Here is a 288,358-nt window from a genome sequence, read left to right as displayed (position 1 = left end):
TCCATTCTTCTGAGGTGGGTAAATTGAGGACCCAGATTGTTGGGGGCAATATGCTGACTCTGTAAACCACTTAGAGAGGGCTGTAAAGCACTATAAAGCCAGAGGTGGTATTCAGCAGGTTCTGACCAGTTCTGGAGAACCGGTAGTGGAAATGTTGAGTAGTTCGGAGAACCGGGCAAATACCACCTCTGACTGGCCTCGCCCCCATCTATTCTCTGCCTCCCGAGTCCCAGCTGATTGGCTGGGTCTTCTTTGGTTGCCCTGCACAGGAGAACGGAGCTGGAAAGCAGGTTAGTAGGGTGGGGAGGGAATGGGGATTTTGCAGTATCCTCCCCCTGCCATGCCCACCAAGCCATACCATGCCCACCAAGCCATGCCCACAGAACTGGTAGTAAAAAAGTTTGAATCCTACCACTGTATAAAGCGGTATATCAGTCTAAGTGCTATTGCTATTTGTGTTCTGAATCCAACACATTTTGCATGAATAGACATAATTTTTAATTTAAAAATTTAAACCTCCATGGATCTTCTGCCTTGGATTTTTCAGCTGACCATCCCTGCTCTGATGTTCTGCATTGGAAGTGCCATTCCTCCCCAACCCTCAGGAATTAAAGTTTACAATTCCAAACCCTGATTTAAATTGGCATCAAAGGTGGAAACAATTTTGACTCCCAAAATGTCTCTTTCTCCATTTGTGGATCATTTGCTTTTTAAGCATGAATTTAAATGTTTAGGACCAGGAATGGGAAGATGGTTAGTTGGATCGCATTAGGTCATCATTGATGGAAACCCATGTTACTGTTGAATTTATTTTGCAAGGAAGGGCCACAAGGACCAACTCAATACAAGCAGTCTTTGTCTTCCAAACAATCATTTACTTGCAGCATCTCCATGGTCACATGATCAAAATTCGGCCGCTTGGCAAAGGGGTTCATATTTATGATGATTCCAGTGTCCTGCGGTTATGTGATCCTCTTTTCTGTGTTGTTGTTCTGACAAGCAGAGTTGTTCTGACAATGTTCTGACAAGCAGAGTTAATGGGAAAGTCAGATTTATTAAACAACCTTGTTACTATTTATTTTTATTTATTTATTTATCAAACATGTACAAGATAACAAGTATAGGTATGAACATAAACAAGAACAAAGGAAGTAAATACAGATAAATGAGGACAGTAAGACAGGGACAGTAGGCACGCTGGTGTGCTTATGTACACCCCCTTTAAGGACCTCTTAGGAATGGGGTGAAGTCCATGGTAGACAGTGTGAGGTTGAAGCTGTGAGGGGTTGAGGCTGTAACCACGGAGTCGGGTAGGGCATTCCAGGCATCGACTACTCTGTTGCTGAAGTCGTATTTTCTGCAATCGAGTTTGGAGCGGTTTATCTTGAGTTTGTATCGGTTGTGTGTCCGTGTATTATTGTGATTGAAGCTGAAGAAATCGTTGACAGGCAAAATGTTGTAGCAGACAATTTTGTGAACTATGCTTAGATCGGACTGCAGGCGGCGCAGTTCTAGATTGTCCAGGCCCAAAATTTCAAGCCTAGAGGCATAAGGAATTGAATTCTACTGTGAGTGGAGGAGTAGAGAACTTTTCTCAAGAAATACCTCTGAATCCGCTCAATCATGTTAATGTCCAATATACAGAATGGGTTCCAGGCGGACAAGTTGTATTCAAGAATTGGTCTGGCAAAGGTTTTGTATGCCCTAGTTAGCAATTCAATGTTGCTGGAGAAGAAGCTTCACAAAATGTTAACAACTCTTCATGCCTTTTTGGCAATGTTACAGTGAGCTCTGGGGCTTAGATCATTTGAGGTGAGTACTCCTGAGTACTCCGGAGTACTAACTTAACAACTGCAGTGATTCACTTAACAACTGTGGCAAGAAAAGCCAAAAAAGGGGGAGAAACTCACTTAACAACTGTCTTGCTTAGCAATGGAAATTTGGGCTGAATTATGGCCATAAGTCAAGGATTCCCTGTGCCAAATGAATTCAAATCCAACTATTCCTTTGCAAATTATCTGGGTTTCTCCAGTTAAGACCTTTTTTTTAAATAATATTTAAGAATAGTGTAGGCAGGATGTGCAGTATTATGGATAGTCTGAAAATGATTCAGAGCTACTTTGGGCATTTAGGCAAGCACAGTTCCTTTCTGCTGCTCATTAAGGTTGCCTGAAATTTTGCTCCACTCCACATGAGCCTGAAGAAAAGCTCTTAATGCACATTTCCCCCCCACGCCAAAGTCTAAAAAAAGCCAAGCAATTTTAATGAATAGGTCTTATACCCAGATCGAAAACACTTTCCAAAAGCCATAAAGATCTAACAATGATTTCATCTAATAAGAAGTGAATCTCATCTATGTTATATTAAGCTTCCTGGAAATAATCTATCTATGTGTGGTCAGTAAGAGTTGACACTGACAACGGCTCACAATTAATATTAAGGATGGCTCTGGCAGGAAGAAGCAGTTAACCAATCTTGTCTGGATTCAACAAGCTAAGTGAGGTCGGACCTCATTAGTTATTGGGATAAGAGTCTACCCAGAAGTATCAGGGAAAACAGAAAAAATGTTCTGGAAGAAAGCAATAAAAATCCATCCATAATAATTGCCAAGAAAACCTCATAGACCCGTCATTGATGTCACCAAGAATCCAGTTGAACTATACTAAGCAAGGCAGTCAACCTACTTCTTAGCAAGCTAGAAAAAAGTGGAATAGATAGCACCACCACTAGATGGACTTGCAACTGGCTGGCAAACCGTACTCAATGAGTAGTCCTTAATGGGTCTAAGTCTACATGGAGGGAAGTAAGCAGTGGGGTGCCACAAGGTTCCGTCTTAGGCCCAGTACTCTTCAATATCTTCATTATCAGCTTAGATGAAGGAACAGAAGGGGAACTTACCAAATTGGCAGATGATACTAAGCTGGCAGGAATAGCTAACACCCAAGAAGATAGGCTGAAGATCCAGATGGATCTTGACAGACTAGAACACTGGGCCATATCTAACAAAATGAAATTCAATGTAGAGAAAAGTAAAGTCCTACACTTAGGCAAGAAAAACCAAAAGTACACATATAGACTTGGTGAAACCAGGCTCAATAGCAGTAACTGTGAGAGGGATCTTGGAGTCTTAGTGGACAACCAGCTAAATATGAGCCAGCATTGTGCAGTGGCAGCCAAAAAAGCTAATGCAATCCTAAATTGCATTAACAAGGGATACAATCAAGATCAAGTGAGGTACTAATACCACTCTAGTGGTATTAGTAAGCCTTAGTAAGACCACACCTAAAGTACTGCACCCAGTTTTGGTCACCACACTATAAAAAAGATGTTGAGAGACTAGAAAAAGTACAGAGAAGAGCAACCAGGATGATTAGGGGACTGGAGACTAAGGCATATGAAGAACGGTTACAGGAACTGGGCTTGGCTAGTCTAGTGAAGAGAAGGACCAGGGGAGACAGGATAAAAGTGTTCCAATATTTGAGGAGCTGCCACAAAGAGGAAGGGGTCAAGCTATTTTCCAAGGCACCTGAAGGCCAGATAAGGAACAATGGATGGAAACTGAACAAGGAGAGATTCAACCTAGAAATAAGGAGAAATTTTCTGATGGTGAGAATAATCAATCAATGGAACAGAAGTTGCCCCCGGAAGTTGTGGGAGCACCATCACTTGAGACTTTCAAGAAGAGATTGGACTGCCATTTGTCAGAAATGGTGTAGGGTCTCCCACTTGGGTGGGGGCTTGGACACTAGATGACCTACAAGGTCCCTTCCAACTCTGATTATCTGTTATCTGTTAAAAGCTGATAAGTTAGGAACACGGTTGTTAAGTGAATCTGGCTTCCCCATTGACTTTGTTTGTCAGGTCGCAAAAGGGGATCACATGACCCCTGGACACTGCAACCGTCATAAATGTGAATCAATTGCCAAGCATCTAAAGTTTGATCGCATGACCATGGGGATGTTGCAGTAGTCATAAGTGTGAAAAATGGTTATAAGTCACACATTCGTGGCATAATTTCAGTCACTGAACAAATTGTTGTAAATCAAGGACTACTTGTACTTTGGGAATGATTTTTTTGTTTAGTTTTAAAAAAAACACCTTACAATTCAATCTCAAACTTATTTCCAGTAACAAGCCACATTCAGATGACACTGTTGTGGCCCACCAGTGGCCAGTGGAGCTGGCAGCAGATTCAAACAGTGAGGAGATTGGGGAGGAAGATGAGGAAGGCTCTGATGAATGCTCTGCATCAGAGGCAGAGATGGGACCTGGGCCGTCTGACAGTTATCAGCTGCCTTCGGAGTCAGACCTCAGTGGGGCAGAAGAACAGCTGGAGCCTGTTCCCAGTGTGCGCATGCACAGAGCTGCCAGGAGAAGGGAACAGTTAAGGACAAGGGTCAACTGGGGAGTAAAGGCACAGGTGGATAGTGAATGGCCCCTCCCATAGGGAATAAAGAGTGAAAGGGGAGTGGTGTTTGCAGGAGATAATTAGTTTGTTCAATTAGTGTGAAGATTTGTTCATGACTCTCAGAGACTCCTTGCCATATATTTCCTTGTAGAGCGTTGCGCTTGGAAGCTATCGGCCTGGCAACTCTCCAAGCCTGATAAGGTCTGTGGTTGTAATTCACCCTTGAAAGACTTTTTGCCAGGACGTTGCTGGATGTAAATGATAGAAATTCATATTACCCTAAATAAAAAGGGGATTTGTTGGGACAAGGAGTCTGCTTAGTGATTTTGTGAAGCCTAGGTCAGAACAGAAACAAGAGAGTTATTCTGAAAACATTCGGTGCTTTTCCATAATGCCTGAACAATATCTGCCCTACTCCATGCGTCTAACATTTAGGGGATTGTCTTGACAGCATACATCCTTCTTTTCTAAAACAAAACCACACCAATATTTTATGTTATGAATCTAATAAGAAATGTTCCTTTGTTTTCCTAGGAATTACTTGTTTTATGTGATGGTGGCCTTCTAGAAAAAAAATTTTTTTTTCTTAGCAGACAGCATGACAAAATAAGGCGTGAAACTCCTGGTAGCCTGATCTTTAGAAAGGTAATGATTCAAATATTATTTTTAGTTGTGTCGCGTGCAGGCAGTAATTAATCTCAAGTGAAATAGGAGAACAACCCTTGCACAGATTATTCTTCTATTTAAACGTATGTTCTTAAAATGCCAAGCAATTGATTTTGCAACGTCAGGGCTGTAACAAAAATTCACAAAGGAGCCCTTTCCCTTTTCAGAGGTCCAGATCCAAGCTGTTTGCTTGTAGTTCCACTCAGGTTTCACACACACACCCCTTCAGCCCCAAAGAAGTGAAAAAAAAATTTGAAAAGTCAGGATCTATAAAATAGTCCCAACTCAATCATGTGTAATTCAAAACATTCCAATTGGAAGTGTGAAATGCCCCATTTTCAATGTGCAACAGCTGCTCGCAAAGCAAAACAAGCTGTTTTGAGCATTTTTTTCACACTCAAAAACAGCTGTTTGCCGTGAAAGGGGGCAGTTCAACTTGAAATGTGTGTGTGTGTGTGTGTGCGTGTTTCTAATGCAAAACTCCTCTTCAGCTTTGGCAATGTTCATTATCAAACTTTCTGGACTATAATGTGCCTGATCCAAGCCATCCTGTTTCCTATTCATCCGTGCAAAATTGCTTGGTTTAAATTTCAGGACTCTTTAAAATTCTATTGTGTATCAAATATCTACGAAGCTCTCGTCTTCTATGTAGGGAGCATGCCTCAAAAAAAAAGTAAAACAACAGGAAAGCTATTTCATGTTGAAGTTTTCATGCAGGCAAAGATTCCTTTGTCTGACTGACTGTAGTATAAGACGCACTCCCACCTCAAATAAGTGGGTGGAAACGTCTGTGCATCTTATACAGCGAATATTGCGGTGCGGGGGGGTTGGTGCGGCACCATTTCAGCTGCTATAAAACGGGCAGCAGTGGCAGTGAATGGGTAGCACTGAATGGGCTGTGGTGGCAAACAGGCCACGGCAAACAGGTTGCAGCTACGGCAAACAGGCCGTGGTAGCAGTGAATGGGCATTTTTGCTCTGACCGGTTGGGTAGATATGACCAGGAAAAGAAAACCCTTCATATAGTTTGATTTGGATAAATTCAAATGCATGATATTGACAGGAATTTTAATCCAAATGGGTTAACTATTGACCTTTCAAGAGATGTTGAAAGCCATGGTGGCATGGTGGTGCAGTGGTTAGAAGGCGGTACTGCAGGCTACTTCTGCTGGCTGCTGTTCAGCAGTTCAATTCTCACTGGCTCCAAGTTAACTCAACCATCTTTCCGAGGTCGGTAAACTGAGGACCCAGATTGTTGGGGGCAACATGCTGACTGTGTAAAACTGCTTAGAGAGGGCTGTAAAAGCACTGTGAAGCAGTATATAAGTCTAAGTGCTTATTGCGATTGCTATGTTCCCAACACCACTCAATCTAGCCAAAGTTATCTGAGATTCTGGTAGCCTGTTATGTGAATACAGTAGGACTGTAACTTTGTTGCTTGTATCCTTACAATTTATATTGACTGTTTCCTAGTATGATTTGATTGTTGATTGTACCCTATGGCTATCATTAAGTGTTGTACGTTATGATTCTTGGTTCTTAATGAATGTATCTCTTCTTTATATATACTGAGAGCATTTACACCAAGACAAATTCCTTGTGTGTCCAATCACACTTGGCCAATAAAGAATTCTATTCTATTCTATTCTATTCTATTCTATTCTATTCTATTCTATTCTATTCTATTCTATTCTATTCTATTCTGTTCTATTCTATTCTCTCATACATATAACTAGCAGGACGTGACAGTATTGAAAAAGGGTCAGATATTTTCTGGGCCAAATTAGCACAGACATCATCACCCTATCAGCAATTGTAAGAATTACTACTTCAAAAGAAAGGGAGTAAATTTGGATCTTTATAAGAACTACAAGGCTTTGTGGTGATCACTCATTCAGTTCTCTGTAGAACCTTTTCAGGGAAAGAAAGAAGAGATTTCAAATAATTCCACTGTTATTTCTTAACGTAAAGAAGGTGTGATTGATTGACCACACTCCTAGTCAGGACTGCAAGGTTGGGGCACAATTATACCTTCCCCTCATAACACACACCAGTTTGGATTCATATACTTTCTAATATAGCCTAAATAGCATTATTTTGAAACTCTGCACCACTGAGGTGCTTTTATGATGTTCTATTCCAATACTGCTCATCATCAGATTTTGGTATACTTTATTTATATATATATATATAACAATTCACAAATGCTTAATTTCAAGTACAAAATTCACCCTAAAATAATCATTTCCGGGTTGTTTCTTGAAATTCAGGTGGAAGTCAATGTGTGCAGTTACCAAAAAAATTAATACTAGAAATTTTCAACATTCACAGATTTTCTCCATTGGTTCACCTGGGCCTTGGGCTTTGCTAAGAACGCTGAAACTGTGAAATGGAGGCACCACAGTTTTAATCCGTTTTGTAAAGCACTTAGTAAGGAGGTGGTTTCAGGGAAGGTTGATGGAAATAATCCAGGACATTGTTGGTTTAATTCTTTCTCTCTTTCACAGCATAAATCCGTCACTGATCTAAGCCATGGGCAGGTCATAGGAAGCTGGGTATCTGCCAGTCACGTGATAATAAATCTGTGCAATGGAAACAAAAAAGCAGAAATTAAACTGGGATAATAAAACTGGCAAATTATGGGTAGGTTAATGCAAAGATGGACCCAGCGGATAGACACTTAATTATTCACCCTGATTAAGAGCATGCCTTATCTAAAGCCATTCTTCTTTTTAAAGGAAATATGGGCCGATACCATTTGTTTCACCTGATGTGCTCCATCTTACATTTGTCTGGCAATTTTCTTTCTATCTCCATGGAAAATGAGATATACAAGACTCACTCCTATTCACAACAATCATGTACAGTTAGACTAAAGATAAAGGTAAAAGGTACAATTTTCCTCTGCCCAGTCGTATCTGACTCTAGAGGGCAGTTCTCACCTCTGTTTCTTAACTGAGGGAGTCAACGTTGTCTAAAGACGCTTCCATGGTCCTGTGGCCAGCATGACTATACAACAGGCACACTGAACGCTGTTACTTTCCCACTGAAATGGTACCTATTTATCTACTTGCATTGGCATGCTTTTGAACTGCTACATGGACAGTAGCTGGAGCAAGTAATGCAGAGGTGGGCAACTATGGCCCCTTTATGACTTGTGGACTTCAACTCCCAAAATTCCTGAGCTAGCATGGCTTGCTCAGGAATTCTGGGAGTTGAAGTCCACAAGTCATAAAGGGGCCATAGTTGCCCACCTCTGAAGTAATGGGAACTCACCCCATCATGCAGTTCTCAGGTCTCAAACTCGGGTGGTCATCTTTCCAACTGACAAGTTTTAACGTTTAACCGCTGAGCCACTGTGCCCCCTAAAGTTAGACTAGCCTACCTCAACCGGAAGTTCTGAAGATGTACTGATTCACAAGCTCTCTTGTGCTCATCAGTTGTGTTGGTTGGCAATACCTTTGACTGAGATTTTAATGTTGGGTTTCCCTGATGCCATACCAACGACTTAATGTGTACACTAATCTGGCTGGGAGAAAAGCAAAGCTTGCCACTTGTTTTGAACCTTATCTAAGTGGCATTTCTTGCACTGAAAGCCAGTCAAGTCCAGCTTTTTCTCCCATTTTCAGCAAAATCTCCAAGATTTCTGTTTTGACTAAACCAGTTCTTTTTCAACCTTGGCAATTTTAAGATGTGGGGACCCCCAGAATTTCCCAGTCGGTTGAAGTCCACACATCTTAAAATTGTCATTTTATTTATTTAATTTGTTTGCCATTCATCTCGCCACAAGAGCTAAAGCATCCTTATAGCAGAGTCACATTCCTGATCAAATCATTTGTATGGCCATCCATACAACTTCTCCTTCAAAGTTTGGCAGCAAATGACTGAATTTCATTGGTGGAGTTTTGTTCCACTTCCTAAATGGCTTCTCTACACTTGAAAACTTACTTGAAGCCCCAAAGTTCCACAGTTAGGGGAGATTTTAGGGTGGGAAGAGGAGCAACTGTTGGGATTTCCATTGAAGAAATCCTTGACTTATGACCAGTCATTTAACAATGACTGTTCAGTTACGAGCTTTTTTCAAGAGGCAACTGGACTTTGTTTTTCTTTGAAGACGTTTTGCTTCTCATCTAAGAAGTTTCTTCAGTTCTGACAGGATAATGGGGAATGGAAAGATTTATACCCCTTGTAGACAGCTTGTCATTTGCATTTTTTTAGAGTGTCATTGAGGCCACTTGGAGGTTTATTTGTGTCCTCAGGGCCACCTGAGTAGTGCAAATGGAAGGAATATAAATCTATCCATTCCCCACCATCCAGTCAGAGCTGAAGAAGCTTTTTGGATGAGAAGCGAAACGTTCTTCAAAGAAAAACAAAGAAAGTCCAGTTGCCTCTTGAAAAAAGGCACTTTGGGGACAACCATGACCTGGATGACTGAGAATCTCCATAGACACTGAGTTATGATGGACTTTTGAAAAAGTTACTTACGACCCATCCTTGAAATTAGGACTGTCCCCCCGCCACACATACACACCAGTGACCACATGGTTGCATTTGGCAACTGGCTCGCAATTATGACTGGTTGTAGCACCCCCTCCCCCGCGATCACATGATCCTGCCAATTTTGCTGGTTTCCAGAAAAAAATGTCCATACTTAATGACTTCATGATTCACTTTATAACCTTCATGGAAAACGATTGTAAAATTGAATCTAGTAACTTGGTGCCTCGACTTATAGATAAGATAAACCTTTATTGTCATTTTCCTTTTACTGTGAGCACACTGGTCCACATTAAAATTAAATTCTGTTGCCTGCTCTCAAAAGAAAGTATTTAATTACCCAAACACAGACATAGCACACATATACACATGTCACACACACACACACACGGCCACCTAATGAGAAGGAAGGACTCACTGGAGAAGAGCCTAATGCTGGGAATGATTGAAGGAGGAGATGGCAGAGAATGAGGTGGCTGGATGGAGTCACTGAAGCAGTCAGCGTGAGCTTAAATGGACTCCAGGGGATGGTAGAGGACAGGAAGGCCTGGAGGAACGTTGTCCATGGGGTTGCGAGGGGTTGGACACAACTTTGCAACAACAACAACAACAAACACACACATACACGATTAATCACTGTCCAGAAGGTAACGAAAACAGATTCTGAAGAGGATGTGTAGCATCCCAGACAATCCTTACGACTTAACAACCAAAATTCCAGGCTCCACTGTGGTCATAAATCAAGGACTATGAGTATTGCCTCCTTCCTAGAAGTCAAGAGGCTATACTGTTGTCTTTGACCACTCAAACTCTCTGTAGCTCGGTACTGCTTTATTACTCTTCAGCAAATACATTCTATTAAGCCAACGATTGTGCTATGTTAGCCCAGATTGAGGGTTAAACGTCCTTTTGAAGGAAGTTGAACCTTCCTGCTGAAAGGCAGGGCTTTGCATCTAACCTGTCTTTCGATGTCTCCCAGCAAAGTGCTGGCACCCAAGCGAAAGAGTTCTGGTTTCAGCCATTCCTCTCCCAATTCCTCCTTCATCAGGGAAAGCCAGATCAAGGCCTCTTTGGCTTTGCGAATGCCTCCTGCAGGCTTGAATCCAACCTTAGGGAAGAATAATAATATTTTTTTTATTAAAAAAAAGAACTATTGTGTTAGGCTCCAAATAAGTCATTGTAGGTGTACAGCAAATTGGAATTTGCGTATAAATGCATACATCTAACGAGACAGGGTATGTGTGTATATACAGTATATATATGTATATCAGGGGTGGTATTCTACTTATTCGGTCCGGTTTAGTCAAACTGGTAGCTCCAAGGATCATCTGTGAGTGAATCGGTTCTCTCCAAGGATCAGCTGCTATGCCCTCCCGCTCGCCCTGGCTCTATTCTGACTTTTATTTCCTGTTTTTTCAAGTTCAGCTGCTTTGCACAGCACAGCAGTGTCAGCTGTTTAACACACAGGGAGAATGCAGGATTGCAGGAGAAGGTTAGTAGCAAACCTGCTGCGTGCACGCCAGTTGTTACACTGGTTGAATCACATCTCTGATGTATATGAGTGTGTGTGTGTGTGTGTGTGTGTGTTTGTATCTAATTTACAGAAGGATTTCTTTCCTGCCTTCCCTCTCCAAAGTGCAGGTGCACAAAGTGGCTTATAGGGTAATAAAATACAGTATAATGACAAGAAGGAACACACTACTAAATAAAAGAAAATCGCTGAAAATATAAATGGAAGCACAGAGTAGCTCTTGAAAACCAGGGAGCCCCAGACATCTGAGGAGAGATATAGCATGTGTTATATGAGCACTAAAAGCCTCAAATCCAATTTGGGGGAAACCGGAGAGTTTACTTTTAAAGAAGAAATATCTTTCTAATATTTAAAAACCTTGAAAAATGGCATAGCAAGTTCATGGAGAAGAAATATTTAAATGCAACCAATAAAAACGGCAGTAAATTTAAAAGATTTGGAATGAACTATATATTAAAAAGCGAGGGGAACGAGAGAGTGAATAAAACTCACCCATGGCATTCGCACCTGGGGTAGAGGTGAATGTTCCTAGTAGACATTTAAGGCAGGGGGCCACCAACCCCTGGAGCACGGCCCACTAGTGGTCGCGATCCTTTCGGAACCGGGCCATGGAAGTAGTGGGCAAGCGTGCGCATGTGCGCCTCCCCAGGTGACCACATGGGTGTGTGCTTGCCTGCAGCACACGCAGGACCATTCCCTCTCCGCCCCCCTCCCCCGACGGTCTGCAAAGCTGAAACGGTTGGGGGAACTCTGATCTAAGGCACTTAAGAGTAATAACTTCTTGAATACGAAGTAGAGGAGTTTTCCAGACAGCAGGGAGGCATTGAAAGAATATGGCACCACCAGCCAGAAGATGGCGAGATGGAAGTTTCCCTTCTCTTCTGCACCTATGAATCCTCCAATTTCCCAAATTCAGAATTCCCCTGAGAGAGAACGGAAACTACTATCTTGACATTACCACTTTTCTTATGGAGTGCAATGGCTCGAGTGGTTGGAACACTGGGCAGGTGATTAGTTAGCAAGCCCAAGTTCGAGACTCAGGAGCTGCTGTGGGGCGGGGTTGAGCTCCCCTCCTTCACTCCAGCTCCTATCGGGGAGATGAAAGGAGCATCTCCAGGGCCATGGCGATGTCGCCAGGTAATCCTTTCAACCCAGAAGGACCTCGATGCTTCTGACACGAGTGCAAAAAAAAACCCCTACTTTTCTTTCCTGCTCTTACTAATAAATCAATCCAAAGAAAAGCTCTGGGCTGCAAAATAGCTTCTGGATTTGGTAGACATATTTAATTGACTCAACAAAGGTGGGACCTTCTGCTCCAATTGTAAAAGACTATCTTTGGTGGTCTTGTCCTCTAGGCTTCCAGAATAGGTGAGCCAGATATAACATAACATGTTTCTTGAAAGCAACTGTTAAAGAGTAGGCGTGTCAAACTTGCGGGGCTGCATCATGTGCTGGCCACAACCACCCACATTTTAGCGAAGGGGGAAAAAGTTGAGATACGTCACGTGAGAACATGTCACCGCGAGTTTGACACCCCTGTGTTAGAGCGTCTTCATGCCGTTAGTAAGCATGAAGAGGAGTCCCAACTGAACTACAACTCCCAACATCCTTTTCAATTGCACTGAAAAGAGCAAGCTCCACGAAAAGCCAAAGCTTTCTTGTTCCCATTGCCAGACAATGAAGCCAAGCTTCTTCTAATCTTGGAAACAATAAATAACCTTCATGAACATCAACCCTTGATCTGAATTTCTGCATTTCCACTTCTTACCAACTTTATCCATGAGTGCAACTGACTGGGCTGTAAGAAATGGCAGCCTCCATGTCAGAAAAAGAGATGAAAAAGTGCTTTAAAAAAAAACAACAGAAGGAAGAAAGGACATGATTCAAACACATCTATGGTTTGTCTTCGGTAGGGTGGGCAAATATGGCAACATTATGATGTGTGGACTTCAACTCCCAGAATTCCTGAACCAGCAGGAATTCTGGGAGTTGAAGTCCACAGATCATAAAGTTGCCGTATTTGCTCTCCCCTATAGAAGAATGTAGAATGTAACTTGGCCCTTCTTCTTTTATTTGCTCCTGCATAGAAAGATGCTTCTGTAGTTTCCATAAATTTAGTTTGTGTGGTGCAGTAAACTGATCTTAGTAATACTACTTCATTACACCTATATTATATGTAAGTAGCAACTCAACTTGTAAGCCCTTGGAACTTGACCTCAATTACTGTCGCCATCTGAAGCATTCACATTCCCACAAATAATTCCATTTCTCCTTTCCCCCAAACAAGCCATTATCCATAGTGGAACATTTTTGTCCTAGAACCATAAAAATTTGGCTACTATTCCCATGCTGTCTCACAGCATTTCATTATTTTGTTTAATAAATTCATCTCTCAGACTTTTTTCCTCATCACCTTGTATTATTAGAAGTAATAAGTTTCTCTGGGCTAGGAATTCCTCAACAGAAAAACCAATTTGTGTGTGTCCTTCAGTATTGACAGGAAAAAAAAAAAGAAATTTATTTCCTATTATGCCAAATACTTTTTATGTTGCCGCGACAGCTTATCATTCAATAAATGTTAGTCTGCAGCCCACTTCCATCCTTGGGAGAAGTTTAATTTCTGCATTAACCTGTTTTTACTAGCCACTGCCTTCGTAGAAAAGCATCTGTGTGGGAGCCGAATTGGTTTGTTAAAGAAAGCATTTAGAAATCTCCTATCAATGATAAAAAATGGTCTTTGTCTACTAAAAGGATATAGTCTCGGTTTACACATATTTTCCATTATTCTTGTTTTCAGAGTGAGCACGTGCACTTGGGTTCTTTTGGTTAACAGAATTTAAATTTCTGCTCGACAAATTCTCTTTAAGTGAATGAGAAATAGAACTCTTACAAAGGGGCTTTTTCAAAAGGCAACTGGACTTTCTTTTGTTTTTCCTTGAAGATGTTTCGCTTCTCATCCATGAAGCTTCTTCAGTTCTGAAGCTTCACTGAAGTTACTTTTTTCAATATCATTGTACCTTCGAACAGTCACAAAACAAATGATTACTAGTCAAGGAATGAAGCAATTCGTAACTGCATCACACTGCCACATCTCAAAGGCTAAAGGACAAGGGCCACATGAACACAGGTGTCTCCAGAGGAGTGGGGAATTATGTGCACGATATGATGGCGTTTATGTCACACAAGGCCTTTGGACATAATTGTGGCTGATAATGGATACCGTTGAGTTTGGCCCCCAGGTGTCATTTGTTCACATATCAAAATAGGCAATCTAAGTGATTTTTAAAGCCAACTAGGCCAAAATTGTAAAAGCTTTCTCCATGGATTCTGGATGAAAAATGCATGAACAAAATGAATGAAAAATGGCCGTGTGTCTAGCTTCCCTTCTTTGATCAGGAAATATGTGTCTCTGTGAGTGATTAATCCTTCAAAACTGTCATGTTTATTGTGCGTGGTTTCCCCAACGGTGTGAGGGTTTTTTTGTTTATTTTATTTTTCTTGGAAACAAGTCAAGTTTGAAGCCAAAGATTCTAGGAAGAGAAAGGCTTAAAATGTTCTATTGAATCATTTATGTCATTGACCCAGGTGCTTTATCTTGAAATGCGCTGTTGCTGAGATCTGGAGAACTATGTGGAGTCCTCACAGAGATATCACGAAGGCAAAGTTGGCTCAAAGGTAGCTAGTGGGAAACAACGTCTACAGCAATTTTGTTCAGGAGCGATCACATTTGTGTAATTTGGGGGCTAGGAAGATAATCCATAAGTACGTCTGGATGAGAAGTTAACATCATGAGGCACGTAGTCCAGCAGAAAGTTGGCAGTCAATACCTAGAGCCTCCTAGACTGGGGGTCTCCAACCTTGACAATTTTAAGACTTGTGGACTTCAACTCCCAGAATTCCTCAGCCAGCTTTGCTGTCCTAGACCTAGACTACTTGTGTCTCTTTCTTGTTTCACAAGGAAGGACTGTTTGTCCGGCCTCTTTGAGAAAGCGACATTACGCGTATGTAGAAAAGGAGTCTTCCTCTTCTATGCCATGAGGCCAATAAGGAGCTTTCCAGCACCCCAAGAAATGCTACCAAACCTTGACCAGAAAATGGCTGACTTTCAGTGGCACAATTGCTTTATTTTGTGAAGTAACGAATGATTGAGAAAGCTTGCTGTAGGTCTATTACTTGGAACCCTGACAAAAGAGCTATCAAGTTACCTTATAGCCAGTTTTCCAGTAGTAGTCTCTAATAGCTCTCACCATGACCAGCCCCACTGGGAAAGTAGCATTCACCGCTTCTTTTCCGGTAGATGTCTTGATAAAATCGGACCCTTGGGAAGAGAAGGGAGGAGAAAAACTTTTCGTCAGCAAAATATAATATCAGAACTCCTAGATTTAAGGTTCATTGTCAATAGTGATCCCTTCTCTTTTCAAAGGCAGGAAATAATGGGGTTTGAAGCAAAAGTTGTGATGGAAAATCGCTTCGGTTCAGAATTCCCAGCCAACAGTCTTTCTCCGCTCTGAGTTTTCATTTATTTTTCAAAAGTCAGCAGTTATTTTTTTATTTTTTTATAGCCACCTGTCTCAGACAAGGAACTCTGGGTGATGAGTAACAGAATAGCAGGATTGAAAGGCACCTGGGAGATTTTCTAGTCATCGTGCAATGTCTTTTGTTATACAGTGGAACCTCAGGTTGCAAACACTTCTGTTCATAACCAAATCGTGTTCTGACCAAAAAAATCCACCCCATTTTTGAATCGGGTCACAATTCAAAAATCGGGTGTCAGCGTTTCAACAAAACCTCCATTCCACCTGGTAACTCTGAGACAGACATTTCGCAAAGGTTCCTTTTATTTGGATAGTAACTGGCACAACTGTGGAATCCCGAAATCTGAAAGTTCTGGGCTTCCTTACAATAAGTAAAAACTACAAATCCATCCCCTGCACCCATCATCACATCACATGATCACCAATCACCATCCGTCCCAAGTTAAGACTTCCTCTCACTTATGGGCAAAACGACCTGACCTTGAATCAGAAAAAGAATGTTATTATGTCTAACTAGATATACTCCAAGAAATTCCCCCCCTCCCACTTTCCCAGGCCCAATTGTGGCAGCGTGGGAGCATCGGATCTCAATATGGCTTCCAAAGCTGACATCGGGTGGCAAGCAAACCCGGCCGTGGCATATTCCCTTTCTGAGCCCATTTCCCCTTCCGCGCACGTGTAGTCTGTGGAAATGTTTGTCCGCGCATGCGCAGTCGGTCGTGCTTCCGGTCATGACCAAATCAGGTTGCGACCGTAGTCCTGGAATGGATTATGGTGATGACCTGAGGTTCCACTGTACTTTTCGAAGTATTCAGCCAACATTCTGACAACTAAATGAGCTTGACAACTTTCCTAAGAGTGTTGCAGATTACCGGATTAGATTCTATCCCAATATTTTCCAAACCAGTAAGACCTTTCATATCACTGAGATCTGAAATACAGGTAGTCCTCGACTTATGACAACAATTGAGCCCAACATTTCTGCTGTTAGGCGAGACCTTTGTAAAGTGAGTTTTGCCCCGTTTTACGACCTTTCTTGCCACAGTCGTTAAGTGAATAACTGCAGTTAAATTAGTAACACGATTGTTAAGTGAACCTGGCTTCCCCATTGACTTTGCCTGTCAGAAGGTCGCAAAAGGTGATCACATGACCCCAAGATATTGCAATCGTCATAAATACGAGTCAGTTGCCAAGTGTCTGAGTTTTGATCATGTAACTATTGGGATGCCACAACAGTCGCAAGTGTGAAAAATGGCCGTAAGTCGTTTTTTTCAGTGTCATTGTAACTTGGAATGGCCACTAAATGAACTGTTGTAAGTTGAGGACTACCTAAACCAGGGGTGTCCAAACTTGACAACTTTAAGACTTGTGGACTTCAACTCCAAGAATTCCTCAGCCAGCAAAGCTGGCTGAGGAATTCTGGGAGTTGAAGTCCACAAGTCTTAAAGTTGCCAAGGTTGGACACCCCTGACCTAAACTTTTGCATGGTTATGCCAGAGATTTTTATTTATATAAAATATTACTCTTCCTCCTATCTTTCTACTCTGCTTTACCTTTTGGATCCATCTCCCTCCATGAAGAGATGATAAATGCACTCAGTACCCCTACCTGCCATGTACCTTCCACATTTCTGTCTCTATTTAAGCCTAAGCATAGGGGAAGCCCTCAATTAATATAGCATAGAACTGAGAATAAACCATCAAGATCATTGCCCAGAAAACATTTCAAGAGATGGGGCCTAGTGCAACACGGCTTCTCTGGTGTTTTACAAACTTGGCAACTTGAAAATGTGTGGATTTCGTATAAAGAACGGTTGCTGGAACTGGGTATGTCTAGTTTCATGAAAAGAAGGACTAGGGGCGACATGATAGCAGTGCTCCAATATCTCAGGGGCTGCCCCAAAGAAGAGGGTGTCAAGCTATTCTCCAAAGCACCTGAAGGCGGGACAAGAAGCAATGGGTGGAAACTAATCCAGGAGAGAAGCAACCTAAAACTAAGGAGAAATTTCCTGTCAATGAAAACAATCAGTGGAACAACTTGCCTCAAGAGGTTGTGAATGCTCCAACACTGGAAGATCTTTAGAAGAGGTTGGATAACCATTTGTCTGAAGTGGTGTAGGGTTTAATGGCTAAGCAGGGGATTGGACCAGAAGACCTCCAAAGTCCCTTCCAACTATTCTATTCTATTCTATTCTATTTTATTTTATTCTATTCCTTTCAACTCCCAGAATTCCCCAGGCAGCATGGAAAACACTGATCTGGATGCATTTGACTTCATCTGACATTACATATATCCTTTGCCTCTTCACTATGCTGGCTGCCCCACAGAGGTTTTCTTAATGTTCCCTCTTTAGAAAGCAAAAAAGCAAACTTCTTTGCATCAACTTGTATGTTCTCCCTCCCCTCATTTAAAAAAAAAAATCGCAGAGTTTAAGCCCTTTTGTTTAAGTCTTCCACCCCTATCTCCCACTTCCTCCTATCGGAGCAAGGTAAGTCAAAGCTTTTATAAGTCTGATAATTAGAAATCTCAATGGTATGGTTTCATTAAAAACTTTCATTAAACAACATCTGCCCTTGTATAGGGTCTCATAATCAATTTGGTCAAACAGACGGGCTTCTAATCGGCTGTTGATAAAAATAGAAGATGAAATTTTAATTCTAATAGATTAACCACAAACTCAAGATAGTCTTCAAAATCCATCTCACTGTATTCTCCAGTGGATTTAACGACTATTCAGCAACTCATTACTAAATAGAACAAGATGAACATTTTCCAGTTCATTAAAGAAATGTACTATGTATTTTTGCATTGTCCTCATGATTCGTTACAAGGAGTCTTAATTACAAGATAATGGATAATGGTTAATAAATGCAGGCTCCAGTAATGAAGCTCTATTCATTTGCAAGCCTCGGAGACCGCAAAGAGGGGAAAATAAAATTACTAGCTTCAAAAGATTAACGGATCAAATTATTATTCAATTTTGAAAATCTCATTCAGACTTTGCAGAAACAAGAAAGGATTTTTTTTTTAAATAGTAGTATTAGGATTATAGTGAAACACTTATTTTAAAGAATAAAGTAATATCTTAAGGCTATTAGCAGAATAATCTGCTTTGGATGTGATTATCAAAATACAGCCAATTTAGCAGCATCTTCTAACAATGAAAACAAGGCACTATTTTACTTTATGAACAAATTCTATTTATGATTCAAGAGAGAGTTTTTGCTAGCAGGATACTATAAAGAACTCAGAAGATGGATACTGGCATGGAGCTTTACAATATAAAGGTAATATTAACATTTTATATTTCTCTAAGGAAAACGGAGAAGGGGAGAAATGAAATGGAGGCTCTTAAACATATTTCATATTAGCTTTATAAATAAGGTGTTTCTGGCTGTATAATTCACCTGTCAATGTTTTTTTCCCTTTTTTTCTCAGATTGCTAAGAAAAAAAAGAACAAAGTTTAGGCAAAGAAGAAAGGCTCGAAGTTTGATTTCACTGTGGGAAGCAGCTGTGATGAGCAGCAACAGAAATTCTAGGTATCAAGAGCAAAAGGGAACTTTGGGAACAACATCAAATGAAAACCAACCTGTGTTGGGCTTCAGAACAATCAAGAATGATTCAAGGTCAAGGCACATAATAAGGTGGTATTTTGAAAAAACAAAAACTCTACTTTGCATCATTTGTGAAGGAGGACAAAAGAAGCCAAGATTTATTTAAAAAGTACACATATTAACATAGTTGTACAGAAGAAAATAAACGTCATAACTGAATGAGAAATATAATGCATTTCATCACACTGAAAAGGACTGGGTGAGGCTAACAATCATGCTATGCCAAAACGTAGTTTGTTTTAGTTTACTGTGTTACACAAACCGTTTTAAACAGGGTTTATGGTTTAGCATGCTGCACAAATCCAGCCAATTGTGATTCATTCCATAAACAATGGTTAAATAAACCATCGCTCAACAGAATGTGCCAATCTGGCCTTTGCGACCAGGTTCGGTCTACTATCCAGATGCTAAATAATGGATATAGGCAACTTCCAGGTATCTATTTTCCTTTTTAACAGATCTTTATTGAGAACTTGAATGAACAATTTTACAGGTGGAACACTTGAAAAGCAAGAATACCTATGCATGAAATCAAGAAGCCTCAATAATTAAATCTGGAGTCGCAACCTAGGAAAAAGGCTCTTCCCGGTTAGGAATTTGCAAAACAGAAATTTCTTCAACAGATCAAAAATGGTTGTTTTGTAGAGAAAGCTACTTTTCAAGTCTTCTCTCCAACATTCTCAGTTAAACCCCCAAGTGGCCTCAACAACTCTCTTTAAAAGATACGAATGACCAGCTGTCTCCATGGAATATAAATCCTTCCATTCCCCACCCTCCAGTCAGAGCTGAAGAAGCTTCTTAGATGAGAAGCGAAACGTCTTCGAAGAAAAAACAAGGAAGTCGAGTTGCCTGTTGAAAAACCACTTTTGGGACATTCGTCCTTTTGTTTGCTTGTAGCCCGCCTCTCTTATTTTTACAAATAACTCAAGGCGGCAGACATACCCAACACATCTTCCTCCTTCTATTTTCTCCACAACAACCCTGTGAGGCGAGTTGGACTCAGAGGGAGTGATTGGCCCAAAGTCACCCAGCTCGTTTTCATGGCCATGGCTGGACTTGAATTCACGGTCTCCCGCTTTCTAGCCTGGTGCCTTAACAACATAACGACATTCCTAGAACAAGTGATAAAAGCTGCCAGAACATATGATAGGAAATACCAGAAGTAAATGCATATTATTTGCTACTTCTGAATGCTGTACCACAACCAAAGCGGAGTTGCTTTTGGAAATCATTCTGGACCAGAAATAACAACCAAAAAAAGAAAAAAAAAATGCTGATAGGCAACATCTATTAATAAAATCCATATAAGCGTATGCTCCGTGTTACCACTCCTTTTCGCTGCCAGCATAATAAGGGAAAAGGGGACGACGACGAAAAAACATTTCTGGAACGTGTAAATGGCAACCATTTATGTGATTAAAACTGGAGCAAAGTATTTAGCTGGCTATAGACAAGAACAATATTAGAGAGCCATTATTAAGCAGTAAAGAATAATAAACAGCATAGCAATCATGGAGTAATCGTAATCTTTATGTTTCAGTTATGCTCTAAACCCCCTCAGGATGCCATTATTTGCCAATAATCTCAGATTGCTTAACGTTGCTTTACTCTTAATAAAAAAATAAGAACCCAGCCTGCAATTTAAAATAATGCAGAGCGACCAGACGGATGTTATCACCTTGGCATCGCTTCCGATTTCTCTAACGGAAATCCAAATTTGGTGGGCTCAGCGTTAACCGAAAGCCACCTCCCTTTTCCATTCTCAGGTGAAAACAGGATGCAGCTCACCTGTATCCTGCCAGACTGTGAGAAGGAAAGGCTTCCTTCAGGTCCTACCATGGTGGAAGGTAGGAGCATGTCACTCAATAAAACAAAAGCATGGGTTCTAAAGCCGGGGTCACCATTTTCGGCTGTCCCAAAATTCGAATCATGTTTTTTTTTTTTTTTAAGGTATTGAAGAGTTAACAAGTCTTCAGGTAGTCCTCGACTTACGACCACAATTGAGCCCAAACTATCTGTTGCTGAGCAAGACAGTTGTTAAGTGAATTCTGGCCCATTTTACGATCTTTCTTGCCGCAGTTGTTAAGTGAATTGCTGCAGTTGTTAAGTTAGTCACACAGCTGTTCAGTGAACCTGGCTTCCCCAAATGACTTTGCTTGTCCAAAGGTAGCAACGGTTGATCACATGACCCTGGGACACTGCAACCATGATAAATACATGCCAGTTGCCAAGTGTCTGAATTTTGATCACGTGACCATGGGGATGTTGCAACGGTCGTAAGTGTGCAAATGGACATAAAAGTCACTTTTTTCAGTGCCACAGTCACACCTGAATGGTCACCAAGTGAACTGTTGTAAGTCGAGGGCTGCCTGCATTTCCTATAGTGAGCTCTATGGCTCAGGGCCTGGAAATCTGTGTGTTTCCCAAATGGATTCTGTCTGTGTAATCTGTCATCATCATCTTTTAACGACCTCATAATCCCTTGCGGGGGTGGAGTCTGGGAAACTGAATGGAGCTGGCAGAGTGTTTTAATGGCCGGATGCCCTTCCTGTCACCAATGCAGAGTTTTGTTCAGCAGATATGTTCTCAGTGTGCCCAGAGAGAGAAATATCTGCCTCTAACCTAGGACTGAACTCACAGCCTCCTGATTGTGAGGCCAGAGCTCCCCCTCTGGGCCACTGCACCATTCCTTCCTAATCCACGTGCACAGAAATATCTGCAGAGGTTGCCACCTGTGAAGGAACATGACAGATAGAGACGGAAAGTTGGGACACTGAACATTGGAGACTATACTCCATATCAAGATGGAGGACAAGAACTACATGCAATTTAAGCGACATTAATTCAACAGCTTTTGAATTTATTTTATTCTCAACATCCAAAGCAACTCTGGGTGGCTTACAATTTCTGCCCAGAGATTGTGTACCTCTCCCAGTCCTTGAATGATCCCATTCCACTTTATCAATAGGACAGCTACTATACAGGGAGTGCTTGACTTACAACCAAAACTGATTCCAAAATTTCCGCTGCTAAGCAAGACAGTGGTTAGCAACAGCAATAGCACTTAGACTTATATACCGCTTTATAATGCTTTACAGCCGTCTCTAAGCGGTTTACAGAGTCAGCCTGTTGCCCCCAACAATCTGGGTCCTCATTTTACCCACCTCGGAAGGATGGAAGGCTGAGTCAATCTGGAGCCTGGTGAGATTCGAACTGCCAAATTGTAGACAGTTGGCTGTAAGCAGAAGTAGCCTGCAGTACTCTACTCTAACTACTCTAACCACCAAGGTTAAGTGAGTTTTGCCTGATGTTATGACTTTTCTTGCCCCGGTTGTTAAGTGAATCACCGAAGCTATTCAGTTAAATTTACTGTAAATGCAGCAAATCCTGCATTAAAAGGTGGAACAAAGTAGTCCTCAACTTATGACAATTGAACCTAAAATTTCTGTTGTTAAATAAGACATTTAAGTGAGTTTTGCTCCATTTCTTGCCACAGTTAAAGAGAATCACTGCAGTTGATAAGTTAGTAACACAGTTGTTAAGTAAATTTGGCTTCCCTGATGATTTTGCTCGTCAAAAGCTTGCAAAAAATGATCACAAAGCAATGGGACAAAGCAATGGTTATAAAAACAAGGCACTTGCCAAGCATTACAGTTGTTAAGTTAATCTGGCTTCCCCGTTGACTTTGCTTGCCAGAAAGTCACAAAAGGTGATCACATGATCCTGGGGTACTGCAACTGTCATAAGTACATGCCAGTTGCCAAGCGTCCAAATTCGGATCGCGTGACCGTAAGGATGCTGCATTGTCATGTGAAAAACATTCATAATTTTTTTTTCAGAGCCACTGTAACTCTGAGCAGCCACTATATAGTTGAAAATTAAGGACTACGGTAACTTGTATGCCTTTAAAAATTGGTGGCTGGGTTTCCCTCAAACTTTTTTTTCCCGCCTTTCGGTGTCCTGCTTTTTAAGTTGTTGGCACGGAGAGTTTTTTTTTATGGCTTTTATGAAAACTATTTTGGGCATTCTTTTTGCAGAAAAATGGGGAAGATATTTCTTAAATCAAACTCACTAAACCCTGCTGTTGTTGTCCTTGTAAATATCCCCTACACATCAATGTAATCTAAAAGATGAAAGCAATGACAGAAAAATAATATTACAGTATATGTATTAAATAAATGGTTATTATTTGCCTATTTTTCCACTTGCTTTGCAGTGAAACACCTTTCTCCAATCCAGTAAATATGATTTCCGTCGGTCTCCCATCAAAATACCGATTTTTTTATTTTGAACAAAATACACCAATGCTTTGCTTTGTCAAAACTGCAGCCTCAAATGTTTTCAAGCTCCCTTCCTCTCAAGCAATATCGTATAAGATACAGATATTTCCAGAAACCAGATTTAACTTTGCTACTTTCCGGTGTCAGCAATAAGTTGTTAGCTAATTTTATTAATAAAAAAACCTATTGTCTACCAAACTTGCAGGAAAGTTGCTGAAATGGAAAAAAACGAGCTGCTTGAAATGGATTGAGAAAAAAAATATTACACTGAACAAAGCAAGCCGGAAAATTAGGCTCCTTTATCAGACTTTGAAAGTGCTATGAATTTTAAGCATAACTTTTTTTAAAAGGCGGATATTAAAAAAAACCTCACACACGCAACCAAGATCATCACACTTCAATGTCAACTTCAGTGTATTTTTCAATAGTTCCCAATAAAAGCACTTGAACTGTAATAAAAAAAGAGCGCTCCTTAAAAGGAAGGGAGAAATATATTCGGATTTGAACCTTTCAGCTTTAAAGTTTGAATGCCCAAACACTTCTGTGTCCAACTTCAAAGCCTCCACCAAAAAGGCTCATTTTTTTTTTTTGCTCAGAATAAACAATCAAGCTTTAAAAGCAAATGTTATGTCCCTGTGACTTATTCTAACAAGAGCTTTCAACACACTCAGCCTATTACGGATTCACATAGCTAGAGAGACTAGCTCCAAATAGTTATATTTTGGTAACTGAGAGGTGGGGAGGTTAATAAATGCATGAGTGAGGGGTTGTGAGGCATGTGCTTTCTCTTAGTCCTCATTTCTAAGTTTTAGATAAGATGAATTTTAAAAGCGGGAATCTGAGCGATGTTTGGAGGTTTACATTTTCTGGCAATACACACCTAGAGCATAGAACAATAATTGGAAGGGACCTCAAAGGTCTTCTAGTCCAACCCACTGCTCGAGAAAGAGGCCCTATATTATTTCAGATAAATGGTTGTCCAATCTCTTGTTCAAAGCCTCCAGTGATGGAGCACCCGGAACTTCTGAAGGCAAACTATTCCATTAGTTAATTGCTCTCATTATTTCTCCTTAGTTCTTGCTTCTCTCCTTAATTAGTTTCTACCTTTGTTTCTTGTCTTGCCTTTTGGTGCTTTGGAAAATAGTCTGACCGCCCCTCGTCTTTGTAGAAGCCCCTCAAATATTGGAACGGTGCTTAGAATGATAAACAATGCTTAGAACTGTAAACCATAATCTACCAAGTTTTTCCGTTTGGGTCCTACAATAGATTCACCGAAGACTGAGGGCTGTTTTGAACATCACTTTCCCTAATTCATCTTGATAAGACTCTTGCTCTGACCACCAGACAATGATTATTTATTTATTGCCTGTTTGTGTGTTTCTATCCATCATCTTTACAAAGGCAAGAGCCTATAGGATTGTGATAGCACACTTGCAAATATGATGTTGCGTTCTTGCAAGATCTCAGGATTTTGATTTACACCAACAATGAGCAAACTTTATGAGGCCAGAGACCACATGTTTCTTTTCTTTAATGAATTATTCGTTTGGTTTCTAGGGAATATGTAGGTTGTGGGCTGTTTCCTCCCCAATTTGGGGAAAATGAATAAATTTAAAGAAAATAAATGTGAAGGCTTATTTTCAACAAAAATAGAAAAAGACGAAAAGAATTTTGGCCATCCAGTCTCATAATTATTTATATCATTGTAGCTCCTATTGGTGCTATTTTATCGGTGAACAAACATTGGTATAATTCTGCAACTTGCAGAGCACAAAACTCAAAAATAAGAGATGCATTTGGTAAATTCAGATTTTGTCCATTACATCCACAGACTGCTAAATGGAGATTTGTACGACTGAGATTTTACTAAAAATAAAACAAATATATAAAACCAACGACAATCAAACAGAAGAACAGAAAGCAGAAGCCAAGAATAGCACTGAGTCCACCAGCTTGTTCAAACTCTTAAGTTTTCAATTCATACACTCAATTTCAAAAGAATCAGTCCTCTGAATCAAAAAGCTGAATCAAATCCCTGTGAACAGGCTTGGCGATTTGGAAGGTGGAAATGATTGCAATTCTATTTTCTGAATCAGTTCAAATCACTGAATCACACCAACTATTTAAGCCAAACCAGCCATTCAAATAAGATTGGGGCTGATCCACTAATAAATAGGAAAGGTAGAAATAGGTTTATATGAGATGCCAAGCAACAGCAACAAAGTCTTTGCCACTACGATATGAAATTATTATACTCAATCTTTATACTATTCTCTATTCTCCGTTATTATATTCTTTCTCACTCCCATTATCTGATTTTTTAAACCCACCTTTATTACTTTATAAGTAACCAAGGCAGTGAACATACCTGATACACTTGCCTTCTCCTATATTTCCCACAGCAGCCCTGTGAGGTGAGTTGGGATGAGAGAGAGTGATGGCCAAAGACCACACACTAAAACTAGATTGAAAAGGCAGAACCAAGTGTGAAAATTTGTGAAAATCCACACAGACACAATGATCTAGAAAGAGTGCAAAGAGCAACAAAGATGGTTAGGGGACTGAAGGCTAAAACATATGAAGAACTGTTGCAAGAACTGGGCAGAGCTAGTCTAGTGAAGAGAAGAACTAGGGGTGACATGATAGCAGTGTTCCAATATTTGAGGGGCTGCCACAAAGAATAGGGGATCGACCTAATTTGAAACACCTGCAGGCCAGAAAAGAAACAATGGATGGAAACTGATCAAGAAAAGATTCAACCTAGAAATAAGGAAACATTTTCTGACAGTGAGAACAATCAACCAATGGAACAGAAGTTGCCTTCAGAAGTTGTGGGAGTTTCAACACTGGACGCTTTTGAGAAGAGACTGGACTGCCATCTGTCAGAAATGGTCTAGGGTCTCCTGCTTGGGTGGGGGGGTTGGACTAGATGACCTATAAGGTCCTTCTAACTCTGTTATTCTGTATCTGCGAATAGTATAAAAAAAATGGAGGCATGGCATTGCAAGGGCTGAAGTTCTCCCATAAAGAGCTCCTTGAAATCTCCCAACTCCTTTTCATCCAGTTCAGGAGGAGAAAGACAGGTTTTTTTCTCCCTTTTTGGTCTGTGTATGTGAATAAAAGTGTGCGTGTTTATAGAGCATGTTTTATCAGGGTAGTCAAAAATAGAAGATAATATTTGTCGCTCAGGGTTGCACTGTGGGGTCCTTGGTGCTTTCACAGCTTGGTTGCTTTCTTGAAGACATTTCATTACCGAACTAGGTAACATCATCAGTGCACTGATGATGTTACCTACTCTGACACTGCAACATTTGCAAGAAAACTATCAAGTTCAAGAAAAGCACCAAGGACTTCACAGTAGCCAAAAATGACTTGTGTCTTGTTTAGTAGTATCTTTGCTCTGACACTACAATAGTAGCAGTATTGTGCAGCAGCTAAATTTTGTGTTGTCCTGATGAAAGCAAGATATAAAGAAAGATATATTTAACTTTGTTTTAAATATTACTTTTTGTTTGATACATCTTACCCAATCAATTATAAGGAATATAGTTTTTATTTTACACCGGTTAATGTTGTAGCATGTAACAACTGTATTAATATACAGTATTAATAGAGGAATGAATGTTGGGGTGTGTTGGGCTCAGAAGAAGAAATGAAACTTAATTAAGAGCTATATATTAAAATAGTCCATCATCATCATCATCATCATCATCATCATGAAAACTCAGTCCCAAAACACCCCCCAAAATAGCACAAAGTAAATTAAGTGTTTATAAGGAATTCTCGTACATGTGTGAACTATATAAAAATAGCGAGACAGGCTTAGTGTTAATCATGTCAGAAAATCAATTTTAAAAGAATGGGTGGGAGTGTAAATGAAAGAGAGAGAAAAGTTTTGATTTTCACTCCTGCAACTTCTGGTAGACTAAAATATCCATTTAAGAACCGCAAGCATCTGTTCACTGGCAGCTGTACGTAACAATACCCACACAAAGACAATTTATATCTCTCCCTTGTATTAAAAAGTAAACAGGATCCTTTAAATTATTCACCAGCGAATTTAAATGAATACAAAATGCTGTGGTGGCTCAGGCTCACCCAGCAGTATTTTCTAACACAATGACCCAAAGATACTTTTTCAAAAGGCAACTGGACTTTGTTTTTCCTTGCAGACATTTTGCTCCTCATCCAGGATGCTTCTTCAGTTCTTAAGATTTCCCTCCCTCTCTCCCTCCACGCACGTGTGTGTGTGTGTGTGTGTGTGTGTGTGTGTGTGTGTGTGTAGGGGGGGTGGGAGTGAGAAAGAGAGACAGAGAGAGAAAATAGATATATGAAAACAATAAGAAGAGAATCTAAAAAAATCATTAAGAACAAATATAAAAAACTAAACCAGAATAAAAATAGTATTGTAAGAAGTTCCAAACTTCATTAATGGTGTGGTGTATGATACAGATGGTAGCACAAAAGTGGCAGACTTGGGAAGATATTTTTGAGTCTTTGTCTGAAAGGAGTCACGTTAAGAAGATATCACAATGCCTACCCAGAAATGTCTTCAAGATTGGATAAATAAAGGTCTATTATACGAGAACAGCATGATTATCATGAGGCTTAGAACTTCTACTGAACCATCACCACATGAAGTAGCCTTAAAATGTCCAGGAGTGGAAATAAAGTCCCAGCATATAGTGAAATATTGATAGATATACAAATACATTATACTAAAAGTATTCATTTATTTAGCTTTATTCAGATTACATGAAATTTCATTCACCATACTTACTTGTACTTTGGCCCTGCTGACTTTTGGAAGTTTTCTCCTGCTATGCCACTAAAACTAAGGGTCCCTTTGTTATAAAAAAGTTGAGAACATCTGGAGGGAGGGAGGGAGGGAGGGAGGGAGGGAGGAAGGAAGGAAGGAAGGAAGGAAGGAAGGAAGGAAGAAAGAAAGAAAGGAAGGAAGGAAGGAAGGAAGGAAGGAAGGAAGGAAGGAAGGAAGGAAGGAAGGAAGGAAGGAAGGAAGGAAGGAAGGAAGGAAGGAAGGAAGGAAGGAAGGAAGGAAGGAAAAAATAGACTTTTCTCATTCCCCACCTCCCAATATTAAGGAAGACTAGGCATGGCATATTTGCATGCAAGTCTACTAACTGGGAATGAACAACACAAAATGACAAACTACCTGAAACATGCTTGCATAGCGCTTCCTGAATTCATAATAAATAAACATACATTTTAAAAAAGAATATAAAATAAAATAGCTGAGATTGTCAGGAAAGAGTTGCATCTTAGCTTAGAAAGTCAAGTACACAAACACACTCACACACATACACACACACTGATGGCAGGGGCTTTGGAAAGATAACTACTTTTGTAGTAAGCAATAATTAATGAAACACATGTGGCAAGTTAAATATCAATCATTTTAAGTATAAATCATGGCCTGAACACTGTTTCTATGCTTTCACTGAATCCAAAAACAGTATTATGGACTTAAATTTTAAACATGAATGAGAAAACTCGTAATTCTCAGTATTATGATCTCAGAACTCGGAAGACACAATTTAGTCCCTCAAAATCTCTGAAGACAAAGAGGTAATCTGATTTGTGTTGTTGCCATATACTCAGGAAACCTAAAAGGACTCTTCTATTTAAAGTTAAATTATTTAGGGGGGGGAACATAAGACTTCCCTTTGGGTAGATGTTGTTAAAACTTAAAAGTATTTTTATAAGGATACACAGCAATACTCCTGTATGTTTGTCTGTGTGTGCTTGTGTGGAGCATACAAGGGGAAAAAAGGAATTGTGTAAACAGCAGAGCCATCTGCTGTATTTCAGTGAAACTACAACACTAAAAATGTAGAGGAATCAACGTTAACCCTAAACATAACTTTGAATAGCTAATTGGATGAATGGAATTATAATTTTAAAAAATAGCATCTATTTCCCAGAAAACATTAAAATAAAACAGTAACCCTGTTTTAGAAGCATCACTCAAAAGAGTTCCTGTCAACGAACCAGTGTGGTGTACCGGACTAAAGGCAGGAAGACCTAAATGTTCATCTATCTTCAAGTACACAAATTCCTTATGTGACTTTGTGTCAGTCACTTGCTCTTTGCCCAACCTGTCTCAGATTAGAAATTGTCAAGAATATTCGAAGCTCAGGTTGTAGGTTTTGGCAGGAGGTCTGTTCTCCAAGCTTGCTGTTTTGGCTCCCGGATGTTTCATTACCAAACTAGGTAACATCTTCAGTGGGTTTTTGTGGTGAAATGTGTCTTGACCCAAAAACTCAAGACACGTCACTCCAAAACCCTGAAGATGTTACTTAGTTTGGTAATGAGACGTCTGGGAGCTAAACAGCAAGCTTGGAGAACAGTCCCATGCCAAAATCTATCTCAGATAATTGTGGGGAAACACAAAGGGTGAAGGGCAATGTATTATTCCTAAATGAAATTCTAAATGAAAAGTGGATACAGAGATCTACTGAGATCTAATGCCCTTCCCTTGAAACTCAGAGTGGATGGGAATGAAGGAATGAATGATTTATTGAATGAATGAATTCTTTATTGGCCAAGTGTGATTGGAGACACAAGGAATTTGTCTTGGTGCGTATGCTCTCAGTGTACATAAAAGAAAAAATACATTTGTCAAGAATCATAAGGTACAACACTTAATGATAGTCATAGGGTACAAACAGGCAATAAAATCATATTAGGAAAGAGTTAATATAAATCGTAAGGATACAAGCGACAAAGTTACAGTCATACAGTTACAAGTGGGAAGAGATGGGTGATAAAGAGCGATGAGAAGATTAATAGTAATAGTAGTGCAGACTTAGTAAATATTTGGACAGTGTTGAGGGAATTATTTGTTTAGCAGAGTGATGGCTTTCGGGGAAAAACTGTCCTTGTGTCTAGTTGTTCTGGTGTGCAGTGCCCTATAGCGTCGTTTTGAGGGTAGGAGTTGAAACAGTTTATGTCCAGGATGTGAGGAGTCATAAACTGAAGTACTTTTAGACCAGGAGTGTCAAACTCAAGGCCCAGGGCACCACATCCAGCCTGCAGTGTGCTTAAATCTGGCCCACGGTGCCATCCAGGGAACAGCAGAGGCCCAGCTCGCGGGGCCTCTGCCAGTGAAAACCGAGCTCGGGAGGGCTGCGGGAGGCCCTCCCGAGATCTGTTTTCACTGGCAGAGGGTTGCAGGAAGCCCTCACAGCTGAAAACAGGAGCTTGGAAGCCCGTTCTCGCTGGCAGAGTGTTCGGGCCACCACAGGCACCCCCGACACAAGTGATGTTGAGCTGGCCAGACCCCCTGGCCACGCCCCCTGCCCCCTCCCCGAGGTGAAACACAACCCTGATGTGGCCCTTAGTGAAATCAATTTTGACACCCCTGCTTTAGACACTTTTAAGCAGCTCTCAATATTTCTGCAATTAGTTAGAGCTCTGACAACTTCTGGAATCAGAAGATCCAGAGAAAGGTTCCGTCTCCCCCCCCACACACACACACACCTACTTAAAGAGTATAGCTTCCACCTCAACCACTGACTCAGTCTTAACTCCTCTAGTTTTTGTAGTATCCTAAACCATGCTTTGTACATAAGTAGTTCTCGCTTAATGATTGACTCATTTAGGGACCATTTGCAATTACAACAGTGATCAAAAAGTAACTTTGCCTCCAGTTCCTCATATTTATGACCTTCACAGGTCTGTAAAGCAAAGAAAGCTGAATAAAAGCTTAAACACAGTGGTGGTTTCACTTAGTGACCATTTCACTTAGTGACAAGAGCGGCCAATCCCAATCTCAGTTGTTAAATGAGGACTACCTGTAACTATTTACCAAATGCCACCATTTATAGTGGAACCTCCGGTGACTACCATAATCCATTCTGAGAATTCAGTCGTCACCCGATTTGCTCATCCCTGGAAGCGCATGCGCGTAAAAACAAAAATGGCATGGTGCGGAAGGGGAAATTAGTGCGGAAGGGCAAGTCGCCACCCTTTGGTTGCCACCCTTTGGTTGCCACCCGAGCACCCGTTCGTGACCAGCAGTAAGAATTTTTGTTCATCACCCAATTTGGTCACAAACGGAAGCGTTTGCGACCAAAGTTTCTATTGTACTGGGTTCACACAGCAATCCGTTGCAAACACTACCTAATCCAAAGATGTGGAAGTTACCTGCCATCATGGCTACAAGACTGGCTTTGTAGACATTTGTAAGCGATCCCAGCTCTCCTGTCCCCAAGATAGTTTTCATATGAATGTCACCGCAGGCCTGGCGGAACTGACGGATTTCTTCATAAAGATCTGGGAAGAATAAATAAATAAATAAATAAATAAAAGTAGAGGGGGGGAGGGAAACCATGTTAGTATCCTTTAACTATCTTTACATGTAGCTTTTTTGGGTTGAACAATGGTGCCCTCTAGGTTTGGTTGTTTGCTTGCAGATGTTTCTTTATCTGACTAGGTAACGTCAATAATGTTACCTAATGGAACTCATCTGCAAGCAAACATCCGAGTTCAGAAAGCACCAAGGATTCCCTAAGCATCTTTTTACTTTATCATCATTTTACCCAGCTTGGATTTAAACAGCAAAAAAATGAACAAACACAGATTAAACTCAAAACTGATCTCATCAAGTCCATAATTGGGCTTTTTTCCCCCTACCAACTGCTGATCAAAATAATGAGGAAACAATTGAGATCGTTGTAAAAAAAAAAGCACTGGACTACCATCACCTTTTAGTTTATTTTTAAAAAATGTTTAAGGGCTCCGTTTGCAAATAAAAATGATGTTGAATGCTGGTCCGACATGCCATGCCAATGACCATGATGACATTACTATTACTACTATTACTACTATCATGATCATCATCATCATGATCATCAAAAGTCAGGGTCATCATCAAAAGACAGGGTGGGGGTCAGACCTGCCACAATTCTCTAAATCAGGGGTGTCCAACCTTGGCAACTTTAAGACTTGTGGACTTCAACTCCCAGAATTCCTCAGCCAGCAAAGCTGGCTGAGGAATTCTGGGAGTTGAAGTCCACAAGTCTTAAAGTTGCCAAGGTTGGACACCCCTGCTCTAAATAGAAATGATCTAAATAGAAAAGTACTGCAGTATTGCAAAGCCCAAACAGAGAATCTTTTAAGTTCTACTTTTTCCTCCTTTAACTAACTCTCCTTGCCCAACCCACTGTACCCAATCAGGTTCCAGCAAAATAGTCAGGTTTGGTATGTGGCTCTTTCCTTCTTCCAACTGGATGACCTTGAGGCAGCTTATTTCCATTTCCCCCCCAAGTCTTCTGCCCTTCGTTCCCCCTTCCCACAGTTTATGGCAGGCTGTCACTGCATAGCAGCGAAGCACAAGCAAGCAATAAGGTGGTAGCTGACAGTGGGAAACCTGTTGAAGCCATTTCTCTCTTGAAGGCCCAACAGTATTCAGAGGGAGTCCAACTAACAAAAGGTAACAAAATCCATTTTATAATATGTTTTATTACATGTTGATCATTTCAGTGAAAGCCTCATTATCCCAGAAGACTAACAGGGATATAAGAGACTAAATAGCATTTCCATTTTCAAGGACAGTGTATCTTTGAATATACTGGGAGGGCTTTGATTGAACCTTGGCGACAAGGATCCTCGGACTTCCCTGATCTTCAAATATCTTAGGATCCAAGACCAGATTCCAAGACTTATACAGCTCTTATCCTTTCCTATCGCTTATGGCAGTGATGGCGAACCTTTTTGATGTGGTGTGCCAAAAGCGTGCCGGTACCCACAATGCAATGTGCCTGTCAAGCATCCAGACAGTATCCGTGATATCAATCACTCCGAGACGTTATTTCTCCAATTGATTGGGTTACACAGAATCCACCTTCTCTCCTCCCACTTCTACACTTCATAAATCACGAGAACCAATTAACTGCAACTGGAAATTCTTAATAAGACACACAGAATAACCTTGAACTTTTCAACTCCTCTCTCTAAAAAAAATATATGTGGCAGCTGAATTTCAAAGCTGACAGTGCCCTCCCTGCACATGGGCGCACAACCCCCCGCCCCCACTCCCTTACCTGTACTGCACATGTGCACACCTCCCAGCTGATTTTTGGCTTGTTTGAGGCCGTTTTCGTCCCCCCCAGAGGCTTGAGGGAAGCCTCTGCAACCTTCGGAGGCCGAAAAACAGGCCCATTTCGGCACTTCCGGTTTCGGCACTTCTGATTTCGGCACTTCAGGTATTTCCGGAAATGCCGAAACGGGCCTGTTTTTCAGCCTCCCAATGCTGCAGAGGCTTTCCTCAAGCCTCCGGGATGGCGAAAACAGCCTCAAACGGGCCAAAAATCAGCTGGGAGGTGCGTGCATGCACAGTGCAGGTAAGTTTGGCTGGGGCTTGCATGCCCGCACAAATGGTTCTGCGTGCCTCCTGTGCCTCACGTGCCATAGGTTCGCCATCACGGGCTTATGGCATATTCTGAGAGAGGGAGAAAACTCCTCCTCCCCTGAAGTATGAATAGAACTCAGGTAACATAAAAAAAAATACTTTTGTGACTCCAATGCAAGGACTCCATTCCTATATGGGAAAAAAAGGGATATAGTGCTCACAACAACTTGCTTTTATATTCCAATCCATTAGAGAACACTTAAAATAATTGTTAAAGCCCAGGCTTAGACAAATTATAGTTCAAGTGTTATGAAGATACACTATAATAGGTAACAGCAGATTTAACTTAAAGATGAGCATAATTGGACATACGTTAGAGTACTTAACATTTTCAGTGATTTTAGAGTTGCATTCAATGCTGAAAGGCTGTTCGGTGAGCCCAACGGTTTCCCATCAAACATGACCCTCAACTTTGCCATGGGCTTTTTAGAAAGCTCTTTAAAAAAAAGAAAAAGAAAAAAGAAAATGGAGGGGTGTGTGTGTGTTTGCCTGAAGGAGAGGAACATTCAAGGCCATTCCTTTCAAAATGCACCTGATCGCTTCTCTAATTTACAACCCATCACAAATCAACTTTTTAAGTGGGCCATCTGAACGACAAATACAAGGTGCTGCTAACTTGTAAGCAAAGAAAATACACCAGAAGTTTTCAGAATCTTTCTTCTCTGCAGCCAGTCCTCGAATTACATTTAGCGACCATTCAAAAGTTACAATGGCCCTGAAAAAAGTGACTTAGGAACGTTTTTCACGCTTACGGCCATTGTAGCAGCTCTGTGGTCAGGTGATCACAACCGTGTGTCAAGCCCAAAATTTAGCCCTATCATATATTCCTTTTCTTTCTCTTTGCTGGTTTGAGGGGGGGGGGGAGGATTTCGGGCTTGCCACATTCCCAAGGTGGGAGGAGTGGAGATCGTGAGGGTTGTTTAGGCTAGGTGGTTCTCCTTTCCCGTGGGAACCGAAACTGACCCTGCTGAGACCTGGAGGTGGAGACTGATGACACCAGGAAACGTTGATTTACCTCTATTAGGGAATGTGACTTCTGGGGATTGTTTCTAATTTCCAATATTATGTGGTGTAATTCTGGGTTGTGTCAGATCCGGAATTACAACAGACTTTGCCAATTTGATGCTTTCCTAAATAAAATAAATTGTTTTGGAAGACAGACTTTGCTCTTTTCTTTTTAAATGGATTTCATCACTTGGAAACCTGACACCGTGTTGCTAACTGAACAAGTGCAGTGGTACACTTAACGACTGTGGCAAAAAAGGTTGTAAAGTGGGGCAAATCTCACGTAAACATTGTCTCACTTAACAACATAAATGTTGGGCTCAATTGTGGTCACAAGTCGAGGACTACCTGTGCCTTCAAAGACCACCTCAAGCTTGCCATTCCTGTGAAAACCCCTCAATGCAACGTCAAATTCTTCTCTATCTAAATTTAAGTACACCCAACTGAAGGATGACATCATCTTCCATTTTCTATTTATGTATTTAGGTTTAGTTATTAAATTTATATGCCACCCATCTGACTGTCAAGCGACTCTGGGCAGCTTATTGCCTTTATTTCCCCTCTATTCCCAGGTATCGTTTGTCCTGTTTTAAATCTTCATGCATAACTTCCTTGACTTCTTGTTCTTTAAAAAATGCTAAGTCCATTGTTGATGCTGTACCAGCAGCCAACACAGCTCTATGGAGGTTTAAAGGCCTCCTTTTTGCAGTCCTTGGAAGATCTCCAGCTATGACTATTGAAGCGTGACGGCAGTTTCCAGCTATTTTTGAGGTGCGAAACACATTAAAGTTGTAATGTAAACCTTCAAATAAATATAGTGATGCTTTTAAAAAGCAAAGAAAATCTCCCCCCCTTCTCCAAATTGTGTTGATGTATAGAGAGAATCTTAAATAGAAACTTCTGCATATTTTCCTGCCAAATATCCTTGCATTTTTCCAGAGTTAATATTTTTCTCCATTCTTTACTAGCAGATCTTCTCCATTAATTATAATAATACATGATGATAAATTATAAAAATAATTCCTGGTTGCTTCTAGTAATCAACCTTCAAAAAATCTACTCTTACCATGTTTTTTCTCTAATCCACATTTTCCTAGAGAAAATGTTTCACTTAAAACTCTTTTTGCTCAAAAACTCAAAATCTTCGTCTACTTTTAATAAGATATTAAACAAACTGCAGAAAGCATTCTTATTCTTGCAACATGTTGTTGTCCAGGCTACGTGGCCCCTTACTCGGTTTAAAACTTTCCAAAACCAACATTCTAATTACCCTCGGCTGCTTATTTCCAAATTAAAAAAAGTTTTCTTTAACTTTTAAACCTACGTAAATCCTATTTCAATGTCAGTTGGAGGAAAGTCATTACACTCAGTGTAATAAAACTCGACATTCTGAAAGTTCTTAATATCCAAAAAAGCAATTTACAAGCCATTTCCAATAAAAGGAATTCAAGAAAGAGGGCAGACCCAACATCTCTTTTAAGGCTCCAAATTGCTTAAAAGAGCAAACAATTTTGCTGAGAAATCACTTGCCCTTTGCCTCTCTCAAATTACACTCAGCTGGAGCAATTCCATCAAGCAAGCTGAACTACAGGTAATCCTCAACTTACAAAGTTCATTTAGCGACCGCTGGAAGTCACAATGGCACTAAAAACAAAACGGATGACCATTTTCAGTCCTTAAGACTGTTGCAGCCTTCCCAAGATCACATGATCAAAATTCAGATGCTCGCCAACTGACTCATATATGACGACAACACAGTGGTGGGATTCAGAAAATGTTACTACCCATTCTGTGGGCGTGGCATGGCGTGGCTTGGTGGACGTGGCTTGGTGGGAGTGGCTGGGGAAGGATACCATAAAATCCCCATTCCCACCCCACTCCAGGGGAAGGTTATTACAAAATCCTCATTCCCTCCCCACCCCACTAACCTGCTTTTCAGCTCTGTTCTCCTGTGCAGGGCAACAAAAGAAGACCCAGCCAATCAGCTGGGACTCCGGAGGAGGAGAATAGATGGGGCGGGGCCAATCAGAGGCGGGATTTGCCGGTTCTCCAAACTTCTCAAAATTTCCTCTACTGCTTCTCCAGAACTGGTCAGAACCTGCTGAATACCCACCTCTGCAACTGCAGTGTCCTGGGGTTCATGTGATCCCTTTTTGCAACCTTCTGACCAACAAAGTCAAGAAGGAAGCCAGATTCATTTAACAACTGTGTTACTAACATTTACAATGGCAGTGATTCGCTTAACCTCAGCGGGAAAGGTTGTAAAACGGGGCAAAACTCCCTTAACAAATGTCTCGCTTAGCATCAGAAATTTTGGGGTAAGTCAAGCACTACCTGTATTTCACCCGCATGGATGCCAAAGTATAGATTGCATAGATCTCTCCTCCTCGCTCCTCTTTCCTCACTTGCCTTTTTCTAAATATTACCTCGAAAGCAAGAGCTGAGTTTTGCAAGCTACTTTGGAAGTCTTTTTGGCCAACAAACATAGTAAAAACGCTGCATGGAAAAGGTAGAGGTTATCAGTACTGTATCATTCAGCCAAAACAATGCGGGGAGGGGAAGAGTTGTGTTTTAATGCAAGGATGTTCAATTGCATCCCTTTTTTCTCTTGCACAGAATCCAGGTGTTGGAGTTCTGTCAGCACTTACAGGCAAACAATTCAAGGTACATTAAGGAATACCCAATTACTGTGCGGAGGAAAGGTATCTCCCCATGGTATTAAAATCAACTAATTAATAGCATTCTGGGGAGACAACTCGCCACAGCAATCTAAACAGTACCACACATGCCCTGAAACTCTGTGAAAACCAATTAGAAAATATAGGTTTTGTTGTCAAGAATCCAGCACACTTTTTCCCCCAACATGACACACCACCTAAACCAGAAAAAACTCTTTGAATTCTTTTTAACAATTCTGTTGCAAATAATTAGAGCACATACTTTTCTTTTCCCACCCCTGCTCTTAATTTAGAGAAAAGTGTGGATGAATTGAAATTTCACAAAATAGCTTTGCAGAAAAAGTTGGTTTTTGGTTTGGCTTTTTTGAAAAAAACAAACCCCAATATCTACAGATGTATTTTCAAAATTTATAGCAGCCATAAACAAATTTAGTTTTTTTTTTTTTTTAAAGGCAACCACCTACCAGTGCGCAATAAAAGGAGATTCTAAAGAATCTCTTGGAAATTTTCAACACCCTGGATAGGATTGCAAATTCTTGGCAAATTACTGTCAGCAAAATGTCTGCGTTATATTCCTAAGAGCCCACAAGTCTCTCTTTGTGCCCAAAATGTGGCCACTAGCTAAGAACAAAGACTCTTCCCAAAGTAGGCACCGCACCACCACAATTGAGTTTCTTGTCTGGTTTATTCTGGAGGGAAGAGGAAGAAGAGAGTCTGCCCTAGAACCTTGATTTTAGGACTATGCGAATGCTCACCTTCCCATTGGCCTGTGAGTACAAAGGTTCGATTAATGACTATATCAATCTCTTGGGCCCCATCTTCCACGGCTAACTGGATCTCCTCTAAACGGGTTTTTAAAGGTGTCTGTCCTGCTGGGAATCCAGCTGCCACTAAGAAAAGAAAAACAAAGTCCGTTAAGTACATCAGGGAGGTTAAAATAGTGTCAATATTCTGTATCAGGCGTTAAGATGTAGGATTTCTATTAGGCCTCTCAGCAGCTTTCAATTCCATCAGTCATAGCATCCTTCCAGGCTACCAGAATTGCAAGATTATTTTACAGTGATTTGACTGCTACTCAAGTGAGCAGCCTCAATCTGTGAGAGAAATGGTGAAGTCCATGGGGGACCCCAAAGTTTAGACGCTTAACATGCTGTTTAACATGAAACCACTATGGGATGTCAACCATTGGTGAATGGAATGGAATGGAATAGGATAGGACAGGACAGGACAGGACAGAACAGAACAGAACAGAATAGAACAGAATACTTTACTGGCCAAGTGTGATTGGACACACAAGGAATGTTCATAAAAGAAAAAATACATTCATCAAGAGTCAAGAATTATAAGGTGCAACACTTAATGATCGTCATAGGGTACAAGTAAAATAGCATCAATATATCAACCCTCCCCTGACCAAACTGGAAATAGCACAAACGTTTTGAAGTAGTATTTGGAATCTCTGTGAGGATCCCAATGGAGCAATTCTGGAGCAATTCACCACATTCTAGTGAGGGAGAAGTTCCCTGAAGATGGGCTTCAGCATGAATCCCAAAGTCTGGAAGACTAAAACTCTGGTCCCAGGGACCGACCCAGATTGGATCCTGCAACTTTATCCTTGGGACATGCATTGGGACTTCATTCAGAGCAAATAAAGCTCAAAGACGGAACTGATGAGTAAGCATCCAATAACACTGGCCTCAGTAGTAAAAAACATATATATAGCACTGCTGTTTCATGCAGGAAGTAGCACAGGGGTCTTCAAACTTGACAGCTTTAAGACTTCTTGTGGACTTCAACTCCCAGAATTCCTCCTACAGTCATGTTAGCTCAGGAATTCTGGGAGCTGAAGTCCACTGTCAGCCCTACCAGACTTATAGCCAAATTCCATCATCGGAATCCCACAAAACCAGGGGGTTCCTGTGTACAGGACAGGACTCGGGAGGGAGAAGCGAACTAACCATGTTCTTTATTTTCCAGCTCCCGTCCCTATGGTAGAGGGGCCGCATGTCAGCCCTACCAGAGCCAGGGCTGCCATTCCGGTGGGTGGACAGTCGCAGCACTGATGACGAAGACTGATGAAGGGGGAACATACCGCACTTGCACAGCTGCCAACTGAGCAGCGTTAATGGGCACTGGAGACTAGGGAAGATGTTGCGCATGTGTGACCTACAGCTGAGAGGTGCAAGTTTCAAATTAGCTGGAAAGCGGCATTCTCCTTGTATGGAGACTGAAGATTATAGGGCAGTGATGGCTAACCTTTTTGGGCTCCTGTGTGAAAAATTGCACACATGCCAGCGTGCACGCACTCACGTGCCAGCACCCAGAATGCAATGTGTGCCCCCTCCCCATGCCCTCTACACATGCGCACGTAATCCCCCCCCCCACCCCCACACCTGCACTATGCCTCACAGCTGATTTTTCCGTTGGTTTGAGGTCTTTTTCGGTCTCCCAGAGGCTTGGAAAAAGCCTCTGAAAGGCTTTTCAGACTGAATTGTAGGCCTGTTTTGTCACTTCCAGTATTACCGGAAGCGACGAAATGGGCCTATAATTCATCCTGAAAAGCTTTGCAGAGGCTTTTTCCAAGCCTTTGGGAGGCCGAAAAAGGCCTCAAACCAACAAAAAAAAAAAATCAGCTGTGAGGCACGCACATGCGCAGTGAGGTAAGTTTGTTTGCGGCTTGCATTGCCAGCACAAATGGCTCTGCGTGCCACTTGTGGCACACATGCCATAGGTTCACGATCACAGTTACAGGGTGTAGTGGAGGCGGTGGTGTTGTGCGGCTATATCAGTGGTGGGGGATCACTCAGTCGGCAGCTCTGACAAAAAGCGGTTTGTTGCTAGTCAGTTCGTGCTGTTTTCACTGCAGAGATAAAACAACACCGGCAAAAGGTTTGCTTTTGACTTTTTATTTTCTGGCGTGAATAGTGGAACCTGACATCCACAAGTCTTAAACTTGCCAAGTTTGAAGACCCTTGAAGTAGCATGAGCTGAACGTTTCCTTTAAATAGCTATCACCCAGATATACCATGAATAATTTGACACCAGCAAATCTGACCATCTGGTCTGGCCACCTGGAGAGGGCCTGCTGGTTGCCGTGTCCTGGGATCATGCGTCCCGCCCCCTCACCTCCCCAGCGAAGTCAATGGGAAACCAGATTTTAACACCCTGTACTAAAACAACTGCAGTGATTCGCTTAACAACTGCATCAAGAAAGCTTGTAAAATGGGGCAAAACTCACTTAACATGTGCCTTGATTAGCAACATAAATTTTGGACTCAGTTGTGGTCGCACGTGGAAGACTAGCCACGCATCTCATTATTTCATTTCATTCCTTTAGATCATAGATGGTTAGGGCTCAATTGTTCTTTTTAACCCAGAACTGTATCAAGGTTGGCTGTATGTGGCATGACAATGTGGGGCTGTACCTCAGTGAAGTACAAGGCAGAAATGTTAATGAACGATTAATAAAATTTCAGAAATTCCTGTGGAGAGCTTACCTGAAGCTACTGGGATGTGGCAGCCAGTAGATTTGAGAGCCTTAACAGCATCAGCTACTCTAGCCGGATAGACACAAACGGCTGCTGTGGTGATGCCTGGAAAGGAACCATCATCAAGACTCTGTTATCCTCAACAAAAGAGAATATTTATAGCTCAGTGTTGTGTTCAGAGTATTGCAGCGTAAATTCAGCACCAGAAAAGTAAACACAGATGATTGAGGATTCATTTAACTTCTTTATAAACATATAAAGTAAATTTTACAATACCAGCTGTAGATTTCTCTAAGATGGAGCAAACTCAAACAGAAGCGGACATGTTACAGGTTCCAAGCTGAACAGCAACTCAGGAGCTCAGAAACAGATATCAGTTTCACTTCAGCAGGCAAGCAAGACACACAGCAGAGGAGAGAAGCAGTTCCATTTTCAATAGACAGACTCAGAGCTCAACATAGCTTCAGAGCTAATATAGAGCCATGCCTAGGCTACTTCTAGTTTCAATTTCCAGTCTAGGCTACTTCTAGTTTCAGTTTCCAAACAGTCCTCATTGGCTGACTTAGTTGCTATTCCTATTCATTGGCTGACCTTGTTACCATGCTCTATTCCAGTTCATGAATATACTGACACGTTGAAATGCAGGGTTCTTGGTGCTCTCTGAGCTTGTCTGTTTTCCTGCAGACATTTCATTACCCAAAATAGGTAACAGCACCAGAACTCAAGCATTGATTGAGCACTTGTGATGTTGTCTAGTTTGGGTAATGACTTAGACTTGTCACTTTAAATGTACACTAATCGGCATACATTAAAATGAAATTTGGTTGCATACAGATCTCAAAGGGTCACTGCCTCCAATATACACTAGATAAACATAACAGAAATATAGATAGATAGATAGATAGATAGATAGATAGATAGATAGATAGATAGAGAGATGCATATACCCACATACCCACATATATGACACAAACAACACAGTCTAGTTCGGATGTATACATGTACATGGCAAGAAAAACGAATCTTGCGAGTTTACCAGACAGATGGTCTAGGGAACAAAGCTGTTACAGAATCTAGTAGTCCTGCTAGAAATACTTTGAAACTTCCTCCCTGAGGGGAGCAACAGAAACAGACTGTAAAGTGTGGGGTCTCTAGCAATGCTTTGAGCTCTAAGCATGTAGCGCTTATAAGCAGTATCCTGAATAATGGGAAGTAAGCTTCCTAGAATCTTCTCTGTTGTCCTTACCTCTCTCTGTATGGACTTTCTATCTGAGGCACTGTTGACACCAAACTAAACAGTGATGTAGTTTGAAATGTTTGTAAGAGAACCACCAAGCTCAGCAAGTGCCAAGGACCCCTCTTCATGTGACTTTTGTCCACTAACTTAGTTCAATCCAAGGGACCCTTTCCTAATTTTGCACTCTGTGTAGATGGACTCCAACCACCCATATCCCCAGCCACATAGGGATTATGAGAGTCCACAATCAAACAACCTAGCTTTGGAAGGAGACCCTAGCATTTAATTTGCCTTTCAAAAGACAGCCTTCAAAGTACTCTCCCGACTATTGTAAAAGCAGTAAAGTTAAACATTATTTTGGAAGAGCGGGAGAAATTTGGGAGGAGATCGTTCAGAAGTTTTCACACACAAAAAGGTCCCCATCATCCAGTCAGAGTTGAAGAAACTTCTTGAATGAGAAGTGAAACACCTTCAAAGAAAAACAAAAAAAGTCCAGTTGCCTCTTGAAAAAAGCACATTTGGGGCAACCATGACCTGGATGACTGAGAATCTCCATAGGCAAAAAAAACCATGTGTATCTGTTCAAGGTGCAAGTCAATAATTGGAATATTAACTCACATGACCAAGTTTGTCCTATCATGGCCATAATTTAAGCTAAAATCCAGAGGATAATTTCCATGATTTTAGAGGCATAAGAACAATTTCACTTTTCACTTTAATATATGTCAATTAGCATACATTCAAAATGACAGTAAAGTTTATTCTATTCTATTCTATTCTATTCTATTCTATTCTATTCTATTCTATTCTATTCTATTCAACATTTCTTCTTGGCAAAATCCATATTTGAGATTTATCAGGCACTATGAATTTTTCATGCCTGGGGAATGGCTTGAAGAGTGATTATGCCACACTGCTGGGATCGATCCACTGTGAGCCTGTGCAAGGCAGTTCTCATGTTCCTTAATGCGACTGGCATTACTGAGAAGAGAAAACACCATTTGTCTTGATCAAATGCTTTGCTTATTCTCACAGCTTCCACTTAGCCTCGTCCTTAGCACTTGAAACTATTGGAGGAAGCTATGGATAAAAAGCAAAACGAAGCAATCTTCCTGCCACTTGGTTTGTTTGTTTGTTTTTGAAGAAGACTTTTGATCCTCTTGGGCAGGGGTGTCAAACTGGATTTCTTTGAGGGAGGGATCAGCATTGTAGTTCTCCTCCGCGGCCCGGGGCGGAGCGGGGGGGCACGGGACGGACGCCTCTTACAGAATCCTGTTGGCCAAAATGGGCGTGAGGTGGTTGCAGGGGCCCCCCGTTTTGGCCCGCAGAGTGCAGTAGGAAACTGTGGAGGCCAAAAACGAGCCGTGAGGGAGCCACATGCGGTCCCCCGTGGCCTGCTTTGCCCAGCAGAGGCACCACAAGCCGATTCCTGAATATTTCCGGGCTGGTCCCACGGGCCAGCTCTAAGCACCCCACAGGCCGAATCTGGGCCTTGAGTTTGACACCCCTGCTCTTGGGTCAATTGTTCTGGTGGCTGTTGAACTTGCAATATGCTTTTCCCTTTTTTCTTCCATTTTCACATTACATATCACGTTGCCAGCCCAGCTCTGCCTACTCAGTTTGTTTATCTTTGTCTGAGGAAGGACAACAATATTCAAAATTATCAGTACACTTTCCCCAGATAGAAGCAAGGTTTCATAACCACAACGTACCTTTATCGGCCATTTTCAAGGCTTGTAACAAATCCTCTCGGATGGGACGTTTGGCTTTGTGGCACAATCGGCAAACACTGCATGGGGTGTCATCTCCAGAAAGAGTGGTGAGGTCTATGCAGGTGACGGCTCTCAAAAGCCAAGCTGCCTTTAAAAACACACACACACCAAACTGCTTTTAAAACATGTCCTTGCAATTGAGCTACATGGTTGGTACAGATAGTTCTTGACTTATAACCATTCATTCAGTGAACGTTCCAAGTTACAGCGGGACTGAAAAATGTGACTTATAACCATTTTTCACACTTAAGACTGTTGTAGCATCATGATCAAAATTTAGACATTCGGTAACTGGAATGAATGTATAATCTCTTTTAAATAGTGCATTCATATGCGGTGTCCTGGGATGGAAATTTGGAGCTTGTTTGTATGCGTATTTCGAAGGCTACCTGTAATTGTGGTTGGACCCTTGATTACAGCAACCACAGATGACCAACAGAGGGCAGCAAAGAGTTTTCTATGTGTTTTGCTGCCATCTGATGGTTGTTAAGATTTCTCAAATCACCGAAACAACCACAGGTTGCATGGTAGCTTCCCTTGTTTATATCTCCAGAACACCACAACTACGAGTTGAACTAATTCAAAGTCTTTCATGGTCAAGTGTAGACACAAATATGGATATCGCCCCAGTCCTAGTCCAATAGCAGCCTCTAGTCTATTATACAGATACAACCACAACTGAGCCCAAAATTTCTGCTATTAAGGGAGATACTGGTTCAATGAATTTTGCCCAATTTTACAACATTTCTTGCCTCAAGTTGTTAAGTGAATCACTGTAGTTGATAAGTTAGTAACCCGGTTGTTAAGTGAATCTTTGCTTTCCCATTGAATTTGCTGGTTAGAAGGTCTCAAAAGGTGATCCCACGATCTTAGGACATAGCAACGGTCATAAATATAACCAGTTGCCAAACACCTGAATTTTTGTTCACATGTTCATGGAGATGCTGGAAAGGTCGTAAGTGTGAAAAATGGTCATACATCACTTCTTTTAGTGCCGTTGTAACTTTGAATGGTCATTAAACGAACTGGTATAAGTCAAGGACTAACCTGTATTTCTCCTTCTTCTAACCTGACTGCTTTTGATTTTAAACAAGTCACAAATTAAGTAGTAACTATAGGTTTTGCATAAACAATAGTCAAGTTAATTAAGATATGTAGATGCTGACATCACTGGGAACTTGGTATAGTCGCTCCACCAACCCACTGCTGAAAGCAGAAAAAGAGGGATTTCAACTTATTCCCCTTCTCCACACCAGTATTAAAAGTGTGCAATTCTTTTTTTTCTGTTTTGATTTAAAGCAGGGTTTATTTTATTGCAGAAAAGGGATTTAGTTGAATCCCCGTGTTATCTATAAGAGATAGAAAAGAACATACAATTAGCAGCTAGGAAGGGGATTCTAGTCTCCTTGTTTGCAAGATGAGTTGTGAAGGCAAACACAGTGAAAACTGTTTCAAGAATCAATTTGAGCTGAAGAGGCGGTAGAACAAACAGCTTTTAAAAATCAATTAGAAAGTTGGGGTTTTTTTTATCAATGGGATCATGCCCTGAAAACCTGACTAGGTACGGGCAGTTCTCGACTTATAGCCACTTTCGGATCCAGAATTTCTATTGGTAAGCAAGACAGTTGTTAAATGCCTCATGCCCAGTTTTATGATCTTTTGGTTGTTGTTAAATGAATCACCACAATTGTTAAGTGAATCACGTGGTCCTTAAGTGAATCCAGCTTCTCTCATTGACTTTTGCTTGTTGGAAGCCAGCTGGGAAGGTTGTGAACAGCAATTACATGACCACTGCACGTGTTGTAAATACACTGTCAACTAAAAAGATACTCCTTTGGTCTTTTTAGCTGCCAGAAAAAGGGGAAAACAGTGCATTCCTTAAGTGCCTAGATAATCACCCTGGCAGGTCAAAGTGCAACAATATTACTGGAGAACATGATTGATGACTCTTGGGGATGGATGTGTCCCATTGGGGAATATATATCCAGGGGGTGGGGGGAAGACCAGGGTCAAGGGGGAAATATATGATGTAATTTAGAATCAGCTGCATCCAGTTTACTCCAACATGGCCCCTTCTAATAAATCAATTTTATTATTTCTGAGATGCGGCTAGAGACTTATGATTTGAATGGGGGTGGATTTGTTGGAGTCCTGCCAGCCAGCTGATACTAAAATACATCACTCATTTCCCCCTTGACTCTGGTCACGCAACGTTCGCAGCAATGTTTGCACGACAGGAGCTGCAAGCACCCGCAATGAGGTAAGTACAAGTGGAGTTATGCGCACTGCGAAGGCACATGCACCCTCCAGCCAATCACGTGGCCCAGCCCGATAGTGGGCCATGGCCCACAGGTTGGGGGTGTCAACTCTGAAGCTGACCTGGTTGAAGCCATTTTTCTCCTGCCTCATAGTTGCCACAAACTTTGAAAAGGGGAAGGGAGGGGGGAAGCAGATTGACCGGCTACCAGTCAAAACAAAAAGTTTTCCTGTAGAAACCAAGGTCATCCCAGCAGATGGCAGAGGATTGGTCAAGCAGCCTCTCAGCTACCTTCATTGGACAATGTGACCGGTGATGTCTGGGGAGGGAATATTTGCTCTTAATTGGAAGGAAAACTGCAGGAACTTTTAGGGTTGGTTTTCACTAGCTGTGCCAATAGGATGTGACCAGTAAACATGTTCTTTAGGGAATCTACTTGCCTCGGAGTTCTGCTTTCAGTGGATACATTACTCAGAACTCTGACAAGGGACCCTGTCTTAAAACATTTGTATTTTAGCTGTTCTTTGTGGCCTTCCAAGTCTCAAATTGGGTAGGATAAACAGATCATCTTTCACCAGCCCATTGCCACTGTTGAGTTTTGATGACAAAAGCAGCAAACACCATGAACAAAAGACGGTGCTAAAATTCACGGGAGAAGAAGGTCTCTTTTGGAAACCCAAGAATAGGGGACTTCTCACCAGCCAATTCTTTTTCATGGACCGTTGTGTTTCAATCTGCGCTGCCCGCTTTAGAACAGCTGGGTGATTCACCCGAACCCGTGCAAGCCATGTAAGATCTAGAGGGGGGAGGGAAAAAACATCCACTTACTTCTATCACCATTTAACATCCAAAAGCAATTTTGGGAAGAAACTGAAGGGGAGATGTGAGCAGCAGTCATAAGACACTGGTCCAATTTTGGACCTATAATTCTTTAGGCCAGAGGTCTCCAAACTTGGCAACTTGAACACTTGTAGACTTCAACTCCCAGAATTCCTCAGCTCCCATAGCTTCTGGGAGTTGAAGTCCGCAAGTCTTAAAGTTGCCAAGTTTGGGGACCCTTGCTTTAGGCCTTCTTCTTTCATGTTGCCATCAACTATCATCTCTGGAATTTAACTTTTGTTGGAGGTGACCAGATTGGGGAAAACTAAAACATGATAAAAATGCATTTTAAAAGTTCTTTGTTTTATACTACTGTCATCATGATTCCATTGCTAGCAAAATAACAGAGTTGGAAGGGACCTTGGAGGTCTTCTAGTCCAACCTGTTCAAACAGGAGACCCTATATCATTTCAGACAAATTGTTGTCCAAGCCTCCAGTGATGGAGCATCCACAACTTCTGAAGGCAAGTTGTTCCACTAATTATTCTGTCAGGAAATTTCTCCTGAGTTCTAGGTTGCTTCTCTCCTTGATTAGTTTCCACCCATTGCTTCTTGTCCTGCCCTCAGGTGCTTTGGAGAATAGCTTGACTCCCTCTTCTTCATGGCAACCCCTGAGATATTGGAACACTGCTATCATGTCACCCCTAGTCCTTCTTTTCATTAAACTAGACATACTGAGTTCCAGCAACCGTTCTTTATATGTTTTGTCCTTCAGTCCCCTAATCATCTTTGTTGCTCTTCTCTGCACTCTTTCTAAACATCGGTAATAATTTCCTCCTTATCCACATGGTGGCTGGAGAATTCAGTGAGTTGTAATCCATGCATCTTAAAGTTCCTGAGGCTGAGAAACACTGCTGTAGATGACCCACCATAATTAAAAATGGAGGGCCTGTGCATATTTATTATTTTTGTTCTTATCAATTTACATCCCAATGACCTTGGGTCAGCTCCTCTCTTTCTTTCCCAGTCTGACTTACTTCACAGGGTTGCTATTTGGGAGGAAAATGGCGATACAAGCACCATGCACGCCATCCTGAGCTCCTGAAGGAAAGACAGAATATAAATAAATATTCCAACGGCTCTAAAAAAGAAAACCGGATTGCACGCCTGGGAAGGAACAGGTTTGAATCATCTTGAATGTCTGTTGAAAGACAAAGACGTTCCAATTCATTAAACCTGGGAGTGTTAATAATACCATTTTTAATATGTCATCTGTTCCAATAAAATATTCATGGGGCTTCAGGGATCAAAGTAATTAAAGTCGTTAAACTACAGATAATTAGCCAACTTTCTTTAATGCTCCCTCTGAGGGGGGGATGGGGGATGGAAATCTGCTTTGTTTCGTCTGAAAATACATTCCAAAGCTTTGCCTTCAAAACTGTATTCAGTCATCTTTCCGGGTGGAAGGGCTTCGGTGACAGACAGAAATCCGCGATCATGCGCGGTTTCTGTCTGGGCTCGCCGCTGGAGCGCCCCGAGCCTGCTGGTTTCAGGGCTAAGCCACCCCGTAGAGGTGATGAAGAGGGGGGAGACCACCAGCAGGGTTGAGGAGAGCCGCATCTCTCCACCTCAGCTGGCCATTACTCCCTTTCCCGAAGGCGGTTGCAGCGGTGGTCAGAAATGGCCACCACAAAGAAGAACTCGACCGGAAAAGAATGTGCAGGAGGAAGATAAGAAGTGAAAGTTTGGGCTGACTGGGTTAAATTGTAAAAGCAACAACTAAGGTATCCTGGAATTTAAACTTACAAAAAATAACATTGCTCCCAAAGAAGAGTCGGAAGCAGCGAAGGAAAGTGAAAAGGGAAAGGTTTGGCTTTTTCTACTCTCTCCTTCCCTATACTGACAACTAAGAGACTTAAATAAGAAATCGGAAAAATCCGCTTTGACATCAATAGGCAATTAAGCTGAAAATAAAACAAAATGCCAAAGGGATAATAAAGATTTCTGGACATTAAATTTTTTCTTTTTCATAAGCAGGAAGGGAGAGAAAAAGAATAAGGGCAGGATCTGGAAGAGGGAGGAGACTGCTTGGAATTAAAAAGAATCTACAATAAAACTTCAACAAGACTTCTAAAAGATACATTTTAACTGAAACTTTGCAACTAAATAGTAACCCCAGGAAGAGAAAGTGAAAAAAAGAGCAAAAAAGAAACAGCTTGCGTGTATTTGGATTATTTGGTGATCTTTGGATTCTTGGTTATTATATTTGAATGACTAAAATCAATCGGGTGGTTGTTTAAAAATTTATACAATGGCACCACTTCTGGATGAATTGAAAATGGAACTTAAAAAGTACAAAGAAGATGCACAAGAAGGGAAGGGTTCTTTTGGCTTCGTTTTTCAATTCTTAGAAATGGAGATTTGGAACTATGAGAAACAACAAGAAACGACTACAAAACAAGAAGACTGGGACAAAGAAGAAGCCATCTTTAATGAACAAGCAATTTTATGTGAAGAAAAAGGAAAGGGGGGAAAGAGAATGGAGAATTTAAGACTTAAAAAAACAACTAAAGAAAAGAAAAATAATTCAAAAAATAAGTACAATACTGGAAAGCAACAGAAAAGGGGAATACAGAAGAGAGAAATAGAGGTAGAGAGACAAGGGGGTAAAAAGGGGAGAGAGAAGAAGAGATGGAAGAAGGAAAGAAAAAGAAGTTATAAAGGACAGAAACAAGATATGGAGAAACAGGACCTATTTAGAGATAATGGGTGAAAATCTAACTGAAAAAGGGATTCTGTAAAGGTACATAAGATTGTATTGTTATATTAGTAATAGAAATAACCTTAGAAAATTGGAAACAACGTATGATTAAAATGAGGGATAAAATAGTTAGTGTAATTTAGTGAAATGTTTGTGAATAAAATAAGTGAAATAAAATAAATGAGAAAACTGAATTAGGAAGGAACGGGAACATTTTAATTAGTTAATGTTTTATAAAATATAAGTGAAGGGGGGGGAATTAACTATGGAAAGCTTATAATTGTTCCCCTAGAAGTATGATATTTAATTGAAAAGTAAAGATGTTAAGATTTTAATGAATATTAATATTAATGATAGAATTGAATTGGAATGGAATTTTGTCTTAATTATATATATTTATAATTTTTTCTTTTTAAGAATACAGTGTGTATTTTAAGAATATACCAAGCAGAATCCGAATGGAAGTTATGTATTATATTGAATGTTACAACTTTAGGGAAAAGATATAAAGGCGTCATACTCCAATCAGTAACTACAGGAGAAATTTTGTTTAATGAAAAAGATAATAGATAATTGAAACAGGACAGACAAAAATATAAATACAATGATTTGAATTGAGATGAGATAATTAAAATAAAATTGAGAAAATTAAAAGAGGGGAGAAGCTATGCAGAAAATGTAAAATAGTAATAAGATATGAAATAGAATATAAAAATGAGCATGAACCTAAATTTGTGTCTGTACGAAGAAATGTAACCCGGGATTACGCTACTTTCAAAAAAGATGTTTTATTTGTATTTTTTTTCTCTTTGTGAAAACTCAAATAAAATTTACAAAAAACAAAACAAAACTGTACTCGGTCATTTCTCTCGAAAAATGCAATTTTGCCAGATTTCAGGACACTCAGTATATTTGGCCTTGGGTCCAATTGAGATGTTTGGTACTAAGCCAAAACCAAAATCACACTAGAACAGTGCATTGCAAGTTTTGGATCTGGATTTCTAAAAGGGCTTCCAGAGGGCTAGAAAGCATAAACACGGCACCTTTCTACAAACTCCTAAACGGCAACACTGCTAGGGTTGCACAGCTGCCCTCTGTAGTTGTGATGCTGGAAAAAGATGTAGCTGTTTTAAAGAGACTACATCCGTGCTCTTTGTGTAGGAGATGAGCAGGCTGAATTCAAGGGTGGAGTTAAATGGGTCATCAGTTTGGAATCCTTGCATTCCCACTTTTAAGTCCGGCCTCCCATGAATTCCACTGACCCTTAGCTAATGAAAATTCATCTTGACCATTAACAAACCAAATTCTTCTATATAGGTAGCACATAAGAATTTTTTTGTGCTTTGAGCTCTACTCCTGTTGTTGGTTACTTGTGCCTGATACATTTTGGAGATCAAATCCAAACCTTAATAAGAGATTTATTTTCTTAGGCAGTTTAAAACAGCATTTTATCTGGAAATGTTCCCAAGAAACAACTCTCCAAATTATAAAGTAGGAAATACCAACAGATCATAAATTTCTCTACAGGTAGTGCTCAATTTATGACCGTCATATGGAGTCTGTAATCATAAAGTGAACCCATTGTTCATTATGGGCTGTTTTTACCAAAAATTGGAAATAAATGTGTTTTTTTGGGGAAACATGGTCATGTGACTGCAGGTTGCTACAAATAGCCATAAATAAGAGTTAGTTGCCAAGTGCCCAACATGAGGTCACATGATCATGGAAGAACTTCAGAAGAAAGTCATAAATACTGGAGAGGGGATTGTCTGTTGTAACCTCAGATGGTCTCTAAAAGGACTAGTCATACATTGAGGACTATCTGTAAAACCCGTTGGAAAACTGTTGGAAAACCACAGCCACAACAAAAGGAAACATGAGTTTTCGTCTGCAGGCCTAGACCCTTTGCAATATCTTGTCTGCCAATATTTGCTAACAGCTGGGATTATATTTCGTTTCCCACAACTCTCCAATCATCTTTTGTAATACTGGTTCTATCAGCTGATATGAGATTTGCCAAGTGTGATTTAGCACCCTTTAGCTGCATTAGACTGCAGTCACTCCTGTGACCTCAACGTTTCTGAAAATTTGCCGTTCAGTGGTTGTGAGTCCCCGTAGGTTTCTGAGCTGTCTGAATTTTTTCCTGTTGGGCATAAAAGATGGTTTTCAATATTGTTTCCTTTTTTAAAAAGTATAAACGTCCTGGAATTACCTCAAGTGTTTGAATTTCAGTTTTTATCTTCTGCTGCACTGTTGTTGTTTGAGTGATTTTATGTTTCAAAACACTCCTGTAAGCTCCCTTGGATCGCTTAATCCTTATAAATCAGTGTTTTTCTCAAACTTGGCAACCACAAGATATGTGGATTTCAACTCCCAGAATTCCCCAGCCAGCCATTCCCCAGCTAGCTAGCTAGCTATCTGGGGAAATCTGGGAATTGAAGCCCATATATCTTAAAAGTTGTCAAGTTTGGAAAAAAACCTGCTATAAATCAAGTAAACCAATAAACAAACTTCTGGCACTTACACACTTATTGTTTCTTCTTGCAGGATGTGAGCCCTGTACCTTCAGATCCCTACCATCCAGTGTGTCCTTTAAACTCATTCCAGGTGGGAGGATACTGCCATATTTCTTTTTATTGACACTAACCAGAAAAACCAAGACAGGAATGGGAGAGGACAGAAAAACAACTATTGTGCATGGTATGTGCAACGAGGCCTTCTTCTTCTTGTGGCATATCCGTCATCGACCGTTGGCAATCATGTTGGTGATCCTATTTTTGTCAACAGCCGCATAAAAAAGCGCTGCTGAGTTCTGTCTAAACCAGTCCCTTACATTTTGAAGCCATGACCTCCTTTGCCTTCAATCTTTCCTTGAAGAATTAAGTGAAGTATTTTTCTGAGTGTCGCATCACATGACCAAAATATTCTAACTTTCGGATTTTTTTATAGTTTGGATGATTTGCCTTGGCTTTCCCAGGCGGCTTATCACCTCCACATTTCTGATTTTGTCAGCTGTTATGTGTAACAGCCACCTGTAAATCCACATTTCCAAATGCTTCTAGTTCTCTTGGAGTGGCTTTCTCTCAGAGATTAACTCTCCATTCCAAAAGGCCATTGGATATTTTTTTTCCGTTTCTTTGAAAACGTTTCGTTTCTCATCCAAGAAGCTTGTTTAGTTCTGGAAAAAAAATGAAGAAGCTTCTTGCATGAGAAGAGAAACGTTTTCAAAGAAGAACAAAACAAGGAAGTCCAGTGGAAAAGGACCTTTGGGACCAACCTTGATTTGAATAACGGACAATCTCCATAGACAATAAAGGAACTGCTCCCTTATTTGCCCCAACAACTAACCTTCCTGGGAATAGTAACCTAGTTTGGGCTAAACAAATTGGCCCCAAAGAAGAAACGCCATCTGAGGTAACTAATTAAAACCATGCATTTCAGACCTTTTAAGAGGGCCGGGTTCATCTCCCCCGAACCGCTGCTCTACAGCTAGCATCGAGCTCGACCAGCAGAAGGGAGGAAACCTCTGGAGCATGGGAAAACCTCCCGAGTGCAAAGCACCCCTTCCTTCTTCCCAGCCCACCCCGCCCGTTCCGCCCACCGTCCTCAGTTTGCACGAAAGAGATCCGCCGCTGCGGCCCGGCTTACCTAACTCGATGCCCGGGTTGTTAGCAGCCATGATCGGCGGAGAGGCGAAAGTCGATGCTCTTCCAGGGCAAGGCACTTTCACAGTGCTTCCTGGTTACGCCCTTTCCCTCCTTCCCTCCACCCCGTTCTCCTCCTCCTCCTCCTCTTTCTGCCGTCTCCCCTCCAAGAAGGCCCCCGGGGCGGAGAAAGGCGAATCGGATTCGCACCTCTTTGGGTGACCGCTTGAAAAACTGCAAACGAAGCAGGCCCCGCGATTCTGCATATTGTGATGACAAAGAGAAAGCGCGCCGGGTAGTGAGCAAAGAAAATGAGAGGCAAAGGGCTTGGTTTTACTACTACTACTACTACTACTACTACTCTCCTCCTCCTCCTCCTTCCTCTTCTGTCAGCCAGATGTTCAGACTGGGTTTGGCATTTTTGTCTACCTATCGAGTCTTTACCAAGGACTTGGGATAGGCAAATCTGGATGTTTGATGGTGTTATAGATATCTCTCTGGGATGGAAGCTGTTCCAAGTAAAGCTGCCTTCTGCAATTGACTGATGGCAAATTTGCCAATGCAATTTTGTACTACTACTACTACTACTACTACTATTTATCATTACCATCATCATCATCATTACTATTATCATTCATTATTCATTAAACATGAAACTCAGTCTACTGAACGTTTCAAAATGTATCATAAATATAATTGGTGCTAATGGGCACTAATGATACGGGTTGCTGCCAGCATCCTAGGTATCAACCAAGTATTATTGTTATTTATTATTAGTAGTATGGCCCTGTCCATTCATTCATTGCCCAGGGAAAGTTAGGACTGCAAAGGTAAAACATTCGGTTGTCTTGATTTGATTGTCATGCTGTTTTTGGGCTCATCAATTGCAGCTGCCCCTATTAGCACTGCAGTGATTGAGCTGCCTTGATTTTACAACCAGGAGGCTGCCTTCATTAATGATTTACATGATATCATCCAGATAAATCAACATTGCAGACTGGACAATGTACAGCCTCTCCGTGTACAAGTTACCACAGGTTGAAATGCAGCCCTTGTTGATCTCGACAATCATGGAGCTTAAGGGCTAAATGTAGGCCTTGCTTCCTACCCTCCAGCCAATAAGAGGTAGGCCTATTGCACCAGTGATAAAATGAGGGGGAAAAGAGTCCATCACCTTACCTTCTCCAAGAAAAGGTAGGAAAGGAATGCCACACTTGGAATTTGGCAAGAAAGCTAAAGAGCAATTCATAATTTATTGGGTTTTTGACAAAGCGGCCTCTGGCCTTAAAGTTTTAGGCAGGGGCAGAGAGCTGTCATTTTCTCCCTGTGGAAGCATTAAGAACTGGTTTTCAGTTGTTTTTAAAGCTGTGGCAATAGCATTGGCTGCTGTTCTTGAGGTCAAAGGTTTTCTTCTTGTAGTAAATATAATTGCTTCAGGAAGCCATCTTTTGAGTTTCATAATAAAAAGGTTCTGATCTTCACTGGAGATATCATTTGGTTCTACCTGATGACAAATGGCTTGGAATCTACTTTCCTCTTTGGCTTAAGTGTGGCACAGATAATTGGGTGAAGAAAGCCATAAAAGAGGAGTTTCATATTTTGAAAGGTGCAACTGTTTACAGGATGTCGTAAGTTTACAGTGTCATCCCTCATCTTCCTTTGCAAAATAGTCTGAATTGCAAGCAAGGGTTAGTAACACTCCATAACCCTCTATCAGCTAAGAACAAAAGGCACCCATGATGGAATGGAGTAGGTAAATTAGTGACTCTGCCTGTGTATGTACAGAAACAAATGGTGCCAATGAATCCGCCATTTTTTATTGCTTCCAAGATGAAGCTCCAAAACCATGCTGCATTAACTGTCTACAAACACTTTTTCACAATGTAAATGCAAAGTATTTCCGAATGTGGTAAATTTGAAGGCTATGCATGCATCAAGAAACATACAGGTAGCCCTCAACAATTAGGGCTAGACTTTCTGTTGCTAAGCAAGGCAGTTATTGAGTCATGTCTGATTTTACTTTACTTGCCGTGTTTGTTAAGCAAATCACTGCAGTCGTTACGTGAATTGTGCAATTGTTATTGACTTCGATTCGTTGGAAGCCAGCTGGGAGTCACATACGGCAATCACAAGACTCTGGGACTCTGCAACTGTAGTAAGTGCGTGTTGTTGACCAAGTGCTCAAATTCTGATCACAAGACAATGGGGATGCTGCATTAAGAGTAAGATCCGGTTACAAGTCACTTTTTTTCAGTGCCATCGTAACTTTGGATGGTTGATAAATGAGTCACTGTAAATCAAGGACTACCTGTAATCTACAAGAGCTACTCTTGAACATTTCAATAGGAAGGAAGCACATACAGAATGGAAAATCCTTTTCTTATACGAACATGAACCTCCTATGTTTTTCTATTACACAGCTATTTACATCAGGTTACCATATCCATGTACATATCCATATCCAAATCTCACCAGGATCAAGGCTGACTCAGCCTTCCATCCTTTCGAGGTGGGTAAAATGAGGACCCAAATTGTTGGGGGAAATAGGCTGAGATTGTAAACAATGTTAGAGGGGACTGTAAAGCACTGTAAAGCAGTATATAAGTGCTATTACTACTTGCATATAGACGGAGGATTCAAGCAAAAATGTCTGCCAGAAACCAATGCAAAAAAAGATGGAGCACCAAGATACAGAGGGGAAAATACTGCATTTGTAAGCAACCAAGAGAGCTGGTACTCTAAAACCAGCTGATTCATAGAATACCGTTCAAATTTTGTTTGAAAGTTAACATTCTCAGATCTTCCCACTAAAAAAAGACCATCTATAAAAAAAACCAGTATCAAAGGCTAGGCTACAATTATTTTTCTCGTCTTGTTTGATTTTGATTTTGTAATCTGTTGCGAAAATGCAGTAATATTATTTCTCCTAAAGTCCCTATTCCTAAATGCATGGCCCTATATAATTAGTTCACGTTTTTATCTTTTTCACATCCTAAAATCCATCATAACTGCATTAATGTTTCAGGTATTTTACTACCTCCAAAGAATCAGTGTGTCAGAGTTAATCTTAATACTCGGCTCCCCTTGTACTGCAGAACGCTGTTAGAATGTTCCTCAACATTCAACCTGCCAGATTTGCTGAACTGCATTGTTTAGATCACCAGCCAAAATGGCTGATGGATATGGGTGTAAGACAATTGACTGCAACTCAACAGATACCTAAAGAGAAGAGGATGGACAAGGCTGTTCTAAAAGGGCTTGTATTCCTTTTATGTTGGATATAATATTGTATATTCTGAACACATGCTGCCATTTATAAACGTCAATGGCTGACCTTATATTTATTCTCTGGTTAATAGATGACTCTTTAAACCACCATTTTATTCCTATGCAGCATATGAATTATTTGATGTATACATACAGTTTGTTTTTGGAAAAAAACCCATTAAAAATCATATAGAAATACTTAGCTGCTTCCGTTTAAAAGTCCAGAAGAAATGCAATGGCTAAGTAGATATGTTTTTACATAGTGTAAATTCAGATAATATATGAACAATTTAGACCAGAGGCAATTAATACAGGGATGCTCCTCCACGTTATCTTTTTAAGAGATAAATTTTGAATTATGAAATTTTACTGGAGAACATGCAAGCTTCAAGCAGCAGGCCATTCGGCCACCTATCGTGCAAAAAACACCCCCCAAACTTACTCCCCCCCTTATTTATTTTAATACAAAGCCCCAGGCTGTTCAGTACTGTTCAGAAACAGATGAATTAACCTGGTACGCTTTATAACATTTTCTAGGAGTGCCATCGTAGGAGCATTTTATTTAGATGATCTGGAAACAGAAGCAGTGTACAATAAAAGTGGGAGGGCAAAAAAAACAACCCTAAACCACAAATATTTTATTTAACCAAATGACCCCCGCCTTTCGTTAGCCTTTCCCCACTTTCAGAGAACACACTCTAACCAAGATACCGTTACATTTCTCCTCAATAAAACACTACAATGACTTAATCTTAACGCTGGAGAAAAAACAGGATCTCGGCGCCTGGTTATGTTCAGACTTAACAAAAGGCAATAATGCTTCAAAGACAGCCAAACCGTTACTTTTTGTGTGTGTGTGTGTCTCTATTCATCTTTCTTGACAACCTGTTCCTATGCATTCTCATCAATTACTGCCTCTCTCTTATTTAGCCTTCGGTTCTCTTTGCACCCTGAGGAGAGGCTGTTGCATATGACTGCTCTTGGTTTTTGTTTTGTTTTTCCGTTTTTTCTGTTTTCTTTTTGGGATCGAAGCTCAACGAGTTCGTGTGTTGTCCTTAACGGCCGTGACGCTCAAGCCTTAACTTCAGGAGGTGTGCTATAGATGGAATCTGTGTTTTCAGAGCCAAGGTCTTCTGCCAAGTTGAGAGTAAGGGAAGAACAAAGAAGAAAAATCCTCCGTTAATTTTTAGCAGAGGTTAATTTAAAAATATGCATTGCTATTCCTGTATTCCACCATAACACAGGGTCTATTCCAGTCTACAGAGTCTCGGTTTGCTCCCGGAAGTAGCATCTGGTCACAGTTGGCCTTTTGGTCAGTAGGCTAATGTGAATGTCTTTCTTGTGTTCATCCAGCCAACACCACCCAGCCCAAGCAATATTATCTTCCAGACAATTCCTCTACATTGTGAGATTTTTTTTTAAAAAAAAGGCCAGTTAAAATATTGGTGCTGCAAGCAGTCCTCGACTTATGACCACAGTTAAGCCACAAAATTTATGTCATTAAGTGAGACAGTTAAGTGAATTTTGCCCCATTTTACGACCTTTCTGCCTCAGGTAAGTGAATCACTGCAGCTGGTAAGTTAGTAACCTGGTTGTTAAGTGAATCTGGCTTCCCCTTTGCTTGTCGGAAGGTCACAAAAGGGGAAAATCACACGACTTTGGAACACATTAGCGGTCATAAAATAGGAACCAATTGCCAAGCATCTGAATTTTGATCATGTGATGATGGAAATTCTGGAAAGGTTGTAACTGTGAAACACGGTCGTCAGTCACTTTTTTCAGTGCCGTTGTAATTTGAACGGTCACTAAATGAACTGTTGTAAGCAGAGGGCTACCTCTGTTAAAATATTTTAATGTAAACGAGATAAAAAATAATCACACTGTCACAGAGAATCCTCAGTTTTCATCAGCTGGACTTTTAACTGCCAGGGGAATTCTGGGAGCATGACTCCAAATTTGAGAAACACTATTTAATGTGATTCATATGGCATCTCTTACATCTGATCTTCAGTTCTTGTTACATTATCCTACACACCGAAAGGTCAACCTCTGATTGTAGTCAGATTCTACCATTCGATCATTACCTAATTCTTCTTCTGCAGTTCCCGGAAGGTTGACTTTAGCCTTAGCCAGCTCTCCACCTTCTTCTTCTGGAGAAAGAGAATCAGAAAAGCACAAAACCATAACTTTACGTCACTCAGCTTGTCACTTTTATAAATATTTACAAAACAGACAGCATTCTGCCAGGCACTAAACACTGTCCAGTGCTATTTCATATGTTTTTCTCCCAGTTAAGTCTGCCTGGTTTAAGCTGGGATGATCTATCTACTCTCTTACATAGATATGTATCGTGAAACAGCTACAATTTACTGGCCTTAGAAAAGCAAAGGTTTTCCATTTCAGGGGGCAGTTAGATCTACCTCCTTCTGAATAGCCTTCAGTTTACCCCATCCCTGATGCCCAATGGAAAACTTCTACATAGCCTCTTCTCAAAGGATGATTTTAGGTTGTTTCTTTCATACGGAGCATCACTAACTCCAACAGGGCCGGATGAAGTGGTACAATACAGGATTAGCATTTTAATGGCAAGTTTTAATCAAAACGCACTGCCCAATCTTTTACTGATATACAATCTGATCAAGTAACGGTGAATTACTGAGCAGTGAAGCCAAAAGAAATGCAGGTAATTGTTGTGGTTCACCGGCAGCCTCTGCAGATGGCAGCAGAATCGGACAGTGGGGAAGAACGGGGACCATTCTGAGAATCTGGAGAGGACTTGGACGAGGGTCCTGCGTCCGATGCAGAGATGGGGCCAGGACCATCTGGGAGTGGGGTGCTGCCTCCGGAGGCTGGCAGCAGCGAGGCAGAGGAACAAGGGGAGCCTGTTCCCAGTGTGTGTGCGCGCAGAGCTGCTAGAAGGCAAGAGCAGCTGAAACAAAAGAGACGACTCAGGAGTAAGGCTGGGAGGTGACTGCCCCTCCCATAAGGTATAAAGGACAGGGAAAGATGAAGAAACCTTCATAGGAAGCAAAGTCGTTCGTTCGGTTCAGATTCATCCTTGAAGCTGTGTGTGGACTTTGTACCTTGGTTGGTTTTTTTATAGTTCATTTGGCACTTCTGTTGTTGGCAGCACTTCACAGGAAAGAAAGGTGGGTGCTTATCTCAAGGAACTGTTTGAGACTCATTATAGGCTGGGAATGAACTTAAATCCCAGCGTTGAAATAAAAACAAGAATTGTTTTAACTAAGTGTGTGCTTAATTACGGTCTCGGAAAGCCTTGGTCAGAACAGTAATCCTTGACTTACGGCTACATTTGGGACCAGAATTTCAGCTGCCGAATGCGGCAGTTGGTTAAGTGTGTCGGGCCCAATTTTATGATCTTTTTGCCACGGTCGTTAAGTGAACCGCATGGCCATTAGGCGAATCTAGTTTCCCTCATTCACTCTGCTTATCGAAAGCCAACTGGGAAGGTTGCAATTGGCAACCAGGTGACCCCTGCAGCTGGATGCTGCGGCTATGATAAATACGTGCCAGTGGACAAGTGCCCAAATTTTGATCATATGAATGTTAAGAGCAATGCCAATGGTTGTGTCACTTTTTCTCACAAGCAAACTTCAGTCAAGGAATGAACAGTCGTTAAGTCGCAAGACTGCCTCTGCTTCAGTACAATTCTGTAGTAATTGTCTCGTAAATCAGAGAACAAACAAGTTAGCGAACGCTTCGGTCCCAATAGAAAAGACATTCCTTACCAGGAATCACACATTTCCAGAGACCATATGTTTTCCCTACTGTCGTCTGCCACAGCCTCAGCGTTCCGTCCTCTGAGCCACTGGCATACAATTCTCCATCTGGGCTAAATCTGACACAATGGATCGGCCCAAAGTGCCCCTTGTAAGATTCTGCAAAGAAATTGTAATGCATCAATAAGGCGAGGGGAAGAACCGATGCGAACGGATGCAGGTCAAGCTTTTAAGGAAACAACAAAGAGAGAACTTTGCCCTGCGATGGGGCTTCAAACAAAAAATTCTGCCTTCTCTTGTGAAGCAACATTAAGGAGGCCTCAAGAGATGAGATTTGGGGGTACTGCAGCAACCAGATAGGGACTATGTGGATAAGACTTTTTTATTGTTAAAAGCGAAGGCAAAAACTATATCAGCTCACCCTCAACATTATTTATATCCTTGTTCAGGGACGATAACTGAGGGTTCACTGCAAGGATGAGGAACTCAAGATTCAATATCAATGTTTCCCTGATCTAAATGGCCAGTATAGTGTTGTGGGTTAAGATGTTGGACACGGAGCAGGAAGACCCAGGTTGAAGTTTGCCCCCGCCCACAAAAAAATTCTTGAGGAAAAAATATGGGCTAGTCATTCTCACTCAGCCCAACCTATTTTCGAGGGTTTGCTGCTGTAGGGAAAAACAGGAGGATGGAGCAGCATATATGCCACCCTGACCTCCTATATACAAAGAATGGGATGTAACTCTAATGAATAAATTATCCGTTACCTCTATGCCCCAATGGATCATAGAAACACAGGGCCAAGGATTAATAATTAAAGAGTGATAAATATTCTCTGACAATGGAAGTAGTACAGGGAAATTTGCTATTTTTCCAGCAAAACTACAGAGAGAGAACTTTGGCCAAAGCCATCTGAAATAAAATAAAATAAAAACTTTCTGTATTAGAGCTACTAAGTGTCTATTTTATTGGCTGGGAAAGAATTATTAGTATGGATCCAGTCTAGTCAAAATGAACTTAATTACACCTGTACTCGTGACCTTTGAATTTTTTCCAAGCTCAAGATCCAGCTTTACCAATAGCTTTCAACTACTGAATACATTTTGGCTTTTTAAGGCACCATTTTCAATCTATTTTTGCCACAACTATTAATACCCCTTCTCCTGAAATCTTGCCCAAACATTTCATAACTAATGGCAGGAGTACTGAATTTCCTTCTCTTTCCTGCCACAGAAAAAATATTTCTGCCCCTTTAATTGCACCCAATTCTTGCAACAAATAGCATTGGGAGGAAAATTCTTTCCCCAAATGGCATACTTGACTGCAACTGCTTCAGCTCTCAATAGTGTTGGAATATTGAAGATGAAGTCTAGATTGAGTGACTTTTTTTTAAAGAATTGAGTTATTGGCTAGCTATAAGAAAAAAGGAATTAGGAGTCTTACTCTTGTCTACTTTTATCTTCTCTATCTCACCCATAAAAATACATGAGCACACAGTATTCTGATAATTATAATTGGGTCTACATGCACGCATATATATCAGTCTGCAATATGAGCCATGCAAAAGTGACTTAAACACAATAACATATAAACACGTGCAGTTGGAGAAACATCATCATCTGTTTAAAGCCACAATTCAAGGCCCAGTGGAATGAAATATGAGTACAGTACCAACTGGATAATTATGAGTTAGGATTGTTATCACTGCTTTGCTAATTCCCCCAAAACATTGAAGTTTAAACTTTTACAATTAGCAGTTAAGCTGGCTGTTGTTTTTTTAACAGCCATGAAATTCATCCAAACATGCCCTGAAGTTCATTTAAATGTATCACATACCTAATTCTTCACCAGTATTATAATCATATTTATAAAGTTTAAAATCTTCACCACCGGCAACTAGACATTCTTTCTCCGGATGGAGAGATGCAGAATTGATTGTTGCAGGTGCCTCAAATGATTTAATCTGTTCCAGACTATGGAGAGAAAACAAAAAGCACGATTATTGTTAAAAAGGAAAATCCTATATTGAACAAAACACTACAACATTATAGAGGAAAACACTATAAGGAGGGATTCTTATTTAAATGAAACTCACTTATCAGAAAGCTGAGTGCTTGTTAGCAAAAAGAGATCAATTTTGTAGAGGACTGTGATTTCATTTTTGTAATATATATTTTGCACAGTAAAAATAAGGTGCCCTTGAAAGAAAAACTTCTATGGTCAAAAAGCAAATATGAACCAGCCATAAAAACATTTTAGATTATAGTTATCATTTACAATCAGATGCAGGGATTTCCCCTTAGATACAGATAAACACACACACACACACACACCAGCAAAATGCCAGGAGTGGCAGTGATGAAAGAGTTCCTTTTGCACTGTAGCCTAGACAATGGAGGATGAGTGCCACTATTACATAGGCCAGGAAACAATTATTACAGCAATAAGAAACCAACTTTTTTTAGCAAAAAAAAAAAAATGCTCTGAGGGTCATTTAAATATAATCACACAGCTAGTTCTTCACCGGTATTATAATCCTATTTATACATTTTAATATCTTCCACAGCAGCAACTAGACATTCTTTCTTTTTCAGCAAAAACAAGTCAGTTTGAATACATGTACTAATTTAAGTCTAGAAATTATTTAGACTGGTGGCATGATAGGCACACGGTCTTGACAGGTTATTCTACGCTTGACCAGTTTGTCTGTTTGTCCCAATGAATGAAACACACGTTAAAAACAAACATACGTTTCCGCACTGTGGAAGGCAATGGTCCTGCCATAGGTGATGACTATTATCTCTCCTTCGCGCACGTATTCCATGCTACTCACTGACATGGCAACGTTGACTGCCTTCACTTCTGTCAGTGTATTTCTGTCCCAGAGCCTGAAATGGAGAGACAAGAGTAAAATTTAATTAATTCATAACTGCAATCCGATAATCTGTCAATCTATTTACAGTATAGTTCAGGCATATCAAGTGGTGTTTTTTTTTAATTGTCATTGCTGTTACACAAAAAGAAAAACATGTATTTGTACTGTGTGATCACTTGTGAAAGCTCTAATTCTCTGCTTATAAGCATGGCTGGCTGGAATTCTGGGAGTTGAAATCCACACATATCTTAAAAGGCCCTGAGATTGAGAAGCACTGCAATAAATCAGGAACTGTTTGTCTCCCAACCAGTAAAACCACAACATGGTACAACTCGCTTCTTAAAATTAGATAAGAGGAATACAATTTGGGAGCAAATTAAGAAAGGAAAATGAAAAGAGCTGAGATCAGCTGTTCTAAAGAAAACAAATTCCAGATTGAACATGTGCAAGTACCCTGCTTCTTAAAATTAAATGCTGTATGCAACTCTTCTTGACTCCCAGACACTCTTTTGCTCTTGGCTCCCACTAAGGGGATACCGGAATCCAAATAAAAAGGTTAATCTAACAAGGAGGGCTCAGTTGGTCTGATAATGGTAGGCTGGTTCGGTGCTACAGGGTCTTCTGCTGGGTACACCTGGAGGTATACAAGGTGTAATACGTGCCAGCCATGAGGAAATTTGAGGCGGGGCTGAGAAAGGTTCATTATCTATATATATAAAAGTGAAATACCACTCACGCATCATCACAAAATCTCCAGAACCGTAAAAGCCTACAAACTTGAAATTTGGCATTTATTGTTCCTCTTGGCATCTAGGTGCTCACTAAGAAAGGATTTTTCGAAGAGACCATCAGAGCATTAGTACTTCCTATATTATTATTAACACGCTCTGATGCTAAGAAGTTCTACTCCCCCTCCCCGCCTGAAAAGAAATCTGCTCCAAATGGAAAGCACAAGCAGAGGAGTTTCAGTTTCAGAGCACCAAGCAGCTTTATTACAGAACAATTGAGCTAAGCCACGCCTAGGCTCCTTGCTGTCTCCTTCTTGCTCACACAGCAAATACAGTTTCAGTTTCCAAACAGCCCTCAACTCTCTCACACACTGAGAGGACGCTAGCCACATGAATACCGATGGATGCTGGTAGGCAGAGGCAGAATTTTCCCCCCCTTATTTTCTTCCCCTAAAACTAAGCCCGACTACATAGTTTCGTAGCGAAGCGTGGGTATCCAGCTAGTTAGTAATAAATTCACTTTGTGGTACAGGGCATGAAGATATCAAATTGAACCTGAATCACAGCATAGGTAGCCCCCACTTAAAGACTGATTGCTTAGCAACCAGTTCAAGTTACAATGCATCTCCCCAGAACTCCTTAGGACCCGTTTCTGGAAGTCCCACAGCCCCCTCCCCATTTGCCCCCCCGCGCCCCTCCTAGTCATGTCATCTTTTGGATGCTTGGCAAGCAGCTCACATTTACAGCTATTTGGGGCATCCTGTGGTCACATGATCGTGACTTTTGGAGGGTGGTGGGTTTTTTTTGCCAGTGTTTACTTCTGGTTTCCAGCAAAGAAGAGTCACTGAATTAAATAGATTCACTGATTCAACTGCTGCAACGAAGGTCGTGAAATCAGACACAATTGCATAAAATGGACCACCACGACTTACGACGTAATTCCGGCCCCGATTACAATCGTAAGTCCAGGACTACCTATAGTGAAAGACATTGACTTGCATGGTAAAGCCCCATGTACGGAAAGCCAAGCATGTATGCTCAAATTCAAAACGTAGTTTTACAGTGAAGATGATAACCGGACGTCTCCACCACCCATCTCTCATATAGCACTAAGGGAAGAGGGACCGATTGCTTCTCACCTGACGGTTTTATCATCTGCTGAAAGGATCTGCTTATCGTCACTGCTCCACAGAGCCTTTTTAATACCAGACGTGTGACCACTGACCACCTCAGGATCTGAAAAGGAGATATTTTGTATTTAAAATGAAAAGCTCTTTTCATACATTTCACTGAGGTTGTCATTTATATTCGTGATTAACAAATAAAAATAACGGAAGTCATTATTGTATATTAGAGCGGACAGCGCAGGTTCTGATATTTTGGGATATTCCCATGCAATACAGTGAAAGATACAAGAAAAACAGAACTTCGTGGGGCTAAATTCATTTGTTAGCTTTGGGCTTAAAAAATCCTCCTTAGGTGACTACACACATTTACCCTGCTTATAAGCCCGTTCTGCCATTTTCATTCCCTCCCTTGCCTATTCTACTGAGTGGGGCCATAGACTCCTATCCTAAGATCCCACTAATATTATGATAAAAAAGGCAATCCAATTTATTTACAACATTAACAAAATTAGCTGTTCAAAGTTTGGGGGGCGGGGTTGCAATGAAGTTCAGGATCATATTCTGTCCTTTCCCAAAGGTGCTTTTTTCAAGAGGCAACTGGACTTCCTTGTTTTTCTTTGAAGACCTTTCACTTCTCATCCAAGAAGCTTCTTCAGCTCTGACTGGATGGTTAGGAATGGAAGGATTTATATTCCTTGCAGACAGCTGGACATTTGCCTTCTTTTAGAGAGACTGTGATGACCCAGGGTGGGATACAAAATAAACAGTCACAAAAAAACAGGTGAAGCCCCTTTTATTCCTTCACTTTGCATCCAAGCTCCAAATATCTTTGACTGAAGACAAAAAACTCCCACAGAGTTACAAGGAGGAGGAAAAAAGCAACACAAACCAGGCAAGATAAGGGCTGGAGGACGTCCAGATAACAGAACACACACTGGGAAGGACGCCAAACTCAGAGAGGAACAATAAACTAGAGATATTTCCACGCTTTGTTTCCAGCACTTGCCAGTATGCATGTCCATCCTCTTATACAGTTGTCACAGCTGCAGCCCAAGAAGAGGATCAAGGCCCTCTCCTTCTGAGTAGACCACGTCTCTCCCTTATCCTCTCCTCCCTGCGTGCCCTAGGATGGATAGGGGATGGGCCTGGGTTGTCCTCTGACTGCTCAGCCGGCCTCTGCCCTTCCCCAGCCTCCTCCACAACCTCCAGAGCCACACTTCCACTCCCTGTCAGCTGTTCCTCCTCTCCCTCAGAGTCAGTCTCCACCAGGGGCATGACAGAGACATTGAAGCACTTGGAGGTTTATCTATGTCCTCAGGGTCACCTGAGTAGTGCAAATGGGTGTGGAGCCTTCTTGGAAGTGCTGAAAGGACTGTGTTATAAACTGGAGAAGCTTTTTGGATGAGATGCTAAATGTCTTCAAGGAAAAACAAAGAAAGTCTAGTTTTTTTCTTGAAAAAGCATCTTTGGGACAAACAGGACCTGGATGACTGAGAATCTCCATAGACAGTTTGTCCTTTTCTGATTTTTTTTTTTTTTTTGGGGGGGGTGAACTGAAGACTTCACATGCATTTTGTCTGAATCTGTGGTTTTTCTTAATCACAGTTTTCTTATTTGTTTGTTTGACACCCCAACTCTCAAGTATTCTGGCCATTACAAATAAAAAAAATATTAAAACCAGGTTGAAAAAGTCAGTTTGCTGGGCCTTCAAATTAGCACAGAAATATTTGCAACTTCTGGTATTCATTTTACTGATTCATAGGAATTTTTTTAAAAAATCTCACCTGCCTCTGGCTTGTTTAAATCATAGATACGTAACAATTTATCTTGTCCACCTGTCAACAAGTAATTGCTGTCCTAGAAGAGAAAATTAGCATTGTCATTTATTAAGAAAGTTGGTTATATGCCGAACCTTTTAAAATCTTATTAGTTAAAAAAAATTAGTAAAAAAGGTGATATGCTATCTTCAGAAAAGCAAAGGCAGATTCAAAATCTTGAAAATCAAGACAGACAAAACTATATTTTACCTGAGTGAAGTCCACTGATTTGACAATATGCTTGTGAGCCAACGTGAGGAGTTCATCTCCTGAAACACCATCCCAGAGTTTGCTGAAACAAAAAAAAAAAAAAAGACTCTATAACATGGTATTTTCAGAAAGCTCCAGATACAGACTTCCTTTACCCTAAATCAGGGGTCTCCAACCTTGGCCACTTTAAGACTTGGGGACTTCAACTCCCAGAGTTCCTTAGCCAACTTTGCTGGCTGAGGAACTCTGGGAGTTGAAGTCCCCAAATCTTAAAGTGGCCAAGGTTGGAGACCCCTGCCCTAAATTGTAAGCTATCTAGCTACTATTTGACTTAATGATTTGAGACCTGATAAAAGCTTAAAGTTGATGCAAGTATTTCCTTATCGAACAACTCTCACTTACGCAGTAAAATCTGCAGCGGCTGTAGCTGCTTTAGTGGCATCGTTATTCAACGTGGCTCCCCAGACTGCTCCCTTGTGACCAAGAAATGTTCCAATCCAGTCCCCTGTGTCGCCCTGTCGAAGCATAGGTTTGCCATCTGGGGAGGGGGAAAAAAAATAAGACAATCTCAATTACACAGCATATATTTGTTTACAGGTATTTGTAAATTCAGAAAGAGGATACAGAGCAACCAGGCAATCCTTGACTAAAAACCCCTGTTGGAGCCAAAATTTTTGTTACTAAGCAAGGCAATTAAATGAGTTGCGCCTGAATTTATGACCTTTTTGCCACACTTGCTATGTGAATCATTGTGTAAGTGAATTGTGTGGTCATGAAACAAAACTGGCTTCCCTTACTGACTTTGCTTATTGGAAGCTGTCTGGGAGGGTCGCAATGGTGATCCGGTGATCCTGCAACCGTCATATTTTCCAATTGCCAAGCACCAGAATTTTGAACATGTGACTGTAGGGATGCAACGATGGTTGTAACATGTGTGGATCAGTCGTAAGTCACTTTTTTTCAGTGCCATTAACTAAATGAATAGTTGTTAAGTCGAGGACTACCAGTAGTATAAAGTCCCACATAGATAAATAAGGAATTCTAATGTTTGGCCAAGTCTTACAAAAACTGCCTTGGGTCATTTTTTTTTTCAGCTATGATCCAAGAATTTCAGCATATGGGAGCTTGTCTGCTTATTGCATAGCCACACAACCACTTTTGGCAAATAGACAAACAGAACCAATATATTTTAGACATCACCTATCTCCAGTCTACAACACAGTCCGTTCAACAGTTCCAAGAAGGCTCCACACCCATTTGCACTACTCAGGTGACCCTGAGGATACAGGTAAACCTCCAAGTGCTTCAATGTGCCTCTAAAAGAATGCAAATGACCAGCTGTCTGCAAGGAGTATAAATCCTTCCATTCCCCATCATCCAGTCAGAGCTGAAGAAGCTTCTTGGATGAGAAGTGGAACATCTTCAAAGAAAAACCAGAAAGTCCAGTTGCCTCTTAGGAAAAAGTACCTTTGGGACCACCATGACCTAGAGGACTGAGAATCTCCATAGACTTTTAGTGCTGGTGCAACTTTGAAGAGCCACTAAATGAACTGTTGTTAAGTCGAGGACTTATTTGTAGTTCACCATCCACACTGATTATTAAACTGACCCCATAAAGACTATATAGCCCCATATGTCTAGTGGGATTCTCCATCATCCAACCCAGGATGGTCCCAAAGGTGTTTTTTTCTCCCCCCCTCCCCCCCCAAAAAAAGCAACTGGATTTTGTTGGGGTTTTTGTCCCCTTCTTCCTTTGAGAACGTTTCCCTTCTCATCCAAGGAGCTTCTTCCACTGGAGAAGTGGATGAGAAGGGAAACGTTTGCAAAGGAGATTGTTGGGGGGTGGGGGGTGGTAAGAGAGAAAAGGCCAGTTGCCCTTTTTTTTTTGGAAAAAGCACTTTTTGGGGTGTAGCCCCATGCGGGCTCAGGCCGAGAATTCCTGCCGGTGCCCAAAGCAAAGTGCCTCGATCCTAGCAAGGAAAGCAGCCCCGATCAGGCTTGGGTGAGTTCCGTGGAGGGTTGGGGGAGGACCGGAGAGGAAGCGATCCCCGCAAAGGGGCTCCGGGCCAAAGGCCGAGGCGCGCCCCCCCCCTTCCAGGCTCACCCTTGCAGGCGCTGATGAGGAAATAGCCGTAGGGGGTGATGCCGCTGAAGGCCAGGTCCACCACGGGCCGCGTGTGGCCGGAGCACGTCAGAGGGGTCTGCCTCATCGCCATGGCGCCGGTCGGGAGAGAGGAGGGAGTCGCCGGGGAAGCAACGACGAAGGGGGAGCCCAGGAAGGTTGAGGGGGAGGCCACGCGAGCGGCCTGGCCTCCTGGTGACGGGAACAGAGGGGACCGGCAGCCGGAAATAGGATGGGGGGGGGGAGAGGAAAGAACGGTCGTCGCCGGAAGCTCCCTCATCGCGAGGGCTTTTTCCGTCTCGGCTCTATGGTTCCCTTCCGGATCGGGATGCAATTGGTGCAGTGCTTCAATGACGTCGCAAGGAATGTTACCATAGAGACGCCGGGAAGGTCCGGGCTCGTCTCTTTTCTCACTCATGGCCCTTCCTTCTTTGGGCTTCTTCTCCACGTTGGACGTGAGCCCATAAGGGAAATTATTGCCGTATACTTTCTAAATAGTACCCGTTCGATCTGTCCGTTGGCAAATTTTCCTCTCTCAAGGAGGGAAAGGAAGAAAATGCGAAACCAAAGAACACTGCGCTTCTTTCGGGGGATGGTTTTTTTTTTTTTTTTTAAAAAAAGACTGTCTCTTTAAGAGGAGGGCCGTTTCTGGCCCCGCCCCTAGGGGAGAGGCTTGATCTCCCATTGGATACAAGTTTAGTTAATTTTATTTATTTATTTATTTATTTATAATTTAATGTATATCCTGCCCCTGCGACTTTGTATCTAATTTGCATATATATGTTGTATCTAATTTGCATATATATGTATATGTATATGTATACACACATTTAACTATAAATATTTATTAAAGTGACCAACCGTCCTCCTTTAGGGAGGACAGTCCTCCCTCAAAAAGTGTCCTCCTACATGTCCTCCTTTTTGATATTTGAAGACTAATCTGTAAATCTCCATATTTGTTCGATGCCGATCCGATCCGCTGTGTGTGATGTGACGTATTTGACATGACTATTCGTCAAGGCTCGGTACAGTGCGGCGAGATGCGATTATGAGACGCATGCGCTCCACACAGGAGAATTGTTTTGAGAGAGTGTGCCGCACGCAAAAGTGCGCCATGCGCAAGTGGCTTTGTTTTTTTTCTTCAATTTATTTGTGTCCTCCTTTTCATTGTAAAAAAGTTGGTCACCTTATATTTATATACAATATTATTTGTATGTATGTATGTGTGTGTGTGTGTGTGTGTGTGTATGTATGTATGTATGTATGTATGTATGTATGTATGTATGTATGATAAAAGAAACTCTTGAAATCATCAAAAATAAATACCAACCAGCTAAACACCTCATGGAACTAGCAGAACACTGCTTAACCAACTCATATTTCATATACAAAGGACAAAGATACAAGCAAATTGAAGGAGCCCCTATGGGATCACCACTGTTACCCATCATTGCAAACCTGTTCATGGAAGAATTCAAATCCAGAGCCCTGGCTAACGCCACCCACAAACTCAAACTATGGTTAAGATACATCGATGACACATTTGTGATTTGGCCCCATGGAAAAGAAAACAATTTCCTAACACACCTAAACAGCACACACCCCAAAATCAAGTTCACCATGGAAACGGAAACAAACAACTACCATTCCTAGATGTACTAATCTACAAAAAAAAAAAAAAAAACAGATGGCACACTAGGACACACCATATACCAGAAGAAAACACACACCAACTGCTACCTCAACACCCAATCCCACCACCACCCAGCACAGATAAACTCCGTGGCCAAAACACTAATCGCCAGAACCAAACGCCTGGCATATAAGACACACATAAAGACTGAACTATGCACCCTGACTAAAGTACTGACAGCCAACGGCTTCCACAAAAGCAAAATCACCGGCTTGATCCACAAAAACACACTGAGACATAATGGAGACCTAGAAGATGAACAGACCTATGAAACAGCTGTCCTGCCCTACATAAGAGGTACTACAGACAAAATCAGTAAGATACTACACAGGCATCACATCAAGACTGCCTTCAAAACAGACGGAAAAATAGCTGCCATCCTTAGAAACCCCAAAGATAAAATTGATCTGGAAAACCAAGACATATACGAAGTCCCCTGTGCATCATGCCCGGCCACATACATTGGACAGACCAATAGAAGAATAAGTACCCGCCTGGATGAACACAAAAATGCAGTATAAAAGCTGGAACACACTTCCTCACTAGTCCAACACATGAAAGCCACAGGTCATAGCATCAACTTCAATGGCACCAAAACCCTAGCCACTATAGAAAACCCCAGCCACAGAATTATCAGAGAAGCCATAGAGATTGAAAAAAGACCTGAAAGCATGAATAGAAGAGATGATTCCACCAGACTGTCAATTATTTGGAAGCCTGCACTCACAAACAAAAAATCTCCACACCACAAGCCAGGCAAACACCTGGGCACAAACAGATCCCCCCTGATACCTCCAGCTCAAACACACCCCAACCAGGCACCCAGATGAAACCTAGCTTCCTAACAAATGATAGCCGTCCATTTACTCAGAGCCAAGCTGCACTAAAAGCCTCCAATACAGGAACACAATGTTGTCAGCCAACCAAGACAAAAAAAGCCACAAAACAGACAGAAGATATTAGAAACACCAATCAAGCAGAACACAGCAAACTCCAAGACCAATAAACACAGACCAAGACTCCCAACCAATCAGGATGAAGAAAAAACCATTCTGGCACAGCAGTAGGCTAGCCCCAAATTTAAAACTGAAACAACTGTAAAAGTCTGACTCACAGACGAACACAATACAGAAGCCTGATGATGATGGCAGATGAGATTCTGCCGAAACGTTGCTACAACTTTCAAAGCACAACATGTAAGTACCAAACTTGAAAAACTTAAGGAAAAAAATATACGCGCACTCATAACATACAGTATACATATAGTTTGGAATTGCCGTCTTCCTAGGGTTGAGAGAGTCTGACTGTCCCAAAGCCTTGCAGATAACTTTGTAGCTAAAATGGAACTAGAATTCACAGTCTCCCAGTCTGTAGCATGATGCTTTATAGAATAGAATAGAATTCTTTATTGGCCAAGTGTGATTGGACACACAAGGAATTTGTCTTTGGTGCATATGCTCTCAGTGTACATAAAAGAAAAGATACATTCGTCAAGAATCGAGAATCAAGGTATGACACTTGATAATCATAGGGTACAAACAGGCAATCAAATCATACTAGGAAACAGTCAATATAAATTGCAAGGATACAAGCGACAAATTTACAGTCATACAGTCACAAGTGGGAGGGGATGAGCGATAAGAAATGATGAGAAGATTAACAGTAATAGTAGTGCACTACACCAAACTGCTCCTGGAAGTACATGTGTGATCTTAAAGAGGAATCCAGACATTTGAATATAACAGGACTACGACCACCACCTTATTAGGCAAATTACACTGGGGGGGTTTCCTTCAATCCCATGGGGCCTATGGTTGGGCAGAGAGAGTGAATGGTATACAGTCATTCGGGAAATTTCCACTGGTTGAAAGGCTGACTTTCCAGTCCTACTCCAGTGCGTTAAGTCCATCACAATTCTGATTCTCGTATGTGTATTCTTTATTTCTATGAATAGAACAGTGTTCTATTATAGGATTCATAGGATTCATTAAAACTCTTTTCAATTATGCAATGTTAATGTTACAGCCAAAGCAATTTCCGTCCTGATTACAGTAACAACAAAAAGGCAGTTTTCCAGTATTTTAAAGTCATATAACGAATGAAGGCATATACTGAAGTCAAATACTTGAGATCAGCTTCTCCAGTTGTGTTGATTTAGGTCTGTAGACAGTTATCACCCACCCATCTCCTAGAAGAATGAAATATTTTGGGAAATATTAAAAAGGCAGTATAAAATATTTCCCCTAAAAGAGAAATAAAAATCTTAAGGGAGACCGAAACTCAGAGCCCAGCTCCCTGCCCCCAAGCAGATACTAAGCTGAGGCCAGTTTTTAGAAATGCAGATTTGGTAATCCATTATTCCCTGCAGCAAGATCTGAACAAAGGTAGGGTTATCCCTCAGCCACAATAGGAATTGCCCAACAAGCCCGTTCATTGTGTTAGCTAAACTTCAACCAAGCTTAGCTCAAACAAACTTCTAGGATTTGTACATGGCACCATGGGAGTCTGACAATAGCCAATAGAATACATGTTCTTGTACAGGAACAGGAAGCTCAAGTGCAAAGCCCAAGAGAAAGTATAAAAACCTCTCACTCTCAACTCCGTGTGGTCAGCTGCCCAGAATCACGTGCTTAGTCGTTCTGCTTCATCAATAAGTGGATCCTCTTTCCAAACAGTCTCCAGCCTCCATTTTGTCTCTAGTGCCTTTCTCCCTTCTTGGAACTGAAACTGGATATTTCTTTCAACGGGTTCCTAGATTGAATAGACAGTAAATTCAAATTATCATTGTTAAAATTAATAGTTGATTGCACAAAGATTCATTGCGAAATATTGCTTAGTAAGTGATTTCTCTGTATTCTTTATTATTAGATATGTCAGGGCTGCCCAGCTCCAAAAAGACTGAGTGGTTTATAAACCATGAAATATGCATTGAAAAGATTGTTAAAAACATAATAAAACTGCCCAAATAAGACAACAAAAATAACCCCAGGCCTAGGAGCTGACCCATGTCTTAAGGACTTCCAGACTTGCTACAGAATAGGAGCCCTATGTATCATTCAGAAATGCATTTTTTCAGAAATATTTTATCAAAACAAACGATGAATTTGCTGTTATCACAAAAAATATGTATGCTAATTATAGTGATTTCTGCATATTATGTTCTGGTCAGTTGTGAATAAATAGCTGGGGTTTTGTACAGTGGTGGGATTCAATTTTTTTTTACTATTTTTACTTGGTGGGCATGGCAGGGGAAGGATACTGTAAAATCTCCATTACCTCCCCATCCCACTAACCTGCTTTCCAGCTCCGTTCTCCTATGCAGGGCAACAAAAGAAGACCCAGCCAATCAGCTGGGACTCGGGAGGCAGAGAATAGATAGAGGAGGGGCCAGTCAGAGGTGGTATTTGCTGGTTCTCTGAACTACTCAAAATTTCCGCTAATGGTTCTCCAGAACTGGTCAGAACTGGCTGAATCCCACCTCTGGCTTTGTAGTCAAAACAGAAAATTTTCCTGTGGGAACCAAGGACATTTCATCAGGTGGCTGGAAAGAGGAGGAGTAGCATAACCAAGCAACCGGCCAGCACCTCTATTGGACAATGTGACTGATGACTTGGGGGGAAAGGGGAAACTTTCAATTTTTAATTAGGTGAAAACCGTGGGAATTTTCAGTCAGTTTTCACCAGTTATGCCACTATGATGTATCCAATAAATTGTTCTTTATTGGAATCTACCTGCGTTGGAGTTCTGATTTCAATGGGTGCATTACTTGGAACGTTGACATCTACGACAACATTTCATTTTATGAAATAGTTCTATTTATTCAAATTATTATTAGTTTAGGCACTTGTATGTCATCAGAGAAATCCTAATAAACGCAATGAGTATATATAACTTTCAAAGTCTTTATCTTTTTATCCATTTAAAATGTTGACCTTCATACCAGATTTTTGTGCAAGACGGTATTGCAAATATTTTTTGTTTTGTTTGTATATATTTTTTTCGGAATTGTAATTTTCAGAAGCTATTGTCCACTGCCTATTTGTCTGGAAGTAATTAATTGATTGTGATTTATATTTCTGAATAGACGTGAGTGGCAGTCTGCTGTAAGAAATGCATTTAAGTTTTTCTTTCCATTATCACCTATTATTTATTGCGTACACGTGGGAAGCATTTTTATTCCAATACCCTCTTGAGCTTCTTGGCAAATGTAATCTATTTTTGTTGATTTGAAAGGCCACCTCATCTGATTTAATTAAGAGAACTTTTAAAAAATAATTTGAAAGAATCCTGAGTTGATTGTGATGGAAAGATGGTATGGTACAGCCATGATAAAGACAAATAAAATCCAAAGTTACAGAGTTGACTTTGTATAAAACCTTGGAAGAAAGTTGGCTTTGTAGAAAAACTTGGAGCGTGTTCAATGAAATGATATCCATACAGCTTGAACCGCCATGGAAATGTGCAGACAAGCTGTGCTCTTGAGAAGTGTTTTGCTTTATTGTTCCCTGCTCTCAGTTTTTAATTTAATTTTTTTATACAATTGGCCTATAAGTTGCCCTTTATGCAAAGCAAATCCAGTTGATATCCAGTTGGGGAGACATAAACATTCTAATAGTTAAAGGAAAGTCATAAATACCACAAAGACATTGGAAAACCAAAGCTGGCAAAATCCCCTGAGATCAGAGCTATTAACATTGAGCTATGCAGCAAACCCCACATCTATTTAGTTAATTTCTGCCTATTAAAATGATGCTATTACTGCTTAATTTGATAGGATTCCTCTTTGCAATTTTGCAAACAGCTGTCGAGACTTGGATCTAATTTGGCAGAAGAGCGTGCAGCAAATGACTTGATTCTTTAAGAGCTGGACTTGCACTTTGGCTGCAGTCCTATGCTTACTTGGAAATAAGTTCTAGAGTTGGACCACTGAGCAAGGTCTAGAATCCACAGTATAAAAGGCCTCCCAAATTGAGCTCAACATTATTATTTTTTCTCCACTTTCTTCCTAGCACTTCCAAAAGTGCTAGGTTCGATTCTAAGTTTCCTCTGCAGTGCATCCATGCTGATATAAAAGAAAAAGGTAATTCTGGTGGTAAGATGGAGGCAGGGAGAGAAAGAGCATTAAAATAGAGGCTGGTATGTGCAGATAATGTGTAGGATTATCCCAGAATAATCGGTCCAGATTTATACTGGGGAATGATTCATATCCCATTCTATGAAATTATTTACCTCCTTTGGAATTTTCTGAATTTTGCTGACATCTTTGATATTGTGTATTAGAGCCCCATCATCCTCTTTTAATGACCCCATAATCCCTTGCATGGTGGAGTTTGGGCAAATGAATGGAGCTGACTGTTTACTGGCTGGATGCCCTTCCTGTCACCAATGCGGAGTTTTGTTCAGCAGACATATTCTCATTATGCCCAGAGAGAGAAATATCTGCCTCTACCTAGGATCAAACTCACATTCTCCTGATTATGAGGCGAGAGCTCCACCTCTAGGCCGCCACACCACTCGTCTTAGAGCTTCACGTGGGATCTGTTAATATACAAAGAGAAGCTAAGTACAGTAAATAAAGAAGAGAGCCAGTCTGGTGTAATAAAATTAAGGCGATAGGCTAGAAACCATGAGACAGCTTGGTGATCTTCATCCAGCCATTCCCTCTCAGGCCTTTCGAAGAAGGCAATGGCAAACCACTTCTGAAAATCTTGCCAAGAAAATTATAAGGATTTGTTGCAAGCAGTTACCAGGACTCACTGAAAGGTGCACTCACGCACATACACATTCACGGGGGAATAAAGAACGCTAAAGCTTGCCTTGTTTTATTCAACATCTTATGTACCAGAGTGAAAAAGGAATCACCTCTTTAATTTCAGTAACTGAATTATCTTTAGCAGCAATAACTGTTATCAACCACTTCCTATAAAATAATCAGCTTCTCATATCACTGTGGGAGAAGTTTGGTCAATTTTCTACTGCAATATAGTTCGAATCATTAATATTTCGTGCTAGTATGAATTGCTTGTTTAGATCCTACTTTAGGTCTGGATTTTGAGTAGACGATTCTAAAACAATGTGTCATAGTTCCGAGTAATAGGCCCAATCAATTCAGGACTCGGGCTATGGTTTTTCTCAAAGATCCATTTTATTGGGTACCTTATATCGGCACGTTCAAATGTGAAACCAACTCTGAATAAGCCCTGCGCTTTGGTACAATTAAAGAATAGATATTGTCCACCCCCCTTTGTGTCACAGGTCACGTTAACCAACCAAACAGGCGATGAACTTCTCATCTCTCCCTATTGCCATTGCTAGGGTACTTTGAGCTGACCTTGGTTCTCATGAGCCTTATTGCTGTTAAGTCTGGCACTGTAGAAAAAAACATTCTAAATTCTTCAAATCCCCCTCCACCCCATAGAAACGAAGCAAAGTATGGCTTCAGCTAGAGTGGTTTTGAGAGTTGACACAATGAGCTTTCTCTTCTTCATCAGGTCTCTTATATACTTGCTTGATGCTTGAGATCGCTGTCTTATTCCATTATCTATTTGCTCTTAGCTTCAGCTGATAAAAGCATGGCCGGATGTTGTTTTGTAGAATTCTGATATAATGCAGAATTCATGCATCCTTCAATGATGAATCTAAGACACTAAGATTCTGGGTATCCTCAAACAATACACAACTATCTTAATACTAATCATTTGATGTAAGGTTTTTGTTGTGTTGGTTTCCTCCAGAAATAGCATACTCACATAGCCCTAAAAATTCTACTTCTGTCTAATATGATATTTCATTCAGGCACAACATTTGGGAGAGAAGGGCAGCAAAAACACTGTGAAATGATAAAATTTATGACTTTCAATCATATTCAGCTCTTCCCAGTCCAGTCCTTTTAATCCCATGGGGAATTGTCAAGGGATTTCTTGGCCATGGCCCTGGAACTTAACAAAGGTCATCCTACAGCAGGTCCATCATGTGGATTCACACCTCGGCCTATTTAAAAGTAGGGCTACCTCTTGCCACCTCTGGCCAATTCATTTAAATAGTTTGTGTTAAGCCTGGATTCCCCAACGGGTGTTAAGGAAAACAAACTAAACAGAACATGCAGCGAAGTCAGATAGGCAGACAGGTAAATATGTGAGATAAGTTTTCTAGTTAACACGCAGTAAAAATACAGATACGCTTGTGCTATCAAAAATATAGTTTATTCCATTTAAGAATTATAGCATAGTCAAAATAAACGGTCCATTAGTCATATATCAATTTCAGTCTATTTACTCTATTGGCAAAGTCCGTGTTGAATAGCCAATGTCAGTTCACTTACAGTAAATCAGTCCAATCTTTATCTTCTCTCCGTTGAGAAAAATCAACACTCCTTTTTCTCTCCCCGTTCCAGCAAGAACGCAGTCATCAATCCATCCAGTAATTAGGGATCAGTAAGCCAGAGAGAGCGAGCTGCTATTGCCTCGCTTCTTATATAGTGCTTTTACAACCACACCCTTAATTACATTCTTGCAGTTAAAGTTACACACACTTTAACTAACAAACCATGATACCATATTTATTATTTTTACCCAAACCAGTTAGGGTAAACAATGTTATCCCTAACAGTTTGTTCCTGTTAGAATTATCCTTGGTGAAGCTAACCTTCCCTCTGCTTTAATCAATGGACTATCCATCCTGCCCGCCCATGGATAGCTACTGTTTGTCTTCTGTGACTGGTATTGGTATTACAGCCAGAGCTAAACTCAGGGGTGGGATTCTACCAGTTCGCACCTATTCTCTAGAACCAGTTGTTAACATTCTAAGCAGTTCGGAGAACCAGTTGTTAGAAGAAATTACTGGCCTAATCCTGTAAGGAAGGCAGGAAGGAAGCATGCTGGTGTTGCTTACAGAAACTGTCTCTCCATTAACCCTTATTACATTCTTGGCAGGACTAGACTTCCTGTCTCAGGAATGACTCTGGAATTTTTTCCCCCTCCTTTGCTGGTACTTTGCTTGTGTGGAGTGACCATTCAAAGTTACAACAGCACTGAAAAAAGTGACTTATGACCATTTTTTACACTTATGACTGTTGTAGCATCCCCACAGTCATGAGAGGCCAGGCAAGGAGATGCATGCCTCAATGTGATATTGAGTTGGCCACACCCAGCCAATAACATGACCACCAAACCACGCCCATCCAGTCACATGACCACCAAGCCACCCACCACCACCTAAGCCACGCCCACAGAACCGGTTGTTAAAAATTTGAATCCCACCCCTGGCTAAACTCTCCCTCCCCCCCCCAGTAAATTAAAATCTCTGTGAATTCATTTTAAGGACTCCTGTTTCCTTCAACCTAGCTTTTCAAATAGCTGAATAACTCTCAATTTAATAGACTCAAGTGGAAAATGTGCATCTGTTACCTTAACAGCAGCAATGAGTAAAGCAAAGCTAGTGTGCACTGCCCCCTCTCTTCCTTCAACTTAAAAATTCAACTTAAAAATTCACAGTATGGTATATCCAAGTAGCTCTCTTGCTCATATCTCCAATGGTGGTATTTTACCGGTTCGGCCCGGTTCTGGTGAGCCTCAGTGAACACCAAACTCGTTCTCTCTGCCGCTCTGCTGTTGGGCCTGCCCACCTGCCCAGGCTCCCATACTCACCTTTATTCCCTACAACCGACACCCCCTACAAGCGACACCCCCTACAACCATGCCTACCTTAGGACCTAAAGTCTTAAGTCTTTCCAATGATGATCAGCACTGGATAATCACAAGATAATTGCACTAGAAAAAAAAACCTCTGAGCTATTGCTTCAGAGATTCTGCATCATTAATCTCTGTAATGGGTCAGGGCAGCTGGTGTAACAAGAATCATTAGCCAGCATATGGTCCTTTTGCCTTACTGATACTAGCCTCTAAGTAAGGTGATATAAGAGCATCTTGAGTTTTGACTGAATGCACCTCTTTGCAAAGCACATTCCTATGCAGAGAAAACCGGAATAAGAGAAAAAACAAGACCAGGAGACTTTCATCTTAATATCTTGTGCAACTTGGCATCTTGCATGCAGATAATTCTTTATTCAGCCAGGATGGTGGGAGGTAGTTTCTCTATAGCAGGGATTCTGATGACTTCTGATTGTTTTTACCTGGCGCCAGCTTAGTATTGAACTTTAGTTAACTAAATTCTTTTGTATAGGCTTGAGCAATAAATAAAGTGCAACAACTTATGATCCTGAACCTTTGTACCTGACAGTTGGCTCCATTCTCAGCTACAAGCATTATCAAAAAATGATATATCTTCTATCTGCTTTCCTCTACTACATAAGTGCATAATGTAGCTGCCTGTTTTCATTTTAGTATACTATGTAAATCTTGCCACGGTGGTTTGTGAACTGATTTATTGCTTGGTACAGCCTTCTCCTCCCTCACGTGCTCCATAGATGTGGATTTCTTCTAGAACACCTCCCCCTCCGCAACCTGCATGGTCTTTTCTGGGAAGTCTGAGAGCAAGGTTCCATATGTCAGAGGGTACTAGTTCCTTAACGAAAGGAAGCTTCTATTAATCAAAATATCTGGACAAAGTGGTTAAGGCACCAGGCTAGAAACCAGGAGACGGTGAGTTCTACCTTAGCATGAAAGCTAGCTGGGTGACTTTGGACCAATCGCCAGGAAGCTGTGAGTTCTAGTCCCACTTCAGACATGAAAGTTGGCTAGGTGTCTTTAGGCCAGTCATTCTCTCTCATCCCAACTCACCTCACAGGGTTGTTGTGTGGAAAATAAGAGGAGGAAGGAGTAGTAGATATGTTCACTGACTTAAATTGTTTGTTTAAAAAAAGCCCAGCTTGAGTCAAACTGCACCGCCAGCTCTACGAAAGCAGTAAGTCCTAGTGAAGGAGTACAGCGAAATTATGAGGAACCCACTTCTTCCTGTGCATGTTGATCTTCCTCATCTATCATCCATTGGCAGGCTTAAATCCAGGAAGCCCCCTCTGGCACTGGCTCAACAGCTGTCTAACAACTTTGACATCAACACACAGTGGAAAGCCAAATGGGCTTCTGAACGCCCAGATACAACAGTTATGTAGATGACCCTACACAAAAGGTGCCAGGATTTGACCTTCCTCACCAGCATTGGTCAACACTGAACAGGATCCGTACCCAACATGGTGTCTCATTGCCAGGACTCATTGTTTAAGTGTGACTGACTGTGGTGCTCCTTGGCAAAATATCCATCACATTGTATCTGAATGTCCATCAAGAGCTTACATTGGCCCAGTGTTTGTTTTTTTCAGTGTGGATTGCTCTGCCCTTGAATGGCTGGGTGGACTAGACATTAACATTTGAACCACTATAAGTCTATGTATTTGCCATACCCTAAATAAATAAAATAAATTTATAAAAATAATAAAGGCAAGATAAAAATAAAATAAAGAAGTAAAAGTTAGAAGATCTTCTATCCTCCTCTGATAATTCTAACATGCTTATCTTAGGCAAAGCTCAGTATTTGTTCATTGATTTTGAAGGTTTGGTTTGACTGTTTTCATGATATAAAGAGATTTCCAACGTCTCTTCCAAACCTGTGGCTAGATTTGCATATCATACTAAACCATAATAAGGTTTATTTGATTTATGGCTTAATAATATCATATGAGCAACGCCAATTGTAATTTAGTGCAATTTATTAACCTATATTATAATTCTAAGATCCAGTTTTAACTACTAAAGATTGCCTTAACAACTCTAGCAAGAATTTCCTTTGTTAGGTAACTTTTGAGAATACATTGCCATGAGATCTAAATAACTGTTCCATTAGCCATATTTGAAATAGACAGCTCCATATCATCCAGCCCATTGAAAGATGAATAGAATAGAATAGAATTCTTTATTGGCCAAGTGTGATTCGACACACAAGGAACTTGTCTTGGTGCAAATGCTCTCAGCATACATAAAAGAAAAGATGCATTTGTCAAGAGTCAAGAATCATAAGGTACAATACTTAATAATAGTCATAGGGTACAATAAGCAATCAAACTCCAAACTTGATTGCAGAAAGTATGACTTCAGCAACAGAGTGGTCAATGCCTGGAATGCACTACCTGACTCTGGAGTTACATCCTCTAACCCCCACTCCTTTAACCTTAAACTATCCACTATTGACCTCACCCCATTCCTAAGAGATCTTTAAGGGGTGTACATAAGTGCACAATGGTGCCTACTATCCCTGTCCTATTGTCTCCATGTATTTGTACCTATTTCCTGTATTCTTACTCATGTTTATACTTATACCTATTATCTTGTAAGCGATTGACAAATCAAATAAATAAATAAAATAAATGAATCATACTAGTAAACAGTCAATATAAATCGTAAGGATACAAACGACAAAGTTACAGTCATACAGTCACAAGTGGGAGGGGATGGGTGATAAAGAGTGATGAGAAGATTAATAGTATGGTATCAATAACAAATTTTCAGTTGGAGTTAAGACTGATTTACAAAGCATGCTAAGCCGCCATGCAGGGTGTTTAATGGATTTCATGAATCCAATCAGAGATTTTCCATTAAAGAATACCTAAGAGAAATCTGGACCATAACATAAGCAAAGAGTCATCAAAAACTCTGCTAGTCCTGTCACTTAGTGGTTCTCAAGATATTTGTAGTCTCAAGCTGGACAACAAATGCTAGCATATGTCTGGAATGACTAGATGGAATGACCAGACTTGAAATTCTAGACCTAGAAAACTTAGAACTACACCGCCTTCGGTCCGATCTAAGTATAGTACATAAAATTATACATTGCAATGTCCTACCTGTCAATGAATACTTCAGCTTCAACCATAACAATACAAGAGCACACAATAGATACAAACTCAAGGTAAACCGCACCAAACTTGACTGCAGGAAATACAACTTCAGCAACAGAGTGGTCAATGTCTGGAATACTCTACCTCACTCTGTGGTTTCTTCCCCAAAGCCCCAAAACTTTAACCTTAGACTGTCTACTATTAACCTCACCCCTTTCCTAAGAGGTCTGTAGGGGGCGTGCATAAGTGCACCAACGTGCCTACGATCCCTGTCCTATTGTTTCTTTTATTTTTCTTATATGTATCCATTTCATGTATTCATAATTATGTTTATACTTATACCTATTATCTTGTAAGTGATTGACAAATCAAATAATAAATAAATAAATAAATAAATGTTGTTTAATCATATCTGAAGGAACACAGGTTCACATCCTAGTCTGATGAATATTTTATTACAAAATATTGAAACAAAAACATAGCTGGGCAAAATGTCAAATGGCTTTCAAACAAAGCCACAAGAAATGTGATAAGACTATTGTAACTGCTCACATAGTCTCTAAATGCACATCAGTTACGGTACAGTGCATATATTTTTATGCTTTGCTTCCTAGTAATCCCTACTTATTCTGGTTTAAGGGAAGAGTGGAAAATCTGTTTCATTCATAGGCATACATTATTAAAATATGATGTGGAAACTTAAGAAGCTGGGGAAACAATACAAGTCCACCCTTGTGACAAAATCTAGAGAGATCCACAAGGAATAGTAATTATCCTGGGACTTGTGGTATGAGTACAAGATTGCACAAGAAGGATGTAGAGAACTGAAATAAGTAAAACAGATTGAAACAATTAATCATCAGTGAAGCTTCTTTTATCTTTCGCCATGGACTTTCAATGGAGCAGAGGGGGGAGAATAAAAACAATGTTATAAAAAAATGGTCATAGAGTTTATGAGAATGTGATGATTTCCAGAGCATACTAAATGAATGACCCATTGGGATCCCCATATCAAAATAACTTACCTTATGTGCGGCCAGAATCTGAAAATAACATTTAACACGGCACAGTCCTTGAGCAAAATGGTTCGGTTGAGATCAGTGTATGTGGGACTGATTGGGGTAGATTGTAGGGGTGACACCGAAATATACTTTTATCATATTTTATTTATCTCTATATTAAATTATTGTATTTTATTCCAATTTCATTTTAAACTGTATTTTATTCCAATGTCATTTTAAATTGTATTTTATTCCAATGTCATTTTAAATTGTATTTTATCCAATTCTGTTTTAAATTGTTTTTTATCAGATTTTGGTAATAATAACTCTGTACTTTGAGGTGGCCCAAGGGCTAATCAATAAAGTAAACTGAACTAAACTAGAGCATTCTTAACTCAACTTTCTTCAATCTAACTTAACTGTCCAGTTGTGACTCATCGCAACGCCTTTAATTCTCGGCCAAAATTATGTTGGGAATGACAACAGTTGGAGTCCAGCACATTGTACCAAGCTGGAAAAGGGCAGATTTACCAGATAGAAAGGTATCATGTCTTTTGGGGTCTCAGGACTAGTGGTAGGCTGAAGTCAATGAAGAAAATGTGAGAAATACTGGCCTTTTTTTTAAACTTCTCTTTGTTACAGCTGATCGAGATTGCTGTTTCGCCACTTAACAGATTTACTTGATGCATCCGATCACCAGTGCATGCATTCTGGCGAACCAGTCAATCGGGCAGAGCAATTTTCTTTCTCTTCTCAGCCACTTTAGGATCGCAACTGAGCCCCAAATTTAGGTTGCTAAGCGAGGCAGTTGTTAAGTAAAGCTTGCCCCATGCTTACAACTTTTCTCGCCCCGATTGTTAAGTGAATCAACGCACTTGTTCAATGAGTCACACAATGGTTAAGTGAATCTGGCTTCCCCGCCATGACTTTGCTTGTCAGAAGGCTGCAAAAGTGGGTTCACGTGACCCTTGGACACTGCAACCGTCATAAGCATGAGTCGGTTGCCAGGCATCTGAATTTTGATCACGTGACCTTGGAGATGCTGCAATGGTGGTGTGAAAAATACCTTAAGTTCAGTGATGGGATTCAAAAATGTGGGCGTGGCTTGGTGGGCGTGGCTTGGCTTGGTGGGCATGGCAGGGGAAGGTTACTACAAAATCCCCATTCCCTTCCCCACCCCACTAACCTGCTTTCCAGCTCCATTCTCCTGTGCAGGGCAACAAAAGAAGACCCAGCCGATCAGCAGGGACTCAGAAGGCAGAGAATAGATGGGGGCAGGGCCAGTCAGAGGTGGTATTTGCTGGTTCTCAAAATTGCTACTCAAAATTTCCATTACCAGTTCTCCAGAACTGGTCAGAACCTGCTGATCAGAACCTGCTGATCAGAACTGGCCAGAACCTTTGCTTAAGTTACATTTTTCAGCAAAGTTGTAACTTTGAATGGTCACCAAATGAACTGCTGTAAGTCGAGGGCTACCCGTGCTTTCTATGAGCAGGGATTTATTGTACACAAATGTGGTGTTCATCATTTGCACATGATGAATCAACTCTACTGTATTTCTCTTCTCAGCAACAAATGAAAGGCTGTATCTGTATGCCTTTCAAACCGCAAGATTTGATCGTCTCTATTGAGTCACATCTCACATTCTTAGTAACGCAAAATACAGGGAAACCTTAAATCAGGTGGGGCATATTTACATTTAGGGCTGCACTATACTTATATGTTAATAAATATGCAAGTTCCGCCTTTAAGCAACAAGTGGCAGTGCAAACATCTGTTCAGAGAGCACCTGATGTGTATCATGAAAGATCTATACTGATTGTCAGTTGTATTCCAGGCAGAATTTATAAAGTGCTGGTATTGAGCTTTAAGCACTGCTAGATGGCAGCATTGAACTAACCTTGGCTGATCTAAAAAAAAGGAAAGAAAAAGCAAGATAGGTCTGTTTAATACTTGGAAATAGAGAACTGTGAGTGAGATTGGGAAGTGTGTGTGTGTGTGTGTGTGTGTGTGTGTGTGTGTGTATACTGTTGAAGACCATTACAACATATTTTTACTTGAAGTCAAAAGAGTCATCAAACTATATGTACCAACAACAACTCCCAAAACAAAACAAAAAAGCAGATTACCCATAACAATAAGGAAACTTCAATCCAAAAAGAGATTGGGCGTTGGTTCTTACCTGACACGCCATTTCTCTGGGAGCCGTGAGGATCATCCAGTGTGTGGGAGGTGCTTCAGTCTGCGTCGTTGTAAGCTGAGCTTAATTACTGAGGATTGCTCCGCCTTCACCACGTGGCTGCCTTGCAATCCCCAGTTTACGCGAAGTCGAGAGTGAATAAAAATCCTGCTCTCCTCTTACTATGCTAAAGGGTTCATTGGCGAAACAAGACCCCACCAGACGGAAAACTAATAAGGGTGGGGCTGGATGATCCTCACGGCTCCCAGAGAAATGGCGTGTCAGGTAAGAACCAACGGCCATTCTCCTGGAAGCCGCTCGGATCATCCAGTGTGTGGGACATACCAAAGCTTGGCTGTCCTACGGGGGACTCCGTCTGGTTCTGTGATCCCTGTGGTTCCTCGAGAACTCGCTGAGGACTCGTCTACCAACTGAAGCCTCCGCCGAGGCAAATATGTCGATCTTATAGTGTCTAATGAAGGGAGATGGGAAGGGCCAGGGCCCCGACCAACATCAGCAATTGGAGCCTGGGTGGCCCCAGCTGCAGAGGTAGCAGCACTTCTGGTGGAGTGTGCCGTTATTCCGCTGGGAACCGGCAGGGCCTGGGACAAGTACGTCTTGAAATAGTAGCTCCAATCCAGCGGCCGATGGTTGATGGGGACACTTTGTGGCCTAATGATGTGGGCTGAAAGGAGAGGAATAGGGATTCGGATCTCCTGGAGGGTTGGGTACGTTTAATGTAAGGAAGGCCAGCGTCCGGAGGTACCGAGCTTCCCTTCCCATGAAGGTTGGGGCGAAGTCGGAAGGGTTCCTGGCCCTGTGGAGGCTGAGGACCCGGCAAGAGGGGCCGCCGAGAACCCGGTCGGCATGGAAGAGAAGGTCCTTCTCACCGACGGCTGCTTTCTCTGATATTCAGCAGCCGAGGTAGGCCACCAGGACCGACATGTTAGGCTGGAGAGAGACGAGAGGCTCAAGGGTGAAAGGCCCCAGGACCGGCCGGAGGGTCTGGAACCGTTGGGGGACAAAGGGCCTGAGGACCACCGGTGGAGGGAAGGGACCCCAGTGCCACAGCGGTGAAAGGGCGCACAGCCCGGGAGGAGACCTTCCTCAGCCCCTTGGAGGAATGCACACGAGCTGGAGGGGCGGTGACCTGGAACCCTGCACCACTTGCAAGAACTATTCCAAGTGGCATTGTATATCCGGGTTGTGGAGGGCCACCTGGCGGCTAGAATAGTATCAATAACGTTGGTCAGAAACTGCTCCTTTCTTAGGCGCTCCCGCTCAACCTCCAAACTGCTAACAGGAGCCACTGAGGATCCGGGTGCTGGAGGGGACCCTGAGAAAGGGATATCCTGATTGGAGGGATTTTCCAGGGAGGGGCCACCGATAGGTTGCGGAGGTCCGCGAACCATGGGCGCCTGGGCCAGTAGGGTGCCACCAGAATCAGCTCTGCTTTCTCGGAGATGAGCTACTGGATAACTCTGGGGACCAGGGCTAAGGGAGGAATGCATATAGAAACCCTGAGGGCCAGGGGCAACAGAGGGCATTGTAGTTCTCAGCCCCGTGGGAGAGGTACCTCGAGAAAGAACCTGGGGAGTTGTGTGTTGAGGGGGATGCGAAGAGGCCCACTAACGGGAGACCGAAAAGCTTGGTCGCTTCCCTGACCAGTGATGGGTGGAGCGCCATTTGGCCTGGTCCACCATGGTCCTGCTCGACCAGTCAGCTAGGGTGTTTAAGACCCCTGAGATGTGCTCGACTTTGAGAGAGAGGAGATTGCGCTCCGCCCAACGGAAGAGGCGCTCGGCCTCTCTCATCAAATGGATGGACTGGGTGCCCCCTTGTCAGTTGACAAGGGCCTTGGCGGTGATGATGGCCGTGAGTATGAGAGACATGCCGCCCGCTTCCTGAGGGAGGAGTTGCGCAGGGCCAGGTGGATGGCGTGGCGTTCCAACCAGTTTATACTGCATGCCCGTCCTACCTGAGACCATCTGCCCTGTTGCGAGAGCGAGTGGATGTGAGCGCCCCCTCTGGACAGGCTGGCATCTGTGGTGAGGGTGAGGCGCTGGGGCTCCTTGAAGCCATGTCCCTTGTAGATGGCGGGACTGGTCCACCAGAGGAGAGACTTGAGGACCTTTGGAGGCACCTTGACCGTGGTCTTTGAATTACTCTTGCTGGACCGTTGGAGCGGGAGCAGGAACCACTGGAGGGACCTAGTGTGTAACCGGGCCCAGGGAACAAAGGAAATACATGAGACCATTTTACCTAGTATCTTAGACAATTCCAAAAGTGTCACCCTTCCTGAACGTCTGATGTGTTTGACGGTTTCCTGAATGTTAAGGGATGTTTCCGAGGAAGGAAACCTTTTCCTCGAACTGAGTCAATGACGGACCCCAGTGGGTGATCCGTGTAGATGGTAACAGTCGGCTCTTTTGCCAGTTGACCAGGAACCCATGGTCTTGGAGGGCAGAGAGGGTAGCTCTGACATCCTTCTCTGCTTGAGTCTGAGTGGAACAGGATGAGAATGTCATCCAGGTAACAATGGAGACGAACCGGGAGGTTCCTGAGGTGGACCGCCAGAGCCGCGAGGACCCTAGGTTAGGTCCTCGGGCAGAGGCCAACCCAAGGGGAGAGAGCCACATATTGTAAGAGGTGGTGGTTGTAGCAGAATCTGAGGAATTTGGAATGGGAGGGCCGGATTGGGATGTGAAGATGCGCCTCTGAAAGATCTATAGAGGCTAGCCGGTCCCCTGCCTGATGCCCCGTAGAATGGACTGTAGGGTGCATCTTGAACCTGCGGTAGATCAGGTAACGGTTCAGGCGTTTCAGGTCTAGAATAGCCCTCCATCCCCTGAGGATTGGGGATCACGAAGAGGTGGGAGTAAAACCACTTCCCCGCTGGGATGTTGGGACGGGTTGAATGGCCTGTACGTTGAGGAGATGCTGAATGGCTGAATCCATTAAGTTGCGTTGGTGGGATCCCTCGAAGGGGGGATGCCATAAAGAAGTCGGGGGACGCGCTGGAATTCAAGCGCGAGACCAAGTCTGATGGTGTCACGGGCCCAGGTATCAGAAGTGGAGGGGGTCCCATAGGTCAGCTTAAATGCCTGAGGCGTCCGCCGATGGGAAGGAGGAACAGGGCCTATCTGGTGCGCTGGAAGGCTTCCCTCCGGGACCCCTGAAGGGCCGTCTGTGGCTGCCGCCCCTCCTGTTCTGTCATCTGGATCGGCAGTCCAGGGGCTGAAGTGGCCGGAAGGAGGGGGTCTCTCAGATACCTGGGCTGGAAGGGGACTGGTAGGAGGGTCGGAGGAACCTCCAAAAGGCTTGAGGGTTCTTGACTCTGACCTCCGGAAAAAAAAAAGGGGGGAAGAAATTTTTCTTGTTTCGGGTTTTGGATAGCAATGGCTCAAGGGCGGTGCCAAATAGTCTGTCCCCCTTAATGGGGACAGTGGCCAGCAACGTTACATGTTTGTGTCCGCCTGCCCGTGCTTGAGCTGGAGCAGGCGGCGAGCTGTAACGTGAGAGGTTATTGCTCGGGCGGGGAACTTAACTGCATGGTAGGTGGCGTCGGCCGAGAATTCTGCTGCGGCCGTTAACTTACGTGTCCTGATGTGCCCTAGTGTTAGAGGGGAACATGCTGTTTGGAGTTGGCAGAGCCACCGGATTGAGGAGCCTGGTGAAAAGAAGCGCCGTGGCGATCTGATAGCCCAGGTGTCAGCCTGGATGAGCCCTACTCAACGGCAGTTCGGACCTCTTTGTCCTCGGGTTTAGAGCCTCCAAGGGGTCACTGGGGAGGACGAGGATACTAAGCCAACGATGGGTTCGACTACCTCGGGGTGTTAAGCAAGTTGCAGAAGCTCGAATCGAGGTCAAGAACCTCTTGTCCTGATTGGGTGAGGCAGGGGAGCTCTTATAGAGTCCACTGGTCTGAGACTAGGTCGTGAAATATGGGTGGGACCGGAATAACTTCCGCCTCCACCACGGGTTGCCTAAAAACGGCGTCCTCTTGTCCCTCTGCCGGAGGGGGAGAGTGAGGAGGACTGAACAGATAGGCCAGAAATGCTCTTGGCCTTAAATATCCGGGATTTAAACATGTGTGGCTTGAACAAGCCCACAAGGTGGGTTGATTGGGAGTGAGGCCCTCGTCCTCGGACATGTCCCCTTCCATCGGGTCTATCCATACCCCTTGGTGTATGGACCCCCATACAAAATCTTCCTCCTTCCCGAACCGAACCAAGTCCTCTATAGCCTTCTCCATTTCCCCTTCTGGGAGGGGCTGTCTCCCTATAAAGGTACCTGACCATGAGTGGGTCCAATCTAGGCAAGGACCTGACAGATGGCGAGTCGTGTTCGGGCGCCATCGAGGGGGACCGGACCTGGACATCTGTTAAAGGCCCTCTGCTATCCCCTGGCGGATAGCCTGTTCCATCCATGCTTGCATGTGCGCAGGAATCTCGACATAGGCGGCCTCCTCCTGGCGCAGGCCAGCGGCCGTGGGCGTGAAAGTGGCTTCGAGCGTCGTCTGGTCATTGGTTCGGGCACCTGGAGTCCCTGTAAGCTGCGCCTGGAGAGGGAAGAGGAATCTGGAGGAGGGGGTGTCTGGAGGTAGAAGGAAGGGGGGATGGGGCACTGGTTGTGCCTCTCTAGATCACCTGTCAGATTCTTTCTCCAGTGCCCTATGGCGCCTTAGGGCGCCTCTCTGAGAAGCCTTGGAAGTTTCCTTAGAGGCTTCCTTAGCCTGTCTGCGCAGGTGGTAGGACTGAGATCTGGCCTTCAACGAAGGGCCTCTAGTGGAATTGTCATCTGCCATTATAGAAGAAAGGACTATAGCTCCAATTTAAGGCGGTTGGCTCGCCAAGGGTTCAGCCTACAACAAAGGCCGGGTGTCCTTTCAGCTGGCCCGCACCCCCTTTTGGAATTTAGATATGTAAGTTCTACAATATTATTATTGTTATAATTATTAATATAAATATATATACCTGCTTATAAGCACTGTATATGTAATCCAATCAGTGTTGGTAATGCGTTATTGCCATGTACCAATAGATATATATGTATATCTCTATATAATATTTCATTATTATTATTATTATTATTATTATTATTATTATTATTATTATTATTAATTATTATTATTAATTATTATTATTATTATTTTTCATATACAAGAAATGAACAGGGATCTGTTCAGTGCTCCCAGGAGGGAGTGACCTCAGATATAATGCTAAAAATCTCCAATTGGCCAAATAAACGCCTGAGGCTGGAGTGAGGCCTCTGGCAGCTGGAGCTCCCAGGCACAAACCGGGAGGGATAGGCTGCGATTTTCTGCTCTGAGCATGCTGCGGAAAGCCAACAAGATAGCCAATTAAATTGAATCTGCAGTAGCTCTCATAGGCTGGCAGGCCTACAACAGGAGCTAGCCCTTCGCAGCCCAACGAGGCCTATTAGAATGACGCCCGTTATACACGCGGCGGCGCCAAAAATGGCGGCCGCCACCTACTCTTTAATCCCGGGCCGCTCAGAGCGCACATAAGCCTCTCCGGCACACCTAGGAGCCGAGCGAGGCAGCCAACTACTTTCGCCCTTGCTGGGGCGATCGGCGTTTTGGTGGGGGAACACCAGCTGCGCTTATCAGCGCGATTGATAGAGCCGCTATGAGAGCGGCGTGAAACAGGCGGCAGGCAAGGAGCCGAATTGCAAGGGGGAGGATTGGCGCCGGAGCGAAAAACCGCCCGCTCTATCCCCTGGGGTGAAGAAACGCGCTCCCCTCTACAGCCACCCCAATTGCGCAGAGGCTAAGGGAGAACCAGGAAATAAAGGGCAAACCTGAATAATAAGGAATCTGCTTGAATCGGCCAAAGAGTGGGAGATACACAGCCTAATCTGACGAAGGCTGAGCGTAAACTGGGGATTGCAAGGCAGCCACGTGGTGAAGGGCGGAGCAATCCTCAGTAATTAAGCTCAGCCTACAACGACGCAGACTGAAGCACCTCCCACACACTGGATGATCCGAACGGCTTCCAGGAGAACACTCTGGCGGAAAAACAAATCTGGTCACGTTGCCAATTTCAAAAGCCGATACAAAAATTTATGCCACCAGATAAAGACCGAATGCATCAATTATCACATTAAACAAGAGGAAAACCTTCTAAGCACCAATTCCACCCGTGCTTTTACAATTTTGTAAACAACAAACTAAAAGACTCAAGGTCTATCCCACCCTTGATAGGACCTGATGGTAAAGACTGCAACCACGACACCATTAAAGCCAACATCTTTAACACATTCTTTAGCTCAGTATTTGTAAACAGCAATGGATCATGCCCAGTATTTCCTAGCCGTACCACAGATAACAACAATGATCTAATACATATCGATTTTACAGAAGACAATGTTGAAAAAGCACTACGCAATCTAAAACCATCTCTATCTATTGGACCGGATGGAATATGTGCCTACTTCTTAAAAAAAGCTATCCACTGCCATAGCCAAACCTCTAAACATAATCTTTGAAAAATCTTTCAGGACCAGCTCCTTGCCTAACCTATGGTCACAAGCCACAGTCATCCCCATCTTCAAAAAGGAAGACCCAAGCCTAGTTGAAAATTACAGACCAATCTCCTTATGCTGCGTCACCTGTAAAGTCATGGAATCAATTATTAACCAATCCATCATCCTCCACTTAGAGAAACAACCTACTCTCAATAAACAATTTGGTTTCAGAAAAACTATCCTGTAATCTGCAACTCTTACACTGCAAAAACATATGGACGACACAACTCGACCAGGGCAAAGCAATAGATGCAATCTACATAGACTTCTGTAAAGCCTTTGATTCAGTGGTACACGACAAACTACTCCTAAAAATAAAATCCTATGGTATCTCTGGACAACTGAATAACTGGATAGAAGCATTCCTGGCAAACAGACAACAAATGGTCAAAATTGGGAGCGTCCTATCAAATTCTGTACCTGTCAATAGTGGTGTCCCCAAGGCAGTGTTCTAGGACCAACTCTCTTCATACTCTACATAAATGACCTCTGTGATCATATTAAGAGCAATTGTGTTCTTTTCACTGATGATGTAAAGCTGTTCAATACCACAGACAATACTGCTACCCTACAAAAAGACCTTGACTATGTATCAGAATGGTCAAACAAATGGCAACTTCAAATCTCAACAAATAAATGCTCTGTCTTACATATTGGCAAAAAAAACAGAAAATAAAATACAAGCTGAATAGTCAAGATCTTGTTGATGACCCAAGCTCTGTAAAGGACCTTGGAATACTCACCTCTAATGATCTAAGTGCTAGAGCCCACTGCAACTACATAGCCAAAAAGGCATTAAGAGTTGTTAACCTAATCTCACGTAGCTTTTTCTCTGGTAATATCACACTACTAACCAGAGCATACTAAACATTTGCTAGACCAATACTCGAATACAGTTCATCAGTCTGGAACCCACATTACGTATCTGATATTAGCACAATTGAGAAAGTCCAGAAATATTTCACAAGAAGAGTTCTCCACCTCTACTCGTTGTAGAATACCTTATGCCACCAGACTTGAAATTCTAGAACTAGAAAACCTTGAATTACGCCGCTTCGGTCTGATTTAAGCATGGTATATAAAATCATACATTGCAATGTCCTACCTGTCAATGAATACTTCAGCTTCAACCATAACAACACAAGAGCACACAATAGATACAAACTCAAAGTTAACCTCACCAAACTTGATTGCAGGAAATACGACTTCAGCAATAGAGTGGTCAATGTCTGGAATACTCTACCCGACTCTGTAGTCTCTTCCCCAAACCCCAAAAAACTTTAACCTTAGACTGTCTACTATTGACCTCACCCCTTTCCTAAGAGGTCTGTAGGGGCGTGCATAAGCGCACCAACGTGCCTACCGTCCCTGTCCTATTGTTTCTCTTACTCTTCTTTTATTTTTCTTATATGTACCCATTTCATGTATTCACAACTATGTATACACTTATACTTATTATCTTGTAAACAATTGGCAAATCAAATAAATAAATAAAATAAATAAATAAATACACACACACACACTTCCCAATCTCATATATATCAGGCAATAGAAAACTAGTGTTATATGGCTGCAGAACCAAACCAAACCTACATGGGACTGAAGTCACCAGTAGTTGAATTCAGCTTGAAGGAGACTCTCTTCCTGATCTTGAAAGCTCGAAACTGGTTAAAGCCTGAGTATTTGAAGGATGCCTCTCCTATTATAAACTGCCCAGCCATGAAGATCTACAAATGAGATCAGGGGTGGGATTCTACCAGTTCATACCTATTCGCTAGAACCAGTTGTTAACATTCTAAGCAGTTCGGAGAACCGGTTGTTAGAAGAAATTACTGGCCTAATCCTGTAGGGAAGGCAGGAAGGAAACATTCTGGTGTTGCTTACAGAAACTGCCTCTCCATTAACCCTTATTACATTCTTGGCAGGACTAGACTTCCTGTCTCAGGAACATCTCTGGAGTTTTTTTTTTTCCTTCCTTTGCTGGTACTTTGCTTGTGTGGAGTGACCATTCAAAGTTATAATGGCACTGAAAAAAGTGACTTATGACCATTTTTCACACTTACGACTGTTGCAGAATCCCCACAGTCACGAGAGGCCAGGCGAGGAGATGCGGGCCTCGATGTGAGTGATTTTGAGTTGGCCATGCCCAGCCAATAACATGACCACCAAGCCACGCCCACCCAGTCACATGACCACCAAGCCATGACCACCAACTAAGCCACGCCCATAGAACTGGTTGTTAAAAAATCTGAATCCCACCCCTGAAGATGCTCCCTCAATCCCAGAATCTCATCTTGCTGATACATACATACATACATACATACACTGTATTCCCCTCAGACTTATTTACTTAATATTTAGTAAATTATCTCAAATCCCAATCTCATTTTCCAAGAGTTAAACATTTAAATGGTTTTATTGTTTATGGTTTTTTTTTCATATTGTGGTTTTAAATGTTTCCCAATTTCCTAGTCCAGCCAATTGTCCAGTTTCTCTGGTGGCCTATTTTCCCAATAGTAATCAGGTCCAACTTTGCTTAGTTTTTCAGATCAAATGAGGTCAGTTAAGTACTGCCACTAACAGAGGCTATTTTTAATTTTAATTATATCCAAATCAAAGTTTGGCTCCTTCTACTCTTTTCTTTCTCTTGGTTCCACTACCGTTTTTAGGGTAAGATCCAGCCATGTGCTCTTTGCTTTTCCTATGCTGTTACAGTGATTGTGCTTTTGTTATTGTTTCCCATATTTTTGCTCTGAGTGCTCATTCTATTTAAAAAAGAGATAGGTCAGGAGCAGAAAAATAATATATAAATATTATATATGCAACATTAGATTTTCAGAATTGTTTCTTAAGCATTTAAGAGCTGTTTTCATAAACTGCTTCCTTTCGTTAGTTAAAACTATTTAGGGCCATGGAAAGAACACATTGTAGTTACGATGTTGAAATTTGGCTAAGCTAATCTGTTGAATAGCCAGATTGTCTTAAACTGATAAAATTAAAAACTATTTAACAGTTCCAAAAACTTCTCTAGAGACTGTCCATTTTTAGTACTTGACATTTTTGGTTGTTGTTGTTGTTTTATTACTAGTGTTTGGTAATGAATTTTCAGGGAATTAAAATAGTTTCCCATGATCTTAGTGTCACAAGAGTTTAAAAATCATAGACCTGGAATGGACATAAGAGCAGCCAAAGCCTGTCTTAGCTGAAAACAGTTTTCTTGCAAGTATCTATGATAATCTAACAGTTTTCAGACAATCACTGATTGCTGTAAGCAAGCATTCTTCCTACCAGGAAGACGCTGCCATCTGATTTTGAGCAGCTGTCAGGGACTGTGATGTACTTATAAGCGGTGAAGAAACTATTGGTCCAAAAACCAAGGTCTCTCTTCCCATGAACTACTTTTTATTTGTAACAGTCAGATTCCAGCTTGCCCAGTTTCTTCTGCAATGTTTAACATCAGAATACACACTAGAACCTCTGGTCACGAATGCTTCTGACCAGAAACCAAATCGGATTCCGACCAAAAAATTCACAAAATTTTTGAATCTGATCATGAACACATACTCGGGTGGCCATCAAACACGACCCCTGACCCAGAAATTCCTGAAGATGAAACATTAGAAGATTAAGAAATCACCAAAGTTATGGAACGAATTATGGTCATGAGTAGAGGGTCTACTATACTTCCCAGGAACTCAGTGCAAAATGGAAGGGTAGCGCTTTTCAGACTGGAGAATTGTCCCTTTAAGGTTGAGGCTCCATTGTTCAGAAAAAAAGGGTGGAGCCAAGAAAGGATATCTGGCCCATTGGATAGAAAGCAGCAGGTAAGCTGTTGGGGCTGTCCAAGGTCCTGATGCCCTCCCACTTTGTAATGTGGAGAAAACACCAAGGCAAAAGGTAGTTCCAAAGGTGCTTTTTTTCAAGAGGCAACTGGGTTTTCTTGCTTTTTTTTTTTTTTTAAAGACATTTCACTTCTCATCCAAGAAGCTTCTTCAGATTTGACTCTTCTTGGATGAGCAGCAAAACATCTTCAAAGAAACACAAAATAATCCAGTTTGCCTCTTGAAAGAAAAGAAAAAAGCACCCTCGGGATGATGGAGAATCTCCAGAGAAAGGGCAAAAAATAATGAGATAATTCATAAGGACTAGAACAAATGTGGGTCAGTTTTGAGGAACAGAGAAGTGGCATGTTGAAATTCTTCTGCTCCAAGTTGAGTTTATCTCTATCTTTTGGTTGTTTGCCTTTTGCTAAAAAAAAAATTGCCATTGGGTAAATACAGTAACTTGTGAATATATGGTCCTTACATGTATAGTATTTTTTTTAAAAAAAATATTATACACAAAGATCTCAGGTAGAGTAGCTTGGATCAAGGTTTTAATTCCACACCCTCCTCAGCAAATCTGTTGTGCAAAGTCTTCGGGTTCACCAAACAAAATACAGGAAAGGACAGAATATCTATGGTGATTCTCAGTCATCGAGGTCATGGCTGTCCCAAAGGTGTTTTTTCAAGAGTCAACTGGACTTTCTGGTTTTTCTTTGAAGACTTTCTGCTTCTCATCCAAGAAGCTTCTTCCCCTTTGGGACAAATCTGCTTTAGATCACTACTGCTATCTATTTTTCTGCTATGGAGAATTAAACATTGGGCATATACTTAAGCCACCATTTGCTTTGCTTGTCTGTTCAGATGTAGGAGGATATCTCAATTCAGTCAACAGTGGTTTGTAAATCCTAGTTTGTGGCTTGCTGGGATATGACAACTCAGTTTCGGTTTGTTCAGTAAAATGTGATTAAGCAAATCATGGCCTGGTATGATCTGTGAAACGGTTTCTGACATGCTTCCTGCAGTTTAGCAGCATTCCTAAGATCCACTGAGCCACAAACTAGCCAAAGAGATTTAGCTTTGTATGTAAATCCACCCCATGATCTTCGTCTGAGGTTCTCTGGTAATGTGAACCATGATCTGTACAAAAGCAGGTTAATTATGTAAAGTTAATTATGGAAAAGTGTGCTGTATGAATACAGCCGGTGACTATGCCCCAAGCATAGAAGAAAAACAAAGCAATCCATTTGCATCCTGTAAAATCAGAGCCTGAATCCCTCTGAATTTGACAATGCTTATTTTTAACAGATTCGTTTGCACAGCGACATAAAGTGCTCTGGATTTCTTTCGGTCTAAATTGTCATTCATGCATTCTTCAGCTTCCTAATCTCTGGGGGTTCTGTTTCATACTTTAAAGTTGCTGTTCATTAAATATGGTTTTGTGTTTTACACCTGGCAATTCACTGCTCTACCCATACTATCAGAATGACAGCTGTGATGATTAAAAACAAATCAGAAACAAGAGCATGCATTCTCTGACCATGAGAGAGGAGGGAAGCATGAAGCAGGAACTTAATATAGATTAAACGTCACAGAACCTCAATCAAAGGGAGTGGGAAGTGGGAAAGAGGTTTCACCTTCTCTTGACTTGGAGTCCTTTGCACAACAAAAACAATTTTAAATTAACTCTTCTCATTTTATAATTCCAGAGCTGCCACACTGATTTGAAAACTATAAATCCATCACTAGATGGCTCTTTCAATAAAAATATTTCTCCTTTCTCAATTGCAGGACAGAAAAAAAAAAGAAATAAAATCAAGCCTTTTTATAAACCCCTGTACCTTCTAGATTTGGTTTCAATACCCAGCCTCAACTTCCGCTGGAACCATCAGAACACTTCCCACAGTGCCCCATTACAGTTCATTACTATAGCATTGTGGGAAATTCAAACAACGCAATGTATTGAGCCAGGGGTGGGCTTCAAATAATTTAACTGTTCTATCGCCAAGACAAAGCAGACTCGGATACCGGAGTTGAAATCAGCTCTTTATTAGCAACCAATAACTTCAACTAAAGTCGAGCCGCGGCAGCCCTTTTTATAGCGGCTGCTCGCGGCTTGCAACCAATGGCATGTGTTTAAACTTCCCGCCACTTATGCGGCCAATCAGAACTTGTTGTTCTTAACCAATCGTTACGCTGTATTAACTAACCAATAGGAATGTAGTATTAGAAGCCTGTATTTGAATACACTACATTAACCACCGGTTCTCTGCCCGGTTGCTGGGTGGATGTGGCCTAGTCAGCCTTCTGCACCCTGGGAGCAAAAACGGGCCGCACCCCCAACACCCCGTTTTCAACCTAGTAGGCCTCCCTGCACCACCCTGGGAATGAAAACAGGCCACAAGGGGCCCATTTTGCCCTCTCCAGGCTCCAGAGGCTTTCTAGAGGCCGGAAACAGGCCTGTTTCTGTCCTTTCGGAACCTCCAGGAAGTCCGTTTTCGCCTTCCCTGGGCTCCAGAGGCTTTCCTTGAACCTCCAGGAGGCCCATTTTTCACCCTTGCCGAATCTCCACATGGGCCCTGCACTTATCTGTGATCCAAAACTGGCTGTGTGGGGGACTCCTGGGAGGGCCGGGGCAGGGCGGGCAGGGCCAACCAGTCATCAGAACTATCAGTTCGCCGAACCAGATGTAAAATTAACATTCGGTTCGCCCGAACTGGCATGAACTGTCTGAAGCCCAACCCTATATTGAGCCCCACAAGAGGATATTTCACCAAGCACTACATTTTAAAAGTTGAAGGAGACAGCAGGCTGAAAAGTTGGTTTATTTTAACACAGCAGAAAAACAAGAGTACAACACCAATGAGGTGAAGTCATAAAATATGCTTTCCTGGCAGGATTGGATCACTGAGAGAGTTTGAGACTCTTGGGGACACTTTGTGAGAAGTAAGGCAAAAATAGTATTTGTGTTCAAGAAGACACTGGGTTATATTTCCGTTACCATTGAGTAATATCTCAATCTGGGTTTTTAAATTAAAAAAAAAATTACATACACTATACAATGCTGGAACTTCGTGTACATTTTAGGGAGTTAAGAAGGGAGTGGAAAGACTGGATGATGTCCAAGAGGCTGTTCTTGGAGACAGTCAAAAATAAGAAGTTCATGTTTCAAAAACATATCTTTTTTTAATGCTCCTCAATAGCAATCTTTTATAAACATAGGGAAAAGTTTAATCGATTTTGAGGAATGTATTTCATAACACAGTGTATAAGTAGACCTCAGCTTAAATCATAGTTGAGGCCAAATTTCTGTTGTTAAGCAAAACGGCTATTAAGCAAAGTTTGCCCTGTTTTATGACCTTTCTTGCCCCAGTTGTTAAGTGAATCATTGCAGTCGTTAAATGAGTATCAGGGTTGTTAGGTGAATCTGGCTTCCCCATTGATTTTGCTTGTCAGAAGGTCGCAAAAGGGGATCAGATGACCTTGGGACTCTGCAACCATCATAAATAGGAACCAGGTGCCCAGCATCCAAATTCTGATCATGTGACCATGGGGACACTGCAATGATCATAAGTGTGAAAAATGGTCATGTCACTTTTTCAATGTTGTAACTTTGAACAGTCACCAAGTGAATTGTTGTAAGTTGAGGACTATCCATATTTCAGGTTCATTTTTTAATTCTCTATAAACAACCCTGCATTAGATCAGAGGGGGCACAACTCTTTTCTGCCAGGGTTACACATACACACACACCAATGAGGGCATGGCTAGACAAGAGAAGGATGGAACAAGGACAAAAGCTGAAGTTGGTGCAACTGAATTTCACGTGAATGAGAATCAAACTAAATAAAGTCAATGCAGTTTAACAGATTTAACAGATAATCAGAGTTGGAAGGGACCTTGTAGGTCATCTAGTCCAACCCCCATCCAAGCGGGAGACCCTACACCATTTCTGACAAATGGCTGTCCAATCTCTTCTTGAAAGCCTCAAATGATGGCGCTCCCACAACTTCCGAGGGCAAGCTGTTCCATTGGTTGATTGTTCTCACTGTCAGAAAGTTTCTCCTTATTTCCAGGTTAAATCTCTCCCTGTTCAGTTTCCATCCATTATTCCTTCTCTGGCCTACAGGTGCTTTAGAAAATAGCTTGACCCCTTCCTCCCTGTGGTAGCCCCTCAGATATTGGAAGTCTGCTATCATGTCTCCCCTGGTCCTTCTCTTTACTAGACTAGCCAAGCCCAGTTCCTGTCCTCTAATCATCCTGGTTGCTCTTCTCTGTACTTTTTCTAGAGTCTCAACATCTTTATAATTGGTGAACAAAACTGGATGCAGTACTCTAGGTGTGGTTTTACTAAGGCTTTATAGAGTGTATTAGTACTTCCCTTGATCTTGATTGTCTCCCTCTGTTAATACAATTTAGGATTAGCTTTTTTGGCTGCTGCTGCTGCACACTGCTGGCTCATATTTAGCTGGTTGTCCACTAAGACTCCAAGATTCCTCTCACAGTTACTGCTATTGAGCCTGGTTTCACCCAGTCTGTTATGTGTACTTTTGGTTTTTCTTGCCTTAGGATTTTACTTTTCTCTACATTGAATTTCATTTTGTTAGATATGGCCCAGTGTTCTAGTCTGTCAAGATCCATCTGGATCTTGAGCCTATCTTCTTGGGTGTTAGGTATTCCTGCCAGCTTAGTATCAACTGCAAATTTGGTAAGTTCCCCTTCTATTCCCTCATCTAAGTCGTTAATGAAGATATTGAAGAGTACTGGGCCTAAGATGGAACCTTGTGGCACCCCACTGCTTACTCCCCTCAATGTAGACTTAGACCCATTAAGGACTACTAGTTGAATATGGTTTGCCAGCCAGTTGCGAGTCCATCTAGTGGTGGTGCTATTTATTCCACTTTTTTCTAGCTTACTAAGAAGTAGGCTGTGGTCTACTTTGTCGAATGCCTTGCTGAAATCTAAATATATTATGTCCACAGTATTTTGCTGATCTACTAATTTAGTCACTTTGTTGAAGAATGAAGTAAGATTGGTTTGGCATGATCTATTCTTAACAAACTCGTGCTGACTGCTAGTTATTACTTTACTTGTTTCTAGATGTTGGCAGATCTGATTTTTATTATCTTTTCCAGTATCTTCCCGAGTATTGATGTTAGGCTGATTGGCCTATAGTTTCCTGGGTCTGTTTTTTTCCCCTTTTTTGAAGATAGGAACCACATCAGCTCTTTTCCAGTCCTCTGGTAGTTCCCCGGTGCTCCAGGATTTTTGAAAGATATGGTGCAGTGGTTCTGAGATGACCTCTGCCAGCTCCTTTAAAACTCTGGGATGTAATCCATCAGGCCCGGGTGATTTGTTTTCATCAAGATCAGACAGGTGTTCTCTTACTATTTTTTTTTGCTTATTTTAACTTTTATTTCTGGTCTGTCTTTTACAGTTATGTTTTTGGTGGGTTGAGCTATAGTTTCTTTTTGCATGAAGACGGATGCAAAGAATGAGTTAAGCAGTTCTGCTTTCTCTCTGTTGCCTGTTACTTCCTTGCCATCTTCTCTCTTTAGTGGACCGACTGTTTCCTTGATTTTTTTCTTGTTATTTATATGTTGGAAGAAACTTCCGAGGGCAAGCTGTTCCATTTGTTGATTGTTCTCACTGTCAGAAAGTTTCTCCAGTCCTCTAATCATCCTGGTTGCTCTTCTCTGTACTTTTTCTAGAGTCTCAACATCTTTATAATGTGGTGAACAAAACTGGATGCAGTACTCTAGGTGTGGTCTTACTAAGGCTTTATGGAGTGTATTAGTACTTCCCTTGATCTTGATTGTCTCCTCTGTTAATACAATTTAGGATTGCATTAACTTTTTTGGCTGCTGCTGCTGCACACTGCTGGCTCATAATTAGCTGGTTGTCCACTAAGACTCCAAGATTCCTCTCACAGTTACTGCTATTGAGCCTGGTTTCACCCAGTCTGTTATGTGTATTTTTGGTTTTTCTTGCCTAAGCGTAGGACTTTACTTTTCTCTACATTGAATTTCATTTTGTTAGATATGGCCCAGTGTTCTAGTCTGTCAAGATCCATCTGGATCTTGAGCCTATCTTCTTGGGTGTTAGCTATTCCTGCCAGCTTAGTATCATCTGCAAATTTGGTAAGTTCCCCTTCTATTCCCTCATCTAAGTCGTTAATGAAGATATTGAAGAGTACTGGGCCTAAGACAGAACCTTGTGGCACCCCACTGCTTACTCCCCTCCATGTAGACTTAGACCCATTAAAAACTACTCATTGAGTACGGTTTGTCAGCCAGTTGCAAGTCCATCTAGTGGTGGTGCTATCTATTTCACTTTTTTCTAGCTTACTAAGAAGTAGGTTGTGGTCTACTTTGTCGAATGCCTTGCTGAAATCTAAATATATTATGTCCACAGTATTTTGCTGGTCTACTAATTTAGTCACTTTGTTGAAGAATGAAATAAGATTGGTTTGGCATGATCTGTTCTTAACAAACTCGTGCTGACTGCTAGTTATTACTTTACTTGTTTCTAGATGTTGGCAGATCTGATTTTTATTATCTTTTCCAGTATCTTCCCGGGTACTGATGTTAGGCTGATTGGTCTATAGTTTCCTGGGTCTGTTTTTTTTCCTTTTTTGAAGATGGGAACCACATCAGCTCTTTTCCAGTCCTCTGGTAGTTCCCCGGTGCTCCAGGATTTTTGAAAGATATGGTGCAGTGGTTCTGAGATGACCTCTGCCAGCTCCTTTAAAACTCTGGGATGTAATCCATCAGGCCCCGGTGATTTGTTTTCATCAAGATCAGACAGGTGTTCTCTTACTAATTTTTTTGCTTATTTTAACTTTTATTTCTGGTCTGTCTTTTACAGTTATGTTTTTGGTGGGTTGAGCTATAGTTTCTTTTTGCATGAAGACGGATGCAAAGAATGAGTTAAGCAGTTCTGCTTTCTCTCTGTTGCCTGTTACTTCCTTGCCATCTTCTCTCTTTAGTGGACCGACTGTTTCCTTGATTTTTTTCTTGTTATTTATATGTTGGAAGAAACTTTTTTTATTATCTTTGACTTTTGTTGCAAGTCTTTGTTCGTTCTGAGCCTTTGCTATCCTGACTTTCTGGCTATCTGCTGATATTCTGCCTTAGTTGTATGTCCTTCTTTCCATTTTTTGTACTTCTCCTTTTTTGCTTTCAATTTGCCAGAGAGATCTTTGTGCAGCCATGCTGGTTTCTTCTTGGATTTCTTGTTTTTCTTTCTCAGTGGTATTGTGCTGGTCTGGGCTTCTATGATAATACTTTTTAGAGTTTCCCAAGATTCTTGAGTTGTTTTCCCCTTTAGGATTTTCATCCATGGAATCTTTCCCATGTTCTCTCTGAGTTTATCAAAATCGGCTCTTTTAAGATCCAAGACTGATGTCATTATGTTCTGTTGCTTGTGTTCATGTTATGTTGAATTCTAGTATGACATGGTCACTCTCACCCAAGGTTCCTGCAGTTTCAACTCCCTCTATCATTTCTTCTCTATAAGAATTAAGTCCAGTATGGCTGTTCCTCTAATTTCACCCTCTACCTTTTGGACAACAAATTTGTCAGCTAGGTTGGTTAGGAACTTATTTGATTTCTCACTTGGTGCAGAATTAGTTTTCCAATTGATATCAGGATAATTGAAGTCTCCCATTACTATTGTTGTGTGTTTCCTGCATATGTTTGTTAGTTGGCTGGCAAAAAGGACATCTATATTTTCTGCTTGATTGGGTGGCCTATAATATACACCTATGGCCATGTCATTCTTTTTTTTCTTTTATATTGACCCATATGCATTCTAGGAGGTTTTCATCTTAGGTTCCATGCATTTCTGTAGCAATATAGTGGTCCTTTACATACAGTGCAACTCCACCTCCTCTTTTATGGGGTCTGGGTTTTTTTTTTTTTTTTGAATAGTTTGTATCCTTCTACCAGTATGTTCCAGGTTTCATCCCACCAAGTTTCTGTTATTCCAACTATATCATATTTACCTTCATGTATTCGTAGTTCGAGTTCACCCTGTCTGTTCCCCAGACTTTGTGCATTTGTATATAGGCACTTGAGATCTTTATGTCTGACGCTGTGTTTACTGTCTGCATAACCTGTGTTGTGCCTATGTGCTTATGATAGTTATTCTCTTTATACTGAATTACATGATTTCCCCCATTTATCTCATTAATTGTTACTATTTGGAAATGATTAAAATTTCTTCAGATACCTTCCCTCAAAGCTTTTATGGGCCCTTGGTGGTCAAGAGATCATGCAATCATACATTTTATGTGCTTAAAATAGATGGAGGCAAAATATTACTAGCTCTAAACCAGAGCCAGTTGTAATATTTAACTCAACCGAGGGAAGTTTCCTGTCACAAGTATCCCTAAGGGAGGCTTAAAAATAATCAATAAGGTTTATATTTGCCATATAAACACTTACAGTATGGTGTGCAAAGGGACCTAAAAGTTATAAACACTGCAAACTGCTAGAGTACCAAGAAATAAATAACAATAATACCACAGGCATTGACTAATTCACCATCAGTCAATTGCGAAAGGCAGCCTTACTTGGAATGGCTTACATCCTGTGACCCCATAAAACATCTGCATCTGCCTATCCCAGGTCTTTGGGAAGGAGTCGACAGGCAGACAAAAATGCCAAATCCAGGCTGAACATCTGGCTGGCTGTGCAACGAACCAGAACAACAACCAAAATCACTTGGATGGCAATTAGAAAAATCTACATATTGACTCGACAAAATTTCTATCAGTCAATTGCAAAAGACAAAAGTGCTTGGATCCACACATATATTATATTAACACATCATGACAGCCTAGGTTCTTGGGAAGACTTCAATGCAAATGTAGGTCAATACCAGTTAAAGAACTGGCAGCCGTGACTTCATGTTATTGTGACAGACAGACCCTGATAATAATAGTAATAATCCATTCAATTTATATGCCGTCTGACTCCCCGTGACTCTGTGGTTTATAATTGTTAAAATGTTTAAAACACTGAGAACAATGCAAATAAACAAAGCCATCACAAAACAAAGAAAAAGCTACAAAGAGAATAAACCAAGAGGGGAACAGAAGGGGGATGTTAAGAAACCAAATGGTCTTTTTAAACTTTGTTATTGCTATTATTTTTTCTTAATACACATTAACAATAACAATACAGTGGAGACATTGCAACCTTGTATATAAAATTAGAAGCCCAGTTTCAGAAGAAAGCTGAATGGGAATGTGAAGGAATTTTACTCCCATGTACCTATAGGCTGACTTAAGCTATAGGTCAGCGCACAATTGTGGCTTACTTCGACTGGAATCGCCCATCTTGCTAAGCCATGATCATAGCTGGTTGAAAACCCACAAACCACTAACCCACAATCCACACACACACTGTCTACAAACCACGAAGCCCGGAAGTCACGCCACGGTCCCTATTTTACCAAACGAAACTCTCGCTTTCGCGCCTCAGCCAAGGGACTCGAACCCAGCACCGCCGTGCAGGGAGAATGCCCAAGACGGGTCAAAGCGGCACGTGTGAACCGGGTCTCCGCCGGCCTTTTCCAGCTCGAGCAAAGCCCAGGTGGGTCGCTAGAGGGAGACCGGCGCCACCGAAAGCGCCCGAGCCGTGGCCGTCGCCGAGGCAGAGGCGGGCACTTTGGAAGGCGAAGCTGCACTTAGCTTTACCTTGCGCGGCGGCGGCGGCGGCGGCGGCTTTTTCCGCTTGGCTCCAATGACCTGCGGGAAGCGAAGGGCTAAGCCGAGGCTCACCAGCCGCACTTCCCGGGCCAGAAGCGGCCGGGTTTGGTAGCTTTCCTTCGGTTTGCAGCCCCCCGCCGCTCTCGCGGGAAAAAAACAAACCCTTGTGGATGAGCAGAAGCGGAACGGGGGACCCGAGAAAGGTAGGCGGCGGCTCGGGGTCGCCCCTAAGCCTTTCCCATCCCCCCACCCCCACTCAAGACCGGCCCCCACGCGGGTTGAAGGCTGGCTTCTGCGCGGGGGGGGTATTTTGTGTGTGTGTGTAAAACTGCGCTGAATCCTATGGCCCCATTTCGATCCCATCTCCGATTTCCCCGGGCGAAGGTTGCTGGCTGGATGGGAGGGAATGGTGAACTCTCACGGGTGAAAATGGGAGGCGTTTTGTTGGTGATTCTCACCTGGGCTTTGGGGGGTGGGGGGTAATTTGAGGGTGGGCAAAATGTGATTGTGTTCATTTGTGTGTGTATGTGTGTGTGTGTGTTAAGCCAGAATCTGTGGGGTTTGCTACCTGTGGCTTTTCTGTTCTGTAACCTGAGCATTCAGGAGCTCCTCCTGTCGCTGGTCCTCCCACCTCGATTACTTCCCCCACCCCCATATATAAATATATATTTGCAAGAAAGGTTTGCTTTTCTGCTGTGGGCTTGTGTGACTTTCTCCCTTCTTTGACCCACTGGCCCTTGACACTTCTGCCTGTCTGGTGGGCTGGATTTCAGATTCTCTAATCTTTCGCCCAGGCATGGTTGATGTACAACTAAGCTCGGGTAGAGGCGGGTAAAAAGGTTGGAATCTCTTTCCCTAACAGTTTGTCGTTACAGTTTACAAGCCCTGTTTTACAACTTAAGGTGTTGTCAATCGTGGTTTATTGAAATTAAGGATGGGCACACATTGTGTTTTTTTGCAACCGTATAAACTGGATTTCTGTGCACTTGTATGACTAAATATGAGAACATCTCCCATTTCAGGAACATCCATCTGACTTTATTTACTTATTAAATTTATATGCCACCCACCTTACTGTCGAGCGATTCTGAATGGCAAGTCCCACTTCAGCCAGCCAGTGTGCCACAAAACTGATTGCTGGTTGTGTATGTACAGCACACAAAACCACAAAGCTAGCCAACCTAGCTTTGCCCAATGTGAGCTCCACGCTTTGGTGGGTTTTATAGATCCAGAAAAATGGATAGAATTCTATTTGGGTTGTGCAGATATACTCTATGACTGGTGGAAATAGAGCCTGGAGATTTGTGCACCTCCTGATAATACTTTTGGCCCCTATTTATGGGTTAGATTTTTGCATTTTGTCTCCTATGTTTGTGATTAGGAAAGAAAAACAAAACTTCAACTGATAATATAATTGTATGTACAATAATTGCTACGTACAGATAATTGGTACGACAATTGTATGTACCATATAACTAGACCCCTCTCTTAAAGCACCATATTTTCTATCACAATTACTGAAATTTCACAGCGCTCTAAAAGAATGTTTCTCAACCTTAGCCACTGTAAGATGTGTGGGCTTCAATTCTCAAATGTCTGGGAGTTGAGGTCCACATATCTTACAGTTGCCAGTGCTCTAAAAGTACAATCGTGTTCTATGTTACTTCCATTCCACCCAGCTCTTTAACTGAGATGGTCTTATCATCCCATCTTATTATGGGAATCTGGATTGGATGCCATCTTTAGGATGTCTGGAAATTTACAAAATGTGAAGTTCTTTGCTGGCTCACTTTGTAACCAACATCTACCTGCCTGGATTGGAGTGAAGTAGCCTCTTTTCCTTATTGGCTTCTCAATGGTCTGTATTTAAAGTGCAGGAAGTGATCACATTTTGCGACCTGACGAGCAAAGTCAATAGGGAAGCCAGATTCACTTAACAACCAGGGTTACTAACTTATCAACTGCAGTGATTCACTTAGTGACTGTGGTGAGAAATATTGTAAAATGCAGCAAAATTCACTTAATAACTGAAATGTTGGGCTCAGTTGTGGTCATAAGTTGAGGACTACCTGTATTTGCAGAGATAGAAAACAGCCCTTAATTATGGGTTAGATTGATCCTCCAAACCCTTACAATTCCTGGAAGCCAATGTGACAGTTGAATTTATACTGTGGTTGAAAAGGTATTTCCGTCACTCCTGCAGGATCTTCCTGCAGTTTCAAGGGAGGACCCCAAATTCTAAATCATGAGACAAGGATATATATATTTTTAAAGGGAGGTGTGGCATTTGATTCTGAAGAGTGGATACGAGTATGCGGGGCATACTTGTTGCAGTGTGAGCCCAGAAAAATGCACCTTTCAATTAAGGGGGTCTGACAGCATACCCACTTGTAACAGTTCTCCTGAGCCAATCCCAGGGATCCACTTCTTATCAGAGTGACAATTCCCCATTTATCCCTTCTATCTCCTGCTTTATATCCGCAGTTGCCAACCCAGGAGAATTATGTGCCTTTGAGTCAGTGTTCATTCTTGGCGATTTCCGGGACAAGTTTCTGTGGTGTTCTTGGCAAGACTTTGGAAGTGGTTTTTCCCTTGTCATCTTCTTCCTGGGGCTGAGTGAGAAGGATTGACCCAAGGTCACTCAGCTGGCTTCATGCCTAAAGTGAGTTGACTTACAGTCTTCCAGTTTTTAGACCAAGGCTCTTCAAACTTGGCGAGTTTAAGAGTTATAGACTTCAACTCCCAGAATTCCTGAGCTAATGTAACTGGAGGAGGAATTCTGCGAGTTGAAGTCCACAAGTCTTGAAGCTGTCAAGTTTGAAGACCCCTGGTCTAGATTGTTGCCTTAACCACTACAACAATCTGTCTCTTTAATCCAAAGAAACTCCTCTTTTTATGCCATGATGGCTGAGTTAGTTCAAGAAACTTTCCCACAGGATTTGCGAAAGGAGTTCCAACTTTAGAATATCTGTTGAGTCACCCTTGTCTACATGTTTGTTGGCACCTTCAGAATTCTCAAGATTAGTGAGAACTGACTGTGAGTAAAGTTGGGGAGGGGGGAAGAAGTCCTGTGGGTTTGTTTATTTCTGATTTTTCTACCATCTTTCTTGTTAAACTGTCATCAGCTTGCTTTCTTGCCCCATTTTTAGAAATGGTGTTTATATCGGTGCTATATCAGTTGCCCTGTTAATTCAACTTCTGCGGCTTGGTGCTCTGTTGCTGGAGTGGCTGCTGAACGACTAGAATTGGGCAGCCAAGAAATTTAAATAAATAAATATTCCAGAAAAGAATGTTACAGTGGATGCATGGTTCATAGATTTCTTAGTTTCCAGATGAATATAAAAGAAATGCAGAGAGACACTTAAACAGGAATCTGAAATGGAGTGTCCCTTTATGTGCTGGACTGACGGACTTGTTTTGGAATCGTTTCGAACATCACAGTCCCTTTGTTTTCCTGCACTGATAAAAAGATCTCAAGAAGTTATTAGGTAGCCTGCTTAAGGACTGAACAGATTTTCCAAATTGAATGGCAACGGTTGTTTCTTGTTTTCTAAAACTTTTTCTTTGCTTCTGTCAATCAATTAAAATGAGCTGGAAGGGGCTTTAGAGGTCTTCTAGTCCAACCCCCTCCCTGCTCAAGCAGGAGATCCTATACAACTTCAGACAAATGGTTGGTTGTCTAGTCTTTTCTTAAAAGCCTCCAGTGATGAAGCCCCTACAACTTCTGAAAGCAAGCTGTTACACTGTTAGGAAGTTTCTCCATAATTGCAGGTTGCTTCTCTCCTTGATTAGTTTCCATTCATTGTTTCTTATCTTGCCTTCTGGTGCTTTGGAAAATAAGTTGACCCCCTCTTCTTTGTGACAGCCCCTGAAATACTGGAATACCACTATCATGTCACCCCTAGCCCTCCTTTTCTCTAGACCGGCCATACCCACTTCCTGCAACTGTTCTTTATGTGTTTTATCCGAGCCTTTAATCATCTTAGTTGCCCTCCTTTATACTTTTTCCAATGTCTCAACACCTTTTTTTGTAATGTGGTCACCAAAACTGGATGCACTATTCTAGGTGTGGCCTTATTAAGGCTTTATAAAGCGGTGCCAATACTTCACATGATTTTGATTCTATGCCTCTGTTTATACAACCAAGGATTATGTTAGCCTTTTTTTTTTTTTTTGCTAAAAGATACTTTTGTTTATGTATGGCTGCCATTCAAAAAGAACAACCGCATACATTTGAACCTCAGTCCATAGTGGGGAAGGGTTGTTAATATGTTAGATTCTTTCTGAGTTCATAGAGAAATGTATTGGGTGATGCTTATGAATTTGATTCTCATAATAGGGGGATTATGGGTAGTGTATGTGATCTGTTTCCTATCAAAGCACTTTTCTGTCCACCAAGACTGTCCTTTGACTAAAATTCTGCTAGCCACTCAAGGGAAACAAGTGAATTGTGAATTGTGTACATCTTCTGAAGGCTGCACAGAAACATGCTTATTAGTAACAAAACAACCATAGTTCGCCAGTGCCGCCTTCTCACGTGTCCTTGAATTTTCCAACGTAAACTCCAGATCTGATGTTTCCTATAACTTCCCATCAAAAAAATTCATCCCATCCCACCCTTTTAATTTCCACTTTGGAGAAGAGTTCCATTATTATGAGTCTATCATCTGCACCTCTATAACTGTCTGGTTTGGTTCTGCAACCCAACAGGACAGACACAGACTTCAGAGAGTAATTAGGACTGCAGAAAAAAACAATTACTACCAACCTGCCTTTAGTCGAGGACTTGTATACTGCATGCGTCAAAAAGAGGGCTGTGAAAATATTTACAGACCCCTCACATCCTCGACATAAACTGTTTCAACTTCTTTCCTCAAAACGACGCTATAGAGCACTGCACACCAGAACAACCAGACACAAGAACAGTTTTCCCCCCAAAAGCCATCACTCTGCTAAACAAATAACTCCCTCAATACTGTCAAACTATTTACAAAGTCTGCACTACTATTACTCTTAATCTTCCCATCACTCCTTATCACCCATCCCCTCCCACAGTTCCTTGTGTGTCCAACCACACTTGGCCAATAAAGAATTGTATTCTATTCTGTTAGGTGCGAGGTTTATTCCATTGTCCCATTCTATTTCCGACAGAATACTCAGATCCATTGAGGGGGAATTTTCCTTGTGTATTTTCACTTTCTTTTGTACAAGCTTTTTATTCGGTCCCTCTGAAATGTGGTGCAGGTGTTCCTCAGGAAGAGATGCTATTGCTGCAAATTTTGTCATGATTGTCTCAGAACAATACAGGGGTTGTTGTTTTTTTAGGAGCACTGCTTGAAAATCTCCAGACTGATTTTGGGGAGATATGGCAAATTTCATCTCCACTTATGGAGTGCTAGATTGCTCCCAAATAGTTCCCAATTCTTCTGGGCAAAAAGAGTCGGGAACTGAAATTTCTTGAAGCTGGAGCTTTATTTTTTCCCCAAAAGGTAGGAGTCAGCATTTCTAAAAGAATTGGGTAATTTTAATATAACTATAATTATCCATCCCTTGCAGTTTTCTCCTTGTTCTGTTTTTTGTTTTGTTTTGTTATGTATGAGCACATAACACGTTACAGATAGTCCTCAACTCCACAATTAGTACCAGAATTTCCACTGTTAACAAGACGGCCATTAAGTGAGTCATACCTGATTTTATAACCTTTTTTTGTCAAAGTTGTGAAACGAATCACTTTAGTCATTAAGTGAATCATGCAGTTGTTAAGTGAATTTGGCTTCCCCCTTTGACTGCTTGTCAGAATCTGGCTGAGAAAGTCGCAAAGAACGATCACATGACTCAGACATCGTAGATATTCATCATGTTGATTTTGAGGATACCACAACAATTGTGGTATCCTCACAATCAATATATGTGAGGAGTAGGTGTAGATCACCTTTTTTTAGTGCTGTTGTAACTTTGAATGGTCACTAAATGAATAGTTTTGTAAGTTGAAGACTACCTAGATACGATTTTGCCCACATGAGCAACAGAACAGCCTGAACAATAGGAGTAGAAATATGTAGAATGTCCATTTATACAGGTATAGTCCTCAACTTACAACAGTTCATTTAGGGACTGTTCAAAGTTATAGCGGCACTGAAAAAGGTGACTTATGACCGTTTTTCACACTTACGACCTTTGTAGCATCTCCATGATCATGTGATCAAAATTCAGATGCATGGCAACTTACAATTCGTGAGTATTGTTGTGTCCCAAGGTCATACGATCACCTTTTGCAACCTGTTGACAAATCTGGGGAAACCAGATTCACTTAGCAACCAGGTTATTGACTTATCACTGCAATGATTCACTTAACAAATGTGGCAAGGTCATAAAATGGGAGAAAGCTCACTTAACAAACATCTCACTTAACGACAGAAATTTTGGGCTCAATCGTGGTCGTACATCGAGGACTACCTACACAAGTATAATCTAAATGTATGACTAAAATTTGCTGACATTATTTGAAAAGGGACATTTCTGCCAGAAGAATGATGTTCTTTTAACTACTGGGAACTTCTGTCACTACAGGACTTTGTTCAAAGCCGGATTTTTCTGCACTGTGTTTAAGAGCTGTTGGAAACAGATTTCCGTAAAGACTGTTTTCATTTTGACGAATAGAGCACAGAGATTTATTTGGCTCTTTCTCATTCTGGGAAAAGACTCCTCATCCAGGCTTTCTGAGACTATGGAGCGAGACCTACTTGGATTGTCATGAGCAAAGTGGAAGAGAATGACCCAGGATGAGTTTCATGGAACTGTTGGAATAGGCAGGGGTGTCAAATTCAAGTCCCGGGAGCCGGAGCCGGCCTGTGGGGTGCTTAGATCTGGCCTGTGGGGCCATTCTGGAAACAGCAAAGGACTGGCTCGCGGTGCCTCTGCCTGTGAAAATGGAGCTCAGGAGGGCTGCATACGGCTCTCCCGAGCTCTGTTTTCGCTGGCAGAGGGTTGCAGGAGGCCATCGCAACAAAAAACGGAGCTCGGGAGCCCATTTTTTCTGGCAGAGCGCTTTGGCCACCACAGGCGCCCCTGACAGAGAAATGAATGCCTACTTTTAAGCGGAATTGTCTGTAGCTTTTAAAAAATAAATAAAAGAAATCTGAGTTATGGTCACCCATGTGAAGGAAATGGATTTATTTTCAGAAGCAATTAGGATGCATTGTCCTACCAGGGTCTGCCCTTATCAAAGCATTCACCTGGCCTTTTGGAAATTCAATATTTCTGACATTCACGTTGACTTCTCTCGGAGGAGGGAGAAGTTGAATCTAGGTGTGGGTCTATCTGAGTGCCCCTGTATACAGTGTTTCCATATGAATGAGAACAACAAACCCTAATTCTCTTGCCAAAATAAACAGTCACATAATTGATATGGTTTCAGCTCAGTATACTGTGCACACACAGCCGCTGTGTTTATAGATTAGTTTATAGCAGTGTTGTATAAACCTAGCCTATTGCATTTAATTCCGCAAAACATGATTAAACAAACCACGGCTTAATTTTATCTGTGAACCCAGTCTGTATCACTGTTGTTCAAGTTCAGTGTCCAAATTTCTCAGAGATGGTATTCAGCAGATTGACCAGTTCTGGAGAACCAATAGCAGAAATTTTGAGTAGTTTGGAGAATTGGCAAATACCACCTCTGACTGGCCCTGCCCCCATCTACTCTCTGCCTCCCAAGTCCCAGCTGATCGGCTGGATCTTCTTTTGTTGCCCTGCACAGGAGAACGGAGCTGGAAAGCAGGTTAGTGGGGTGGGAAGGGAATGGGATTTGCAGTAACCTTCCCCAGGAATGGGGAGGGAATGGGAATTTTACAGTATCCTTCCCCTGCCACGCCTATCAAGCCACGCCCACAGAACTGGTAGTAAAAAAAAATTGAATCCTACCACCGAAATTACTACTCCACTTCATTAGTTCACACATGGTGTGAACTAAAGGGAGCCAAAACAGACCTATCAGCAACAGTAGATCCATTTTCACTCAAAATTCTTCATGCAAAAACGTCCTGAAGGTTGTGTGGTATGGACATAACATGTTGTGAAGTTCTTGGTGTGCTCTGAGCTCAGTTGTTTTACCTCCAGATGTTTCTTTACCCAATTAGTTAACATCAGTATGAGTGAATGTGGAAGTGCAACAAATCCCAGTTACATTGATGGTGTTAAATAGTTGGGTAACAAAACATCTGCAAACAAAAGAACCAAGCTCTGAGAGCATCAAGCGCATCACACTTCCACTCCAAGCTGCAAATATTCTTTTCTATTGAAATATAATTGTTTTGGTTGAAAGTTCTAACCTTCCAAGTATATTGTACTGAAAACATTTAGAGCAGGAGTGTCAAACTTGGTTTTATTGAGAGCCACATCAGGGTTGTGATTGTCCTTGGGAGGTCAGGGGTGTGTGTGGCCCTCCTGAGCTCCATTTTTGCTGGAAGAAGCACCACAGGCCGGTCCTTCTCTGTTTCCAGGGTGGCCCTGCAGGCCAGATCTAAGCACCCTGTGGACCGAATCTGGCCCGTGGGCCTTGAGTTTGAAACCCCTGAATTAGAGTCTACTATGAGCTTATGGCACAACAAAGTCATTTGCAATTCTGAGAAATACAGTGATCAACTTTCCAGGGCAGAGGCGGCCTGAGAAGAGGGCAGCCTTGTCTTATCAACAAAGCATACAGCCGTCACAGATACCAGAGTCTGAATGCAACTGGGCCTTTTCAGGCAGGCAGCCTCCCTATCAGTCTAGCACAGCAGCATTGGATGAATGTGGTTTGTCCAAAACAGCATGGAGATGAGTTGGTCAGTGGCCATAAATAGCACTTTTGTTCCCTGTTTGTATGCGGCAAGTAATGTTTTTCTTATATTTTTTTGTGATGGGGAATAATATCGATCACTTTGTGTGCTTACGTGTGTTCGTTGGTTTCTCCAAACATCCCTCATTTAGGCTTGTGCTATTTCTATTAATTTTGCAGAGATCTAGTCTAAAAAACTTGTTGGCTAGAACAACCTGCATTTCAGTGATGCAAATAAAGAGATCGGATGGAAATTTGAGTGTGGTAAACCACCTTTAACACTGATGCTCAACTTAAAACCCTGATTTGCATGCCATTCCCCATATATAAGCTTTGAAAGTGTCTAGAAACTGCTGCCCTCTAAAACCAACTGCTGAAGATTGTAATGCTTACGTAACAGCAGGAGGAAATGGTTAAGTAGTTGGGGAGGTAGTCACGTTCTCCACATTTAATGTGCATAACATTTAGATAAAATATAAATCCAAGTTTAGCTTTAGTTTCTGTGTCGACCTTTCTGCTTATGCTGGCATAGCTCACGTTGTAGAGTGGTCTCTGCTTCTCACCCTAAAACTTGAACCCTGGACATGGAACAAGTAGAAAAGAAGATAGACCTCAAATCAAAGTTATGTCTTTGGAACAGTTGTCACTGTTGATTTATGAACAGTGGAACTGAAAACTTTGATTTTCAAGGAAGCCTGAACTGGTTATTTGTGTTTCTGAAGTCATTAGAAATATTAAATAGAGAGGAACAAGGAAGAAAAGAGTTGAGGTCATCTTACAATAAAAAGTGACCCTGAAAATAATGGGCTGTGCAGGATGCAAATTAGAACAGTATTCTATGAGCTACCTATTATGGTTTGTAAATCATGATTTATGACTTAGTTTAATGTGGGAACTCACCCACTTTAACATATCACTCTATGACAATGTGTTAATTCATGGTTGCTTTAGCATGTTGTATATAAGGAATTGGTCTTTACTTAAAATCATGCAAATGCTAAGCCATAATGTTGGTTATCATTCTAGGTCACAGTGGCTTGGCTGGTATAATAAATTGAATCATAACGTGACTTTTGACTTAACATGGATTTATAAACCCAACCGATACTTTATATTTAATAAATAAATCTTTTAAAAAATAATTACATATTAGCATACATTCTGAATCCCATGACATACTTTTGCGCCTGTTCCTAATGTGTTTTGAACTGGAAGTGAGATCTGGCATGAATTAAGCCTCTCTGGGAAAGGATCTTTTGAGAAAATTATATGTTGGGGAGAATTTTTTACCTCAGACAATTTCTCTTGATAAGTTCTTACATGAGGAATTTTTTCCCCTGCATTGGAGAAGATTCTGCCATATTATGCTCTCTGTCTATACCGTTTGAATTTTGAACAGTCACTAAACGAATGGTCGTAAGTCAAGGATGACCTGTATCTCCAGAATCAATAGCATGTCTTAGTGGGGAGAATGACAAAGCTTCAGTCGTCTACCTCTGCATTAGATTTACAGCACTAAGAAATGGAAGACGCCAAAAGAATAGAAAAACATATGACTGATTAGAAGTATTGTATTTCCAAAGGTTTGATATCTGAGAAGCACATGCTAAAATACACATACAGTATATGAAAAAGTGTTGAAAACTCTCTCTTTCTAATTTAGAGCTGTTTTGGACATCTGGATGAAAGCCATAATGTTAATGTAAAGCATGATACTTAAATCGATGCTCCAGAAGTCATGATTAAAGAACCAGCTTAAGGGGGCTTTCTGTTATAATCTGTCAGAGTGACCAGTTGTGACCTAACAGTAAATATCTTCTTTATGGATACTGTTCTATAGAGAAGGTTACTTCCTCAGAATAATAGGGCCTATTCATTTATGTTACCCCCCCCCCCTCCTCCAACCAGATAGATTAAAAAAAATATGGTGGACTTCAGTTTTAATCAAAAGCAGTGTCTGGCTCGGTCTTGAAGGGCTGACTTAGCTGTAGCAATGCAACTCTTTTTACAGATTCCGATTTCATTTATCCTGAGGTTCTATTTTCCAAAGAGTTGGAACCACAGGAAGCCATAAAAAAAACCTCAAGATCGACATTGCGATGCATGTCTAACCCTGTCCCTTTTGTCCATGTATCTACAGAAGGCTGAGGGAATGCATCCAGATGTGGCTTCCACTGTCTTGACTTTGTTTACTCTGCCTTCCTCCTGCAGATGTGGTTCCTTTTGATAGTGTGCAGTTTTTTTGTGCTCCTTCGATCTTCATAACTATTTTGCGAGAGGGGAGAGAGCACCTGACATCCAAATCTGTCACTTAAGCTTTAGGGCAAGGTGGGGGTCTGAATTTGGATCTATTTAGTCCTCTTTCAACCTGCTGGCTACCATGTTAATTTTGCTCTTTTGACTCAAGCAAGCTGGGCAGATCCGCCAATTGTTTTTCCTTCCATCCTGGTGTTTTAAGATTTATCTGTGCTGTGGTTTTCTCCCCCTGCATTTTGGCATCTCTAAGCATGCTTTTGCTTTGGGTTGTTTTGTGATACCTTTTTGCAAGCCATTTGATGTTATAAAAAGTTGGGGCATAATCAGAAAAACAGAGTTGGAAGCCTTCTAGTCCTACCCCCTGCTCCAGCAGGAAACCCTATACTATTTCAGACAAATCGTTGTCCAATCTCTTCTTAAAAACTTCCAGTGTTGGAGCATTCACAACTTCTGGAGGCAGGTCATTCTACTATTGTTCTAACTCTCAGGAAATTCCTCCTTGTTCTAGGTTGCTTCTCTCCTTGATTAGTTTCCATCTGTGGCTCTTGTCCTGCCCTCAGGTGCTTTGAAGAATAGGTTGACTCCCTCTTCTTTGTGGTAACCATGTAAATATTGGAACACTGCTATCCTGTCACCTCTGTTCCTTCTTTTTACTAGACTAGATACGAGACAGATACCCAATTCCTGTAACTGTTCTCCATATGTTGTAGCCTCCAGTCCCCTAACCATCCTTGTTGCTCTTCTCTGAAAGCTGGTTTATATCCAACTGGTTCTGACAACATTTTAAACCCTTATGCTTAGCACAGAGGTAGACAACTAGGCATTCTGCTGATGCTGTAATACAATGCCCAGGATTTCTAGAAGCAGAAATGCATGTAAAGTGCTAGCAGAATGTTTTGCATGTCTGAAAGCCATAACTTACTCCTCATGGGTTAGTAAATCAGATTAACTGAATAAATTCTGGTTTATTCAATAAAGCTGATTAAGCAAGCCATTGTTTAGAATCAGCACAGCAAGTTAGATCTTTGACCCATCAAACCCACTTGTTACCCAACAGAGCTCTTGTTCATATAAGGTCTTTCTCAGCCCTTCCCTTGTGACATCTTCTAATCAAAACAAATTAAAACTGCACAGTTGAACTCTAAGGTCAATGTCCACTTATTTTGCCCATTCAGGATGATCCAACAGGGTGGGGTTTACTCCAGGTCCTGTCAATCGAACAGTGTCACCTCATGGTGATTGTCCTCTGGAACTTGATAAATCTATCAAGAGATCTGTGCCTTTTCCACCCTTATAACATTTAGGAAACTTTTGGAAAACCTAGTTGTTCTCCCAATTCCTTATTTAGAGAATAAGGTGGTTGGGGAGCCCCATTTAGTTGTATTTAGTTATATTTACCTAGGGCTGGTGTGTATTGTTCTTTCAGTTGGCCAGGTTTTTTTCTACATACATATGGGGGGTTTTTTCCCCCCTCTGATGTGTACGCTACCCAGAGTTATCAACATAAATAAATAAAACTCAAACTGGGGAAGAGGAAGGGTCAAGCAGGTAGAAGTGAGGATGACCTCCAAGATGTGGTTGTAGCCTTGTGAGGCCTCTCCTGCCAAGCCAAGATCACTTTTCTATTTGTCCAATCCAGAATGGAAAACTAACAGGAATCCCTTAGCATCTGCTTCAGTTTGCTCTCAAAGTTGACACCCACATCTCAGAGGCTGCGGAGGTTATTGGCCTGATACCAACATGAGTTGTCTGCCTGAAGCAACAAGAAGAACCTTTTTTTCAGGGGTGGGCTTCAAAAATTTTAGCAAGGGGATCTCCACCTGGTTGCTGGGTGGGCATGGCCATGGTGGGTGTGACCTAGTCAGCCTCCTGCACCATGACAGGTGGGGTTTTTTGCCCTCCCTGGGCCCCAGAGGCTTTCCTCAAGCCTCTGGGAGAGCTAAAATGGCCTCCTTGGGCTCTGGAGGCTGTTTGGAAGCCAGAAACGGGCCCATTTCTGGCCTTCCTGAACTTCTGGGAGGCCCATTTTTTTCTCCTCCCCAAGCCTCCACGCATGCTCTGCACTTATCTGCATCCAAAACGGGCTGCGTGGAGAACTTCGGGGAGGGGAGGGGAGGGCGGGGCCAGCCAGGAGTGGGATTTGGAGGTTCTCCGAACTGCACAGAATCTTAGCTAGGGGCTCTCCCAAACCCCTGTGAACCCCCAGCAGCTCACTCATGCCTTTTTTAAAAAAAAAATAAGGAAGTGCAATATTTGTGAGCGGACTGGGCTTTGGAAATGGGTGGAGTCAGCAAGAGGGAAAAAAAACCTATTTTATTTTAAAAGCTGAATTAAACCCAACTTAACGATCATACCGCTGATATTCTAGCTCCCCATGTAGTTAATTATTTCTCTGCCCTGTCATCTTAAAAGTTATAATTGGTGATAATTATTTAATGCACTTGAGGGGGATACCCTCAAATCTTTATGGAGGGGGAGTGCACACATCGTGCCTCCTTTGAGTTACTGGCTTAGTTTACTCTGTTCTATCTTATATGTCATTCTTAATATTGAAAGCTCCATGCTGGTTGCAGTTGTTTTCCAGGCTCAGCAAGTTGTGGGCTTAGCTTTTAATCCTCTCATAGTGGAAATTTCAGAGGGCGGGGCGGCGGGGGGAGTGGAAGGGAGACACTGCAAGTCTGAAGCGTTAAACATTTAATTCCAATGCTGTATTTAAACCTTAGCGTGGTCCCCATAGGTGATCTGATGCTGCACGCAGGCATTTATGCAAGGGGGCTGGCAATAAAAGACTTTATTTAATTTAAATAGATATCCTGGGTCTTACTTTCACCCAGCAAAGGAGAGAAGTATACCTCCAGAATTATCCAAGCCATGGGGTGGAAGAGTAAATGTGATGGGCTGTTTTATAAAGCTAATTTAACTCTGTGTTAGAACACAACAGCCAGAAAGATTAGAGGCCCATTAAGCCCAGGGCTCTCTGGAAAGAATGCAACAGCATTAGCTCCCATAACCAAATGCATGTTAATTTGCCAGTTTCTTCAGCTTGTATATAAATTAATTTTGCAGGAGGCAATTCTAGCTTAAAGGCATGTATAGCATCTGGCAACTACATTGTGTTGTACAGACTCTAGATGAAATGTGGGTTAAAAGCGATGATAAATGCACACGCATGCTTGCAGATGGATTTTTGTGTGTGTGTGTGTTATTTGTCTGGTGATTGTAGTGGAAAATGCCTGTACCTCTAAAATAACCTAGAGGTAGTGATGTTTTTCTAAGAGAATGGCAGGGTGTGTGGTTTGCTTAATTTCTGGTTTGGATGCTACTGTTAGGGGTGCATCAATCGTATCCTTTTTATTGTACTATTTTATTTCTGTTTTATTCATTAGATTTGGGGGGTCACCTGGTTCCAGAATGGCTCTGGCCTGTTTGTAGTTTAAAAACCAAACATTTTGTCTAGAAAGAAAATAATGACCCTTTTATTTTAAAGGATTGAACTCTTGCATATACGTGTGTCATTTCATTTTTCCACATTTTTGACAAGATGTGTTTTGCATTGGTGTTTTGGCAAAGTGCTCGTACATTGTAAGCCTGCACAACTCTTTTCCAACAAAGGAAATTTTCTTTTAAAAACATCCAACCCCATCCTTGAAATCTGTCCTTTTGGACAGCATCCTCTGTCTATACATACTAGGGCTGGGTTTGTATAGGATTACAGCATCCATCAGTACTTCTTCTCTTGAGCGCCTTAAAAGCATTCATTGTTATTTTACCTATTTATCAAATTGCTACACTGCCCATCTCACTTAGGTGACTCTGGGTAGTTTGCAAACAAGATAATAAAATAATAAATGACAAAAAGGTGTAGGAAATGATCAGACTGAGCCTGAGGGAGGGGTCAAACACCTCATAAGTCACAAGTCCCTGCACCGCCCGTAAGAGATCAAAGTCCAGCCCACCTTGAATACTTCTCTTATCTTCCGCTCATTTCCCTTGACCGCTAGTTGGTCAGATTCTTTTTTTAAAAAAATAAGTTTTTTTATTTTATTTAAAATACATACAATCTTTCGTTTAACGGTGTGTCATCTGGATACAAATATCTTGTGCAATAAATTAATTCTCTATTCTTATCTTATTGATATACATAATATTTCTATTACTATAACTCTCCTCTTCTTAACTTGTTAACATATTTTCTATATTTCACTAGTCTATTAGCTATTTCTAGCTTTCATATTTTTTCTCTAGCCATATCTGGTAATATTCAGTTTGCTCCTTCTCTTTAATTGCAAATGTTTCTGCACATTCTAATATTTTTCTGATCACGTTTTCATCAGTAGGAATCACTTCACTTTTCCAATTTTGAGCAGATACAATTCAAGCTGCAGTTAATACATGAATAATCAAATATACATTCTCTTTACTATAAATTTCAGTTAAGATTCCAACAGGAATATTTCAGGTTTTAAATCAATATACTGTTATATCATCTTTTCCAACCACATGTATATTTTCGTCCAGTATTTTTTGGCTTCAGTACATGTCCACCACATATGATAGTATGACCCAGGTATTTGGTGACATTTCCAACATTTAGCTGATTTATCTTTAAACATCCTTGCCAACCTCACTGGTGCTAAGTGCCCTCTATAAAAGTTGGTCAGATTCTTGTAGAGAGCTTATCTTTATACACATTTGAACTGCCTGAATCTCCTGATTTCTCTGGTGCTTGGCCAAAGCAGGGTTAAAACAAAATTAAAAACAAGATTAACATTTACAGGTTTAAAAATAAAAATCAAAGGCAAGAAATTCACAAGACTAAAAGATTAACAAGGCTCAGGGAGTGCCCTCAAGCCACCAGCCACCCTGAGCCTTTTAGTCATTAGTCATAAGAATGCATCACATTCTTAAACCACCCCTACCCCCAGGCGAAGAGAAGAGAAGAGAATTCTTTATTGGCCAAGTGTGATTGGACACACAAGGAATTTGTCTTGGTGCAAATGCTCCCAATGTACATAAAAGTGAGAGCCAGGACTTAACGGTCTTTTGGAAAACCAGAAGAATAGGAGTTTGCTTCACTTCAGGAGATAAGATGTTCCAAAGGGCGGGGCAACAGCAGAGCAGGCCCTCCTCCTAGATCCCGCCAGTCAAAGTTCTTTCACCAATGGGATTTGTAGCATGACCTTCCTTGACCTTGGGAAGGTTCAGTGTAATTGGGACAAGGTAGTTCCTCAAGGTCACCTGGTCCCATGCAATAAAGGGCTTTCAAGGTGCTACCTAACATCTTGCATTTGAACTTGGAAGCAAATTGGCATCTCGTGCAAGTTGGCAGACATGTTACATGCCCAACCTTGGGGGCTTTTTTTTTTTTTTGCTCTTGTTCACTGTGGTGAAGAATAGCAAAGGAACATCATGCTGATTCCCGCCCCCCCAATCTTCTAACGGGTAAGGAGATTGGCAGGTGGTCTGATTTGTAGGCTTTCAAGTTTTATTTGATGGGGGAAGATTTTCTTCAAAGGAGTTGGGTATCAAATGCATTTAAATAAATAATCATGATCAGAGACAGAATGAAATCAGCAGAGATGGGATACCTGTTAATTTTGACTACTTTCCTATATATCGAAATGGCACTTGACCTCCAGCAGTACTTTACTTATGCGCGTTTCTGATTAAAAATTGAAGATTGTGTTTCAGCTGGTTTAAGATCTTTTATTAAAGCTCAGCCTGTTAAACAAGAGGAACCTTGAGAAGGAGAGAGGTATAATGGTTCAAGGTGGATAGAAGCTGGGAGAACCCAGTTCAAGGCCACCTTGGCCACAGAGGATGGCTGCATAATAGCCACTCTCAACTGAACTGAAAAATTAGAGGAAGGAGAGAATGCATTTGCCTTCTTCATGTTCATTTCCACCAGAGGTTTGTATAAGAAGACACAAAATACTCATACAATATTAAAAACTTGTTCTAAGGAAGTGAGAATGTATTTGCGTTCAAACCCATGTGCTAAATATTGCAAAGTTCTAATTAAGGCCATGTGAAATACTATTCAGTTTTGGTCAGAGAAAGCAAAGGATGGGGAAGCAAAGCATGGGGAAGGGTGGAAAAGGGGAGGAAATAAGATCTTGTTTACTACTCTAAGTACAATAACAGTGAAAGGGTCTCTCTCCATCCCCCAGCCCACCTCCCACACCCCTTAGCCTCCTTAACCAAGGAGCAGTTTTTGGCAGGGATGCCAACTGACAACCTACAAAGAAACAGGGATTCGTTGTGGATTAAAGATCCTCTTTCTAAATTTAACAAATGTGAATTAGCAAGGTGCTTGACATTCATCTCTCCACAGCCAGGATAAAATGGAAAAGTCTGTAATGCAATAGTTGATGTAAGGATTTGGAACTGTCATGATCTGAAAATTGGATTTAAGGGCTGAATATATGACAGGAAGAGCAGACTATCTGGAAGCTTGTCTTGCAAGCTCAGCATTTCTAGGTGATTTCAAGGTTACAAAGTGTTTATTTAGTTGTTTGCTATTTATTCCACTTATATGACCACCCATCGATGATTTAATCAAATCATTCTCTTTAAATGTTTGATTCACAGGTTGCATTAAGCCATAAATCAAGATTTACCCTTCACAAAACTTGGATTTGCAAGCCATCATTAAGTTGCCTTCCTTATAAAATGTCCTTGCAGGAAAATAATTATTTCCCATAAGGTAGATGTTAGACAGTGGCAGAATTCATGTATTGTGCTAGTCCATGACTTCTTTAACAGTGCTTTATCAAATAAATAAACCGGATTAAGATAACACAAAGTTCTATTTACAAGCTACATTTACACATTCATTTTTAAGGAAATATCAAATCAGTGTTAGCTCTGTCCTGGTACATTCCAGTAAACCATAACTTTGTTTAATTTGGGTTAAGTATGTTCAGACAGTAATCCAATTGTTTATCCCACACTGACAATTTAATACAAGGGTCTTCAAACTTGACAGCTTTAAGACTTGTGGACTTCAACTCCCAGAATTCCTGAGCTAACATTACTGGAGGAGAAATTCTGGGAGTTGAAGTCCACAAGTCTTAAAGCTGTCAAGTTTGAAGACCCTGATTTAATACTTTAGCCAAATACTGACAACCATGGCTAGCTCTGCTACCCCTAATCCAGTACTAATTTGTAATGGCAAATTATACTTAGATTTTTTAAAAAATATTTACTTATTAGGGGCAGAAAGGGGACTTTTATTTGTGGGAAAAGAGTAAGAGGAAAGATAGATTCTTTTCTATGTTTTTCCTTCAGACAACATCTGTTTCTACCCAAGCCTGTGCCTACCTGTTAAGAATGACTAGAGGGTGGAGTAGGGTAGAAAAGAACATATGTGCAGTTGGTGACCTGCTTAAGTTCATTGACAATGTCACACACCCTTATTTGTCCTTTTATTACTGAGTGTTGTTGTTTTTTTAAGGAAGGAAGGGCTTTAACATTTTTTTAATGCAAAAAAAGCTTCCCTGGACACAAAAGCCTCTCTAATGGAGCTGAATATAGCTACCTTCCTAGTTAATTTCTAATTAATTCTGCTTTGAGTAGCATGTTGTTTCTGCCAGGCCTTTCTTCCAAGGGCAAAGTCTGTTTTGCTGAGAGTGTGTAAAAGATGGTTTTCACATCGATTAGGAAGCCGTTACATAAGGAACTCCTGAGTGCAGGTTGCCCCATCTTCTCAGGAGAGACTCTGGGCAGAGAGAGGAGGAGAGCCAAAAGCTGGGAACTTTGAAACAGTGCTATATCTGAAAGCAAAGTTGCTTGATTTGTGATGTTTTTCTAATAAATTGTATTAATCTGGAGTTTGGAAGGAATTGTTTGGCTATTCTTCTCTAGTGTTGCTAGGGGGAACTGAAACCAATTTTGCTTTCTCTTCCCCTGGATTTACCTCAGTTCTGTTGAACTTTCCAGTACCTGCAGACTTTCTGTGTCTTACTCAGTCATTACTTCCACTTTTGTCTTTTTTCAGTGCCTTGCCTAATTTTCCATTCATTTGTCTGCCTTAATGCATAATAGCATAAAAGGCAGGGTGCAATTGTTTAACTGAAATTAAATAATCATTCTTGGAGTAACAAACATGATTGGGGGCTGGAGGCTAAAACATATGATGAATGGTTGCAGGAACTGAGCATGTCTAGTCTAATGAAGAGAAGGACTAGGAGTGACATGACAGCAGCCTTCTAATCTTTGAGGGCCTGTCACAAAGAAGTGTGTGTGTGTCAACCTATTCTGTAAAGTACCTGAAGGCAAGACAAGAAGCAACGGATGGAAACTAATCAAGGAAAGGAGCAACCTAGAACCAAGGAGAAATGTCCTGACAGAACAATCAGCCAGTGGAACAGCTTGCCTTCAGAAGTTTTGGATGCTTCATCACTAGAGGCTTTTAAGAAGAGACTGAACAGCCACTTGTCTGAACTGGTGAACAGGGAGTTGTAGTTGAAGGTCCCTTCCAACTCTGTTATTCTGGCTTCTGTAATGTTTGGTGTTTGCTTTGGCAGCACATATTGCAGTTATCTTTCATACAGGACATCCACTCTGTGCCTGCATTGGAAGAGAAGCATCAAATATCTCTGATTCTTCCCCCCCCTTTTTTTTGGTGGGGGGGAGCTTAACATTTTAACCTCCTGAAAAGTGTGTTATTTTCCCCTCCTCCCTCCATATGTTCCATTGCTGTTCTGTTCCATGATGTGATTGGCAGGCCTATATTTAGAGGAATGGATTAAAGGGTGGTGCATTCAGCCGTGTAATCCTTTGTGTCATAAGGGATATTTTAATAATTCCCCATACTGAATTTATGGCTTTTAAAATCCTTGGTGCTATAAGGGAAAACCTTAACATTTCACCATACCAAATTAATGGCTTCAAAAAAAAAATCCTTGAAGTTATAGGGAAAATGTTTTAGTGTAGGATTACAGAACACGGTATGCGCACAAAAATGTCTTCCCTTTCAGTCTCCTGTTAAAGCACCTGGAAAAAATCCACCTGAAGGGTTTTATGCCCTCTATCTTCTAGTCCATGGCTGAGAATCCGATTCATCTTATGATTTGACATTTAGTGGCCTTCATGCATTCAAGGAGCACAATTTGGAAAAGTATATTGCAAAGGTCTGGACAAGTTGAAAAATAAACAGTTTTTAATCGAATGTGCATTGACATGTCTGTCTGTTTCTATATCTATCTATCTATCTCCATTTTATTTCTGTAATTGGGTTAATTGGGCTGAGAAAGATTGATTGGCCCAAGTCACCTCATGAAATGCAATGGTTAATGTGAACCTGGGTCTCCCCAGTATTATAGTCTGACATCGTAGACACTGAACCGTGGTTTCTCTTAGCCAAGTTCTGAACTTGTTGGAGGTTTGTGCATATCTACTGATGGGCATGTATCTTGGAGATACAATTTTATTTATTTATTAGACCTTTATCCCATCTTCATTGCTTTGTATAAGTCAGTGGTAGTTAACCTTTTTGGGCTCCTGTGCCAAAAATTGTGCACATGCTTGCACGGTAGCGCTCATGTGCCAGCACCCAGAAGGCAATGCGCCCCACCCCCCGTACGCATGCACGCACAATCCCCACCACCCCAGCCACACAGCCCTGCTGTCCCCTTACCTGCACTGCACCTCACAGCTGATTTTCAGCCTCCCAGGGGCTTCAGGAAGGCTTCTACAGGCTTTTCAGGACAAAAACTAGGCCCGTTTTGTCACTTCTGGTATTTCCAGAAAAACAGGAAGTAATGAAATGGGCCTAGTTTTTGGCCTGCAGAAGCCTTCCTGAAGCCTCTGAGAGGCCGAAAAAGGCCTCAGCCCAGCTGAAAATCAGCTGTGAGGCACACGCATGTGCAGTAAGTTTGCCGGCACACATGACTCTGCCTGCCGCCTGTGGCATGCATGCCATAGGTTTGCCATCACGGGTATAAGTAATTCAAGGCAGGAAACACCCCTTCTTTCCTCCTTCGTTCTCCTGTTTTCCCCATAATAACACTATAAGGTGTGTCACAAAAGTGGTATTCAGCAGGTTCTGACCAGTTCTGGAGAACCGTTAGCGGAAATTTTGAGTGGTTCGGAGAACCTGCAAATACCGCCTCTGATTTGCCCTGCCCCCATCTATTCTCTGCCTCTCAAGTCCCAGCTGATCAGCTGGGTCTTCTTTTGTTGCTGTGCACAGGAGAACGGAGCTGGAAAGCAGGTTAGTGAGGTGGGGAGGGAATGGGATTTTGCAGTAATCTTCCCGCAGGAGTGGGGTGGGAATGGGGATTTTACAGTATCCTTCTCCTGCCACGCCCACCAAGCCAGCTATGTCCACCAAGCCAGCCACGCCCACAGAACCAGTAGTAAAAAAATTTGAATCCCACAACTGGTGTGTTAGGTTGAGAGCGAGCAACTGGCCCAAAGTTACCCAGATGGCTTTCATGCATAGGGTCAGACTGGAACTCACAGTCTCTAGCCAGGTGCCTTTACCACTAGACCAAACTGGTTGTCTACTGTTAGAAATATTCATTGTTTGACATTCAAATGGTGACAGGCTCATATATCAACTTGTAGTGGGTTTCTGGGTTAGCAAAGTTTATTCTGAAAACCTTGGCAATAGCTTCAAGATTTTTTTTTCTCTCTCTTAGGACATGGCCTTGAATTAACTTATATTTGCTGAGGTAAAGGACACAGTGACCAAACATGCGGGATGCATTGTTTTTATGTTCTTTCTCCTCTTCTCTCTCATTCCAATTTGACGTGATCCTCTGAGACGCTAAACAGTTGGAGAGAAAATTTTATAAATCTCTCAGAACATCGTGGTACATATTACCTCATAATCTTGGTATTGGGTCATTAGAGATCATGGGAATCCATGGTCGAACAGATGTCCTTCCATTTTTGCATCTTTGCCATGCTGGTGATGACCCATGATCTCCTTATGCTTAATTTGAGTTATTCCATATTTTCTTACAATAACTGTTTCATCTCTGTTTGCAAAATGTGTTTGTGGTTTATTTGTCCTGGGGGTGGCCAATGTGTGGATTTTCTTGGAAGTGTGAGGTCAGTTAAAGTGAACGAGCAAAAATGAAACATTTGCACATTCAGAATATCTGGGGAATGAAAGCTCTGGCGTACTGAAGGAAATGTTAACTAATTTAGTGGCAATTTCATCCTGCAGTTCAGAGGAGGAAGAATTAAGTGTTCAGTGGAAAATGTTGTATATTTGCTGTATGTTCTGGTGATTGAACAAACAGCAAGCAGAGATAGATAACCTTACCTTATAAAAATTGTGGTTGCTATATCCTAGAATTCTTTTTGTATCCATCTACCCAGAACAAAACTGGAAAATATAAACTAGAAAGATGGTACCTGACAAAAACTAACTTACAGTACTAATTTTCTTTCTGGTCAATGGATGTTTTATAATGGCCTTCAATGGCATACATTCTTTTGGGTGCAATCATAAAATGCTGCCAAAATTCCAGTTTGTCCACCTGCCCAAAATGTTGTCTATCCATAGTTTAGAGTATGAACCATGAGCTGATGACCATTAGCTCTGGTATGAATGTGGTAAGGGCTGAGACTGGTGGGGTGAAAACCAATGGTTTCAGAACTAGATGAAGTTGTTACAGAAACATCTCTCATCCACCTCTCAAGTCCTTCAAGCAAACAGCAAAGGACTTTAATTTGGAAGAGTGGGAAGAAGCAGCCTAGAGTTTACTTCCTAGAACAGGATCTCCAGACATGGTAACTTTAAGACTTGTGGACTTCAACTCCCAGAATTCCCCAGCCAGCATGTCTAGCTGAGGAATTCTGGGAGTTGAAGTGTCTTAAATGTCTATGGAGATTCTTAGGTCATGGTTGTCTCAAAAGTGCTCTTTCAAGAGGCAACTGAACTTTCTGTTTTTTTCTTTGAAGATGTTTCATTTCTTGAATGAGAAGCGAAAAACATGTTCAAAGAAAAGAAAAGAAAAATCAGAAACTCAATTGCCCCATGAAAATGCACCTTTGGGACATAAGTCTTAAAGTTACCAGATTTGGAGACTCCTGCCATAGAAGATATGTGTATATAAAACCTCTGAGTTCATTGCTGGGCAGTGTTCTATAAACCATTGTGTTCAAAGTTTCATTCTTGTGGGTAAGAATGTTTTTAACCCAGGAGTGACATATTTGAATGCCAAAGTTATCAAGGATTGAATTTAGACTTAAAAGAATGAAAACAGGTGATGTAGTGCCAAGCCCAGGTATGAATATTCCAAAGAAACATTCTCTCTCCCAGCCTTGGCCCAGGTGATAATACAATGTATGCACCTTAATGAGAAGAAAGTTGTTCAAATATTAGAAGAAGTCTTCCTCCTTAAGGAGGAAAAAAAACCCACACTGGCTTGATTATTTCACCAGAACTTGCACATAAAAATGCACTCTGATTTCCCACAAGCCTCTGTACTTGAACTTAGATTCTTGATCTTGCTGTGGGAGAAACACATGACTTGTGTAAACTTCCTCAGTGCATCAATCCCCGTTGCGACAAAGTTAGTTTACATAACGATCACGGGACCAGGTGAAACCTGATAGAACAGCTGAGCTATTCTTTGAAGGTCTCTTTTTACATTTTGCCTGACGAATGTGTTTTGTGCTTTCTTTTCTCAGCATTCCTGACAACTTTTCTTCCCTTTTTTCCTATTTAAAAGAAAGCAAACAAGAAAAAAAGAATTGAATGCAATTGGTTTGTAGAAAGTTATGACTGGTGTGTACGTATGACATGTTAAAAGATAAAATGTGGGGGTTCAGTTTTCATGGAAATTCCCCTGGCTGCTAAATTCCAATGTATGAGCACTGGATATAGTTAATAAATATTGATGAAAATGTATTTTGTGCACATACGAAGGTATTCCTGTGCCCTGTAACTCAGTGGCCCCCAAACTTTTTTGAACCAGGGACCGGTTTCACGATTATTTATTCTTCCACGGACTGGTACCTGAGTAATGCGAGACTCCACCGCCATCGGGACGGCTCTTCGTTCGAAGCCTCCCCCCCCTTCGACAAAACTAAGGCGCGAGCACCCAAACGCCGCTTTCCAACTGAAAACCCGGAAGCATTTTCCAACCAAAAACCCGGAAGCAACCAAAAACCCGGAAGCGCCATTGAAACAAGATGGCAGCGCCCAAGCTTTGCGGCCCGGTAAAAAATGATCCACGGACCGGTACCAGTCCAGGGACCGGTGGTTGGGGACCCCTGCTGTAACTGATACCCATCCTTTAAGACTTTTCAAAAGCATCTCAGAAATAATTTAATAGTCTTATATTTTGTGTTAGTCAAATGTGTGCCTATTACACACGCACGCACACATGTGTGCACACGCACACACACACACACACACACACAGAGGGAGAGAAACCCTTCTTATATTGTCGTCTTGTTTCATTGCATAAATAATCAACCTAGTTTTTCCATTTGTATATTGAAAAATTCATCTCTTAAGATTCCATTGGGATTAGCAATTGAATTCTAGCATATCCTTGCAAAGAGAGGTGCACATGATTTTGTGAGTATATACCCGTGCTGACATAGCAGTGCAGAGGAACTACAGGATGTAAGCTATGTAAGGAGTATGATGTCAGGCTAAAGTGTTATGCATTGAATCCAAGGTGTTCTGCATTGAAATAGGTACCTGCTAGGAATGACTTGAGCTTGCTGGAATCTACTGCAAATCTTGATTTGTTCTGAGCAGTATTTGAAAGAATCTTCATTGATTGCCCTGATGAGGAAGTGTAACTTTACTTCCTTTGATCACTGTGGTTTTTGAAGTGCCCCAAGCAATGTTTGTCAACCTTGGTAACTTTTAAGATATGTAGACATTAACTACTGGAATTCCCCAGCTCATAGCTGGCTGGGGAATTCTGGGAGTTGAAGTCCACATATCTTCAAGTAGCTAAAGTTGAGAAACACTAGCCTAGAAGGTTGGCATAGTTGCTTGCAAGGTTGGTCCCTTTTGGAAATGATCATTTCATCACTGGCAGGAGTTGGTTTGTGTCCATATTCTTGGCTTGCTGTCCATATTCTATTAGCTCACAGAATCAAAAGTCACAGTGTCATAAGTGGCCAGGTCACAGAGCAAAAGTCAATTGGAGTTTTGCCACTCACGATCCCTATTTTTAAAGCAGGATAGACTAGATTAGCTCTTGTAAGCATTTCCCAGAGTTTGATCACTCACTGTGGAAGGGTTTAATCTTGTCCCTGTTACACAAAATTTAAAAATAAGGTTTGAACCCAGAGCAGATATTGGATTGAATTCAGAATTCTGAGAGCTGAACTGAAGGTGTTGTGTTGTCAAAACCAGCACCAACACGTATCATTACATTAACATTTCTCAGCGTTTAGAGCTGAATGCAAACCAATGTTGTGAAGACTTTGGCAGGCAGAGAATTTCATGGCCAAAAATCTTTTTCTCCAAATATGGAATTGAAGCTGCAGCATGACATATTGCTTGGAAGAGTCCCAGAAAAGCCATTGCATCTGCAAAACTCCAAAATAAACTAATTCCATTTGTTGCTTTGACGCAGGTCCCAACTTTGATTTCCAAATATCCTTCATGGAAGGAGATTCGATCAAAGTGTCATTGAACTGAAGGACTTTTTCAAAACAGCCCCGTTGGTAACTTTACTAATGCAGATTTTATACAGAAGTATTTTACAGAATACAGAATAACAGATTTGGAAGGGACCTTTGGAGTCCCAATCCTCTGCTTGGGCAGGAAACCCTAGATCAGAAGTCACCAATCTTTTGGACCTCAGGGACCACCAAACTCATAATTTTAAATCCCGCGGACCAGAGACCCTGGGAAAATTCCCCCAAAAGTCTGAAGGAAAATTCCCCACCCTGTTTTCCTACCAATCGATCATTCTTTATTTGGGATCGCAGGATACCATCTCCAGCTCCATTCTCAGGGGGAGAGAGAGAGAGAGAGAGACTTTTGGCTTCATGCAAGAAAAGCAGCAGAAGTCTGTCTTTCTCTCTCCCAAACTCCGCAGAAATGAGTCTTCGTGAGACTTATTGCACCGGCGCAGCCTCTTGGAGCAGGAGGCCTTGCAAGGTCCCAAAGACTCATTTCTGGCAGAGTTTGGGGGAGAGAAAGAAAGACTTTTGCTGCTTTCCTTGCATGCAGCCAAAAGCAGAAGAAGAAAGAAGCAGAAAGAAGCAGTCCGGTGGCCAGGCCAGGCGAGTGGGGCAAGTTTCCCACCCTCCACCTTGTGATTGTACGAGCCATGTGGGTGGTGCATCCTTGTGTTCCCACGCAACCCTGGATTAATTGCTTTGGGGGGTGCTTTGGGGGTGACATTTCTCTGCAGACCACCAAAATTTTCTCACGGACCACCAGTGGTCCCCAGTCCACTGGTTGGCGACCACTGCCCTAGATCATTCCAGACAAATGGCTGGCAATCTCATCTTAAATATTTCTAGTGATGGAGCACCCACTGTTTATGGAGGCAAACCACCCCGCTGAATAATTAATTGTTCTATCAACCTAGAATTTTTAGGTTGAATCTCTCTTTGATAAATTTCCATCCATTATTTCCTGTCTTGACCTCAGGTGCTTTGGAGAATGGCTTGTCTCCCACATCTTTGTGACAACCTCTCAAATATTGGAACACTGCTATCATATCAAATAGAACTAGAGAGAGGTGCAAATATAATGTGTTTAAACGCACTGTGTAATCCCTGCTAATTACTGGAGCATACGTCCTCTCCTCAATTGATATCTAACCAGAGATAACAGAATAACACAGTAAAAGTGTAGGAAGGGACCTTGGAGGTCTTCTATTCCAACACCCTGCTCAGGCAGCAAACGCTATACCATTTCAGACAAATGGTTGTCCAATCTCTTCCAGTGTTGGAGCATTCACAAGTTCTGGAAGTAAGTTGTTCCACTGATTTATTGTTCTAACTGTCAGGAAATTCTCCTTAGTTTTAGGTTGCTTCTCTTCTTGATTAGTTCCCATCCATTGCTTCTTATCCTGCTCTCAGGTGCTTTGGAGAATGGCTTGACTTCCTCTTTCGTGTCTACCCCTGAAATAGTGTCTTTATGTCTGAACCCTGCTATAATGTCACCTCTCGTCCTTCTTTTCATTAAACTAGATATACCCAATTCCAGCAACCGTTTTTTTATATATTTTAGCCTCCTAATATCTTTGTTGCTCTTCTCTGCATTCAGTTGCTGTTCGTTGCTCTTCCATACCCATATCAACTCTCACTACTATACTACTAAAACTCTCACTTATACTACTATTGGATTATATTCCCAATCTGATAAATGCTCTTCTTTTAAGCTGGTCAAATCCATCTTTTAACAAAAATTTACAAACAACTAAAACAGTTAAAATAAAAAAAAGAACAGGGCTCATATTGATTTTAGTATCTGAGCAGTGAATTAATAAGCGGTGCTGGCAAAATGTATTTTGACCTTAATCTGTCCTTTGCAAAATAGATAAACCCCGTTGTAGCTGCACAAGAATCAATGAGTTTGAAGCACTGGCTGTGATTATGGGATTTAGCGAGAGGCCACTGAAAATTTACTGACACGCAGCGATGTCTAAAACTAAAATGCTAATTAAGCAATCCTCAGGACCTCCATTTCAAATTGCCTGGGAGAGAGAGAAAGATTATACACTTTGAAATCTTATTTCCTCTGCTTCCAGTTGGAATGCAAATGGATGCTTCTTGAAGCCGCATCCTGAGTTATATTAAAGAAACAAAAAGTTGATTGTTTTATTCTGTTGCCTTTGAAGTTTCTCTTTCAGTAGCTCTTTTCTTGACCGGAGCTCCTTGTGTTTCCTCCTGTAAATAGAGAAATTGATAGGGATGGGATTTGTGGCTGGGAAAAAAACCCATCTTTGGTAACATATTGCCGTCAGTGTTATTTGTTTCATTATGTTGGTTAATGATTGCTCTCGCAACATGATGATGACCTGATTGTTATGATATTAGGTTTTTGCATTATGGGTGTTGTCATTTTTACAGTATCTTAATTGGCATATTGTTGTTTTAGTACTTGCTGTAGATGTTTTATGGTTCAAACATGGCTATAAATAGCTGGAGTCCTCGGAAAATTCAGGATATACCAAAGGGAAGGAAGGAAGGAAGGAAAGAAAGAAGGAAGGAAGGGTCAAACAAACAAACAAACAAACAGGTGGTAAAATGGAGATGAAGTGCCAGATACAATAAATACATTCCAAGTAGGGCAAGTTGAAAGGATGATTAATTTGAAGCAATAAACCAAATAGAGTTGATTGTTACTTCAAAGAAAGCAAATATATCTGGCTCATGTGTTCTAAGTATTATCATCAAGAGTTCCAAGTTACTATATTGTGACCCTGTATACAAGGGTGGATATAAATACATACAGAGAGACAAAGAGATACATATATATTCTCTCTCTTTCTCTCCCTCTCTTTTTCTCACCCTCTCTCTTTCTCTCTCTCACACACACACACACAGACACACACACACACACACAGAAAGAAGCAACAAAGCAACAACAGGCTCAAATCTTTTCCAGATCAGATTGAAGTCTTAAAGATGCAGATGCAATTTCGTAATGAACCTACAATTGATTTACTGTCCGTGGTGCCTATAGCATAAGCATGTATATAGATAGTCCTTGATGTACAACCATATGTTTAATAGCATTTGAAAGTTACACTGACCATGGAAAGAGTGACTTAAAATTTGTACTCATACTTCACAACCATCATACTAGTTTCCATGGTCATGTGATTACAATTCAGACCCCTGATTGTTAACAACTGACTTGCATTTGCCAACAATCAAATCAATATCTGAGGGGCTGCCAGAAAGAAGAGGGGGTCAACTTATATTCTCCAAAGCAGCAGAAGTCAAGGCAAGAAGCAAAGGGTGGAAACAAACCAAGGAGAGAAGCAACCTAGAATTAAGGAGAAACTTCCTAACAATGAGAACAATTAATCAATGGAACAGCTTGCCTTCAAAAGTTATGGGTGCTCTATCACTAGAGGCTTTCAAAAAGAGACTGGACAGTCACTTGTTTGGAATGATATAGGGTCTCCTGCTTGAACAGGAGGTTGGACTAGAAGACCTCCCAGGTCCCTTCCAACTCTATTCTGATTGGGGGAAAAAACTAGTTACAGTGTCCTATGTTCACAATTCATAACCTTATTTTGCTGATTTCTGGCAAACACTGCCCACTGGATTTGCTTACAGATATGTGGTTCACTTAACTGTGTGATTTATTTAATGATCATGATACAGGTAATGAATACTGTAAAAATTGTCATAAGGTTAAGTCTGATTTGACTTATGACGACAATGACTTAGAGTGGCCCCATAATAAGTCAAGGAATACCTGTAGATGCTTAATGAAGGATAAGGAATTGATTCAGTTTCTCATTCTTGCTTGCACCCTTAGCATTAAATCATGGCTTATGTCTGTTTGGGCTACATATTATATACACATAGCTTCATTTCTGTGAACCCTGGAATCCTGCAAAGTTGCTTTAAGGAAATTTGGCTGCCAATCACCCATATTCACTAGTGCAAACTTTCTATAATGCTTGCAAAAATAAACCTTAATGTAAATGTGTTCAGACTGCATTTGGCTTTTGTTGACTCTAATCCAAACCCCCAAAGTTCAGCCTCTGGTGCTAGCAAACTGTAGTCCTCAGGTTCTTAATCTTTCATTCCAATTCATTCCAATTCAGTTGCATCTTATTTTGAACGTAAAGTACATTTTAAAACCCTGGCAATGACATTTGCAAGCCGTTTTACTTTCTTTAGGCCTGGAGCCAGTGTGTGACTCCTTTTCCTTGCAATAAATCTTCCCCATTTCACTGATGCCTCACAGGGTCCGAAGCTATTAAAGGCTACTATCAAAGATAATAAAAAAAGTTTCTTCCAACATATAAATAACAAGAAAAAAAATCAAGGAAACAGTCGGTCCACTAAAGAGAGAAGATGGCAAGGAAGTAACAGGCAACAAAGAGAAAGCAGAACTGCTTAACTCATTCTTTGCATCCGTCTTCATGCAAAAAGAAACTATAGCTCAACCCACCAAAAACATAACTGTAAAAGACAGACCAGAAATAAAAGTTAAAATAAGCAAAAAAAAAAAAAAATAGTAAGAGAACACCTGTCTGATCTTGATGAAAACAAATCACCCGGGCCTGATGGATTACATCCCAGAGTTTTAAAGGAGCTGGCAGAGGTCATCTCAGAACCACTGCACCATATCTTTCAAAAATCCTGGAGCACCGGGGAACTACCAGAGGACTGGAAAAGAGCTGATGTGGTTCCCATCTTCAAAAAAGGGGAAAAAAACAGACCCAGGAAACTATAGGCCAATCAGCCTAACATCAATACCCGGGAAGATACTGGAAAAGATAATAAAAAACCAGATCTGCCAACATCTAGAAACAAGTAAAGTAATAACTAGCAGTCAGCACGAGTTTGTTAAGAACAGATCATGCCAAACCAATCTTATTTCATTCTTCAACAAAATGACTAAATTAGTAGATCAGCAAAATACTGTGGACATAATATATTTAGATTTCAGCAAGGCATTCGACAAAGTAGACCACAGCCTACTTCTTAGTAAGCTAGAAAAAAGTGGAATAGATAGCACCACCACTAGATGGACTCGCAACTGGCTGGCAAACCATATTCAACGAGTAGTCCTTAATGGGTCTAAGTCTACATGGAGGAGAGTAAGCAGTGGGGTGCCACAAGGTTCCATCTTAGACCCAGTATTCTTCAATATCTTCATTATCAACTTAGATGAAGGAACAGAAGGGGAACTTACCAAATTGGCAGATGATACTAAGCTGGCAGGAATAGCTAACACCCAAGAAGATAGGCTTAAGATCCAGATGGATCTTGACAGACTAGAACACTGGGCCATATCTAACAAAATGAAATTCAATGTAGAGAAAAGTAAAATCCTAAGGCAAGAAAAACCAAAAGTACACATAACAGACTGGGTGAAACCAGGCTCAATAGCAGTAACTGTGAGAGGAATCTTGGAGTCTTAGTGGACAACCAGCTAAATATGAGCCAGCAGTGTGCAGCAGCAGCAGCCAAAAAAGCTAATGCAATCCTAAATTGTATTAACAGAGGGAGACAATCAAGATTAAGGGAAGTACTAATACACTCTATAAAGCCTTAGTAAAACCACACCTAGAGTACTGCATCCAGTTTTGTTCACCAATTATAAAGATGTTGAGACTCTAGAAAAAGCACAGAGAAGAGCAACCAGGATGATTAGAGGACAGGAACTGGGCTTGGCTAGTCTAGTAAAGAGAAGGACCAGGGGAGACATGATAGCAGACTTCCAATATCTGAGGGGCTACCACAGGGAGGAAGGGGTCAAGCTATTTTCTAAAGCACCTGTAGGCCAGACAAGGAATAATGGATGGAAACTGAACAGGGAGAGATTTAACCTGGAAATAAGGAGAAACTTTCTGACAGTGAGAACAATCAACCAATGTAACAGCTTGCCCTCGGAAGTTGTGGGAGTGCCATCATTTGAGACTTTCAAGAAGAGATTGGACTGCCATTTGTCAGAAATGGTGTAGGGTCTCCCGCTTGGATGGGGGTTGGACTAGATGACCTACAAGGTCCCTTCCAACTCTGATTATCTGTTAAATCTCCAATTAAAAGAAATACCCAGAGCCTCTCAATAATACATTTTAAAACTGATGCCTCAGAGGACCAGAGCCTTGCAACCCAGAAGGCATTCGAGTTTGCTGCTGCGTTGGTCTTTTATTTTAATTTTTTATTTTTTTAAAATGTCCATTTTTTCACACTCTTTATTTATTTTTGTCAAGCGATTATAAGATATAACATAGTTATGAATAGATGAAATGGATACATATAAGAAAAATAAAAAAGAAACAATAGGACAGGGACAGTAGGCACGTTGGTGCACTTATGCACGCTACAGATCTCTTAGGAAAGGGGTGAGGTTAATAGTAGACAGTCTAAGGTTAAAGTTTTTGGGGTTGGGGGAAGAAACCACAGTATCAGGTAGAGTATTCCAGACATTGACCACTCTGTTGCTGAAGTCATATTTCCTGCAATCAAGTTTGGTGCGGTTTACCTTGAGTTTGTATCTATTGTGTGCTCTTGTATTGTTGTGGTTGAAGTTGAAATATTCATTGACAGGTAGAACATTGCAATATATAATTTTATATACTATACTTAGATTGGACTGAAGGCGGTGTAGTTCTAGATTTTCTAGGTCTAGAATTTCAAGTCTGGTGGCATAAGGTATTCTGCAACGAGTAGAGGAGTGGAGAACTCTTCTTGTGAAATATTTCTGGACTTTCTCAACTGTGTTAATATCAGATACGTAATGCGGGTTCCATACTGATGAGATGTATTCAAGTATTGGTCCAGCAAATGTTTTGTATGCTCTAGTTAGTAGTGTGATATTACCAGAGAAAAAGCTACGTAGAATTAGGTTACCAACTCTTAATGCCTTTTTGGCTATGTAGTTACAGTGGGCTCTAGCACTTAGATCATTAGAGATGAGTACTCCAAGGCCTTTGAAGAGATAAAAATGCTGTGCACATTAGCAGATTTGCTCTGTGGCACATTAACACTCCCTGAAATGTTTAACTGTAGAGAAATGTTCCAGCCTGACTAGGAAAGAAAGCGAGGGCGGAGGATGGAGAAGAAGCCCATGAAAATGAGGGAGGGACTGGGGAAGACCCTCGAGAAATGGGAGTGGGTGGGTGAGATGCCTCCAAATAGAGTTACCAGATGTTTGGCAAAAGGAGGACGTATCCTCTGTTTTATCCTCATGTCTTCCATCTGGCAAACTTATGAAATATCGCCTGGTTCTCTGAGCATCTTGCAGTTTATTTGGACTGTTTTCAGAGGGAGTCAAACTTTTACGTATGGCGATCTTGTCAATAGCGTTCTCCCTCCCTTTTCCTTAACTGTCAGCAGACTCAACGGCCAGCATTTACTATGCATTTAATTTATTTCCTGACTTCAGCAATCAGCTTCAATTCAGCCCCTTCCAAGATATAAGCCCTGTCCTCTGTAGATCCCGTGACTCATCATACGTTTCTAGGGTGAAATTCAAAAAGCACATTATCGTTGAGCCTATATTATTGCTAGTAGGAAAATAAAGACTCGTTGGAGAAATATTGTGATTGAAAAACCGGTCCTTCTGGATGGGGGAAGAAATAATTTCATGTACACATTGGCCTGAATATGTTTGGGTGTGGTTTTGCAATTTTGCACTATAATTTTTATTGCAGCTCTTAAGAAAGTTAAAAAAGTTTGCATGTCCTCCTTTTTCTTCCATATTGTCCTCCTTTCCAATTGTCCATGGCCTCCTTTATCTGTTCAGATACTTGGTATCTCTGGTGTTTCTTTCTTTTCTTTTTTTAAACTTGGCAATCTTAAGATATGTGAATTTCAACTTCATCCACCTCTGGAACCAGGTTTATCAAAATTGGCAACTTTAACATGTATGGATGTTAGCACCTAGAATTCCCGAGGCTTCCAGAATTCTGGGTGTTGAAATTCACCCATTTTAAAGACCTCAAGTTTGAAAAATACTGCTCTACTTACCTGTGGCCTGATCTGCTATCATCATGCCCCCAAATGCAAAAAAATAAAAATAAATGCCTCTTTGTGACCATGTATTTTAGAAGCCAGAGTTTTAAAAGTTTTTGTTGGGGTCTTGCTCCCTCTGAGTTAACTGAAACAGGACAATCTTTGCATCCTTCTGGCCGAGAAGATCCTGTTTCTCATTATGTCATGCAAGTTAGCCACTTTCCGGAAGGATGCCATGTTTTAAGCCAAGCAACCCACACAGTTTTATGCCTTTTTCCTTGTTGCTGTCTGGTGGTTTGTTCATGCAGACCGTTGCACGTTAATGTCTTCCACACCCAGAGCAACTGGCAAGGAAATCAAGGGAAATGTGTACCGCCTCTCACACTCATGAATGAATTCTGTCCCCTTCTTCCTCCATGTCCTACTGCGCCAGTACTAAATCTCCATCCCTTCCGTTCTTCCAAAACAAGCTTGGGTACCAGAGGGAGGGGCTACCTGTTTTCCTCTTGGAAACCAAGCCTCAACTTACGACCATAATTGGATTGTAATGCAACCAATTTCACTGTATACATGAAGTACAATGACAATAAAGGCTTTGAACTTTGGGACCAGAATTTCCATTACTAAGGAAGGTGGGCGCTAAGTGAAACACTGCAGATGTTAAGCGAATCATAGGGGGGGTCGTTAAACAAATTGGGCTCATTAAACAAATCTCACAAATGGCAATCACTGTGCTACGGTGGTTGGAAATACATGCCAGTTGCCAAGCACCCAAATTTTGATCACATGACTGTGCGGTGCTGTGACAGCTCTAAGTGCGAATACCTGTTATAAGTCATTTTTTTTTCCTCAGGGCCATTGTAACTTTGAAAGTCGGTAAATGGCTGGTTGTAAGTCAAGGACTAGCAGGTAGTCCTTGACTTACAACATTTCTCTTAGTGACCGTTCAAAGTTACAACGGCATTGAAAAAAAGTGAGTTATGACCGTTTTTCACACTTATGACCATTGCAGCATCCCCATGGTCATGTGATTGACATTTGGATACTGAATGACTGACTCACCTTTACAACGGTTGCAGTGTCCGGGGGCCATATGAACCTTCTCCATTTTGCAACCTTCTGACTAGCACAGTCAACAGGGGAGGGGAGCTGATTCACTTAACAACTGTTTGACTAATTTAACAACTGCAGTGATTCATTTAACAAATGTGTCAAGAGAAGTCGTAAAATGGGACCAAATTCACTTAACAAATATCTCACTTAGCCACATAAATTTTGGGCACAATTGTGGTCGTAAGCTGAGGACTACAGTACCTGTAACATCCTCATGTCATTTGGAAACTGGACCCTGGGGCGTTCTTCTTACAGAAAACATGGCGTCCCTAATGAACGTTGAAAAGCCAGCAGCAAAATTGCCTGTTCGATCCCAGGTTAATGTATAATAATATGACCTCGGTGCAATGCTTAACTAGCACCATAGTTCATTTTTCTTAGGCATGGTTCATAATAGTTCAGAATTGCTTAAACTCTGACATGCCCTTTGATTTAAAGCAGGTTTAAAATTTGGGCTTTGTAATAAATTCCTTTAAGGCATGACAGATAACTTCAGGCCCCAGAGTCATGGACAGTTTTTTAAGCACATAAACCCCAAGGTTTCCACTCTGGACCCCATGATTGTTAAAATAAGATGGCAAATTCCCTGTCATTTTGAGGTGGGAAATGTATGGCACTTTTAGCATACAGCCTAAAATAGGGATATTGGAACTGAAAATCAGACCAATCGGACATACGTGCTGGTCATTTTCGGCTCTAGGGGGCAGTGCTCATCTCCGTTACAAAGCCGAAGAGCCAGCGCTGTCCGAAGACGTCTCCGTGGTCATGTGGCCGGCATGACTAAATGCCGAAGGCGCACGGAATGCTGTTAGCTTCCCACCAAAGTGGTCCCTATTTTTCTACTTGCATTTTTTACATGTTTTCGAACTGCTAGGTTGGCAGAAGATGGGACAAGTAACAGGAACTTACTCTGTTACGCAGCACTAGGGATTCGAACTGCCGACTTTTCTGATCAACAAGTTCAAGGGGAACCAGTTTGGTGTGGTGGTTCAGCTGCTGGTTTAAAAACTGGGAGACTGTGAATTCTAGTTTTTCCTTAGGCATGAAAGTTACCTGGGTGACTTTCATCCAGTCCCTGTTTTTCAGGCCAACCCTCCTTGTAGAGTTGGTTCTGTGAGGGAAAAGAGGGAGAGCGTATATTCCGCTGCCTCGAGTTGTAGAAAATTGAGGCAGGATATAAATCTAATGATTGATTGATAAATAAATACGCTTTCCACTTTGCAACTCTCCACCCTCACCCACCAAATGTATAAATGTGGCATTTAGCCACAAAAATACAGTATTTCATTCCGAGTTTAATGCAACCTCAGCAAAGCCTTGTCAAACCAAGTCTTATGCAGATATTGCTGCTTTTTCACTATGTGTTAAATTTTGCAGACTGTATTGGTTTGGTAAGCAAAGAGAAAGGCTCATGGCTATATGCCTGGCACTAAGCTGTAATGTACAGATAGTCCTCATTTCACAAGCACAGTTGCAACCGGCAATTCCCTCACTGTGACACAGTCGTTGAGTGAAACATTATGAGATTATGATGGTCTTATGACTCTAGAAAGAGTGCAGAGAAGAGGCTAAAACATATAAAGAACGGTTGCTGGAATTGGGTATGCTTAGTTTAATGAAAAGAAGGACTAGGGGAGACATGATAGCAGTATCTCAGGGGCTGCCACAAAGAAGAGGGAGTCAAGCTATTCACCAAAGCACCTGAAGGCAGGACAAGAAGCAATGGGTGGAAACTAATCAAGGAGAGAAGCAACCTTGATATAAGGAGACATTTCCTGACAGTGAGAACAATTAATCAGTGGAACAACTTGCATCCAGAAACTGTTAATGCTCCAACACTGGAAGTTTTTAAAAAGATGTTGGATAACCATTTGTCTGAAATGGTTATAAGGTTTCCTGTCTGAGCAGGGAATTGGACTAGTATACGGCTGTCAAACTCGTGGCCCACGGGCCAGATGTGTCATGCACTGGCCATGCCCACACCTGGCCATGCCCCCCCTTCGTTAAAAGGGGGGAAAGTCATGATATGTCACATGATGCCACTGTGACGCCGCAAGTTTGACACCCCTGGATTAGAAGACCTCCAAGGTCCCTTCCAACTATTCTGTTATTCTGTTATGACCTCACTTCCACTGTGACTGTTAAGCAAATCACCTGCAGTTGTTAAGTGAGACATCATATGTCCACCACTTGCAATTTCACTGCTGACTTCTCCCGTTGACTTTGCTCATTGGAAACCTCTTGTGAAGTGTGCAAATAGCAATTGCATGTCCATGGGATGCTGCAAAAGTTGTGAATGTGAGAACAGGATTGTAAAGTTACATTTTCAGAGCCGTCATAACTTCAACCAGTCTCTAAACACATCAACCATTAAGCCAAGACCACCAGTAATATTACCTGTTATAGTGTGAATTGTGGGGTTTGCACCTCTGGAGGAAAAGATTTGAGACTTTCTTTCTGGTCTGCATAAGATATGTGTGAAGAAAGATCCAAATTCAATAGAAGTAGGCATATCTGAACATATGAAAAGCAGAACAGGATAAATAAAGTAACTGTTTTGCAGCTTTTCCTCTCTGATATGCAGAGCAAGTCTCCAGAGATAGTTGCCTTTTAAGGATCACTCTATCAGTCACTTTAGCAAAACCGAGCAGCCAGGAAAGGTGTTTGTTTTCACATGCACAGGAACAAACTGCTGATGTATAAACAAACTCCAGTCCTATTGGACCTGATTTGGGATTGGCTTAATTGGTCTCGAGAGTTAACTGGTTGGTTCTCCATGAAACTCTGGATTTCTGAAAACAAATGTCAAAACTGCCTCTTCGCTTTCGTTTGGTTGGAGACTTTCTCCACTTGAATCTTTGTCACAGACACACCTGGGCAGTCTATCTGTCTGACTCTTGGACTTACTTTGCCTTACCCTGATCTACAGGTAGTCCTCAACCTACAACCACAGGCAGATTCGTATTTATGTTTGTTTATTTATGTAAGGGGAAAAACGAATTCAGCAGCCAAATTCTTTCCTGCTTCTGAATAAGGAAGAATAATTATTCCTATTGAATAATAGGTTTCTCCTTCCTCTTTCAGAAGCAGGAAAGAATTTGGCTGCTGAATTGTTTTTTCTTCCATAAACAAACAAAGCTAAATACCAATCTATTTATAAAATGCTAGATAGCACTTGTCTGAATAAAAGAGAGAAAATATCCTTATCACCCCAAGGCGCGCACACATTCATATGGGAAAGTGTTGGTAAATCTTGTTATATTTACCACTTGTAGTAGCAAATACAACTTATAAAGCTATAAACACTCTCAAGGGGAAGATCTTGGGCCCTGTAGTATGTTATGCAGACATAATTAACAGCTATAAAGTTTTCAGAGGTGGATGTCTTTCTGTGCACTAAAGTTGTATTATTTCCCAAATCAAGAATTTTCTCCTTTTTTGTACTTAGTGCAACATCTCAAGGCGATGTATGAAACTTTTGTACACTTTGGGTTATGGCCAGAGGATCCTACATTACAGGCTGCTGTTGATCGTCATCATTAGCTATTCTTCTTCATCTTTTTTCTTCTGTACACAGTTGCGCCTTCTGGCATCACTTGTTGGCAAACACAAACAAGCTCCCAACGTTTTTGCTACATGAGGAGACATGCAAAAGTGCTGCTTCGTTTAGAGGACAAAAATGGAAAGTTTTGCCATCAGTCTGTAGGTTACTGACCAAGAATATCTTGCAGCTAACGAATCTGCTTAGTAAATTAGCACTTTTATGGCCTTGGGTGTGCAATGCAGTTCTAGAAGGTGAGATTTCCCAGCAAATCCTGTAACTCACTAACTTCAGTGTCTCCATCATGTCGAAGAAGCAGCTGATCTGTTACAAGAAATGTTTTTTTTAAAAAAAGGCAAAATAAACTTTGGTTTATATGGAGTAGGGAACAATGGCGTTATTAAGGTCTGTTGTAAGTAGCAGTCATAAGATACTATGCCTCCTTGCTTTCCCAACCTAAACTCACACCTTTCTTGGCTGTCTTTAGTTAGGATTCATCTTTATATATATATATATATATTAATCATAGTCTCCAGCAATACCTGTGAAGCAATAATCAGGCTAACCAGGTTTGCAAAGCTCTCATTCAGAAGGAAATTGCACAATGTTAAAACAGAGTTAAGAATTAATCTAGCCTTCCATAACTTGGCACCATCTCCATGTGTTGGGTCCACAGCACCTAATAGCAATAGCACTTAGACTTGTATACTGCTTCACAGTGCTTTACAGCCCTCTCTAAGTGGTTTACAGAGTCAGCTTTTTGCCCCCAATAATCTGGGTCTTCATTTTACTGATCTTGGAAGGATGGAAGTCTGAGTCACCCATGAGCTGGTGAGAATCGAACTTCTGGCGGTCGGCAGAATTAGTCTGCAATACTGCATTCTAACCACTGCACCGCTCGCCACAGTGCCCAATGCTCAACTATGATCAGGAGATGTGTTATTTCAGGGGTGTCACACTCATGTCACAGTGGTGTCACGTAAAGTATCGGGACTTTCCCCCACTTTGCTAAACCGGGCGTGGTCACTGCGTGACGTACCCGGCTCGCAGGCTGGGAGTTTGACAGCCCTGTGCTATTTTGGAAATTTCACACTCAACACACTTGTGGAGGCTGTGATGATGAGGAAGTAAATAATTCCAAGGGAGAGTGGCCATCCTGCAGTTAGATGGTACCATCAGAGCCATTGTAATATGGCAGTGAAGATTTGGACCTAGGCCTTGGGATCATTCAAGTTCCAAATCCAGATGATTTTTTTGCTCTCAGCAAAACTGACCTCACAGGAGGGATGCAATAGAGCAGAATAAGATCATGTATGCTTTCTTAACTTTCTGGAGACAATGTGGAATGTAACTCTTAACAAATTAGAAATAAATGCAGCCTTTAGCTTCGCCTCTCCCCACCTCTTAGTCAGGAAACCGGAAGGGGAAGTTAATTGAACATCTGAATTGGAATGACTGTGATGTAGGCGAGTAAACTTATCACAAACCACAGGCCTCAAGTGTTAACCGCACGTGAACCCACAGCCTGGTGTTAGATACGGCTGTGGGCCTTAACCACCTTCTGACTTGCAAATCAGGTCAGTGTAAAACAGTAGCAGCCCAGTAACCCGGCATCTGAATAGGTGGCCCGCATCTCCTTCCTTCGACTGAATAAACGTCCGTTTTGGCAAATGGCAAGTGCTTGACAGCTACACTTACAGCTCAGGGATCCCATTACATTAACTGCCCCTCTCGCCAAACAGGCCGCCAGGATGTCCAGCCTTATGGGAGGGCAGCCAGTGTGCTGGACAGGATGGCTGTTGGAAGAGAGAGACATCCGTCTTCCTCCTGTCCTTTTCATCGGAAAGAACAGGGCTCCTTGAATGGATTTCTTCTTTTGTTTGGTGTGGTTGCCATGGGGCTGAATGGGCTACTCCTGGACGTGTGACGTCTTTATTCTCCTGAGTAGAAAAGCTTGAACTGATTAACCTCGGTTTTTATGCAGACGCGAATACCTGCTGTCCTGGCAAGGTATTTGCTCCCCTTTCTTCCAGCTCTCCTGATCAGGGCAATGGGAATAATAATAGCCACAGCTGGGCAAATGGAATAATAAAACGATCCACAGAAATGGTAGTTTGTGCTGTATTAATTATGGTCAGCAGAGTAGGGTATTTTTTTTTTTTTGAGAAGAGCTACTGTAGTCATCTAGACTATAGGAGTTGGCCTTCTGAATGTTGTCCATGCGTAAAAGCAGGGATCTTCGAACTTGGCAACTTTAAGACTTGTGGACTTCAACTCCCAGAATTCCTCCTCCAGTCTTGTTAGCTCAGGAATTCTGGGAGTTGAAGTCCACAAGTCTTAAACTTGCCAAGTTTGAAGACCCTTGCGTAAAGGATAGCCCAAGCAACAGTGACGTTCCAGGGTATTCTAATCTTAATTAAATTATAAGTATATTTTGATATTTATAGCAATAGTAATAGCACTTAGACTTATATATCGCCCCAAAGTGCTTTACAGTACCCTTTGGGTGGTTTGCAACATCAGCATGTTGCCCCCAACACTCTAGGTCCTCATTTTACTGACCTGAGGTCAGTAAGGAAGGCTGAATCAACCTTGAGCCCCAGTGTTAAGCCTGGATTCCCCAACAGGTGTTAAGGAAAACAAACTAAACAGAATGTACAGCGAAGTCAGATAGGAAGACAGGTAAATGTGTGAGATAAGCCTTCTAGTTAACACGCAGTAAAAATACAGATACGCTTGTGCTATCAAAATTATAATTTATTCCATTTAAGAATTATAGCATAGTCATGTAAACAGTCCAGTAGTCATATATCAATTTCAGTCAAGTCTTGTCAGGGATACTCTATTTGCAAAGTCCGTGTTGAATAGCCAATGTCAGTACACTTACAATAAATCAGTCCAATCTTCTCTCCGTTGAGAAATATCAACACACTTCTTCACTCCCGTTCCAGCAAGAACGCAGTCTTCAATAAGCCAGCCAGTAAGAGCCAGAGAGTGCTTTGCTGCTTATATAGTACTTTTACAGCTGCACCCTTAATTACATTCCTTTAGCTTAAAGTCACATATACTTTATCTGACAAACCATGATTCATCATTTTATTATCTTTACCCAAAACAGTTAGGGTAAAACAATGTTATCCCTAACACCCATTAACATCAAACTCCTGGCTGTGGGCAGAGTTTCCCTGCAATACTGCGTTCTAATCACCAGGGTTCCTGGTGGCCCAGTGGTTTATGTATTTTTAGCAGCCTGCAAATGAATGTTCAAGATCTAAACACGGCAAGATTAAATCATATCAGCCTAGTTTCTAGTGCTATATTTTGTATACAAGTATCAGGGCCTCGAATCAATAGTTTTACATTTTGGATTTTAAAAGCATTTTTAATGAGAGGAAAAACTCATTGTGTCTATATGCAGATGCATCTTTCATATGTGAATCGATTTTTACATTGGTATTCATAGCCAGTCCATTTACAGAGCTTAAAACACATGAAATAGAGTTAAGGCTACCGGTTCCCAAGACAACCGGCAAGTTTTTGCTGTATCCTAAACTGGATAAATAGTTCAAGAATCAGAAGTCACCCAATGGAATAGAATCCTTGAAGAATCCGGAGAGACAAAAGCACTTTAATTTTTTTTAAGATAATTTGTGATTACCAGAGGTGATATTCAGCAGGTTCTGACCAGTTCTGGAGAACCAGTGTTAGGAATAACAAAGTTACCTAACATAGTTTGGGTAAAATAATAATAATAATATATGATAGTGAGTTTAAGTGTGTGTCACTTTAAACTGCAAAGCATGTAATTTTTGGGTGCGGCTGTAAAAACGCCATAAGAGGGAACAAGAGAACTTGATTGACTGCTGGCTTACTGGATTGCTTGCAGACGATGATGGATTGATGGTTTGATAACTGCGTGTTCTCTGCTGTTGCTGAAGGAAGAAAGGAGGTTTGACTTCTTCATATCTCTACTGCGAGGAGATATATTACTGGACTAATATTTGTAAGTGTACTGACCTCTTTTTCGACACTGGACTTTGCAACTGATTAATCCCCAGACGGACTGAACTAGTATATGATATATGGACTGTTTGACTATGCTAAAAATCTTACTGGAATAAGCTATTTAACTAGCACAGTGTATCTGTTTTACTGAGTGTAAGCTACAAAAACGTTTGTCTCACATATTTGCCTGCCTGCCTGACTGCCGTGCAGATTCTGCTAGGGTGTATATCCCTAACAACCAGTAGCGGAAATTTTGAGTAGTTCGGAGAACCAGCAAATACCACCTCTTGTTGGCCCTGCCCCATCTATTCTCTGCCTCCCAGCTGCTCAGCTGGGTCTTCCTTTGTTGCCCTGCACAGGAGAACGGAGCTGGAAAGCAGGTTAGTGGGGTGGGGAGGGAATCGGGATTTTGCGGTAACCTTCCCCTGCCACACCCACCAAGCCACGCCACGCCCACCAAGCCACGCCACGCCCACCAAGCCATACCCACGCGATGTGGAAAAGGTTAGCCATCACTGCTATAAGATGTCTTGGCTACCAGCTTGGCTGGCTTCAAAAAGGATTTGAATCAATTCATGGAGGCCATGGGGAACAGCAACTATTGGGAGAACTGATTGCTTGACCAGATGAGCCAGGCTGTGATCCAGCAGGGCACCGCTCGTGTTCCTATGTTCCATCTGGACAATTTCCAGATAGGAGACTAACTCCCAAAATTCTTAGCTGAGAATTCTGGGAATCCATGTATCTGGAAGTTAGGAAGCCTATGAATCATGGGTTCTCGGTTAGTGTTTTTCAATCTTGGCAGATTTAAGGTGTGTGTACTTTCCAGAATTCCCTGGCTGGTAGGAGAATTGGTCTATTGGTCTCAATATAATTTCTTCCTTTTGATAGGGATTTTTTTTTTTTTTTTTTTTTGATGCCTAAGGTGAAGATTTGGTATTATCAGTAAAAATGTAGTATGGAACTATATTCCAAATCCTCTTTGGAAAGGGTCAGAAGTGAACTTCGGATAATCTGTGCGCAAACCCCATGCTATGCTGCTGTTTTGGTGCTTTGGTTTCTACCTGTCGCTGTAGAACTTTTATTTCAAATCCCTTTTGTGAAGTTGAGACTTTTACAGGTAGCTAATCTATGTTCATTGAGTGTACTTTAACAGCTCAGTTCTGAGACAGATGGTTCTTATTATCTGTGCTTTGCAAGCAGCTATCAACGAGTTAGGTTTGACTCCTGAGAACTGCATGCATCTGTCTATGTGCATTACTAAATGTCTTACTAAAGACGTTTACTAAATGTCGGCACCAACTTGACAGCACACATTCAATCAATCACAACACCTGGTGGTGTAAACCATTTCCAGCAGTAACATGAATTTTTTCCCCCAAGGGCATTCCAGGAATTCCTTTGATCTCACCTGTCTACCTTATCTATGATGTTCCTCTTCTTTGGCTTCCTTCATCCTACATAGTTTTCTGTGAGAAACGAACATAAATCATTTAAACTTTCCCAGAATATGTGGTGGCTGGGCACCCTGAGACTGGAAGCCCACACATCATCTAGTGACCAAAGTTGGAAGCACTGCTATAGTCCAAGGGAAGGCAACTTAGTGAAACTAGAACTCCCATGAGCCCAAGCAAGCCTTGCCATTGGGTCAAAGATAATGGAACCATAGTTTGAAACAGACGTACAGGTTATCTCAGTCAGGGGCATGACTTACCCTTCCTCATGGCTGGTGACCCCAAGAAAACTTCCAGTGAGATCATCAGGATCTTTAGAGGTGGATATTTGGCAGGGAGGTAAGGTTGGGAATATAAAGTACTAGCTGGATATCCCGTACTTCGCTATGAAACAATTGTGGTCGGGCTTAGTTTTTGGGGAGGAAAACAAGGCGGGAGGGAAATTCTGCCTCTGCCTACCAGCATCCATCAGTATTCATGTGGCTAACATCCTCTCAGTGTGTGAGAGAGTTGAGGGCTGTTTTGAAACTGAAACAGTATTTGCTATGTGAGCAAGAAGGAGAAAGCAAGGAGCTTGGGCGTGGCTTAGCTCAACTGTTCTGTACTAAAGCTGCTTGGTGCTGTGAAACTAAAACTGAAACTGAAATTCCTCTCCTCTGCTTGTGTTTTGCATTTGGAACAGATTTCTTTTCAGGTGGGGAAGGGCAGTAGAACTCATTAGCATCAGAGCGTGTTAATAATAATACATGAAATACTAATGCTCTGATGGTCATTTTGAAAAATCCTTTCTTAGTGAGCACCTAGAAGCCAAGAGGAACATACGTGCCAAATTTCAAGTTTGTAGGCTTTACGGTTCTGGAGATTTTGTGATGATGCGTGAGTGATATTTCACTTTTACTGTATATACATACATACCTAAACTCTCTTTTCCATCTTTATTTTATCATTCTTGACTCCAACATCACACCATTAAACATTAGCTAGTTTGCCACTGAATTTTGGCACATCGATCTCAGGGGCTTCAGAAGTCTTGGCCTTAAATATTAGGTAGGCACAAAGCTACTCACCTGTCCTTAAATCTGTAAATACTGTGATTTCACCTTGTCTACATCAATCAAAAAGGGATTTAAGCTGCAAAGCTGTAACAGTTGTTGCCGCCAAAATTAGCTTTTTCTTAGTGGGAGCTAGAACGTTTGTAAGTGGTTAATATTGTTGAATACCTAGATGGAAACTTTCCTGCGTTATAAAAATGCCTAGGGAGGTCAAGAAAAATGAAAAACAACTTCCTATTATTATACTGTAAATGGTTTATATCCTTCCCTTAATGTATGATTAAAGGGGATGGATATTATTATTACAACATGATCCCATCTGTCTTGTCCAAATCTATTGAACAACAGAAAAATCTGGTAACTATCTGTGAGAAAGTCCTTGGCAGACAGGAGGGAGAGGAGGAGAAGGAGAAACTGTAGAATGGGTAACAGGCAGGTAAGAGGCAGCTTAGCCCACAAATGTACTTTCAGACTTGCAAGATTCTGTTTTTTTTTAATCATTACAACAAAGGTAGTGTTAGTACTTGTTAAGGTAATGAAAATTTAATAGCTGACCAGCTGCTGTAAGGCTGTAAGCCAAGATGATGAACTGAGGATGAGTCAGCAGGGTACTGCCGCTTTAAGAAGCTGTCTATATAAGCGAGACCATGTGAGGGCATCTCTCCCCCCCTTCTATCTCCATTGTGGTTCTCCGAGTAGAATTGAAGATTGCTTGCTTGCCTGGTATGTGACTAACACATGTATGTATATAGCAATCTTGTATATAACCCACTGTTAAAAGACAAAGTGCATGGTTCGTGCATCTTAACTACCTCAAAGGACTGATATCAGCTTTGCAAGTCTCAAACTGCAGTGCCTCTTCACTCTCTTTTATCTTTTTCTTCTTGTGCCATATTTGTCATAGGACGTTGGCGATCGTGTTGGCGATCCTATCTTTATCAAAAACCGCACGAAAAAGTGCTGCTGAGTTTTGTCCAAACCAGTCCCTTAGATTTTGAAGCCATGATGTTCTTCTTCTGCCTGGACCTCGTTTGCCTTCAGTCTTTCCCTGGAGGATTAAGTGAAGCATGCCGTATTTTTCCGGGTGTCGCATCACATGTCTGAAATATTCTAACTTTAGCTTTTTTATGGTTTGGATGGTTTCCTTTGGCTTTCCCAGGTGGCTTATCACCTCCTCATTTCTGATTTTGTCAACCCAACTTATACATAGCAGCCGCCTATAAATCCACATTTCAAATGCTTCTAGTCTCTTCGAGTGGCTTTCTGTCAGAGACAAACTGTCCACTCCGTAGAGCAGGATAGAAAAGATGTAAATCTGACAAGTCTGATTTTCAATCTTAGGCTTATGTCGTGGCTGCAGAAGACCATTTTTACAGTCCAAGAAAATAGGGAGGATTCGTTCTGAGGTTTGCTTTGCACTCTTCCAACTCTGTTAATCTGAACCTCTTATCTGACTCTTCTTTCTCCTGTCTGTTAAGAGCATCCTCATGGACCATTACAGGTCTCTACTTCAATGTTCTTAACAGTATAACTTGTATATGTTGAGAGTGGAAACACTAAGAACACGTCAGGATGGATTAGAATAATGGTTATCAAAAAGAGAAATAATGCAGAGGAAAACTGTTAGAACACCAGCAAGGAAGAGAGTTAACAGTTTTAAATAGGACATTCTGCCTTCGAGTCCATCATGATTTTGATCTTGTGCACATCAAAAGTTATTCAGATGTGGGACAATGCCCATCTGAATCAGTGAAGGCACTGTCAAGTCATCAATGTCATAGCCTGCTTCTCTAATTTCCGATTACGAACAAGAACTTGGCAGTGAAAAAATAGAATGTTTACGGAGTGTATTTTTTAAAAGTTTTATTTATAAATTACAAAAAAAAAAAGATCAATGTATATAATTCATGATATTTAAACATAAAGAAAAATAATAGAAACAAAAAAGAAAAGAGAAAAAGTTTGGGAAAAAATAAATCCCAAACTAAAAAGAAGAAGAAAAAACACCCCACTTTGCATATCATACTTATTACTAGTTTCTCACTAAGTGCCATAAATACTATATCATGATAATCACAAAATATAAAATATCATAAAATTTCTGCCATAGTAGTACATAGAAAATATTGCCTTTTTCAAAACTGATAGATCATATACTTCTGAAAACCATTCCTTAACATCTGGACTAATTTTGCTTTTCCAAATTCTCAATCTAATTTTTTAACCTCTCATATGCTGGATATTCTGTCATTTCTGATGAATAAATTCCATATATTAGCATTGTTAACACGATGTTCTTCAGATTGAAAGCACTTCAAACAGTTTTTCAAACTGAAGAATTTTTTTCAGTGAGAAGTGAAACATTTTCAAGCAAAACCCCAACAAACTCCAGTTGACTATTGGACAACCAGACAGCTTTGCCTAATATTTGTCTTCTCTTGCCTTATTCTTGGGATGCAGTACTTGGAATGCTACTCATTATAGCTTGAGTTGAGCTTTGCCTTGAAAAATGTTGTGCATCTCTACTATAACTTCTGTGCCACAGACTGAGCTTGTTGTGGGTAGAAAGCGTACTCACCATACATATATACCTGGTCCCATTCCTATCGCTGTCTGATGAAATTCAAAAGCTGTTGGTGCAGATAAATCAGATTTGTTCTTCTGCCCTTCTCTTCATATTATCTACAGGATAAAGAATGTACCTCCAAACAGTGGTGGGATTCAAAAAAATTTACTGCCAGTTCTCTGGGCATGTCTTGGTGGGTGTGTCATGGCTTGGTGGGCGTGGCTTGGTGGGCATAGCAGGGGAAGGCTACTGCAAAATCCCCATTCGCTTCCTCTCCACTCCTGGGGGAAGGTTACTGCAAAATCCCATTCCCTCCTTACCCCACTAACCTGCTCTCCAGCTCTGTTCTCTTGTACAGGGCAACAAAAGAAGACTCAGCTGATCAGCTGGGACTTGGGAGGCAGAGAATAGATGGGGGAGGGGACCAGTCAGAGGTGGTATTTGCCGGTTCTCTGAACTACTCCAAATTTCCGCTACCGGTTCTCCAGAATGGTCAGAACTTGCTGAATACCCACCTCTGCTTCTAAATCTCCATGGCTTCTAAAGCAACTAGCTCTCTGGTTCATGTTCTCTTCTGTTGTAACAGGTTGTATAGTGTTGGAATAGCTGAGTCAGCCGCAGTTTGTGATGGTAATCCTTGACGGACGAACAAGACTAATCCAGGTCTACTGTATAATTGGAGACCTTGAAACAGATGCCATTGTGGCTTTCAGTTGCAGTACTTTAAATATGAGAGACCAGTTCCTTTGAAGCTCATTGATCTTAAGTAGACTCCAAACTTTTTAAAGCCTAGAGAAGTGAATCAAAACAGCCAAATATAAGAAACGTCACATTTTCCATAAGCATCTAAGGCAGTCATTGCAATAAATTGTAAAAGAGGTTGTTTTTCAAGTTGAGCTAGATTCCTGCTGACTTCTTATAACGTATTTGTCATTTTCTTGATAACCATATCTAAGTGATTTTCTATTGCTCCCTCCTACATTCAAGACCTGCTCTTATTAGATTTTTTTTTCCTTAGATGACAATGATGACCATTGTCATATCCTTGCTGCTTCTGCCCCATTTTCTGTTGTGTAACTCAGATACAGGTAGAAGCATTTTTTATGTGTTAATTCCTTCAAAAGAAGTATCCTGCTGCAGGTTGGAAATTTCTAGACAATTAGCTATTGCAGAAAATTCCCAAACAATTCATTAGGCATTTCTGTCTACCATGTAGTTAACCTTCAGGAGATGCCATGACTCTTGCCTCATGTTGCTTCTGGCTCAATCAAAGGAGCAAATTAAGGTAATGAAATATTAATAAAATAGCACATACTTCCAAGGCATTTAATTTCAACTACTGCTTAAAGAAAAGACCTGCTGAGGTGTAAGACAAGGCTTATCACAAGCCAGTCAGTCCAAAGGATAGAAGATGCTGCTGGTGGTGGTGGAATACAGGTATCCGAAATATCCTATCAGAGGTAAATCTATCAATGTTCATTAACTTTGGTTCCTTCAACAGGAGCTGTGTTTACCACCTTAATATTCTGCTGAAACAATCCCTACTTAATAAATTATGGAGCCAAAGAAGCGTGTGGAATAAAAATTCTTTGATCTAATATGAAAAGGCTGTTATGAAATGGCCCTCGGGCATGGTGTATCGGCTTCTTATTTGTCATGTCTTGGATGAGATTACCTTAGTTCGCACTCCAGTCTGTGCATCTCATCCGCTTTACAAGCCAGCTTCAGAAAGTTGGTCTGTGCAGAGTTGCAAAGAGAGAATGCAGACTTCGCCGTCTGTCACAACATGCAGCCAAAGGGGGAGTGACATTGGAAAGGCCACTAGATCCAGGGATCTCTGTCTTTCCCTGAACAAGCCCCTGACCCATGACCCTTATTCTGGATTAACTGTTTGAAAATGTGCTAAAGCATTGCATCCATATAATGGCAGTCTGAAAAACAGAGGTGAGTGCTCATCCAATTTGCAACCATCAGCTAAGGGTTTACCAGCCTGATAGATCAACACGGCCTGTTGATCTAACATGCAGTTGTACTGCCGTGGATTCCCACAAATATAACAACCCCAATTCAAAGAGGTTTGCAGTTGGATTTTGAATGCTTAAAAATAGGGAAGAGTGTTGTGATTTTCTGGGCATTTTGCTCCTTCCTGTTTTAGCAAACAAAACGGCAGAGAGAAGGCTAAAATCAAAGCACATGAAGCAACTTCCTTACTGCTGGATTGAATATTGCTTTGGCATGGTTCAGTGATCCCATTCAATGTACTGAAAAATAAATGAATTTTCTGAATTTTCATTTTTAAAGGAGAAGTACATTTAAGTCAACATTTTGTAGGTGGGGTGTGCTTGACAATAGCAACAATTAATCAATTTATTGTTGTGAAAATAGTTTGCAACTACATGCATTGACCATAATACATAGAGTTTTGTGAGAATGTTTTCCTTGTATAATCATTTCTCTGGCATTCTTAACCTTGGTAAAACTTGCCACCTTGATAAATCTGAAAGGAGCTCCTCCCATGGTTTTGTTTTGTTTTTTCGAGATCAGAAAACAGGGTCAGTCCAGGTGAATGTAAAGTTGGGAGAAGGATATGTAATAGGAAACACAACAGCAACCCGGTGAAATAATAAAGTAAATTTAAATAATACCATTCAAGGAAATTCTAGAGTTACTAAAGAATAGGAGTGTGCAAAACTCCGTTCCAGGAGTGGACCATATCAAGAGCATTGTAAAGCCCTCCGTGTACTTAAAAAGTTATATAAAAAATAACCCACCTGCAGAACAACCAGTGTGGTTTGTTCTGGAAGGAAAATGGTACATTCTAAGCCCTAACAATGAGTTTTTACACTTAGTCAAGAGTATCTAAGACCAAAATAGAAATACTTAAGCCTCTTTAGCAAAGCTAGAAATGTTTCTGGAAACTAGAGGGTAGATTTTGAATTGAGCATGTTATGGAATCCAGCTTCCAGTAAGTTATTCTTGATGGAATCCAGGGCTAAGTATACCGTGTCTATCAGCTTTAAAGCTTATCAGATAGTTTACCTATTTAGTTTACTATTATTGATTTATCCATTAAGTCTGGTATTGTGTAGTAGTAGCTCTTCTGTCTTCAGCAGAACGTTTCCTCATCACCAGCAGCCAGTTTTTTTAACTGAAAGTGGGGAAAAATTGATACCAAGATTTCCCCCATCTAAGCTATTTAGAAGACCAAAATCCCTCTTCATGCAGGACTGCTGGGGAGAGAGAAGAACAAATTTCAGGCTCTTGATAGTGATGTGGTTATGGGATAGCAAATGATGTCAGAATCTGGACTGACACACCTCTCTGCCATCTATTAAGCCAGTCCCTTTTCAGCCTCTGGTTCACAGTGCCTACCTCGCTGTTTATCTTCTCTCAACATAATTGTCTGATAGTTTCCTTGGCAAAGAACTCGAAAGTTGACTCTTGGGCGGAGGTTGTCCTGCTGAACAAAAGGTGAGCTTTTAACAATAATGAGCAATGCAACATGGGCACCGCTCAAGGTGTTTTCTCCTGGAACTTTTCTAGGATGCTTAAAGAAGAACCAAGTAGGATTTCAAACAGTTACTTACATAAAACTTAATTTCAGGAGAGCTTGCTAGAGCTCTGAAAATTGTTTTTGTCAGATGGATTGACTGGAGTTTCTGGCAGCAGGGAAAAAGGGACATGACTCGAGGTTCAATGTAGGAATGCGGAACTGAGATTTGTGATATTCTTGTGGGTCTTCGTATTCTTGAATTCTAAGGAGTCAGTGGGTTTTGTTCGTGTTTCATTTTCCAATGGCAGCGAGATTATAGCTGGGTATATAGCACATAGTAAACTTAGTTTGTTTTGATTATGATTCATCGGATAACCCACAGTAGCTTGGATAATTCATTTGGCTAAGCCATAAACCATTGCTACCATTAAACTGGCATTTAAGCACCAACTTCAAGTTAGTTTCGAAAAGGAGCCGGGTGATTAATGGTTGTTATTCTTGATGGTTGTCTGCTACTTCCTCAACTGTACACAAGCACCCAGGAGAAGGCATGATGGACATCATATATATCCTAATTCAACAGTAATTGTGTAATTAACACTTGATGATCTGAATTATGTAACATTTATTGTAAATTATAAATGGTATGAATACATACGGTACATAATCCATACCATTTGAATGATGACCCCATTATGTACATGGTGGCACTTGTGACCTTAGTCTCCCATGGACACATGTTAAGACATGTTTACTGGAAGGGGACAGTGGAAAACCTTAGTGAGCTTCAGAAGTACATTTGACTGGCCACAGAATGACACATTGTGTTGGAACAGCACCCTACTTAAATTTTCGTCTTCTGCTCTTTATCCCATCATAGCTTGTCTTAGGATCAGTGATTTAGTTAAGATTTTAAACCAGGGGTCGCCAATCTTTTGGACCTCAGGGACCACCAAACTCATAATTTTGAATCCCGTGGACCACTATATGAATTTTGACTGACAGAGCCTTGCTGACGTTGGTGGGAAAGTCAGTCCCATATTCCAGAGCTGCAGTAATCACAGGACTGGCCCTTTGGTCATCCCGGAGCAGCTCCTCCAGTCCATGGCAGGCTGGTGCACCCAGATGGAGGAGTAGCTGCCATGTGGGCAGCGCAGGCTTGTGTTCCCTCACAGCCTGGATTAATTGCTTTGGGGGTGTGTGTGCTTTGGAGGGGACATTTCTCTGCGGACCCCCAAAATTTTCTCATGGACCACCAGTGGTGACCACTGTTTTAAACCACATTCTCTTGACTTTGACCTCAGATTCATCTCCCACATCTCCATTTTCTGTATGAATTCAAAGTGGTTTTGAACACTTTCATTTCTACCAACAAATGGAAGCCCACCGAGATGTGTCAATGTGAACTTTTATTCTAACGGGTACTTGCAAGCCATGGCAGCGATGTGATTTAGCTCCCTGGATGCTTTGAAATGCCTTCTGAAGACTTCTCCACTACTTCAAGGCTGCTCTGCGCTTAGTTTAGCTTTGCTTTTCGGAGAAGAGTCTGAATTGCTTTACAAAACCACTTCAAAGGGGTGTTTTGCTCAAAACACTGTTCAGATGGAAACAGCTCTTCAAAGCCGGTCCCTGTTTATTATCTAGGTTTTTTTTTAAAAAAAATATATCATTGCTCATCACACATCCAAATGCGGGATTTAGTTGACCATAAGAGCAATTTGTAGCCTAAATATATCAATAATACAGGAAGTAGCAAAGGAAGTCGTGGCTAAAGTGAGTTCCTTATGTATTTTAATTAATTTCCATCACAGGAAATTGTCGTTTTCCTGTATAAAATTTAATTGTGGGTGGGAGAGAATACAGCTGGAAGCAAGAAGAATTGCAAGTTTTGCATTTACCCCAAACTGAAACCAGGACTGTTACTTTTTCGATACCATTACTATAGTACCATGAGTATTTAAAATATAAATGGGCAATAGGAGTCGTGGGTGAGTGACAGTTCACCATGGAAAAAATAATTCGCATTTATATAGAGGTTTCGTTTCATTGACAAAGAAGGAAAACAATCTCCCAAAGTCTCATAGGATCCCTCCTCTCTTCTAGGGAGGTGTCCTTGGATGATCTGCCTGTACAAGTATATTGTTTACATAAATCAATCAGCTTGAATAGTAGCACATTATAGTGGAAATTGTGTATTTCCTGCATTTTCAATTCAGGAACAGTGAACTCTCTTTGTATCTCCCCTTGACCATTTTATGATCAGCGAGAAATCCTGCTGCAAGCTTGAGATAAGACCCTACATATAGGTAGTCCTTGACTTAGAGCCACAATTGTGACCTGCGATGACCCGGGGCATGGCACAAAGGCAACATAGTCAGATAATCAGTAGGAGTCCCTTTATTAGCTCCAACTTTGCCCCCAATGTCCTGGTTACCTTCTGGGCTAGAGAAATACTCTCCCAGGAACAGACTTGGGCTGCAGAGAATCAAGTCCAAACCTGGTCAACAAAAACTTGTAACTGTAAGTCCAATCAAGGCAAGATGAGGTAATTAGTCCCCCGGGGCGAGAGAAGGAATTCCAGACGTCAAGGAATGGCAGTAATTCAACATGGTTGGAAGGATGCCAGGAATGCAGATAACCAAAGTCAACACAAGATAAACTCATGTTTGTTCCCAGCAGACGCCACACTCAGCGTGCATCTCTTTTAAACTCTCTTCCCAGGTGTGACTAATGAAAGGAATCAGGGCCCTTTCTTCCCCTGTAAGCCACGCAACCCACGTTGCTCCCTTCTCCATTCCTCCCTGCGTGCCCTAGGATGAAGAGGGGCTGGGCCTGGGTCTTCCTCTGAATTCCCTCTCCTTTGTTCTACCTCTTCCCTGCTCTGCTCAGCCAGACTTTGCCCTTCCCCAGTTTCCTCCACAGCCAATGGAGCCACACTCCCATTCCCTGTCAGCTGTTCGTCTTCCTCCTCGGATTCAGACTCTGACAGGGGCACGACATGACCAGAAATTGTCACTAAATGATGTTATTATTAAGCAAGTCACCACGTGACTATACCTGATTTTTACAACCATTTTTAGCAATAGCATTTAGACATATATCGCTTCATAGTGCTTTACTGCCCTCTCTGAGTGTTTTAAAGAGTCAGCATATTGTCCCCAACAATCTGGGTCCTTATTTTACCGACCTCAGAAAGATGAAAGTCAAACTTGAGCTCTACCAGGATTGAACTCCTGGCTGTGGGCAGAGTGAGCCTACAATACTGCATTCTAACCACCGTGTTACCACGGTTCTTACCACCTTTTTACCCCAGTCGTTCAGTGAATCATATGGTTGTTAAGCAAATCCAGCTTCCTCAATTGTCTGAATTTTGTCAGCTGAGGAAACCAGCAAATGGCGATCACATGACCACAAGACACTGAAACCGTCATAAATGTGAGCCGGTTGCCAAGCGTCCGAATTGTAATCACATGACTGTGTAGGTAGTGCAAGGGATAAAGCTTTTGAGGACAGCTTTGTAAGTTACCTTTTTGGGAGGCAATGGTAACTTCAAACCATTGGTAAATGAACAATCGTAAATCAAAGACTACCTGTATAGCCTTTCTATGTATATTTGCTGTTAACCAAATGTGGAATTTCACAGGCTCCCTGCACAGTTTTCCGGTGTGTTTTTGTAACCATAAAAAAAGAGGATAGCATCTTCTTCAAACTGAATTTAAGCCGCAACAAATGAAGTGAAGTATACATGTCCCAGAATAACGTTGCAGGATCATGTGGAAAAGAATATAATTTTGACTTTGGGTTTGATAGATCAGATTTTTATAGAATTGACTTGTTCATATTACTATGGAAAAATAAAACGCTGTGGTTTCATACTAATGCCTTATTTTATTGCAACAGAGAGAGTCAGAAGTCAATGCTTCATTTTTTTTTTAATTTTCCCTACCTTTCCCACTTCTCTTCCCCCTTTCTCTTTTCTCCTCATTGTTCTTTTATTTACTTTTGTATTTTGTAATACTTATTAACCTAATAAAAATGTTTGGGGAAAAAAAAAGAATAATGTTGCAGGATTCAATCTAGATCTTCCAAGCTTTTGGATTCGTGCCAGAGCCCATCCTCAGGGAACTTTCTCTACCAGAATGGGTTTTTACACATTCCAGAATACATGCAACACATTCCGCTAGAGAGAAGTTCCCTGAGGATGCGCTCCAGCACAATTCCAAAAGCTCAGAAGACTAAACCTCTGGTCCCAGTGACCAAGCCAGACTGGTTTCTGGATTTAAGTCTCAGTGATTGCATAAATTCCTCCATAGAGTTTTTGGGGGGCAATAGTCTGGAATTGGTTTGCCAATGGAGTTCTTCTGGAATGCTTTACCAATTCTTAGTCTAGTCCCGTGATGGCGAACCTATGACACGCGTGCCACAGGTGGCACGCAGAGCCATTTGCGGGCATGCGAGCCACAGCCAAACTTACCTGCACTGCGCATGCGTGTGCCTCCCACTTGATTTTCGGCCTGTTTGAGCCTGTTTTCGCTTTCCTGGAGGCTTGAGGGAAGCCTCTGCAGCCTCGGGAGGCCGAAAAATGGGACTTCTGGAAATACCGGAAGTGCCGAGACGGCCCCATTTTCAGCCTCCCCAGGTTCCAGAGGCTTCTCTCGAGCCTCCGGGAGGGCAAAAATGGCCTCCCCTGGGCTCCAGAGGCTCTCCAGAGGCTGAAAATGGGCACTTCGGGAGGGCAATCAGCTGGGAGGCACGCACATGACCAGTGCAGGTAAGGGGGCGGGGTGGGGGTGTTGCATGCGCATGTGCAGGGTGGGCGGGGCGCATTGTATTGTGGGTGCCGGCACGCATGCACACTCTTTCAGCACACCACAACAAAAAGGTTAGCCATCACTGGTCTAGCCTGTGATCCTGGGATTTCCTGGAGATCTTCTACTGCAAGTAGTAACCTTATTCAAAACTCCTTAACTTTTGGATGCCTTTGCATCTAGATGCTATTTCTTCCAGAGACTGAGTATGCAACGTATTCATTTCTCAATCTATTTCTATGCGGGTATTGGTCTTGGAGAACCTCCAGTAACAACTGCAACTTGTGTGACTTCACCTTTTTCAAATTATCATATAGAGGCATTCTGGCAATTATAACATTTGATTACCAAAAGCCAGGTGCTTCCCAAACCTGTTAACATAACCCTCCAAGCACCAGCGTGAAGAAACCTTAAAATGGCTATTAGTAGGCAGGCAGGGTATTTTATCAATGTGCCACCATGTAGGAGGTAAGATTTGAAATGCCAAGCCACTATCAACAAGGAAGGCTGAAAATTGTAAATCCACAGGAGGGGAAGACTCTTCCTCACTTTTTGTTGACCCGAAAATTGGACTAAGACCTCGACACAGTGAATTTGAACAAGGATAGTGTGTTTGCTTTTACTTTCAAAGAAGTGAAAAGCTGAAGAGGTAGAAGCAAAGGCATTTATTAAATTCCAACCCTTAACTCTACATTTTGTTTTCCCTTGAGTTGAAATTCTTTCTATAATATTTGGCTTTCATCATTTGAAGTCCATATCATACCCATCCTGGTCCTATGCAACATGCTACAACGCATTAAATCTGTTGTATCAGATTTTGGACTTTAGCTATGCAAGTAGGAAGTGGGAATAAAAAAGTGCTCCATCTATAAGTTGGTATGTTTCTGACTTTCAGTATTTCTCCCTGTAAACCAAGTCCTATAAAGTGAAATATCTGGAGGCAATCCTATGCTAGCTATTGTCTGCAAACTTTTTTTTTGTTATTGTTACAAATAGTCCTAGAGGGGAGTATTGAAAAACTCATCTGCAGTATTGTGCCTTGCACTCTTTGGACTCAGAATAGGTTGAAGGTTTGAAGGCAAGACAAGAAGCAATGGATGGAAACTAGGAGAGAACAACCTAGAACTAAGGAGAAATTTCATGACATTGAGAACAATTAACCAGTTAAATGACTTGCCTCCAGAAGTGGAGGTTTTTAAGAAGAGATTTGGACAACCATTTGTCTGAAATGGTGTTATTTCCTGCAGGGGGTTGGATTTGAAGACCTCCAAGGTCCCTTCCAACTCGGTTATTCTGTTACTCTATTATTCTGCTGGATATGTGGATCAGGCTTCTCCGCCAAACTCATTTTGGGCATTGCAAGCAGACCTTAGTCATTTGTGATTCCTGCTATCTCCCTGTGCTTTTTTTAACAATATATCATTTAACTTAATGGATCAGTTTGCGTCCAGTACTAAATAAATCAGGGAGTTATGCAATCAAGCGTCAGATCAGCATGAGTTTCATCCCACAGCTCCATTCAATTAGATTTTTTCATGTTTACTGCAAACACATAGTTTTCCACTGCTTATGAGCCAGTACTCTGTGGCTTGCATTTGTGCTATAAATCAGATTTAAATCAGACTTGACACAAACTTATTGGTTCACGGTATCAATAATTTAGGAGACACGCAATACCCTCAGCTCTGCCCATGTCCTCATATCCAATTATGCCCTTCCAAAAAAAACAAAAAACCATCACATGTTTGAAATTCAATGAAGAATTCGTTGCAAGGACCACAGTTCTCAACTATGGCTTAATGGGAAGCTTAATTAATTGTGGCTTAATGTTCACATACTATGCTATAGCAAAAGCAGGCTTTCCCAATCACATACTGATCCCCAAACTCTGTTACCTCCTTTATGGTGTAGCATATCATTGATGTCCGGTTAACAAAAGTAGATATTCTACATACATGTTTGTATGAGTCCAGTTATTACTTTTCTACAAGAGACATCCAGATTTCTGAAGAATCCAAAGTATCTCTTCACCCACAGAATGCAGTAATCTTATTATATTATTTGCAGTTTATAATCTTGTCTGCTTACAATTATTGAGGTAACTCCCTCCTAATTATTCTTTTTCTTATCCAGTAATCTCATCATGCCTTCATTTCTTCACAGTTCTGGTTTATTCCAGAAATTTGGCTTGCTTTCAAATGGTCTACTGGAATGGTATAAAGCGCCTGCTTTGAGCAGAGGGTTAGATTAGAAGACCTCTGAAGTCCCTATGATTCTAGTAAACGTAGCAATTGATGTTTTTTCTTCCTTTTGAGATGATCTTTATGTAAACCTTTTTAAAACCCCAGACCTTTGAATCTTAATGACATGCAGCAATGACATTTCTTTAATTCTCTAGTTTATTGTTACTTACAGCAATAGTTCAATATTGAATTTAAAACAAAGTCCATCATACTTGATAGTTTACTGCAATAAAAATTCCTCCTGTCATACTTATTCCCCATCCTCAAGTTTCTAATTATTTCTGATCAAAGAGCATCTTGTACTGTTCATGATTAGCATGTTGAAACAATGACTTCTATCACCTTATATAGTTATTCCATAAAATATTACGTTAGCCCCCACCCAAGCATGTCCCAACTACATTGGACTATTCAGGTAGTCCTTGACTTATGACCACCATTGAACCCAAAATATATGTTGCTAAGTGAGACATTTGTTAACTGAATTTTGCCCCATTTCACAACCTTTCTTGCCACGGTGGTTAAGAGGATCACTGCAATTGTGACTGTAGGACTGTAACTTTGTCGCTTGTATCCTTATGATTTTTATTGACTGTTTCCTGGTATGATTTCATTGCTTATTAGTAACCTATAACTATCACCAAGTGTTATATCTTATGATTCTTGACTCTTGACGAATGTATCTTCTCTTTTTATGTATACTGAGAGCATTTGCACCCAAGACAAATTCTTTGTGTGTCCAATCACACTTGGCCAATAAAGAATTCTATTGTTAAATTAGTAACATGGTTGTTAAATGAATCTGGCTTCCCCATTGACTGTGAGAAGTTTGCAAAAGGGGATTGATTACATGACCCCGGGACACTGCAACCATCATAAATATAAGTCAGTTGCCAAGCAGCTGAATTTTGATCATGTGACTACAGGGGATCAACGGTCATAAGTCTGTAAAATGGTCATAACTTAAGTCACTTTTTTCAGTGCCATGATAACTTCAAAAGGTCAGTAAACAAGTGTTGTAAGCAGTGGTGGGATTCAAATTTTTTTACTACCGGTTCTGTGGACGTGGCTTGGTGGGCGTGGCAGGGGAAGGATACTGTAAAATCTCCATTCCTTCCCCACCCCACTAACCTGCTTTCCAGCTCTGTTCTCCTGTGTAGGGCAACAAAAGAAGACCCAGCCAATCAGCTGGGACTTAGAAGGCAGAAAATAGATGGGGGTGGGGCCAGTCAGAGGTGGGATTTGCCGGTTCCCTGAACGACTCAAAATTTCCGCAACTGGTTCTCCAGAACTGGTCAGAACCTGCTGAATACCCACCTCTGGTTGTAAGTCAAAGACTGCCTGTAATTCTCATCACCTCCAGCCCACAAGGCCCTCCTAAGTATTGATCAGGATTTTGGAAGAGTCTCACGCTAGGCTGACCTAGGTTGATGCCACATTTATATTTATTAAGGAAAAACAATGTAAATTAAGCCGGGGGAAATCTGAGAAAGTTCCAGCACCTCCTATAAATCTTCTGACTAGTTATGGAGTTAAGGTATTACGATAATTCCAAGTCCATAAAGGCAGGGCCTGTTTTTGCCATTTCCTCATGCTGTCAGTTTAAGATTGGGCTCAGTTTTTTTACAGTTCACCATTTTGCTGGCCTTGAGGATTACCAACTGGAAAACTTCTTCTTACTCATAAATCTGCCTCAGCTCTGAAACTGACCCTGGCTGACCTCAGAGCGAAACCTGGTTGGTTTTGGTTAGCGCTTTTATCGTATTTCTATTCGTCCACCTGGTTGCTGGATGGAGAGACCAGGAAGTTGCTTCCCATAATACTGCCAAGAAAACTGCAAAGATTCTGTTCAACTTGGCCCGAGGGGTGTTACTGTCTTTTATTGTTCACGCTCTTCACTTGCCTTGTTCCGGCTTCTTTTCGGTCCTTTCCTTTGTCATATGTCATTGCTTGTATCCTCCATTTCACTGGTCTCCACAGCTGTCCAACAGATGCTTTTTCTCAATCCCAATAAAAAAAAATTTTTTTTTCCCCTGGTCCTTCTGAGAACACACTTCCTGGATATGTATCTAAGCAGCATTTTTCTCCCTCAAATCCTTCCTCTTGGAAGTTTTTCCACCAGCTCTTTAACTGAACCCCTTCATGCTGATTCTCAATTTAGCACATTTTTAAAATGTGTATGAGTGAATTTTTCCAGACTCATCTTTTTTATCCCTCCTTTCACTTTCCTTTTTTCACTTCTGTTTTTCCTCTATTGCTTTTTTTCAATTGATTCATCACTGGTCCCTCCCTCCCTCCCTAAAACTATGAAGATGCCATTAGATAGGTAGAATTATTTATTGGCCAAGTGTGATTGGATGCACAAGGAATTTGTCTTGGTGCAAACGCTCTCAGTGTGCATAAAAGAAGAGATAAAATACTGGAAGAAGGAAAGCATACCGCCAGAAACAGATAATAAGGAAAATTATGGCCCGTGCAGAATCGGACAGAATTAAAAAACAAGGGGGAATCTGAGTACTATGAAACGTGGAATAAATTCTATCAGTGGTTGCATAGAAGAAGGCAAGTTCGGCATATAAGTAGCTATGACGATTAGAATAATTAGTAAACAATGTATCAAACAAGAGGATTGTAAATGGTAAAGTAAAATTTATATATGTATAACAGTTGTAATTCCAGAACGGATGCACTGTGTTGTATCCTTATAATTAAAATAAAAAAATAAATAGGAAGAAAGAAAAAGAGATACATTCGTAAAGAGTCAGGAATCATAAAGTACAATACTTAATAATAGTCATAGGGTACAATAATCAATCAAATCATACTAGGAGACAGTCAATATAAGTTGTAAGGATACGAGCCATAAAGTTACAGCCATACAGTCACAAGTGGGAGGGGATGGGAGATAAGGAGTAATGAGAAGATTAATAGTAATAGTGCAGACTTTGTAAATAGTTGGACAGTGTTGAGGGAGTTATTTGTTTAGCAGAGTGATGGCGTCTGGGGGGAAACTGTCCTTTATATTATATTGTATTGTATTGTATTGTATTGCATTGCATTGCATTGCATTGCATTGCATTGCATTGCATTGCATTGCATTGCATGACATGACATGACATGACATATTATCAACATTTGTTCCATGAGTGCAACATCATGATATCACTGAAACTGAACATCTGGAAACATGTAGGGGTGGTCTTTCCCAATTTGCTAACCTCGAAATGATACTGGATACTGGAACTGGCCAATTTTTGGTCAGTGTGCCCTTTCCTGGACCATTTAAACTACAGATAGTCCTCTAAAAAGTGAGTTTCCCTCCATTTTATGACCTTTCTTGCCACAGTTGTTAAGTGAATCTGGCTTCCCCATTGACTTTGCTTGTCAGATGGTTGCAAAAGATGATCACGTGATCCCTGGACACTGCAACCATCACAATAAATATGAGTCAGTTGCCAAGCATTTGAATTTTGATCACATGACCAAGAGGATGCTTCAAAGGTCGTAAGTGTGAAAAACAGCCCTCAGTCACTTTTTTCAGTGTCATCATAACTTTGAACGGTCACTAAATGAGCTGTTGTAAGTTGAGGACTACCTCGATGCTATATTTAGGACTGTAGCCTAAATTCAGTTCCTCACCCAGCCAGAAAGCTTATTCAGCTGTCTTAGACCACTAATCAGCTTTCACTTTATAATCCGGAGGCCCCGAATGTGATATTGAGGGATGTCAAAGTAACCATGGCAACCACCAGGCTGCTGGGCTACCTGAGTTTTTACAATTATTATTTTTTTTTAAAAAAATGAGAAGCTGATATGCTACAAAGGAAATGTAGCCCTCAAAGTTTTTTTAGATGGGAAGAATGAGGGGTGGCAGTAGTCCAGGGGTGGTCAAACTTAATTTCATTGAGGGCCGCATCAGGGTTGTCTTTGACAGGGTGGCACCTGTGGTGGCCAAGTGCTAAGGCAGGACTTCCCTCAAACCGTCCCTCACTCTCATTATAAACTTCCTTCCTTCCTTCCTTCCTTCCTTCCTTCCTTCCTTCCTTCCTTCCTTCCTTCCTTCCTTCCTTCCTTCCTTCTTTCCTTCTTTCCTTCTTTCCTCATTCTCCTTTTTTCTTCCTTCCCCTCTTCTCTTATTTTTCCTTCCTTGCTCTCTTCCCATCTTCCCATCTTTTTCTTTGCCTTTCCTCTTTCCCTTTCTCCTTTCCTGTCCCTTCTTGCACGCACAAACGCAAAAGGGGAAACATTTCTCCTTTCATTTTGTTTTTAGTTTGTTTTGCAAGCCATGTGCGCAGCCCCTTCCCCCGCCCCCGAGCTCCGTTTCCGGTGACAGGAGGCCATTGCAGCCGAAAACGGAGCCTGGGAGGGCCACGCGTGGCCTTCCTGAGCTCCGTTTTCTCTGGCAGTGGCACCATGGGCTGGTCCTTTGCCGTTTCCAGGAAGGCCCCGCGGGCCAAATCTAAGCACCCTGTGGGGTGGATCCAGCCTGCGGGCCTTCAGTTTTGACACTCCTGCCTTAGCCCATTGCTGTGTTTAGAAGTGTACCCAAGAAACGAACAGAGGTAAAGTAGGCCCTCAAAAGGATAATGTTTAGACTGGAGGAACTTGCAAGACACTTTGTGCTAAATAAGTATTTTGTAAATCAGCGTTACTTTTTGTGTGAGTCCCTCAGAGTGGCAATTTTTGGCAAGAATATCTACAAATGGATGAGTGTTCCAATATTTGAATAACTCCCACAAAGAAGAAGGGGGGTGTGTCAACCTATTCTTCAAAGCACCTGAAGGCAGAACAAGAAGCAATGGATGGAAACTACTGTATTTAAGGAGAGAAGCAACCTAGAACTAAGAAGAAATTTCCTGACAGAACAATTAATCAGTGGAGCCGCTTGCCTTCAGAAGTTGTAGGTGCTCCATCACTGGAGGTTTTTAAGAAGAGATTGGACAACCATTTGTCTGAAATAGTATAAGGTTTCCTGCCTGAGCAGGGGGTGGGACTAGAAGACCTCTAAGGTCCCTTCCAGGTCTGTTTTAGTCTGCTCTGTTATTCTGAGTCTGGACCAGGCTGCCTTTCTCAGGCCAACCCATCTCATAAATCAGCAAGGCAGGGATTACAGGAAAGAAGAACTCCTTGATATTGGAAATAACCTTGAATTCTTGGAGGAAAGGGGGTAGCAAAACAACCAACTTATTCTCAAAATCCAGAAAGGTTGAGGAGTGCAGAGGTCTCCTCAAGGGCTGAGGAGAGGAATTTTTTTCCCCCTCCATGAGCTTCAAGAAGAAATTGGACTGCAATTTTTCAGAAATGGGGTAGGGCAGGGGACTTCAAACTTGACAGCTTGAAGACTTGTGGGCTTCAACTCCCAGAATTCCTCCTCCAGTCATGTTAGCTCAGGAATTCTGGGAGTTGAAGTCCACAAGTCTTAAATTTGCCAGGTTTGAAGAACCTTGGTGTAGGGTTTCCTGCTTGGGCGGGGGTGGTGGTGGTGGTGGTGTTGGACTAGATGACCTACAAGGTCCCTTCCAACTATGTTAATCTGATCTGATCTATTCTAAGTACAGGGTGTAAATAAAAGAAATCCACATCGAAATCCTGCTTGTGTCTTCCCCAAATTTGAATCCCTCCCTCTCAGTTTTTGAGTAAGATAGAAAATGCAGTTCTCTGTGGGTGTATTTTCATTGTATATGTGTGTGTGTGTGTGTGTGTGTGTGTGTGTGTGTGTGTGTGTGGTTCTCTGTGTGTAGAATACTGTTTTTTACCAACAATAACCCACTTGATCTTCACTATGAAAGCCTGTCTTAAGTATCGAGCTCCTTCTTCATTCAGATCTGACATTTGTTTTGAAGTGGGAAAAAAATGTGGGTTCGTTTTATACACACAGCATGGAAGTTTGCATGAATTTGGGCTGTAAAATAACTCATCATCTTTAAAGAATCATTCTCTTCTCCCCCCCCCCCCAACGCACACACATACACACACAGAAGCTTGACATTTAAAATTATGTGTAATGCTTTGTACTGGCTACCGACGTTACAGTAACACAGCTCCACCTGAGTTGTTTTAAACGGCTTTAAACAGGTTGAAGATAGGATTTGCAGAGAGCAGAGATTGTTGTTTGTGAGCGGAAGAGACATGCTGGCCTTGTGTTTGGAGACCGACAGTGGGATAGACTCTGAAAAGTTTTGCATAATAAAACCTCTGCATAAAACTGATGATGGTGACAGCTGATAAGAAAATACGCAGTTCCATTTCTGGAATGTTTCCGGGTTTGCAAGCTGAATTTTATTTTGATCCTTTGCATGGGGGAAACTGAAGTCACTCAGATTAATAGTCCTTTGTTTTGAGAGGAATTTATTGTTTAAACCAGGGGTCCTCAAAACTTGGCAAGTTTAAGGCTTGTGGACTTCAACTCCCAGAATTCCTGAGCTAACATGACTGGAGGAGGAATTCTGGGAGTTGAAATCCACAAGTCTTAAAGCTGTCAAGTTTGAAGGCCCCTGACATAGACCATGGTGTCAAATGCTGGTGGAAACTACTAAAGAAATACATCAGGTAGTATCCCAAAGCAGCCATTCCTGTTTTCATTTCGTGACCAGGTCTGATTTCTGATTTGAAGGGATCTAGATAATCTCTTTCCTCTCTTTCCTCCAAGATCTTCTCCAAAAATCCTCCCCCAAAAAAGAAAGGATGGAAATTAGCCAGTAGTTGTCTAAGGTGGCTGCATCAAGAGGTGTCCCCTGCAGAGTTCAGTGTGGCTCAGATTTCCTTAATCAAGGAAATGATTAATACCTGAAACAGGTATTAATCATTTCCTTGAATTTACCCATGGATACCCTGTCCACGTATGCAAGGTGTGGCATGAGTTGAGCTTAACAGTTGGCAGAATTTTTGTCATGGAGAGCCTTAGCCACATCTCCAGTCCCCACATGCTCAAAAGAATTGCGAGCAAGGCCTGACTCATGTCAGTAAACAATGTGGTATCTAATCTGCAAGGAGTTTTGCATTTGTGACATGGAACCTGCAGGAGAAACTTCACACTTATTCATCCCCATAAGCAAATAAGTTACAGTGCTTTGAACAAAGCTGCTGGATGAAAATTTTCAGATACAGCAAGCAAATACACGTACTAGGCCACTCTTACCACCACAAAGTACTCCTGAGGAGGACGTCCTCCATTACCTGAAGTAAATGCCAGGTCGAACATATATTGTTCCTCAGATCTGTGACAGACAACATGGCCACTATGGATACTACAAGCTACCAAGCCCACCCAGATTCCAACCATTATGTTTGGGAGACTAACACATAAGGGAATCACCACCAGTGTTTTGATGACACCCAGGAGTTCAGGAAGACCTACTGCCAGGCAGTCAGGCCATCTGTACTAGCAGGAATCCCATCCTGTCTCAAAAGCCTAACACAACACAAAGCCAGTCATGCCCTCCAGCCATCTTCAGGGCAGCTCTTGTGTCCACAGCCAGAGTCTCACAAGCAGTCATCACCCTAGCCCTGACACCAAAGCCGTTGCAGTACCAAACTCCTGAAGGGAAAACTGAGGAGAGACTGCATCCCTTTCCTTGCCCAATGAAATCTCCCCGATGCAAATCAAATCCACTTACTCCATATCATGGAGGAACAAGATCTTATTGAAAAGGACTCTGTGAAGACTGAGGTCATGGTGAGGAGTTTGAGGCAATGGCAAACAGCAATCTTGTACTCTGTTCTACAGATTGAGGCTGGGGGTTAGAAAGGAGGACCATACCAAATTGCAAAAGGAGCATGGCGGCTCACATGGTTAGGATGCTGGGTTGGAGGTTAGTGATCCTGTGTTCGAGACCTGGTGGGGTTGAATTCCTGTCCTTCATTCCACTCCTGCCAGGGACATGAAAGGAGCCCTCAACTGGGCACCCCCGGGCAACGGTGATATCACCAGCTAATCCTTTCAAGCCAGAAGAACCTCCGTGCTTCTGACATAAGTGCTATGCTACCAAATTGCAGGTCGTGGAAAATTTTCTCATCACCTCCCATTATGTCTCTCATGACTTGTCCCCATAGAAATGCAACCCACACCATATTCACCCTGTTGGAAGAAATGTGGGTTCAGTTCCAAGTGGGAAGAAAAACACTGGAAACATGGTGACTGCTGGGAAAGATGGTTTAATGGTGGACAGAACCACATGGGTCCTGGGCAAAAAAAGCACATGGGTGAGAGAGGGAGAGAGATTTATATCCTCTGTTGGGCGTTGAACTTGCTTCCTGTTCCTGTGGCAAGAAATATATCCTGATTGGTTGTCAGACTTCCATGGGGCCGTAGGGGTAACTTTGTAGGTTGTCTTTTGAGTCCCAAGCTTGGTTGAATCTTGCTGGATGATGTAATGAAGGGGCTTTGGGCAATTCCTATTATGGCTTAATGGCTTTGCCCTGAAGGATCATGAGTGAGGGTATGCTTATGAATAGACCTAGCCATCTCTTTATCTCTTAAGTGCTGATATCTGCTATGGGTTATTGAGGAGGTTGGGAGCTATTAAAAGTGAGTCTGCTTCCTGCCTTTAAAAAAGCATGTTTCTCCATTTCTCATCCAGGGAAATATAATATTCTGCGTTTTTAATATTTCCTATAATATTTCATCCTTCTAGGAGAGGGGTGGGTGCTAACTTCCTACAACCCCAAGAGCCTTCCATTGCTACCCTCTCCTTTCTACTTAGAGCAAAACCAGCAATTGTGCGGAATAGATGTTGGCATAACCACTCCTACCGTTTTTGTCTGTTACAATCACATGTTTTCCAACCATTGCCTACGCAGCCCCGTATTGTAATTCTGGCTGGTGGGTTTTTCTCTGACATTTCCCCCAACAAGCTTAACCATGCACAGGCCTTCTGCTATACTCTGGAAAAGTTGAAAGCAGGTGTTGAAAGTGCTGACAAGACTTCTGGAGATGAATGTTAGTAGCTTGATCAGTTTTGCCCTGCAGTCTAAGCTTAGTAAGCACAATAATTTTTCAGAGCTGGAGGAAAAGGAATAGCGTGCAAAACAAACCAGGAAAAAACCCACAGAAAGAGAATGAAGCAGAGGAAACAAATGTCAGGGCAGCTTCCATTACCTCCGGAAAATAATAAGCTAAGCTAGTCATACATTTGACTCTTTTTAGGAAATAATTTGGAATACAGATACAGGGCTGTGGTTGATCCTATCTTCTGGGAGAACACTGGCAATCAAGAACATCTGACAGAAGATGTTATTAGTATTCCTGACATTGGGTCACAGAAGTGCTTTTAAGTTAGTAAAACCTTTGGCTTTTATGGGGGGAAAAAGACTTGCTGGTATCTTCCAGTTGTGTTGGGACAATCCCATAATTCCCATCTGTGGGATGTATAAAGTTCTAGTATAGCAAAGCTTTTTCCATAAAATTGCTTGATCTTCAGTGAATTGTATGAAATCTGGCGTGAATCCAAATGGGTTTTCCACATTTATGAACGGATCTGTTGACACATGAACAAATAATTGAACTCCCTTTTATTTTTTTTCCCTGCCTTTCAATGATGGGCTTAGCGTTTTTTAAAAATTGACTAAATACATTCAATTCTGAATGGAACTTTTCTGTGACTTTTGATTTTTTTAATGACCTTTCCCCCCCCCCAAGGCACACTATATGTACATTACCACTTCTTTCTGGACTGGGATTAGATTAGATTAGACCTGTATTTTAAACCTGTACTTGTGAAGCATCGGAGATCAAATACTTGCATTGAAGTCTATGAGAAAAATCCTATAATGATGAGCAATTAGCATTTATTTGGGACATCTGTCCCAGATCTTTTCCCATCTCACCTTTCTTCTCTTACTTCCCAGCCTCGGGACTTTTTCATCATCAAAGCTCTGCCTTTCCCTTGCAGAGAAATCTCAAAAGCATTTCATTATAGCAATTTCATTATGGATATAAATACGCGAGATTTAAGTTGGCTTTTTTTCCTCTGCTATTTTGAGTGAAACGATCTGTGGGGGAAGCCTAATTATTTCCTGTCTTCCGATGAATGTTTAAAAACCAAGCCTTAGGAAATGGCAGTTGGAAACACTTTTGGGGAACAGAAGAAATCAAAGTTTAAAAAAAAACACAGAAAAAAAAGGCTTATGCAATCAGACAATGCGACATGTCGACAAGGCCTAGCTGCTTAACATCTCTAGTTGGATCAAGGGAAGTCTCTACGCAGACAGTAGCAGGGAAAATTGACTTTTTAAAAAGAAATCACAAAGCCTCTATTTAGATATGGAGAAAATATGAAAAATCTTCCTTCTGGGTCGAAGCTGTGGAACTGGATTTGAGGGACAAAGAAATAACTTCTAAGCTAAATATCAACGCCAGTCACAGCGGTATTCCTGTTTGGACAGCTACAGGAAATTGCTGTTTGCTCCCCATTTCTGGAGCAGCCTCTGTTCAGTGTTGGTTCCGAATTCGAGATAATCACGGTGACAAGGATAAACAGGCTTGCTCTTCGTAATCTCGCCAATGGATGTTACACCGTGAGAAACGGATGCCTTGAAAGACGCAACACTTGCCATGGCGATAGAAGGGTGTTTTCCATTCTCTGCTTATAGCTCTCATGGTTTATTTATTTTTTTGCAGCTCCCAAGTTCCCATTGGTGGCTTGAGGGACCTATTTCACCTATGGGTTGATTGCCTGATATTTTGAGCGAGAAAGACACTGCAGCCTACACTGGCTTGTAAAACAAGCAAGAGCCCCCTCCCCACCAGAACCAGGACAGTCTACTTCTTATTTCTTTGTATCCTGCCTTCATTATTTTACTAACTCAAAGCAACAGCCATATCCAGCATGTCTTCCTCCTCCTCTTTTCCTCATAACAACAAACCCGGGAGATAGGTTGGGCTGAGAGAGTGTGACTAGCCCAAAGTCGCCACGTTGGCTTCCATGGCTAAAGTGAGACTTGAACTCATGGTCTCTTGCTCTTTAGCCTGGTGCTGTCATGCCCCTGGTGGAGACTGACTCTGAGGGAGAGGAGGAACAGCCAACAGGGAGTGGAAGTGTGGCTCTGGAGGTTGTGGAGGAGGCTGGGGAAGGGCAGAGGCTGCCTGAGCAGTCAGAGGACGACCCAGGCCCATCCCCTGTGCATCCTAGGGCACGCAGGGAGGAAAGGATAAGGGAGAGACATGGTCTACTCAAGAGGAGAGGGCCTTGGGCTGCAGCTGTGACAACTGTATAAGAGGATGGACATGCATACTGGCAAGTGCTGGAAACAAAGCGTGGAAATATCTCTAGTTTATTGTTCCTCTCTGAGTTTGGTGTCCTTCCCAGTGTGTGTTCTGATATCTGTGGAGGTCTTCAAGCCCTTATCTTGCCTGGTTTGTGTTGTTTTTTATTCTTTATGATTTATAGGCATTTTTAGTTTAAAGGGCATTTCCTCCTTTTCGTAACTGCTTGTGGGGGAATTTTTTGTCTTCAGTCAAGGATATTTGGAGCTTGGAAGCAAAGTGAAGGAATAAAAGGGGCTTTACCTGTTTTTTGTGACTGTGTTTATTTTGTATCCCACCCTGGGTCATCACAGGTGCCTTAACCAGTGCACCATACTGGCTCTCTTCCACATATTTCATGCCCCCTGCTTATTCTGCAGGTCATCAACCTTGCCTCTGCATCTCTTTGTCCTCCAAAAACTTTATAAGTAGTCTCTGGCCACCCTTGCTAACCTGATTTAAAGGCATAGCTGGTTGTGTTATTCATTTACCTGCTTGATTGTCAGCCTCTTTTGGCCTATAGTGAACCTCTATCATTGACATCCCAATCAGATTCCCCCTACCCGATTTTTTTCAAAGCAAAATTATGACTTATAAATAATGCCGAACCTTCTAAGAACTGCCTTGATGATTTAGATCAGGGGTGTCAAATTCACGTCGTCACGTCGGCATCATATCGGGACTTTCCTCCCCTTTTGCTAAACCGTACGTGGGCGTGGCCAGCGTGTGACGCATCTGGCCCGCGAGCCGGAAGTTTGACAGCCCTGATTTTAGATCAAGGCCTATTGAGTTTGTCATGGAAGCACAAAGACAATGGCCTTTTGGTGTTTTAATTCCATAATCAGCTATCCTCTTTCTAAACATGTGGATTTACTCTAGCTGATGTGGCATCAAAACAGATGTTGAGAGGAGGTTCTTTAATTAATTTGTCTACAGTAACTTGACCAACTTAGGGCCTTCCAGATATGCTAAGGCTGGGATTCTTCCAATTCCCAGTTAAACTGAAGTGCCTTCCAGATACAGTATGCTGAGATCACAGTTCCAGTTCTCAGCTAAACTGAACCACAGGGCTATAAAATAACTCTTACACTTATCCTGTTTGTAGATTAACATACTTTCAGTGCTGTTTATGGGGGACCAGACACTGGATATTAGCTGTAATGCTAAAGCAGCGATTAAATGCTAAAATGAGCTTAAGGATGGCATGATGCTGTTTGGTATCATCCTGAGGATCTGGAAGAAGGTTTTTCCAAATTACTGAATATATTTACTTTCTGAAATGTTAAAAAAGGATATGTCAGGGGCTTTCCTAAAATTAGGAAAAAAGGAGCAATGCAAACATGGAACTTTTAGGGGCTACAGAAAAAAAGAAAAGATCTAATGGCCCTCTATGGCCTACAGATTATAGGTTGTCTATACTGTGCTAAAAAAAAGATGTGCTAATATGAATAGTAATTAGAGCATCAAAACACATGAATTTGTTCTTGTCCTTTCTTTGTTTCTCTGCTATTTTGAAAGATTTTTGTATGGAATGGGATAGGATAGGATAGGATAGAAGAATAGAATAGAATAGAATAGAATAGAATAGAATAGAATAGAATAGAATAGAATAGAATACTTTATTGGCCAAGTGTGATTGGACACACAAAGAATTTGTCTTTGGTGCATATGCTCTCAGTGTACATAAAAAGAAAAAAAAATACAATTCGTCAAGAATCATAGGTATAACAATAGTCGTCTTAAGGGTACAAATAAGCAGTCAAATCATACTAGGAACCATAATAGTAAGCAAGCAAATCAAATCAAATCATACTAGTAAACAGTCAATAAAAAATAAGGATACAAGCAACAAAGTTACATTCATGCAGTCATAAGTGGGAGGAGATGGGTGGAAGGAAGGATGAGAAGATGAATAGTAATAGTAGTGCAGACTTAGTAACAGTGTTGAGGGAATTATTAGTTTAGCAGAGTGATGGTGTTTGGGGGAAAAACTGTCCTTGTGTCTAGTTGTTCTGGTGCGCAGTGCTCTATAGCATCGTTTTGATGGTAGGAGTTGAAACAGTTTATATCCAAGATGTGAGAGGTCCATAACGTATGGGTTACTTTAGATCTGGATGGAAGGGAGGACATTGCCCTACATAAAGGTAATAGGTGAGATGCTGAGACTTTTTTCAGATCATCTCAACAGAACATCTTCAGATGTTCAGCTAAATGGGTGGAGGCCAAAACCATACTTACATTTCCCTAAACTCCAGAGCAACTTTACATGGAAGCCAGAGACCTAAAAAGGTTAGATTTCAGATTATATATAGATAGCTTTATTCATACAAATCCAGCTTTTCTTAAAAGCTCAAAGTGAATGTTTGGAGCTCAGGGAGAGAAAAGGATGGATCTGCTACCTTCAGTAGAATTCCTGAAATGGGCTAATTTGGGGGAACTTCTCACTTAAAATGGACAGAAGAACATAGTTTATATGTTTGAAGGAGTTCCAGATTTCCCCCCTGAATCTCAATCTGTTGATTAGAGTAAAAATTAAGTACTGTATGCAGAATTGTGTGCTTTGTTTTATTTTTAATTACAAATGTAGTTTCATGTGGAGAGTAACATAAAACCAGAGCTTTTACAAATAATTTCTCAATTTTTTGCAAGCCTTTTTAATACTTACTGAGATGACACACTTCCTACATCTACTATTCAACAGATGGTGGCATTAAGCCCATTTTTTTTTATTTGGCAGCCATCAAAAACTGAAATTCAGGAATGCAGTTGGTACTTCTTGGAACTGTTAAAAATACTAAAGAATCATGAATGGGCATCTTGGTGTAGTAATATTATTTATTTAAAAAGATCACTACCTTTCTAAACATATTATGGCTGTCATGAATGTAATCTCAAAAAACAAACAACACTCACATTGTTCCATTTTGGATTCGATATGTTTGACTGGAAGAGAACTATAAAAAGTACATTGATTTATACATGTTGGAGAAGGAGTGGCAGAGCCTAGAGGTAGAGTCAAGAGAGGAATCAGCCTAGAATACAGGTAGTCCTCAATTTACAACAGTTCATTTAGTGACCTTTCAAAGTTACAATGGCTCTGAAAAGAGGGACTTATGACCATTTTTCACACTTACGACCATTGCAGCATCCCTATGGTTACATGATCCAAATTCAGATGCCTGGCAATTGGTTCATATTTATGACGGTTGCAATGTCCCGGGGTCATGTGAACCTCTTTTGCGACCTTCTGACAAGCAAAGTCCATGGGGAATCCAGGTTCACTTAACAGCCATGTTACTAACTTGACAAATGCAATGATTCACTTAACAAACGTGGCAAGAAAAGTCATCAAATGGGGGCAAACTCACTTAACAATTGTCTCACTCAGCAACATAAATTTGGGGTTCAATTATGGTCGTAACTCGAGGACTACCTGTATCTACGTTCCCACAAGGGGTCTAAGTCCAACCGCTCTTGAATTCCATTAACCCTTATCTAGCACAGGGGTCCCCAACCACCGGTCCGCGGAAGGGTACCGGGCCGCGGAACAACTCCTACCGGGCCGCTGGCTTGCTGGGCGCCGCCATCTTTTTTTCATGAAAAAGTGCTTCCGGTGAGCTTTTCCGGGTAGAAAGCTCACCGGAAGCACGTTTTCATCAAAAAGATGGCGGCGCCAGCGCTCGGTGAGCTTTTCCGGGTAGAAAGCTCACCAGAAGCACGTTTTCATCAAAAAGATGGCGGCGCCAGCGCTTCGGTGAGCTTTTCCGGGTAGAAAGCCATTTCTACCGGAAAAGCTCACCGGCGCAGCCCGCCATCTTTTGATGAACGTGCTTCGGTGAGTCACCGGAAGCACTTTTTCATAAAAAAGATGGCGGCGCCCAGCTGATGCAGTACCGGCCCGCGGCGCCCAGCTGATGCCGGTACCGGGCCGCGGCGTCAAAAAGGTTGGGGATCCCTGATCTCGCACCAAAGTAATGCTAACCATTACTTTAGATTCCTGTTCATTGGTATGAGCAATAAGTCAGTTTAACTGGAACACAACTTGTGCCCCTGCTCTTTTGCAACCTGATTTTAAAGTCGAATCTCACGCAAATTACAAAGGCTATCCCATTTGCACTGAGGAAGCCTCAGGGACTTTGGGCAAATTGCCCGCAGAAAACTATCAATATTGTCACTTGTCTGAAATGGCATAGGACAGTGGTGGCTAACCTTTTTGGGCTTCTGTGCCAAAAATTGTGCACGCGCTTGCACGCTCGCACTCGCGTGCCATCACCCAGAAGGCAATGCATGTCCCCCCCACATCCCCTATGCATGTACGTGTAATCCCCACTCACCCACGCCGCCCCCTTACCTGCACTGCACCTCACAGCTGATTTTTGGCTGGTTTGAGGCCTTTTTTGGCCTCCCAGAGGCTCAAGGAAGGCTTTTGGAGGTTTCTGCAGGCCGAAAACTAGCCCCGTTTCGTCACTTCTGGTATTTTCAGAAAAACAGGAAGTGATGAAATGGGGCTAGTTTTCGGCCTGCAGAAGCCTTCCTCAAGCCTCTGGGAGGCTGAAAAAGGCCTCAAACTGGCCGAAAATCAGCTGTGAGGAAGGCTTTTGCAGGTTTCTGCAGGCCGAAAACTAGCCCCGTTTCGTCACTTCTCGTATTTTTGGAAAAACAGGAAGTGATGAAATGGGGCTAGTTTTTGGCCTGCAGAAGCCTTCCTCAAGCCTCTGGGAGGCCGAAAAAGGCCTCAAACCGGCCGAAAATCAGCTGTGAGGCGTGTGCATGCCCAGTGAGGTAAGTTTGCCTGCAGCTCACGTGCCGGCACAAATGGTTCTGTGTGCCACCAGTGGCACGCGTGCCATAGGTTCGCCATCACGGGCATAGGATCTCCTGCTTGAGCAGGAGGCTGGACTAGAAGACCTCCAAGGTATCTTCCAGCTCTATTCTGATTGATTCTAATCTCCCAAAGCCTGGAGAACCCAACTGACTAAGTATCTACAGCATTTTTCTCCAACCCAAGTAATGAGACTTTACAAGTTCTCACAGGGATCTTTGTAGCTTTGTATCCTCCTCTTGGTAGGAAGATACTCAGGATCCAGAGAGGGAGAAAACTAGACAAATGGTAAATGGGTGAGAGATTTTATAATTAGGTTCCCATCTGTATATTATGTGGTTCAGTGGAGAGACATTTATGCAGAAGTTGCACTTATATGTGGGTTTAGGGGGAAGACGGTTTTCTAGGAAGCTGTGTTTTGTTAGCATGAGTTGCAGCTGTGTCTTTGTCTTGCTCCCTCTATATGTGTGCATGTGTTGGGCACATGCATGCATTTACTTGGGCCATTAAGACACCTCTGAAGATCTGTTTTGGGATTTAATGTGCCCTTAACTCTACTACCCCTACACGTCACATTTACCTAACAGTAAGTCACTTTGAGTTTCAGGGACAATTACTCATCAACGCATAGGAAATTTTCACAGTAATGTTCTTTAATTAGTATAGTGTGCTAAATATGGCATCTTATTAATCCAGTTGCCTGTCTTGTGCTGTGAACAAAGCATTTCTCAGCTTGGAAAGAAGCTGAAAAACCCAGCCTGTTCTAGATCCTGCAGACTTACCTGGCCAGTTTAAATGATTTGTACTTCTGTCCAGTGAATTTAAACAACAAACAAGGAACTTCAAGGATAACTTCACCTCTGAAAAACGCAGGACATGAAATACTTGAAGGCATATTTATGAGCAGGAAAGTACTGCCTTTAACCACAAATTGCTGGCTTGCTTGGTGCTTCCTGAATTCAAGGACATGTTTTAGGAATAAAGGTATCATGACTTTGCTGTATTGGGCAAGCCAGAATCTTTAAAACTAAGGAAGCTTGGTATTCCATTGTGTTTTATTATTTCAAACCAGAAATGTAAAATAAATATCTCAAGCACAAGTTGTGCAAACTAAAGATTGTGCCAAGGGAGTGCAATGTTGACATTATAGTCCATATACATGAAGGAATTCTTTCTTTCTTTCTTTCTTTCTTTCTTTCTTTCTTTCTTTCTTTCTTTCTTTCTTTCTTTCTTTCTTTCCTTCCTTCCTTCCTTCCTTCCTTCCTTTCTTTCTTTCTTTCTTTCTTTCTTTCTTTCTTTCTTTCTTTCTTTCTTTCTTTGATATGATTGATTATGGGCCATCAAGAGACAGATTTTTCTCCAGGATGAATCTATGCCCAACCTAAACCTTTCAGGTGTTGTACAAGTAGATCCATCACCACTATAAATAAGTCCATTCTCCTTGCTGCTATTGGTCATGTTCATCTCTATCATACCACCTTTCCTAGCTCTCTCTAGAGATGTTTTTAATTCTAAGTCTTTGCATAATGTTTTCAAAGTAAGACTGCTTAAGCTTACTGCAGATGCCTGCCTCAAGCAAGAATTCTGGGTTAATTTCTTCAATGTTTGTTTTCTTGGCTATTGTTTAATTTACTAAGGTTTACATACTGCTACAATAATGTATGAAGCTTACGAAGCTTCTCCTCCAGAAATATCGAATTGCTAACTAGAGCATACAAAACTTTTGCCAGACCAATACTTGAATACAGCTCATCAGTCTGGAATCTGCACTGCATATCAGACATTAATACAATCGAGCGAGTCCAGAAGTATTTCACGAGAAGAGTACTACATTCCTCTGCTCGCAACAGAATACCCTATATCACCAGAATTGAGATTTTGGGCTTGGACAACCTTGAACTACACCACCTGCGGTTAGACTTAAGCGTAGCACATAAAATTATCTGCTACAATGACCTACCAGTCAATGACTACTTCAGCTTCAACCACAACAATACAAGAGCACACAACAGATACAAACTCAATGTAAACCGCTTCAAACTTGATTGCAGAAAGTATGACTTCAGCAACAGAGTGGTCAATGCCTGGAATGCACTACCTGACTCTGTTGTTACATCCTCTAACCCCCCACTCCTTTAGCCTCAATAGCCTCAATAGCCTCACTATTGACCTCACCCCATTCCTAAGAGGTCTGTAAGGGGCGTGCATGAGCGCACAACCATGCCTACCATCCCTGTCCTATTGTCCCCAATTATTCGTACCTATTTCCTGTATTCTTACTCATGTTTATACTTATATCTGTTATCTTGTAAGCGATTGACATATCAAATAAATAAAATAAAATAAATAATGTATGACTCTTCTGTGCCTCGATTGCCAACCTTTTCTAACCCCTATCCTGCAAACAGCATTGTAAGAAATCTCAACTGGGGCTCCCTCAGTCTATTGTAAATAATCTTCATACATGGGAAAGTTTAGATGTATAACAGAATAACAGAGTTGGAAAGTACCCTGGAGGTCTTCTAGTCCAGCCCCCTGCTCAAGCAAGAAACCCTATCCCATTTCAGACAAATGGTTCTCCAATCTCTTCTTAAAAACCGCCAGTGTTGGAGCATTCACAGCTTCTGGAGGCAGGTTGTTCCACTGGTTAATTGTTCTCATTGTCAGGAAATTTCTCCTTAGTTTTAGGTTGCATCTCTCCTGGATTACATCCTCTAACCTTAAAAGATGAGACTCTAGAAAAAGTACAGAGAAGAGCAATCAGGATGATTGGGGGACTGGAGGCTAAAACATACAACGAACGGTTGCAGGAACTGGGCTTGGCTAGTCTAGTGAAGAGAAGGACCAGGGGAGACATGATAGCGGTCTTCCAAGATTTGAGGGGCTGCCACAGGGAGGAAGAGGGGGTCAAGCTATTTTCTAAAGCGCCTGTAGGCCAGACAAGGAACAATGGATGGAAACTGAACAAGGATAGATTCAACCTCGAAATAAGGAGAAACTTTCTGACAGTGAGAACAATCAACCAATGGAACAGAAGCTGCCCCCGGAAGTTGTGGGAGTGCCATTATTTGAGACTTTCAAGAAGAGACTGGACTGCCATTTGTCAGAAATAGTGTAGGGTCTCCCTTTTGGGTGGGGGGTTGGTCTAGATGACGTACAAGGTCCCTTCCAACTCTGATTATGTGTTATCTGCCTTCAGGTGCTTTGGAGAATAAGTTGACTCTCTCTTCTTTGTGGCAGCCCCTTAGATATTGGAACACTGCTATCATGTCACTCCTGTCCTTTTCATTAAACTAGATGTGATGCCAAGGATAAATAATATTCAGAGGGTGATGGGCTTCTGGTTTCTTCTCATGTCCAGTGCAGCTATCTTGCTCATGATTTTAGGAAATACCACCATTTATTGAATGCTAAGCAATGTATTGTACCAAATAAGGAAAGGGAACAAAGAAGTCTCCGAAGGAGTGGAAAGTCCTCATCTGTTCCAGGTTCTTCAAAAGCTCGTTCTCAGTGCACTTGGTGTTTCTTCTCTATCATGCTGTTACAGCTGCAATGCAATATCTTTTGAGCATTCTTATACTGTAGTTAGATAGACTAGCAACCAGAAAGGAGCTTTATTTTCATTGGTTCATCAGTAGATAGGGCTTTTCAGTCAATCCTTAAGAATCCTCAAATCTTAGCTGACCATGGTATAGATTGGCCAGATTTTGTTCTTATTATCTGCTTTCCTTTTCAAAGAGACGGGACAAGTCATTTGACACCATGCTAAGCTGGAATGAACTACAATAGAACTACAATAGAAGGGGATAGATTAATGATTCCATTTCACCAAGATTATCACAGAAAGATGCAACATGGCTGTCATTAATTTATTAATTTATTTCAGCAATTAGTTTGTTGCCTACTCATACTTCCAAGGATCTGCCATTCTTTCCTTCTTCTAACATCAGCATTGCATTGAAGATGCTGTTTAATTCTTCACAGTATGAAGTAAGGTAGAATGTGATCTCATTCCATAGGATTACTGCAACAACAACGAAATGTCATCAGTAGTGAGCTCCTATGAGCATTTATCATTGTGATAATACAGGTAGTCCTCAATTTAGACTGTAATGGAGCCTGCCCATTATGGTTGCAAATCATGAGAGTCATTAGGCGAGGCACCATTGTGACCAAGACCCAGCAGGATACAATGGGGGAGGAAGACAGGAGGCTGCTTCAATATTCCTGCCGTTGGTCATATGAGCAGGGGGATTGCCAAGCATCCAAATTTTGTTCACATCACTGTAGGTGTCTGTGGAGATTCTCAGTCATCCAGGTCATGATTGTCCCAAGGATGCTTCCCCTCCCCACAAAAGGCATTTCGCTTCTCTTCCAAGAAGCTTCTTCAGTTCTGATCTGAAGAAGCTTCTGGGATGAGAAGCAAAACGCCTTCAAGGAAAAACAAAGACCAGTTGCCTTTTGAAAGGAAAAAAAAAAGCATATTTGGACATGTGACTGTAGGGGTAATTCAGGGGTGCCGGAAGCAAGGATCACAAGCCGCTTCATTCAGTGCCATAATAATTTCAAACGGTCGATGGATGAACAGTCGTAAGTCGAGGACTACCTGTAATCAGAAACATGCAGGTCTTCAACCAAATCATCCAGCTTGAATGGAAATATATATAGTTCTTTTTTTTTTAGAATAGAATAGAATAGAATAGAATAGAATAGAATAGAATAGAATAGAATAGAATAGAATAGAATAGAATTCTTTATTGGCCAAGTGTGGTTGGACACACAAGGAATTTGCCTTTGGTGCACATACTCTCAGTGTACATAAGAAAAAATAAAATACGTTCATCAAGAATCATAAGATACAACACTTAGTAATAGTCATAGGTTACTATGAGCAATCAAATCATACATAGATTACTAATACGCAATCAAAAGATACTAGGAAAACAAAACAATATAAATTGTAAAGATACAAGCAACACGGTTATAGTCATAAGTGGGAAGAGATAGATAATAGGAAGGATGAGAAGAATAATAGTAATACAATCTCACTAAGTAATTTGACAGTGTTGTGGGAGCTAGTTGTTTAGCAGAATGATGGCATTCGGGGAAAAACTATCCTTGTGTCTAGTTGTTCTGGTGTGCAGTGCTCTATAGCGTCGTTTTGAGGGTAGGAGTTGAAACAGGTTATATCCGGGATGTGAGGGGGTCTGTAGATATTTTCACAATTATAAAGAAAATTCAGAAACAAACTGGAGTTCCATTTCCTGACATCTTATAGATTAACTACTTTATAAAGAGTTCAGGAGATAGAATGGATGAGACCCAAAACCTGGTCTATCATCACTAAAAATGCTTTTTTTTTTAAATTCAAGAAAGAGTTACCCATCGGTTTTGACACAGTGAATCTGCTGACCAGCAACAGATTAATGAGATCTCCTCAGGAAGATTCTAATCTTACTTTGAGAAAGGGTACTTGTAGATAAGTTTCCCTTTTGAAATACTTCAAGGGAGGCTGGGCTCCCAACCTTGTCCTACAGATTTACAGTTTGAAATTATTTGTGGTCTCTCTGTTTAGCCCATCCCTGTAATTTCTTCTTGCCCTGGACAGAGAGATGACAAACTAAATGGCTGTAATTTTCTAACTTAATGTGCTATTATGGGAACTCCAAGGCCTGCTGGACTTCTATTCCAGAATGTTTACAGCCTTATTTAGCAAATGATTTTTAATTACTTGAGGAAAGAGTACATTTTGATTTGAACGAGAGCCAACAGCCTTGGCGTCGTGCCCAGGAACTCAGCCATAAAATGTTCTTTGACTGTTACCAGTCATGCACATAACAAAAGAGATTTTAGGTCAATCTTCATTTTTTCAGTTCAACTTGATAACTGTAGCTAGATTATTATATGCACAAAGATGGAAAGATTCAGCATTACCCACAATGGAGGAATGGTTAGTGAAGAAGACAGGACTTAGCTGAGGCACTAAATTAATTTTTTTGTTCAGAGAAAAGACAATATCTATGTTTATTGCTGACTGGAGATTACTTATATACTGTTTTGTATGTATGAAACAAAACATGATTTTATGATTTATGGTTGTGATGATTAGACAGACTGGATTATAGAAAGAAGAGAGTTGTAACCATTAAAGGTTAAATGATAACTATTATAATTATAATGCTGTAAAGGACATTGGAAGCCACTTCTTTATATCTTCTTTCTTTTCTGCTTTTCAACTCTTTATTTCCCTCCCCTTTCTTGCACTTTTAACTTTCTCTTCCTTTTTCTTGCTTAAATTAATTGATACCAGTTTTTATCTTCCTTTAAAAAAAGCATTGTTAATTTTAAAAAAAAACATTCTGCAGTTCAGCTGCTCTGCCCTAATACCAGATGCATGTTGGAATGAATAGCTAAAATCCATCAAAAAGGATTTTTCCAGAATTTCTGCACTCTTTACCTGTAACCTGGTTTAAATAGGAAGCTGCTGCCTACTTTTAAAATATAGGCAATTGAGGGATAGAGAGCCAGTTTGGCATAGTAGTTAAGTCATCAGGCTAGAAACTGGGAGGCTGTGATTTTAGTTCTACCTGAGGCACAAAGCCAGCTAGGTGACCTTGGGCCAGTCACTCCCTCTCAGCCCTAGAAAGAAGGCAATAACATACCACTTCTGAAATCTTGCCAAGAAAACTGAAGGACCTGATTAAGTAAGGAATCCAGGAATCAAAAACTGACTTGATCAATTCCGCTATCCCAAAAAATAATAGAGGGCTAAATTGGAAACCCCATAGGTCAGTGATGAACCTTTTCAGCACCGAGTGCCCAAACTGGAACATGTGCAGAGTGTTGAAAACCTGAAGACCAGCTGGGCAGTGTGCATGCGTGCACCGGCCAGCTAGTTTTCAAGTTTCTGGCATGCACATGCGTGCTGGCCAACTAGTCTTTGCGTGCACCGGAGTGCTAGGTACCTGAAGACCAGCTGGCCAGCACGTGCATGCCAGCTGGTCTTTGGGTTTCCGGCACTCCAGTACGTGCAAAGACCAGAAACCAGAAGAGCAGCTGGTGACAGTGCGCTTGCCCATAGAGAGGGCTCTGTGTGCCACCTCTGGCACACGTGCCAGAGGTTTGCCATCACAGCCATAGGTCGTCTTACAACAGCAGACTATTTACCATGAAGGGGATGGACCGTTGGAACTTCAAGTTGGGGTCGTAAATAGCCCCAAGGTTGGTCCGTTGTAACTTTTAATGGTTGCTAAGCAACCACTTGCAAGTCAAGGATTACCCATATGGCTTTTTAATAAAATAGCTCATATACAGCCCCAAAAGAAGTCCAAGTGTAACAGGTCATAGAAAAAAAATTCTTTTGCGATGAAGGAAAACTTTTGGGGAAATTAGGAGATTAATTTTGATAGATCAGTCTTTACTAAATTATGGCATGGAGCAGTGTATTTCGACCTTGGCAGTTTGAAGATGCATGGACTTCAACTCCCAGAATTCCCCAACCAGCTATGGGAGTTGATGTCCACACATCTTCAAACTACCGAATTCCCCAGGGAAAGAGCATGTGAAGGACACATTGGGGTGCACTGTGACACACAATGATACAACATAGACATGACCCCCAATGAAGCATCAATGATGTTATGAAAACTCAAGTATGTAATGAGTTAGTTGTCTTGGAAATTTCTATAAGTCATAAAAAGGCACCCCAGTTGGATTGCATGGGCAGTTGTGTTGTTTGAGACAACATTGAAATTTCAGTCTGCACTGTGAATTATGTTGCTTGTGGTTTTATTGAATAGTTAATAAATGCTGCCTTATTTGCTTGTTTGAATGGGACATGTCACTCAATGTTCTGCCAGGCACTATACAAATTCCTAAAAGGATCCTATAATGGCATTCCTGTTCGCTTTATTTTGTGATGAAATGTGTACATAGTAACAGGGTTGAGAGTAGGCAAGTTAATCCTTGAGAAACTTAGGAAATACTATGTACAGTAAGTATAGCCTTATTTGGATATGTACCCTTTATAGTTACCTAGGCCAAAAACCCAAACAAGAACAAAAATAATCACCCCGTGTTTGAGATTCATTAATGCATTCTATTAACAGTATTTTTAGATTACTTTTATCCCGCCTTTATTATTTTTAAAAATTACTCAAGTGGCAAACACATCTAATATTCCTCCATCCTTCTATTTTCCCCAGAACAACCCTGTGAGGTGGGCTGAGCTGAGAGACAGAATGATTGATCCAAAGTCAACCAACTGGCTTTCATGCCTAAGGCGGGATTAGAACTGAGACTCTCCTAGTGATTGGCCCAAAGTCACCCAGCCAGCTTTCGTGCCTAAGATGGGACTAGAACTCACAGTTTATTGGTGATTGATTCAAAATCAAGTCTCCTTATAACCCCTATAATAAATTGGTGTAATATATATCAAGATAAACATTTGTAATTCTCCTTCGTACTGTCTCCAGTACAGTTCAGAGGTATGTAAGCTTTTCCAGATAAGGACTTCATTTTGTTTTGAAGAGCTTTCGGGAATGTCCACAAAGTATGATCAAAAGAGACAAGATGGTGGCCATAATGATATGATCAAGGTTGGGCCATTTTTATGGCATTGTACATAAAAAAGAGGCAGAGTTTTAATCATGCTTTTTAAACTGCCCTCTCAACCTCTGCAGACATGCTTGCATGGGGCTATGATTTTTTTTAAAAAAGCTCCATTTGATTTAATTGAAACTGAAAATCAAATCACATTCAGTTCATCAAATGCCATTTAGCAATATTATTTCAATTTTATTTATGGACATGTTGACTGATTTATATTCCCCATTGCTTCTAAAATTTGGACTATCACTACCTCCTTCTTGAATTTTTACATTAGACTATTTAACATCATTCAGTGGCAACTTTCAGAAGAATTCATGTAAGAATTCTGGACTGTCAGAATCCTGACCCTTGAATTCTTGTTTGGATGACCAATTATATTAGCACAATTTCCTTCCCGCTCTGAAAAAATAACAGCCTTCAAGAGTTCAAAATTACTAACTTCTGACAGACTGGAAAGATCAGACCCACAAAGGAAGAGCCAATTAAACTGATTTATTGTCACTCATTCCTATGCACAGGAATATTCTCAATTAACGTTGCACCTGCTAAGAGCTAGATAAGAGTCAATGGAATTCAAGGGGTGTTGGACTTACTTTGTGTGTGGCTATGTAGGGATTCTAGACTGATCCCTCTTTTAACTCTGCCCACAGGTTCTGCCACTCCTTTCCCTATGTCATCTTCCCTATTCCATGGCTCCAAATTGTCTTTATGAAGCCTTGCCATTTTTTCAGCCCAGTTTCATTGTAATAAAAGAATTTGTTACCTAAATCTCTGCACTCTGTTGCCCCATAGTTATTTGAGCCAATTTCATGCAGTAAAGATTTGCTGATATTCTGTGGAAATACCACCTCCAACTTGGGCATTATCTAGAATAGATCAATGGTTTTGAAAATTAGAAACTTTAAGATGTGTGGATTTCAACTCCCAGAATGCCCCAACCACCCAATCTGGAAAATTCTGGGATTTGAGTCCTTACTTCTACAAGACACCCTAGTTGAAAAAGGTATTACAGATTGTCTTTGACTCACAACTGTAATGAAAACTGACCATTACAGTCATAAGTCATAACATATTATCATAAAGCAGGTCATAATGTGACCAACCCAATTTTATGATTATTAATTTTTGTACTAGGTAATAAGTACCTTGGGAGGGGCTTTTAACTTTTAACAGTAACTACATGGTAGGTTGTAAGTAGAGGACTACTTTTGTAGCTAAAACGACAGAGAGTTACCGTACTTTCTCTTTCCCAAAATACAATTTGTATTAACGAGGAAGGTATTATTTTTTTGTATTGGTGGCAACCTTTTATCAAAGACCATAGAATAGAATAGAATAGAATAGAATAGAATAGAATAGAATAGAATAGAATAGAATAATTATTTCTTGGCCAAATGTGACACACAAGGAATTTGTCTTGGTGCAAATGCTCTCAGTGTACATAAAAAGAAAAGACACATTTGTCAAGAGTCAAGAATCATAAAACACTTAATAACAGTATCCTGTTGGTTTGCCTAACAGAGTCTCCAGGTAGTCCTCAACTTAAAACAGTTCATTTAGTGACCATTCAAACTTACAACAGCACTGAAAAAAAATGACGGCCATTTTTCACATTTACAACCATTGCAACAGCCCCATGATCACGTGATCAAAATTCAGACTCTTTGACAACTGGCTCATATTTATGACAGTTGCAGTATCCTGGGGTCATGTGTCGTCTTTTGTGACCTTTTGACAAGCCAAGTCAATGGGGAAGCCAGATTCATTTAACAACAGTGTCACTAACTTAACAGTGTTTACTTAATAACTGTGACAAGAAAGGCCGTAAAATGGGGCAAAACTCACTTAACAAATGTCTCATTTAGCAACAGAAATTTTGGGCTCGATTGTGGTTGTAAGTCAAGGACTATCTGAATAGGTTCGTTGGTAGCATTTTTGCAAACATACATAAGGTTGACAAATTTTGATTGGCATCATTTTTAGCAACAGTAATAACAGTTTACATATCCAATATTGTTGAAAAGTACACCTTTGGACATAGCTGGGAACATAATGCAGCAAAAAAAACCACCTAAATTTTACTGTGTATTGTCAAATAAAAATGAACAAAAGGAGCACTTAGCTTAGCAATTTCTGTGCCTCCTTATTATTTTTTGAAAAACATGGATTATGGTGGATTTAAGAGACATGTTAGTCAGGACTGAGAGTTAATGCATCAGCAAAGCTTTGTCCATAGATGTGTTTTGATTTCTATCATTTTGCTCTTCTGCAAGCATTCATGAAAGCTAATTGTTTATTTTAAAAAATGGTGTTTAAAATATTAAATTAGAAGGAACATAGATGATATTAAACCATTTGGCCATTAGAATACTAGCAGATCTGCAGCCCCAGGCTTGTTCATCTAGCAGAAAAGATAATGGCCTCCTTCATGTAATAGATTGAGCCATCGAGTTTGTTTTTAAACAGTGCTGTGTGACTTCCCCCTGTTTTGGTTTATATACGGTACAGTTATTCACATTTGAAGTGCCATGACATTGAAAAGTCACTGGGTAGTCAGAAAAATGTAAAGGCTGTTTTGCCAGATTCCTCAGGGGTCTCTGCTAAGCCCAGTAGACAAAATTACGCTAATAGGACTGATAGATCAGCATTTGTAAATTTTTAACAGTTCCTATGGCTGACACGCAGCTAACAACTCTTTAAAGACGTCATTATTCCTGAGAGGATCCTGTTATACCTCCCCTGCTTCCCCTGATTTACCCACAGAAACTAATAATCTATGTGACAGTTGTTTCTGCTCATTGCTTTTTTTAAAACAGTGGCAATTTTTCATCTTCGTTAGCACATAAGGAGGGCCTTATTATTTATTTATTAAATTTATATGCTGCCCAACTCCCAGTGACTCTGGGCAGTTTATTATTTACATCGGAACATAAATAAGTGTAGCACTGTGAATAAAGTTGATGGCTGAGCTCTTGTATATAAAGAACAGCAATAAAGCCAGGAGTTAAGCCATCAGCCAGAAACAGAACTAAAACCAACCAATTAGTCCATCTGTTTAAATTCCAGTTAATATGGGAGAGACTTAGCTGTTGAGCAGATGGACAGATTTTTCTGGAATAAATATTTCTTGAGCACTGTCTTCTCAAGCTCAGGACCACCCTACTATTAAGCAAAGCAATGTTTCTCAACCTCAGCAATTTTAAAATGTGTGGAATGGTGCCTGAAGGGATTCTGGGAATGGAAATCCAGTCATCTTAAACGTTGCCAATGTTGAGAAACCCTGAGGCAGAGTGAGACAGTGTCCCCAAGCAATAAAAGCTGAGGTGCTCTAATGTTGACCTTGTGGTATGCTATAGGCTCCTAAATTAGCTGTTTGGTCATAATAATACAGTGTGGTTTGCTGTCCTCATTCCTCCATATCAAACAGTTTTTGGAGTTGAAGCAAAATATCTTAGGGCAGCCCTCCCCGGATGTTCAGAACATGAAAGAAAAGGAAATAAGCAAAGAAAGACAGAAATTCAGTTTGTCCCTGTTAACCTTCCTATGACAATGGTTGCTTTTTATTCTTCCAGAATTACAAAGTATGATGAGTAGACACAAAAACACTCCTGCCTGACTGTTGGTACAGGAAAATAACCTGTTGATTAGAATTGACTGTCTACAACTGTGATGGTGAGCCTATGGCACGCGTGCCTTAGGTGGCATGCAGAGCCATTTGTGCCGGCACGCGAGCCTCAGGCAAACTTACCTCATTACACATGCGCATGGCTCACAGTTGATTTTCGGCTGGTTTGAGGCCTTTTTCGGCCTCGTAGAGGCTTGAAAAAAGCCTTTGCAGGCCGAATAGGCCCATTTCCGGAAGTGACGAAACGGGCCTATTGTTTGACCTGCAAAGCTTGCTTCTGGGAGGGTGAAAAAGGCCTCAAACTGGCCGAAAATCAGCTATGAGGCACAGTGCAGGTAAGTGTTAAGTTTGGAGAATAATGGAGACCAGACATCTGACCAGTGACTTCAACTCTTTAATAACAGTAGATAGAACAGAACAGAGCAAGGCTATGGGCAGCAGTAACCCTTTTATAGGGTTGGCTGCTACCCTATTAACCAATAATACGTGCAACAAGTTCAACTAATACCCAATAAGAAGTGTCCTAATATTGGCCAATCAGGGACTTGTTATGGACCAATCCTTGTTCGTTGTTTAAGGACCAATCAGGTGTGCAGGCTTTCAAAACCCGCTTTGCATTTGGGCTTAGTTACTTTTTATTGATTCACAACAGTAAGCAATAGGCAACAGGGGGATTGCGCGCGCATGCGCAAGGGGCATGGGGAGGCCCGCACATTGCCTTCTGGGTGCTGGTATGTGAGCATGTGTGCGTTAGCGCGCACACATTTTTGGCATAAGAGCCCAAAAAGTATAGCCACCACTGGTCTACAATTTTAGCAGTTAATTAAGAGAATTAATTTCAATCCAGCAACTGGATGAAATCGAAGATCTTCCAGAGAGTTGCTTCTTACATATAGGTAGTCCTCAACTTACCACAATTAGTTATGAATACATGGATACATATAATAAAAATAAAAATAAAAGAAACAATAGGACAGGGACGGTAGGCATGTTGGTGCACTTATGCACCAATTTAGTGATCATTTAGTTTTCATTCAAAGTTACAGTGGCACACTGAAAAAGTGACTTATGACCGGTTTTCACACTTAGGACCATTACAGTATCCCTATGGTCACATGATCAAAATTTGGGCCCTTGAGAACTGACTCATATTTATGACTGTTGCACTGTCCCAACACCTTTTGCGACCTTCTGACAAACTCAGTGGGGAAGCCAGATTCACTTAACAAGCGTATGGCTAACTTAACAACTGCAGAGATTCACTTAACAACTGTGGCAAGAAAGGCCATAAAATGGGGCAAAAGTCACTTAACAATTGTCTCGCTTAGCAACAGAAATTTTGGGCTCAAGTGTAGTTGTAAGTCGAGGACTACCTGTACCTGGGAAGCACTTTTGTAAACTTAGCTATGTTGTCTGGTTGTAAAACTGTGATTGTAGTAGGAATGATAAACATTAGGTAGATCATGTTGGTTTTGGAGGTAAAATAAAGGAGAATTCAGGAAGATTTGATGCTCAACATTGTTTCCCATTTTGACAGACACACTTGGCGGGAGGAACTGTTATTCCTTGAGAAAGCAAATGAATGCTATCTGTGTGTGTGTGTGTGTGTGTGCGCGCACACACATGCATGCCTCTGTGTGTGTGTATACTGTGAAAAATAACAAACCACTATTTTGAAAAGGTCTCTGTTTTCCCACAGTCATAATTGGTTAATTCTGTAGGCTTTCATAATCGTTCTATTCTACAGCATGTCTTAAGCGATTCTCTCTTTTTACTATCCTTTCCCTATTTTTATTCCCACAGATAAAGTGGTGATCAGAATGAATGGGCACATTTCAAACACCCATCCCAATGTATACGGAAATTATCCTTCTCAAGTCAAGTAAGTATAGGATACTTTTGTCCTGTATTTAGCCAAAATAAGATGGTGGGGCAGGAAAAATACTGAGTACTTTCTTTGTCCTTATTTTTTTTAAAAAAAATACATCCCACAAACAGTTGATTTTTGAAGTGAAGCAAGTAAATTCTCTCTTCAGTGAAGGCTGAACCCTTGTGACAATCACATCCTTGTAGTTTTCTTAGCAATGGTGCAGAATGGATTGCTGTTGACCAATCCCAACTTGGGATTGGCCCATCCCGCTCGTGCCGGAAGAGGAGGCATGCTTATTTTGGCGAGCAGAGTCCAGGAGAAGGGCCTTCTCTGCTGTTGCAGTGCCCTATGGAACATCTTGCTCCCCCCCCATGTCAAAAGCTGACCCCAACCTTCCTGACCTTTCATAAGAGCCTAAAAAACTGGCTCTGCCAGTTGGATTAGGGCAGCGGCCCCCAACTTTTGGGATCCGGGGACTTATTCTGTGGAGGGAGGTTTTTCCACAGACTGGATGGGGCGTGGTTTCACATGCTATCTAATCCCACGGATGGGGCTTCCCTTGTTTAACAAGAGATCCCATCTCCCCCCCCCCCACCCTGCCCCCATCCTCCCCATTTGTAATTGAATCATAGACTTTGCTGGTATTAATTTACTGTCTGTCTGTCTGTCTATCTCTATCTACCTACCTACCTACCTGTTCTGACCCAGCCAAGTTCCCCGAGAGCAAACACAGATAAACTCAGTAACTCAAAACTTTCAGGGCTTTAATCTACAAATTCTCTTTGTAGATAACAGACGGCTTGCAGCCAATTAGTCCAATTAGAAAAACCTTGGCAGAAGTCTTCAAATAAATCAGTCTGTAATCACAACACTGAGTCCTTTGAAAGTTTTGCCTTTTGCAAAGGCAAAAACCGTTGGAAACCAGGCTTATATTCCCCAGAGGGAGGGGCCATTACACTGCATCCTTATTCCTGAGTCATCTGTGCAGCTTCAGCTGTTCTCTTCTACGAATCATCCTACACTCACAAGCACTCACAAGCACAGGCTCTTCTGGAACCTCCTCATCACTGCTGCCAGCCCCCACCATCCCTGAAGGCAGCAGTCCACTCCCTGATGGTCCCGGCCGCTCCTCTGAGTCCTCGCTCTCTTCCACCATCCGCACCTGCTGCTGGCTAACCACAACACTATCCATCTACCTACCTACCTACATCTATATATCTAAATATCTATATCCATATCTATCTATATATCTCTATATGTGTGCATACACACACACACACACACACACACACACACACACACAGAGTAAATTAATACTTATGTCTCTGTCTCTGTCTCTCCCCGCCCCCCTCTCATACAATCTTTTATGATTGTAAGCTGCCCAGAATTACCCTGTAGTAAGTTGGGCTGGGAATTTTCTTGAGCTCACTCTCTTATGTTTAACCAGTTCTCACCCAATTGAGTATTTTTGTGACTAGCTAAGGTTGGCATACTGTTGCTCCCGAGCCAGTCTTGGACCAATTTGCAAAAAGAAAAAGTGAATATAAATGTTGTGGTACATGAATCCACCTCTTGTGACTTTTTTTTTTTTAGTACTATCTCCAATGAACTTAATTTACAACTCCTGATCATAGTAGTACAGAACATAAGGTCTGGAAATGACTTTGGAGATCATCTAAATCTGTGTTTGCTAATCTTGGAAACTTTAAGGTGTGTGGACTTCAACTCCCAGAGTTCCCCAGCTCAGTGCTGGAATCCACTGTTGTAGTATTCCTGATAGATGGCCTTGATTAAACTCTATCATGCCACGGTCATCCCCATCTTCAAAAAGGGAGACCCCAGCCTAGTTGAAAATTACATACCAATCTCCTTATGCTGCGTCACCTGTAAAGTCATGGAATCAATTATTAACCAATCCATTATCCTCCACTTAGAGACAAACAACCTACTCTCCAATAAACAATTTGGTTTCAGGAAAAACTATCCTGTAATCTGCAACTCTTACACTGCAAAAACATATGGACTACACAATTCGATCAGGGCAAAGCAATAGACGCAATCTACATAGACTTCTGTAAAGCCTTTGATTCAGTGTTGCACGACAAACTACTCCTAAAACTAAAATCTTACGGTATCTCTGGACACCTGTATAACTGGATAGAAGCATTCCTGTCAAACAGACAACAAATGGTCAAAATTTGGGGTGTCCTATCAAATTCTGTACCTGTCAACAGTGGTGTCCCCCAAGGCAGTGTTCTAGGACCAACTCTCTTCATACTCTACATAAATGACCTCTGTGATATTAAGAGCAACTGCGTTCTTTTCGCTGATGATGTAAAGCTGTTCAATACCACAGACAATACTGCTACCCTTCAAAAAGATCTTGACTATGTATCAGAATGGTCAAACAAATGGCAACTTCAAATCTCAACAAATAAATGCTCTGTCTTACCTATTGGGGAAAAAAATCAGAAAATAAAATACAAGCTGAATAGTCAAAATCTTGTTGATGATCCAAACTCTGTCAAGGATCTTGGAGTACTCATCTCAAATGACCTAAGTGCTAAAGCCCACTGTAACTACATAGCCAAAAAGGCATTAGGATTTGTTAATCTAATCCTACGTAGCTTTTTCTCTGGTAATATCACACTACTAACTAGAGCATACAAAACATTTGCTAGACCAATACTCGAATACAGCTCATCAGTCTGGAACCCACATTACGTATCTGATATTAGCACAGTTGAGAAAGTCCAGAAATATTTCACAAGAAGAGTTCTCCACTCCTCTACTTGTTGCAGAATACCTTATGCCACCAGACTTGAAATTCTAGACCTAGACAACCTAGAACTACGCCGCCTTCAGTCTGATCTAAGTATGGTATATAAAATCATACATTGCAATGTCCTACCTGTCAATGAATGCTTCAGCTTCAACCATAACAACACAAGAGCACACAATAGATACAAACTCAAGGTAAACTGCACCAAACTTGATTGCAGGAAATACGACTTCAGCAACAGAGTGGTCAATGTCTGGAATACTCTACCTGACTCTGTGGTTTCTTCCCCAAACCCCAAAAACTTTAACCTTAGACTGTCTACTATTGACCTCACCCCTTTCCTAAGAGGTCTAACGTGCCTACCGTCCCTGTCCTATTGTTTCTTTTATTTTTCTTATATGTACCCATTTCATGTATTCATAACTATGTATATACTTATACCTATTATCTTGTGAGCGATTGACAAATCAAAATAAATAAATAAAAATAAAAAAATCTCCCAAGAAAATCTGTCCACCATTGAACGGCTCTCATCATTAGAATTCACTTCCTGATTTCCAGCTGGAATCTTTCTTTAAATAAAATCCATTTCTCCCTCATCTTTTGCAACTCTGAACAATAATGCTTTGTATAGGATAGCATTTCAGATATTTCACGGCAAGATCATATTGCCTTACAGTATTCCCCCCCTTTCCAGGTTAAACATATCTAATTCTCCAACTGTTTTTCATACATTTTTTTTTTATAAAAAAAGGTTCTCTATTGCTGGACCCTTTTCTATGCTTTCCCAAATTAATTTCTCATTTTTGTACCTAATATTTTATTCATTTAAACTGTTTTGCTTTTTCATTCCATTGAGGATCTCAAAGGTATCTTATAACATCAGATAAAAGCAGTTCAGTGTCATTAAAGATCATGGTCACAAGCGAGCAGCAAAAAATACTTAAATCCCAGATATTTAATCAAATATTTTCTCCCTTGTTCCACAAACTCTGTATGCAAATATCACAATGCATCACAGATCCACATGTACTCTGTTCCTTTAACCCAGCTTTGCCAGTTAGCGGCCTCCAGATTAGTTAGGAACAACATTTTTCAGAATGTTCATAGTGGCTCTTATAGCCACAACACAACTGATACATACCAGATGGGGCAGACTGCTTTAATCAATTGACAACTCTTAGAGACCCGCTGTTTTTTCATATGCCTGCTATAGATTTGGTCCTGTGTATTTTCATCTGATGTTGTTGTAATAATGAAAATCAAAGAACCAGCTTGCATACAGCAAAACACTGGCAGACTTGATAAGGAAGTGAAGGGTTCACCCAATTCCTCAGCGCAGTCTTATCAAGTTACAATAGGAGGCGCTGACCCAGCTGTTTAAATCCTCTGTGGTTTTCAAGAAGTCAAGGGATCAGATAAGAATGGGTGTGATCATCATTTGCAGTTGCGGCTTTGAATTCTAGCAGCCGTTCAAAGCTGGAAGAAAAACAGTAGTTTATACCAGGATTTGGGTAATGTTTTCTCCAGAAAAAGAAAAAAAAAGTTCCTCTTTTTTTTTAAAAAAAAAAAAGAGGGGATCAACTTACTTTCCAAAGTCCTAGAAGGCAAAGCAAGAAACAATGGATGGAAACTAATCAAGGAGAGAAGCAACCTGCAATTAAGGAGAAACTTCCTAACAGTGAGCACAATTCACCAGTGGAACAGCTGGCCTCCAGAAGTTGTAGATGCTTCATTACTGGAAGGTTTTTTTTGTGTTGTTTTTTTTTTTGAAAAAAGACTGGGCAGCCACCTGTCTGAAATGGTATAGAGTTTCCTGCTTGAACAGGGGTTGGACTAGAAGACCTCCAAGTTCCCTTCTATCTCTATTCTGATTGATAAATAAAAAGAAACAATTGCCTTACCAGTTTATGTACACTTGGATGGATAGCAGTTGATAACATCATATGCTATCAGTTGCTGGTGGCAGCGTCCTTCTTTTTAGAAAGCAGAACACTATTTTTCTCCCTTTCATTAAATGGGGGAGAGCTAGTGATTTCTGGCATCTGAACAAATTTATAAATGAGACTGGTGGTGTTTGTTGAAGCCAAAGTCATATGTAATTTATTTGTGTGTTTCATGAAGCAGAGAAAAAGTTGTTTACAAAAAGAAAAATAAAACAGAAAGCTGAGGTTCTTTTTCTTTCAGGTGTATGATTATTACACATATTGTTTCTATGCATTTAACAGTACAAACTACTTGGTTTTTGGTTTTCTTTTTTCCTGAACAACAGCCGTAATTGTTAGAAGCTTTCCTTATACACAGAAAACAAGAACAGATGGGTGCATGTGGGTGGCTCATGCTAAACTTTGGAATTCTGCCTTAATAATTATGGTTTATCTGTATATATTAATTGGTTTTTGAAAGAAGAAATTCAGATTGTCTAAACTTAAACACATTTCCAAGCTGCTTAGAAGCATACTCAAACAAAATTTATTTGATCTTAGCTTGAATAACCAGAAACAGTTATTTGTACATGTGAAAAAATGACAAAGCATGGTCTCTATTTTCATGAGTGTTTGAGGAGCAATTCTATTAATAGTCTCAGAATCTGCAAAGCTATTGTTGGAGGCCAAATCATATGATGAATGAATTAGGCATGTCTAATCTATCAAATCAAAATCTAAGGGACTGGTTTGGACAAAACTCAACAGCCCTTTTTGGTGTGGCTGTTGATAAAAATAGAATCGCCAACATGATCGCCAACCTCCGATGATGGATATGGCACAAGAAGAAGAAGAAGAACCTATCAAAAAGAAAAATTAGGAGGGAGCATGACAATTGTCTTCTAGTACAGTACTTGGGGGGGGCTGTCACAGAGAAGAGGGGGTTGACTTATTCTCCAAAGCATTAGAGAGGGAGACAAGAAGTAATGGGTGAAAGATCGTTAAAGAGAGATCCAAACTAGAAGTAAGGAGAAATTTTCTGACAATGAGAACAATTAATCAAATGCAACAGATTGCCTCCAAAAGTTGTGAGTGCTCCATCATTGCAGTTTGTCAAAAATAGACTGGACAACCACTTGACCGGGTTGATCTAAGGTCTTCGTAAGCATGGGGTTGGATTAGAAGACCTCTGAGGTCCCTTCCAGCCCTGCGGTTCTATGTTTTATGAAAAAGAGCATCTCAAGATTCTTTGGTTATCTGATACATGTTTTTCAAAGACAGAACTGAAGACAGATAAGCCACTAGTTCTAAAACTGGCCATGTAAATGCTAAATACCATGTAGCTGCATGTAAGGGGGCTGTCCCTAACTTAGTGTTCTCTAAAGATTTCTGATTTGCTCCCCAACTGTGTCTTCCTAGTTGTCTTTGAACCATTTAGAAAATACAGTTTGTTTCAGTTTATATCAGAGGAATTGTAGCTCATTGTCCTTATTTAGGTGTTCTGACCTAGGCTTCCCAAGATCATGAAGCAGACTCCTCGTCCCGATAAAACCCTTTTTATTTAGGATAAAGTGAATTCCTCTCCAGCAAAGTCTCGGCAAACAGTCTTTCATGAGTTTTCACAACTACAGACCTTTATCAGGCTTGGAGAGTTGCCAGACCGATATCTTCCAAATGCCACACTGTAGCAGCAATTACTTGGCAGGAAGTCAGGAACAGATCTTCACTCTAATGAATTGAACTGTTTGTCTCCTGCAAACAACACTTCCCTTTCGCTCCTCTTTATTCCCTATGGGAGGGGCCATTTACCGTCCACCTGAGCCTTTACTCCCAAGTCGACCCTTGTTCCTTAACTGTTCCCTTCTCCTGGCAGCTCTGCACATGCGCACACTGGGAACAAGCTCCAGCTGTTCTTCTGCCCACTAATCTCCAACTCCGAAGGCAGGTGATAACTGTTGGAAAGCCCTGGCCCCATCTCTGCCTCTGATGCAGAGCACACGTCAGTGCCTTCCCCAGACTCCAGGACTGGCCCATGTTCCTCCCCAACCTCCTCACTATCCAAGTCTGCCGCCAGCTCTGCTGGCCACTAATGAGCCACAACATTAGGTTTCTTTCCAGTTCCAGATCCAAAGTAATCTTGTAGCATAGTTTTAGGGCACATTATGTCTCCATCTCTCTAAAGTTGAGTTGATCCTTAAACAGGGGTGGGATTCAATTTTTTTAACAACCAGTTCTGTGGGCGTGGCTTAGTTGGTGGGCATGGCTTGGTGGTTATGTAGCTGGCTGGATGTGGCCAACTCAACATCACTCACATTGAGGCGGGCATCTCCTCGTCTGGCCTCTCGTGACTGTGGGGATGCTGCAACAGTCGTAAGCGTGAAAAATGGTCATAAGTCACTTTTTTCAGTGCCATTGTAACTTTGAATGGTCACTCCACGCAAGCAAAGTACCAGCAAAGGAGGGAAAAAAAACTCCAGAGACGTTCCTGAGGTAGGAAGTCTTGTCCTGCCAAGAATATAATAAGGGTTAACGGAGAGGCAGTTTCTGTAAGCAACACCAGAATGTTTCCTTCCTGCCTTCCTTACAGGATTAGGCCAGTAATTTCTTCTAACAACTGGTTCTCCGAACTGCTTAGAATGTTAACCGGTTCTAGCGAATAGGTGCGAACTGGTAGAATCCCACCCCTGTCCTTAAATTGTCTGGCGATTGATTATGTATACCCCCTCATTTGCATTTTTTTCTTTAAGTAGCTGAATGGTGAGATATAATTCCTAGTTTTTTTGGAATTTTCACTCAGCAAACACCTTATGTGGATTCCTTCACACTTGCTAAGCTGATCCACATGAACCGGAAACATGAAAGCCAAAATCCTTACATTCCTAAATTCACTGCAGTTAGTCTTTGAATTTTAGCTTGATTGTATATTGATTGATTGACTTTTCCAGAACACAAAAATGCACCTAAGCAATCTCTTTCTTACCTTACAGTGGATATGGATCGCCAACATTTTCTTCAAGGGACAAGGAACAGAGTTCAAAGACAAGCGCAAAAGCTTTGTACGGTAAGATTCACTAGCCAATGCAGAGATTATAATTGGATCATGAATGCAAAGTCTTAATTAAGCTAAGTAGGCTGAAGTTATGGAAAAAATGATTTAGAGCATGGGTCTCCAAACTTGGCAACTTTAAGACTTGTGGACTTCAACTCCCAGAATGCTGCCTGGAGAATTCTAGAAGTCCACAAGTCTTAAAGTTGCCAAGTTTGGGGACCTCTGATTTAGAGCCATCAGGCATTGTATTCTATAGCACAGGGGTCGCCAACCTTTTGGACCTCAGGAACCACCAAATTCATAATTTTAAATCTTGGGGACCACTAATATGAATTTTGACTGACGGTGGCTTGCTGATGTTGGTGGGAGAGACAGACAGAGAGAGAGAGAGAGAGAGAGAGAGAGATCTGATCTAACCACCCTGCCTCCCTCCCTCCCTCCCTCCCTCCCTCTCTCTCTCTCGCATACACACACACATACACACAGGCAGGGGTGGAATTCAAATTTCTTAACAACTGGTTCTGTGGGTGTGGCCTAATTTGTGGGTGTGGCTTGGTGGTCATGTGACTGGCTGGGCATGGCTTGTATGTAAATATTATAAATATTTATATAAATATTGAATTTTTTATAAAAAGGAGCAACTTTTACCCAAAATCAGGCAAAGCAGGCAGGCAAATTGAGTTGCTCACAGAATCACAGATTCATTCAGAGATCTATCTACCTGCTATCGGCTAGCTGAGTCTACACTGCTTCAGTCCTAAGGAAGGTTCGGCTCTGCTTAAAAGCAGAGCCGAAGATCTAAAGATTAGCTAGAAAGCAAGAAATCCAATGATTTCCTGCTTTTTAGCTAATCTAAATCTCCCAGCACAGCAGCACAGCTGATGGTCGGAAAAAGGAAAAATAGCAATTTAGCAGGCAGGTTTGCCAGATAAGGAGTGAATGGCGGGGAGGGTTTCTGCGGGCCATGTGGGCGGCGCAGCCTTGTGTTCTTGTGCAGCCTAGATTAATTGCTTTGGGGGATGCTCTGGGGTGACATTTCTCTGTGATCCACCAAATTTTTCTGGTGGTCCGCAGCCCACCGGTTGGCAACTGCTGCTATAGCATCTGTGTGTGTGTTTGTGTGTGTGTTTGTGTTTGTGTGTGTGTGTGCCCTAGAAATTACATTGCTATTCATTTATCTATTTAACCCATCCCATTCTAAAGATCCTGCCCTGTGTACAGGTGGTACTAAACTTACAACCATTCATTTACTGTTGTTTGAAGTTACAATGGCATTGAAAAAAAGTGGTTCAAAGATTGGTCCTTCACACTTACAACTGTTCCCATAGTCACATGTTCAAAATCTGGGAACTTGGCAACCACTTGTATTTATAATAGTCAATACTTGTGATTATTTTTGTGACCTCCCCAGAAAGCTTCCAATAAGCAGTCATTGGGGGAAGCTACATTCCCTTAATGATGGCAAGATTCATTCAACAACTGTGGTGGTTCGCTTAACAACCGTGGCAAGAAAAAGATTGTAAAATCAGGAATGGCTCTCTTAATTTTCCTAGCAAAGGAAGTTTTGTTCCCAATTGTGGTTGTAAATCAAGGACTACCTGTACAGCAAGTATACAAATCATATAGACTAACCAACCTCCTTTCTCCTCCCTTTCACACGATGAGTGTTCACCCAACAATGAATTAAATCTAAAAATACATCGGATTCCACAAACTAGTCTACCATCTAACTTTGATTTCATTGAGGGCCGCATCAGGTTTGTGTTTGACCTCAGGGAGTCAGGGTGAGTGTGGCCAGCTCAATGTCACTTGCTGTTGGGAGCACCTGTGGTGGCCGAAGGAGTCTGCCAGTGAAAACGGGCTTCCAAGCTCCATTTTCGGCTGCAACAGCTTCCTGCAACCCTCTTCCAGTGATCTTGGGAAGGCCACCCGTGGTCCCTATGAGCTTCGTTTTCAGCTGCGACAGCATCCTGAAAACCCCTGCCAGTGAAAATGGAGCTCCATTTTCACTGGCAGAGGCACCATGGACTGGTCCTTTCCTTTTTCCAGGGTGGCCCCCGCAGGCCAGATCTAAGCACCCCGCTGGCTGGATCCGGCCCTCACGCCTTGAATTTAACACCTCTGAACTAGCCCATACCTGACGCACTTCCTGGATGAGGAGATAATTCTCAGCAGGTCTTCTAAAGATGAATGAAACCAGACAGATGAATTTAATTTTGGCCAGAGAGTACCAGATATACGCTGATTCTAGGTTTATGATATAGGACTTTGTAAATAACAACCAGGCCTAATTTGATCCTCGAAATTGATTCTTATAAGCACATAACTTTGCCACAGTGTACTCCTTTTTCTGTTGCTTTGTTGTTAAATCCTTATGTGCATATAGATGAAAGTTCAAAGGCTGCCTTATATTTCCCAACCTTCAGAAATCTAGACAGAAATGGAACAAAAGAATTGAATTGGGGATCTTGTGTATATTGATAGAAAACTGCTAAGCAGTCTTGCTTGTAGTTGGACAAATGGATTACTGGCAACTATCAAGGGGGACACTGGGGCGCGATGGCTCAGCAACTAAGACGCTGAGCTAGTTGATCAGAAAGGTCGGTGGTTCAAATCCCTAGCACCACATAACAGAGTGAGATCCCGTTACTTGTCCCAGCTTCTGCCAACCTAGTGTTCTGACCCAAGCCTCGTTCAAATCAAACAAACACCAAGTATGTATAAAAGCAAATCTTTTTAATGCAGCGCTGTGAATTCACAGCCAAGAGTCATTCAAAACTAATTGTCCCAGATAAGAGCAAGCCCTTTCAAGGTTGTGAAAGGCTTCCAAGAACAAAAGACTAATTGCAGATAAGTATCCAAAACCAGAAGTTTCAAAAAACAAACTGGAGTAAGCAGGGCTTCAACAAGGATTCTGAGTAGAAAGAACTTCTTTGCTTCCTGCAAGGAAGCCAACCCCAAAGGCTGGCTTTTATCCCTTATGGGAGGGGCCATCACCTTCCAGCCTTATTCCCGAATTACCCGTGCTGCTTCAGCTGCTCTTTCCTTCGAGCAGCCCTGCGCATACGTGCACTGAGCACAGGCTCCCCGGGGTCCTCTGTGTCACTGCTGCTAGATTCCCCAAGCTCCGTAGGCAGCACCCCCCTCTCTGATAGTCCTGGCCCCATCCCTGCATCACACGCAGGCCCCTCATCTGAGTCCTCGCTGTCAGAGACCTCAGCTGTCTGCATCTGCTGCCAGTGAACCACAACACCTAGCAGTTGGAAAACATGTAAAAAATGCAAGTAGAAAAATAGGGACCACTTTGGTGGGAAGGTAACAGCATTATGTGTGCCTTCGGCATTTAGTCATGCCAGCCATATGACCACGGAGATGTCTTTGGACAATGCTGGCTCTTCGGCTTTGTAGCAGAGATGAGCACCGGCGCCTAGAGTTGGAAATGACTAGCACGTATGTGCGAAGGGAACCTTTACCTTTACCTTCCCTTATGTGCATATAATGAAAGTTCAAAGGCTGTCTTATATTTCCCAAGCTTCAGAAATCTAGACAGAAATGGAACGAAAGAACTGAATTGGGGATCTTGTATGCATTGATAGAAAACCGCTAAGTAGTCTTGCTTGTAGTTGGACCAATGGATTGCAGGCAACTATCAAGGGGGACAGCTGTAGGATTTTAAGGAGGACAGAGTTTTTCTAGTCGTAGGGTGGATTGGTTCAAGATCAATGTTAAGCCTGGATTCCCCAACGGGTGTTAAGGAAAACAAACTAAACAGAACGTGCAGCGAAGTCAGATAGGAAGACAGGTAAATGTGTGAGATAAGTTTTCTAGTTAACATGCAGTAAAAATACAGATACGCTTGTGCTACCAAAAATATAGTTTATTCCATTTAAGAATTATAGCATAGTCAAAATAACGGTCCATTAGTCATATATCTATTTCATTCAAGTCTTGTCGGGGATATTCTATTTGCAAAGTCCGTGTTGAATAGCCAATGTCAGTTCACTTACAATAAATCAGTCCAATCTTTATTTTCTCTCCGTTGAGAAAATAAACACTCCTTTGTCTTTCCCCGTTTCAGCAAGAACGCAGTCATCAATCCATCCAGTAATTAGGGATCAGTAAGCCAGAGAGAGCGAGCTGTAATTGCCTCGCTTCTTATATAGTGCTTTTACAACCACACCCTTAATTACATTCTTGCTGTTAAAGTTACACACACTTTAACTAACAAACCATGATACCATATTTATTATTTTTACCCAAACCAGTTAGGGTAAACAATGTTATCCCTAACAATCAACATCGACAATAATATTATGTATATGTAGGCGAGAAGCTATTCCCTTTCAGAATAAGCAACATTTTTGTAAAGGACAGATAAAAAATTATGAATCATAAAATACAGGAAACATCAAATCCGTTGTGGGAGCCTGCTTTTTTTGCCTGCACAGTTTTTAGCAAACACAGGTTGATTTCTATTTGATCTGCAAGCCAATCCTTATTAAAAGCTTGTGTCTGCATGCGTAGCATTTAATAAAGCTCTTCTTTCTTTTTTCTTTACTTCTTTTTTGTTTTGTTTTTTAGAGCTGTGTGTGACAACCAATTTTTCATTGCAAGTCTATATGTCAACACTCTTGCCTTGACATCTTCCCAAATGGAAATAATCACTGGGTGTAGGATTGATCTTAAATCTTCCTTCTTTTCCTTTCTTTTGAAAAATAATAATTCTCAGGAGCAGATGGGGTTTATTTCTTCAGATCGTAATCCAAGCAAAAAACCAAGAAAGGTAGCAGATGACAGCAGGTTTTGTTGCTGTGTGTGTGTGTGTGTGTGTGTGTGTGTACATGTGTGGGCATGTGCGCATGTGCGTGTATGCATGCACATTTTCAGTATGTGAAAATGGGGGGTGGGAAAGTCCGTGCAAATGAAAATATTTCAACATGTTGACCCAATCAAATGCTTCTAATATTTAATAATGGACACCAAAATGACTGAGGAATTTTCCGATGGGGCAAGTTTATGCCTCCTAAATATATGTGCAAGACAGGGAAGGATCTTATTACAGATTAACAGAGTTGGAAGGGGCCCTGTAGGTCACCTAGTCCAACCCCGCCCAAGCAGAAGACCCTACACCATTTCTTATCTGCTCGCCACCATCCAGTCAGAGCTGAAGAGGCTTCTTGGATGAGAAGCGAAATATCTTCAAAGAAAAAAACAGAAAGTCCAGTTGCCTCTTGAAAAAGCACCTTTGGGACTAAATCTTTGGCATGCTATACTTTTCAGAAAATAATAATCGAGGGCATTCTGCCCAGATCAGACACTGTGATCTTCTGAATTGCTATCATATCCAATACTACAGGGGTCCCCAACCCTCAGGGCACAGACTGGCACCAGTCCGTGGCCTGCCAGGAACCGGGCCAGGCAAGCAAGCGATGTCCCGTCCATGCACACACAAGATCCAGGGAACGTGTGAAACCACACTCAGCCTGGTCTGTGGAAAAATTGCCCTCCACGGAACTGATCCGTGGAACCCAAAAGTTTGGGGGCTCCTGTCACATACCATACTGGAGAAGAGCATGAGAATTATAGCTAAACAAGTCTAAGGCACTAAATTATGGGAAAACATAGTTTGAATATTTACTATATAACAGTACTTCTCAAATTTAGCAACCTTAAGGCATGTGGACTTCAATTCCCAGAATTCCCCAGCCAGCAAGGGAATTCTGGGACTTGAATTCCACATATCTTAAAGTTGCCAATTTTAGAAGCACTGCTGTAGCATAAAACTCAGGAGCCGGATCCTACAACCTTATTTTCCAGGCTCCTCAGTAGAGAAGATATATATTAAATAGGATTTAAATGTCTTGTGTAAAAAGCACATAAATAAGCAGGCATTGACAGCACTTTTTCCACCATGCCCCATGGCGTGATCTCACAAAAAAGCCCAAAAGGCACCAATAAAATATAGAAAGCTCATAACATGTTGTGAGACATCTTATAAAATTGCCTAGAAAATGTGAGTATCATCAAACATGGAAGACCTGAATTATTTCCTGACAGTTGAAATCTGCTACTTTAATTTGGAGGCCCTACGGGCATCATTTAGCATAGGTGCAGTTTTGGTGACGCTGGCATATCTCAATGCCTAATTGAAGATGAGGGGAAATAGCAACTTGGCACTCATGAAGAACTGCGTTGAAAAATGCTAAAAAAATAATTTCTCATAGAATGAAATAAAGAATGTGATATTTAGGTAGAATGCAACTGAAAGCCACATATTTATTTGATTTATAGTTCTCAAACAAAAATCAAAATAGACATAAATCACTACAGATTTGTCATTACATTAATCACTATAAATTTGTGATTTTTTTTAGTCACAAATACTTGACTGAACATGACAGTGTCCTTGTCTGACTTAACCTTCTCATTGTAACCAGCATGGCTTGAGCTGAACGTTTTTAATTTATACTATCAGATCTGAAACCCTTTGATATTATAGTATGTGATTGTCTTGGCCAGTTAAGGCTAAAGGTCCACCTTACATATGCTCTTGAGTTCAATTCTGTTGCCTCTTCTACTCACCATCTCCCTAGAATAATAGAAAACTGGCTGTACATACAGGTGGTCCTTGGTTTACAATCGCAATTGGGATCAGAATTTTCATTGCTAATTTCAAGGCAGTTGTTAAGTGAACCAGGGTGTTGTTAAGTGAATCTGGTTTCTCCCATTGATTATTATTTTTTTGTTAATCAGTTGGGTAGGCCGCAAATGGCAATCAACTAAGTGGAGAACATTGCAACCATTATAAATATATGCTGGTTGCCAAGCACCGGAATTTTGATCATGTCACCGTGAGGATGCTACAGTGATTGTAAATGCAACCATCAGTTGCAAATCACGTTTTTTAGATATGGTTTTAACTTTGAACAGTAGCTAAACGAATAGTTGTAAGTTGAAGACTACCTGTATCTCATTGTCACTAACTGATGGCTGCTTGCTTATACCAAATTTACACCTGAAGAAACTTTTGGGTAGGAAGTTATTTTTAGAAAATGATTATACCACCTCTAGTAATTGATGTTTAAATGCTATATTCAATTTTTGTGATGGAAACTATTTTCATTATGTTGGTTTTTTTAGAAAATAGATAGTTATTTCCAAGAAAGATGAACTTGTTATATTATCCATCCACATTAAAGGAGAAAAATGAAGATTTAAAAATATTGGATGTGGTAAAAGTCACATGTCAACAGAATTGTTGACGGAATCTTGTCATTGCCTTCTAATATGCTGAGAGGAATCTAGGACAATGAGGACACTACTGTCATCACCCATTGTTTCTCGGAGTATTGTTTAGTACTTTCCATTTCAATTATGGCAAACTTAATTTGAAAATATCTAGGAAAGCCCTGTCTTCCACTATTGACCTGATTTTATTATTAATTGCTATGAGTGCTGTGGTAAAAAGAAGTGATAATTTTAATAAATGAAGTAATGAATCAGAAATAACAGACTAAGGTTTAGGATTAAGGCCTGCAGAATTGATGCTATAGCAACTGATGAAAGAATCATTTATTAACTTTGACTAGCTATGGATCATGTAATGAAATATGGCTACTGTTTACTGAAAGGCTTTATATAGGAGCATTTATGCATACACAAACACATACATACTGTGTGAATGTATATAATACACAAACACACACACACACACACACACACACACACACATACTGGGGGTGGGTTGCTGGGGGTTTGCAGGGGTTCGGGAGAGCCCCTAGCTAAGATACTGTGCAGTTCAGAGAACTCCCAAATCCCACTCCTGGCTGGCCCTGCCGACCCCTCCCCTTCTAGGAATCCCTATGTGGCCCATTTTAAATGCAGGTAAGTGCAGGGCGTGCACAGAGGCTCAGGAAGGGCGAAAAATAGGTCTCCTGGAAGTTTGGAAAGGCTGGAAATGGGCCCATTCCAGAGAGCCTCCGGATCCTGGGGAGGCCATTTTTGCCCTCCCGGAGGCTTGAGGAAAGCCTCCGGATTCCAGGGAGGGCAAAAATCCCCCCCGCTGTGGTGTACCATGGCCGCACCCACTAAAGCTGACAGCCTGGGTTTGAGAGCTCCACGCAATTACTTGCCTCAGCTCCCACCCACCTAGCAGTTCAAAAGCATGCAAATGCAAGTAGATAAATAGGTACCATTTCAGTGAGAAGGCAACAGTGTTCTGTGTGACTTGGCCTACAGTCATGACCACATAAATTATCTTCGGACAGCGCTGGGTCCCTTGGCTAAGAAATGAAGAGCACCACCCCTAAAGTTTGACATGACTGGACAGGGGAACCCTTTACTTTTTTATTATATGTACATAGTGTGTGTGTGTGTGTTTAGGTGTATGTGTGTATACTGAATATATACTTCATATTTCAGGGACTTTTGCTTAAAAGTTTTCTCTAGTTTGTTTAATAACATTTGATGTATGTAAAAAAACATACAGAAAATAGTTTTGCGGTATACGCTTGCTTTGTCAGAAAGTGAGATTTCTCTTCCTGGATAGTGGATAGTGAAAACATGCCCCAAACATATTTCCCACTGTAACATGCAAAAAGTTATACATACATACATACATACATACATACATACATTTATATTTATATTTATATTTATATTTATATTTATATTTATATTTATATTTATATTTATATTTATGGTACTCAGCTTTGTTCGGGTATTTTCCCGCGTCATTATAGTTGTGCTTTTAAAGTTGTAGCAACGTTTCAGCAGAATATATATATATATGTATGTATATGTGTGTGCATGTGTATGTATGTGTATATATATATATATAGCACTCAGCTTTGTTCGGGCATTCTCCCACGTTACCACAGTTGTGCCTCTAAAGTTGTAGCAACGTTTCAGCAGAATCTCATCTGCCATCATCAGGCTTCTGTATTGTGTTCGTCTGTGAGTCAGACTTTCACAGCCATTTTAATTTTAAATTTGGGGCTAGCCTACTGCTGTTCCAGAATGGGTTTTATGAGCTGTGGATAGTGAATGGATAGTGAATGGATAGTGAGCTGTGATCCTGTTGTTTGGCTTCGCGTTCGGAGAAGGCGTACCGCAGCTACATCACTACCCGCTTCAAACCCCTCCGACCCTTGGGCATAGTATATGTCAAACCCCCAAATCCTGCAACTATACTTGGTTAATTCAGGTTTAGGGTTAAGTGTGCAGCGTGATTTCAAATAAAATAGTAAAAGTGGTTGGCTTGTGGAGTCATTTGCGTCTCCTTTGTTTGCTTTTTCCCTCCCAGATGGAGTGTTTCTTTTCAAATTATGTGTTGCATGTGAGAAGGCTGCTATTTTCATTGCTCATGAAAAGGCAGTGATGGATTCACAACCAGGCATCTTGGGAGGGTTGAGTTGCCCATCTTTGAATTTGGAGAGCTGCTGGCTTTTGATTAATAGGAAAGAGAATATCTGGTAAATTGGCCCTTTAAATCACGTTGAAGCTCCTGTATATGAAAAAAACAGTCCAGAAAGTTTCTGAAGTCACTATAAGCTGCTTTAATAAGGCAGTGCCTGGAAACCAGATGAAAAATACTCTACAATCTGGTGAAAAAATTACCAGATGGGTTTTAATTATAATTTCCTCTTCAAAACAATATCCTAGGTCATCCTACACTTACAATCACAAATGAGCCCAGCATTTCTATTGCTAAGCGAGGCAGTTATTAAACCAGTTGCTCCTCATTTTATGACTTTTTTTTTGCTATGATTGTTAAAGCAAATCATGCAGTCGTTAAGAGAAGCATGTGGTCATTAAGTGAATCTGGCTTCTCCCATTGACTTGGCTTGGCAGAAGCTGGCTAGGAAGGTGACAAATGGTGATCACATGACCCAGCGACTGCAATTGTCATAAATACATGCCAGTTGCCAAATTTTGATCATGTGATCATGGGGATGCTACAACAGTAATGTGAAAACTGACCATCAGTCATGTGATGACCCGGGGCGTAGCACAAAGGCAATGCAGATAATCAGTAGGAGTCCCTTTTATTAGCTCCAACTTTGCCCCCAATATCCTGGTTACCTTCTGGCTGGAGAAAAACTCTCTCAGGAACAGCCTTTGGCTGCAGAGAATCAAGTCCAAAACATGATCAACAAAAACTGTAACTATAAGTACAATCAAGGTAAAATGAGGTAATTAGTCTGACAGGGCAGGAGCAAGAATTCCAGACATGAAGGCACAGCAATCACTCAACACAGTTGGGAAGACGCAAGGAACACAGATAACTAAAGTCAACACAAGATAAACTCACGTTTGCTCCCTGCAGCTGCTGCACTCAGCATGCATTTCTTTTAAACTCTCTTCCTAGCTGTGGATAATGAAGGGAATCAGGGCCCTTTCCTCCCCCGTAAGCCGCGCAACCCACATGGCTCTCTTCTCCATTCCTCTCTGCGTGCCCTAGGATGAAGAGGAGGTGGGCCAGGGTCTTCCTCTGAACTCCCTCTCCCTTGTTCTACCTCTTCCCTGCTCTGACCAGCCAGACCTCCACAGCCAATGGAGCCATACTCCTATTCCCTGTCAACTGTTCGTCTTCCTTCTCGGATTCAGACTCCAACAGGGGCATGACCGGTCACTTTTTTCAGTGCTGTTGTAACTTTGGTCACTAAATGAATGGTTGTAAGTTGAGGACTACCTGTAGTGGGAATATTGCAATTTACGTTCATCATGAACGTAACTGATTGCATGCCACAATGGACAGTTCCAACTATGTCCATACCAAGCAAACTGAAAGATGTAGACAATCTGTGGAGTGTAGCCAGATATTTGGTTTATCACCTTAAGACAGTCAGGAAGTTCAATAGATAACCACGGCGATCTTGTTCACACACCTGGCTAAGCTGTGGCTTACTTAATTATGAGTTTTTTTTAATAAGCCTCAATTTATTGGATTGATCCAATGTGCTAAGTTCTAAACAGTTGACAAGTCTTGGTGGCACATTGCACTTAATCTATGAAGCCAAAACCAAAGTTTCTACTTTCAGCTGGTGAATCAATCCATTGTCTGAGATTTAAATTAGAATCAATAGATTAAAAGCCTATTCAGTGATACTTATTAACTTATCTTAATTCAGGGATAAGCAACTGGTGCCATCAAAGCTCCCCACCCACTGATATTTTTAAATAAATGTAGTATTCTAATATCCTCTTTTTCCATTTTTGATAAAAACCAGAGCAAAGGAAGAATTATGCACGAGACAGCATCAGCAGCATTACAGAGATAACGCAATACCATGTGGAGGTAAGATTTTTTAAAATCTTATTTTATCTTATTTTATTTATGCATCTCAAATATATCCATAGATAGAAATAGTTGGTTTTTCTGTTCTCTCCGTTTTATTTTGTAAACAACCTGTTTTGCTTTTCCAAAAAGAATCTCTCCAAAAGTTTTAAGTACCGTATATGCCGGCGTATAAGACGACCCGGCGTATAAGACGACCCCCAACATTTCCACTCAAAATATAGTTTGTTATATACTCGCCCCCTCTTCCGCACGCCTTCCACTTTTGCACTTTTTTTTTTTTTGAGGCACTTTTGTCTACCGTGGAAGCGAATCTCGTGAGCGAAAGGAGCAGCCAGCCTTCTCCCAGCTCCCAAGAAGCGAGGCTCGCACGCCCGGGCTCCGCTGAGGTATCCGGCTGGGGCTGTCAGGAGTTGTTACCGCTGGCGCGGCTCCGCGGCTCCAGTCCGTGTTGCCTCGGGAAGGGAAAGGCAAAAGGAAGAGCCGCGGCGGCGCTTTGCAATGGCAGCAGCGGCTCCTGGTTTTGCCTTTCCCTTCCCGAGGCAACGCGGACTGGAGCGAGCGCGAGCCGCGCCAGCGGTAACAACTCCTGACAGCCCCAGCTGGATACCTCAGCGAGCTCGGGCGGTGCGAGCCTCGCTTCCTTGGGAGCTGGGAGAAGGCTGGCTGCTCCTTTCGGCTTCACGGGATTCGCTTCCCGAATCAGGGCAAAAAGTCGCAAAAGTGCCTCAGCCGCGGGCAGCTGCAGTGCTTCCCAATTACTATTTGCCGGCGTATAAGACAACCCGGCGTATAAGACGACCCCCAATTGGAGGCATCTTTTTCAGGGCAAAAAGTCGCCTTATACGCCGGCAAATACGGTATCTGCTCTGATGATCCTTTTGTAAACATAGATCTCCTTCTTTTCTTTTGCCAACCTGTCAGCACCTCACCACTTTTGTTCTGGATCGGAAAGAAGCCATGATCACAGTTGATGATGGAATAAGGAAGCTGAAACTCCTGGATGCCAAAGGCAAAGTCTGGACACAAGACATGGTTCTTCAAGTGGATGACAAAGCTGTCAGTCTAGTGGACTTAGAATCCAAGGTAAAGACTCAGTAATAAGGTTGATGTGTTGACAGCGTAGGGTGAAGGTCTTAAGCAAGGTGTAGAGCAGGTGTGATGACCCGGGGCATGGCACAAAGGCAACACAGTCAGATAAGCAATAAGAGTCCTTTTATTATCTCCAACTTTGCCCCCAATGTCCAGGTTACCTTCTGGCTGGAGAAAAACTCTCCCAGGAACAGCCTTTGACAGCAAAAACTTAAGTCCAAAACATGAGCAACACAAACTGTAACTTAAAGTCCAAACAAGCCGAACTGAAGTAATTAGTTTGGCAGGGCACGAGCAAGAATTTCAGAATTGAAGGCATGGCAAAACTCACACAGTTGGGAAGACGCCAGGAATGCAGATAAGCCACGGCAACACAAGATAAAGTCATGTTTGTTCCCAGCAGCCTGCCTTTCTTATCAACTGCCTTCCCAGCTGTGGCTAATGAAGGGAATCAGGGCCTTTTCCTCCCCTCTAAGCCACGCAACCCACATTGCTCTTTTCTCCGTTCCTCCCTGCGTGTCCTAGAATGAAGAGCGGGTGGGCCTGGGTCTTCCTCTGAACTCCCTCTCCCTTGTTCTATCTTTTCCCTGCTCTGCCCAGCCGGACTTTGCCCTTCCACAGCCAATGGAACCATACTCCCACTCCCTGTCAGGTGTTTGCCTTCCTCCTCGGATTCAGACTCCGACAGGGGCATGACAGCAGGAGTGTCAGGCTCAAAGTCCACAGGCCGGATCTGGCCCATGGGATGCTTAGATCTGGCCAACCAGGAATCAGTGAAGGACCAGCAGTGCCTCTGCCAGCAAAAATAGAGTAGGTGCCCCGACACGAGTGACGTTGACAGATATTCTTCCGATTAAAATCGGAATTCCGATTTTTTTGGGAATCGCCCCCCCTTCCCCCTTCTTTTCCTCCTTCCCCTCCCCTCGGAGGCCCCGAGTCAGGAGTTGCTACCGCTGGCGCGGCTCTGCGTGGCTCAGTCCCGCGTTGCCTCAGGAAGGGAAAGGCAAAAAGGAAGAGCCGCGGCGGTGCTTTGCAACGGCAGCAGCGGCTCCTGGTTTTGCCTTTCCCTTTCCGAGGCAACGCGGGACTGGAGCCGCGCGGAGCCGCGCCAGCGGTAGCAACTCTTGACAGCCCCAGCCGGATACCTGAGCAGAGCCCGGGCGGGTGGTGCGAGCGGAGCCCAGGCGGGCGGGCAGTGCGAGCGGAGCCCAGGCGGGCGGGCGGTGCGAGCGGAGCCCGCTGAGTGGCAGGAAAAGGGAGCTGGGCAGCGATTTCTTGGCGCGCGGTAGGGGGGTCTCTTTTGGCCGGCCCCGATTTTTTTTTCAGAGGGGAATATCATGCCTGTGTTGAGCTGACCATGCCCACCCTGGCCACGCCCATCCCAGCCACGCCCATCCCTCCCCCCTGAGATCAAACACAACCCTGATGTGGCCTTCAGTGAAATTGAGTTTGACACCCCTGGTGTAGAGGAAATGGAAAACATTTTCAGAGTTTTGATGAGAGCCGGGCACACATTAACTGATGACAATTATCCAACCAATTAGTGAGCCGAAAAGTTGGACTTATGGACAATTTCTCTCAATTTTGCCAGGGCAGAAGAAATTATCCAGCAGTGAGAATTTCACTGTTGTTTTCTCCTTTGAAAAAATGTTCAAAAGCTAATTCTCATTCATGGAATACCATGAAAAATAATAGGGGTGGAAATCAGAGAATCCATCTTCCTGGCCTCCTCTAGTTTTATATTATTTTTCCTCACTTTGTTTCCTGTTGTCATATCTTGAGTCAATACCATGTTTCTCATAAAATAAGACCGGGCCTTATTTTTTTTTGACCCCCGAAAAAACGGCTAGGCCGTCTTTTTGGGGGTGACTTAATTTCTCTCCCCCCCCCTTGCATCCTCGGGCGGGTGGGTGGCGACGGCTTGGATGTTGACAGTGTTGGTGGGGCACTTTGTATCAGGAGACCTTCCACCACCGTTGCTTTCCCTTATCCCCGTGTTGCCATGGCGTTTAGAGCAATGCCGTAGCATTTGCCGCAGCCACGCGGGGCCGGCCAGGTCTCCTCCCTGCAACCGGAGCCCGGCAGAGATACTCGGCTTCAGCCGCTCCTGTCGCCGCCTTCCCGGGCATCGTTCAAAGGCAAAGCCCATTCTTTTAAAAACGACGCCCTACTACGACAAAGCCTCCCCTGCCCGAGAGGGCAGCCCAACCCCACGTGGGGAGGCTAATCTCCCGGGGCCGCAGCGCAGGATCGGCCCACCCCGGGAGAAGCGCCCAGCCACCATCCCTGCCTGGCGCTGGGCAGAGTGTGAAGAGCTTCACCTGGGGCGGCCAGCGCAGCTGATGGGGGCCCTCCTGCCCGGCGGCAGAGCTCTCGTCAAGGCAGCGAGCGCCTCCCCGCCAGGCCCTCTGTTCATCCCACCAGGGCCACACCAGAGCCAGGTGGGCTGGGCAGAGCCGGGAAAGTGAGCCGTGGGTGCGCGCCCACCTGCCAAGAGAAAGAGCCGGCCCGACCCGAGCTTGGCTTCCTTCCCACGTCCCTCCAGCCCGACCTCAAAGGGGCCACTGGGAGAGGCCGCCTGAGGCAGTGATAGCGCCCACCCATTCGTGGACAGGGAGGCAAGGCGACAGCCCGCGCCATATCCTCCTCCGAGCTGAGCCCCGCTGAGTGAGCGCCTCTGCCCGATGCCCGTGCCGCTGCAGTGTTTGGAGCTGCCGGCACGTTTGGAGACTGGCTGGGAGAGGGGTGGAAAGGATGGGCGGCTTCGGGCTCTCTCCACCGGACCCGCCGGCCAAGGAAGCAGCGCTGCTGTTACCTCGCCTCCCTGTGCGCAGACGAGTGGGCGCTATCACTGCCTCGGGCAGCCTCTTCCGGTGGCCCCTTTAGGTTCGAGCTGGAAGGACTTGGGAAGCCAAGCTCGAGTCGGCCGGGCTCTTTCGCTTGGCAGGCGGGCGCGCACCTGCAGCTCGCTTTCTTGGCTCTGCCCAACCCACCCGGCTCCGGCGTGGCCCTGGCGGGATGAGCAGAGGGCCCAGTGGGGAGGTGCTTGCCTTGGTGAGAGCTCCGCCGCCGGGCAGGAGATCCCATCTGTCAGCTGCTCTGGGCACCCCAGGCAAAGCTCTTCGCACTCCGCCCGGCCAGGCAGGGATGGCAGCTGGGTGCTTCTCCCGGGGTGGGCCGATCCTGCGGGAGATTTGCCTCCCCACGTGGGGTTGTTGTACAGGTAGTAGGGTGTCATTTTTAAAAGAATGGGCTTTGCCTTCGAACGATGCCCAGGAAGGCGGTGACAGGAGCGCCTGAAGTCGAGTGTCTCCACTGGGCTCCGGTTGCAGGGAGGAGCCCTGGCTGGCCACGCGTGGCTGTGCCAAACGCCGCATGGCTGCGCCAAATGCCGCGACATTGTTCTAAACACTGCGGGAGCATAGGGAGAAGGTAAAGCAACAGTGGCGGAAGGTCTCCCGATACGAAGTGCCCCACCAACGCCGAGGTCAACACAGGCAGCACCATATCCGGGTATGCAACAAAAGTACTTCCTAACGGCAACCCCCCCCCACCATTCCTCCCCATTTTGCATGTTTAATATAGGCCTTAATTTGGGGGGAGGGGCTTAATTTCATTTCATGCCTATAAAACATGCTGGGACTTCCTATTGGGGGAGGGCGTATTGTTGGAGTAACACAGTAGTATATTTGGGAATATATTGGGAAGATGAGAGAAAGGATTTGAACCATGTTGAAGAATTTTGTATCTCCCACTTCTTCCTCCCATTTACCTTTCAGAATGAGCTTGAGAACTTTCCCTTGAACACAATACAGCATTGCCAGGCTGTGATGAATTCATGCAACTATGACTCCATCCTTGCTCTGGTGTGCAAAGAGCCATCGCAAAGCAAAGCAGACCTCCATCTTTTCCAGTGTGATGAAGTCAAGGTAACGCAAAATACTGCCGTTGAACACAGGGAGTTAGAATATATTAGGCTTTTAAAAATTTGCTTGCTTATTCCATAACCTTGCTTGTTCCATAACCTTACCCCGCTGTCTTCAATCTATCGTCTTCTACATCTGTTGGATCTTAAATTCTGAGTTAACAGAAAATTCTAGCAGCTGTAGCATCAATGCACTAGGACAGTGATGGCGAATCTTTTTTGTTGTGGTGTGCTGAAAGCGCGTGTGTGCACGATAGCCCGAGCGTACCAGCACCCACAATGCAATGCGCGCCCCCCTGTGCATGTGTGCACAACACTCCTGCCTGCCCCTTTATCTGCACTGCGCATGCACACACCTCCCAGCTAATTTTCAGCCCGTTTGAGGCCCTCCCAGAGGCTTGAGGGAAGCCTCTGGAGCCTTGGGAGGCTGAAAACCGGCCCATTTCGGCACTTCCGCTATTTCCGGAAGGTCTGTTTTTCAGCCTGTTTTTCCCGAGGCTGAAAAAGGGCGAAAATGACCTCAAATTGGCCGAAAATCAGCTGGGAGGCGCATACATGCGCAGTGCAGGTAAGTTTGGCTGGGGCTCGTGTGCCCACACAAATGGCTCTGCGTGCCACCTGTAGCACATGTTCCATAGGTTCGCCATCACGGCACTAGGAGGATGGTAGGCTATGGAAAAGTTTAAATATGCCATTCAGACTTAAGAACTGAACAAGATCTTGTTCATCCCTTGGTTCTGAACAAGACCCATCAGGTCTACTTTAACCAATGCCAAGCACTGATGATGCTACCTAGTTGGATAAAATAATATCTGCAAATAAGCAACTCTCAGAGATCAGCAAGGATTCCTCCTTTCAACCCTGAGATACAAATTTTCTGTTCGGTTGGTATTCTGTTGGTATCTATTGGCACACAATAGATACAAACTCAAGGTAAACTGCACCAAACTTGACTGCAGGAAATACGACTTCAGCAACAGAGTGGTCAATGTCTGGAAAACTCTACCTGACTCTGTGGTTTCTTCCCCAAACCCCAAAAACTTTAACCTTAGACTGCCTACTATTGACCTCACCCCTTTCCTAAGAGATCTTTAGGGGGCGTGTATAAGCGCACCAACCTACCTACTGTCCCTGTCCTATTGTTTCTTTTATTTTTCTTATATGTATCCATTTCATGTATTCATAACTATGTCTATACTTATACCTGTAATCTTATAATCGTTTGACAAAATCGATGGGCTGATATGAATGTGCACCTAAGTGTTTGCCAGCCTGCCACCTATGTGAGTCAAGCTGCGTGCATGTGTGCTGGCTCACCACTTGCATGGCCCACTTCCAAATCAGCCGTGATCTGGTAGTGGGTCATGACCTGGGAATTGGGCACCCCTTCTGTACACCTGGGAATTGGGCACCCCTTCTTACCACAGAAGGTATGATCCACCCCCTCTCTTTTAGTCTTCAGGAAAGTCTTTTAAACCTATCTATGTAGATTCTCAATCATCCAGGTCATGATTGTCCCAAAGGGGCTTTTTTCCAAAGGTTAACTGGACTTTCTTTATTGTTGTTTTTTTTTCCTTTGAAAATGTTTCACTTCTCATCCAAGGAGCTTCCTCAGTTCAGGTACCAGGTGGCACGGCGTCTTGAAAGAGAAGGTGCTGTGTGGAGGTGGTTGATACACTAAGAGAGGAGGCACTAATTGAGGATGCATCCCACCTCTTTCCTCCAAACCCCTGCTTGCTTTTTTTTTTTAGCTTGTTGTCATTTTTGTAATTTTAATTCACTTTTACGTTTACAATCGTTGTTATATGCTATTTGTCCTGACGGAAGCTGCTCGGAATCACTTGAGCCATAAGATGAGTGGTAAATAAGTTTTAAATAAATAAATAAACTAACTAATCCTAACTAAAAATACTTAAAAGTTTTTAAGAAGATCGGATAACCATTTGTCTGAAATGGTATAGGGCAGTGATGGCTAACCTTTTCATCATTGTGTGCTGAAAGTGCATGCATGCGCATGCAACCGCCCACCCCCGCCCCCCTGCACATGCATGTTGTTAAGAATGATAGTCACCTAACAGTTGGGTTGGCAATATATAAACCAGGATACTCATTTAATACTGTTGTATCTTTAAGAGAATGCTGTAATTGTGATTGGCCGAGGTTCCTCTAACTGCCATAAGATGGAGCCAGAAACCTGGTTTGGTTTTTTTTGCATTTCCTGTTTCCTTTTGCCTGAACGTCATTCTGCTTGAATTGCTGTGAGTCTTGCAACTGTTCACAAACTCTGTTTACTGAACTTTGTTTATGATACTAGTAAAGAAAAGGAATTCGTTCTTGGATTATCCCTGGACTGATTGTTTGGAATACTAACTGCTTTAACCGTGTATGATTTGGACTGTTTGTTGGACTTTGTTTACCCGTTTACTGGAAGTAAAACTTACATTTTACTATTCAGTGTATCTGTGTGCTGGTTGTGTGTTATTCATCACCATTCTCACTATGTTTCCCTGAGTGCATTCATTCTCCTAACGGGGAATACCTCAACACACGTGCATCTCCCGTGCTCCCTCCACCCCCCCCACGCATGCGCGGCAGATACCTGACGGCTGGCAGGAGGCGTGCACACATGCACAGTGAATCAGTTCTGGGCGACGGCTTGCGTGCCAGCAGAAATGACTCTACGTGCCACTTCTAGCATGCGTGCCATAGGTTCACCATCATGGGTAGAGGGTTTTTTGCCTAAGTAGGGAGTTGGCCTAGAAGACCTCCAAGGTCCCTTCCAATTCTGTTCTGTTCAATTCTGTTCTGTCCTGTTCTGTCCTCTCCTCTCCTATTCTAAATAATCACCACTAATCTTCCACAGTAATTGCATGTGAAGGAAACTGATAGCAGCATTTATGAATATTCTTATATAAGTAATGTGATTTTCATAGCATTAAATTACCTTAAATCAGCTTGCTCTGTGACACTTCAGGAAGGCTTTGAGAAAAGCTATTCTGAGAATACTTACAATGGCTCACTGACACATAAATAAAATGATGATTGAACAACAGTAGGGAATCGATAAAAGATGCTGGAATCAGAGACCTATTTTAGTGGTTTTCTTCTCCAGACAGAATATAATGATATATATAGATTTGGTTTTTAGAACATGACTTGCTTGCTGAGGTGCTAAAGACGTAGTGGGCAATGTAATAATTTCAGCTCCTAAACAGACTTAATATTCAAATTCTTATTTTTTTTTTTTTAAAAAAAGAATAGTTATTCTGCATTTATTTGGAAATACAAATGCCTATGCTGTTGCTTATAGCCAATGACCCTGAACGGTACTTGACTTCCTGCCAACCAATATCCATAAATATTATGGATTTCTCTGCATAATAATCCCCCAGTGACACTTAGTGTATAAATGAATTGGAGCAATGAGTGGCACTTTGGAGTATAATTGAGCTCTCTAAAGAAACACAAATATTAAATAAGCAGATATTTAGAAGCAAGTGGATCCCTGCCAAACGAATGTGGAGGAATTCCTTAAAAGCTTGGTCAGCAATTGGCTTTCCCAGAAGGCCCTTTTGATATTGAAATAAAAGATAATGAATCACAGTAATGTGACTGAGCAGAAAAGGGTCTGGGACTCAGGATGGAAACCTTGGCAAAGTGTGCCACAAATGTAAACAAGGCAAATTCTGTGGAGGAAATCATTAGAATGTTGATTGAAAACAACACCTCTAATGCTTTTATATAAATCTGTGGTAAGGCTACACTTCCCAAAGGATTTTTGAGCAACGGCAGCGTAGTGGTCAGAGTGCAGTACTGCAGGCTACTTCTGCTGACTGCCGGCTGACTGCAATTTGACAGTTCGAATCTCACCAGGTTCAAGGTTGACTCAGGCTTCCATTCTTCTGAGGTGGGTAAAATGAGGACCCAAAATTGTTGGGGGGGCAATGGGCTGACTCTGTAAACCGCTTAGAGAGGGCTGTGAAGCACTATAAAGCAGTATATAAATCTAAGTGCTATGGCTATTTTTACAGTAGTGAAAAGAGTATCTAAAAAGAGGAGCAGCCAAAATGATTAGGGAACTTTCAGTACAGATAGGCCTTGACTTACAACAGTTCATTTAGTGACTGTTCAAAGTTACGGCACTGAAAAAAAGTGACTTATGACCATTTTTCGTACTTATGACCACTGCAGTATCCACTTGGCCATATGATCAAAATTTAGATGTTTGGCAACTAGTTCATTTTTATGACTGTTGCAGTGTCCCAAAATCATGTGATTCAATTTTGCAAACTTCTGACAAGTAAAGTCAACGGGGAAGGCAAATTCACTTAACCATCTGGCTAACTTAACAATCGTAAATAATGTCAACTCATCAACTATTTCTATGGTCTTTTTAGAGTTGCCAACAGAAAGGGAGGAGGGAAAGGAGTTTGAAAGAGCAGCGCTGCAGATTGGAAATCGAAAGTACATTCCAGAAATAGTTTTTCAAAGATAGTAACTAGGTGACTGAAGTTTCTGCTGTGTAAATATGTAACTGAAGAACATGATTGATGACTCTTGGCTATGGATGTGTCTCATTAGAGAATATGAATTATGATACACCCAGGGGGTGGGGGTATATGAATTATTAATAAATTATGTGTCTCAGAGTCGGCTACACCCAGGCAGTGCCAGACATGTTAACTCCCAATAAATCTTTTTGAAGTTTTGGAAGTTTGGCTCGAGACTCATGATATAATTGCCAGAATCCTGACAGATAGCCGACTTTGAGACACACAATTCATTTAACAAGAAAGGTCACAAAAGGAGACAAAACTCACTTAATAAACATTTCACTTAGCTACATCAGTTTTGGGCTCCATTGTGTTTGTAAGTCAAGGACTACCTGTAGTGGAGTCTTTTACTTCAGAACAAAAAACCGGAAAAGGAGATGTGCTTGAAATATATAAAAGCATGTGTTTTGGGGTGGGAGAAAGGCATGGAAAATAAAGTTATTCTGCCTCTTTCACAAACACAATGGAAGGACTAAGGAGTCCTCCAATGAAACAGGCCGCAAAGGACCCCAGGACCCTACAGGCATGATAAATACATGCCAGTTTCCAAGCACCCAAATTTTGATTGTAGGAACCCAAGGGATGCTGCAAGTGTTGTAAGTGCAAAGACAGGTCATAAGTCACATTTTTTTCAGCACTGTGATCACTAAATGAATGGTCGTAAGTCTAGAACAGGGGTGTCAAACTCAAGGCCTGTGGGCCAGATTTGGCCCACGGGATGCTTAGATCTGGCTTGTGGGGCCACCCTGGAAACAGTGAGGAACCGGCCCTCAGTGCCTCTGCCAGCAAAAACAGGGCCCCAAGCTCCGTTTCTGGCTCTGACAGCCTCCTGCAACCCTCCCAAGCATGCGGCCCTCCCGAGCTCCATTCTTGCTGGCATAGGGTTGCAGGAGGCCATCACAGCCAGAAATGGAGCTCTGGAGCCTGTTTTCGCTGGTTGCCACTCAGCCAGCGCACTCAGGCTGCCACAGGCGCCCTCGACAGTGACATCGAGCTGGCCACACCCACTCTGCCCCCCCAAAGGTCAAACACAACGGTGATGCGGCCCTCAATGAAATCAACTTTGACACCCCTGGTCTACAAGTACCGGTGTACGTCCTTCAGGAGAGGATTCCATAGCCTGAGAGTCCGACAGGAGAAGGACCTCTTCTGCTATATTAGATTACTGACCATTTGGCAGCAGAACATGCAGCTAGTTCTCCACTTACGACCAGTCTTTTAGCGATCATTCAAAGTTACAACTGACCCACCCAAAAGCTGCCTCGATGTTGAACTTATGGCTGCATGCCCACATACACCCACATGGCCTCAGGGTCAAATGTTGGGGGCTTAGTAACCAGCTCACCTTTGCAGACGCGCGCATTGTCCCATGTCCATATGATCGTGATTTTTGAAGGGGTTTTTTTTGGCCAATTTCTGGCACTTATTTCCAGTTCCTGGAAAAAAAGAAATGCCTGTCGGATAAAATGGATTTTATTTACAACCATGGTGTTTGCTTGATGATCATGGCATTCACTGAATGATCACTGCAAAGTGCACACCCCCCCCCCCAAAAATCAGACCAAATCACGTGATGTCTCGGCTTAAACCGCTATGACTTATTACATTATTCTGGGCTCCACTGTGGTCATAAATTAAGGACTGCCTGTACTTGGAATGCATCACTTCCTGATTTAAAATAACAAAGCAACCTCATAGGAAGCCTGGGTGAATTCACAGAGAACCTTGTGATTCAAGGTTATACTCTTTTTTTAATGTTTGCGTGTTGTGCTGGAAATATGGAAAGCTTGTTTAAGCACCAGTTTCTAAACAACCATAGTGGAAGAAGATAGTCATGTTCCTCTTTGTTGAATGCATTAATATGGACACTGTATGACACAGGTTTCTGGGGAAGGAGGCTGTTGGCTAGCTTCAATAAGGCTTCCTTGTATCTCCATATTTTAAGACACCTAGCACATTCCTTCCAATTAGCTAGCATAGACAGATAACATGAATCCATTTAGCAGCTTATTATTGTTTGCCCTGATTTGATCCCCAAGGTTTTAGACAGATCTTTTTCATCATTTGACTATGTTCTTTTGAATTGGAATCACACCTGGCCGCATGCTGGATGTTTTATTGCTACGTTCTGTTACAAGCCATATGATTCCACTATAACTATTAACTCAACATGGATAGAAAAATAAAATTAGAGTGTCCATCATCTAGGTGTCTAAAATATGAAAAGGAAGGTCTTTGCTGCATCTCGTGTTATTTAAATTCCCAAATCATCTAATGAAGTTGATTGGCCACTGTTTCTGGACAGATAAAGAGAATAGAATAGAATAGAATAGAATAGAATAGAATAGAATAGAATAGAATAGAATAGAATAGAATAGAATAGAATAGAATAGAATTCTTTATTGGCCAAGTGTGATTGGACACACAAGGAATTTGTCTTGGTGCAAATGCTCTGTGTACATAAAAGAAAATATACATTTGTCAAGAGTAAAGAATCATAAGGTACACATCACTCCACTAAACAATGATTCCCTCAACACTGTCCAACTATTTACAAAGTCTATTGTACTATTACTATTAATCTTCTCATCACTCCTTATTGCCCATCCCCTCCCACTTTTGACTGTAGGACTGTAATTTTGTCCCTTGTATCCTTACGATTTATATTGAGTACAAGTGGAAAGTGAATGTTACGGAATTTGCAGCTATAAGATATGGTGGCAACTCTACCTATAAAGCCTCGGTGCGTTCAATAGATCGCTTGCTCAAGCGTTCAGCAGTGCATCAAATTAATTGCTTCTGCTTCTGTTCAGGCCAACTTTATCCATGAAGACATCGAAAGCGCAATCAGCGATAGCAAAGGAGGGAAACCAAAGCAGAGACTTGAAACACTCAGGTAAAACCAAAGCCTTGCCTTGCAAATCTTTCGTAGTGTTTCTGGTAGGGCGTGCATTAAGAAACTGGTCATGCAGGCAATATATTTGGCCTGTGCAAAGCGAAATGGATTCACTTTGATGAAGTGATTTGGGCTGTGAAGGGAACATGATTCACTGATGAAGCAAAGAGATTGTCCCATTTATCTCAACAAAGGAAATCAGGTGGCCTCACATTATTTCAGATCTGTGCTGTGGGAGAAGAAGGCTGGCTTCAGCTCTCTTCCCCGGTGCATTAGCTGAAGTGCTTCCAAAGCTGCACATAAGCTTTGGGACTGCACATAGTAATGTGTGCCAAAGCAACACAGTTGGGTACACTGAAGATGCTGAGCATTTGCTGAAGCAACTCAGCATGGGAGCCTTTCGGCCAGTGCTGAAGCAGCTTTGAGTAGCGTTTGATCCAAAGTTTCATCAAAACCTGGCATCTCTTCAGAGCTTCATACAATTCCACTGTATGTAAAACCTCCAATAACAGAAGCTGTAGCTCTTTCATTCCTCTTGCTAACAACTTCAATAGAAGAATGTATTGTCCTCAGGCGTTGCGTGTCAGTTTCCTACTGGTGCCTGGCTGGTCACGGTACAAACAGAATGCTGAAATGAACAGATTTTTTGGTCTGATTCATGATGGTTCTTGTTGTATTCTAGTAGATCCAAAAAGTAACTAATTAAGAAACACACTGGGGAGAACCCAGAAGTTTACAAAGTTATTCAGTGCCTCTCCCTCTCTTTTTCTGCCAAAGTAAAACAAAAGTAAAAAAAAAACTACTCAATCCGGCGAAACAAGGTAGTCGTAAATGGCCTTGTTTCCAATTCTATACAGCTTGTGTTATTGCAGAGGAGAAAATGGTTATCCACTGAAATGCCTAGAAAGAACAGTTCTTGTAATGTTAAAGAGTGCAATAGAACATTTTGGTCCAGTTTCCACTTGGGTTAATAAACCAGCACGTTTTCAGCATTGTCCTTCCTTGGGCTTTTTTCAAATGCTGTGTACAATATTTTCTCTATTTTGGCCATGAGGTCTTTAAAACCAACGATTAAAACCAACGATTCGAAATTCCACTGCTGACATTTTGTGCACCCTCTGCTTTGCTCATCTGTTATTGAAATCTGAACTTCAGTAACTAATACCTCTAGCACCAGGGTGTCAAACTCGCCTCGTCATGGTGGCGTCATGCAACACATCACCACCTTTTTCCCCTTCGCTAAACCCAGCGTGGGCGTGGCCAGCACATGATGCATTTGAAGTTTGACACCCCTGTTCTAGCATAAGAGGGCAGGAAAACCTCTATATTTAAAATAGTCAAGAGAAAGGTAAACATTTTTCTTTATTTTCCTTCTACTGGTTGTGCCCATCTCAGAGAAAAATGGTTTATGTAGTCACAAAGAATTGACACCAACTCTTGACACCTAGTCAAATCCAGTTAAGCGGGTTCTGTGTTTTTACGCGATTCTGTTCTAAATAGAAGGTAGTTCTACAATGGAAGGATATAAAAATCTGACGGTGCAATAAAATGCAGTTTTGCAGGCAAACTCTGCCCACGGCCTGGAGTTCAATCCTGACGGGGCTCAAGGTTGACTCAGCCTTCCATTCTTCTGAGTTTGGTAAAATGAGGGTCCAGATTGTTGGGGGCAATATGCTGACATTGTAAACCAACCAGAGAAGGATATAAACCACTGTAAGCCTAAGTGCTATTGCCAAAACTCAGCTTCACCAAAAGGTGGATGGATGAACAGACAGACGATGAACGGATGGACAGACTGACAATTGATCACTATGGCTACATGCCATGACAGAGTCATGTCAATACAGATTGGCCAATAACAAGCAACTGAAAGAGGAGATCTTGTTTTCTTGATGTTTTCAGTGTTCTATCATTATTTTTCCCCTATCTAGGATGATTTCCAGAGCTGAGAGTGCCATTCCTCCACCTCCCAGAGCACCAGCTCCTGTCCCCCCAGGGACTGTTACACAAGTGGATGTCCGGAGCCGGGTGGCAGCTTGGTCTGCGTGGGCAGCTGAACAGGGAGATTGTGAGTGTTGCTGAAACTTTGAGATGTGATTCAAAGACTCTAGGTGTTCTGCTCTGGACATTATGGAGCCTTGCCTTAGGGTGGCTAACCTTTTTGGGCTCCTGTGCCAAAAATTGTGTGCTCGCACTCGCGTATTCACATGCCAACACCCAGAAGGCAATGCCCCCTGCACATACATGTGTAATTCCCCTGCCGCCGCCCCCTTACCTGCACTACACCTCCCAGCTGATTTTCGGCCTGTTTGAGGCCTTTTTTGGCCTCCCAGAGGCTTGAGGACAGCTTCTGCAGCCTTTGCAGGCTGAAAAATAGGCCCGTTTCGCCACTTCCGACATTACAGGAAGTGATGAAATGGGCTTATTTTTCAGCCTGCAAAGGCTGCAGAAGCTGTCCTCAAGACTCTGGAAGGCCGAAAAAGGCCTCAAACGGGCTGAAACGGGCCTCAAAAGGCCTCAAACAGGCACATGTGTAATGAGGTAAATTTGCCTGCGGCTCACGTGTCGGCACAAATGTCTTTGCATGCCACCTGTGGCTTATGTGCCATAGGTTCTCCATCACAGCCTTAGGGCAATGTGATTTGTTCTCATACAGTAAGTATCCTAGCAGAATAAATTGAAGGTATTCTACTCTCATTTAGCTCATGTTTCAACAATTGTTTTAGTTTGCTTTTTAAAGAAATATTTTGACCCACATCTGGGAGGTCACTCCATGGTGTCTAGAGTCTTGAGTATGACAAGACTGTTGAACAAGCAAGCTTGTAGTCAAATCAGGTATGGACAAAGACAGCAATTAACATTAAGATTAAGAAGCCATGCCAAGTTTTTTTTACAATGTTTGAGCATAAAATAAGGTGTAAGAACAAGTCAAAGTGCCATAAATGGTAACCAGGGCAAGTTTAAAAATGTAAAATCAGCAGTTGACAGGAAAAAAAATAAACAACAAATATTTACTGACATAGCATTTCCAACGCTAGCTTTTTAGGCCTAAAATTTGACAAATTTTGATTGTGCATCATCAAGCATTTCAAGTGTGCTCTTATTTGATTTAGAAATTATTTCTAATTAGCCTTTCACTCCTGAATAGCACCAGTCATGATATCTATTCTTAAGGCACCTATTTTATGGGATTGCACATTTTATTAAATCATAAACTTAACCATACAGAAAGATTCAGATAATTGTTGGATATTTCGTGGTTCAGTATATCATGTGAATACAATCACCATGCATTCCTTAGAGCTTGGCTGGATTTTGGCCAAATATTGTTTCCCAAATCTCAGCCCCTTGTGGTGGATCCCACACTTTACAGCACAGAAAGTCTACATTCCTCTCCAGGTGTCTCCATTTCAACCGTCTTAGGCATCAAGGCTAGAGAAAACCTGACACAAAAGTCTTCTCTGCAAGCATCGTATTTGGATGACATAAATAAGGAGATTAAAAATGGATTTCTAGCAAAAATAATGGGAGCATCGCTCCAATTCATGTTTAAATGTGTGGATTTCTTTGCAAGAATATTAGCAAAATTATGCTTTGTAGCTTTAGCAAGCTGAGTGTGTATTTCTGTATTAGTTTAGTTTACTTTATTGTCATTGCACCTCGTACAACAAAATCAAACACCATCTTCAGTGCACATTATGACCATATTGACAATAGGAGACTGTTATATTCTCAAAATGACTACAAGGTCCTTATGTAAGATGCTTTCTGTATTCCCCCAATATCTGAGATATCTGTATAATAGGGCCAAGGGCTTCTATTATGATAGTTCTTTAAATACTGGGTATGCATTTTGGGTGGGGCACTAGACCCTGCTCTCTTCTTCCAATCCCATTTACATTTTCCAAATATGTAACCATTGATGGTTTATTTCAGCTTTCATAGGCCAGATTCATTCATTACTGAATTAGTATATTTTCCAGTTCACATGATAGATTGAATGATAGGCATATCCAATCGCGTAGGTTCTCGCAAAACCCTAAGCCACAGTCATCACATTTTTTACACTTGGCATTGGTGGCTAAAATTTTGCCAAAGTAATGGCCTTGAAATATGCAAGGACTAAAAATTCCATGATATCCATTGAGTGGGATGTTGAGTTGGAAGAAGCTGAAAATCACAACACCAGTGAAGAAAAATACCTTCCAAATCACGCATCATTTGCTGTCTGTTGAATGGTACAGACTTTCTTATTTCATTCAGAGAAAAGCCACTCAAATCTTAGTACATTGTGCAAATATGGATGCTACATTTTTCAATAAAATTGGTGGGGTCAATCCCAGCCACTGTGTCTCTCCCCTGAGGAAGTTTCACTTCATCTCCTTGTTTCTTTAGGTGAGAAACCAAAGCAATACCATGAGCATGAAGAAACAGCTGAAATGATGGCAGCCAAGATTGACCGAGATGTTGTAAGTGGCCAAGGAGATTGTTTGGGAGAGGCTTTGATGTTTCTCAAACTGGATGGGGCAGTAAATATTATCCACTCATGATTTTTTTTTCTCCCAGCAGTAAAGTTCAGGGCTGTGAAATAGGAAGACATTTAATGGTTACTAAGCTCATTTTTTTCCAGAATTCCATCTAGAAGCTGCCCAATACTTCAGTTTATGGAGAAGAGCTTAAATAACCACCTGCCACTACTTCCTTTTCTTCATGCTGGTTTCTGCTCAGTATTTAATAATCTCGGGTGCTTCCCTGCCTCTTCCCTAATGAGCAACATGCCTCATTTAAAAGGCTTTTATTTTTTTTTCTCAACCAAGTCCCAGCATTGATTGCCCCCTTGAGTTTTTTTAAGGCTCTGATTCCATTTCGTTACCGGTCTGGCCAGCAGTGGGAGGCAAGCGATATCTTCCCAGATTGCAAGAAAAGTCCAACAGCAGGCAATATTATGAGTTGTGTTTATTTTGATTAAAACTGAGTTTTTTTTTCAGCCGTCAAGGGTGTAAAGAAGGAAGGTGCGGAATCTTGATTTGCATAATTTCTGGTTAAGTTTGAGGAACTGGGTCTCCTTTTCGTGCTTTATGTTTACTAGGCTGTCTCCTTCTGCCACAATTTCTTCCTAAAGTGTGAAGTAACCCAGGGAGTCCGATGAAAAAAACATCCTTCAGTTGCCTAGCAACTGTAGTGTGATTGTCTGGCACCCTCTCAGAACTAAGGAATAGCTGCACGGAGAGTGTTAGTTGAGGTAGGGAAGAGTGAGGTGGAGGGTTGTAATCCTGGTAAGGATGGGTAGAGGGTGTGTGGGGGGGTTGTTCCACAGGATATTAGCATTGGAAAGACCAACGTGCTATATTAACTACTGACCAGTAGGAGGCATCACATGACCACTAAAATACCCCTGTGTACTATACATACAACATCTCAAGGGTTCAACTCCTGAGGGTTTAATTCCCATTGAAAGGTTGTACATAGAGTACCTAAGAAGCTGTTGCCTTCTTCTTAGAAGAGCTAGAAGAACTCTTCTATGTCTGAAGAGTTCCAATTCACACAATAGATAGGTGTAGTAGAGTGCGTCCTACTGGACAAGTAGCTAATACAGCATCTAATGCTACTTACTGTAGGCCAAGTAATGGAGGTGGCCTTGAAGCCTGTAGCATGAAAACAGTTTGAAGGCATATTGGGTGGAAAGGAAGGTGAACTGGCTTAGGTTCTTTAAGATCAAGATAACCACCTTCTGCCCTTGAACAGTGGTTTTCATATCAGAGCTTATCACAAGGAGTTTACCCCCAGCCCTAGACGTCTTTTTTTTCATGTTGCTGATGATAATCCTGAGAGCATGTACTTAGACGAACTGGGAATCTTTGTGTACTTAGGGTGCTGCCACACGAACTGGGAATGCAGTTTATGATTCATATAACAATTTCCTTTTCCAGGTGTGGATTTCAGAGAAAGATGGATAGAGGTGTTGGGGGGGGGGGGGGAATTGGATGGTCATCACTGATCATTTATTTCAGAAATTCCTGATAAATTTTCGAAGATTCATAGGGCTTCCACAGCAAGGACAGTTGAAAACTTAGTGCCATAAATAACAACATGGTACAATGTAGTTGGGTTGTTTTTTTATTTTATTTTATTTTGTGCTTTCAAGTGAATTTTTGACTCCTGGTTACTGGTCTGGACAAGTTCCTGCAGTTTTCTTGGCAGGATTTCAGAAGTGGTTTGCCACTGCCTCCTTCCCAGGGCTGAGAGAGAGTGGCTGACCCAAGGTCACCGTTGTGCCTAAGGCAGGACTAGAACGCATGATTTCCCAGTTTCTCATTTGATGCCTTATTATTATTATGGTTGGTTGAAAAGTCAGCCAGATGTTTAGACTGGATATGGCATTTTTATCCACCTATTGAGTTCTTCCCAAAGACCTGTGATAGCCAGATGTTTGCTAGTGGTATTAAAGGGACCATCGCAGGATGCGAGCTGTTCCAAGTAAAACTGCCTTTTGCAATTGATTAATGACAATTTCTATCAATGTTGATGGTATTCAAGTGGAACTCCAGTTGTTGTGGGATTGCACCTATTGTTATTAATACTATATTTATTATTATTGTTATTATTATTATTATTATTATTATTATTATTATTATTTAATCTTTAGTGAGATTCATAGCCTTTGGGGCTGGTTGGTAGCTCAACAGCTCAAGTCCTAACCTAGGACCTGTTCAGGTAGCATCGGAGGATATAAGCTGTTCCACGTAGGGTGGTTTTTTGTAGAATCAGGGTATTCAAGTCTGATAAATTTAGAATTTCCAAATAGTAAGGTAGCCCCTTAGGTATTGCTCCAAGGGCACTAATTACAATTGGGATAATACACAATTTATTTTTCCAAAGTTGCTCAACTTCAGTTTGTAAGTCCCAATACTTTGTGATTTTTTTTCTTGCTGTGTGTCTTCCTAAGTTTTTGTGGGTATCTATATGTATGGTATTCAGCTTTGTTCGGGTATTTTCCCATGTCATTATAGTTGTGCTTTTAAAGTTGTAGCAACATTTTGGCAGAATCTCATCTGCCATCATCAGGCTTGTGTATTGTGTTCATCTGTGAGTCAGGCTTTCACAGCGGTTTCTGTTTTAAATTTGGTGCTAGCCTACTGCTGTGTTAGAATGTTTTTTTTTTTTCATCCTGATTGGTTGGGAGTCTTGGTCTGTGTTTATTGGTCTTGGAGTTTGCTTGATTGGTGTTTCTAATATCTTCTGTCTGTTTTGTAGCATTTTTTGATTGGCTGGCAACATTGTGTTTCCTGTATTGGAGGCTTTTAGTGTGGCTTGGCTCTGGGTAAAAGGACGGCTATCATTTATTAGGAAGCTAGGTTTCATCTGGGTGCCTGGTTGGGGTGTGTTTGAGCTGGAGGTATCGGGGGAGGTCTGTTTGTGCCCAGGTGTTTGCTTGGCTTGTGGTGTGGATATTTTTTTGTTTAAGAGTGCAGGCTTCCAGATAATTGACAGTCTGGTGGAGACATCTCTTCTATTCATGCTTTCAGGTCTTTTTTCAATCTCTATGGCTTCTCTGATAATTCTGTGGCTGGGGTTTTCTATAGCGGCTAGGTTTTTCGTGCCATTGAAGTCGATGCTATGACCTGTGGCTTTCATGTGTTGGACTAGTGAGGAAGTGTGTTCCAGCTTTTTTACTGCATTTTTGTGTTCATCCAGGTGGGTACTTATTCTTCTATTGGTCTGTCCGATGTATGTGGCAGGGTATGATGCACAGGGGACTTCATATATGCCTTGGTTTTCCAGGTCAATCTTATCTTTGGGGTTTCTTAGGATGGCTGCTATTTTTCTGTCTGTTTTGAAGGCAGTCTTGATGTGATGCCTGTGTAGTATCTTACTGTAGTACCTCTTATGTAGGGCAGGACAGCTGTTCCATAGGTCTGTTCATCTTCTAGGTCTCCATTATGTCTCAGTGTGTTTTTGTGGATCAGGCCTATGATTTTGCTTTTGTGGAAGCCGTTGGCTGTCAGTACTTTAGTCAGGGTGCATAGTTCAGTCTTTATGTGTGTGTTGTCTGCCAGGCGTTTGGTTCTGGCAATTAATGTTTTGGCCACTGAGTTTATCTGTGCTGGGTGATGGTGGGATTGGGCGTTGAGGTAGCGGTTGGTGTGTGTTTTCTTCTGGTATATGGTGTTTCCTTGTGCGCCTTCTGTTTTTTTGTAGATTAGTACATCTAGGAATGGTAGTTGTTTGTTTCCATTTCCATGGTGAATTTGACACCCCCAAATCATTTTATTAGGATTATAGTGCAATATTTCCCGCATCTCTTCCTCTTCTCCCTCCATTTTATTGTCCTAAGAACTTCCTTAGTTATAAAAATAATGTTCAAGATAGTTTGTAGAGATTCTCAGTCATCCAGGTCATGGTTGTCCCAAAGACACTTTTTCAGGAGGCAACTAGACTTTCTTGTTTTGTTTTTATTTCTTTTGAAGAAACCTCTTCTCATCCAAGAAAAATCACTTTTGGGGCAACCATGACCTGGATGACTGAGAATCTCTACAGACTTTCAGCTATACAATTTGGGATGAATACCCTTGGAACGATGTGGGAATAGGAATGAATTTCCAGAGGAAAAATTGCAGACTACGGGAACCAGGAACACCACTCAGGTGACTCTGAGGACACAGATAAACTTCCAAGTGCTTCAAGGACCCTCTAAAAGGATGCAAATGACCAGCTGTCTGCAAGGAATATAAAACTTTCCAACCTCCACTATCCTGTCAGAGCTGAAGAAGCTTCTTGGATGAGAAGCGAAACATCTTCAAAAGTCCAGTTACCTCCTGAAAAAGCACCTTTGGGACAATGTGCAAGATAATGCACATTGTGCTTCCTGGATGATCTGAGAGTTGAACATGAACCTGCTCAGCCAATTATAGGACCCCCTGATTTAGGAATAAGGAACAGTGGCCATCAAGGGGTTGCCAAACCATCCTCAACAGTTTTAGCTTAGCTGGCTGTAGTGCTGCCAGTTCTATTTTAGCAATATCTGTGTCAGTGTTCCAGAAAGACTAAACTCCAACACTTGGAGGGCTACACATCCTCTCTCCTCCTTCTGACCGTTTTTCTACTACGGATCATGAATCAGAAAAGGAAGTTGATAAACTAAGGCTGAGATAGGTATTTGGAGCCTATAGAAACTTAATTCAGGACCGAATGAAAAGAAAGGAGGCGGAGTAGTAACTTTAGAACTACATTTGCATGTACCTTGGAACTTCACCTACCCAAGGCCTTCAATTGCTCTTTGCACTGAGAGCTAAAAATACTTTTAAGTGGATCCAGACTCTCATTTTATAACCATGTTTGGGGAGGGGGTGAAACCCCAACTGTTAACTAGAGCAGAAATAGTTTTATAAGTTCATAATTGCTTGCCATAAGATAAGGCTAAAAAAAAGTCTCTCTAGCACTCCAGAAAGAATACATTTAAGTCAAGATCGTGTGTGGGAAGATCTCGAACAATCATGCTCCCATCTTAACCAAGCACAGGGCTTTTATGGATGCTAGCTTTAGAACAAAGGGGGAAACATCGACTCGAGTGATATGGTAATATCAGGTAATATCCACTTTACATGGTGTCACTTTTTGTAGATAAATGCGCAGGTTCTCTGCAATGATTCTCGTTCTTCATAACTAACACTACAACATTTTGGGTGACATTCCTTACGTTCATAAATGACACCCACTCTCCATTTCCTTTAGCAAATCCTGAATCACATTCTGGATGACATTGAATATTTTGTCACCAAGCTTCAAAAAGCAGCAGAAGCTTTTACAGAACTTTCAAAGCGGAAGAAAAGCAAGAAAAATAAGAAGAAAGGACCAGGTGGTAAGGAACAGAACCATTTCTTCTTTCAGTAGTTTTCTGATCACATTTCACTTGCTGAACTGTTAAACGTTCCTCTATTTAGGTAGGTAAGTAGTTGCATTGGGCAGAGTTTAACAGACCTTACCATTCAATCATTATCTGTTTGTTTCACTCCTATCATGTTTGGGGCCAGATTTATGCTTAATGTTTGACTAATGTTGAAAAAGAACAGGCAGCTGATCTTTCCTCTATTCTGTCATTCGTTTGCATACATACTCAGCAGAACAAAGAAAAGGAGTATGAAACAACATTTTTTAAAAATGGAATTTCCGTAAGGCATCCATCTTGAGTCAATTAATTCTTTTGTCTGGATTAAGGGTGTGTTAGTTTGGAGTATGAAATCTTGTGAAATGTTCCATTTCAAGTGCAAAAGGGACTCTTTCAAGTGTTTTAGAAGTATTTTTTTTTATCCAGGAATAGAGATTATCTCTTTCAAACTCTACATTTTGAGATGGAAACAGTCCATCTCATGCTGGAGTTTCCCGTTCTTGAAGTGGGATTTGCAAAAAATTTCAGAACAAAATAGTTTGCATCTAGATGTATTAGATGTATTAAGTATTTCCCCCCCACCTGTGTGTGTTGGGGGGGGGGGAGAGACAGCCATTGGTGTGAGAATCCTGGTGGTATAGTGGTTAGAATGCAGTATTGCAGGCAAACTCTGCCCACAGTCTGGGGTTTGATCCTGACAGAGCTCAGGGTTGATTCAGCTTTCCATCCTTCTGAGGTCGGTAAAATGAGGATCCAAATTGTTGGGGGGGAAATGCTGACTTTATAAACCACCCAGAGAATGCTGAAAGGCACTAAGGGACATTACATAAGTCTAAATATTATTGTTATTGCTATTGTGAAGGTGCAGGAATGAGGAGATTCATGCACAGGTGCTAGCTGCCAATCATTCACTCTCAGCCATAGACGAAAGTGGAAAATTATTGATATACTATCCCACATTGGTCCAGTGTGGTAAATCAGTGTTTCTCAACCCCAGTAAGCTATGTAGACTTCAACTCCCAGAATCTCCAGCCCAGCATGCTGACTGAGGAATTCTGGGAGTTGAAGTACATATGGAGAGTTCTAGGAGTTGAAGTACACGTTAAACTTGCTGATATTGAGAAACACTGTAGTGCAGGGGTGTCAAATACGTGGCCCGGATGACTCACATGCTGGCCCCAGCCCCGCTTGGTTTAACGAAGGGGGGAAAAGTCCAGATACATCACATGATGACACCGTGACACCGCGAATTTGACACCCCTGCTGTAGTGGTTTACATCCACAATCTTCAATGAAAACATCTTCATTGACTTGAGCTGATCTCTCTCTCTCTCTCTCTCTCTCTCTCTCTCTCTCTCTCTCTCTCTCTCCCTCCCTCCCTCCCTCTCCCTCCCTCCCTCCCTCCCTCCCTCCCTCCCCCCCTTCTCTCGTGTTTTCAAGGGTAGATATGTGTTGAGGCTTGGGAATATTAACAGTCATGGGAGTTGGGAGAAGCAGTTTCAATGCACTAGAGGACACCCTCTTGGGGGCAGGTTGGTTATTACCATTCTACAGTGTGAGTTGCTGGAGAATAAATTTGTATGAAGAATGGGCTGCCAGTTTTAAAAAGTTTCTTCCTGACCATACTTTCTCCCATTAGCCAAAGGACTGAGCAAGGACTCCATTGCTTCTATAGTTTATTGAGGACCTTCAAAACGATTCTTGAAGCTGCACAGTCCCTTTATACATCACAGTCAGTCTAGAATCTGATCCTCCTGTTTTGCCAGTGATGAAAATATTTCTATAGGCACTCCTTTAATTTTTCTGTTTTTTTACCAGAGGGGGTCTTAACCCTTCGTGCAAAGCCTCCATCTGCAGATGAATTTGTGGACTGTTTGCAAAAATTTAAGCATGGTTTCAACCTTTTGGTAAGTGAATATGAGCTGGCTACTCCAAGCTGTGCCAGTTTTTTGTTGGAGCTTGATAGCAATAGTCTGTTTGTTTTTAAAACCTGTTATTACATCTGCCACTGTGAATTTCATCAGCTTTCCTGTAAATTGCAACTTAGATTTCCTTAACTGAACACACTATCTTAGCAATTGTACAAACTGCTTCTGGATTGTTTGTTTTAGAACAAAAGGGAAATGATCTGAAGGGCTGATTAAATTGTGGCGTTATAGCTCACTTTCTTTAGAGATATGTTTAAAAAAATCATCACACTCAGCTAAAAAGTATTGCAACTTCCAGGACTGAAGTTTTTTGCAGGATTTTTTTTCAAGCTACAACACAAGAATCTTTCTAGGATGCTAAGGCAATATTCAGAGAGTATCAAGAATGCATTTAGATATTCCTACTTCCACCCTCTTCTTCCTTTTCCTCCAAACTTCCAATAACTTCATTTTGGGTTTTTTTTTTTTTGATTCACTGATTACACCATGTAAACCAGGGGTCCCCAAACTTAACAACTTTAAAACTTGTGGACTTCAGTTCCCAGAATTCTCCAGCCAGCTGGCTGGAGAATTCTGGGAACTGAAGTCCACAAGTCTTAAAGTTACCAAGTTTGGAGAGTCTGGTGTAAAGTACCACTGTTACAGATTCTAGAGCATAGAAAGAGGACTATTTTAATAATATACATTATAATGATTGAATTGTTTCATCTGTGTGTCAATGCCTAGTTTAAAATTTGCAGGATGGATATCAAAGAACTAAAACATTAAGGGAGCCAATAAGGACTAGCTCTCAAAAAATCTTCATTTTTTAAAATAATAAAATCTTGAAAATGTTGCATTTAATAAATAAACCTTGAAATGATGTTTATTAAGAAATTGGATCCTAAAAACATACTTACTGCATCAGAATGATATGATCCCAACTAGCCTTTGTTAAGTTTCTGAAGGTTTCTTTGCATAAACCATTCATTTTCTCATATCTAAGTCAATAATTCGTATTTATTTGTGGCACACATGATCTCTCTCTCCCCCCCCCTCTCTCTGTCTCTCTCTCTTTTGTGTTTTGGATAATGGTAAAATAAACAGATAGAGAAAATGCCAGCAATGAACAAGTCATGACTGCATTGCGCATTGGCTATGGTTTATTCAGAAAACTATGGCTTAAATACATCCTTATTTAGTTTAAGAAATTTTTGATTAGATTGAGTAGATTAGATTGATCAGAGGATTAGTCTTTATCTATCTATCATTTATTTATTTATAACAACATTGTATATGTATAAATGTATAAACTTTTGAAATTTTAGCTGACTTATTATTATACAAATGTAATTTATCTTTTATTAATAACTGAGTTCTGGCATGAACTGTGTTTGAGATATTCCAAATGCCATTATGACTTACTGAACTTTATTCTAATAAGCTTTCTTCCATCCTCTCCCTTTTTACCTTTCACAGGCTAAATTAAAATCACACATCCAGAATCCCAGTGCACCTGAACTGGTTCACTTTCTGTTTACACCTCTAAATATGGTAAATCTGAAATATTATTTAATATCTAGGGGCTCAGTTTATTTCTCTGAGTGCGTCAAAGCCTAATCCATGATGAATTTGCAGTGTTGAAAGCAGAGGGTGTGTATCAAGATATAAAAACCTTCCTTTTTATTGGCTTCCTTAAAGCTAGCTTACTCCATATTGAAATAAAAAGCCTCATCTGTTATAAATGGCTTGATGGTATTTTAGTCAATTTTACCAATTCCAAGGGTTTTATTTGGCCCAGAATCAAGAAGGAGCTCAAAATTTTGAGCTTACATTTCAAAACTCAAAATGCACGTTTAATCTACAGAGTCCTCAACTTTTGGAATTTTAATCCTAAATCAAAAAATTCCATAAGCCTGAATTTTGCTCATAGGTCATAGTCATAGGTCAAGTCACCACATGATCGGATTCAATTATACAACCATTTTTTACATTGGCATTTAAGCAAGTTACTTTGGTCATGAAGCAAATCACGTGATTATTAAGCAAATCCTATGGTTGTAAGTCCAAATCCAACTTATCCAATGGGCATTTTTGGTCAGAAAACAGCAAAAAATGTAAAATGCAATCACATGATCACAGAATTCAGAACTGGTCATATATGCAGATTTTGAATGACCAATCATGAATTCAAATCAAATCAAATCTTTATTGTCAATGCACAACATGTGTACAGTGAAATTGAATGAGCCCGTAAGAAATTGAGACCTATCTGTATGCATGTCTGTGCAGATTCTCCACAGGGTGGATTGCCATGATTTTTCCAGAAGTGCTTTTTCAAGAGACAACTGGACTTTCTTTATGTTTCTTTGAAGACATATCACTTCTCATCCAAGAAGCTTATTCAGGTTCTTCTTCATTTCTGAAGAAGCTTCTTGGATGAGAAGTGAAACGTCTTCAAGGAAAAACAAAGAAAGTCCAGTTGCCTCTTTAAAAAACACCTTTGGGAAAACCTGTATGCAAGGCAAAGGATCTTGTCCCTTTTAAAATGTACAAAAACCAAAACTCTAATCCACATATACATAGATTTTAAAAGGAAAACCAGAAATGGTATTAATCCTACCCAACTACCTCTGCTAAATAACAGGGCATTATCACTGCATACCACTACCAGCTCTATTGTGCAAGCAACCACATTATCTCAATGTGCATTTATTATTTCTCATAGGTGGTACAATCAACAGGAGGCCCTGAGCTCGCTAGCACAGTGCTCAGCCCCCTTTTGACAAAAGACACCATCGAGTTTTTACGCTGCATTGTCACAAGTGAAGAAGGACAACTCTGGGTATCTCTAGGGAATGCATGGACCAAAGCCAGGTAACAATTGAGTCGAATGTCATCTATTTGAACTGTGTAAAACTTCATGGGTGTATCTTCTTCTTCCACCAATCTGCACATCCTTCAGAATAGAATGGAATAGGAATAGGAAAGACAGAGTTGGAAGGGACCTTGAAGATCTTCTAGTCCAACCTCCTGCTTAGACAGGAAACCCTATACCAAGAGTCTTCAAACTTGACAGCTTTAAGACTTGTGGACTTCAGCTCCCAGAATCCCACCTCCATGACACGTTGGCTCAGGAATTCTGGGAATTGAAGTCCATAAGTCTTAAACTTGCCAAGTTTGAAGACCCTTGCCCTATACCATTTCAGACAAATGGTTATCTAATCTCTTCTTAAAAACTTCCAGCGTTGGAGCATTCATAACTTCTGGAGGCAAGTTGTTCCACGGATTAATTGTTCTAATGGTCAGATAATTTTTCCTTAGTTCTAGTTTGCTTCTCTCCTTGATTAGTTTCCATCCTGTATAAGTTCAAGAAAATGTTTACATTCTTGGGTTTTTTTATTCCGTTACTAATGTTTCAGTTTCTTTGTTGTTGTTTTTCCCTGATGCAATTCAGAAGTCTCTTGGCAAGGCCTCTCGATATGAAGAGACTCCTTATATATCAATTAACTGTTATCAATTAATTGATCATACAAATCAATAGCCATTTTGCACAGATGCTCACAGCTTTTATAATGAAGAGTAAACCCGGTTGGTTGAAGAGTGACACAAATCAGTGATCATAATTACATGATTGTCAGCCTGCATTAAAGCAGACCCATACAGAGATAATTATGCATGTGTAATTACAGCCATTAATACATTTTGAAATGATTGAAGGTGTTGTAAATAGATCCATTCTTGACACTGGTGATTACAAGAAACACAGGCGAAAATGTATGAAGTGGTTTTCTGTACAGGAAAAAAAAAAAGAGTAAAGCCAAAAGCATGCGATAAGAAGGAATTTCCACCACAATTCTTAATTTATGCAGTAGGCATGTGGTTTCAGGATGCAGGTAGCCCTTGACATATGACCATAGTTCAGCCCAAAATTTCTCTTGCCAAGTGAGACATTTGTTAAGTGAATTTTGCCCCATTTTATGACCTTTCTTGCCCCGGTTGTTAAGTGAATCACTGCAGTTGTTAATTTAGTGACACGGTTGTTAAGTGAATCTGGCTTCCCCATGGACTTTGCTTGTCAGAAGGTCACAAAAGGGGATCACATGACCCCGGGGCACTGCGACTGTTATAAATATAGAAACAGTTGTCAAGCGTCTGAATTTTGATCATGTAACTATAAGGATGCTGCAACAGTTGTAAGTTTGAAAAAATGGTCATAAGTCACTTTTTTCAGTGCCATTGTAACTTCAAACAGTCATTAAATGAACTGCTGTAAGTCAAAGACTATCTATAATGCTTCTTTTTTTTCCAACTCCACTGTAATATTGTCTGTCCAGAAAATTGCCCTTGATACAGAGAGATCCTGTAGAAAACCTGCCCCAACTTCTACCCTCCAGATTAGTTGATCTGGAATGTTCCAGAATTCCAAGCTAGTATGGCATTTGGAAAGGGACACAGTGGCTCAGTGGCTGAGACGCTGAGCTTGTCGATAAGAAAGATCGGTAGTATGGCGGTTCGAATCCCTAGCGCCGCGTAATGGAGTGAGCTCTTGTTACTTGTCCCAGCTTCTGCCAACCTAGCAGTTCGAAAGCATGTAAAAATGCAAGTAGAAAAATAGGGACCACTTTGGTGGGAAGGTAACAGCATTCCGTGCACCTTCGCCGCTTAGTCACATGACCACGGAGACGTCTTTGGACAGCGCTGGCTCTTCGGCTTTGTAACGGAGATGAGCACCGTCCCCTAGAGCCAGAAATGACTAGCACGTATGTGTGAGGGGAACCTTTACCTTTACCTATGGCATTTGGAATTTGGGGAGTTGTAGCCCCAGCCCATCTGTTGGGGAACCTTTTGCTGAAGGATCCCCACCCAGCTGTGGTTATTGAGGGAAGAATACAAATAAGATTGAAAGTTCTCAGGGTTTTGAGACTTTACGCCCCTTCAGATAGAAAGTTCATTTTAAGGAGACCACTCAAAAAGCAGAGACAACATCTTATCTCCAGGTCTTTCCTTGTCCCTCAAAGTAGTTAAGAACCAAGGAGAGAAGCAACCTAGAATTAAGGAGAAGCTTCCTAACAGTGAGAGCAATCAACCAATGGAACAGCTTGCCTTCAGAAGTTGTGGGTGCTCCATCACTAGAGGCTTTCAAAAAGAGACTGGACAGTCACTTGTTTGGAATGATATAGGGTCTCCTGCTCAAGCAGGGGGTTGGATTAGAAGACTTCTGAGGTCCCTTCCAACTCTGTTACTCCATGTTCTAGTATAGGGTTTCCTGCTTGAGCTGAACTAGAAGACTTCTAGGGTCCCTTCCAGCTATCTTATTTTATATTCTAAGTTCAAGACCTAAAATGGACACCTAACATCAAAAACGTCATCAAAAAAGCACAACAAAGAATGTTCTTTTTGTGCCAACTCAGAAAGCTCAAACTGCCCAAGGAGCTGCTGATCCAGTTCTACAGAGGAATTACTGAATCTATCATCTGCACCTCTGTAACTGTCTGGTTTGGTTCTGCAACCCAACAGGACACACACAGACTTCAGAGGATAATTACGACTGCAGAAAAAACAATTGCTACCTACCTGCCTTCCATCGAGGACCTGTATACTGCACGAATCAAAAAGAGGGCTGTGAAAATTTTTACAGACCCCTCACATCCTGGACATAAACTGTTTCAACTCCTACCCTCAAAACGATGCTAAAGAGCACTGCACACCAGAACAACTAGACACAAGGACAGTTTTTCCCGAACGCCATCACTCTGCTAAACAAATAGTTCCCTCAACACTGTCCAATTATTTACAAAGTCTACATTACTATTACTATTAATCTTCTCATCGTTCCTTCCACTATCCCCTCCCACTTGTGACTGCATGACTGTAACTTTGTTGCTTGTATCCTTATGATTTATATGGACTGTTTCCTAGTATGATTTGATTGCTTATTGTATGTACCCTATGACTATTATTGTGTTGTACCTTATGATTCTTGACTAATGTATCTTTTCTTTTATGTACACTGAGAGCATTTGCATCAAGACAAATTCCTTGTGTGTCCAATCACACTTGGCCAATAAAGAATTTTATTTATCTTCTACTTCCTCTCAGTTCCTATTGACGTACTGATTTTGAAATGGGCTAGGAATGAACTTTAGGACACAGAAGATTCTCCCACTCTATCTCTTTGTTGCCCTTGGTTGTCACATACTTGGTAACAACATTCCCCTCTATGGGGGTGATGGGAGATGTTCTTCTCCCAGGTGTTGCTACTATTTCAATCTGATGAGAAGAGTTTCAGAGTGTTTTTAGCCTCCGGTGTTGACTTCCAAGCTCGCTCGGGGAAGTTTCATACTACTTTGAATAAGGAGAGGATGAACATTTTATTGAAGAAATTGTATTAGTTTGAATGAACTTGAAGGCCAGCGAACATCTCCCCCATTGCCATCAAATGCGACAACTCTTTAAAATGCCTTCCCACCTTCCCATCCATGCTTGTAAATGAACAGAAGCCATGCCAGCATACAATTAATTTTGGCTTTTCCTTGAGCCTAATTGGCATTTGTCGCTTTTATTCATTTTTGAAAATAATGTTCTGCATATCTAGAGACCGGGATATATATGGAGGCAGCAGTAATCAATGCCATGGCATTTTTGTGCAGGGACTCTGATAATCTGGCTTTCTAATGCACAATCTCAAGTAGCAAGAATGGGCTGATCTCAGTGGAATATTTTTCACCGATTTTTTCACCTGAAATAATTGTCTAGTTGGAAGCTGTTGACATCTGATCTCATAAGTATAAGAAATGTGGGAGTATAACCATATTTTTCATTTGGCTGTACAGATTTTCTTTTCCCATAAATTGAGGGCAAACATCAACATACATTCTCAACTCATTCCATATTTTTTTGCTCTAATGCATTCAAGCTCTATTCCATTCCATTCCAAAATATCTAATGATGTAGTATGCCAGAGATGCATAGAGTTCTCTAATATTGGAAGATTTTAGTCACAAAAGCGTTATTGCTAAATTTCTTTCCATATCAGTATTGAACCTTCTGATCCCAGAATTCTCCAAACACATTGGAATATAAGGCTAGATAATTATTGGACATGTAATCTCATATCTCTATATCTATATCTATCTATCTGTCTGTCTGTCTGTCTGTCTGTCTTATCTATCTCTCTATCTACATTAGGTTGAAAAAGACTTGGGATCTTAAGGGAAATTGTTGCCTAGTAAACGTAGTCCTTGACTTACGACCACAATTCAGCCCAAAATGTCTGTTGCTAAATGAGAAAATGGTTAAGTGAGTTTTGCCCCTTTTTACGACCTTTCTGGCCACCGCTGTTAAGTGAATCACTGCAGTTGTTAAGTTAGTAACACAGTTGTAAAGTGAGATTCTTTTGCCCCATTTTACAGTCAGTCTTGCCCCAGTTGTTAAGTGAATCATTGCAGTTGCTAGTAATACAGTTGTTCAGTGAATCTGGCTTCCCCATTGACTTCGCTTGTCAGAAGGTCACAAAAAGTGAACACATGACCCCGGGACACTGCAACCGACATAAATATGAATCAATTGCCAAATATGAATCAATTGCCAAATGGCTGAATTTTGATCACACGACCAGGTGGTGCTGCAGTGATCACAAGTGTTAAAAACAGCTGTAAGTCATTTTTTTTCAGTGCCGTTGTAAATTCAAATGGTCAATAAATGAAAGATTGTAAGTGGAAGACTACATTTGTAACAAGAAATTGGAGCCAGTCTCCTTAGCATTCTTTTTCTTGCTTCCAAAATGCTATTTGGAGCTACAGAGAGGCTGGAATTCATGTCTCTAGTCCTCTGTGTGTGTGAGAGAGCTTGAATTCAGATTTCCCTTACCACTTGCTCCGAAGCCTCTGTAGGAAATAGAATTAGTGGAGTTGCTTTCTCCAGCTAGCTCAGGGGTCTCCAACCTTGGCAATTTTGAGACCTGTGGATTTCAACTCCCAGAATTCCTTCAGCCAGCAAGGCTGGCTGAGGAATTCTGGGAGTTGAAGTCCACAGTCTTAAAGCTGCCAAGGTTGGAGATCCCCTCAGCTAGATGGTCTCCTGATCTTTTGGGTTAATGCTCCATCCACACCCAACCATCATGATCACTAATGGCTGGAAGTGACAGGGCTTGTAGTCCACATTTAGAGAGCATCAGGTAAGGGAAGCTTGTCATCATGAGAAAAGAACAATCCTTTGTGTAATATAATGCAAGTGTGATTTTCTACTCCAATTGTCGCTTTACTGCCGCTGGTGTAAAGCTTTTAAATGATGATGTTACCTTTGTCTTAAATGCAGAGCTGAGTGGCCCAAAGACCACTTCATCCCACCCTATGTGCCACGATTCAGGAATGGCTGGGAGCCTCCTTTGCTGAGCTTCATGGGGGCCCCAAATGAGCAAGAACTCAACCAGTTGGCCGAGTCTGTGGCCAACGTGGCGGAACAGCAGAGGAAGCAAGAGATGAAAAGATTGTCAAGCGAGGTACGGAAATCAATCTATTTTTGTTCTAAAACAGTCCCAACTTGCAGAATGGGTTTATGTCGAGGACTGGGCAATTGACCCACAGTGTGGCGCTTACGTAACCCTTGGATGGCATTTATGGAATCTCAAAATTACATAAAGTCTCAAAAGGCCACACTAAACCTTTGCTGTTCTTCACAAGTTTTCTGACAAGAACGCTCAACTGTCATGAGGTTTGGGTCATTAAAAACTAACAAACTACTTTTCGGAATTCAGAATCTCACTCCAGCACATGATATTGTGCCATAGCACCTGCCACCCGAAAAGTGACAATGTGTCAAAGTGTGGCTTGTCTTGTGAATCCTTTGAAACAGTTATGTGATGTTTTATGGGAGGGCCTTCTGCAGCCTGTCACCTTTTAGATGGACTACAGTTTTGAGAACACTGAGAATTTGAGGCTTAACAAGTATGATGTACCTGGAGACATTCAGCTGAGAAGCCTAGTTTATGATTAAAATAAAAAATAAGTATGTTTACCTCCTTCAGAGTGAATAGGGCAGTTATTTTTGACAGGCTTGGAAAAGGAAATTAAATTCAACCTGACAAGGAAGAGAAGCATGTTATCATCTCCCTGCCTTTCTTATTTCTTCTCCCTTTGTTTGTTTATTTGTTTATTTGTGCATTAAGATCAGTTAAGTGACCTTGGTTGATCTGAAAAGCCATGCAGCTTGCTTGATTGGCACTTAGATAGAATGAGTTGGCGTGGAGGCGATCTGAAATACAGGACTGTAAACTAGATTGGGAAGTCAAAAGAAATTAGTCCCAATAAAGCAAATGTAAATCAAGAAAATTTCATGGATATGAGTTGTCAGGGTTTGAACTGGACTTGAAGGCAATTTTGCTTTTTTATGTGTTAAAAAAAAGCATTTTTATTCCTTATTATTACCTTTAATGTCAAGAATACAATATGTGTTCAATGAGATTGGCTGAGCCTCCCTTCGAGCACCCCCCCCCCATACACACACAACTCACAGTGAGAACAGAAGTCCCTAATCCAGTTGCACACTGCACCGGCCCCACAAGTCTATCATATTATGTTGACATGAAGTTATTTTCCGTTCAGAAGTCTGACAGCCCACAGGTAGAAACTGTTCTTCAGCCTGTTGGTGCGGCTGGCTATTCTTCTCTATCTCCTACCCAATGATAGGAGAGTGAAGAAGTGCTGACCAGGATGTGAGTCATCCCTGAGGATTTTCCTCACTCTTCTAAGGCAGCGAGCCCTAGGGAGGTCATCCAAACTATAATCAGGATGAGGCTGATGGGCCCCATATTCTGCTTATCTAAACCACTTGGTTATGCTCAGATTCTTGCTCATGATGTTGATGAAGCCTTCCTGAGGATGAGTAGGACTAGGGGTGACATGATAATAGTCCTCCAATATTTGAGAGAAGAGGGAGACAACATATTCTCCAAAGCACCTGAGGGCAAGACAAGAAGTAATGGATGAAAACCTAACAAAGAGAAGTCCAATCTAGAACTAGAGAGAAATTTCCTAATAGAACAATTAATCAGTGGAAATGCTTGCTTTCAAAAGTTGTAGATGCTCCAGTACTGGAGATTTTTAAGAAGAGAATGGACAGCCATTTGTCAGGAATGGTATACTATAGGGCATGGGTGAGTTGGACTAGAAGACCTTCCAATTCTGTTATTCTGTATTCTGTGAGTTTTTAAGATCTCTTTCTTCCATAAGTTTGGTCTAGTGGTTAAAGCACCAGGATAGAAAGTGGAAGACTATGAATTCAAGTCCTGCCTTAGCCAGGAAAGCCAGGTGAGTGACCTTGGGCCAGTCACCCTCTCTCAGCCCAACTTCCCTCACTGGGTTGTTGTTGTGAGGGAAATACAAGGGGAAAATAAGAGGAAGAAGGAGTATTCTGTATGTTCTGCATCTTGAATTATTTATGAAAATAATAAAGGCAGGCTGCAAATAAATTAGTAAATAAAAAATAAGCATGGCAAGGTTTGAATTGAGAGGCAGGAATAATGCAAGTACATTATTATTTATTTAGGAACTGCTGTATAAATAGGTAAATTATTCTGAACTTTAAAAGAGCCATGTTTGTTTAAGTTGCCTAGTTGTGACACTAACGATGCAAAGGCAATTACATTTTAGATAGATAATGGTTTTAGGGAGAAGGTTAGCCAAGTTTCTATTGGTGAGGAAGATGTCATTAGCATTCCATTCATTTCTAAGGACAGCTGCATCAAGCAAGGGAGATGACCTGTAATCATTAAATTCATTTGATGGGCAGAAATAATGTTGTTCTGGATTTCCTTCATTGGGGGTAGGTGCTACCAAATTGCTTTGCATGATAGTTTTGCTACCACAGATGATGAGTAATAATATTGCTGAGTAAGATGCAAAGGTATTCAGTGGCTTGATGCTGTGCCATCGAGCAGTAGAATATATTTTCAGTATCTTAGATATTTTCAGTATCTTAGATAATGCAAGCTCAAATCTTCCATTAAGGCAAAAGCAAAGTTTACCTAAATTTTCCTTGAAAAGTTCCAGGAATTTGCTAAGTTTCACATTATTTTTATTATAAACTTTTTTAGTGACGCCAAGATGATGAACCTCTGCTGGTGGTTTCACTAGGAAAGAGACCTGGACAATTGAAGTTCCAGATCTCCTAATTCAAAATGCACACAGATTTTCTAACATTTGAATGAGCTGTCTTCCACCTGCTCCCCTAAGGTTGTCTCTTCTACAGAAACAACCATACTTCCCACCCAGAATCTATATTATCTGTGGAGAAATATGTTCCGCTTATGCAGTAAGAGCTTCTGCACCGGAGACAAATTCCTTGTGTGTTCAATCACATTTTGCCAAATAAATCTATTCTATTCTATTCTATTCTATTCTATTCTATTCTATTCTATTCTATTCTATTCTATTCTATTTTCTATTCCATTCCATTCCATTCCATTCCACTCCACTCCATTCCGTGAGAGTCTTGGATAGGAGAAACAAATAAGCATAAATTTTCTTAATCATATCACATTAATAGTGTATGATAACTGATTGTAAAACCTATCTTTGCGCTCAATGATAGGAGAAAATGCCAATACAAAAACTTTCTAGCCTTCCTTTTGTATTCTTTGGTTGAAGTCTCATGTGTATTGTGATTGAATGGTGGAAAAATATCAGTATATTCTAATTCGGAGTATTGCCTAAAAATGCCTTGTTCTTACTAAGAAAACTGATTCTTTTCCCTTTGTATTTCAGAAAAAAAAAGCATCCTTGAATGAATTAGCAGCATGCATACTGCTGCCATGGTTACACTGCTTAATGCACAGAGCTAAGCGTTGACTTCAAATCTAGGAAATTCTGTTTTTTTGAAAATTAGTCCTTGCTTAATCTTTGCTGAGCTCCATTGTGTGCTTTTCCCTGTCTTCTGAGCAGGTCTTAAGTGTGCCTTGCCATATCGAAATATAAATTGGGCTTGAGAAGTCCTGTAGCACTGATTTAAGGTCATTTTGTGGTTTAGGATGTCTGGAATGGTGTCCATTCCTCCATTTACAAGGCTGGCTAATTAGTTTATGTAACTATAGCAACCTGTGTGACAGGTAGATCCAATGGGACCAAATAATTTGACAACTGAGTTCTGTATTCCCCCTTCTAAAGGCGATCATAGCTCAGTGCTAAAACATTAAAAAAAAAACCAGGTTCAAAACAATACTGATAGATAAAGAAGTATCATGGACACGATGTCCTTAAGGGCTGGCGAATGCATCACCAACCCCACCAGGTTCTGGTTCTTCTCTTTCTCCTTTGTCTTCTTTTTTTCTCCTTCCTCTCCCCCTTCTCCTTCCCCTTTCTCTTCTTCCTCTTCTTCCCTCCTTCCTTCCTCCTCCTCCTCTTCCCTTTCTTGCTTAGTCTATATCATTTTGGAAAAGAAAAACTGATTTATTTTTCTGTACCGTAGTACATTGCAAACTTTGTTCAGCACTAGATGGACTGGAGATTCTATGTTCTCATATACAAACAAAGGGACTTATTTGTCAGTTCCTGTATAAAACTGAATGAAGGACAATTGCTTTTAGGAGTTGCTTGTTCTGTTCTTCACAACCCAACCCCCCTTTCTAAACCAATTGGCAACCCCTCTTCATTTTTCACAATCGTTGCCTTCACTTCTGGGAGATCTGAGCCCAGATGAAACTATTGAGGGTAGCCTTCCAGAACTCAAAGTTTCCAGACTTTCTGAAGAATCACTAGAAATCTAACTAGTTGGAAGGCCAATGGTCAAACTTAAGCTAAGACTGTGCCATGTGCCTAATCTTGTAAAATATTCCACAAGGAACTTGTTTGTGGATAGCAATCTTTGAAGGAAGTAATATAATCAATTCTTGGCAAGACATTGGCTCTGGGCAATACATCTTGAAGAATGCAATGACATGATTTTTCCGATCTCCATATTCCTTGTATCTGCAGTAATCGTCATGCTGGCCCAGGTGTCACTTTCTCTACTTAGTGGCTGGGGAATATTTACATTAATTAATCTTTAAATCAACCACTCTCATTGAAGATTATCCTCTCTTTTTACGCAAACACCCATACAAAACCACATACTGTCTTGACTATCTTTGCTTAATCCTTTTATGCTCTGCTAATCTCAGTTTCACAACTGTGGTATGCTGTTGGTAGAGATAGCTTTGAGTAGTCCCAAACCTTCATTCAGTTCAGATTCCACAAGTTGGCCTCTTGAAGAACTCAAAAGAGACCTGGCTGCCAGGTCATCCCAGCTTCCGGATGACAAAGAAAGAATTGGTTATTATTTGGGCTGCCAAAGACCTCTCCTGCAGGTCTGGTCTTTGAAAGACCCCCTTGGTGGACACAGGGGCACTCTGCAGGCCCTTAAAGCAGGCATATATTTTTCCATAATCAAGCTGAATTCCAGTTACTGCAATGCTTTACGTAATTGCTTGTCAGGCTCTTAACTCTCTTTCTCTCGATCAAACAATTTTGCTGTCTCTTGATCCTCTGGAATGCAGCTCCTCCCTTCTGGGAATCCAGACTGCATTCCACTACATTCCTATTAGATCATTCAAAGTCTTTGATATTTTGGTTCAGACTGAGAAAATCCCATTCTCTTTTTCCCCTTAACACCATTTGCAGAGATTCTTCTATATTTACCCCTTGTAACACACCATTCTTGTGGGTTAACAATCCTCTTCTAACATTACCTTAGTTCTTCAAAATGCAATGCCGTGTCAGATTGGGACCTTGACTTCTTTGGAAAAAAAGGCCTAAAACATGGTGTAAAACAAAGTCTTTGAAGATTTGAATGACTATTCGTTTTAATTGCCCCAGGTTTTATTTTGGTTTTTAATTTTTTAATTTAATTTTTTTTGTTTTAAATTGCAGAAAGATCTTGGCAGTCAGTGCTGTAATATATTAAATAATTAATTGGGGTAATGTAACAGAAATCAAACTCCCATGTCAGAAGTCAAACTTCCATGCCATTGTGAAGAGGGTGAGAATGAATGTGGGGTCGTCCAACTAGCTATGTTTGGTAACAGAATACAGTTTTTTTTTAAAGGTCCACAGGTTATAGATGATGTATGCCAAGTTTATTTTGATCTGTAGGACACATTTCCTTCTTTAAGGAATGATGATTTAATGTGGTATTGCCCGGTTGTTTGTAAGCTTTTATGAATTTATAATTCATCAATTTCCAGCTCCGATTTCTTGGGATTCAAGGAGCTACGAGTATCATTCCATGTACCAGTCAGAGCATCGGCCTGATAGCTTTTCCTTGTTAAAATTTCCAGGCCATTCCATGTTAAAAAATGGAACAGACTCAGCTTTTCAGGTTGCAACAATGTCATGGCAATTCTGTTGAAGATATGTAAAGAATGACTGTTCATAATTTATCAATGAAAGACCACTGGCAGGCTTTATGTAATCGACAACTAATCTCATTTGTTTTTCTTTCTTCCAGCATCCCAGCATCTCAGATTATCCTCCATCTGAAGGGTATGCATTCAGTAACACGGCTTACAAAAGAGGGCCTCTGCCGGACCAGGGGGCAGCTGTGGCTGCTTTTAAGCAAAGTGTTAGCCGACATGTAGATAGGTAACTTTACGTGGATGTCATGTGTACAGTTATGGAGAACTGTCCCAGCTGGTGGCTTCTAGCATGGAGGTGGCAGTCTCTTTTATACATCTGTTACTCTTCACTGGCCATAGAAGTAGAGATCCTTCTCTGTGCTAAAACTAAAACTTCTTTTTTCCCCCCTTCTTTTTTTACTCTGCTTTCTCTAAGTGCAGCTGACACGTTCTGTTTAAACACGCTGTTATAAATAGAGATAACAGAAATGGGTTGTAAAGTCTGAATTGGAGCTTGGAATCTTTTCCTACTTACAAACAAGCAGTTCCCTTGTTCTTGGCCAAGGTCAACACAAGGTGGCCATTTTCTCTGTGGGTTTACTGTTCACTTTTGCCAAAGGAGACAGAGAAGAGAGATGCTCCCTGTAGCTTTCCATACAAAATCAGCTTCCATGCTGTTGAATCAAATGGAGAGAGGATTAAGTTCCATGGATTTTTCCAGGTCTTATAACCCCCAACAAGAACATTCTTCTCTGCCTTATTACTAGACAAGTACATTTCTGAGTCTAATAGTAAGAATTTATGTAGCTTGGTGTTGAACTGTTGGGTTCCTTGCATCCTTGAGCTTGACTGTTTTCCTGTAGACATATAAACCCATCAACATATCATTGACAAGATACAACAATAAACGGGAAACAGCATCAGATAAACAGTCAAAGACGAAGCAATAATCTAATCAAGGAACCATCAAGATTGACAGAATAAATTACTATATATAAGCAACCAGCAATCTCTTATTCTCCCTTTCTAATGATGTCACCTAGTTTGATAATGAAACATCTTTTGGAAAACAACTGAGCTCAGATATTATCTAGAACCAACACATTTCTGGTTGCCTGATGGTGCATGAATAAATTACATGATTTTGTTGTACTCTAGCGCATCTCCCATCCTCAACATCTGTGCCCCACTGCTTAAAAAGCCTAAAACCTTAGGGCTGGGACTGTATTTTCCTAATTCTAGACCAATAAAGCAATTTGTTGGAGAATTGGAAGCAGGGAGAAATTACACTTTTTAAAAATGAAATGTCACAATGCCCAATTAGGGAACAACGTCAAATAAACAGCAGACAACTTAGATTTAACTGCCCATTTTAACAACATGGGCTTTTTACTGTTTTGGTTGGTTTGGTTGGTTGGCTGGCTGGCTGGCTGAATGGCTGAATAGCTGACTGGCTGGTGACTGGCTGGTTCGTTGTTCAGAGGTTTCATATGTAATGCAATGCCTTAACTTTTCTGAGAAACTTAGAAAAATAAACACCATAATAAACACTGCTTTGATTAGTCAATGCTATCCAGTGTGACCACAGAAGCTTGCCTTCACAGTAGCATGTCCATTTTGAGTTCTAGTAGCTCCCACCCTGAAGGAATTCCAGATGGTCTTAAACACCTGTCTCTAGGATAGTTGGACCTCCTTTTGTGTGTGTGACATGTTTGACTGGTTGACTGGTTCTACCATCCAGTTATTTCTGTAAGCCCTTTTAATTTTATATTTGTTGTCTACGCTCTGAGCCACCCAGAATCCATAGCAGTTAGACGCTGCCCAAGTTAAGGCAAAAAGCAAACTACAAAAATACTTTTCCGCAAATGACCAATAGTAAACCTTAAAAATGAAAACAATAAACAATAACTTTAAAATGCCTTTCCTAATAATTACAAAGGCAGATTGTTTCATAATATCTGCCCCACTCAAAAGGAGAGCAAAGTTGACTGAATGTCAAATAATTTTAAGACGAAGCCAGTAAGAAGGGACGTGTGAATCTGGGACTGATTACACGAAAATAGACATTCCTGTAATCAGGTTTTATAATTCATTGAAAGCCAGTTTCGTGTAGTAGTTAAGGCATCAGGCGAGAAACTTGGAGGCTGTGAGTTCTAGTCTTGCCTTATGGACAAAGCCTTATGGACAAAGGGAACTTCAGTCAGTCACTCACTGTCAGCCCTAGGAAGAAAAAAAAAGCAAGACTTTGAAATCTTGTCAAGAAAACTGCAGGGACTTACTTAGGCAGTTGCCGGGAGTTAAGACTGATTCAAAGGCACAGAAACAATTAGAATTCATTATTATCCATTGTCTTTCTTTATAAGTTTCATTTAATAAAGCACTTCCTTGGGAAAATTTCATTTCTTGAATCACAGGGAGTTTGCAAACTAGAGTATAAGTTAAATTACCTTCTGTGTTGTAATGTTATACATGCATACATCACAGCAACCATGTGAAAACTACATTGGATTTTTATTTTATTTTATGCAACCATCTTTTTCCACTGAGTTCTATCCTGACAATCAATTAGCTTTCTCCAATGTTATATGCTTTCAATATATGAGATTACCCCACCACCTGGAAATTTTGGAAATTGTAGTCCCAACATAACCAGAAGACATGATGTATCTTGGGCTTTGATGGCCTCTAAACTGATATGGCCAACCTCTCCTTTGGCAAAAGCAAATGGTCATGGAGTTGTGAGTAAGGCAAAATTATCCAGGGATCACATCACATGAGTTCCAAAAGCAATATGTAAAATAACGATTTTTATTAGAGCACAACAATGAACCTGTAAAATGTTCCAGGATTTCTGATCAGTTGAGTCCTTGGGCACATAGTGTTTGTCCTTCTTGTTTCATCAAAATGTGATCTTTGCTTTCAGCATCTGTGTATCCTCAACCACGTCTTTTTAAATCTCAGTGATTTCAACCTCATTTATCTAAATGGCTTAGGATCAAGAACGCAGAGTATATAAATAGCCAAAAAGGTTGGGAAAACAGTGATGCAACTGCATAGATTATATGAGCCATTGCTTTGGAGCTGAATCATCATGCATTTGGGATAATCAAGGGTTGGTCAGTGATAATTTTCTGGTGTCCTTTTTCTCTTCTCTTTAAGTTGTGACAGTTCTCCACAGCTAATCAACTAGCTAGTTATTCAAGCACCTAAAATGGGAATGTAATTGGTTTAAAATATTTAAATACAAAACAGAAAACAAGAGTCTACAAGTACCTTTGTAATGTGATTACTTATATTGTTGTATTCTGCTTCTAATCATGTAGCAGCTTTCCTTCATGGTGATTTTGTTATCAAGTTGCAAGGGCATAGCTAATCATTTTTAAGCTTTTTAATATCACCAGTTAATAAAACTTCAAATCTAAAATCATTTATAGCTAACACTATGAATCAAAATGGAGTGTGCTAAACTTGGAGAATAAAAAGTAAATAGATTCATATTTTTCCCCAAGCCAAGGCTCTAATAAAACTGGAACTAATTGCAGTTAATGGATTGCTTTCCATGCATATATCATCTTTTTCTCTCTATCATATTGCAAAATATAAATTGATGACAACTTTTTAAAGGTCCTTTCTGGGCCACATCTAAAGCTTTATGAGGCCACGTATATCTAAGATGCCCCAGACTATTTTTTAATTTCTAACTAATCTCCTTCCCTGGTGTCAAAATTCTGTTGTGGTAAAAGAATCCTCTGCGCATTGGCCTCAGCTTACTTCTGTGATCTGGATCAAAGGATGTAACTCTTCAGTTGAACATGTGCTTTGCAGGCGGGAGATCTTGGGTTCAATCCTTGGCTGAAAAAAGCTTATCTCAGGAGCTGGGAAGAGATAGGACAACAGTGAGCTAATGAGTCATTGGCCTGATTTCAGAATGTGTTTGTTTTCTCCTTGGTGAAAATCTGTCCTTTGTTAGTACATAACAGGGGTGTCAAACTCGATTTCATTGAGGGCCGCATCAGGGTTGTGTTTGACCTGGGGGAGCGGGGGCCGTGGCCAGGGCAGGTATGGCCAGCTTGACATCACTCATGTCGGGGATGCCTGTGGTGGCCCAAGTGCTCTGCCAGTGAAAACGAGCTTCTGAGCACCATTTTTTGCTGAAACGGCCTCCTGCAACCCTCTGCCAGCGAAAACAGAGCTCACGAGGGCCGCACGCAGCCTTCCGGAGCTCCGTTTTCACTGGTAGAGGCACCAAAGGTAGGGGCACCTTTCCTGTTTCCAAGGTGGCCCCACGGCCCCAGATCTAAGCACCCCATGGGCTGGATCGGGCCCCCGGGCCTTGAGTTTTACACTCCTGATATATAATATACATCTAATTATGTGTGCATGGGTATTGACTGAATCTGTGGGAAATTATATTGTAAAAAAGTATAATTTACAAGGTGTCTAGATACCATGTGATTTGGATATTAAGAGTTATATTCGATAGAGTGCTGTGATAGCATTGTCATGTTGTCCAGTCTCAAGGTTTGCAGAAGGAGGAACTGTCACCATATCACTCACATAACAAAAAGGCACATAAAGGAAGACAATTGTGGATAAGGAGCCACAATTTTGTCCCCTGGTCACAATTTTATCCCCTGTGGGAATACAGATGGCATTACTCAAAGGCCGGTGATGTCATTGAGATGGATCATTTCTAGGGTATTTGGGGACCATGAAGGGATGTTAGGATGGAGATGAGAACAGGAAAGGATCAGAAGGCAAGCTGTTCCTATTTCCACCTTTAGAAGTTGACTGAATTTCAGTGGCAGGATTTCAGTCACTTTGGGGGCAGTGGGGTTAGTGAGGTAAATTCCGGGTGGAAATGGATCCAATTTCCTTTCTCCTTTCCTCTTTTCTAATGTGTAATAAAAGAATTGGGCTCCTAAAAAATCAGAAATTTTGCTAGCCTATTTGGACAGGAATATCTAGTGATGTTGAGAGACTGGATTTTGGCTTGTGGGCTATACATTACTCACCCCTGGATTGAGTAAGGTTCAAAATTCTATGAAACCAAGACATCATCTCTGGATATTTTGGTTTCATAGAATATCTGGGTATATTTCACATGTATGGCCTTGAAAGGAACTATGTTTGTGAAAATGCACTTAATCCATTAATCATAAATTAACTGAGCAAGCATGGTTTACCCTGACTTAAAAAATCCTACACACGATTGAAACCAAATGTAGTACTATGGAGGAATCCAACTGCTAAGTCTTTAATGGCCTGATTATGTTGAATGAGCACAGTTATACTGATAGCTAAAGATGTTACCAATGATGTTGGTTTCATAGTTAAAGGTTTATCACCAATCCTGACAGGGCAAGCTACTTGTATCTAATCAAACCACATTCCTTTCTAGAACTGATGATATTACCTAGTTGGATAATAAAATGTCTGCCAGAAAATCACCAAGCTCAGGGAGCTCTAAGGACTCCTTGGTTTACCACTATTTTATGTATGTCCAACAATGCACGTACAAAAGAGGAGCATTTAACTCACGACACCACAGCCACCATTTTGCAAATTTTAACACCCTGCTCTCCGCAGAACACATCTCTGCAATAAATGGCAAATTATCACCAAATAATCATAACCTCCTTTCACCTAATCTTTTAAATTAGAAGATCAGGTTTATGGCTTTCAAAACTAAGAGATCGAAATTGTGGCAAGGGTATGCTTCTCTTCTAGATAATGGGACACATCTGTACATCCTTTAGAGAGGCAATTTCTTTACGCTTCCTTAAATACTTCAAATGGATGCCATACAGTTTCCCACAGATTCCGTGATATAATCGCCCCACACCAAGTTGAAGCCTACTCATATTGTACTCCGTGCTGTGCAGAAGCATTTATATATTTATGATAGTGGCCTAAAGTCATGTACATGAGATGGGCAGCTACAGAAATCGAATAAATAAATCAAGCATGTCATGAAAGATGTGAGCAAGCCAATTGATATTTGCAACTGCCTCCATGGGGAACAGGGCTGGCTGGCCAGGGCAGCCATCTGCTATCATGATGGATCTCTTAATAGTTTTTGCCTGGTAGTAAATCCTGAGCTAATTATAGCCAATGACAGGCAAAGCTGGCTTCTCTTCTCTTTTTGGCTATGCTAATCCAACAGGAGAGCTGGATAACATTTTGGCTTTATTTGTTTTTGTAGAAATTATGAAGCGCATAAAGCCCCAATCAAGAAATACGCCAAAACCAAGTATGACTTTGTGGGAAGAAACCAGAGCGAGCTTTCTGTTCTGAAGGATGACATTTTAGAGGTAACAGTGCTGCTTTACACACACACACACACACACACACACACAGGTAGTCCTCGACTTATAACAACAATTGAACCTAAAATTTCTGTTGCTAAGTGTAACAGTTGTTAAGGTTTTACGACCTTTCTTGCTATTATTGTTAAATGAATCGCTACACTTGTTAAATCAGTAGCAGAGTTGTTGTGCAAATCTGGTTTCCCTGTTGACTTTTCTGATCAGAAAGTCGCAAAAGATAGATCACATGATCCCCGGGACACTGCAACTATCCTAAATATGAATCAGTTGCCAAGTGTTTGAATTTTGATCACCTGACCATGGAGATGCTGCAGTGGTCGTAAGTGTGAAAAATGGTCACAAGTCCCTTTTTTTCAATCCATTGTAATTTTGAATGGTCACTAAATAAATGGGTGTAAGTCAAGAGCTATCAAAAGACCTATTTCTCTGCTGTTGTGCTTTGGATGAGCTTCTCATGGTGACTCCGGCAGCTGAGCAACCCATGTTATCACTCAGAAAACTGGGTGAATTCAAGTCATGTGTGAAATTTGTAACTTTGATATCAGGAGGGCCATTCACCGAATAGCAAAATTATCCATCTCTATTTGCTTCTAACTATTAACAAGAAATTTTTGTCCCTGAAAGTATATTATTTGTGCAAAAGGAAGCCAACATATCCATGAAAGAATGGATTCTTCTGACAGAAACACTTCTCTTTCCTTTGGAGTTGGGACTTCCTTCCCTCTTATACTACTCAGGTCATAGTCACTCTGGAAGTAAAACATCTATATCAGAATCAGTGGTGGGATTCAAATTTTTTTTACTACCGGTTCTGTGGGTGTGACTTGCAGGATACTGCAAAATTTCCATTCCATCCCCACTCCTGGGGGAAGGTTACTGCAAAATCCGCATTCCCTGCCCACCCCACTAACCTGCTTTTCAGCTCCGTTCTCCTGTGCAGGGCAACCAGAGAAGACCCAGCCAATCAGCTGGGACTCAGGAGGCAGCGAATAGATGGGGGCGGGGCCAGTCAGAGCTTGTATTTGCCAGTTCTCCGAACTACTCAAAATTTCCACTAGTGGTACTCCAGAACTGGTCAGAACCTGCTTAATACCACCTCTGATCAGAATCCCTTTTAGTTTAGGGGACTATTTAGTTTCAGTGACCTATTATTTAGATAGGTCTATATGAAGTCAGACCGGTTCCTTGTGACAAGATTTGTTTGTTTGATTTTCCAGATTCTTGATGACAGAAAGCAATGGTGGAAAGTCCAGAATGCAAACGGATTGACTGGATTTGTGCCAAATAACATCTTGGAGCCTCTCAGAACTCCAGAAGGTGTCTGTACAGAGCCAGCATATACGCAGACTATACAGGTATCTCCAGTTCTTTTAAACAATTATCAGGAGCACATTGGCAGGACCTTTGTCTTCAGAGATTGAATAGCCTATGACAAGGGGTGTCAAACTCAAGATGTGGCCCGCCCTGGAAACAGCAAAGGACCGGCCTGCAGTGCCTCTGCCAGCTGAAATGGCGCTCGAGAGGGCCACGTGGGGCGCCCAAGCTGTTTTCCCTGGCAGAGGAGCTAACAAAACAAACTGAAAACAAAACAAAGGGAGAAATATTTCCTCTTTTGCATTTGAGCATTCAAGAAGGGGACAGGAAAGGAGAAAGGGAAAGAGGAAAGACAAAGAAAGAAAAGGAAAGATGGGAAGAGCAAGGAAGGAAAAAGAAGGAAAGAGGGGAAGGAAGAAGAAAGGAGAATGAAGAGGGAAGGTAAAAGAAGAAGGAAGGAAGGAAGGAAGGAAGGAAGGAAGGAAGGAAGGAAGGAAGGAAGGAAGGAAGGAAGGAAGGAAGGAAGGAAGGAAGGAAGATTATAATGAGTGTGAGGGATGGTCTAAGGGAAGCCTGCCTTAGCACTTGACCTCCACAGGTGCCTGCGACATGAGTAATGTCAAGCTGACCTCACCCACCCTGGCCACACACACACACACCAGTCAAACACAATCCTGGTGCGGCCCTCAATGAAATTGAGTTTAATACCCTTGGCATATGAGGTACCTAAGAGAATCTAGATATGAAGCCCTGCAGAAGGGTAGACTAGGAAATTGGGACTCCAGATAGCCTGGTGGTCTTGCATTTGATTTCTGTATGGTAAAAGTACAAAGAAGGTAAACATGTCAGATGGACACTTTGGTGGCAGTGAAGGAGGGAGAGCCCAATACGGAAGCTCTAAAAGAGGTTTGTAGAACTTCTAGTTGGACCACAGCTACTGCTATTACCACTAGCTCGGCTGATTTTAGCTGACGGGAACCTCACCTAACACAAGAACCACACGTTCTCCATGCCTGCATTAAGCTTTTGCCCATTTTTCAGAGGCACCTTTTTTATTAATTTAACTTGTTTATTTATGAAACTGGTGCATTGCCTTCGCCCAGACTGAGCTTCAGTTCTGCCTGCAAAGTGTTTCTAGGTTTTCTAAGAAGCTTGTTAAATAGCCTTTCGGTTCAATCAGGTAACAGCAGAATGACGAGCAAGAGGAACATCAGAAAAGTCAGGCGGCTGAGCACCCAGGAGCACGAGTAGCTCTTCTATTAAAAGACATCTTACAGCATACAAAATAAATTGATTTAATTATTAATAATTCCAGCATTGTTTCTCTGACAACATGAACTCTGCTCTTTTGATATTTCCTTTTTATTGCTGACATTCGTAGTTTGGTTACCATGCTTTGGGTTCTAATTCAGCTTATGCCTTTTTTATTTAAATGCTTGTCATGTCTTGATAGTTATTGATGTCAAAGAAGGAATTTGAATTATTTAAGGTAGGGAGTTTTCTTTTCATCCAAACTATCCCTATTCAATTTCCTCAAATTTCTTTTGGGTGTGTAAAGTTACTTCCATTGCACTTTGCATGGGTGTGAATTGCTGGCTTTTCTATTGGTGTGGAATTCTCTACAAAAAAAATGTAGAATCAAAGTTTTGTAATAATATGCAGCCTTTGAGTACCATCGGTATATGCATATTATGACCCTTTTTTATTGTTTGGTATGTTGAAATGAAGTGGCTTGATTTTATTAGTACTCTGAACACAAGTAAGTCATCACTATTCGAATAGAAAGTGGGGTTGTATTCAACTCAATTCCAACTTTTGAGTCAGCTGAAAGATCAGTCTATTTTAAATGTTCAGATCAATTAGCAAAACCAAACTGGAACACCTGAGCTTATTTGGTGAGGCCTTGATTTAGCCTTTTAAAATAACATCTGTGCAAAGAAGGAGGATGGTTGAGGTGTTGGGCTTTTTAAAAAAATGCTTTTTAATGCTTATTTGTTTTATTGCTGTTGTGAGCCACCCAGAATTGGGGGGTGGGGGGGTTGTTTGAAGACAGATGATCATGTAAGTCTTTTAAATAAATAAATCAATTGTTTGGAGGAACTGATTTGCTGCATGGAACATTCATTCAGGCAGCAGGCAGGCAGGACATAGAGAGTGAAGGAAGGAAAAGGATACAAAAGGGAGGGAGGGAGGGAGGGAGGGAGGGAGGGAGGAAGGAAGGAAGGAAGGAAGGAAGGAAGGAAGGAAGGAAGGAAGGAAGGAAGGAAGGAAGTCTTCCTCTGCAGGATCTAAATAAAGAGAAGACCCTGTCTATCTAATGATTCAAGAATTGCACTATTACCTGAAAGACGACTATCAGTCATAGAAGCCCATTACGTTATTTTGGACCGATTGTTCTCCTCTCCACCTACCCAAGTTTTATTTCAAAGAATTCTATGGGATAGGCTTGGCTGACTGGCTCCAGTTTACCCAGTAAATTCCCCCTTGCTAAAGGTTACTCGAACGAGGTGTCTCTTATTTCACTGCACCTCCATGACCCTCTTAACAAGATATTTTTCTTAATAGCTATAAAATCCACCAAACAGATATTAAGACTGTGGGGAATTCTTCAGTTTCCAAGTTATGTGTTTTCTACCCTGTTCGGGTTGTGCTTAGACATGACCTTTCTTTTATTCCTGAAAGCAAATCAAATTCTCTTGTTCACAGAGCCCAGGAATTTCCTTCATCCGGATCCTTCTTGACCTGAGAGGATTATTTATATGTAGTCCTCTCTTAATGACAGTGGCTTAGCGAACATTCGGAGTTGCAGCAGACCTCTCCGGATCTATTTATGAGTCATTTTCAAAATTATGACAACGGCACACAACATCCACCCTGCAGTCATGTGGGTGCTTGGCAAGCGTCTCACAGCATCCCACAGTCACAGGACTGCAATTTTCAGGATTTTTCCCCAGTTTCTGCCATTTACTTTTGATTTCTGACAAAAAAAACCTCTGTTGGTGAAAATGAGTTTGCTTAATGACTGCAGAGATTATTTAACCATAACAAAAAAAGATCATAAAGTCAAATGTGGTCATATGGTGACCTGCTTAATGAACACTACAACTTAGGACTATAATTCTGAGCTCGATTACAGTTGTATTTCAAGGACTACCTCTACATAGGATAGATGTATCTTAAGTACATAGTTCTTGTTTGGGTGGAGTCTTAAAACTTAGGAAAGGTTTGTCCTCTTTCCAGGTAATTATAAGGATACTAAGAATTCCATCCAATTCTTAGCATCCTTATAATCAGCGTCCCTGTAGCTTTGAAGAAACAGTTTTCTTGGACATTGTGGACACAAAGAAAATTCACAGCTACAGCAACCAGGGAAGTGCCAATAGAGAAGATTTAGAAAGTTGTACCAAGGGAATATATACTTCTGTTCTCTAAGCATGCCAGAGTAGAGAAATAGGTACTGTGTTGGCTGCTTCTGATAGTCACATCTTTCAGGAAGTAACACTAATGGTGTCTGCCTGTTGTAGGCGGCTGTTTTTTCTCAGATTCTGCTTTGTCAAGATGGCACATGTCTCCCAAAGAGACATCTCTTTCCCTCAGCTGTTTTTCTTCCTGTGAGGAGAAACGTGGAATTTTCTTAGCTTCAGTTTCTTTTTTTTTTTCAATGGACTGGGTGACAGTGGATACCATGGTGGAGAGTGGTATCTGGACTTATTCCCCATATATATTTTTTGTTTCCTTATTATTTTCCTGATATCTTACATTCTACCTATTAGTTTATGTTTCTTCATTGCCATTTGACTTTCATTCATGTCTCCAATCTGGCCTGAGAAGCAGGACAGAATGTTCTCCTGGAGGAGGAGGAAAGGAGACCACATAAAGTGCAGAATGTTTCAAAGATGATAGATAGATAGATAGATAGATAGATAGATAGATAGATAGATAGATAGATAGATAGATAGATAGATAGATAGATATAGATATAGATATAGATATAGATATAGATATAGATATAGATATAGATATAGATATAGATATAATGTTTTCATAGATTTTCACGGGTACAGGTATGTAAGTCTTGGTGTGTTCGGGTCTTTTTCCATGTAAGATTGAGAGCATCTTGGTAAAGTTTTGACGAGGTCCCACTCGCCATCTTCAGGCTGGTGTTTTCGGCTTCATGCTTGTGCGAGCAAAGCATGATCGGAGCTGCCGTCTCCCTATATATACTGGTGGGGAGGTTGGCTGTGTTGTCATTTCTTGATTGGTTGATGGAGTTGATGTTTGCTGATTGGCTGGCTTTTTCGTAAGAACATGTGTGGCTGAGGTATTTGCTGTGTGTCTATCAGCCTCCTGTGTTGTAACAACCTGGGTAATGGGCTGTGTGATGACCTTCTGAGTTCTATTGTTTTGACATCCTGGGTCTTGTGCTGTAATCTCCTGGCTCGTTGGCTGTGTTGCAACATCCGGAGGTATTGTGGTGTAACCTCCTGAGTTCTGTGATGTGATATCCTGAGCGGGTGGCTGAGATAGATAGATAGATAGATAGATAGATAGATAGATAGATAGATAGATATAGATATAGATATAGATATAGATATAGATATAGATATAGATATAGATATAGATATAGATATAGATATAGATATAGATATAGATATATTCTTCCTATGGGAGATTGATTTCCCAATTTGGTCCTGTTGGAAGAAAATATCCATCTGGGTTCAGTTCCAAGTGGGGAAAAAGACACTGGAATGATGGAAGTTGCTTTGAAAGAAGGTTTATCGATGAACAGGATTACATGCCTTGGAGCTCTTGGACAAAGAAAAAGGGAAGAGATGCTGAGAGTCTCTGGGTTTTATGCCTTCTGTTGGGCTTTGAATTTGAGCTTGTGTGCTGGTTGGTTGTCAGACTCCCATGGGGCCATGCAGGGGCAACTTTGTAGGTTGTCTTTTGAGTCCCAGGCTTGGTTGACTCTTGCTGGGTGATGATGTAATGAAAGGGCTTTGGGCAATTCCTATTATGGCTCTTCCTGAAGGAGGTAAATCTTTGTTATGTAGAGTAGGCTGGCCCAGGCCTTAATGGCCCATGAGCAAAGGTTGGGGGGGGGGCTGAGTTTCTGCCTCTCTGAGTTTCTACTTCTCTTTTAGGGGAAATATTCTGCATTTTTTAATATATCCTAAAATATTTCATTTCTCTAGGAGAGGGATGGGTTTTAACTTCCAACAGTCCACATAGTGGGGCTGATATGGGTGTTCTTTTGATGAAAGGTCATCAAAAAGAGTTATTATTACCGTCTTCATACTAAACCCCAGTCCGAAGCCCAGTTGAAATGAGTCCAGATAATCCATTTCTTCCAAGATGTGCTGGAGCTGTAACACAAGCCCCTAATCAACAACTTTCCCTTAAAAGGGGTAAACATTTATTTATTTTATTTCCCACCTTTATTATTTTGATACGTCACTGGCTCATATTTATGACGGTTGCAGTGTCCCAGGGTCATGTAATCACTGTTTGCAACCTTCTGAAAAGCCAACTCCATGGGGGAGCCAGATTCACTCAACAATCCAGTTACTCACTTAACAACTGCAGTGATTCGCTTAACATCTGTGGCAGGAAAGGTCGTAAAATGTGGCAAAATTCATTTAATAACTGTCTCGCTGGGCAACAGAAATGTTGGGGTCAATTGTGGTCGTAAGTTGAAGACTATCTGCTACTATTTTTAAACCCAGTTCATGGAATACAGTGATAGCTGCAGCCTGTTGATTGGTTATAATAAAGTATCCCGGGCATGGTGATTTTGTGTGGGTGAGAATAAACTTTCTAAATCAGGGGTTGCCAATCTTTTGGACCTCAGGGATCACCAAACTCATCATTTTAAATCCTGCGGACCAGAGACCCTGGGAAATTCCCCCCAAAAAAGTCTGCAGGAAAATGCCCCATTCCGTCTTCCTACTGACCAATCGTCCTTTATTTGAGAGAGGGAGAGACTTTTGGCTTCATGCAAGGAAAGCAGCAGAAGCAACAGAAGTCTTTCTTTCTCTTCCCCCAAACTCTGCCAGAAATGAGTCTTTGTGAGACTTCTTGCGCCAGCGCAGCCTGTTGGAGCAGGATGCCTTGCAGGGTCCGAAAGACTCATTTCTGGCGGAGTTTGGGGGAGAGAAAGAAAGATTTTTGGTGCTTTCCCTGCGTGCAGCCAAAAGCAAAAGAAAGAAGAAGTGGAGAGAAGCAGCCCGGTGGCCAGGCCAGGCGCATGGGGTGAGTGGGCAAGTTACCCCCCTCCGCCCTTTCCTCCCTCTCCTCACTACCTCATGTTGTGCGCAATGCAAGTGACGCAAACCTTGTGTTCCCGCGCAGCCTGGATTAATTGCTTTGGGGGGGGGGGCATTTTTCTGTGGACCACCCAAATTTTCTCGTGGACCAGCAGTGATCTCCAGCCCACTGGTTGGTGACCACTGTTCTAAACCTAATAAGGCTAGGTGAAAAATTGGCTATGCTTCCTGAAAAATATAAAGTGCATTGTTATAGGCTGCAGCATTATACAGTAGATATAAAGCCCAACATTTTGGCTCCCTCCTCAATATTTCCAGGCAGTGCTAACTATCTATTTAAAAAACAGAAAATTAGAAAAGTACATTTAGAAGATTTATGCAGGAGTGATAAAAAAAAAAACACCAGGTCAGCAATCCTCATGCTGTGATCCATAAATTAAAGAAAGTCACAAATTCATTGTCTACAGCTGAGAGCCAGCTTGTACTTTCCTTGTTCTGCATGCCTGATTTGATGTGTGAAATGAGGCACATAGTTGGAAGACTGTCGGATCTCTCCAGTGTTGATCTGTTTAACTTGAATGCTCTCTCCTTTCGTTTGTCATTTGTCACATTTTGGTGCTCTCTTTCTTGCCTTATCATTGCCATAATTATGAATTCGAAGTTGCATGGGACATTCGCACTGGAAAGACTCAAAACCGTACTGTGAAAAGCAATGCCATCCTAAATCTTGCTGGTTTACGTCTTTGCCTCATTCCCAAGAAATACTGTGGACTAGCATTTTTATAAAAGTAATAGTAAAGCATTCCCCTGTCCACTCATGTCCAACTCTGGGGGTATGTGCTCATCTCTGTTTTGTAGCCAAGAATTGTCTGAAGACATTTCCTTGCTCACGTGTCCAAAGTGCAGGGAATGCTACTACTTTCCCACCGAAGTGGTACCTATTTATCTACTCGCATTTGCATGCTTTCAAATTGCTAGGTGGGCAGGAACTGGGACAAGAACTGGAATTCACCCTGTCATGCAGCACTCGGGTCTCAAACCTAGGCTGACAGTGTCTTTAAACCACTGATTCATCGCCCCACCCCACCCCGGTATTTTTATTGTCATTTGCAAAAAATATATATTCAAAGTTAAAACTTGCTAACATCGTTGCATTGATCTTAAAATATTTGACAAACAACCTGAAATACCTATTGTTTTAGGAAGGCACGTTCTACAGCAGGGATCCCAAATCCATAGTGTCAGGATTCCGGCACTTAACCCCATTTAAATCATGAGTCTCAAGCCAAACTTCCAAAGCTTCAAAAGGATTTATTGGGAGTTAAAAGGTGCAGCATTGCCTGGGTGTAGCCAACTCATTTCCCCCATCCCCTGGGTGTTTCATAATTCATATTCTCCAATGGGACACATCCATAGCCAAGAGTCATCAATCATGCTCTCCAGCTAGAATTTTGCACGGCAGAAACTTCGGTCACCTAGTTACTATCATTGAAAACATTTATGGAATGCAGTTTCAGTTTGCAAGCTATCACACTGTTCCCCCCTCCCTTTCTGTTGGCAACTCTAAAAGACCATAGAAATATTTTATGAGTTGACACACATGGACTGGCACCGGCCCACGTCAGGCCAGCAAGAGGCCAAGTAAAAAAGCAAAGCCCCATCCACGGGATGCAGGCAGCATGCAAAACCACATCCCCTCCGGTCCGTGAGAAAACCTTTCCCCACGGAACTGGCCCCTGGTGCCCAAAAGGTTGTGGGGCCACTGTTCTCGAGGTTGATCTTAAGAATTAGGGTCAAGAATTGGGTCCTTCTCTGAAATACTAATGAAATTTGCTTCTGGCCAAAAACTGGCTGGGAAGTCATCTGGGATCTCCCTTGTCTACCGCAGAGTATTCCTCAGAAAGTGAAGAATTTCACAGATGCCCACGCTTCCTCCCATTCCGTCACAATCTGCCTTCTCCGCAGTCAACGCCGTTAGCTGGATTCTGCCAGGGAAGCAGCAAGAACTGAGTTCCTTTCTACTTTCTCTCCCCCTGAAGCCAGAAACAAGGAGCAAGTGCCAAAGTTACAATGAAACGCTCCCCATTTTCCCCCCCTTTGCTCTACATCTTTTCCATTGACGGGTCATTGGAGATTGGAAGCAAATGGGGGAGGATAATGTTCTTCTTTAAGCCATGTAAGATTGGCATTCCCTATTGACCGAGCCATGACAAAGGATTCTAATGAATGAAGAGGCTGCATGGCTGGGTAATTAATGTGAGCTAGACAAAAAGAGAGAGCTATTGTGGCTGTTCCGGACCTTTTGTATCATTTACAAGCAGAGTTTCATCAATATAGATCTCTGAAATCGAATGTTTTACCAGGAGCCGTGATTGACGGGACCCCTGAACCAGTGAAATGGAGGATTTAGCTATTTTTAGTCAGTCTTTCCCTACCTGAGCAACCAAAGGTTTAAACCAAGAGGCTTCTGCTAATGTGCTTCAATGCTAGATTTCAGGTAGCCTGCAACCCAATTTCAAATACAGGCAGTCCTCAAGTTACAACCACAATTGAGCCCAAAATTTATGTTGCTAAGTGAGAAATTTGTTAAGTGAGTTTTACCCCTTTCTAGACACCGTTAAGTTAATCAGTGCAGTTGTTCAGTTAGTAACATGGTTGTCAAGTGAATCTGGCTTCCCCATTGACTTTATATGAGCCATGGTTGTGCAGTAGTTAAAATGCAGTACTGCATTCTATTTCCGCTGACTGCCAGCTGCCTGCAGTTCAACAGTTCGATTCTCACCGGCTTGAGGTTGACTCCGCCTTCCATCCTCCCAAGGTCAGTAAAACAAGGGCCCAGATTGTTGTTGGGAACAATATACTGACTTTGTAAACTTCTTAGAGAGGGCTGTAAAGCACTGTGAAGCGGTATATAAATTTAACTGCTGTTGCTACTGTGTTTCTCCAACAAAAGGGCCTCCCCCAATAGGAAGTCCCAGCATGTTTTATAGGCATGAAATGAAATTAAGCCCCTCCCCCCAAATTAAGGCCTATATTAAAATATGCGAACTGGGAATGACGGGAGGGCTTGCCGTTAGGAAGTACTTTTGTTGCACACCCAGATATGGTGCTGCCTGCGTTGACCTCAGCGTTGGTGGGGCACTTCCCACGTGGGGTTGGGCTGCCCTCTTGGGCAGAGGAGGCTTTGTCGTACCGGTAGTAGGGCGTCATTTTTAAAAGAATGGGTTTTGCCTTCGAACGATGCCCGGGAAGGCGGTGACAGGAGCACCCGAAGCCGAGTGTCTCCACTGGGCTCCGGTTGCAGGGAGGAGCCCTGGCTGGTCGCGCGTGGCGCGGCAGCACGGGGAGAAGGGAAAGCAACAGTGGCAGAAGGTCTCCCGATACGAAGTGCCCCACCAATGCCGAGGTCAACATCCAAGCCATCGCTGCCCATGGATGCAAAGGGGAGGGGGGAATTAAGTCACCCCCGAAAAGACGGCCTAGCTGTTTTTTCAGGGTTCAAAAAAAATTAAGACCCGGCCTTATTATATGAGAAACACGGTATTGCTTGTCAGAAGGTCGCAAAAGATGATCACATGACCTGGAACAGTGCAGTCATGATAAATATGAACCAGTTGAATTTTGATCTCATGACCATTGGGATGCTACAGTGGCCAGAAGTGTGAAAAATGGCCACCAGTCACTATTTTCAATGCGGCTGTAATTTTGAACCCTCACTAAATGAAGTGTTATAAGTCAAGGACTATCTGTACTAGCTGCAAAGGATCACTTCCGACCTTTGGTAAAAGGCACCAGTTCCTTCCCTGCCTGAGAGGGACGAAGAAATGTGCTAGAAAGGCCATAATGTGAGTTTCGGCGTCAGAGTTTCCTACTTTGGGATCTGGTTGTATTTATGCAGCTTCAGCCCTTCCCAAGAAGTGACTTCAACAGCTTACTTCGAACTACAACAACTTACTTTGAAAATTGGTCAGTCTCTTATTTCTAAAGCAATATAGGTAGTCCTCAAACTAGGACCGTTAATGGAGTCTGCCCATTAATGTTGTAAGTCACGATGGTTGATGGTAAAATGACTTGGTCTTGTTTATGATCTTTCTTTTTTTTGCTGCAGTTGTACTATGTACTGTTCTCTAAGCATAGCAGAGTAGAGAAATAGGTACTGCGTTGGCTGCTTCTGATAGTCACATCTTTCAGGAAGTAACACTAATGGTGTCTGCCTGTTGTAGGCGGCTGTTTTTTCCTCAGATTCTGCTTTGTCAAGATGGCACATGTCTCCCAAAGAGACATCTCTTTCCCTCAGCTGTTTTTCTTCCTGTGAGGAGAAACACGTGGAATTTTCTGAGCTTCAGTTTTTTATTTTTTCAGCAAACTGGATGTGACAGGGAATCTCTCTTTGCTTAATTCATCACCTGGACATTTAGGGGGTTTTCTGCACACGAAGTGGATGGTATCTGCACTTACTCCTCATAGTTTTTGTTTCCTTATTTGTTTGTGTTTATGATTGTTTTTTGCTGCAGTGGTAAAGGGGTCGTTGTGGTTGTTAAGGAAACCAATGGTTCTCGGTGGGTGTGTTGGAAGTTTGTGTTGTTTTTTGGCAAAACCATAATAAAATGCAATGACAAGACCATGGGGCACTGCGAACGGTCATGAATGTAGCTGTGCTGCCGAATAGACAAAGTCCAGTAACATGACCATGGGGGAAAACTGACCGTCGCAACTTCAACAAAGATGGTTAGGGGACTGGAGGCTAAAACATATAAAGAACAGTTGCTGGAACTGGGTATGTCTAGTCTGATGAAAAGAAGGACTAGGGGAGACATGATAGCAGTCTTCCAATATCTCAGAGGTTGCCATAGAGAAGAGGGAGTCAAGCTATTCTCCAAAGCGCCTGAAGGCAGGACAAGAAGCAATGGATGGATAGTAATCAAAGGGAGAAGCAACCTAGAACCAAGGAGAAATTTCCTGACAGAAGAATTAATCAGTGGAACAACTTGCCTCCAGAGGTTGTGAATGCTCCAACAATGGAGGTTTTTAAGAAGAGATTGGATAACCATTTGTCTGAAGTGATGTAGGATTTCCTGGACTAGAAGACCGCCAAGGTCCCTTTCAACTCTGTTCTTCTATATGCAAATCTGGTCATAGCTAGGTGCAACATAGGTCATAGGTCATAACTTTGAGTAGTTGCTAAGCAACCAGTCATACGTCGAGGACTACCTGTATACCAATTTGGCCAGTTGTTGCTCCCTAATGTTTCTAGAAACTTATAGGCTGGGGATACACAAACTGAAGGCCACCCTTGGCATTTAAAAAGCATGCTTGAGGTCATGCAGTACTAAACATAGTAAGTAGTAAGTCATGCGGTACTAAACATATAGTGAAAAGCTATAATTGACATGATTTAATCTTAACAAGACTTAAAACTATGGCTTCTTAAGCTACGAGTTTGTCTTTCATTTTAATAAAAATTGCAATTCAGTGACGACTGTGCAGTGGACTTAGGGAAACCACATCCCAGAGTGTCTGCAGAAGGAATCAAAATTTAAGTCACGATCAAAGCCTGGACTCTGCAATCAAAGCTTAATGTCTGTAGGTTGAAAGGTCAGGGCTTCCAAATTCCAGAGCTCTGGCTGCCATTTTGGTTCCACCTGTGACCACATCCAAGGTCTACAAGTGCAGTTCTGGGGGCAAATCATTCACAAATGAATAATTCTCTCCTGAAAGGCCACTTCTCTTTTCCCTTTTCACTTCTCTTTTCCCTTTTCACTTCTCTTTTCCCTTTTCTGGGTCTTGCCCATCTTCACCAGGAGATGTTGAGAAATCGAGACACTGACCCAAATCTGCATTTCCCGGAGAAATTGTGTCGATCAGACATATTCAATGACACCATTTGGATTTTTCACTTCTCAGCTTAAATTACATTTACAGTTGCGTATTCTCAGAGAGGACAACTATTTCTATGAATAGAATGAAATTTAAAATACAAAATTAAGTGCAGGTTTTGTCTAGGCTTTTCCCCTAAATGACAAATAAATGTGGAATCAGAATAGAAGAAACAGATGAGATGAGGACTCATTCAAATGATACAAGCTATAGACTGCCCTCAGTGTATACCTCAACAAACTACCTCAGAACCTTTAAATGCTGGCTTCCTTTAACTACAATTGGGATTTGCACTTGTTCCGTCCTCTCCAGAGTACCCTTGGCCATGAGTGCTTCCAGGCAAACAGTGAATGCCAAGTTGAGTCTCTTTTCTCTAAGACACTACATTCTCCTAATGTTCTTTGGGACTGTGCAATAAATCTCTCTTGGAGGAATCACAGTCTTTTCTTTCACACGTTTTGCCCACATCTCCTGCCAGGACACTTCATCCCCAGTCCCACGAACTGCCAACTGCCCTCTTCATTTCCTCTTTCTCAACTGCCTGGGAAATGTGTTAGCATGAAAGAATACCCTGGCTTATTTCCATTGGCCACAGTAGTTACAAAGTCGTTGCCAATGAGGTAGTTGTGTCAGTAGGTCTGGAGACCCCAAACAGCTAGTGAAATATTGAGATGGCTCCCATGTAATTAACACCTGCTCTTTGTCCCAATCTCTCTTTTTTAAATTCTGCTTTAGTTTCGTACTTTTAATGATGTTTTTAATAGAAATTGATATTATTTATTATATTTCTTTAACTTTATTGTACACCACCCAAAGGCATTTGATGGTGAGATGGGTGGCTTATATAAGTACAGTACAATAGATAGGTAGGTTCTCCATTACTGAATGGAACGCTCGATCGAGTATTCCATGTCCATCACAGTGAGAGAGAGTGCTCCATCATTGGCAACCATTTGACCAGGATGGTATAAGATCTTCTGCCTGCAGCAGGATCTTGGAGTAGGTCCCTTCCAGCCCTATGATTCTAAGTTCTATAGATAGATGATAGATTGTTGGAAGGAAGGATGGATGGATAGATGGATAGATTAGATAGACAAACAGATGATGGACAGATGGACAGACAGATTCCCAGAATTCTTAGGGGGAATTGGCTAAATGGGGAATTCTGGGAGTTGAAGCCCACCTATCTTAAAACTGTGAAGGTTGAGGAACACTGATCTAGAGATGCCTATGGAGATTCTCAGTCATCCAGGTCATAGTTGTCCCAAAAGTGTTTTTTTCAAGAGGCAACTGGACTTTTCTGGTTTTTCTTTGAAGATGTTTCGCTTCTCATCCAAGAAGCTTCTTCAGCTCTGACTGGATGGTGGGAAATGGAAGGATTTAAATCCCCTTGGCAGATTACAAGAGGCAATAAGTGGCACAAGAGAATGAATTTGAGGTCTTGTCTCTGCACGCCCAGTTCATGCTTCCAAGCAAGCGACTTGGAATTTACAAGTGTTGGTGCCTTTTGCTAAAAATATGCCAGAAGGAAAGAGTGCTACTAGGTTCTTCTGACTGGGTATCCCTGATCCAGGTAGTGAATATCCATCATGTTCCCAACTTAAGCATTCATCTAATTCTCTTCTTGGATAAAGAAGAGTGTGTCTTTCCTAATTGCACACGCGCTGCTTGAATTCCCTTTTAAGAATCAACAGTTCTGTTTTGAAAATGTTTTGATTTCCAGTGGCCCCACTTACAGTCTTTGCAAGCATCTCATAATATTCCTTGGCTGGGAAAAGGGTGTTTTGTTACTTCAGGATGTGGTAGGGAAATACAACATATAGTGTTGTATTCTGTTTTAGTTCAGTATACCATAAAACATTTAATTCTATGTTTGTGTTTTAGCTTAATGTGACATAGGCAATATCAGTTTCATTTTATTTCTTGGCACATAGTAATCACTGGTAATCATAAAGATACCGCTATTTAAAAATTATTGAGCAATCATCACGATCTAATGAATAAGCTAGTGAATATCACTTAAAATGCCAAAGGTTGTTTGAATTATGATGGCAGCTCTAAGGTGTTTTTTTGTGGAACTTTTCTAATGTTAAGACTAATTTGCATTGATTGACTTTGTTTCCCTCATAGCAGTTACTAGGAGAACTCTCTGAGGTAATTCACATTGCTTGAAATGATAACATTTTTTAAATGACTTGGAGAAGATTGATAATTAAGTGTGCTTGAGTTCTTGATATCATTTTTTTTTTCTGTCTCCTCCTACATCAGCTTCTTATAACTTACAATCTTACCTATCCTATTCTTACATTTCAGGGGAAGCATTGGTGGGCAGAACACATGAAAGAAGTATGAAGTCATAACCCAAAAACAATCCATTCATGACATGAGTAAAAGAAAATGAATCACAGCTAAAACTAGTTTACCCCAGCTCTATGGTCTATGACAATTTGCTGTGGCCAACTCACCATGGCCAACTTGCTGTGGCCAACTTGCTTCAGGACAACTAGCCACAGTCAATTTGGTGCAGGACAAGAGTTACACTAATATCAAAGAAATCTATACATATAAAAGCAAAATACCACTCACGCATCATCACAAAATCTCCAGAACTGTAAAGCCTACAAACTTGAAATTTGGCATATATGTTCTTCTTGGCTTCTAGGTGCTCACTAAGAAAGGATTTTTCGAAATGACCATCAGAGCTTTAGTATTTCCTATATTATTATTAACACACACTGATCCTAAGGAGGTCTAGTCCCCCTCCCCACCCGAAAAGAAATCTGTTCCAAATGCAAAACACAAGCAGAGGAGAAGAAGTTCAGTTTCAGTTTTACTCTCACAGCAGCAACCAGCTTTAGTACAGAACAGTTGAGCTAAGCCACACCCAGGCTCTTTGCTGTCTCCTTTTTGCTCACACAGCAAATACTGTTTCAGTTTCCAAACAGCTCTCAACTCTTTCATACACTGACAGGATGCTAGCCAGATAAATACCAATGGATGCTGGTAGGAGAGCCAATTTTTTCCCCTTATTTTCCTCCCAAAAAACTAAGCCTGATCACATAATTTCATAGCGAAGCATGGGTATTGAGCTAGTGGTGGAATAAAATCATTAAAGAAAGGATGCAAAAAGAGGAACAGAATGAAATGTGAACTGCAAAAATTAAAATAATGTTTTATTTATTTTAAATAATTAAATAGAATTGTTAAAATTGTACTGCAGTGAGTTGGCTGTGGCGAGCTGTCCTATTCCATCAACACTATTCACTCCATCAATAGAAGAAAATATTTGTAGCTCAGGGATGTGGGGTCCTTAGTGTTCTCTGCACTAGGTTATTTTCTTGCAGATGTTTCATTACCCAACCATCAATGCTGGAAAGGAGTGGGGTTTAGATAGTCTTTATCTCTGAGCATCTTAGACCAAGCAAAGCTAAGTCCAAAATTATTAGAGAATTTCTGGAAGCCTGGCATTCCCCCAAATGAGCCATCCACAGACACATAGAGATAAACAACGTCTACATACCATTCAAAAGAGATAATCAAAAAACTAAGAGACACAACACCTGCTGGATAGCAGTCAACAACCAGTAAATGCCAAGCAGTAAAAAAAAAAAATACCTCAGTCAAGGAACTGCCGTCTTGGTAAACAAGAGCTTAATCAAAAGAGCCATCAAGAACACCCCCCACCAACATTGACAGGGAAAACCATTCTATATAAATAGAGGGCAAACCCCATTCCTTCTACCAGTAGTACTGATAAAGTTTATCTATTTCTGATAATGAAATGTCTGCAAAAAGAGACCACCAAGGACCCCACACTATTAACTCTACTTCTCCATACCTTTTTATCCCACCCAACCATTTTACATTTCATCCTATCCATTCTTTGCTTTCTTTATAGAAGGATCCAGATAGTTGGGGGGCAATGGGCTGACTCTGTAAACTGCTTAGAGAGGGCTGTGAAGCACTATGAAGCGGTATATAAGTCTAAGCGCTATTGCTATAATTATTCTGTAATAATGACAAAGAAATTTGATACTGTTATGTGCTTGGAGTTATAGCCTGATTTGTTTGTAAGGACAACCTTGTAAATGGGTTCCTATTCTTTCTTTTTTTCTTTTTTAAAAAAAGGGGGGGTGGTTTAAGAGATAATAACAGAGCAGCTTGGACTTCATGGTTTCATTTCTTTGCCTTCCCCTGAAATTTGTAGAAATGAGCGTGTGTTGCCTTATTGTGTTTCTCTGGAGATGAGTAGGTTTGGATGGTTAACACAGCAAACATCTGCTTGGGGAAATGCAGATTTTTTCCCCCAAAAAGATTTTGAATTAATTCCCTCCACCCCCCCCACTTTGGTAAATGAATCTTCCCTTCTGTTGTGCAGAAACAAAGGACGGAGTTTGCTCCAAAGCAGCCAGACCCCACGCCTGCTGCTCCTTCACCTCCGCAGATGCCGCTTCCGGTCCCTCTCCCTCCCTGTGTCCCTGCTCCTGTCCCCATTCTGGTGCCAAAGGTCCCTGGGGCCATCAGCCGCCAGAGCAGCACATCAAGCGATGGTGGCCGGGATGGCCAGAGGCAGAAACTGTCACCTGTTGACCGTGAGTTTCTCTCCAGGTTCATTCTTTGTTTCTTTCAGAATAACAGAGTTGGAAGAAGGGACCTTGGAGGTCTACTTCCAACCCCCTGGCTCAAGCAGGAAACCTTAAAACATTTTAGACAAATGGTTATCCAATCTCTTCTTAAAAACTTCCAGTGTTTGAAGTACCCACAGTTTCTGGAGGCAAGTCGTTCCACTGATGATAGAGAAGCGGGGTCTGATGGAGGGGCGGCAAATTCCTTGCCTCTCAAGCAAGGAATCTCCTTCCCTCCATCCCTCCTTCTCTCCATCCCTCCCTCCCTCTTCCTTCCCTTCCTCCCTCTTCCTTTCTCCTTTCCTCCCTTCCTCCCTCCATCTCCCCCTCCTTCTTCTTTCCTTCCTCTCTCCATCCCTCCCTGTTCCTTCCTTCCTTCCTCCCTCCCTCTTCCTTCTTCCATCCCTCTTCCTTCCTCCTTCCCTTCCTCCTTCCCTCCCTCCCTCTTCCTTCCTTCCTTCATCTCCCCCTCCCTCTTCTTTCCTTCCTCCCTCCATCCCTCCCCCTCCCTCTTCCTTCCTCCCTTCCTTCCTTCCTCCCTCCCTCCACAACTGAATGTCATCTGGAAAAAAGTTGCTTTTTTTTTTAAAAAAAAATGACATTCAGAGGATGTCTGCTTTGTTTAAAAGCCAAATTCCTAATTCTTGTAATAACAGGGAGAAAACATGATGATCTCTGCTGGGTGCGTGATTAATTGTTACCAACGGAAGGCAGAAAGATTACGTTTTAAACATTTAAAAAAAAAAACATTGCATGTTATTCCCACACGATATTTGCATATGACTCCAGAACTTTGTGGTCATCCTCCTACTCCCTGCCTTCAAAATGCGATATACTTTGGAAATGAGAATTATTCTTATTCCAAATTCAGAATGGCATCATAAAAGTAGGCAGACTTGGCCAGTTTTGCAGGTCGTGGCACAGAGAAGAGGGGAGGACAAAATTGATTGCTTCCAGTTTGAATGGAGACATATCCAATTCTCATTTTTGAAACTTAGACATAAATTAGATCCCAATTGTACAGGCAACCTGATACACAGTTTGATATATAGTTTACAACTGAATGCACATGCACAATATATGGAGAAAGGTACATACAAAGAGGGGCATATTAGAGGAGAGGGTGCAGAAAGACATCATGTAGTAAGGAAAGATGATCGAAAAGAAATGCTCATGCAGTACTCAGAGCAGTGCATGTGTGCCAAGATCCTGCACATGCTAACATCTCTTCAGATTTTTCTTTTTTAAAAAACCCACAGAAACAGATATGAAAACAGTACAGGAAAGACTTGAGATTCAAAACCCCCAAGCATGATAAAGTTGGCAGATATGTTCATCCCTAGACAGATCTTGCAAAATGGGTCACGTACCAGGTTGTCTTTCCTTGCGCTTATTCCAATCGATGGGTACTCAGGTACGGGTAAATACTGTAGGTCAGGGGTGTCAAACTCAAGGCCCGAGGGCCAGATCCGGCCCACTGGGTGCTTAGATCTGGCTCACAGGACCGGCCTGGAAACAGCAAAGGACCAGCCTACATTGCCTCTGCCAATGAAAATGGGCTCCCAAGCTCCATTTTTGACTGCGATGGCCTCCTGCAACCCTCTACCAAGCTCTGTTTTTGCTGGCAGAGGGTCGCAGGAGGCCGTTGCAGCCAAAAACAGAGCTTGGGAGCCCATTTTTTGCTGGCAGAGCCTTTGGGCCACCACAGACACCCCCAACACGAGTGATGTCGAGCTGGCCATGCCCAACCTGATCCCCCTGAGGTCCAGCACAACCCTGATGTGGCCCTCAATGAAATCAAGTCTGACAACCCCTACTGTAGGTCAATAGTTCTCAACCTGTTCTTCACCGCAGACCCCCCAAGACTTAACTCAAGATTTAAATCATAACATGTCTTCAAGCCTTCATGGACGCCCTGTTGATAACATCACACCCTTCCCACAGGAGTCCACGGACCACAGGTTGAGAACCACTGCTGTAGGTGTTTCTTTTCTTTTGGATTGAACTAACCCTGTCCGTCATGGAGTATTGAATGTGAACCATTGACTTGAATGGCCAATCTCCTCCAGTTCTCTTGCTTTGCCCTCTTCCCAGGAAGGAAATCTCAGATGGAGGAAGTTCAAGATGAACTCATTCACCGTCTCACCATTGGTCGGAATGCTGCCCAAAAGAAGTTCCAAGTGCCACGCTCCAGTGCCCCTGTCGTCAATATCAACTACGATTCATCTCCGGAAGACATTAAAGTTTGGCTACAGGCCAAAGGATTCAACTCAGTGTAAGTCCAAAGGAGTAACCAGCTGTTCTGAATTAATTACAGCTTGGACAATGTATGCTTAGATAAATGACTTTGGACCTGAGAAGGTATAATGTGAAAATAATTTTATTTTGAGTTACATGAATGTGTAATTGCGTTGTTTGACAACATGATTGGGAAGTTATTGCCATGTAGGAGATGACCAGGGGCAGCCTGAGGAAGGGGTCAAACACATCATCAGTCATGAGTCCCTGCGTGCCTTTTTTATCTCCCATTCATTTCCCTTTGACTGTTAGTAATTCAGATTCTTATAGAGAGCTTGAAATAAATCTTTATACTCATTTGAACTGCCTGAATCTCCTGATTTCCCCGGTGTTTGACATTCCATTTATTTAGTTATTTATTCATCAAACAAAAATGACAAATTTGAATGAACAAAATGAAAAAACTAAAAATGTAACAGGGACAATAGCCACATTAGTGCACTTACGCACGCTCCTTTGGCAACCTCCTAAATATGGGATGAGGTTCACATGAGGTCTACATGCTGTCCGAATCCAATTTTTGTCCTTCCCAATTAGCTTGGTTAGGGAAGCCATGGAATAACGAATTATAGCACAATAGCACCTGAAAGATCACAGGGTCCTTCCCTCGTCTGCTTCTGTTGACTAATTAGCATCTATTCTCTCAGCTGTAAAAGGGTCATTGCTCACATGTTATTGCTACTCATGCAGGACCGTGAACAGCCTTGGAGTTTTGACTGGTGCACAACTGTTTTCCCTCAACAAAGATGAACTTAAATCGGTGTGCCCAGAAGGTGCTCGAGTCTACAGCCAAATTACTGTACAGAAGGCAGCCCTAGATGTAAGTCCTGAACCACTTATTCATCGACCATGCTGTAGCACAGGATATGGATTGGAAAAAAAATACTACCGGTTCTGTGGGTGTGGTTTGGTGGGCGTGGCAGGGGAAGAATACTGCAAAATCCCCATTCCCTCCCCTAACCTGCTTTCCAGCTCTGTTCTCCTGTGCAGGGCAACAAAAGAAGACTCAGCCAATCAGCTGGGACTCAGGAGGCGGAGAATAGATGGGGTCGAGCCAGTCAGAGGTGGTATTTGCTGGTTCTCCGAACTACTCAAAATTTCCGCTACCGGTTCTCCAGAACTGGTCAGAACCTGCTGAATACCACCTCTGGGTCATCCTGTGCAAAGAAGCGTTCATGGAGGGAAATTCACTCTTGAAAGAGAGACGGGTGGCATTTAAATTTAAATGAATAAATAAAGGAAGGAGTTTGCCTACCTTAGAACTTAGACCAGGGAGCAAGAAGCCGTCTGCATGTGGGAACCCATCATATGTTTCGGCCTTTAAGGGCTCTAGGGTAGGGATTTTCCAACCTTGGCAACTTTAAGACTTTTTTTTTTTTTTCGCCTTTCCTCATTTTTATTTATTTTTATTTATTTTATTTGGTTTGTCAATTGCTTACAAGATAATAGGTATAAGTAAAAACATAGTTACAAATACATGGATACATATAAGAGAAATAAAAAGAAACAATAGGACAGGGACGGTAGGCACGTTGGTGCGCTTATGCACGCCCCCTACAGACCTCTTAGGAAAGGGGTGAGGTCAATACCGTGTTTCTCCAACAATACGGCCTCCACCAATAGGAAGGCCCAGCATGACTTCTAGGCATGAGGTGAAATTAAGCCCCGCCTCCCAAATTTAGGCCTATTTAAACCATGCGTTTCCCGCCATTTCTCACATCGTTCGTTAGAACTACATGAGGTGAAGAGAAATGGGGGGGAAGGAGTGAGATGGGTGGGGAGAAAACTTGCCTTTAGGAGTGCCCTGCAGGTAGCCTAGGCTAGAATACCCGATAGCCGATAGAAGCTCCCGAAGGCAGAGTCCCCAGCCGCTTCAGGGCGTGGCGTGGCGTGACTGCCCGTGTCCCCTTGCCTTTAGGCAGTTTCTTTCGGGCGATGGAAGCTCCCAAGTGCAGTCACCAGCCACTTCAATCGGCCGGTAGAAGCAGCCTCGGGGCAAGGGAGTGTGTGTGTGCTCACCCTGAGGCCACTTCTACCGGCCGATCAAAGTGGCTGGTGACTGCACTTGGGAGCTTCCATCGCCCGAAAGAGACTGCCTAAGGCAAGGGACACAGGCAGCCAAGCCACGCCCTGAAGCGGCTGGGGACTCTGCCTTCGGGAGCTTTCGTCGGACGATAAAGCGGCCTGCAGGCGAGTACATGCGTAAGGGCCGCTCTAGGTGGGGGAAATTAAGTCACCCCTGAAAAGACAGCCTAGCCGTTTTTGGGGTCAAAAAAAAAAAAGGCCTGGCCTTATTTTTGTGAGAAACAAGGTAGTAGACAGTCTAAGGTTAAAGTTTTTGGGGTTTGGGGAAGAGACCACAGAGTCAGGTAGAGTATTCCAGACTTGTGGACTTCAACTTCCAGAATTCCTCAGCCAACAAATTCTGGGAGTTGAAGTCTGCAAGTCTTAAAGTTGTCAAGGTTGGAGACCTCTGCTCTAGGGTATTAATGTTATTGGTGCGGATGGAGCCTGGATTTTCTTCCCGTTTTTTCAGGGGAGGGATAAATGTTGAAGAAGTTAAGTTTTGGAGAGACATTCATGTTACTTCATTAAGTGCCTTCCTCAAGAGAGCACTAGCTTTTAGAAGTCTTGGAGGTTTTAAAGCTACCTCCATCCTTTCCAAACATGAAGGCAATCTCTTTTTTTTATATACTTTATCATCCACTTCAAAGGCTGAAAATGTGAGGTGGGCTGGAGGTGCTTTGGAGACAGCAAGCTCAAAGTCGGCAGATGTTGATTTTTAACCTATGTTTAATATGAATTTTCTATGTATAATGGTAAACTATGGTTTAGTGTTGCATCCAAACCAGCCCATTGAGTCATACATGTAACCATCATACTTTTTGCTTTTAGAGCAGGGGTCTTCAAATTTGACAGCTTTAACCCTTGTGGACTTCAACTCCCAGAATTCCTCATCCAGTCATGTTAGCTCAGGAATTCTGGGAGCTGAAGTCCACAAGTCTTAAAGCTGCCAAGTTTGAAGACCCTTGTTTTAGAGGTTGAATAGAATTAAATTTCCAGGCATTAATGTCCGTCGAGAGCCTCAATCATCCAGGTCATGGTTGTCCCAAAGGTGTTTTAACAAAAGGCGAATGGACTTTCTTGTTTTTTTCTTTCTAAAAACAGTTTGCTTCTCTTCCAAGAAACTTCTTCAGCTCACTGAAGAAGCTTCGTGGATGAGAAGCAAAATATTTTCAAAGCAAAAAACCCAAGAAAGTCCAATCGGCTTTTGGAAAAACAAATGTGGGATTTCCAGGTTTTGTACTGTATACTCTGTATACTCTTCCAAGCTAAATATTTCTGCAAAAAAATATATACATTTTGTCTATTCCTACAGAATTCCAGTGGAAGTTCAGAACTGCAGGAAATCATGAAAAGGCGGAAGGAGAAACTTAACGCAGCTGCCACTGATTCAGGAGTCGAATCTTTCGATGAAAGCAGTGGTCATTAACAGACTCGTCTACAAATGTTTTGTGGTTATTGTCGAGGGGGAAGGGGAAACCCATTTGTTCTTGGCATTGTTCCATCATGCTTTGTTTTAGGAAGCCATGAGGGGGAAATGTCGGGGGAATGTCTCTATTTATGTAACTAGGATATTATGCCATTAAGGGAGCATGCAGTTGGGAGCCAAGAGGGAGAATGCAATTGCTATTTTGCCTCTCCCTTGATGGAAAAAAAAAAAATAGAAGAGTATTCCCTGGAGGGGTTCCTTAAACCAGGCATCCCAAGAGAAATTCATGCTTTGCTCATCTTTTTTCCACAGCCTAGCAAAGTCACATTGCAATTTTTTGAGTTGTCCTCAGACCGAGCCATCTGATGAAATGTGTTGAAATCTGCCGTCGAGCAGAAAGTCCAAAAGGCAGAAAGTCCAAAAGGCCAGCGTTGATTCTCTTGTCCAGACCCCATTGATTTCAACCAAAAAAAAGTGAAATTTTAAATGTCTGCCATTGAAATCAACAGGACCTCAAATGGTTTTATGATGGCACAACATTCCTTTTATTCATGCCATCCATACTGTTTTGCCATAATTACGGACCACGGCTTTTCTTATCCTCCAGCACTTAAGATTTCCACATTTATGTAGAAGTTCCCAGATGTATTTTTAATTATTCGATCAATGACTACGCTAAACTTACAAGCACAGATTAAATTCTTCTAACGGCATCATGTCATGATTTCTTAATGGAAGTGTACATAGCAATGTAATTTATTCTGCATTTCAATTATTTGTCTGTTTTTGGGGAGGAGGGATAAGTTACGAATCAAGGAAAACACTAATACAATAAACAATAGCACAAATTTTTAAAAAGTAGGGTCATTTAGGTCTTATTTTGATATCCATGTGGTAGTTCACAGTATTATTTCTTAATAGCATTGCATTTTTTAATTTAAAAAAAAAATATTTCACTTCACCAGACGAAAAGGGGAAAAAAAGGGGGGAAGGTGTTTATCAATGTTTTTTTTTAAAAAAAAATCCATCAAAATTCCATCTTGATTTGCAATTTAAACCTTTTTATAGCCAAAATATTGCAGTAAACACAGGAGTATAATTTTTTTTTTCTGTGCAAAATGTTCTTTTCTGTCACATGGCACATCAAGACAAAATAGGGGAAAAACTGAGTCCTTTGATTTTCATGGTGCCTTTTTTTCATGACTCTTCAAAGTCTGCAATAAACACTGATGTACGTGAAGTGCTTTGCATTGTCTGTTATGAGAAAAAGGGTGCAAGTTTTTCCTTTGTGGTCCAAAGAACAGGTGTGTTTAAAAGAAAAAAACCATCAGCAGAGGGTGATGGAATCATTCCACAGTAGTTCTACCACTTCAAATTTGAAAACATCTTTCAACTTTGTACAAAATCTTCCCACTCTCAGTTCAGGAGGTTCTTTTTTTAAGGATCCCTCTAATGTACCTGCTAGAAATCAGTGTTTCTCCAACTTAGAATACAGTAGAGTAGAACTGGATGGGAACTTGGAGATCTTCTAGCCCAACCAAGCAGAAAACCCTATGCTATTTTAGATTGGTAGCTATCCAGTCTTTTCTTAAAAACCTACAGTGATGAACAGGGGTGGGATTCAATTTTTTTAACAACCGGTTCTGTGGGCGTGGCTTAGTTGGTGGGCGTGGCTTGGTCATGTGATTGGGTGGACATGGTTTGGGGGTCATGTTATTGGCTGGGCGTGGCCAACTCAATATCACTCACATCAAGGCACGCATCTCCTCACCTGGCCTCTCATGACTGTGGGGATGCTGCAACAGTCGTAAGTGTGAAAAATGGTCATAAGTCACTTTTTTTCAGTGCCATTGTAACTTTGAATGGTCACTCCACACAAGCAAAGTACCAGCAAAGGAGGGGGAAAAAAACTCCAGAGAAGTTCCTGAGACAGGAAGTCTAGTCCTGCCAAGAATGTAATAAGGGTTAACGGAAAGTCAGTTTCTGTAAGCAACACCAGAATGTTTCCTTCCTGCCTTCCTTACAGGATTAGGCCAGTAATTTCTTCTAACAACCGGTTCTCCGAACTGCTTAGAATGTTAACAACCGGTTCTAGCGAATAGGTGCGAACTGGTAGAATCTCACCCCTGGTGATGAAGTGCCTACAACGTCTGAAGGCAAGCTCTTCCACTGGTTAATTGTCATTGTTAGGAAGTTTCACCTTAATTCCAGGTTGCTTCTCTCTGATGAGTTTCCATCCATTATTTCTTGTCCTGCTCTTTGATGCTTTGGAAATAAGTTGACCCCCTCTTCTTTGTGGCAGCCCCTCAAATACTGGAATACCACTATCATGTCACTCCTAGTCGTTCTTTTCTCTAGACTGGCCATACCCACTTCCTGAAACCGTTCTTTATATGTTTTAGTCTCCAGGACTTTAATCTTCTTAGTTGCTCTTCTATGCACTTTTTCCAAGGTCTCAACATTGTGTTTGTAATGTGGCTACCAAAACTGATATGTTATTCCAGGTGTGGTCTTACTAAGGATTTATAAAGCAGTACTAATACTTCACATGATTTTGATTCTGTGCCTCTGTTTATACAACTGGAGATTGAATTGGCTTTTTTGGCTGCTGCCACACACTGCTGGCTCATATTTAAGTGGTCGTTCGCTAGGACTCCAAGGTGCCTCTCACAGTTACTATTTTTGAACCCGGTTTCACCTAATCTGTACCTGTACTTTTGGTATTACCTGACTAAGTGTAAAACCTTGCTTTTCTCCACGTTAAATTTTGTCTTGTTGGATAAGGCCCATTGTTCAAGTCTACTAAGATGCTTTTGCATCCTGACTTTAAACTTGGCAACTTTAAGATATGTGGACTTAAACTCCCAGAATTCCCAAGCTAGCCCGCTGGTTGGGGAGTTCTGGGAGTTGAAGTCCCCACATCTTAGCATTAGCCAAGCTGGAGAAACACTGGGCTAGAGGATTTTGAGAGAACTTGGAAAACATTTCACACTCCAAATTCTTGAGTTCAGTGTCCTGTTTCAAGCTCAAAACAGTTATTTCGGGTTTGAAGTGGGTTCAACTCACCTTAGGTCAACCCATTCTGTTTCATTCTGAACTGAGCTTGAAATGGTCGTATTTTAAGCAGGAAATGGAGCTGCTTCAAATCCAAAGCACTTCCACATTTGTCAGAACTAGCCCTTTGGGAAGAAAATAATGTCGAGATAGTGATAAGATTGAAAAAGACATGGACAAAATAGGGGATTGAAGGGATAATCAGCTTGTAAATATCCATTGAAAGAGGATCAGAGGTTACTTTTGAATTTTGAATGTTTTGAATTTTGTTTTACTTTCTTTCATCTATTGCACTTCTTTTTTCCTTACTCTTTTCCTCTTTCCTTTTTTTTAGATTTGGCTTTTATCTTATAAAAAAATCTGAATAAAATATTTTTTAAAAATAGTGACTCCCCAAGGCCCTGCCCTTTTTGTGCATGCATTTGATACTAACACACATATAAAATTGAACAGTTACAATGGCCATCTTTATTCTTTGTATCCCTCCTATTTGGCAGACAACCTTGTCATATCCACATCGGAGCAATTCCAATAAGTAAGAGCAACCTATTTCAATTCAGAAGATTTTTGTGTACTTCTAATTATTTAGATGTGACCCTCCAGTTACACTGGTACACTGTATATATTTTCAGCGGGATTCAATGGATGATTCTTCAAATAACCTGGAGGCTTGCACCAAGTTATTTGAAGAATCATCTTTTCCCAATTACATCAACCCAACTCACCTGAGTGGGAAGACAGGGTGTGTTATGGATCCCCACTTCTTAAGGAAGTCCATCTAGTGGGACCAAGGAGAAGGGCCTTTTCTGTGGTGGCTCCCTCCCTGTGGAACATCATCCCTGAGGAAATATTGGCCACTCACATTGATACTCTCTTGAAAGACCCTGAAGACATGGTTTTGCCACAAGGCCTGGAGACTCCAGGGTGATATATAGCTCATCAAGTGGTGTGATAGTTGTCATTAGGAAGATGGAAGTTTATTGGGTTTTGTATATGGAGTTTTATTTCTAAAAGCCCCCCAGAATCACCATGAGTGAGTTGAGAGGTCATGTTTTTTCTTTTAATTAATTTTTTTTTAAAGGTAATATTTAAGAGTTTGATTTTTATGGAGTAAATTTTACACCATTGTGAGACTTTTCCCACGTTGAGGAAATAATTATTCAAGCCTTTCCCAATTTGTGAAGATGTTAGGTCTCACAATTCTCAAGAGTGGCCCTGGCAGATAGGAATTATGGGAACCTCTCCATGCATGTGAGAAGGCTGAACTCTTAAATGAAGCTTCATCATCAAATGGAGCATCAGATTTCCCATCTGGTGCCAGTATGAACAGACTGGACCCGAAAGATTCCCTCCCTTTCAAGACAACTCCAAAATAAGAAAAGTCAGATATGTCTATCTCTCATCTGGAGGAAATCGGAGCTGATGCAAGGAACAAAATGCTCATTTTTCAGAGATCCATGACATGGACACAACAGTGTCTCCACTTCTGTGTATGTCAGGATGCTGACAATGTAATACTTCATACACAATGCAGTGAGGAATCCAGAATGAATTTTATATTTCAAAGCAAGTTTTGCATCCTGCTGCCTCACTTGTGGTCAATATCATGTTGGCATATGACCTATTAAGATTAGGGGGATGGAGGCTAAAACACACAAAGAACAGTTGCAGGAATTTGATATATCTAGTGAAAAGAAGGACGAGGAGTGACATGAAAGCAGTATTGCAATATTTGAGGGGCTTCTACAAAGTCGAGGGGGGTCAAACTATTTTCCAAAGCACCAAAAGGCAAGACAAGAAACAAAGAAACTAATTAAGGAGAGAAGCAACCTAAAACTAAGGAGAAATTTACTAATGGTGAGAGCAATCAATCAATGGAACAGCTTGCCTTCAGAAGTTGTGAGTGCTCCATCACTAGAGACTTTCAAAAAGAGACTGGACAACCATTTGTCTAAAATGGTATAGGGTCTTCTCTTTGCGAAGGGAGGGTTGAACTAAAAGACCTCTGAGATTCCTTCCAAGTCTGTTGTTCTATGTTCTACTGCTGAGGGATCCCAATATAAGATTCACTCTATATTTGCGTTCTATTTTTTTTCCACAATTTTTTCCACAACTTTTGAAACTGATGGCTGTTCTCCTTAATTGTTCTGCCTCCTCTCCCCTTCTCCTCATTCCTCAATCACATTCTCCAAATAAAGAACAATGACTCTGATAAGGCTTGAGCAGATTTTTGCAAAAGTATCAAGTTTCTTCTACATTTAATCGATTCATCTTTTTTTAAACCCTTAGAAATTTTCTTCCAGAAAAGCTAAAGCTATCTGACGGGTGTTTTTCACAATAATATGAAGTGTGTGCAGTTTTACTGTTCCAAAAATCTGTCAAACCAGATGCACCGAAAATCATTTTGCTAACTTCTCAAGTTTCCTTTTCTCTGGCTTCAGCATCTATTTGTGCACCTGCTAAGGATATGTTTTTCAGTGTTGCGTTCTTTCAAAGGAACGTGGCAAGGAGAAGACATCTATGTTGCATTTCTGTTCCAGAATAGTCCTGGGGAAACCTGCTTCCACAGCAAGTTTTCTATACGTGGATGAGTGCTAATTATGTAAAAACCTGGAAGTAGAAAATCCTGTATTTGAAACATGAATTTGTTATGAATCATGGAAAGAATCCAGTATGAGCATTCACAATCTCAGCAAAAGCCATGGGCTTAAGTGGAAATGCACAATATGGATAGGCATATTTTGAGTTGATGCTATAACGCAGGAGAACCAGTTTATTGCTCTCTGAAAACATGGCTAGATAAGCTCCTAAAATTTACTTTACTGCCCCTTAATCACATGTAAAGGCAGATATTCAAACTATAAGGTGCTCTGAAGTATAAGATGCCCCTAGCATTTGGGGAGGAAAAGAAGAAAAAAAATATCTGCATTTGCCTCTGCCTCCTAGCAATTTGCCTCCTTGCAGCAAACAGCAAACAACCTGGTCAGCTTCAGCAAAGCCTGATTTAGCACAAGCAGCTGATTGTTGGTTGGATCTGCCTCTCGGAA

At 41.4% G+C, this 288,358-nt stretch overlaps 3 protein-coding genes and 1 long non-coding RNA gene across 7 annotated transcripts; 1 reads left to right on the top strand and 3 right to left on the bottom strand.

Annotated features, from left to right (window-relative positions):
- Positions 1-7,228: 7,228 nt before the first annotated feature.
- DERA (deoxyribose-phosphate aldolase) lies at positions 7,229-53,782 on the bottom strand. Its single transcript, XM_087968688.1, has 9 exons — positions 53,629-53,782; positions 47,099-47,196; positions 44,084-44,231; positions 41,144-41,239; positions 38,402-38,536; positions 31,698-31,826; positions 15,307-15,419; positions 10,529-10,678; positions 7,229-7,655 (listed from the first exon to the last, which is right to left on the bottom strand). The coding sequence occupies exons 1-9, from the start codon at positions 53,657-53,659 to the stop codon at positions 7,599-7,601; spliced, it is 957 nt and encodes a 318-aa protein (XP_087824814.1). The 5' UTR covers positions 53,660-53,782; the 3' UTR covers positions 7,229-7,598.
- A 3,202-nt stretch (positions 53,783-56,984) lies between these two features.
- On the bottom strand, positions 56,985-69,723 carry STRAP (serine/threonine kinase receptor associated protein). The gene is made up of 10 exons (XM_026678642.2): positions 69,493-69,723; positions 67,791-67,926; positions 67,389-67,470; positions 67,146-67,218; positions 65,374-65,470; positions 63,382-63,519; positions 62,468-62,604; positions 60,641-60,790; positions 58,976-59,041; positions 56,985-58,024 (listed from the first exon to the last, which is right to left on the bottom strand). Exons 1-10 carry the CDS (start codon positions 69,602-69,604, stop codon positions 57,963-57,965), a joined length of 1,053 nt encoding a protein of 350 aa, XP_026534427.1. The 5' UTR covers positions 69,605-69,723; the 3' UTR covers positions 56,985-57,962.
- A 4,143-nt stretch (positions 69,724-73,866) lies between these two features.
- On the bottom strand, positions 73,867-106,082 carry LOC148130243 (uncharacterized). Its single transcript, XR_015750162.1, has 3 exons — positions 105,963-106,082; positions 76,669-76,741; positions 73,867-73,954 (listed from the first exon to the last, which is right to left on the bottom strand). It is a non-coding gene; the product is annotated as an uncharacterized LOC148130243 (long non-coding RNA).
- Positions 106,060-283,497, top strand: EPS8 (EGFR pathway substrate 8, signaling adaptor). 4 transcript variants are annotated; one of them, XM_026678647.2, is made up of 21 exons: positions 106,060-106,459; positions 194,307-194,385; positions 202,068-202,141; positions 213,361-213,428; positions 214,353-214,514; positions 218,300-218,449; positions 225,812-225,894; positions 227,826-227,962; positions 230,290-230,363; positions 235,627-235,753; positions 237,599-237,687; positions 239,167-239,241; positions 240,416-240,564; positions 246,007-246,190; positions 252,169-252,203; positions 258,261-258,369; positions 259,602-259,739; positions 276,220-276,433; positions 278,561-278,741; positions 279,455-279,584; positions 282,144-283,497. In XM_026678647.2, exons 2-21 carry the CDS (start codon positions 194,324-194,326, stop codon positions 282,255-282,257), a joined length of 2,355 nt encoding a protein of 784 aa, XP_026534432.1. In that variant the 5' UTR covers positions 106,060-106,459; positions 194,307-194,323; the 3' UTR covers positions 282,258-283,497. The 4 variants fall into 4 exon arrangements, with proteins under 4 accessions (XP_026534432.1, XP_026534430.1, XP_087824812.1 ...); XM_026678645.2 differs by having other exon boundaries at positions 106,198-106,459; positions 252,169-252,302; XM_087968686.1 differs by lacking the exon at positions 106,060-106,459 and adding an exon at positions 156,763-157,131.
- The last annotated feature ends 4,861 nt before the right edge of the window (positions 283,498-288,358 follow it).

The sequence above is a fragment of the Notechis scutatus genome, chromosome 6, assembly GCF_049901735.1.
Source record: "Notechis scutatus isolate UNSWTSFEM ecotype Mainland chromosome 6, rNotScu1.2, whole genome shotgun sequence".
Taxonomy (NCBI): domain Eukaryota; kingdom Metazoa; phylum Chordata; class Lepidosauria; order Squamata; family Elapidae; genus Notechis; species Notechis scutatus.
This window is presented reverse-complemented; position numbering and strand designations above follow the sequence as displayed.

Excerpts from the sequence above, each read along its gene's own strand:
- STRAP (XM_026678642.2), bottom strand. The coding sequence starts at position 69,604 with ATGGCGATGAGGCAGACCCCTCTGACGTGCTCCGGCCACACGCGGCCC. Across the intron at positions 67,219-67,388 it reads AATCAGTGGACTTCACTCAG|GACAGCAATTACTTGTTGAC; the intron begins GTAAAATATAGT and ends TTTCTCTTCTAG. Across the intron at positions 65,471-67,145 it reads TTTAAACAAGCCAGAGGCAG|ATCCTGAGGTGGTCAGTGGT; the intron begins GTGAGATTTTTT and ends TCTCCTTTTCAG.
- DERA (XM_087968688.1), bottom strand. The coding sequence starts at position 53,659 with ATGGCTGCTAACAACCCGGGCATCGAGTTAG. Across the intron at positions 47,197-53,628 it reads CAACCCGGGCATCGAGTTAG|ATCTTACATGGCTTGCACGG; the intron begins GTAAGCCGGGCC and ends TCCCCCCTCTAG. Across the intron at positions 41,240-44,083 it reads CTTGAAAATGGCCGATAAAG|GCATCACCACAGCAGCCGTT; the intron begins GTACGTTGTGGT and ends GTTCCTTTCCAG.
- EPS8 (XM_026678645.2), top strand. The coding sequence starts at position 194,324 with ATGAATGGGCACATTTCAAACACCCATCCCAATGTATACGGAAATTAT. Across the intron at positions 213,429-214,352 it reads TAACGCAATACCATGTGGAG|CACCTCACCACTTTTGTTCT; the intron begins GTAAGATTTTTT and ends CCAACCTGTCAG. Across the intron at positions 258,370-259,601 it reads TGAAGGATGACATTTTAGAG|ATTCTTGATGACAGAAAGCA; the intron begins GTAACAGTGCTG and ends TTGATTTTCCAG.